This window comes from Leguminivora glycinivorella, chromosome 1 (genome assembly GCF_023078275.1).
Source record: "Leguminivora glycinivorella isolate SPB_JAAS2020 chromosome 1, LegGlyc_1.1, whole genome shotgun sequence".
Taxonomy (NCBI): domain Eukaryota; kingdom Metazoa; phylum Arthropoda; class Insecta; order Lepidoptera; family Tortricidae; genus Leguminivora; species Leguminivora glycinivorella.
Genome location: NC_062971.1, coordinates 37,830,546 through 38,118,903, shown reverse-complemented (window position 1 = coordinate 38,118,903; position 288,358 = coordinate 37,830,546). Strand labels below are relative to the sequence as shown.

The following is a 288,358-nucleotide window of genomic DNA, read 5'->3' as shown; positions in this document are numbered from 1 at the left end:
GTAATTGTCGGCCAAGGCGCAACCGAGGTCAACAAACATGACTGTGATCTGAGGTTTTCTTCTTTACTCTGGCCAAGGTGTGCATTAGGTATACTAATTTTACTGCAGCGGCCTGAAATTTGACGCTTTCCGGCCGGAGGGCAAAAAATGTTTTACTAAATATATGACACTGCAACAACCTCACCTGTGTCATCTAACTTATAGGTGAGCCTAACCTGCACCTTCGAGCTCCTACTACGAACACTGAAGTTTTCAAATTGCGGGCATCCTTCTTTACTCTAATTAAGGCATAATAAGAGTGACAGAGAAAGATGCCTTCAATTCCCGAAGTTCGATGTTGTTGGTAGGCGCGATACGGAGCTCCGATAGTTGCGAACAATCCGAAGATCCCGCTAAGTTTAATTAATAGCCGCGCCGCCGAACTTCGCCTGCAGTGTTTTTGTGCATCCTGGATATCATTAACTAGGCATTCACTAGGTTTTGTGGAGCAACGCATAATTGTTGATTTGTACTTTTTGAGTTAAATAAATGAATTTAAAATAGGTGGATATTCTGACGGCCTTTTCTGTGCAGTTTTCTTTTAACAAGGAAAAGTGGGACGACATGGAATATATTGGTTCGTAATTTATAGTTTGTCATTTAGTGTTATTTATTTTTAGATTTAACTTTAGTTTTAATGTTATGTTTAATCTTTTAATTCATTATTTTATTATTTTGTGTTAATTCCTAGTGTTAGTAAAAATGTTATTATTTATCCTTTTGCACCTAGCTGTAACTGTTCATAAAGTTCCAAAAAACTCATTGGTAATATAATGAAATCTCGACTAAATGTAATTAGTAATCCGGCTCAAAGACACATTAAGTCCAAGTTTACCATCTATGAATAAATTATCACACTGCCTTCTCTTTAAAAGCGGCTAAAAAACAAATAATGACCATTTTATTTAAACCTATTAATTTATGTAGTACCTACTGTATTAAAATACGCCTTATATAAAAATATATCAAAATACATATACTTACCTAATGACCCAAATTTCTAGTACTTAATCTAAATTTTATACCAATTCGGCATCTTCGCGTCAGCATCAGCGCCGGATAATTGAGGTTCTTTTTTTAGGGTTCCGTAGTCAACTAGGAACCCTTATAGTTTCGCCATGTCTGTCCGTCCGTCCGTCCGTCCGTCCGTCCGTCCGTCCGTCCGTCCGTCCGTCCGCGGATAATCTCAGTAACCGTAAGCACTAGAAAGCTGAAATTTGGTACCAATACGTATATCAATCACGCCAACAAAGTGCAAAAATAAAAAATGAAAAAAAATGTTTTATTAGGGTACCCCCCATACATGTAAAGTGGGGGCTGATATATTTTTTCATTCCTACCCCAACGTGTGATATATTATTAGATAGGTATTTAAAAATGAATAAGGGTTTACTAAGACCGTTTTTTGATAATATTAATATTTTCGGAAATAATCACTCCTAAATTTTTAACCTGAAAAAAAAGTGCGTCCCCCCCCCTCTAACTTTTGAACCATATGTTTAAAAAATATGAAAAAAATCACAAAAGTAGAACTTTATAAATACTTTCTAGGAAAATTGTTTTGAACTTGATAGGTTCAGTAGTTTTTGAGAAAAATACGAAAAACTACGGAACCCTACACTGAGCGTGGCCCGACACGCTCTTGGCCGGTTTTTTTTCACTTATTTGGCTCACAAAACAAGTTACAGACATTAACAATAGAAGAAATCAATGTTACCTACTTAAAGTACCGATCTGACCTATAACTCTATACACGTGTGCACAGAACGTATTTAATTTTATGTTCATAATAAGCGCTAAGGAGGTGAGATGTCTGATTTATTGAGATTAGACGTACACCAAGGTTTGAACCTACAACTGCTTTATCGGATTAGAGCTACCGGCAGATTGAGATTCACACGCTTTCACCATTTCTCGAGCTCATTATGTAAAGGTAGTGCGTCACGTTCACGTTTTAAACTGAAACCTTCCTCATAATTTTAGTCACACTAGAGCAGTAAGTAAATTAAGCGAAACTGTCTAAATGAGTGCCGGCGCGATAGTTCCAAATGAGCCGCCCACTCATTTGAGCTCAAATTAATTAGATTTGTAATCAGCTTACGTTAATTACTCTCGCGATGAGGTCGTTGACGTGCTTCGGCTTTTCATTTGAATGTATTTGGTACATATGCCAATATAGTGCCGCAAACAATACATGAAATTATCAGTGGCCGTATCATGGTCCGGTTTTTGTCACTTGTCATATTATGCGTCCTTTTCGCTTGTTAGAACGTGACAGACATGGTAACAAATAATAGACATCCGTCCATCTTAGCCCGTAACAAGTTGTGAGACACACCGTAAGTAAGAGACAGTATACAACATGATCAAATTTGTGATTTAGCTACTCTGCTCCTCTTTTGGTGAAGGAAAACATTTAAAGAAGACCGGACTAATCCTAATAAAGCTTGGCTTTCCCGGGTCGCAAGGTCAGGGGGCAGTTGTGTTCGTACCTCAACTAGTAGCTAGTGGCTACCGACGATTCCGGAAATACCGGGAATTAGTCCATACTGACCTTTCCTTTGTCCTATAATTGGGTGAAAGCTTGCATTACATCAGGCTAAATGTATCTACAGTTATATCAACGACATATGTAACTCCGTATATACTCGATCCTCTTTGCATTTGATGTATTTGTGGTACCTTTATCTATAATTTCTGTTTGCACGTTATTCGACACTATTGATATTAGGGTAAACCAGGGTGTGATTGCCCACTGACAGTGATTGCCCACTTTAAGAAAAACATCATTTAATGTTAGCTTTAGACCATTCTAGTCGGATTAGAATTCGCTAGTTGGCGCTGTAATTTGATGTTTAGTAGGTTTATAATTGACAACTGGAAACACTCTTTCAAAAAATAATAGTAATAGCGGTATTTGTTTAGATGGGTGAAAGTGTTACTCAAACAGGTAAACATTTTTAACAGTTTTCTTAAGAACTTAATTTTCTAAAAGGTTATTTTCGTCTGTTGATTATTTGATATTTAGCTGTTATTGCATGAATGTGATAAAATTAAAATAATTTACATCGTTTTTAATGTAAATCTGTCTTACATTGTGAATCCTAACGGTCATTTTAGCTGTGGGCAATGACTGAACCAAAATTTGAATATTTTTAGTTATTGCCCACCCTTTTTTTAGTTATTGCCATATGGTAATGTCTATAGTTATTGCCCGGGCAATAAGCTGTTATGGTAGATTATTGATCAGTGATGCCAAACTTGCCAACATCACCTATTATTGTGTTTAAAATGCTTAATGCAATTTATAATCTGTGCAGTTTCTGTTAGAAAACCCCTTGCCTTACTTAATTCACTTTTTAAATAATAGACCGTTAGACGTAATGAGTGGTGGAAGGCATTCTTGCAAAGACATTCGAGGTTCGAGATTCTGACTCATCATCATCATCAGTGAATGTATTATTTGATGCTGTTATGAAAGATAAACGCAACCCTTACTAATTTATTGAAAACTATCCTGTTAGGAACGAGGTTAATATTTTGTTTTTAATGTTTATTTATGTTTAAAGTCAATCAGACGCCTGGCGTCCGACAAAGAGTTTGATTTTATGATTTTAAGGTATTGGGCAATTACTGTGATTTGATGTTGGCAATTACTGTAGGCTATGGGCAATTACTGCACTTTTTAGATGATTTGACGAAATGTTGCATTATTTACTATGTTATGCAAGTTTTAATTAAAAGCTGTTGATAATATACAGGAGAGTTTATCATGTCAAAAGAAAATAGTAATACAAAGTTGGTACCTAACATATTTTATTTATTATCACATGTCAATGTGTTTGAAATCCCTAAGTGGGCAATAGCTATATGGTTTACCCTATATCAAAACTATTTCTTCATTCACAGTTACATCTGCACACTGAACACTCATTAATAACTAAGCACCACTCAATAAATCGGCAGCCTACAAATAAATCCAAGTCCGATCAGCGTCGCCTCTAATAAATGTTTCATGTGGCGAGTCCCGACGTCGCGCAAACTTGTGTTTTGCGGCCTTTTTTGTTGCGCCAAAGTTCTGGTGGCCGATGGCTAAATTTCATAATAGTTTTTGCTGGCGCGGACGCAATTTCAGAAGCGCTGCGAGTTGATGCCGGTATTCGGAGGACGATATAACCCTTGTGAAGTATATACATACTATCTATAGCAGCTTTAAGTATCTACAAGGATTCTAAAGTTTTTGGAATGATAGTTAATTGTAATGGATGAAAAAACTGTACACTAGTGGACGGACTGTTGTCCTTAGTTAGTAGCTTAGTAGAATCACAATATATTAAATTTGAACCTCTATGAACTGCAAGTGACTTATATAGAATAGAATAGAATAAACATTTATTCGTGAACACAGACAAGACAAAGAACACATAATAACAACAAGACAGAAAGTAATGAAGTGCCACGAAATGGCCTCATCTCAGCGTGTTGCTGGTGACTACTACTATAATACAGGTAGGAACAAACCACTTATTTGTAACTTCAAATCCTGCACATAACCTATAAGTACTATGAATAATTGAAGACCTACATACTTATAACGTACCTAACATATTATCAATTGTAAATTTGAAAAATGAAGGATAAATGAAAGAAAAAAACGGTTTCTTCCAGGCTGTTTTTGCAAAACCCACAAAAATATCTACATCGGCTATACAAAAATGTCTTAAGACCACAAACCTAGTGACGATACAGTAGCAACCTAATCTCGTTCCTCGCAACAGCGCGCCCTGGTCCAGGCCCCGGTTATTGGGGGCCCGGTGCCAAGAAATCGGCCTAAACGCTATCTCGGGGCCCCACTCGCTACATCACCTCCTCCGGAATTATTCAGCCCGGATTACATTCCGAACGGCCGCCATTTTATATTGGCTGCATTTTCAAATTTACTGCGCGCTGACTGCTCAGATATATTTGTAGTTAAGTGACTAAACTATTTATGTGTAAGTAAAAAATCGTTTAGAGTTTACTTATTTTTATTGTGGAATGAAAAATAGTTGTATTTAATTTTTTGTAAAAAAGTAGCATGTTAGCGGTTGATAGTTTCAGAATAAAGGTGATCTACTTACACGAGGCTGTTCCTTAGTTTGTTTACTTATTACAACAATTTCTTTAGAAAAATACCGAGACCAATCATAACCCCATGCGAAGTATATTCCATCGCTTTGATTGTCTAAGACTAGCTCAACTTTGAGCCTTCTCTGACTGTTAGCAATAATCCTTCCCATCAAGCCATTACCATAAGATCATCGAATGCAGCTCATTACCTTTCAGATTGCATCTAACAAAGCAATACCTCTCAACAATCGCGTCATTACTATAAAGTGCTTTCAAAAGCGTCCATTAAAGCCAGGATGAAGATATCCGGATCAAATGCTCGGTCCATTCGCAACCCTATTTGCTATTTGCCATCTTTATTTATCCTTACCAGTTGAAGAGGGAGGTTGCTGTTGTTCGGGAGACGATTTTCGAATGTTTACTTTTGAAAACTCATATTTCTGCTGATCTTAAGCTTGCAATAACAGCATTATACAGTTGAATTAAGATTGAGTTTTGATTGTGTTAGTTTGAAGGTAAAGGTGGGGTTGTTACAATTTGGTGCCGTGATCAGGATGAGGCGTCATGAATAATTCTAGGGAGATTACGAACGCAGCTATTCATTTGTTGCAAATGGTATTCAAGACGTTCAGTGCCCTAATGGCGGTTCGATTGCCTATCGACAGGTCTTGTTTGTAGTCTGGAGTAGGGCTTTGTTGGCTGAGGACAGGTACGAGTAACTAACGGAGAGCCTGAAGAGCTATTTCGGGGAATACGTTGGTTAATAATATTTGCTGTGTATTAATCTATCTTCTTGGTCCTACCAAATTTTCACCGAAGTCAAAACTGAAGGCTGTCATTATATTTTAAACATATTTTTTTTGTAGGTAGATATTTTTTACATTGATATTCCCATACTTTGTCTATGCTTGATTGTATATTAAGTAAAACAGGAATGAACTAATTACATCAAAGTTAAACGTTCTTAAAATATAAAATACAAATTGACTTAAAAGCTGTATAACATTTACTTTATCAGCATTGAATTCAAATCCTGAAATTGTCTTCAAAAAGTGTTTTACCTGTGTATTATTGTATAAAATGAATATATTTAAAAAAAGTCGTTACTCTTTTAACATTTAAAATACTTAATTACTGAATAAAAATAATGAACGCTACAATTAATTGTCTGCAATAATTTCGTAGCACCGTAGCCGTAGCACGTGCTACGCAGGCTCTACGCCGCTACGCAGCGGCTGGAAATAACGTTCCATTTTGCACCTTTATTTCTCTCTGTGAAATTAAATTAAAATAATATCACTATTAGTGGGAGTAATGTTCTTTAGTTTATGTCGGCTGTTACGTTGGTTCGCTTTTGCTGTGCAATTATAAATTGATATTAAAGTAAATTTAATTATGAAATGAAATGAAAATAATTAGGATTCTGGCAACATGTCCTTAACGATCATATGGATTTGAATGTCAATAGTGTTTGATTGTGTTTGATACATTATTGGCTCGGATTTAATTTATGTTATTAAAGTGATTAATTTGTGAGGCATCGTATTTATTTAGTTTTTGTATAAGTTATTCATAATACTAAGTTAGAAAATGGATTCGAGACGCATCTTTTATATATATAATAATATACTCGTAATAAATGACTTACTTAACAACTGAATCGGCAAAAACACAATTTATTCAGAAATCGTAGAGATATAAGAGAGTCTCACTGACTGATAGGTACAGTCACCGGCATAAATAAGTGATGATTTCTGTGCCTTGTCGTAATAAAGTCTTGTTTGAAATGTCATACGAAATTGTCAAACATTTAAAAGCGACAAGGTACAAATATTTCTGACAAAATGATTGTATTGTTTGAAGAATAAATAAATGAAATGAAATGAATGAAATATCATCACTTCTTCACGCCGCCGTTGACTGTACGAGTACGAGTAGTAAAATACTGCGTCCGTAGTTGAAAGTGTTAAGAATCCGTTTTCAAACTTAATTAAAATTATACATATAGAGGTATATTAAGTTGTCGCCACAGTGTCATGTTGTCCGAGATCGCACGTATCCGGTGGCGGCAGGTCTGCCAACAAGTTTCGTTATAAATCGCGGGTGGGACCGCACTGATAGCGGCCCGGACCTAATTCTGCTGTGTTCCACCTGACTCTCGGACGCTTGGACTTTTTGAAGTCGTTCGATATACTATATCATAATTATATAATTTCTAGAATTAATATAAATCAAAGATCTACCACTAAAAATAATTTTGTGTGTTACAAAACAAAACCTAAAGCATAAGCTAAAAAAGAGAAAGATAAATATTTAGCAGAAGTATAAAATCACTTCCGGATTCCTCAAAGGAACCAATAGTTTATGTTCCACATAGGTCATAGGCTGTTCCTATGTGGAACATAAACTATTACTTAGGTACTAAGTACTCAAAGAAACGTTTTTGACACACCCAATTCTTTTCTCAAGCAAATATAGCCGTTTTTAGGGTTCCGTACCTCAAAGAGGAGAAACGGAACCCTTATAGGATCACTCGTGTGTCTGTCTGTCCCTCTGTTACAGCCGATTTCTCCGAAACTACTGGACCGATTTACTTGAAATTTGGTACACATATGTAAACCTGTGGCCCAAAGACGGACATGTAATTTAATTAAATGAAATTTAATCATAGGGGTCACTTTTGGGGGGTAAACTTGAAAATTAAAAATCAAAGTTATTAAAACTATATTATGTTATATATCAAATGAAAGAGCATTTTATGAGCATTTGAAATATATTTTTTTTTAATTTTTAATTTTGGTACTTTAGAAGTAATTTAAGAAAATAGACAAAAAATGACCATTCCCCCCTTATCTCCGAAACTACTTAGCGTAAAATTTTCAAAAAAATACACGAGATAGCCCTCTACCTGTAGATTACAGGAAAACCTATTAGAAATCTACAGTCAAGCGTAAGTCGGACTTACGAGAAAAAAACTCAAATTAAGATTTTCACTCACTGACGCTGCAAGCAGTTACTAAACGTCTTAAAATTTTGTAAGCGTGATGGACAGGTAGAAAGAAATTCATTTCTGTCTTTTTCTTTTTAGAAATTGTTCAATTTTTTTTTCATTTGCCAAAATGACTTAAGTTCCTACTAAAAAGGAGGCGCTTAAGACCGTTTGTAAGTGGACTGAGCAAAATTTTGTTCAAATCGGTCCAAAAAAGGTCTCTGTTGACGAAAACATAGAATTTGTGGCAACGACAGCCCAAATCTGAAGTCCATTTTGCTCTATCTCTTATCGTTTCCGAGATATATACGTAAAGTCTTGAAAGTGCGAAAAGTTAACTTTGCCATCACAGTCGTTCAGGCGCTCATGAGTTCTTTGTATGGAAAAGTCGAAAACCGACTCGCACTTGACCAATGTTCATAGAACGTGTTGTGGTTTTTTACGCGGGTCCGCGACTGACGACGTTCGAATGTTTTGTTCGGAAATGTTTGAGGGTGGTTTCTTTGAAACGTCCCCGGTGGCGGGTGGTTCGACGGGCGAAGGTCACACGCCGCACGCGACGGTCTGTATTCGTTTTGTACAATAGCAACGGACGGCGGGTGGCGTCTTGATATGGAAAATGACTGACTTCACTAAAGATAATGATGAACTCATTGAGGTAATACTAGAGAGGACACTGCGAGCAAAACGTTTGCGCTACAAACATAAGTCCATTGGACTTATGTTTCTGCCTGCACACAAATAAAATGTAAAAATGCCTTCCTGCGCAACAAGATGCTGTTTAAGCCATACGAGAAAATCGAATAAAACTGACGTGTCACATTTCATCGGTTACTATACACGCTATGTTAATCGATCTTTATTTAAGTAATTATTTCAATGAAGGGACGCGCTCCTCAAACGCGAAGCTATCGCTGCCATTTTGTTGAACGAAATCATAGATCAATCGCATCATAATCGCACAGACTTGACATATAGGTAATGAAGTATAGTAATTGTGATTATATTCTGTTTGTAATATATAAAAGAGAAATGTTAAATTTATTTCACGTTATACTTATGAATACTACACAGTTCTAAGACGAGTTGTAATCGATATTTTCATACAATAATAACCTATGATTTTCTTCAAGGGCAATTAAAGTAGGTATATGAAAAAAATCAATAATGTATTTTTGTTTCACTTAGTAGAACTTAAACATAGCACAGTGTATGATAGTGCTAAAATTAAACTGCTTACCCCCTTATTCATAAACGTTCACTAAAGTTATCGAGCCGATAAAGTTCGTTTGTCCCTTTCTATCACACCAATGTTTTTTAGTGTGCGTTTATGACTAAGGGGGTTAGTATTTTACTAAAAGTATAAAAAAAGGTCTACACTAAGAGTGTCGCGTCTAGGTGGTCATTGGTCAAGTCTTAGGCCGTTTTCACATTATCCGATCCGATATCGGATGTCGGAAGGATTTCAATAGAAAAAATCCAAGATGGCGCCTGTAATGTATGGGATATCAGTCCGACATCCGATATCGGATCGGATAATGTGAAAACGCACTTACTCTATGACACGGTACCTCCCCACGCATGCGCCGCGCGCTGCCGGCCGGAGCACAGACTTTGTTTGGGGTGTAATTTCTAGTATGTTAGTAACTTAGTACATAGTAATTCAATGGATGAATTGTATAGTTCGTCCGGCGGTGTAAGAGCCAAAAGCCATAAAGATAAGCTAATTATTCATCTATTGTTAACCATTGTATGCCATTGTAACAAGTTTTATGGCTTTTAGCTCTTAAACCGTCGGACAGACTATACTTCTGTGAACTGTTTTCGATATACTTAATCGAATATATGATGTAAATTTTTATTTACTACAATGAAAGTGTTTGAGTACCAAGTTAAAAATTTCACTTTCTTTTTGCCGGTTTCATACAAAAATATCGTTTGACTGTCTCTTTTTTTGGGTAATATCAATATTTATATGGAAACGGATTAAGTCGCGTATAATCTTCTTCCTCTAAGAATTACAATGTAAGTATTTTTGCATTCATTTTGATCAGAGCACAACACAACAGTTCAAAAATCAGTCTACCAGAGCTTCTGAGTTCCGTCGCCGACGACGGGTGACCAAGGGTCAGAAAACCCACGCACCCGCGACCGACAGCGTGTGGCACAGCGGCACATGCGGCTCACATCCAAACATTCCAAACGCCGCCAGGCGCGTGTGACGGGCCAGAGAAACCAGGGCCTTAGGGCTAGGTGATTATCGCCGCGCCGCAGAGGACGCGCTGAGGGGGGGCGGTGCCTACAGCAGTTGTAGTTGTATGCATACCTAGCTCACGCACACAGACGCGCCCGCTGGCGCCGCCAGGGGCGGCTCACTCCGCTATCCTATCGCCGCGCTACAAGTATATCCTGGCGGCCGCGAGCTGTGGCCGCGAGTTCGCGGCCTACTCAGGGGTGGCGCACATTCTCACGGAATGCACGTTCGCACTTTCTATTGTTACTTTACGTCGCGAGGTTTTTTAAGCGATGTCCGCGGGTGGAATGGCTAATAATACTTAATTAAATAGACATATTGAATAAAATAAATACCAAAAGATATTCTTATACAGATCTACTACTGATTAAGTCCCACGGAAAAGTTCAATAAGGCTTGTGATGTTGGAACCTTGAACAAAAATATATAAATACAGCGTATATACCTAGAAAGTACTCAAGACTTGAATATAATAATGGGCATTTCTCAGAGCGTTTAAATTTTTTTGATTTCGGTGGCAACATTTTTACGTGAATCCTGTAAGAGTCACATGAAATTCGGTCAATTTAAATAGAAGTCGCGGATTTCTACCAGAAACAAAGAAAACTCATGCTACGCTTACGGGGTTCGGGTAATAATGCTGCCACCGAAATCAAAAAAGTTGAAACACTCTGAGAAATGCCCTAATATAACATTTAATGTGAGTATTAATTCGTTTGGATCCATTGGTAACCCTATCACCGGACGCCGCGCACGTGCGGCTCGTTTCTTTGTAAGAATGTTGTAGGTATTTAAAAAGGCGACATTTCGGAAACATCAAAGCAGTGGGCCTTCTTTACTTGTGCTATTATACATTCTGTGGCGCCGCGCCGGTGTCCGTCCACGTGCGCTCTCTGCAGTGTGCGCTGCCGCTGCCACGAAACGTTTACCTACTCCGTGTAATACTGATAAAAGAAAGTATTGACATGAATTCACACGTTTCGGAAATGACTGTAGGTATTTTAAATATTTTAGCACAATATGTTTTTTGCCTCTTATTGCCTATTATACAATATAGGTATACATACCTACTATGGCAACTCTATCACAGCGCAGAATATGCAGAAGCACATGGTGGTCTGCGACAGAAACTCAATAGACATTTTCAGAGTTTTTAAAATAAGTACCTAAGTAGGTACGTGAAGTAACATGGTAAATTAAAAAAATATCATTAGATACTTATTGCGAAGGTGTAAACAATTTCCTTCGTTTTGCCACATATCAATAATTACCTATCTATATTAAATTCATTAATCCGTATACAACTATATATTACATTTTTACAGTACGGTAATACTCACCCCGTTATTCATAAACGTACACTAAGTTATCAAGCCGATAAAGTTCGGTTGTCCCTTTCCGACGTATTGGTGTGATAGAAAGGGATAAACGAACTTTATCGGCTGGATAACTTTAGTCTACGTTTATGAATAAAGGTGTTAAAATTTATAGCTACGAAATTTTACATAAAACACCTACTTTAAAATAAAATAAAAAATGTTGAATTTGGTTAACATTATAAAAGACCTCACGCAAGCTGTGCTAATTAGTTCGCGATTTCGTCGAGAGATGGCGCTAAACACAATTATGCTCATTAGAGAACCTATACTTCTAGCCTAGCCCAGTCTTTAGACTTATGTGAGTAACGTAAAAGTACCTAATAGTTTTGTAGGTACGGAACCCTCGGTGGGCGAGTCCGACTCGCACTTGGCCGGTTTTTTAACCGTTAATATTTAATAAAACAAATGTGTCACATAAAAAGCGATACGTGTTATGGACTTTTATTGGTAAAAATACGGTGTTGAAAATAAGTCGGTTTTGCGAAAGTAAATGTATTTTTGGACGACGAACTCGAAATAACATACAAAATCGTATGTCATAATAAGACAAAAAAATATTCAGTAATTTTGAAATTTCTATTTGTAATGAAATCTTGAAAATGTTGCTAAAAACGATTCTTTTAAAACTTGCATTTACAAAAATATTATATTCTGGCCGAAGAGAAGCGAAAGTGGAAGACCGTGCATTTTGGCAACTCGCCCCAATAAGGCCCGCCACAGGCGCCTACGTGAAATCAAATAGCTTAAGCGCTTAAACAACTTAAAAATATAGCGAAATATTGGGTTGGTAAGAAAGTAATGAGCGAATCATAACCAATATTGTAATTTTTATTTAATTTATTATTTTAATCATTTATCAAAAATATAACGGCCTTCGTTATCTACTACTTGTCTCCATCGTTCTGGTAAAGAATGAATAGCATCGGCGAAGAGGTTCTTAGGTTTAGATTCAAAAAACTCAGCTATGTACTGTCGTAGATGGGCTTGATCATCGAACTTTTTTTCATTCAAGGCATTGCTTAGCGATCTGAACAATGCGTAATCCGTAGGTGCCAAGTCTGGAGAGTACGGTGGATGAGGTATCACTTTCCAACCTAGCTCCAATAGCTTTAGCCGAGTCACTTTTGCAATGTGTGGGCGAGCATTGTCGTGTAAGAAAAAAACTTTAGCATGCTGTGGACGATTCTGACAGATTTTTTGGTTTAAATTTTCAAGCTGATTACAGTAAACTGATGCGGTAACAGTCATTCCACTTGGTAGGAGTTCCCAGTGAATAATACCATGAATATCCCACCAAACGGACAGCATAACTTTTTTCGGGTGAGGCTCTGTTTTTGGTGCCTCTATTCCTTTTTCGTTTGGAGCTAGCCACTGACGTTTGCGTGTGTGATTTATATATAAGACCCATTTTTCATCTCCAGTGATAAGATGGTCCAACCAGTTGAATGTGCGGCGAAAAGACAGAAGTTGTATGCAGATATCGGCACGGCGGTTTAGTTGATGTCTATCAAGTTCGTGCGGTATCCAAACACTGTATTTGTAGTTTTTTCCCAACTCGTGTAAATGTGTTTCTATGGTGACATGAGAGCAGCCTAACTCGGTAGCAAGAGTACGACTCGTTAGCCTCGGATCTCCTTCAATTAAGGTTTTTAATTTGGCTACATCAATCTTCACCGGTCGACCAGACTTAGGTTGATCTGATAATGAAAAGTCGCCACTACGAAACCGCTGGAACCATCGTTTCGCCGTGGCATCAGACACAACTTCAGGAGCAACACGCTGACATATATTACGCACTGCTTCGGCGGCTGAATGGCCAGACTGAAATTCATATAGTAAGCAATGCCTTACATGCACTTTTAATTCGTTCATTTTCTTCCTTATATTAGCTCGGCGACAGCTAGTGAATGACTGACGAGAAACTGTGCGACTCGCCCTTTATATACTTTCGACCATAGAAGATTCTAGAACTCTCTCAAAAATTTTATGTGGAATTCAATCGATCGCTCATTACTTTCTTACCAACCCAATATATTATATTACATGAAAAATAATCTAATTCTTTTTTAGTTTTGAAATGACTTTGATACACAGTGTACCTTGGCGATCATATTGGTTGTTAGCATCAGATGCAAAATATTTACTTGATTTCACATATATCAATCAGCGGGATAGATTTACAAGGTTGTACTGAAAAGCAGTAGTTTACTGCAGCTCACGTAAATGGTCAATCAAGTTAGAGTAAGAGAACGTGCTGTTACAACTGTAGTGGCGCCGCTTGTAAACTGACGTGAGTTCCGAACTCGCGGTGCCACAAGGAAAAACAGTAACTCAACATACATCTTGTAATACTATTGAAGTTACTACAAGTGTAGAGTATATAATATAAGTGCTAGAATACATTCCTGAGATACTAGAAAAAACTAATGAGTAGATGCTAACTTTTGGACCCTGTTAAGATCTAAAGTGATTTCCGTAAAAAGTAGCCAACTTGATTGAAACTTCTTTGTCTCATCCGACTGTTGCAGGGCCAGTTAAGTTAAGCATTCATGCCTAGCTCGTATATCCATCGATAGGTAATTCGTTATGCCAATAAGGGTCACTTGCACCACCGAAAATGGAGGGTTAACCCGACGTTAACTCAACATTTTATATGGAATTTGACAGTTGACAGTCCACTAAACTTGAGTTAATCGGGTGGTGCAAGTAATCTAGGTCATTACATTAAAGTCTTTTTTGGGGGTACTTTATCTGTGTGCGTTCCATGACATGGGTAACAGCAGCTTCCGCCGCAGTTGTATCCTTCATATTTCACAAAAATGGCAAACGATCATCCATTTAAAGGCTTCGATTCAAAGACGCTTCCCAAAGGCCCGGAACACCGTTTGTTCTGCTATGGTTACTGTTTCAATGCAAGGCTCTGTGAAGATCAATCTAACTGTTGGAACGAAGCGGCGCGGGAAACTAGCGCCGAGTCCACGCACGTGTCCGCCCGTTCCCCCAACTTGCCCGAACTTGGCCTAACTTGCCCGAGCTTCTATTGAAATTTCTACTTTTATCAGTTTTATCTACTTCCACTGAGTTTTATAGTCAATGTGTCACGTTTTGCATGCGCTCGGTATTCGTTGAGATGTACATTTACGTGTTTAAAAGTACGTAAAAGTAAGTAAGACAGAATAGTCAATTTCATATACGTACTAATTGCTTATAATTTCAAGATGATTGTTAAAGTACAAAATAAAATTCGGGTGAAATAGTTATTTCTTATACAAGGGGGCAAAGTTGTATTTTAACGCCGAGTGTGTAATTGAAAAACGAGCAAGTGAAAGGTTTCTATAATTGAACCACGAGCGAAGCGAGTGGTTCGAGAATAGAATCCTGAACTTGCGAGTTTTTTAACACACGAGAAGTAAAATACATTTGCACCCGAGTGTAACACAAAACTTTTCCCATTACTATAGCGAGGAAACTACAACGCAAAAAATGTGTTTATCACTGCTTCCAGTAGTCCCACAGGTGGTAAATCATCTTTATTACCAGATTTACCTACTTTCCCCCGCTCCCGTATTGGCTTACATAGTCATGAAAAACGATGTCGCCCCTCTTGACACTGGTTCTATAGTCTGTTATAGACTTTGAGGCCGATGAATGACCTACTTTTATCAATTTTAAAGCAGTTTATTTGACTTTATTCAAGAACAAATTACTTTACCCACTAGTGGATAAAATGCGTTTTTACCCGCTGGTATTAAAGGATAAAACAAGTGTTTCCGAGCTAGTGAGGGGAAAAAGTATCTGTTTCAAACAACAACTATAGTTAGAGTATGTAGAATTTATAAATTGAAATAGATATCATACACGACAGAAAAAACGGCAAGGCCCACTCGTGGCCGAGCCGGGAATCGAACCCGGGTCTTCAGCTTACGCGGCTAACGTCTTTACCACTATACCACACGCCCGCCGGGCGGGCGATTCCCGGCTCGGCCACCAGTGGGCCTTGCCGTTTTTTCTGTTGTGTATGATATGATATCTATTTCAATTTATAATTTATATATAGTAGTGTGACTACTTGAAAAAAAGGACAAAAAAAATATATTCAACAAAATAATTTGATTTGTTCCCTAGTTGTATTTAGAATTTGTTTAAAAATAATAAAAAAATAGTAAAGAATAAAAATCGAATCATAATGCGTCGGTAACCATATACCTATTATAATTGATAATCGTACAGTGCGTACCTTAACACTTTCGCTACCAAGAACCCGACTGTCGGGCACACCGCTCGTAGAAGCGTAGCCGATTACATGGGTTTCCCCGTATGTAGCGAAAATGTCGTAGCGCCGCGTAGAGCCCGGTTTCGAAAGTGTTAATTTTGGCGGATATGTTTTGTCTTAAGATACACATTAATCTTACAAAATATTGAATGCTTCATGAAACTCAATGATGAGCCCCAATATTTCTTAATAACACTACGCAGAGCAAAAATAAATACGTTACAGAAATTACTTATTTACCGAAGGGTACGCAAGCAAGCAATATCTTGAATGTTTATTTATCTTATATTTAAATCTGATGGCCTCAGGCAAACTATACGTGTAAACAAATATAAGCGCCAAATGAGTCGGTGCAAACTGCCAAGGCGCCATGTTAAGTTTCTGGGAACCTATTAATCCAGCCCTGATTAACGATGTGTTCCGCGAATCCCCGGCAAATACAGAAAAATATTCTCATAAAAGTTCTCTATCCATATTATATAAATAAATGGATGCCAAAGGCTGTTTGTTATATCTTAATGCTATCCGCTGACCTTATTTAGATTCAATTTGGTACGGAGATAATTTTAGTTCCACGGAAGAACATTTTCTATTCCGGATGTCATCCCTTAAGAGGGTAAAGGTTATTTCATTTTCACCCCGAACGTAAGATATTTGAGACAGCGCCTGTTAATTGATGTGAACAATTTTCTCAAACTGAATTATTGTTGATATTATTTTTTTAACAGGCACTACCTAAATCACTCCCACTCAGTAGGCCTAGCACATGATTGTCGCGAGATGAGAGTATTTGTCGCCGCGAGAGAGATAGATGACACGTCTTCTTCTAACTGTATTAATGACATAAAGACGGGTAGTCTATCTCGCGGCGACATACTCTCGTGGAAATCATGTTTGTGCTAACCCTGCTGATGAATACCTATATAAAATAGAATAAGGTACAGTGGGGCAAATCTCGGCTGGAGGGTAAATGTAACTGGTCCATTTTTTCCAAGTTTTACAATGTTTGCATTATTATACTTATAAATAGTGTCCACCGGTTATATATGGTAGGCGTGTTCAGTGGATACATATAGAACTCAACATCATAGTGTAATAATGGAAAAAATGGATTAAAAGTCGAGATTTAGTTACCATAGATTATTTTTGATTACACAAAAAGAAACAGTAAGTGCGTTTTCACATTATCCGATCCGATATCGGATGTCGGACCGATATCCCATACATTACAGGCGCCATCTTGGATTTTTTCTATTGAAATCCTTCCGAGATCCGATATCGGATCGGATAAAGAAAACAGTAAGGTACAGCGGGACAAATCTCGACTGGGGGGTAAATGTAACTAATCCATTTTTTCCATGTTTTACAATATTTGCATCATTAAATAGAGTGTCCACCAGTTATATATGGTAGGCGTGTTCAGTGGATACATGTAGAACTCAACATCATAGTGTAATATTAGAAAAAATGGATTAGTTATAATTGCCCCTTAATCGAGATTTGCCCCGCTGTATCTTACTCTATTCAGTAGGCTTACCAAACATAAACCGAAACAGGCCAATCTGGGAAAATAATTAACAAATTACGGCATAGTTGTAGGTTGTTGTATTAGTAATAAGTAACTAATAAAAGGACTGATGGTTGGGTGAAAGATAAAGACAACATAAATCTTAGTTATCAAACTTTTTTTAAATATATCTCATTTTAATAGTTATTTGTTATACAAGGGAGCAAAGTTGTATTTTAACCGAGTGTGGAATTGCAACACGAACTAGCGAATGGATTCTAGGGTTGAACTACGAGCTAGCGAATGGATTCTATGGTTGAACCACGAGCGAAGCGAGTGGTTCGAAAATAGAATCCTGAGCGAAGCGAGTAGTTCAAAAATAGAATCCTGAGCGTAGAGAGTGTTGCAATACACACAAGGTAAAATAACTTTGCATCCCGTGTGTAACACATAACTTTTCACTTCACTAGAGCGAGGAAACACGCAATGAAAACAACTGGAACATAATTGCACAGAAATAAGTCAATTTGCGTTTATTACAATTTCCACGATGCACCGACCGACACCACAAAAGTTTCAAATTAAGAATCAAGAAGAAAAATCTATTTTCACTTTGGGGGTGCGTTCCGTTTCACGCGTTTTGAGATTGCAATGTTATTTAAGGTGCGTTCTGAATAAGTACAATGGAAGAGTCAAAAATACATTTTCTTGTACGATTTCAAGTGTCTTATGGTAAAATCATGTTATAAAATTGTTTGAATTTTATGTTTTTAGTCGGATACAATTCGATATGAAATTATTTTTACGTTCGCATCACATGATTTGTTAAGACAATTTAGGGCTAGTTCAGACACAGCGGATTCCGTGCGGTCCTAATCCGCGAGCGAACGAAAGTGTTCAGACACGCGCGGTTATCGTGCGGTGCGAGGTGACGTGACAGCCTCTTTGTTCAATGATACACAATTTTGTTAGAACAAGAGATGGTGTGCGGTATAAAGACACTTTATACTCTGCACCCATGAGAAATCTTAATAGATCGTACGCAGGAAGAAGTACACCGTCATCGTCATAGATATGCTGATTACTTTGTAAATGGGTCTAGAATGGCAAGATATAAAAATATAGAATTTACATGTAAACTACTGTAGAAGATTGCAAATAAAGTACCAACTAACCAAACATTTTTTTTTCGCCAACGAATCCTCTTTGTCACCAAAAATCTCTACCAGCTCCTGCCTACCTCTGTTTTTGACTATTTTACTGGAATAATCTGCACATTGGATGTCCCATAGTGCTGGTCTTTTTTCAATTTCGTCTTAAAAATAATTCTGCGTCAAAGCGCTCCATTGTCGTGTAACGTGCGGCACGCGCGGATTCCGCGAAGCAACTGAACACGCGTAGGCAACGTCATAGAATTTGGACCGCGCGGCGAACGCGCGTTTTCATTTTCTTGCGGTCGAGTTGCGGCTACTGCGCGGGTGCATAGTCCGCGCGGTGTAGTGTGAACGTTCTAGTACTATACTATTGAAATAAGATCCGCGCGGTTGATCCGCGCGGTTTGGATCCGCGCGGTTTCCGCCGTGTCTGAACTAGCCCTTAGCACAGGGAGAAAATTGTCCTGTCTGGGACATCAGGGACATGCCTTTACAAGAAATTATATTTAAAAAATAACTAATGACACGTTCGGATTTCAAATATTCTTTGCACTCTTGTGGATAAAATGCGATTTTGCTATCTGTTTTTAAAGAATAAAAAAGTCCTTTCCGAGCTAGTGAAGTGAAAAAGTGTTTATACCGTTGGCCAGATTAATAAGCCACCGCGGTTCATTTAACACTGGCCGCGTCGCATTTCCGTCTTACCTCAATGGCCCTCCACACAATGGCCCTCGAGCGAGAGAGAGCGATCGCCTGAACGAGATAGCGTGTCTTCTAGAGAATATACATAGGTAATGTATGTAAGAGTTTTTAATGATTCATGTTTGGTTTTAATAGACATAATTATGTATATTGACCGGGATATAGACCCTGATTATTTACCTTTTGTAGCCGTGATTACAAAAAGGTAATTATGTACATCCAATAATATAAGTTTGATATCCATACTAATATCCATACTAATATTATAAATGGGAAAGTGTGTGTCTCTGTTTGTTTGTCCGTCTCTCACGGCGAATTGGAGCGACGTATTGACGTGATTTTTTAGGCGGAGATAGTTGAAGGGATGGAGAGTGACATAGGCTAATTTTTGTCTCTTTCTAACGCGAGCGAAGCCGCAAGCAAAAACTAGTACTTACATATTTTTGGGAAGTATTTGTAAATACAGAAGGATATACATTTCGAGGTCAAAATGTATATCCTTCTGTATTTACAAATATTATAATTTTGCGCGTTTATTGGTGAGAGCAAGAGCTGCATTAGGTGTAAATGTGAATGTGAGATATCATTTTCACATCAAAAACGTTACTTTGAATTGGCTTCTAGACTCATTTTGTTATGTGTGACATCCCCAGGAGTGAAAATGTCGGCTAACTATACTATGATACACATTATATGTGAAGCTAAACTATACATATTTTTGAAAATCGAATCGGTCTATTGAAAACATTTACACAATTTTGTCAGAAATGTATAAAACATTGCATTTTTGGAGTTAACTCTGGATATTATTATGTTTGTGTTTTCTAAATGGAAGAGGACAACTAACCATGTCGACATCCGGGTCACCCCGAATCACTAGGTCGGTTTTTCAATCCGAACTAGACCCCAGGCAAATCTTGTCAATGGCTCGTTTGAAAAGCATGGCCGATATTTGTTAAGCGAATATATTACCCGGGTAACTTTTTGCAGTCTTGCCCCGATTCCTGGCTCGCTATTACAGTTTACAATCACGATGTCGGACAAGTTACAAGAGTTTGGTTTTCACAAGCAAGCCAGACTTAGACTGATACCCATTGTTTTTTCCCGACCTCGCGACATTTCAACGTCGCTCGGCTTATGTGCCCCAACTACCTCAAAACTTTTCAACCGCTTTCGCTTATGCATTGACCCATTTTGTTGCTTCTATCGTCGTTTTTGTTGTCCGAAAATAAGGTTATGATCTGTCTGATAAAACTAAAGACGAAGCTGCCAAGTGAATTAATTATATGGAGTTAAATTTACGATTTTTTTGTAGGTATTGTTACTATAAGATTAAATACATTACTTGACTGGAGCAAGTCTGATTTCTTCTTATATATCCTACCGACTGCGCCATGTGAGGAGATACAGAAACGACCATTACCGAGCACAGACTGCTTTATTAATTCGTAGCTTACATTACACACGTTGTTGTGATTATCATGATATTATTTACCTACATTTACGAATGTTAGTGTGGGATGCTACCTGCGTAGACACATTGGCACCGTCTCACCTCCAACGGACCAAGATAAAAGCGGGCGCAGCGGCAGAAAGTGCCGAAATTTTGAAACGTAATAAATACTGTCTTGGAGAAGAATACCTTTTGGCGTTTTGGTTTTTGGCGTAGAAACTATAGGTCCGTGGGGTCCCACCGAGTTTCTCACAGAAATCGCGAAGCGTCTGGTTGAGGTGACTGGTGACCGAAGAGCTGGCGACTTCCTCGAACAAGGTATCAGCATTGCGATACAGCGAGGAAATATTGCCAGTATCGTTGGTACAATACTTCAAGGGCCTATTTTAGACATTAGTTAGCTTTTAAGTTTAGTCTTAGTTTCTTATATAATTATTATTCTCTTATATGATTAATAAAGAGATCAGCTGAAATGTATTCAAGCGTGATCGCTTACAATTTGGCCCCCACTGGTGCATCTATCGCGGAGATTGGCCTGGGCCGTATTCAATTTTGCCCGTTCGCTATCTCCGGCTCTATTAGCCGACTTTGACGCCACGCCATACAACGAACGCTGAAGGCGTCATTTGAATTTCGAACCGTAATTACTGTTTTATCATTCAGGATTCCAAATTTGAATAGTTTTTCGTTCGACATTATCCCGTTGCATAGTGCTTAGCTCTGCTATGTTGCTATTGAATCAATTCAATTCATTTATTTCAAGGACCAACTGAGTATCATTGAGTCGAATTACATAATAATTGAACAATGAAGTTAATTCTGATTAAAACTTTTTCTATCAAGAACCGACTGTAGAATACACCGCTCGTAGAAGCGTAGCCGATTACATGGGTTTCCCCTATGTGAGTAAAATGATCGAATAATCGCCGCGTCAGAGCAAGGTTTCGAAAGTGTTAAAACAGGCTATCTTGGCGATCTACAATCTTTAAGAATGATCAAAGTATTAGAGGGAAACCGCCTCAATACTTTAGATGCTAAACGCCAACATCGCAAAGAAGACCGAAGCCCTCTTAGTTTTAATAGGCCAGTAGAACTTTATAAAGACTTTCTAGGAAAATTGTTTTGAACTTGATAAAGTTGTTCAGCGTGGCCCGACCCACTTTTTTTGTAAAGTTGTTTACCCCACTTTTTTTGTAACATGGGTATTTTTTACGCGATTCTTACTCAAAATCGAGAGCTCTTTCGATCCTGATAGGAGAAAAAAAATGTCCCAAGATTTCCATACATTTTTTCGAACCTTCCATTCCGTTACCGCCACACAAAATGTATGAAAAAATGGTAACGGAATGGGAAAAAAACCTTTGGACACTTTTTTCTCCTATTAGGATTGAAAGAGCTCGCGATTCTGAGTGGAAAACACATAAAAGTTTCCAAATCCAAAAAAAAAAAGTGGGGTGGACAACTTTGAAAAAAATGGCCCTAATGTCTCTGGCCAACTATATTACAATATTTGTCAAGGAGTCTTTAGATCTAGATCCAGGGTCAGGCGTATTAGAGCCCATCATTTTAAGCGTAATCCATAATTGCCTATCGAAATCAGTAAGGAGAACTACTTGGAGAGAAAAAAATAACATTTTTATTAAAAAAATTAAACACAGTGTGTAGTTGTATACAGATCTAAGTAGATACAGCAAAAGAAACTTCCCCGTTCCTCACTCATCTCTGATACATCGGAACTAAGTTGGCAACTCGATCGAACCATGCCTCATTTGGCTCTCGATGCCTGCTCCATTTGAATACTTCTGGGTGCATAGCCAAATACACAAACGCTTACGATGATATCGTTATCGTAGCTAGCTATCTCTACCGCTCTTCTGTATTGATGCGACAGAGACAGACTGGTTTTCGATCGGCGTGTAGCGTCAACGGTTGTCATTTCGGCTAAGCCTGCTGAGAATGTAGTTTTTTATGTGGCAACTTTGGAACGTCTTGGTTGGAAGTTTTTGTTTTATTGACGCACTTGTGTGGTTTTTGGCTAGGCGCAGTTTTATTGTGGGAAGTTTTTTGGAATACTTTTGTGTCTCAAATAGCGGCTATTTTTATGATCGTACACAAAAAAAAAATGTTTACTTATTTAGAGATTGGTAATTATACTGTCAGTTTTTTTTTCTAATTTAGAGAGATATACAAATGAAACCCTTATGCCAACTCTGTCCGTCCGTCTGTCAGATTGTTAAATATCTCTTTTTCCTAAGAGAATACTACCCAATGAATAATCCTTACCATATTTTTTTCTCCCCTGTTATGGTTTATGAATCACCGTATTTAAAAGTAACACTCTGACTATCGATGGACGTTAATGTTTTCGTAATGGTATTTGACTATCGATGGACGTTAATATTTTTAACATTGTAAAGTTCGTAAGAACCCACATTGACACATTCCCACACAGAGCTGGTAACTTGAGATGCTTAAGGAACAGAAACAGGGGTTTTTTCGTAATGTATTTTACAATAAATTAAAAAAAGGTCTACAGTCAAACAGTAAGGTCTACAGTCAAACAGTGGGGATGGTAAGGTGCATTAGGGTTATTTCAGATGTGAGATTAATTTGATTTAATTATCGTACGGTGTGTAATTAGAACCGTGAGGTGAGAAGTCAGTACGGTAATTTGATGATGGTAAATGTGTAATAAACCAAGAAAAAGTCTCAGTTTAATGTGATGTGTCACAGAGTGTACGCTACTAGACTCATATCTAATTTGGCACAATAAATGATTATCTTCAGTTATATTATTTGACATAAGAAACGAATATTTAATGATTTTGGCTATTAAATGTGTACGATGACTACGTATTTTTAATTCGAAAATGTGAGTTTTTTTGGCCACCGAAAACGCTGTCGGCCATATAGTGACGTCATAGAATTCATCTCAAATCAATCACTGACATAATGACCTTTATACCTCATACTTAAAGTGTCAGAAAGTGTTGTTTTTGCACTGAATGATTTCATTCACAGAAAATCTACAGATGACATGGCTGATGGTGAAAATATTTTTTGCGATTTATAAGTCATAATAAAATATAGTGATTTTTTTTTCGGTTAATTGGACAGTAATAAGTAATAATTTAAGACAAACTTTAAAAAGGGTCAAGTAGCCTATTATCAACTTCATTCAAAGCGGTAGTAGCAGCAGTAGGCAGCTGAGCAGTAGGCGAAATAAATACCCTACCAATAGCACGAAGCGATGAGAACAGCATATTTTAGGATGGGTATTGGGGACTTTCTATCGCTCTTGTTAGACAGGCGTCCTCACTCAAAATTGAGGTCTGAACTGAAGTATAAACTGCTTCATGCTTTTTGAATATATTTTCCATTTTAAAATTTACCTTGTTTCCGAAGTTACCCCACTGCACCTTACGTAGTTAACTGCAACATCTGCGCCCCGAGTGCTTCATATCTGCGCTACCTACTTAATGGGACTATTCTTACAGTTCACACCAAAAAGGCGTATTCTGCTCACACTTTCCTAGCCACTTACGTCCTTTTCAAAGTAAAAAAATTCACAAAGCGTTCGGAGAGTGCGATTTCATTTTATAAATCCATTTATCAAATCGGGTACTGTATAAATGTTTTAAAACGCAATGGAAATAATTATCTTAAGTCTGGTTGAATATAGATGTCAGTTTATTTTGCGCTGCTAAAGAAGGTTTTAGGTATTGCCTACTTACATCAGATTTTCCTGAGAACCGACCTTAAGATCTATCTACCTATTAGACATCTACTCCTGTAGATAGGTAAAATCGTCGGCCGTTGTGTTGTTTTTAATACAAATATCGCTTCGAACTCTTCGAAGTCACTTATGATTGGTTAAATTGAGTGAAATAGTTATTTGTTCAAGGGGGCAAAGTTGTATTTTAACGCCGAGTGTGGAATTGAAAAATGAGCAAGTGAAAGGATTCTATAGTTGAACCTAGAGCGAAGCGAGTGGTTCGAGAATATAATCCTGAACTTGCGAGTTTTTTAACACACGAGAAGTAAAATACATTTGTACCCGAGTGTAACACAAAACTTTTCCCCTCACTACAGCGAGGAAACCACAACGCAAAAAATGCGTTTATCACTGCTTCCAGTAGTTCCACAGGTGGTAAATCATCTTTATTACTAGATTCACTTACTTTTATCAATTTTAAAGCAGTTAATTTGACTTTATTCAAGGTCAAATTACTTTACCCGCTAGTGGATAAAATGCGTTTTTACCCGCTGGTATTAAAGGACAAAGGAAACATGTTTTTTTTGTTTAGTTACACCTACAGTCATATTTATTCAGAATTTTTTCCAGGTTTCACATTCAGGAGGTGTTCGACCAATAACTTGATTTGATATTTCGTTGAAAAATGTCACATTGGAATATCCAAAAATACTATGAACTACCATTAGAATATTGTAGGTATTTGTGCCATCTATGATATTACAAAACTATGTATATAGGACTAGCTTTTGCCCGCGGCTTCGCTCGCGATAAATTCGAAAATTGCGGAATGCTCATACAAACTTCCACCCCCCATTCTAGGGAAGTGGGGAGTTAGAAAGAGACAAAAAGTAGCCTATGTCACTTTCCATCCCTTTAACTATCTCCACATAAAAAATCACGTCAATACATCGCTCCGTTTTGCTGTGAAAGACGGACAAAGAAACAGACACACACACACACACTTTCCCATTACATATAATATTGGTATGGATACATAATATATGAGATGTGCAACGAAATGTAATGACCTCAAATACGGTTTCCCGGTTTGACATGCATCCTATGTAACGTATACGTACCTATATACTCGCTGCGTTCGATGTTGTGTGTAAATCCTCTCTGTGTCGGTTTCCCAGAATGTGCGGTTGCAGATTTTGGTAACGCGAGTCATTGAAGGCATGACAAATCGAACGTATGTGGCAGGTCAGTTTTGCTGTCCTGCGGTTGACAGGACCATAGATAGAATATAACAATGTTTCCTGAAATTTAACCTTGTACTTGTGTTACTTAAATGTTACAGTTTACAAGTTTGTATTTATTTATACCTAAACCACTTTTAAGTACTTGAGTAATTAAGTTCGCTGAACGTATTTTTATTCCACGATAAAACCAAGTTATTTCACCATTGAAAACTTCCCACCAAGATTTACTCCCAGAATCTCGAGACAACTTAAATATAATTATTTACATCAGCCGCTCAACTCGGGAAGTTTTTCCGCGATCTTAATTAAAACCGAGCATTTCGGCGAGTCCGTCCGTTCCGCAAAACAAACGATATTGTTGTTTGTTTTACCTGTATTAAAAGAGTTTCAATTTAGTGGAGTGCATCCAATTTGTGCACTCCGGCGGCGGCGGCGGCGGCGGCGGCGGTAACATTCCCTTATGGCGTGTAAAACAAGGTGTTGATGGCGCGCCGGTGACCAATACGATTATGTGTGCAGCCCCCTTCGGAAATCTGGACACGCAATTAAAGCCTTGACAATGGAAGCGTGTTCAGATATCTGGAAGTGCCTTGATCGGTGATAGTGACTGTACGAGAATCACGGTCACGACATATGATGGTGGTACTGAAAGTTTTAAAATCGATTTTAGTTTCAATAATCCTAGATTAAAACAAGGCGTGCATTTTTCGTTATAATGTACGAAATTGTGTATAGTACGTAATATATATATACAGTAGGAATTTTTTTAATCGCATTTTTGTACGTTTTTAATAAAATTGTTACCTACAATCTTTTTTCCTCCACCTCCACAAATAGATATCTTAACTAGTCTTACCCATTAAGTAGTTATTTATACACATATGTATGAAGGGATCACCCATTTCCAACGTTAAAATTACTAAAAGTTTTCATAAAATTTCACTTATTTTTATGGTTTACCTGTTTTTTGACTTGATTAAAACATTCATGCCAGGAGACATTGTATGGTGGTAAACTATGCGTTACTGGCAGTGAAGGTGTTAACAAAACAGAAAATTAAAAGATCATTAGTTACCACAACTCGGCATCTAAGCACAGCTCAATATCTTAATTTATTCGCTGTATCGCTAATACGTTGAATAATGGACGGATTCTGATTCGAAAATAATGTTCTGCGACTGCCCAATGAATTATTCAGGTGGCATTATAAGATAGAGAATTTGAGAGAAAGGGTGCGCGGTGTTTTATGATAATTAATACTTGGCGGCGCACTGTTGCCGAATTAATTCTTATTTGGGCTCCGATTTGGAAGGAAAGAAGGGCTTGCTTTGAGGAAATTGCGAAACATGGGTTTTGCATTTCTTGACGTCTTCTTTTCTTCATTATTTTGAGTAATGGGTTGGGTTTTTCGAGGTTATGTAAAACGAAACAAAATTAAATATACCACGAGTAGGTGTAGTATTATAACTATATGTAAACCCCTGAATTGCTTGCCTCTACTGACACACAATACTCACAAGTCACACAACATTTGACGACGAATATTTGATTACGCGTGACTAACCTCATTCCTAGTATTAATGTATGCAGACGATGTCGCCGGCATTGTAACCGCACCGAGTATCGACAGCCTGGAGATCAGTTTGAACAACGCAGCAAATCAGTTGTCGCAGTGGTTTCGCCGTAATGGTCTAGCACTAAATCTGACCAAAACACACTTCCTCCATTTCTACCTAGGAAGCCGCGAACCCAGACGCCTGACAGTTAAGGCCGGCGGAGTGAGCCTGGACCAAATGGAAGCCACCACCTTTCTGGGTTTTAAGATAGACAGGAAACTGACTTGGGAGCCCCATATTGACCAGCTGTCCGGTAGGCTGGGCGCCGCCTGCTTCGCGCTTAGCCGCCTGGCTCGAGTCGTGCCGCAGCACACCGTGCGGACAAGCTATTTCGCGACCGTTCATTCCCTGCTGCAGTACGGTGCTGAAATCTGGGGACGCGCCGCAGAATGGCAGCGCGCGTTCCGATTACAAAAAAGAGCCATACGGTCTGTGGTCCGAGTAACACAAGAAACCTCCTATGAATATACTGTGCTGAAGCTACATGGATTAAATGTTTCACTGATGATGTTTCCTCATCCTATCTGTTGTTATGTTAAATAGAATAAAAATCCACCAATTAATATTGAAATATCGGGTGCCAATAAATTTAATATTTTTGGTCAAAAATAGGTACTTACTTTCACTTAAAATGTCAAATATGTCAAAACAACACTTTTGACGTTATATATAATATTTTTTGACGATATCATAATCATATCATTGTAGGGTCCCTCCGGCCGTTTTATATAATAACATTCTTGTTTCAACTAGTTTTGTTCCCACAATCATTTTTACTGGATTTGTCATTTGTTTACAATCACTTAAATCATTGTGCCCGCAGCTTCGGTCAAATTACGTAAATGCCCATACAAAAGAGAATGGGCATTTTGTCTCGTTACTTTGGCCTTAGAGTAGGTAGGTGGATTACATATTTTATTTAAATATAAAGACATACAAAATGACATGCTGAAGTCAGCTAATCTAATTTGGTATCACAGTCTCCACCACTCGATTCTCTCCGTTGTAATTGATTTAAAAAGGACACGCTTATAATTTCACAAACGGATTCTCAAATGTTGGCCAAATTACTTTGTGTTATGTTCATTAAACATGCCTTTATGTCAATGACCTGGGACGCGTTTTTAAAATAATTTATATTTGATTTGAAGTTAAAAATGGGGAAGATTTTTGAATCTCGCATGCGGGATTTTGTCACTAAAATACCGGTTGAAAACGGTGACTTGCTTATTATTTTCAGTGACAATTTTCTGAATTCGAACGCGTGAGACTCAAACATTACACAAACATTACTAACATAATGTCACACAAACATTACTAACATAATGTCACACAAACATTACTAACATAATGTCGTATTAGTAAAATAGATTTACTACATATTTTCAAATGTAGCTTATCATGTAACAATTTTCATGTAATCTTGATTTCATAACTGAAAGGTTTTAACTGAAATCCAAGTAACAAAATGATACGTTACAGTATCGTAATAAAATCCAAAATCAAACAATTTGGGCGATTTGCCAAAATTTTATCTGAAATTTCTAACATCCATTTGATTGTACACGCATTAGCGTTGCATTTAAATACAAAACTACATATACACGTTGGAAACCAAAAGCACATACGTCATTTTCAATCTAGTGGCTAAGTCGCACAGCCGACCACTAGTCCTGGTGATCCAATCGCGTTGTTTGATCACATCTGTCCGCGGCGGATTGACGCGCGGCGGCACACGGCCAGCGACTGACATTACCGCGGATTACGCCAATTTAGATACATCGTAATTCCTAAGCTTTGCTGAAAACTGCTGTAAAATATAAATCTAAATTTAGATAAATGTTATAGTCATTCATAAAGCTTGTATCTTTGGACACAATAACCAGATTGTATGTATATGCGACTCGCAATGAAGCCTTCTACGAGTCTACATATCTATGTAAATTACTCATAGCCTTACCTGAAGATAAAAAGCTCATCCATGGAAATTACAGTATATTAAAAGCTCACGAAAGTCATATTGAACCCTCCTATTGCGGCTGAGTTTGAAAAGGTTGAGTCGCTCCATTTCCTTCAAAATCCTAAAACTGAGGTCAGCCCTGACAGTATTTATATTGCAATATTACTCAGGTCTCAACCTACCTATATTTAGGTCACAATTGAATCGCGTCGCGTCACATTTGGCTCGTGACGAGGGTCGTGACATAATGGAAACAAAAGAAGATGGCGCCCATTATTCGGGCCCAATAATAATGCACAGTGATGTTAAAAACGTCCTTTTAGGATGTCGGGGCTCTGAGGTCGAGGAAATGTATGCTGACGTTCGTTCCAAAATATCGATTTGGACCATCGTTTTTAGGGTTCCGTAGTCAACTAGGAACCCTTATAGTTTCGCCATGTCTGTCTGTCCGTCCGTCCATCCGTCCGTCCGTACGCGGATAATCTCAGTAACCGTTAGCACTAGAAAGCTGAAATTTTGTACCAATATGTACATCAATCACGCCGACAAAGTGGTAAAATAAAAAATGGAAAAAAATGTTTAGTTAGGGTACCCCCCCCCTACATGTAAAGTGGGGACTGTTTTTTTTTTCATTCCATCCCCAACGTGTGATATACTGTTGGATAGGTATTTAAAAATGAAGAGGGGTTTACTAAGATCGTTTTTTGATAATATTAATATTTTTGGAAATAATCGCTGCTAAAGGAAAAAAAAGTGTCCCCCCCCCCCCCTCTAACTTTTTTGTTTCAAAAATATGAAAAAAATCACAAAAGTAGAACTTTATAAAGACTTTCTAAGAAAATTGTTTTGAACTTGATAGGTTCAGTAGTTTTGAGAAAAATACGGAAAACTACGGAACCCTACACTGAGCGTGGCCCGACACGCTCTTGGCCGGTTTTGACTTAATTGGATTATAAATTTAAATATTCTTACGATTGATATTAACCATTTATGTGTAAAAAACCGTTAAAAATATTTTTGATGTACATAAATTATTTATAAATACTATATAATTAATAATTATGATTATGTATAACATGCATGGACTAAACTAATATAGAATAAGTAGGTATTATTGTGTGCCCTTACAGGGTGTCATGACTCACTGTCTTAATTAATGTAACACCTATTATGTACATGACAATGCAATACTGAATAAATGAAATGAAATGAAATGACTGTTTTCCTCCAAATCAAGTACCTATATATATTTAGGTAACTTTTAAAGACCAATTCAAACGTACACCGATATATATTATCAGAAAGATATCCGAGGGATATCATTCAGTTTTGCAAAAGCACAAGCGAAATAAATACACAATAAAATAATAATAGTGATTCACCATTCCCCATGATGAGAATCTCGTGAAAGCCAGTAAGTACCTAGACTTGGCTCAAGAGATAACCGCCATGTGGGATATCGATTCAATGATAATTGTCCCGATAGTTGTTTCCGCGAACGGTCTCATAGCGAAGAGTCTCGACCAACATCTTAAGAGACTCTCGCTAGGTGGCTGGAACAAGGGCCAGATGCAGAAGGTGGTGATCTTGAACACGGCGCGGATAGTCCGACGGTTCCTCTCTCTGCAGCCCTAACCACCGGCAGCTTGGGCCCTGCCCCGCTGCTGGCGGCACCCTAGGTTAGGTTTTTTTTATAATATGTATGTTTTTTTATTGTTTTGTAAGTGGTTTTGTATTGTACTTTTATATTCGTATTATAAATAGCCTAGCCTAAGACTTCAAATAAATAAAGAGAATACATATTGGGCGTTTGGGCGACACCATACACAGATCAACCTAGCCCCAAACTAAGCATAACTTGTACTACGGGTGCTAGGCGACGATACATTTATACATACTTATATTATTTACAAAGAAATCAACCATGGCTCAGTTACAAATGTCTGTGTCACTACCGACTAGGCCAGACCGGTCGTCAAAACAATCATCTTAAGATGTCCTAATAATAATCATGTAAGTTTAGAATTGCCTATTATTTAACTAGTAATGGTTGAGGAGAATGATCACGTTTAACGTTACGCTTAGAAATTTTATGATCAGGTTAATTGAACTGCTATTGTGCTGGCCTAAGTATCCCTCTAGAATACCTCGACGTGTCTTGCTAGGTGCAGTTGCGTAATACGCATACTATGCTAAAAGGCCTGTGCCTGTGATGTTGTATGGTACATACTAGTAGTAATGTACATCATAGGATATTTTTCAATGTATATGTATAGCCTCGTTCGTTTCACGTAACAGCCGTAACTGTAACTATCACGTTTCTTTTCGCTCAAGTGACTTTTCATAACTGGGACCGGCTTAAAAAAACAAGTCCCGGCTCAAAGCGGGTAAAAATACAAGTTTCCAGCCTGATACGGGCGGGGCTGTTGTTCCTACTGCTTCGTTAGGTGTCGCCTCTGCCTGTCAGATCGCATATTTTTATAGGAATGTATTTTTTTTATTATATTTAGTAGTAGTAGTAATCACTTTATTCTGTACAACAGTTTATATAAAATTTGTAGGAATAGAGCTACAAAGGAGAGCTTATCCTATTCTATTCTATTCTTACCTTGGAATAGATCATAGATGAGAGGATCGTTCTAGTGGGTAAGATATACAAACTTACAGAAGTACAATAAAGGTCAAAAATAACCAAAAATGTTGCCCACAATTAAAAATAAACTAGATAAATACAAAATTACATTATACAAGTACATAAATAAATATATCCGTATAGGTATCTATATCAAACACAACACTTTCATTTGTTTTCCAGGACATACTCGTATTTCCTCTATCGGACGCAAGCAGCTTTTGAACTATTTTTTAAGTTGCCAAGGAAATGATTTAAACATTTTATTTTAGATGTTGATTTTACACGCACCTACGTCACGAAGTCGTGATTTTACAACCTGTTAGGTTGTAAATCTTGACTTCATTACCTAATACACTATATCCTAACTATGCTTAGGTACAAATGTGAAAATAATATCCCAAATTGACTATGCACTGATATAACAAAATTATAATAATCCTTTCCGCCATCATCGGAACCATGTGCGGGCAACCGGGTGCGAGGGAAGAATTTTCCTCCTTTGTTTGCAACTAGTTGCGGTAGATGAATGTTTTGTCGTGATAGGCAACCAGTTATCAACGCGTAAACTATTTTACGCATTGGCAACTAAGTTTCGCAACCCGTATCATTCTGAAGTCTGTGATCATTTGGATTGGCCGATAGTTCTGGTCGCGATGACAACAGCAGTTCTGGAATAATTTTCCGGCCGAGACAAAGGGCGGGTCAATTTACACCCTAACCAAAGTCAGCTTAGTATTTTGTTTTAATCATTGTGGGAGCGGGGACTTTTGGAATGCTTTGAGACTACTTGGTGCTTCTTTAAAAGTACTTTGAGATTATTAGAATTATTTCTTCTAAAATACATTTATTTTCTCTTGACTGAATTTTTTTAAGGAATTATTGCCTAGCTTGGGTTTTTATGTTCAAGTAGCGTGTTGCCAGTTCAGATAATACACGATAGTGTAGATGATCGACGTGCCAAAAAAAATTGGCACTCTGCAGAACTTTCCCAAAAGATAACTACATTGTGCCAGTTTGCCTTCTAAAGTACCTGGCAATTACTTTCACTAAAAAGCTGTTGATCGAAACATTTTACCCGTTAATTTTGATGTTGAAGGTCGAAATTTATGATTTAGGTACAGTCACCGGTATGAATATGGTTTTTATGGTTTTTATACCTTGTCACATTAACGTCTTGTTTGAAATGTCATACGAAATTGTCAAACGATTACAAGCGACAAGGTACATAAATCATCACTTATTTATGCCGGTGACTGTACTTATTTGGTAAATATCTTCAATCTGATTAAATATTTACTTTGAAGTAGGTATTTACCGTCGCAAGATACTCTTAACACTTCTCATTCAGAATACAAAGAGGATTTCTTCACTTCAAGTCCTGTAGCCAAGTAGCTGTTTTCTCTCTATCGCTTTTCCTTATTGGTATGCTGTTTTGTATTGTTCGCCACAGAACTGCGACTGTGCTATTGGCTAGAGGCCCAAGGGTATTAAAGCCTGACCATAAATATATGACTATTGTCCAGAGGGCGCTGTTATTCTGATGTATGCGGTGACAGTATGGCATAGTATGAAAAAATAAAATTTTGAAAAACCCCCGACCGCGACAGTGGTCCGATTTTCATGAAACGTGGCCAAAAACACTCCCGACTAACTCAGCTTTCAAACAAAAAAAACTAAATCTAAATCGATTCATCCGATCGGAAACTACGATGCCACAGAAAGACAGACAGACAGGCAGACAGACAGACAGAAAGACAGACACACACAGACAGACACGTCAAACTTATAACACCCCGTCGTTTTTGCGTCGGGGGTTAAAAATAGTTGTTATGAAATTCCGCAAGATGGCGCGTAGTCATATATTTATTTCTGGTCAGGCTTTAGCTTGCAGAAATTGCAGACATGTTCTAATTTTATAACGAATTTTAACTAATAAAGTTCCGATTCAAACGACCATAATCAGAATATGTCGGAACAACAGTCGAGGTAAGTCGAAATACAGTTCGATTACCTCTCTATATTAATCAAAGATAAACTGTAAAGAATAAATCGTTTGTAACCATGAAATAAAACTATGGAAACGGATTAAATCGCGTATAATGAATTTAAAATACATCCCGACGTTTCGAACTCTTTACAGCGTTCGTGGTCAACGGGTGACTGAGGAAAAATTAAAATGTGCAAAAGCTACCCACTTACAAGAAATATTAACGAACCATGACCACAAATAATATAGATTTCTAAGGCAGGTTCACACACTATTAATAAAGCTAGTTATACAATATTCAAAAAATTTACCATTATTATGTTAAAAAAACAATTACCAATTAATCTACACAAAATTGACAAAGAACAAACTGCAAATGTCCAACACCATACAATACAAATGCCTCACAGCCTTCGTCGTGCTTGTTCCATTATCAGATGTACTACTGGATCCCAAGCCGGTGGTAAAGTAAAGCCATCCTCTCTATTAAAGTTTGGATATTTTTTGATCTCAATGGCCTCTCGCAACATTCTGGGTATATATCGCTTCTCCTTAGCAAGAACCAGAGGCTTGTCAAACTTTATAGCATGATTGACTTTATCCATGACATGTTCAGAGACTGCAGACCTTTGCCGACGGTGCTTGACATCCGCTATGTGTTCCTTCACCCGTGTGGAAATGCTTCGCTTCGTCTGTCCCACATATGGCAGGCAGGCATTTTTTTAACATAATAATGGTAAATTTTTTGAATATTGTATAACTAGCTTTATTAATAGTGTGTGAACCTGCCTTAGAAATCTCTATTATTTGTGGTCATGGTTCGTTAATATTTCTTGTATGTGGGTAGCTTTTGCACATTTTAATTTTTCCTCAGTCACCCGTTGACCACGAACGCTGTAAAGAGTTCGAAACGTCGGGATGTATTTTAAATTCATTATAAGTACGCGATTTAATCCGTTTCCATAGTTTTATTTCATGAGTAACTATCGTTTGTAACCATTAATTAATCACCAAACACCTATAAAATACTAATTTATCACAGTAAACTAAAGCGCTGAAACTGAAAACTGTAACCTACCCGCTGAAACAACTATCCAACAATGCATTTAAATCACCAAAGTATTCATTATGCGTACAACATTCGACGATCGGAATCATGTATCGAATGGAGCCAAGCACGTTATGCTGCTCCCACACTGGCTATTATAAATTATACAGTGTGTTACCACCACCTGGGCATTTATTAAAACCAATAATAATACAGTCAATTAGCTATCTTTTGACCATATCAGCAAATCATAGTTATTTAAATTAACTGAAAAAATAATTTTCCGAGACACCAACATTTAATGTAACGCGTGCACTTCTTATTTTGTCATTACTCATATATATCGCTCGTACTTATGATCTGTCATTGCCCTCACTTAACAAGTGTGTGTGTGCTGTACATTTCTGGCAATAAAATTTATGTTAGAAAGTTTATTTAAAGTCAACATTTTTAATTATTAATTAAATTAAGGGCATGGTTCAGTTAAATAACTATGTAAGATTACGTTCCTTTAAGAAAGTTCACTTGTTGGTAACACACTGTATATAACAGCCCAGTGTGGGAGCACCATTAGCGTTGGTATAACATTCGGCTGCGATCGGAATCATGTATCGCGTCGAACGGAGCGAGCACGTTAGCAGGAATAAATACATTTAAACAAAGGCCGGTATTATTTCAGCGAGCCGCTTTTACAACTGCATTCAATCATTTCAAAGTCCAATTTGGCGGTGGTGCAAGGTATGGGAGACGGCGGGTTTTATCCACGTCAGTTGTGAATAAGCATTATTTGATTGATTGTGAGCTACAAGCATTCGCAACTGGATGTCACGGAAACATTTAAAAGAGTGCGCCGTATTATTTTTATATTACCAGGATTTTTTAAAGTAGTAATTATCACTAAACACAAATACGCTAATTCTTAGACACAACGTTCACAAACTCATATGTAATGATTGATACAAAATTAAACTTGACCCTTGGGTGATGCTAAAAGTGCAGCAACCTGGCAACTGTAAGTAATGTAGGTTGAACTCGCGGTTCTAATTACACTATAATTATGTGATAAATAAAATGATAGACAACTTCAAAAATCACGTCAATTCGTCGCTCCGTTTTGCCTTGAAAGACGGACAAACAAACAGACACACACACTTTCCTATTTACTCGTATAATATTAGTATGGATTTTGTCTTGAAATAATGTCACGCGTACATCCTTTCTCTTCAGGCACACCACTCTCCCAGGGTCTCCTAGTCCCAGCTTAATCTAACGATTGCTAACGCAAATGGATTCGATTCCCGTAAACTGAGAGCTTTGTCGTGAAGTTCTGTCCGATTAAGCATATTTTCATAGACTTCTGTGTGTCCTTTAAAAGAGACATACTTATTCTAAAGTTAAACATTTTGTCTAAAAATAATTTCACCCGTACATCTTGTCTGTTCGGTCACCGGTCCCCCGGGCCCAGCGCGTCCCAGCTTCATCAAACGATTGCTAACACAACTTAGGGTAAACTCGCCTCATTCGGTGACACGTCTAATTCGGTGAAACAATCGTCTTTCGGAATAGTGCTTCAAAGATTGTTTCACCGAATTAGGCGTGTCACCGAATGAGGCGAGTTTACCCTACCTACTGCAAATGGATTCGATTCCAGTGAACTGAGAGCTTTATCATAAAGGCCTGTACGATTAAATGTATTTTAATAAATGCAGTTTCATGATTAAAAAGATTGTGTATTAAAATAATTTCATCCGTACATCCTGTCTCTTCGGACACCGCTCCCCCGGGCCCAGCGCGTCCCAGCTTAATCTAACGATGGCTAACACAACTTACTGCAAATGGATTCGATTCCCGTAAACTGAGAGCTTTGTCGCAAAGGTTTGTCCATTTAAAGATCTCTTGGCGCTGCATGGGTGGCTGTGTACTGTAGTATATTATATATTATACCTTTAAACGAGCAATTCTTGTATATTTATTTATTTTTTAATATCTATATACCTTCGATCTCGGAAACCGCTCTCACAATTTCGCTGAAATTTGTTACCTATGTGGGGGGTTTTCGGTGGTAAAAAATCGATCTATCTTAGCCTTAGGTCCCTGACAACGCGAGTTTTCATGCGTTTTTCTTCGCGTTAGTAAATGCAATATATGGCCCCTAATGTCGTCGTCCGCGCATCGGAGGCGCGTAGCTCCGTCGTGAGAGGGTCGGTCTAATAATCTCAGGCACACCGCAGGTGTCAGGGTTCCGAATCCCGGCCAGAAATAACGTTTTTATTTTCGCCCAGGCACTAAGTGTTTAGATAATTAACTTATTGGTTTATATTCTGAGGTGTTTCCCTTGCGCTATGACATGGGGTTTGACAAAAAGCAGGTAGGTATTTGGGATTCTCAAAGGTCGCTGGCGGCTCATCTGCTCATTTGCTGCCTATATCATTTAAAAAATATCTATTATTTAGGTACATCTCAAACTGAAAGCTGCTAGTTTCATTACACTTATATTGACCGGGATATAGACTTTGCCTTTGGCTAGTCTATGGCCAAGAGTAAGCTCGTTTATATTTTTTTTAAACCGTGATTATCGTTGTTTAGACTGTACTAGCAGTTTAGTGATTATGGCAGAAAAGCATGTCAAACAAGTCAATAGGCACAGATATTGAAAAGTTTATGTTCTCTAAAGAACATAATAACTCAAGAACTTACTAAATTATTTTTCATTTTGCAGGTATCATTTTGAGGTGACTTGCATCTCGCGGTATCATTTGGTAAGTTCCAGTAGGCTTCACTATAAAATAGTCCAGATTACTTATTTGCGTTAAGTAGGTACAATCATGTACATGCAAATAAAGTTAAGTTGAAAACAAAATTGTGATCATTTGAGGAAAGTATAGTCCTCATTCTTAATTTAACACTGTTTAATGTATATACATCTGCTAAGCTCGTTTGATATTTCTGTGCAAAAAAGACAAAAAGAGAGACTACCTAAGGTTGGTATGGAACAAGTGCTTGTCAGTGGATCATCTTAAATTGTTACCTAGTATTCTTTGACTTTCTTAAACAGAAAGTATAATGTTCAGTCTGTGCCGTGTGACCCAGATATTCGGCCACTAAATATAAAACGACAGGAGACTATGTTCCTATCATAAAGAGCTGAATGTGTCAACTATCGTGGCTAGTGATGTGCCGGTAGATTGTTCCAATACTGGGGAACAGTCGAGAAGGTCCAAATGTATGGCTATTGAGTAACTGTTAATGAAAACATTCTTAACAATGGACTAAAAATGGTTTTACTCATATTCGATCTTTAAAACCTGGCTTCATTTCAGTAAGTAGGCACTAGAAGCATATCACGATGCATAAGTTATTTTTATTTTGTAATTTTCAATTTAGTGAATTTTCGATTTTTAGTGCACGAAAACTATGTTTTATGTACGAAAACGACAAATGTGTTGCCGAGGACAAGCGTACTGTAGAATTAGATCAACCCCATTTTTTTATTGTTATGATAAAAAGTCATTCAACCTGTGATGGGAACGTTCAGCTAGGGTAATATTCCCATAAAAAAACCATCACTATTCGCGATCGTAGACTTATTATTTATTAGGTCTAGTTTTTTCGTGTCATCATACTAATTATGAGTCTACAGTTTTCGTGGGAATATTCCTGTAGCTAATCCATCACTAGTCGTGACCGTAGACTCATGCCAAGCCCAATAAAAGTTTTATTGTTATGACGCCACAAACGTGTCGAGTGTCGATAAGACCGTGCGCTAACGTGCTTGTGTGTGACATTACCACACACTGTCATGTCTTAAGAACAGCTCATCGAATCGGTCAATAATACCTATATCATTTTGTAACCCTTAATTTGTCACAGACCACTAATTTTCGTCCATTCAAGTCAAGCCCCCTCTTTATTAAATTGTAATTACTAAAATTTTTGATACAAGAAAAAGATGAAAGGGGTGGTACACTGCCAAATTAAGGGAGTTTTGTGTGAGTATTCCGATAAAAGTTTCAATCATGCAGTAATTTATTCTATATCGACAGTGAAATCTACTTTATTTTTTGATGTGATGTTATCAAAAATAATATACTTATTCTTTTGGGTTTGCCAAAAGCTTCACAGTTTTCAACAGGTTTCTCCGCCCAAACTGAGAAAGGCTTATAAGATGTCACAGAACAAAATTTTTAATGTGAAAAGTGAGGTTTTTGGTTGAAGAAATGTCATGTCGGATGCACATTAAATGTCTGATAAAAACTTATTAGCATTGTACGACTCGAGCAGTAAGTATATTAAGGATGTGATTAAAAACTGCAAGATGATTAAATTGACACTATGATTTCATTTTGACCCTAGCAAATATCATCCATATTATACATTAAATATACCTCTCAACATACCTTAGAACACTTAACCTACAAAACTATTATCAAAGCATAATCAAACTATCCATCCTAACGCTCACCCAATTCGGATATCCAGTAATTTTCATACTAAATACGTCATTTACATTCCGCGAGTCGGAGGCGAGGCGTGAGGCGTGAGGCGTGAGGCGCGAGGCGCGAGGCGCGAGGCGTGAGGCGCAAGGCGTCAACCTCCATACCTCCAATTTGGAGCTCTTCTAAATTACAAAGGTCTTCACATAAATTGTTCCAATATTCGGAGACGCTGGCGGCATGCTAAGCTTAAGTAGACCGCGCGTTACACCGTTGTGTAAGGCACCCTTATTGTTTTTCGACGTGACAAATTAACGTTCATTATGTGAGTGTATGTCATTAATTGTTGGTTTAAAATCAGTGTTCAAATCTCTTCTATTTCCATACTTAATGTAAAGAAGAAAACCCGTTCTCGAAAAAAATAGCCGATTTAATAAAAACTCGGCCAGTCTTCGGCGGTCTTACACAGACAGGGATTTAAAGCATTTTTTTCTAGACAAATACAAAAAAAAAACGAGTACTGTAGAATGTCAAACAAACACTCGTAGGTAGGTTTGTATAGCCAACGTTACGCTACGGTGTGACCCAGGATACTAAGAATAACGAAATCTTGTCTTACGATACCTAGGTAAGTATTAGTCTAAAATATGTCAACATTATCAACACAAGAATCCGACCTAGGATATAATAAGTCCTTGATTTTAACAGGAATCGAAACGCTTTTGATTGAAGCATGAGGAGATTTATACCGTATTGAGTTTATTAACATTTTATTAATGTAATTTTTCTTGACGGTTTCAAAGACAAACACACAACAGAGGCTATTATAATAGTCAGCGTTACGCCTCAATGGAAGTTAGCGGACTTCCTCATTTACGGTGCCATTACGGAGTCCACTTGGAAGATTACCGTGCCTGATAGTTGATAGTGTTACAGCACGGTGTGAGGCAGTGGCCGTCAGTCACGTAACGCCGAAGATGCGTCAGCACGGATCGATGCGAGATGCCGACGCGTGCGTATTTTTCATTAGCGGCCTACCTCCGTAAATGATTCCGTCAATTGGATGGTTTCATGATTGAGGCCTATTGGGCGTTTTGTATTTTTCTAAATCTTTTTACTACGTAGTGCAATTTATCTGAATGGGAGTTCATGTCGGCAGCAAATGAGTTTAAAATCGGATTTGTTTACGTAGCTTAAAGTTGTGGTAAAACTGATATAATAGTGACGTCTATGTTCCTGTTTAAAAAAACATTCAGTCGAATTGAGAACCTCATTTTTTGACGTCGGTTAAAAATAACCCAGTCCCTTAAAAAAACGAAATACTTATTTCACACATTTGAATAGTCTAGCATTTACTTGATCTTGTGATTTGTTCAAAACATTGTAAATTGTCCTCACTATTCAAGTGAAGTTGCCAAATAATGTCCCGTTTTAGTACAGAAATATCGGTGCATTGCATTTTTATCCAGAAAGAATGACTCGATTTACCTATGACTTACGAAAACAATAGCAACAAAATATTCTCATTGCCTTCAAAACGTTCAACGCAACTCAGCACGAAATAAAACTTTACTACAACAGAGAAAGGTTGAAAACTAAATGTCTCTGACGTGACTATACTTGTATTGGAATAATTCATCGGTTCTCACGAGTATCGGCACGTGAGAGAAATAAATGTATCATCCGGATTCGAATTTTAAAATTTGAAAACAAGAGAATCTCGGCCGATCGTGTTTTGTTCGTGACTGTCTGGGAACTGAAACATGCCCATAAGAACTAATACAAAAGACCTGCAACCAACCTGCAACATGAGGAGTGTCTTCTCAAAAGGGCTGAATCCTCTTTGAAAATACACTCCTTACTTGAATAAAGTACAAAAAATAAAGCATATTGGTCCCGGCTAGGTACTGTAGTCTCGAAACAGGGTTTTCAATAAGTTGGGATCATTCACGATCATTATTTTTACGTGTGTAACAATTACTATCTCTTGTTAACAAAGTTAACTGCGACATAATGTGATAACACTAAACACTCTAGTTGCGAACAATTGTGCAATTAGCATCAGCTTAGACTTGGCAGCCTGACGCGTCTTGCGAGTCGGAGTTTGGCACTTCGGCCGCCCACTCGCGGCCATGGCTTGGCTTGCTTGGCTATGAGAACTCATGCGGGTCGCTAATGCTGTTTACCTATAGGCACTTCTGTAATTTATGTGTGTTACTCTTATTAACAAGTTCAAAGTCATTTGTAAAATAGAAAAAGAGAATTTGAAAGTTTGTATAATTAGGAATTTTTTTTTCATGTAAATGGTTTTTTCTTTCTTGTAAAGTTCTTGAACTTCTAAGCCGGTTACAATATTTAGTTTTACTTAAAATAAAATAATCTTTATTTCTACATCTATTATACATATTACTATATCCTAACAACTATAAATATGGTTAACTTATAATATGTATACGGTGAGGCAAAGGGTCCCAGTCTCAGCGTGAGCAGCGCCAAACGACTCAGGGTACGTAGCCAAATGACACAAACGCTCACGAAACGAAACGCTCGTAAATATCTATCTCTATCGGTCTTGCGTATTGGCGCGACAGAGCCAGACTACCTTTCGCGGCATTTCGTTTTCTATTTGCGTCGCAGAAATGCCATTTGGCTACGGCACCTGAGCTAGTTTTGCACTTGCACATTCAGATGGAGGAACGCTGCAAGTACTGTTGATATTAATGGACTGATTTTTGATATCAGCTTCTGTTCACAGTAACATACAGCTTATAGATCCTTTACCTCGCGGAGACGCAATAATTGGTAATTTGCGCATCAAATGACGAGTTATACGAGCTACTGACAAAAACATTCAAGCATTTGTGTTATACTGCCGCGTGGAGGCCAATAATGTATGATTTTATCCAAAATAAAGACAGCTCATTTGTCCACTTCCAATATTCAGTAATGACTTGTTTAATTAGCGTGACCAATTAATACTGGATCGGAACGCTCTCAGGAGTCGTCATTAAACATGATTGGTGTGTACTCGGAGGATTTAAAATGCAACGCGTTTATAATGACGTCGCTAAGTGATCAATTTCGTGGTGGCGGCGCAGCGGATTGTAAAAGTTAACTAGGTATTATTTGTAGAACACAATTATATTAATACCGTGGCAGCTTCGGAATCCGTGACGTAGCGGATAAGGTGCAGGAAAATCGCCTTCGATGACATGGCCACATACGCTGCTGACCGGCAGACCGGACCCGACTGGTTCCGATGGGAAACAGATGCCTCAACCTTACTGTCCAAGGCCGCGGTAGGCCTAAGAAGCGCTAGCTGGACGTCGTGACAGCAGACATGCAAGAGAACAATCTCACACCTCAGGATGCTGAAGATCGGGCAAAGTGGAGAAGACTGAACAGGAAGGCGAACCCTGGCGCTAGGCCTTGAAAACGCTAGGTTAAAGAAGAAGAAGAAGATATTTATGCTAAACTGGGAACAAAATGTCATTTACGGATATTTCGGACTAATACGACCTCCTGGAGGCTTTTAAGAAAAGATATATATGTGGAAAAGAGCGTAGTGTTCTTAGTAGCCGGGGACGCATTAGAACCCCTCTGGTGTCTATTGGCAGAAAGTACTCGCTTACTAACCGGTTTGCTGGTTTGCGTCTTACATCATTCGTCAAGATATAAGCAAAACGGTAAGATGCAACATTTTTGATCGTAGAACATGTAAACAAGCAATGTGATAAGATAAGATAAGATAAGATAATCATTTATTTGTTTGCTACAATACACACCAAAATTAAACAATTAAAACAAAAATAAACAATAAAAAGTACTAACACTACAGAAAAAACAACAATAGCATACATTAAAATATGGGTGGGTTTGCTGTGTGCGTTGCAGCAAAAACAAAAGGGTCCTGGCTCAGTTATATGCTCCACTCTTTCGGGTGAAGCAACTGGTAATTCTGCTAGAACCCAGGTCACTAACAGATCGTTGTACAAGAAAAAATGTAAAAAAAAGTAATAATAATAGTAATAGTTTGCCTATGTCTAAACGATTGCATTATAGTAACATGACATAAACATAAATTGCAAAAAATAAAATTACAAGGAGTGTGCGTGTGTGTGTGACTGTGTGTGTGTCTGTGTGTGTGTGTGTGTGTGTGTGTGTGTGTGTGTGTGTGTGTGTGTGTGTGTGTGTGTGTGTGTGTGTGTGTGTGTGTGTGTGTGTGTGTGTGTATGTACACTAAAAACAGACCAGACTAGATTAGATCCGGTAATCTGCAACCAAGTACCCGTATGGGATTCCTAAATTTTGCTTGTCCAGTAGGTATTTTTTGAAATGAAATTTGAATGAATTCTTAGTCTTAAGGCATCTTAATGGTGGAGGGATATTATTCCAGCATTTGGTTGCGAGATACCGGAAGCACCCAGTAAAGGCTACAGTTTTGTGTGGATGTGTTTCCAAAAGGCAGCGCCTAGTTGCTCTAGTACCGTGTCGTGTATGAAATGAGGAAACGCGTATTTGTGTGATTGTTATGTAGTGATTTAGGAGACCAATAAGCACATGAACCTCATTAGTTTCACATTATCCGATCCGATATCGGATGTAGGACCGATATCCCATACATTACAGGAGCCAACTTGGATTTTTTCTATTGAAGACCGTCCGACATCCGATATCGGATCGGATTATGTGAAAACGGCCTAATGGTCAGTATTTACCGTGGGCTATAGACTACTACAACACCAGTAGGTTAGTAAAATTGTAATAAGTACCGGCTAAACTAACTCTCTTTCCTTAAAGGTTTGAAGGTCGTTTGTTATTCGTCCTTGTGACACTTAAGGCTCGGAGCATCAGACACAATAGAAATACGAGTACATCTGCAGACGTCTTGCGAGGCCGCACGTGCTAATATTATATTATTTTATCAATAAGTCGGGTCCACCCTCGACCGCCGCAGTGTCAATATGATTTGCCACAACACATATCCCATTTCACGAAATGTTTCGTAACTTCTTGCTTGGGGCCGGAGCGGTGCGGTTAGGCGAGTACGGACCGGGTATTAAATTATTTTCGACAGCACTAACCAGCAGTAACTTCCTCCGTGTACAAGCTTTAGTTATATTAGATGCTATGTGGGCTAAGTTACATTGACTTGACTAAAAAAGGCAAAGCTAATGATTACCAGTATTATATATTATCTGTCTTTTCCAATGGTGTTCCATATACCGTATTTTGACGTGTTATCTATTTGTCTGTTTGTCTGTCTGTCTGTCTGTCTGTCTGTCTGTCTATCTGTGTGTGTGTCTGTCTGTGGCATTTTTTTTTGTTTGAAAGGTGAGTTAGTCGGGAGTGTTCTTAGACATGTTTTAAGAAAATCGTCCACTAAGTCTAGGGTTTTTTCAAAATTTTATTTTTTGGTAACTAACACATACCTGTATTGCTGCGATACGTACACCCTTTTGACTCTTTATAGAAATCTAAGTGCGTTTTCACATTATCCGATCCGATATCGTATGTACGAAAGATTTCAAAGGAAAAAATCAAAGATGGCGGCGTAAATATATGGGATATCGGTCCGACATCCGATATCGGGTGGGATAATGTGAAAACGCACTTACGGCTCCGGTAAAGGCGAAGTTCGGAGGTTCGAGTCCTGCCGGAGTTGTGAATTTTTCCTTTAATTTAAAAATATGTATTAAAACGTATTCTTCAAATGTGTTACCTGAAAAAGTGGCCCAGTCAAATCTCCAAGCAAGCTGTACCTCACGCGGGCATTACGAATTCACGACGCGGCCGCCGTCGCGCGACAAATAACTCCTGCATATTCATAATGGCCATGTTTACTAGTTTTTCGGGTACAAAAAGGTTTCACTTTGATTGGACTTCGAGAGAGATTCATTAGTTTACGTAACTGAGACTGCCATGGATTTATGATGTTTTGTGGCTCTGTTAAGCCAAGTAAGATCGTGTTCATTTCTCACTCAAACGATAGGTTTCATAATGTCTTGTTATTCAATATCCTCTTGTTATGTTTAATTGCCCTATAACTCATTTCCCCACTTCATAAATAAATACATACGAAGTGCGTGTCATATAACACGAACACGAGCAAAGAATATAAACGTGGAGTGTACTCCAAGCTTTTCAAATTTATTAAGCTTAAGAGTGTACCTGTACCTACTCTTTCAATGTACAGTCGACTACAAAGATATAAATATTACAGGACATTCTTACACAGATTGACTGAGTCCCACGGTAAGCTCAAGAAGACTTGTGTTGTGGGTACTCAGACAACGATAAATATAATATAGAAATACTTATATACATAGAAAACATCTATGACTCAGGAACAAATATCTGTGCTCATCACACAAATAAATGCCCTTACTAGGATTCGAACCCGGGACCGCGGCTTAGCAGTCAGGGTCACTACCCGCTAGGGCAGACCGGTCGTCAAGATATGAGAATAATAAAATAGGTAAATAAATAATTATGTATCCACTTTTCACCTTATTGCATTGCAACATCTCTTTGTAGTCGACTGTACCCGTAGCTGAGAAGAGGTTTCAGAACTAATCCCATTATAATATAAAATACATAACTCTTAACTAGACAGAAAATGTATGGTATGGAGAAAGTGAACAGCCAGCGCCTTCAAACGGTTACTCACTAGAACCAACATTTATACATTTCCCATGAAGTTCTCGCCATCGACTTATGCGTTCTGGCCCCATGGTAGCACCACAGAAGCAGTAGGCATTTTTCCCCTCGGCGGCGCCGATCGTAAAGTGCACGCAAAGCGTTTAATTACGCGCGGCGTCAGCCAGCCGCCGTAACTTGTACGTGTACATACGCTTGTCTAGCTATACGGGGGAGATTACTCTTGTCATTTATTGTCATGTTAGATTTAATCAACCAATCATGATATTTATATTGTATTTTTTTGGACATTGGATTTTTCCTAGAAATATTCTAGACATGTATTTTTATATATACATATACCTAATTATATATTTTTTGTTTAACGATTATTTTTATATGAAATTGTATATTATAGACTCAATATTATTATCAACAATAATTTTACAACAATAAATTGCTCTGATAATTAGGTTAGATTAAGATCATAATATATATGTAATGAATTATTCATAAGAGCTTGTAACTAGGCCTACATGAATAAAGATATTTTGAATTGAATTGAATTGAATTGAATTTATATCTTCAAACTAAAATATACAATATACAAAATTACCTACTTACTACGCTGGCTCAGCGACCCGAAGCGAAGTGGATCTTGGCCTCCGACACTAAACTCTGCCATTCGTTCCTATCCTGTGCGATCTGATGCCACTCGGTCACACACAGGTCTTTCCTCAGGACCTCATCGATTCATCGTTACCTGGGCCTTCAGGCCGGCCGTTTCTAAGTAGACACCTACATTAAAATTTTGAAAAAACCCCCGACCGCGACAAAGTGGACCGATTTTCATGAAAAATGGCTAAGAACACTCCCGACTAACTCAGCTTTCAGACAAAACAAACTAAATCAAAATCGGTTCATCCGTTCGCGAGCTACAATGCCACAAACAGACACACACACAGACAGACAGACAGACAAACAGACAGACAGACAGACAGACAGACAGACATACACACAGACAGACACGTCAAACTTAAAACACCCCGTCGTTTTTGCGCCGGGGGTAAAAACTAAGACTACAATTTTATTGTACATATGTAGAAACGGTGAGTTTATCACAAAATGGTACCGTCTCAGCATGATGCTAACCCAAGTGCTAACCGAAGTCAGCTGATCTTCTGACGACTATTTGTTGCATTAGAGACACACCTCGGACACTGGCGATCAAATATATTGAAAGAGGCGCATTCCTAGCACACAGTCTTAGCTCGTGTAGGTGAACGCGTACTATGCTTGTATGAGTGAAATATGACAGGTCGACTGTTCGCGTTTTTGACAGGCGGTAACTGTGAGGGAACCCAACCGAGAGTGGGTGGGCCCCACTTTCAGCGGGGAGCGGGAGTGGCCCTACTGTACGATAGTACTCTTTATTATACTGTGCCAGAGACGTAGCCGTACGGCTTAACCCTATTGTAAGCTGTATGCATCCTTAGACCGTTTTCACATTATCCGATCCGATATCGGATGTCCGAAGGAATTCAATAGAAAAAAATCAAGATGGCGCCTGTAATGTATGGGATATCAGTCCGACATCCGATATCGGATCGGATAATGTGAAAACGCACTTAGCGGTGGCATTCAGATTAATCTTCTTCCAGCGCCTTTTCTTACTGGAGATTGGTTATCATGAGGACTACCAGCCGGCGTATCATGCTGCCAATTTTATCACTTATCCACGTGGATAAAGCATCCGTCACGCTTTAGCAAATATGTTAGTGTGAGAGTGACAGATGTCTTATCCACGTGGATAAGTGATAAAATTGGCAGCATGATACGCCGGCTGGACTTTAAAGATGTCGTCATGATAAAATATCATCTGTCCCTCAGATTTTTCGCTTAATGTTGTAAGTCGAAGGAGTTTATAATTCTCGTTTTGCATGATATGACTATGATCTTGCAAGGCTAAGATCTCGAATCAAAAATATCGACCACTGTATTTACTAACTGCGACATTGTACGGTAGATGTTTATAAAAAATATTATTATTATTATTCGTAATTGGCGATGAAAGTACTTTTCTCACAAGTAAATCTGTGGGCTACAGAAATCGCGAGAAACCTAATAAAAAATTACATCTGCTCAGTCATTGTGAAAGATGTCATAAACCTACTAAATCGACAAAAAATCTATTCAACCTGCTGATAATATTTCACGAAAATCATATTAAGTACTATTTTCTTTTGAGCAGTCCTAATCAATCGTCGATTAACACTTAAAACTTCAAATGAAGTAGCTATCCAGTTTAATTTCTCATATCAGCCTGACGGATTTTTCGCATCCCAAAGGGAATGAGCTCAGCGCCGCCATACAAAATCCTCTTAAACGCGATAACTTTGCACTCAGGAACAGAAAGCCCTGGAGGACGGCCGACGACTAGTGCTGGCCGGGGCATGGAATGGCCGGATTACATCTTAGTTCTATTATCTTACTTGTAAGTGTGAGATTTACAAGCTTAGACTAAGCTCGTACACTGAAACGAGATTGAAATCAGTATATGAAAAATAAATAATGCATTGGGCCAATAAAAAATCGTGTTCTTATTATAGTGTTCGATCTTATTTCGCCTTCGCAAGTCAGATAAAATCTAACATGCTCTAATAGACACTTCAAAATTACGAAGTCGGTATGGACTATGGACTAACGGATCTGTCAGCGTCAACCAGTAACAATGTGCTAACCCATACTAAATTTGTTTTTTATCATGCAATCAATTTGTTTTTTTGTTACTGGCGAATTCTCAATGTAAATTGAGACTCCAGTGCCTGTTAAGATCTATTCTTACGGGTAGATGTTGGCTATAACGCCACCCTAAGGCGGATGAGAATTGAGGGAAGGCATGGATAAATTCGCACACATCCAGCAGGCCTCCGTGGCGCAGTTGGTAAGCGCGATGGCCCCGGCAAGGCCAAAGGTCGCAGGTTCGAGTCCTGCCGGAGGTGTGAATTTTGCCAGTATTCCTTTAATTTAAAAATATGTAATCTACACAAAATTGATAAAACCAAACTGCGAATGTTCAACACCCTACGACACAAATGCCTCATAGTCTTCGTCGTGCTTGTACCGTTAGCAGATAAATAAATTCATTACACGCGATCTAATCCGTGTCCATAGTTTTATTTCAGGAATAACTCGGTGACCCCGCCTCCGCCGCATCCCTACTCGCCGAGAGTTAACACGACTTGCATTTTCGGACGTAATTAATATTTCCTCTTCGGGGCTTCAGTTGTGCAACTTGCTATCAAAATTTCTCTCAAGTAATTTCGTAATGCGGCTTTCGAGGTACAGATTTACATGGGTTAGGTTGTTAGAAGTCTGTGGAAATGTTAATTTCATGTTATTTAAACATTTACAAATACTTCCTCACTTTTTGTTCCCAAGCAATGACATAATTTTGGTAAAAAAATATAATTATGTTTAATTTTTAGTAGTCTGTACTATACTATAATATCATAAATGGGAAAGTGTGTGTGTGTCTGTTTGTTTGTCCGTCTTTCACGGCAAAACGGAGCGACGAATTGACGTGATTTTTTAAGTGGAAATAGTTGAAGGGACGGAGAGTGACACAGGCTACTTTTTGTCTCTTTATTAGCGAAGCCGCGGGAAAAAGCTAGTATTTAAAAAACTGTAGATTTCAAGAGATACCTACCTCTTAGGTTTCATATTGAAGAGCCATTAAAAGCGTGTATTGTCAAAGTAGACAATTTAAAGTGTAAAAAAATCGATCTGTCTGACTCTTTCTAACACTCTTTATATTTTTTCACACAGATGAAATTCTTGTCCTAAAAAACCAAGCGAGTCAATTATATTACACAACAAAGAAAATTTGCTGTAAAAAATTACTCTTTTTGTTGATACTAAATAAAAATAACAAAAAAAAAACTAAATGATACCCAGAGAGACTGCAACTCAACTGCAACAATCGGAATTTACACAGGTTATAAAACAATATCACAACAGAAAACCCTTTCCATTCGGATAGCCCTTAAAAATCAACAACCGACTAAAGCAGCCAGGCACGGTCACTTCAAAAACAACAATATCAAACAAACAAAGAAAAGTAGGAACGTACTCTCGAACGAGTTTCGCGAACCAATCACCCGAGAGCACTCGAGCCCGTTTCGCATCTTACAACTTGGAACCGGTTTGAACTGGATTTGATGAAACGACTTAGCATTAGAATATCTTATCTTATCTTAAATCTGCGGGGGCCCTTACGGATACACTAAACTTAATCGACCCATCGGGATCTTTTATGCAATTACCCCCACGATCCTAAGATCCTTCAGCTATTCAGGAGCTTCTCGACCATCTCCACGTATCGGATGATTAGGCTTGAAGTCCTTTGGTACCAAGTAGCCTGCTCCATAGTTCTTCATTCTTTTTCTGGCGAGGGCGTGACATTCGCACATTAGATGACGGTCTCTTCCTCTTCACCACACATACGACAATCAGTGTTGTCAGAGTGTCCCATCTTGAGACCCCGTAATGGCATTAACATTAGCATATAGCATTAGCATAAAGTTACTACATACTACTTTCACTTGTTATAGGCGACGCTTTGTCAAGACTCATCCAAAACTCTTCAAAACTTTTAAAGACATAAGTAACTTTCCTACAAGGTACCCAAATCGGCTTGCCGGTCCTGGGCGGATGACACAATTGTACAGCAATAATGCATATTGTAAATCCATTGACATTTTTAATCGCCTTCATGATGACATTAAAAATTTACCTATTAGTTTATTTAAGCGCAAACTAAAGAACTGGCTTATTCAACAATGTTTTTACTCGGTGGAAGAATATTTTGATTATTATAGACATCAAACTTGACATTCTATGAAATATTTATTAATTAGCTGAATGTGTAATTGTAGTTGTGTTATTTTAGTAGCAATATAATTGTAATTTGGACATTTTTAGTAAATACGTTAAATATGACTGACCTTATTTTAGATTTAAGTACTTAGAGTACCATTGCATGCTTTTTCTTATTTAGGTTGTATAATAATTTTGCATGCCAGTTTCTGGTGGAATGTGTGTGACTACAATATATTATGTGAACATCTCCTGTACCACATTTTAAAGCGAAATAAATATTTGATATTTGATTTGATTTGATATTTGGAACTGGGATTTTAAACTACATTCAAAAGACATATACAGTGACTAGTTAACCTTCACTGTGAATAGTTAACACGTGGCTTGGTATGGTAGTGGAATCGGTTACATCGGTTTGCTTTCTTACCTTGGCCATGCTATGCGTAGAGGTGACGGGAGTTTGGATAAAGTGACCGTGCTCGGAAAAGTGGAAGGCAAGATGACATTTAAAACGGAGCTCCAGTTAACATCTCCAAACTTCGCGTTTTATTATCTTATGGTATAGTACAAAATAAGCACATGGTCTTCATGATGGTAAAAAGCCACACTAGCATATGAACGCCTGTAAATCCAGAGATGGTGGTGCCATTTTGCGAGTACCAATCATGAGAACTTCAAAGTGTAAAAGTTATATCAAAACCCTTATCAGTTATGGAACTCGAATTGGCCTCCGCCAGGCCCTCGGCTCTAACTAATTATTGAAACTCCTCAACGAGTTGATTCTGCATTTGAAAGTGCATACAGGGTGAATGGGAGCGGAGGCAGCATTCATGTGAGCTCGCGGCTGGCAAATTAGTGGCGTTCTGCGTATCTACAGGCGGGTCGATGAGGATGAGAAATTTTGTTGTATCGATTGAAGTGTACAATAGAGATACGCTGTTACAAGTGCAGATTCAGGGAGTTTATTTTGTTACTTATCTTATTATATTGACCTGATCCAATCCGCATTGGGTTAGCGTGGGAACTATAGCCCGAGCCATCTCATGCGTGCACGGAGGCCTGTGCCCAGCAGTGAGACGTATATCTATATAGGCTAGGGTGTTGCATATTTTATCAAAGTTAAAAAGTGCTATGTCTCATCCCCTCAAATTGTTCTCTGGTACTAAAAAGTTATTGTAATTTTTTTTTAGAATTTTTCGATAAATTTTAGAGGTCGCTACTACACAATGAAAATTTTTATTTTTCATACCAAAATGATTTTTTTAATATATTTTTTTTTCGTTTTTTCTGTCTAAAACAATGTTTTAAGGTATTTATTTATTTTATTTTTAAGGATATTTGATATTAAGAATAATTTCGTTTGATTTTTAATAATTTTTATTCCTGTACTGTTGGTACAAGTCAATAAAATCCACTAAAATCAGTGTTTAATACACCTAAAACACGAATTTTATGCGTAAAAAAAAATTAAGCTGTAATGTTATATCAAATTTTAGGTACATGAATACAATGATTCGTCATAAGTATCATAAAAAAAAGAAAAAAAGTAATAAAAAAATCATTTTGTATGAAGAATCAAAATTTTCAACGTGTGGTAGCGACCCCTAAAATGTAACGAAAAATTCTGAAAAAAAATTACAATTATTTTTTAGTACCAGAGAACAATCTGAGGGGGTGAGACATAGAACATTTTAACATTGATAAAATAAGAATCACCCTAATATAGGCTCAATTATTTATCTATTATTATTCATTTGGAAGAATAAAACTTACACACATCAGGGTAGTCCCAAACTAAGCGGAGCAATTAGTATGAGCATACAAGGATGGGTACGAGACTACGATAAACATTGTTTAATTAGTATAAATAATGATCTAGACATATACATGCATAAATAGAACAACACAGAAAAACAATAATTATATCCTTTAAGGGTCTGATGGGCCTTCTGGCTGGCTCACCTCGATATTCAGCCTGTGCCGCTATGACCCTGGTGGACGAGCGGTTTTAACAGGTATCTGCAGCGATTACCAAAAACGAATACAATACAATACAATACAATACTCTTTATTTCACATCTCACATAGTTTACAAGTAATGCACAAGTAACAACAGGCGGTCTTATCGCTTAAGAGCGATCTCTTTAAGACAATCTTTGGGTACAGGAGTTAATAAAACAAACATATTCAATTTATCTTTTCTTATAAAGTCTTTAGTTAAAAATGTGTAACAGTCTAAGATTTCACCCTGTACCACTTTAAACGTGGTAAAAGTAGGCTCGCCTAATGTGATTTTGGAGAATTCAGTTACCAGCAAGTGTGGGAGGAGCACTATGTAGTTAAGTGGTCGCACTTTGATACGGGGTCAGCACGGGAGTATATAGGTACAAGCACGTTGGCTATAAAACGTTATTTAAAATAGGAGGCTACTCGTTAAATTGTTTCATGTAAGAACTGTTTTCTACAAAGGTAAGATTATAAAATATACTTAAATCAATGTAACAAAATGTTTAGTGATAAAGATTTTTTTTTTGTGTGTGCTTGAATTTTGACGATGCGTGTTGCGGATAGCGTATGTTATGGAAATGTTTTATTTTGACGAAACCTTAGGGGGATGAACACTCTGTTTATATGACGAAGCCTGCGCTGTGGATCTGAACGTACGTATTTTTTAATTATTTCTTTTGATGAATAAATTATTAGTGAAAAGAGAAGTAAATCTCAGGTCGAATGTAGATAGGTATACCTGCCTGTTTTACTCTGCTATAGCAATCTTGTGTGTATTGTTGAAATATAATAGGCGCACAAATATGAATTTGCATTTTTTGACTTTTAATATAAGAATTAAACCACTGCGCCTCTTCTAGTGACAAGTTGGGTGTGTTACAGAATACGATTAGGTAATAACTATTTGCCTATTGTTTTTGTGAAGCTTTTTTAGGGTTCCGTAGTCAACTAGGAACCCTTATAGTTTCGCCATGTCTGTCTGTCCGTCCGTCCGTCCGCGGATAATCTCAGTAACCGTAAGCACTAGAAAGCTGAAATTTGGTACCAATATGTATATCAATCACGCCAACAAAGTGCAAAAATAAAAAAATTAAAAAATATTTTATTAGGGTAAAAATATTTTATGTAAAGTGGGGACTGATATTTTTTTTCATTCCAACCCCAACGTGTGATATATTTTTGGATAGGTATTTAAAAATGAATAAGAATCGTTTTTTGATAATATTAATATTTTCGGAAATAATTGCTCCTAAAGGAAAAAAAAGTGCGCCCCCCCCCTCTAACTTTTGAACCATATCGATACCTTTGGGTTCAATTGGCGTAAAGGACAAAATGCAGGTTTTCAGGGGAAGCAAAAAACAACTTTTTTTTTAGAAAAATGTTTATATCTTTTTTGTTTTTTGACCTATATTTGTGACGTATATAGAAAAATATGTAGGTTTTTAGTATCCTTCACCTAGTGTAGCAACCGTAGTGATAAACTAAACGGTTTAGAAGTTAGATGGTTGTAAAGGACACGTCAAAATGCTATGGACGTCCTTTACACCCACGATTTTTTTGAACAATTAGAGTTGATAGGGTCGTAAATGACGGTCTTAGATGATTTTTATACAAATTCGGGGCGTAAATGTAACCGGAATGGTACAAATGGCAACTGTTTTTAGCTTAGTTTACAATTGAGAAACTTGAAAAATGTATCAAAACGTAGTTAATATGGCATAGAATAGCCACATTAGTGTTACAGTGTATATTTATCTAAATATTTAGCAGAGACAAAGAACAAGACTATTTTATATCCAGTTTTGCAATAAAGAAACAACATTTGCTTAAAAACTATCTAATATTTTGGAAAGTTATTATTTTAGTACTCGCCGCTCGGCTGTCTCAATAAGTTACGCATTCAGTATTTAATTCTAGCAAGGAAACGCTTTCGTAGTTTAAGTAAAACACTAATTGTAATCACGTAAACTTTAATCAGCAACTGTGAATAGTAGACTATATTAATACGACAGTAATTTTAAGTCTAAAGTAGAAAGAAGTTTTAAGAATAACTAAGAATTAAGTACTTATTTATAAACGCAAGTTAGGACGTGTATACAAACTGTAGTCAAGACTACCTACTATGTTGATTCATATTTTTGATAATTTTAAAACAGAAAATTGTTATTTAGTCTTAAACCTGTTAAATAAGAATAATCTTAATTATGAGTTCAATCCTAGAAATATTATAGTCAATGCTTTAAGTACCTGGGCACATAGCCAAGTCACCAAACGCTAACGCTCATTCGCTAGCGAAACGCACCTGGGTGCGTAGCCGAATGGCACAAACGCTCACGAAACGAAACGCTAGTAGATATCTATCTCTATCGCTCTTGCGTGTTGGCGCGACAGAGCCAGACTACATTTCGTTTTCGTTTCGCGTCGGAGAAATGCCATTCGGCTACGGGGCCTGTTATTGTCGCACTAAATGTTAGTATAGTCTACTGTTAAAGTTTACTGCCGGCGTAGCTGAATGGCAATCGTCGACGACAGACGCCGACAAAAATGCAGTCTGGTGCAATACGCAAGAGCGATAAAGATATATAGCTACGAAATAGATATTATCGTGAGCGTTTGTGCATTTGGGTACGTACCCTGATTAACATAATGTTTTTTTTTTATTACCTACATTTCGCCGCAGTATAATAATACTACGAAAGCGTTTCCCTGCTAGAATTAAAGACTGAATGCGTAACCTACTGACTATTCAGACAGCGGCGAATACTAAAAAAATAACTTTGAATTTGTTGCCAAAGTATTATAAGTAGATAGTTTTTAAGCAAATATTGTTTCTTTATTACAAAACTGGATATAAAATATTAGTCTTGTTCTTTTTTGTTGCTAAGATAGCTTAGATAAATAATACACTGCATTAAACTGATGTAGAGCTATTCTATGCCATATTAAGTACGTTTTGATACATTTTTCCAGTTTTTAATTGTAAACTTAGAACAACATTTGTACCATTTCGGTTACAATTACGCCCCGACTTTGTATAAAAATCATCTAAGACCGTCATTTACGACCCTATCAAATCATGGGTGTAAAGGACGTTGTAACATTTTGTCGTGTCCGTTACAACCACCTATCTTCTAAATCGTTTAGTTTATCACTACGGTTGCTACACTAGGTTAAAGATACTCGTAATCTGCATATTTTTCTTATACACGTCACAAATATAGGTCAAAAAAACAAAAAAGTGGGTTTATCTTTCTCTTGGAAACCTGCATTACATGTCCTTTACGACAATTGAACCCAAAGATATCGATTACAGTTGCGGATAAAATATTTTTAGTGCTGGTCGTAAAGGACGAAGAACAAAAAACTTGTCCTTTACGCCCAACTTTATCACACTACTATAAAAAGTGATCCTTAGAAAGCAAGGGCTTAAAGGGCAATAATATATAACAAGGTGACTTACGACTATATTTTTATTTGTAGATTTCCTTTACGACACAAATAATAATTTATGATTAATGACTTGATATTTACGCCCCTTCAGAAAAGCTATTTTTGCAAGTCCATAGTAGAAAATCTTGGTCGTAAAGGCAACTTTTTAAGAGATATCGAAATTTTAACTACACAGATCGATAGCGCTTGAAATTCTGAACAAAACTGTATATATAACTCATTTTCGCCAAAATGTCCTTTACGCCAATTGAACCCAGAGGTATCGAATTATGTTTAAAAAATATGAAAAAAATCACAAAAGTAGAACTTTATAAAGACTTTCTAGAAAAAATATTTTGAACTTGATAGGTTCAGTAGTTTTTGAGAAAAATACGGAAAAGTACGGAACCCTACACTGAGCGTGGCCCGACACGCTCTTGGCCGGTTTTTTTTATAATTCCTTTCAGAAAGCCGTGAGAATATGTTTTACTTTCACTGCAATCTGTTAAATTATTTAACTACGATACGATGTATATATTATCATCATCATCATTTCAGCTGTTAATCGCCCACTGTTGAGCATAGGCCTCCCTTCGTGTACGCCACTTATCCCGGTCCTGGACTAGTCTCATCCAGAGATGCCCCGCAGTTTTTCAAATGCTGTCCACCCAACGAGCCATCGGATGCCCGGCGCACCTGCTATCACTCTGCCTGGCAACATGTCCATTAATATGTGTGAACCATCAACACTTAATCAGCTTTAGTAGCACTTTCGGCAGCCATCTTTAAAGGTAATAAAGCGGCTTAATAAACGAGAACACGAGTAAAGCATTCCGCAACGGACCTGATCGGAGTCGATGAGTAATAGCGCTCAGATTACCGTCTATAAATTATTATGGAGCAATCACTGTATAGCTAAACTTCTGGGGCGTTTAGAGGCTACGATGGCGAGACGACACGATACAATGCTGATGGAAACTGCTTAGTTTTAGATAAGCCAAAAGTTTATTTGTCTGACGACTAGATGCTAGTCTACTAGGAAACTTGTACTGGTAATGCCACCAATATAGAAGTCAGCAGCCCAATCTTCAAGTGTGATTTTCAAAAGTTCTATACACTTAATATTAAATAGTAGCGGAGATATAACACATCCTGACCAACTGACCAGCGTCTGAGTGCAGTGGCGGTTGCCTGAGAGGATGTCATATGTCCAAAATGGGACGTGTCACCCTCATACAATCTGTGAATAAGGTGAAATAAGTATTTCAGGGCTCCCATTGCTGTCAAATTATTGTAAAGTCTAGTCGTTTGACTGATTAGAATGCTTCAGAAAAATCCACAAATTTTATATTTTGATAATCTTGGAACGCAAAACTTTTGCATGTTAGTCTCATGCATTTTAGTCAAACAGTTTATTCTTACAAGGTTTTGGTTTTCTTTTACAACAATTTTGAAGTTACATATATCATGAGTTGTCAGCAAAGAATATCGATAAAGTGGAAGACCTAGGCGAACTTTTCTTGACCAAATCAGGGTAATATTGTATGCATGAGGAACGTTATGAAAGTGGTTTGTCAGGATAGAATTGAAATCAGTGTTCTCTGCCTACCCCTCTGGAAAACAGGCGTGATTGTATGTATGCATCAATATTGGTAATATTTTGCGTGTCCAAATACATCCTCGATCACCCCGTGAGCAGTAAACGCGTCGCTTCCGTGGATTTATGGCTAATATAATTTTGATTGATCGAGCGGCTCGCGAACGCCCCGCCGAGCGCTAAGCGTGCGCTCCTTATCTGCCGATATCGATACGCAAGGATTATATCATAATGATGTAGATATGTCGTTTGTCATCATCCGCCGAAATGTTTTGATAAGCACGAAACTGTTCTGCTGAGCTTTGGAGGTAAAGCAATTTCCCCATACTAGCTAAATGTAAAATTTGCATGTACATTTTCAAATACTTGCAGAATACCATTCTTATTACCATATTTAGTTTGTAGTTGTCGGAATATATTGTATTATATTGTATTATTAGTCTTATTTAGACTTACGATGCTATATTTAATATGTTTATTATATTTACATAAGTGTATGTATTTTATGACAACATTTGATTTTTTTGGTGTACATTCGAACTTCGAATCGATTGTAATCTTCCTACTACGATCTACTTATGTTCTACTTGATATTTGTATTAATGTACACGTGAGTGACATCAAACTGTCGGAAGCTTGTCTGGCAGTGTGGCACGGCCTTAAATACCAGTTTTAAAACCATTTTACCCCATCGCGGCGATGACACTCCGCGCCATACAAAAGTGGCTAGAGAAGCTGAAGCACTTAACAAGGGAATTAGAATTCACATTGTAACTTTACCTGAAAAAAAGGGGAAACCGGGAGAAAGCGCACACTTGACGGCTTTCTACTAATTATACACCGTGCGCCGCGCCGAGCACTAATTATTATGACGGGGGAATTATGGCTGAAAAACGCTGATTTTTTGTACGTTTTATCGGATTGTTGGTTTGTTTACTGGGAGCCGGATGGAGTGGCGTTGAGTTGAAATGTTTAAAGCCATTTTGATTAAGTGAAGTTTATACATTTCACTTGGATTTTCCGTTATTATGCTTAGCTCGGAGTTTGTTCCATAAAAGTCGTGGTAAATGTACTTAATCTATTGAAAATCTCCGTGGAGAAAGTCAACAGAATTTGAATTAAATCTATCGCCGTCACCGGTTTAATAAATCAATAGTCATTGTAAAGTGTATTCCTTTCTTTTGTACATGTACATGTCAATCATATTTATTATTTAAAATTGGAAAAAAATACGCACTTACTTCATGGTAACTTTGACTGCCCCAATCGAAATTATTGTTTTCCTGTTAGTTGGAACAGAAAAGTCTTTTTCAAAATTACGGCAGAGGAGAAGCTGAGACATATTACTTACTTTAAAGTATGTATGTACCTCTAATACAGGTATTACTTTACATCGTAAATCTCTCAAGTACGGCACTAACTCTTTTACATAAATAAGTAAAAACAATATTAAACGATATTATCATTAGCTGTGGTTCAACCATCCGCATTTGTACCCAGCCCCAATCCAACCGTCATATGTCCCACGAACGTGCATGCTACATTAGACTTTTTTATAACTGGTTTGGTAGAACAAGTGTATTAGATTGAAAGGTTGTAAGTGCCGAGGGTGTGTATGGTGTTTACGTCGTTTTGTGTTGGGTAGAAAGAGCTGTAGTATTGTTATTTCGATGTACGGTCGGTGTCTCGCGTCCCCGTCACTCGTGTTAATTAAACGTTCGTCCATGGGCATATGCGGCTGGATATGGCCAAAGTAATATGCTAAATTATTATATTTTTAAATTCATGATCCTTAAACGAAAAATTTTGATGGCTGCATTGTTGCTGAATTTATGTTAAGATGACAGACTTGATGGCAAAACCACTGTCTATAATTATTATTGCTGGCTATTTACACTAAACAACCTTGTTGACTTCTAAAAAGTGCCCTAAAACTGTGCGGTTTACAACTAAGGCTTTCCTTTTTGACCAATATTTACACAAACATCCCGGTTCGATGAATATTATGATTGGCTAAATCAAACATAATTACTTATATGTAAGTACTAGTATGGCATTAAAATATTTGACGTCAATAGGTAACAGGACCGAATTGTCAAGTACAGGCGAGTTGGTCGAACCACGATTCCCCTGCGGACAGTTTCAAGCTCTAGTCTGACTTTTATAGTTGCCCATGTTCGTGCAATCCAATGTCACTTGGCAAGGGACCCTCCACGTGACATTCAATAAAAACCTCTAGGTAGCTTCAATATAAAATTCCAAAAATATATGGTAGAATACCTACATCATCATCCTCCTTGCGTTATCCCGGCAATTGCCACGGCTCATGGGAGCCTGGGGTCCGCTTTGACAACGAATCCCAAGATTTGGCGTCGGCACTAGTTTTTACGAAAGCGACTGCCATCTGACCTTCCAACCCGAAGGGTAACTAAGAACTTATTGGAATTAGTCCGGTTTCCTCACGATGTTTTCCTTCACCGAAAAGCGACTGGCAAATATCAAATGACATTTCGTACATAAATTCAGAAAAACTCATTGGTACGAACCGGGTTCGAACCCGCGACCTCCGGATCGAAAGTCGCACGCTCTTACCGCTAGGCCACCAGCTCTTAGAATATATATGGTAGAATACATTAAGTTAAATATAATATATAAGTTAATAATTACTGAGAAATGCGTCCAGCTCGCTGAATTCTTAAACAACAAATGATTAGCCTAGCTACATGGTGTCCCACTGCTGGGCAAAGGCCTCCTGCGCTGATCTCCACCCGTCTCGGTCTTCAGCATTCTCTGAATAGCCGGTAAGAAATACGCCGAACGTCACCCGTCTTGCGGCACTCATATCGTAGTGATGTTTTTTGCCCACCAGGGTTAGCACATGACATGATTGACGCGAGAGTATATCACCGCGAGATAGACTACCTGTTCTTTATCAATAATACAATTAGAAAAAGACGTGTGATCTATTTCGTGGCGACATACTCTCGCACCAATCATGTACTACACCTGCTGTGGGTGTATGTGACATACATGACCTGCCCAGTCCCATTTCAGCTTGTTTCGACTCCAAACCAGTAATGCGAGTTTTTGAGCGCAGCGTACAGTTACGGACTCAGTCAAACCAATTCAACTAAACACACATTGAAATATTTTTATATTAAATTCAAACGGAATGTAGGCGGAGCCACATCCAGCAGCGGACCAGGAAATGCAGCCGCCACATACCTGGCTATACTGAGCGCAGTTATGCGTGTGTCGACTTTTTCCGTAATTGGTTTTCGATTTAAAGCCGAGATTCAATGGGTAAACGCAGTATTCTTGCGCCGTGGGTTCGTTGCCAATATTATAATGTTGCTACTTCACTCGCTAATTTAACGGCAATGTATTGCTTTGTCTTTTGTGGGTCTTGTGTTTGACATGGTAATAAGTTTTGTGAGCGATATTTACTTCGTGATCCTGTCATAAATTAACTTGACATCGACAATATTAAAATTTGTTTACCTGTTGATTTCTTTACCTTTTTGTGGCACTGAAACTTAGTAGTTCATGCCTACCCCTTTATGGGACACAGGCGTGATTATATGTATGTATGTATGTATGTTTACACTTTACTGCCTTTAGAGAAATGAAATACCATTTAAAGTCGTATATAATGTGTTTATAATTTTGGATAATTAATTTCAGTTACTTTTGAATTACTAGTTATACAAGTTCGGCTTTTTAAGTGCGGTAAATTTTGCACTAATAATATAATTAGCCTTTAGATTTCACTTCATATTAACAGTTATAACAAAAAGCAAAAAAAGTTAATCATAAACATAAAATCGTTGCAGAAAACTTATCCCACCGAGACGGGAGACGTTAATGAATGGCTTGTTTTCAAATTCATCCAGCCTGTCCGCAGATACATAATTACTAAGAAAGCTTACCGCCGCCATTTTTACCGGAAGCAGTAAACAAAGGCCACTTCCGGTCCAATCTGTCGCGCTTCCTTTGTAAGGCGGCTATTATTGTTGCAACTCTAAGATGCACTAATTATAGTCGGACTTAACGAATGTATAATTAACAGCTATATTTTGCAAAAAAGACACTAACTTTACTATCATATAGATAACACTTTTATTTTTATACTACTTATTATCGAATAGTAAAGCCGAGGAGAAATTCATGAAATATTTAGGAGGCAAAAGAGCAGACGTATCATTTGAAGCTAAGTGTTTTCAGTACCCCATGGACACCTATTACAAGAAAAGTCTTGATAAAAGCGTTGACGGCCTTTTTTAACATTAGACATATTGACCGGGGTATAGACCGTGATTACCTTTTTGATTTTTGTCAAGCTTTCGGTATTTCGACGCAGTTGCATGCATCACGATCACGGAAAACTGACGAAGGCGGGTGGACGTCGTGTGTTTGGTCAGACCATCGAGTGTGAATGCGACCAGTGGTAACGCTGAAAGTGAACGCAGCCGACGCGCGCGAAGGAGGGTAGATCGCGCGCTGTCTACGCAACTTTGACATTCACCCGCCTTCTTCAGTTTTCCGTGCTGCATCGAAATATCGGAGTTCGACAAAAATTAAAAAGATAATCACGGTCTATATCCCGGTCAATATAATTCTAATGAAAATAACCGTGAATCATTCAAAACAATTTTTAACATTATTCTCCGTCTGAAAGTCGTTTACGGAATTCCAGTTAGTGGTTGATCATTGAAATATTCTCCAATGTCTCCTTTTTTTTAGCATTCCTTATTTGCTTTTTCAATGTTCATCTTCAAAAGGGCCTTCTGAGTGTGGACGTTGTCTTATAACGTGTGTTCTACAACTATAGTATATATTTATCGTGTGGCAAAGTTTAGTTTGAACCGTTAGATCTCCTGAAAAACATAAACGTTTTTCTATTTGTAAATAAAACGCTGACGCTTCTGTCACCGCTTCCTCCCCTGCTTACCAGTGCTATAACCAGCCTGGATAGGCGGCCTACCACAAACACCAAAGTCAGCACGTTCCGGGCATGTTTTTCGGCCACTATAATAACTTATTACTTGAACATATAACCTAACCACAAAATTAAAATTTTGAAAAAAAGTGACCGATTTTGTGCGGCGACATAGTGGACCGATTTTCACGAAACATGGCTAAAGAACACTAACAGACTAACTAACTCAGTTTTCAAACAAAAAAAAACTAAATCTAAATCGGTTAATCCGTTCGGGAACTACGATGCCACAGACAGACACACACACAGACAGACAGACAGACAGACTGACAAACATACAGATAGACACGTCAAACTTATAACACGCCGTCGTTTTTGCGTCGGGGGTTAAAAAGAGGAAGACGCAATTCGCAAACGTCTGCTCTCACGGTAGACCCCCCACTCCCCCAGGATAGCCAAACCCAATTAACCGGCACGTCCCACTTTTTATGGCTCTTAACTGCTGAGACGTACTTATTATTCTGCCCCAGCACCAGCAGTGTGTCGACGTAGAAATAATCTGCGCGGTTATAAAGGGGTCCGAGTGTGCGTTGCGCTTCTTTTGTGGGTGTTTTCAGCAGTTCTCAAAAAGTTTGTACAAAAATTAAGGAAAAAGTTTAATTTGTTGTAATATTGTATTCGGTTACCGCGATAGTTACTCATGAAACAAAACTATGGAAACGGATTAAATCGCGTACCTATAATGAATTTACAATTCATCCCGACGTTTCGAACACTTTACAGCGTTCGTGGTCAACGGGTGACTGAGGAAAAATTACAATGTGCAAAAGTTACCCACGTACAAGAAATATTAATAAATAATTATAGTGTGTGAACCTGCCTTAGAAATCTATATTATTTATGGTCATGGTTCGTTAATATTTCTTGTATGTGGGTAGCTTTTGCACATTGTAATTTTTTCTCAGTCACCCGTTGACCACGAACGCTGTAAAGAGTTCGAAACGTCGGGGTGAATTGTAAATTCATTATACGCGATTTAATCCGTTTCCATATTATTATTTTTTTTAATTCCTATTTTGTTACCAATATTTTTTTGATGAATTGAGATTTTAGTAGGTTTTATTTTATCATTAAGGTTCTCTAGTATCTATATTTTCTTAATTATAACAATAATCCTGAATATATCTTACGAAAGTCGACTTATATTATATTACTAAATGTTGGTAACAAAATAGGATCAATTAAAATTTGCTAACGTGGCTATGTACAAACTTTTTGAGAACTGCTGTTTTACGCATTTTTTTGTCTTTTATGTCGCATTATGTTGCTTTTTGTCCATGGGAATGTAACGTTCTATAAAACTTTATCTATACATACATACATATAATCACGCCTTTATCCCATAAAGGGGTAGGCAGAGCACTTGAAACTAGTCAAGCTTCAGTGCCACTCTTGGCAATTAAGAAATTTAAAGAGAACAAATTGTGGTGACGGGTTAAGAATTTCACCACCCCTTTCTTCCCGTGGGTGTCGTAGAAGTCCTGTTGGATGTGGGTACTTTATCCATATATATTTTTTATTTGTCAATAGGGATACCTCTACATACGAGTTTTTAAGTTTAGCTATGTATTAATTACTTATAAGTTTTTAAATTATTTTTTTTTGAATTCTTTCATGTCGTAGTTTAGCCTCAAAACGTCAACAAATGAATACCTATCGATAGAGACCAAAAAAAACTTGCAAAAAGTGGTTTGGGGTGGCTAGCGTGTAGACAGCCATTTCGAAAAAAATTGATGTTAAATAGGATCGGGTCCTAACGATTTTACCTACTGAACAAACGTGAACTAACGATTCTGATATGCCATTTGCGGGCAAAAAAAATGGGGTGGTCGACTTCACAAGCATTATTTGGGAAACATTAAATTTATTTAAGTATGTAGACTAATTTTATGCTGAAATTTCAAGAATTATTCTGAAGAAAAGAACGTAGGTAAGTACCTATTTAAGTAGCAGGTGGTAAAATGTTGTGTTTTTTTGTTATTATAGCTGCATTGTACAAAAGCAAACTCTTAAAACGTACACCTGTAAATAACAAAGCTGAAGCACTGCAAATAAGTAAATAAATATCACAAAACGACTCGGGACAACAGTTTATTTAGCGCGAGTAAAAATCATATCGAAACTCGAAACTAGACGCTTGGCGCAACACTGCTGTTGTCTTTTCTTAGCGAGAAACTCTCTCGCCTCATGTCATAATGCCACCTATAATAGACTTGTCGCCCCATTTTAACTACAAACAAAAACGTCACTTCGACATTGACATAGCCAAAACATGCCGCAACAAGAACTAAACTTTGACGTGGTCTAAAATTTAATTGAAATCGGGCTTTCAACACTTTCACTGCAGAAATGTGTGTAACCCGTAACTCTGTATCTGAACGTGTTAACAGCTTCACTGACAACGTTTTCGTAGCGACAGCGCCCGTCTACGCTCGTAGCCGATCTACCAAAGGCATCTACGAACAGCGACTGCTGAGCTCATTGAGTCATTGCATTCACAAAAAACAAATTGAATATCGGTTTAAGCAAATGCAACTGGCGGACTAATTTGTAAGTCTAACTTAAAATAATGGCATAAACATGTTAGAAGGATATCATTAGAAAAGCGTGGATTTCACTTGGCGCGGCCCAGATGCACGATGACAGAGTAACAGTTTTCGACTATCGTTCTGTGGGATTTTATTTATTTTCACAGTTACCTTTAATTTTGACACTGACAATTCTATTTCTGGGTTAATATTTAAGTAACATTGAACGGTGAAATGACAATTGTCGCTGTTCACAAATAGGTCACTGATGGTCGGTGTATGTTAAAAATCGACTTGTTGGTATTCGCTCTTCGGGTTCCGCCGAAGCCAATGCTCTTGCCCAGTAGGTGCGCGATCGCAACAGCATAAGACAAACACCGCGCGACAATATGCCATCAATTCTGCTCACAATATTTTCCTTGCCCGCTCCGTGTAAAAAGTTTAGTAAAAGACCGCCGTGCTGTAGCCGCTGCTTTGATTAACTTACATCGATTTGTATAGTTCTTAATTTGGTAGTATTTTTATTTAACTATATACCCATGAGTGTGTCCTTAATATACGAGTAAATAACAATATTCCCGTTGGTGTCGTAGAAGTCGACTGTAAGATTTGGGTTTAATTGTGGTGTGGGTAGGATAAGAGTGGCATGGTAATTTCAGCAGTTTAATGTGCTCTTTTGTGAATGCAGGCGTGTATTTTTGTTCACTTTTTCTTTTGCCGCATCACTTTATAAAAGTAAATTATGTCACCTGTGATATTCAATAAAATTTAATGTCTTATGCTCAAAATTTCTCATGGATCACAATTTCTAATTTTATACATATTACTGTGTAGATCGTACAAATATTCAATATTGATTAGATTTAGAGTCAAAACAAATAAATACGTTAAACTTACAATTAAAAACAAATAATACCTACATTAAACTCTTTCTAAACTCCAGTAAGTAGTCGTCGGTAAAATAAACACCATTTTTATTTTACTGCAAATATTTATAAAAAGCATCAAAAAGGTCAAGCCGTGCACAATTAAAACTATAATATAAATGATAGCGTCCATGTTTTGCTCTATTTAACAAAAAGTTAGACTTTGATAAATCCGCCGAGACCGAGCTATTTGTTCCCGTCCTTTTTAACTATGAGCCACATTAATTAAACTAGAAGTGTAGCAGGTTCGTGTACCGGGGAATAAGAAATATTCTACACTAGATCCATTTTATGGTATTACACTGAAATTATAACAATAGTTTATAGCCCTACAATACAATACAATGTAATTTGGCTTCTGAAAATACCGTGGGTTTTCTAACCAACATTAGGATTCTTCTAAAACTAACATGATTTTCACTCATATTATTAAATTAAAACTAGATTTAATCGCGTAAGACTAACGTTTATATTTGGCCCGACGTTTCGGACGAGACGTTTAAGTATATTCTGCCAGTCACCACGGACATAATGTCATGTCCGAAACGTCGGGCTAAATAAGTATAAGGCTAAAGAGGACGATAAGTATCTACGATTATAGTTGTCATGACTTTTCTGGACTAGCAGCAAGAGTGTGTGATTGTCAACCCGGAGGACACGAGTTCCAACCCCGCTAGTGTTCGTACTAATAAGGTTCTAGGAACTTATCTACGAAATGTTTGATATTTGCCGGTAGCTTTCCAGTAAAAGAAAACATCGAGAGAAGGCGACAGGTATGTGACAGCAGCATATTTTTATTCGAAACAATCATTTCTTACAGGCTGCCATCAAGCGGTTCATAATATTTCCCACCCACCAATAAAAAACTTTTGATTCCCGACATTCCTCGCGGAGCCGCTGACAACGCGAACTTATTACTCGACGCTAAACCAACTGCAAGGCACCCATATGCAAAGAGAGTGGATATAGAGGATTTTTGCCCACTAACATTTAATTTTGTAGTCATGTTGCACTGACTGCCATCTCTGGACACATGGTTAATACATTTAAAGTGTGGTGACGTGTCGCGTATGCCGGAGAGAGTGGCGAGGGCAAGCGAAAGCATGGCGGACAACTCCTTCGGTTCAAGGATGTCCAAAAGCGTCACTTAAAGAGTTGTGGCATAGAGCCCTCTCAATGGGAGCAATTGGCAGCACAACGACCAGAATGGCGCAGGTTAGTATTTAATAAAGTGCGGGATTTCGAGGATCAACGTAAAGTTGACCTCGATACTAGACGCGACCAGCTCAAGGCCCGCCCACCCGCTGCCATATCCTACAATTACACTCACGGCGTACTTACGTGTCCTCAATGTGCACGGAGTTTCGCTGCAAAGATAGGCTAAATTAGCCATCTTCGGGCGCATGAGCGTCGGAACATTATTTAGGGGTCGAAGTGGCCGCCGTGGCCGAAATCGGTCGGACTCCATCAATCATCAATACATTTAAAAACTTTAGTTTTGACAATTACACACATAACAGATTTTTGTCAAAATCGTCACCTAACCAAGCATTAACCAAAAGTGAAGGCGCCATATACAAACGAGTATAATTCTTTTTCTTAGGCGGTCCCAAGGTACGTATTTTCTTAGATTCGTTCATCTTCTACGTAGTTATATTGTCCTTGGCATATGTCAGCGATGCCAGCTGCTCGAGCCTGATCCGTCTCTTTTTAATTAATACCACTTCGAACGAAGAATGCTCCAAGTCATTAAAACTTTTAATAGCATTTGACTTCGCTTTTCTCTACTAGAAACAAATTTTAGACGCTCACAGAGTTCTAGTTTATGAGCTACTATAGTTTCGGCCAGTTCGGAAAGGGATTTGGAGGTTGAAATTGAATTTCAGTTTCTTTGCGTCTGTCTGGACTTAAGTTTCGGGTAGTTGGAGTTCGACTCGGGGGTTTAGAAAAGTTGTTGTTGAAGGAAGAAGTTATTTTAACGTGTTTTAATTTCGCTCACAATTGAAATAATAAAGGTGGCATTTTTGTTTACGTCAACATAGTTAAACTGTTTACACCTTGTGAAATTCATAATTATAATTTTCTTTATAAATGCTTGACATATTGAATGTCCTTATAGCTGAAGTAGGCAGTAAAGTCGCAAACTCGCAACAACGATGTGGCCGAAGTTGACCTCCTGTAGTCTATTTTACCTGAGTGACATTGACACTGATGATAATTGTGTGCCTATTTCTGGTTTAATAAGAATGGTAAGTAACATTGTTACTCAGCGTCAATATTTCCTGGTTGAACAGGCAAAGAACAGTGAAGTATCACTGTTGTGAAATAGGCCACTGATTTCCCATTTATTTTTGCACCGTGATAATTAGTCATCAACAGTTAGGTACCTAGTTTATAGCCGTGTCCATTCGCAAGCTAAACACCTCGCCGTAAACGAATGTTAATTGTTTGAAATTAGTTTCCAGTTAGTAAACTGAGCTGTTGATGGTTTCGTTTTGTTTCTAGCAATCTATTTAATAGGATTGTTTTATGCTAGAACAATCTAAAGAGAATAGATCTATTCTTCGTAGAAAGGATTTGGAAAATTACGGGTCACTTTTGGATGAGATTATCTTAAGACTGAGACAAGAGGCGAACTCGAAGAAAGATCTACTTATCTCATTCATTCAAGTGTTCGGTAAAGTACTTAATGATACTTAGGTATTTGTTACAGGAGGAGAAAGTTGCTCAATTTGGTTGAAGACGCATATCTGGGTCGTAGCCGAATGGCACAAACGCTCACGAAACGAAACGCTAGTTGATATCTATCTCTATCGCTCTTGCGTATTGGCGCGACAGAGCCCGACTACCTTTCGCGGCGTTTCGTTTTCGTTTCGCGTCAGAGAAATGCCATCCGGCTACGGGGCCTGAACAGTTATCAAAATAGTCGCGAGGTAGATTGTTTCACTCTTTTCTGAAACTCATATTTAGGTACCATTATTTGACTATGTTTTGAAGATACTTGTTATAAAACAAATCGAACTGAGTTATTGTTATTCTTGAGCACGATTTCTAAACCACCAGCTTTCAAAATACAATTCACTTCTGTCCTCGCTCAAACACTTGACAGAGATAGCCACATACATACGTGATACAAATAAGCGAGACGGCTACATGTATAGTATACGTAATACAAATGCGATGTCTTGTGAAGACATAAGCAGGATTACGACCGGCGTCCACGTTATTAAAGGAGGCCCGAATGGCGCGCCCCGGGCGGGGATGTCCGGGACACATGACCGCAGGAACGATACAACCAAACCGAGCTATTGTGAAACATTCATGGGCCATTTTTTTTCAAAGTTGTCCCAAGGTTTTTCTCATTCCGTTAACATTTTTTTCATACATTTTGTATGGTGGTAACGAAATAGAAATTTCAAAATGTATGGAAGTCTTGGGACATTTTTTTTGTCCTAAGGATCGAAAGACCTCGCGATGTTGGGTGGACAACTTTGGAAAAAAAAACGGCCCTTATAACGTGATGGGCTCAGAATGGGCACCACCCCCTTTAATCCCTTGTGTGTTGTCTGAGTAGACTGTGTGATCTGTGTTCAATGATTGTATGGGCATGGGCAATGGGCTATCAACCTGCCATTGCAATACCCCTTAATCGCTACGCCTGGCGCTGAAGCTTGAGCAGTTACATGTGTTCAGCCTATCCATTTTGCAAATACAGGTATGCGTTTTATGGACGTATGTAATAATCATAGACGTTGGAGGTCCTGCGTATTTCTTAGCGGGGGCAGGTCATTATTGAGGATCGGATTTACTACATAATTTGTTTACTTACGTAAGTTTGAAGTTTTGTAACTTGTTTCCATAGGTCTCGTCTCGGTTTTACTACATAATTTGTTTACTTACTTACGTAAGTTTGAAGTTTTGTAACTTGTTTCCATAGGTCTCGTCTCGATCGCCTGGTACCTACGTGTAGCATGCTCGTAAACCGTGGCGTAGGAAGTAAATTCTTGAGATATCCTAGGTTCTCTCACATCGTGGAATTGTAAATTATATCTACCATCTATCGGTCATGTTATTTGTAAATCACTTACCGCACTGTCAAATGCTGCCGGACCAAGATTAATGAAGGTTTTTGTAGCTGATCTTATCAAGTTGTCCGTCTGTCTGTCCGTCCGTGTGTCTCGCTGGGTCATACTGGTGCATGCGCCTTTGTGCAGCACACACTGGAACACTCTATTACACTTCACTTCAGCAAGACGGATCTTTTTGTACGAACGAAACAATTTAAACGGATGCTGTATTTATTTATCTCAAATATTGCGAAGCACGAACACTTGAGAAGCAAACTTGACGAATTGTTTTGTTATTTTTCTAAAAGACACATGAATTGGAAAATTAATAGTGTCACAGAACAACACAACACTCGTAATGATTAACTAGGAGAGATCGCTTAAAGACCGCCTATTGACCTTTATTTTTACTGTAAATATGTTAAAAAGGTATCATATTTATTATAAAAATAAAGGTAAATAATGACTAAATTCGTGTTCTTCACGGTGTATTAAAGAATATTAACTTACGTATTTATACTATCACGTATTCATAAAAAATGTCTGTCCCAAAAATCGTCATACTATGAAGTTTTGTTAGTTATTAAGTGAATAGAAATGCGTTCTTCTACCGCCAAAATCTTCCCTCTTATAAATTTACTGTTATCAAATATAACATACATATAATCATAATCAAACGAATGGCAACAAGTCAACATAACGTAGGTCCATGTCAGCGATTAGCACCTATTCGTGAAAACATTCCTATATTTTCTATTCTCAGTGTAAAAGGAGTTACATTCACTGTTTCACGCATGGCCCGCCGTGATTTGTATGAGTGGCGCCAGAGAATCAGCGGTGCAGCGGGAATGAATTATTCACGAGGTAGGCCGCGGACGGGAGACTTTCACACGTCCCCTCTACTGCGTGACTTCTTAATTTAGATATTTTGCCTAAAAAATTTGTCAAGCTTAAAAATATAAATCGCTATTATTAAATAGCCTACAATACATGGTGTGCCACTGTTGGGCAACGCTTGTCCCATGGATCTCAATGTGTCACGGTCTACGGTAAATCACTATGCGTTTTAAAAATAGTACTGTGATAGATACATAAGATACTAAGTTTTGGCTTCGTGAATTGATAAAACTTACATTTGAATCGTAATTTATTACTAATTGATGTCAAGCGGCTTAGACATGAAGACGTATAAATGACAGAGGTAGACAAACTGGCATATTCTAACTAAATATTTAAGATGTCACAGTTGCTATGGAACTGTCATTCAATTGTCCAAAGTCAGGCCAAATGACTGACAGATCAGTATACTATCGGTGTGATATCTTATAAGCATGTTTCGAATACGGACAAGTAATTGTGAGCACAGTAGGAGCGGCTTTGGTCTTATACTCGTAATGTATGCTTCGCTTGTTAGGTAAGTATATTAATTTTTTCTTCATAGTAAGAAGAAGTTTTACCTACCGTACCAATTTGTTTGTGACACTTAGTGCCTGCCTTACAAACATGTGTTTGTCTCTCACTAAGACCAATATCAAGTTGATTGACAAACGTTTATTAAATGAATGCCATTCATTCCCAGAAAATCCCACACTTTCCGTTAGTAAGGGTAACACCGAACCGGGCCGAGTTACGAAAAACGGTAACGTCGGTTCATTCGCCTAATGAGTTGGTCGATTTTTTCCGGCTTTGAGGGAATTGAGGCTCGCACCCGCGCCCGCGCCGCTCGGAACTAGAGCCGGCCTACTTGCATCAGGTTGGTGTAAATTTGGATATGCCGAAATACTTTTGAATGGTCTTAAATGATTATACTTTGGCCCATGGACTAGTCATCAAAATACTTTAAACTGGAATTTACTTGCCTTTGTATACGAGTATACATAGGTACCTATCAGGCTATCATGAATACGTTTTGAGACTCCTGAGCTATGGATATTTCCAATGTTCGTGAAATTGCATGATAAATTCGCCATGCACTTTTGGATGAAGATTGCTAATATCTCTTATATTTATGTACTTACTTACGTATTGGTGTGATAGAAAGGGACCGACGAACTTTATCGGCTTGATAGCTTTAGTGAACGTTTATGAATGGGGTTAAGCGATAAACCAGCAACCTTTTACTTGAAAACGAAACATATAAAGTACTTAATAAATTTCTCTATGTCGTTGTCTATACGTACATTATCGACTAGTGCCGAAATAATGATATGCTAATTTTGGCGATGTTTTTCTCCCACATTCATTCTACTACTGTAATACGACAACTTGCCTTGTCGCGTCCAGTCCATACTTGAAGTCGCGCTTGGCGTATGAACTCGCGCGCGACAAAACAAGTGGTGCTAAAGGGTCGGGTTTTTTAATACGACAAAAAATAAGCAGGTGAAAGTGCCTGTTTAAACACCAACGGACTTAAAAACTTTTTAAACCGGAGAATATTAGCAAAGTATTTTGGGAAGTCACGAGACAAAGGTGAGTGTAGACTTCCAAGGTGGTTTTTAGTGTTGGTTAACCATTTAAATTGAAGTTTAAGGTAAGTTTTTTCAGTACCTAGTTCTTATATTGTAAGATTCTTTTCTACAAAACGCGAAATTACGCGAATTGAGTCGCATAATTGTCACTTGCCATGTTATTTTTGCACTTGACATTTTAGGTAAGAATAATTTAAATGAAAATATAGCATTTTCTAATTAACGATTCTGGCATCCGACGCCAAACGAAAGCGATAGTAATCCGCAAGCGCGATAGAGATAGATATCTACTAGCGCTTCGTTTCGTGAGCGTTTCGTGAGCGATTGTGCCATTCGGCTAGCCACCCTGATAATAGTAATGCAATGTCAGCTACCAGCTTATATGCTTCCAATTTTATCACTTATCCACGTGGATAAGACATATGTCGCATGACACTTGACAAAGCTTGACAAAGCGTAACGGATACTTTATCCACATATATAAGTGATAAAATTGGGACTATACCTCTAATATGCCGGCAGCTTGTAAGTAACTGCTTATAATTTCGATGTTAATTAAGGAATGACGATGTTTGATAAAAGCTATCCCACCCGGTTGATAGTTCCGATAAATCAACCAACTTTTACTCAAACAACTCGTATACCCAATTTAAAACAATCAGTTATATTATTAAAATAAAACGGTACTTAATCGCGTAAAACTTACGTTTATATTTAACCCGTCGTTTTGGACCTGACATTACGTCCGTGATCACGGGAAGACTGGCTGGGAGTTGTATCAACATCTTCTAGCTGTAGCTTCTAGTTGTAGCTTAAATAATATGAGTAAAGATCGTGTTAGTTTAAATATAAATCAGTTATATGTACAAAGTAAGTATTAGTACGTGTAGAAAGCCCACACGACGGCTACAGTTGAAATAACAGAGAATTAACATGAATACGGTGAAATTGAGTATAATATCAATACCGGTGGGATCAAGTTCGGCGCACCGCATATTCACGGCGGTGCACAAACACTGTTGCAATAAAAAGTAATTAAAGTCGGCCCGGCCCGGAGATCGTCGCCCGACAGCCACTCATAGAAAATAGGGGAGATGACATGTGATATACTAATAAAAATTAAAAATGACACCCTCATGCTTATAATGAAACAATCAGATATTCAAGTAATATTGTCTTCGGTCACCGCGATAGTTGTATGGAAACGGATTATATCGCGTATAATGAATTTTCAATTCATCCCGACGTTTCGAACACTTTACAGCGTTAGTGGTCAACGGGTGACACCACCACCCACCACCTCCGTTCGTGTCCGAAACGTCGGGATGAATTGTGAATTCATTATACGTAATATTATCGGTTTCCATAGTTTTATTTCAGATATTCAAGTTTCAAGAGGACGTTGATAAACAAATAGTTAAGTTGGTACGGGCAGACCTCTGGATGAGTTAACTTTTCGTAGTCTTATAAATCTAAAAACATGCTGTCGCCTCAGTAGGTTCGGAGTTTTGTCTGTAGGTACATTGCCTTTAAGTCTATTGCAGACGATTTACGCGTTGCTGTTTAGACAACAGGTTTGGTTACCGTGGAGACCGGTTCATGAACGGCACGATCTGCCACATATTTGGCAGAAAATATTCATGCTACTGAGGTTTCAGTCCTCGTTTGCTTTCGTAATACATTTCTTATTCAAATTTGATATGTTTGCATTTACGAGGAGTTATACTTTTTTTAACGCTTGCTTCTCCAACATGACTTACCTTTTCTCGCGGTTATTTTTCTTACACTTTCATGCATCATACTGTTTCTAACATTTATCATCTCTATCTACTTACTTTACATGTTCCCAACTTAAATTCGTCAATCTGGGCGACCGAGCTTCGCTCGGTTCTATTTTAATATATCACGTCTTTAGAAAAAAAAACTGTTATAAATACGCCTAAAAAAAAGACAAAAAACAAAAACTTAATTTCTGGCCGGGATTCGAAACCCTGACACCTACGATCTATCTGCGTACATTAGACCGACCTCGTACGACTGAGCTAAGCGGTTCGTAATGTCGCGCGGGCAAAATTAACGACCATATTTTACGTTTACTAACGCGAAAAAAAAACGTCATGAAAACTCGAAAATTCGCGTTTTCCGGGATCTAAGGCTACGCAAGATCGATTTTCACCCCGAAAAACATAACAAATTTAGCGAATCGTTAGAGCGGTTTCCGAGATCGTCTTATATATAAATAAATAAATAAATAAATAAATAAATAAATATACAAGAATTGCTCGTTTAAAAGTATAAGATATCTACGAATACCGCTGCATCCAGATAAACACTAAACGCCTATATTTAGGCGTAATCCAATTGTTCTTTCTATAGTGTCTGGAGTAATGTCCAGCAAGGTGTTAAGCCGGTCTCAAGCTCCACTAACTAGGAGCCGGCACCTCCGCGCGCCGGTAGCCCGTGCGGCTTAGCCTCCGTCGCAAAGTTAGTCAAATCTGCCAATGCCTCCGGAACCATTATTGAGGAACGGATTGAGCTCAAATATCTATACCTAATGGACTATTCGAACGAGTATTTTGATGTCAAACTGATATCAAATAGTTGTTATCATGTATCTTGTATCCACTAAAGACATGTGATGGATAATTACTCTGTAGAGGTATCTATTTTTCTCGTACTTATTAGAATGTCTTTGGAAATATGTCATAGAATAATCATGAAATGCGTTGAAATCACGATACATTCCATGACAGAAATCATTCTTTTTGCAGACTAATGTTTACAGACTTACAGGCATGAGAAAGACATATGGCCAAAATGATAACAAAATGACTCATTTAGGTATGGAAATGTAGGTTCGATTGATCTTCTAACCGGGGTAACTTTGTTACTCTTTTTGCGGCTTTGGGAGCTTTGACGAATCCGTTAGTTATTTGCGATCGGTTTTTTGACGTAAAAATAATTCGGATTTTGGATTTACAAATGGTTTGCTGAGCTAGAAAAGCTTACATGTGTAACAGGATACGCAAAACTGCTGGAGTGTATTAAATTTATTTCTTCGCAAAAAAAATTAAAGCCCGAAAATTTATTCGCGGCCGAGAATCTCGGTCGGACCTTAAAAAATATGTTAGAACCATCAGGGTAATGAAGTAGTGACGGCTGAATAGTTGTTTAAAAACATCGAATGTACTAGTAATTAGTTTTTTTAAACAATATTATCAAATGAAGCTATGGAAATAGATTATATCGCGTTTAGTAAATTTACAATACTCATCCCGACGTTTGTAACCCAAAAGGGCGAATGAGGAAAAATTACTACGTGCTACGTGCAAGAACTACCTATCTACAATACATAGTTCCTATGTTTTATTTCATAAGTACCTACCTGAAGTTTAATTTCAAGAGTGACAGACCTACTAGACGGGACTTTCAAGCTAACTCAAAGTCACCACAACACATATTATGATTTCCCGTAGTAATTTAGTGGTGCGTTCCCACACTACATGATCGCTTGATCCAGAAGATACATCAGTTGCTTCCACGTTCACGTCAAGCACTTGTTTACCTAATTTAGGAATATTTGTATCTGGGTTGTTATAATAATTATGTAATGGTAACTTTTGCTGCTGAAATCGTGGTATTTACCAGTAAAATTTATCATAATATATGTCTGGTGACCGCGCGCTCTTTGTAAACGCGTCATAGTGCGATGTCTAGGTCGTCTGTGGTTGTAGGTACTATCAGCTGCAAAAGTGGATGGCGAACTTATCAATGAATTCATTTATAATTTCTCCATGCACTTTTGCAGCTGATAGTACTTAAGCAGTACACGCATAAATTTGAGCATCCGCATTATAAAACACACTGATACGTGCGTCTTAAGCGCGGAGCGGTGTAACGTCAATCAAGTGTCGCGTTGCGGCTGCGATCGCATTTATAAATTAATGAAATGCGTCGAATCGTGTGCGAAGAGCTTTATAGATTGCGTGTGGGCTACCATAGAAGTAGGTAGGTAAGGTAATTGTCTAGATTTAATTAAAATGTAAAATTGTCACACTATTCAAGATCTTTGCTTACTCTTATTATTGCTTAGTCTATGGGTGCTTTTCTGAGAGTTGATTTATATGAAAGCTAAAAACTTAAAAAATCTTGTTGGCTTAATAATTATCAGAGAATGTCATTCACGAACTATTTTTTTTTTATTTATTTAAAGAAAAAAACACAGTTACATAGTACCTTAAATTAAATTTTCGCCAAACTGTGAGACAGTTTGTTGGCGTAGCGCTCAATTAAACTTTAAACTACATTAGATTAGGTACTTTACACTAAGATTAAGATAACAACATTGAAATAGGTATATAACAATTGTCAGTCTACGATAACAAAAACTTTTTTATGAAGGTAGATAAATTATTAAGTGTACAACATGGGGCATTATTAATAGTACAGTTGTAATTTTAAATACTAATCGATAGACTCCATTCCTGTCCACAATTAAAGCTTGCTACAGTTGCTACGGACCAACCTGATTGCCGCGGGAGTATATCGCCGCGAGATAGATGACACGTCTTCTTCTAACTGTATTGATGACATAAGGACAAGGTAGTCATCCGAATAATTAGCTTTCAAACAAAAAAACTAAATCTAAATCGGTTCATTCGTTCGGGAGCTACGATGCCACAGACAGACACACACACAAACAGACAGACAGACAGACACGTCAAACTTATAAAACCCCGTCGTTTTTGCGTCGAGGGTTAAAAATGCATTACAATGTGTAAAAATATTTTCTTTGTCCTCAATATCTAAGAAAACGACGACTATGTTTGTGCGAAGAGTGGTTTTTTGCCAAGAGTGGCACTGAAACTTGGTAGTTCGTGTGCTCTGCCTGCCCCTTTGTGGGATACAGGCGTGATTATATGTATGTATGTATGTGTATGTATGTTTGTGCGACGGTTTGATCATTCCCTTTCCATTTAACTGGCGCAGTCACATAACACCCTTCATTACGCACTAGAGTTTCACCACTTCCACTCATACCCATCCATCATCCAGCGATCATCGCGGAGGCCCCGCACTTAACCAACGAGACCAGAGGGGCTACCATGAAGAACTAAAGCCGATGTGAGAGAAAGGGACGCAGCTATACCAATTATATAGCTCCGTCCCTCTCTCTGAACCTAAACTGAACGTCTTTACAAATCCATGATAAACCCCAGTTTACCAAACCGTCGGGTTTACGAGAGGCGTAAAAACTGCACTTTTACGTCCCGCCGTGGCTTTTTTATTTCTACTTGGCGGCCGTCAAAGTTCTTTTTTCTAGTGTCATGCGATAGTGAGATTTTACGAGAGAAATGTCCGCTACTTTTTGCTCGTTTCGGTCTTGGGGATTGGGTGGTTGAGGAAATCCGTTTATACATTTTATTTGAACTCTTTATTATTATTGTTTTTAATCATTTGTAATTGTGAAAGCAAATTCGTTGTTTTAAGTTTGTTTTTCACATATTTTTTTAAATCTTACATGCATACTTAGGTATGATACGGTAAAAGTTCTTATAACGTATATATGTACATACGAGTATACATAATAAGTACATGCATTCATAGGGTTCCCTCTATGTGGCATAACTTTATTTGTCCGAAACGCTTTTGTCATAACAGATTTGGCATAATCGATTTTTGCCGAATGTTAATGTAGCATAAACATTGTTTGGAATAATTCATGATATTTCGAATATTCTTTTGTCCGAAAATATATTGGCCTACTATTATTGAGGCCGAGTGTCATTAGGAAGAAATTGGATGAGCATAAATATTTTTGGCATACATCCCATTATCCGAAACTTATTTCGCATACATTTTTCGTTAAGAAAAAATGCGCTTTTAGGGAAAAATGGTTACACTAGGTTAGAATTGCGAACTCTACAGATACTCACTGCTCCAGAAAAGTGGGTTAGGTTAGGTTAGAGCTGCGACTATTACAGAAAAGCACCGCTAGGGAAAAGTGGGTTAGATTAGGTTAGAACTGCGACCACAACAAACACGCACCGCTAGGGAAAAATGGGTTAGGTTAGGTTAGAACTGCGACCTCAACAGAAAAGCACCCCTAGGCAAAAATGGGTTAGGTTAGGTTAGAACTGCGACCACAACAGAAAAGCACCACTAGGGAAAAGTGGGTTAGGTTAGGTTAGAACTGCGACCACAACAGATAATTACCGCTAGGAAAAAGTGGGTTAGGTTAGGTTACAACTGCGACCACAACAAAAACGCACTGCTAGGTAAAAATGAAACAAAAATAAAACAATAACGTTTATAATTTTTACCTGGTTTTATTTTTGCATTCAGTATATGAAACGTGTATACACATGCAATCTAACTAATGTTGTAATACTGGTAGTAGGTAACCATTTTTTTAATTATATACAAAAGAATGTATAATGGTAAGATTCGACCTATACTGATGTTATGCCAAAATAAATTCGGCAAAACATTAAATCGGAACACTAAGTTTATGCACATAAAATTTATGCGTAAAAATGATTCGGAGCACCAAATTAATGTACAAAGAATATTCGGACAAATCACAATCTGCCTAAACAGATTATGCTAAACTTGACTATGCCATAGCAGTTTATGCACAAAGCCAATTATGACTAAATCGATTATGCACAATAGAATTATTCATAAAAAAATTATGCCACAACAGGGTGAACCGCATTCATATCATGGAAACACAAATATTATTTTCAAGTCTCATTTCAACACTTTGGTTAGTGGACTTTTGCAGTGGATTGCGTTTTGGATACCTATGCCACTTTGGGTCGAGTCACTTAAATCACACAACGCACCAAAAAATTAAAAAGAAAAGTCCGACATAGTGGACCGATTTCCATCAAACATGCTAAGAACACTCGCTAGTATTCCAGCTTTCAAAAAATAAAAACTAAATCTTAATTGGTTCATTTCTTCGGGAGCTATGACAGACACACACACAACAGACAGACAGACACGTCAAACTTATAACAACCCGTCGTTTTTGCGTCGGGGGTTACAAAATGTCCATAGTAGTTTCCTTCACCTTTCTTTTCTTGAATACATGGGGTCTGTACGAGGTCTAGTTGTCCCTAAACTCTGTGACAACTGGGAAACAAGAGTAGGGGAGCAGGTTTACGATGCAGCCAGTGATAAGAATTGTTAATTTTATGAGGGCCGAGGACCGCTCGTGAAATTCAATGTCCGCGGTGCTTTGAGCCAACTACTTCGGGACATGTTATACCCTGTTTTTTTTTTGGCTATAAAACGCTGCGCATACATTTTCGGCGCAAGAAATTAAAGAGTATTTCGTACTAATTCAGATAATTTTAAAGTTAGAAATAACGATTTGGTTTTTTAAAGTGAGTGACCTGTTCATACTTCAAAAAAAGTGTATTAGAATTCTCGCAAATATAAACACCTTAGATAGTTGCGGACCGTTCTTCAAAAAATTACGTATACTAACTCTACCATCTTTGTATATACTAGAAGCCTGTAAATTTGTGCGAAAGCACCCATCCCTGTATTCTAAAGTCAAAGATCATTGCAACTATCACATGAATCTGCGGCATAAAGACAGACTAGCTATTCCGAGTAGCAACTTGCAAATGAGTAGTAACAGCCCGCATATGACAACTATACGTATTTACAATAACTTGCCTAAAGAGATAACAAAGAGACTAAATATAATAAGTTTGTTATAAAATTGAAAAATTACTTAATTGACAATTTTTTTTATTCCTTACAAGATTATTTTAATTTATATAAATTCCAAAAGTAACTCAATAAGCTATTCAATAATGTATTCAATAATGTATTTTATTAATTTATTCTTTGTGTATATTTTAGTTATAGTTTTTATTTATATTTTTTGCAATACCCTAACAGGGTCTCATGTTGTGTTGTGCCTTACCTTTTATATCTGCCACCTGTAATAATTATGTACCAACATGGAAGCAATAAAGAATTGAATTGAATTGAATTGAAAAAGGAGCATTCCATGTTAGTCTAACGTTATCCCGCACAAACGCAAATTTGCTCAAAATTGGCTAGTGTAAGAGAATCTTTATCTAAGGCATTGTGCAAAGTGTACAGAAAAAGATCGCCTGCTTTAAACGCCGTTCATGCGTGTGCACTGGACAACCCATGGAATGCTCCAAAATGTGGCGCAAATTTGAAACCCAACATTTCACGGTAATGTTTTATAAAATGTGCATTTTACGAAATAAGTAATTAAGCAGCATACACTTATAATTACTCAGAACGAAATAAAAGCTTTTCAATTTCTCCCGGACTAAAAGAGCTCTTACATATTCGTTATAAATACCTACTCGTTGAAACTTATCTCGCCGATACTTGTACCAACAATACCGCACAAACTTTCATTAAATCCTAATAAACACACCTCACCAGATATCCGGCACAAAGAACAAAACGCGGCCACCGGAACCCCTGCATCGGAAAACTACTAACTAATAAAACTTCCTCGAAATATGAGGTGCACAAAAGGTACTCCACACCCACAATGGCTAGAAAAACCTAAAGTTCTTCCCCTTTCATAAGCACTTAGTACTTTTTCGCTCTGAGAGGTTTCGTAGGCAAACTTCGAGCAATAATCGCGAGGCAAAAACAGAACAAAACAATTGACAATAGCTACAAACTATTTCTCGCACTATTGCCGGGCAAAAATTTATGACTTTTGTTTCGGAGATAGTTTCTGCGTTACTTATCGGCAGGGTAGCGTTAGCAGGGTCGGGTAATGCTACAGAAAATATAACTATTATAGCCACTATAGGGCTATTTGTTTTTTGTTTTTATACCACCTATGGCGGTTGTGGCACGGTAGCTATTTTCGTTGCATTTGTTGAAATCCTGTCTCGTACCAATGAGTTTAGAACACATGACAAATTTTGTTGATATTTATCACCGTACACAAAAAACGTAGTTAATATTACGTAAATAAGCAATGCCATTATTCTGTTAAATACCGTAAGTACTTCATTTTAAGTAAAATCATTATATTTACGTACCGTACCCAAATATAACTTTTCTTAGATATTCTTCCCTCACTCTTCGCGGTTTTTCCACTTGAGCTGCCGACCCTGCAGAAAGTTTCGCTGAAGTTAAATCGATATTAAAGAGAGAAGCCGAGCAAAAACAGGAGATTTATTGGAGTTTTGGTTCTGACGTAATTTTGTATCCTCCTTGAATAAACATCATATTTTACCATAAGTATCCATTTGCTGAAAAAAGCGGATGTATTTTTTTGGAAACATTGAGAAGTAAAATCTTTTATCTCCTACTTTGGCCAATATACATAATAAAATTTATATCCCTATGCCAAATAAAAATGTTTTTAAAATTTACCTGTTGTGCCTTATAGCAAAACTCGTGTAAAAATAAAATATTATGCAGTTAGTAACAATAGCAATATCATTCATAAATTGTCATGAAATGTAAATGACTGATATGAGAAATAACAGTAAACACATTTTTAACTAATTAAATGGTCGTTTCGCGAACCACGTTCACAATTGATATAGCTTTAGATGATGACTATCATTTAGACTATGTAGGTACCTCGGTGCTTATACAGGGTTAAACTGTATTGTTACTTCGAGTTAGTTGGTCACCCTTAAACACACTACCTAGACTTACTCGCTAAAAATACAAAACAAAACGAAAATTATGTAAAAAATACGATATATCTATTATATTAACTTTATATTAGTACATGACTACTTAATATACTTATATGAATACCAATACAATTTTCAATTTTCATTTGTTTCATTCAATTGGCACTGACAGATTAACCTTACGTTCTAATTGGAATTGTATTACTTTAGTGTCCAACATGCATTACCTAATGACTTTTAAGTAGTTACAAATCATACAACAATAATTAATTAACAATGTCAAACTTAAATACATTTAAAATACACCAATATAATAATATTTTCTTTTCGTTTTTATCACGATTTACGATTGTCCAAGTTTTTTCCTGTATCTAAACCTAAAAGTTATTGAATCCAATAGTTATAAACAGTTTAGCACCGGCAATAAATGTCTAAAACTGCCGACATCCGTTCAGAATGCAATCCAGCCAAATCCCACGAATCGCACCGAGGAATGATTTGGAAAAAACCGCGGTGTGCAGAGATGTGTACGGACCCGTCGCAGACCACTTATTATACCTACCGTGTGTTTCAATCTTATGAGAATCCTCATAAGGTTGAAACACACGGTATAATAAGTGGTTAGTACTTATTTTGGGAAATTAAACGGTTTAGATTTAAACATAAACTTAAGTAGCTTCCTTGTTTATTTAGGTATTTAATTCAGTTTCAAATGACATAAATTAAGACTAGGTACATCGACAGTTTTAATCTTATACTCATCAATGCGTACGTCTACACCAAATCTCGCGATTAATTGTCAAAGCGGACCCCAGGCTCCCAACAGCCGTGTCAAATGCCGGGATAACGTGAGGAGGAGGAATACTCCTTCTTTAAGTCTTATCATAATTGTATAACGACGACTTTATTTTATGAATGCAAACGAGCCATGGAAGTCATCGTAGTTTATAGACGGATGTATGTAACTCGAGAAGTGTTGGGGCCCTACGTTTTCATTCGTAAATCAAAATTTGCGGAGTCCAGTGTTGGTTGTCAACAGAACCGCCGCTGCGCTGATTAAATTTGCAGCCGAATACAAGGTGCGGACGGTACCTTTAATTTAGCCGGAACCCTTTTTTCAGGAAACGATTCGAAAGTTTGATGGCACTCGAGGTTCGTTCTGATCGATTGATGAGTGAGTTTCCTGTGACAGTGTTATATTTCAATCATAGGTACAGGTTTTGCTTTCGTAAGATACCATTCAGATTCAGGTTCTAACAGTGGTCTATTTCACAACAGTGACAATTGTCACTTGACAGTGACACTTCGCCGTTCATTGCCTGTTTAACAAGGAAATATTGACGCTGAGTAACAATGTTACTTATCAACCCAGAAATAGGCACAGAATTGTCAGTGTTAAGCAGGTGTTAAGTGTCAATGAGATTGTGTTGAAACCCACAGCACTACTGTAGCAGTAACTATTACAGTGCGACGTTACTGTCCGTTACTGTCGATAGCATTGTTGCCGCAAATGTTAACAAACACTTTTTTAATAAATTGAAATATCTTTTAATAAAAATACCCTTTTGGGCTACTTCTTGCAGCTATGCAGTTGGCTACATTACGGAAAGATTAGTGGATATTAAATTACATAATTACAAAAAAAATATTCTGAAAATGAAACAGTTGATGTTAACTAACACTTTCCGCCAAACTGTAGAACAGTATGTTGACAGGAGCAGGAATACACGCGTATTTGAATCATAATATCACAGTGGAGTCTCATCAGCTAAACCGATCTATCAGTGTCAAAAGGAATATTATGATGATTGGTATCGTATCATTTTGAAATCGCATTATTCGAATACGATCCATAATTTCAAAAAGAAAAATATGCAACACAAGTTTATCATATTCTTCATTACGCCCACTATATCGATTGATTAATGAACGGCCGCCAGTGCCATCTGTTATAAAATGGAATACATTGTGCGCTCCCAAAGGGCGTGTGCCATCAAAAGGGGAATCTGTTTTTCAAATTTTTGCGCATAAAAGGCCGAACACGCATTCAGCGAACTTTGTTATACCGCTGGAGAGGCATTCAGGCGTTGACTCGATATTTGGCTATTTCGCTCACGTTATTAAAATATCGCAAAGTAATGAACGCTGAAAGTTACAACAACTGATTATGAAAATTTTTGATAATTGCTAACAGCTTGAGCAGTATAGTGAACTTTGAAATATGTTTTTGGGAGTAATCTTTTGCTTGTTGTGTTAGAATTTGAAATTTTACTTCAGTTAAATAACGTTGAAATAAAATAGGAGGATGCACACTTAAAAAATCTTAAAAAGACAATCTGCTTAGCTTGTTAAACTGTTCCGTCAGATATAATAATCATATGGATCCTTTTTTCATGCATAGCCATACATTTTTGACACTTTTCATGGTGCAATCGTTTGCTTCACCATATACCCTGCACGCAGCCAATCTAAAGCCATAACTTAAAACCACCAAAAGCTACAACCATCCGGTGATCCTGCGCTCTTACAATTTACATGACAAGAACTATCTGCTCAGAATGCATATCTATAATTATCTATCTCTCTATAATATTACCAGCCATCGACGCTTTATTGTATATTTTGACTGAAAAGCTCGTAATAAAATATCTTTGGCTATCCGCAAATTCTGAATTGTTGCATCGATGCTCAAAGGGAAACGGCAATTGCATTGAAATTTTGTGCTTAATTTTAATGCGAAAAAGTGCCTTTGCCCGCCAATTTACCCGTTGTAATGGAACAATACAAGCGTTATACGAGTACGGCGCAATATGAAGTTAAATGCTTCGGTTATTGTCCCGGGTGTATCTGATGGATGATGGAAATTTTACTGAAATATGGTCCATTCAAAATATAACTGTTTCAGTTCATGGATATGCAGAATATAACTGAGGTGAGTACTGCTGATAATAATATAAATTTTATAATCAATTGAGTTGAAGAAGCGTAGCAGAATTTTTTTAGGTGATTATAGTACGGAAGACTGAGGAGCATGTCTTAATAATCCGGACCTCTAGACTTGTAAAGAGTGCGATATTATAATATAAATACAAGTAGGTAAGTATCAAAAAAAGTTCTCATTTAAAAGTGTAAAGAGATTTAAACCACCAAATCCCGAATCATAACGCATTCGACTCGTAAATCCTTTAAACAGACCAATTAAACCATCCGCCATTTTCTCGCAAAAAAGCAAATCCTCGCTCGCTCCCGCCGTGTTCTGCGGCCGCTGGGCGATAAACAGAAACGTCCTAGACCGCGTGTTTGTACGTTGCTTTAAAAACAAACCGTGGCGAGCGTCTGAAAAAATATTATCCATTTTAATTTCTCCCAGGCCAAACGTATAGTTTCATACCCCAAACTAACACGGCATTTTCAATCTTAAACACACGCTTGTAAAGAATATATCAAGCGCACGGTTACAACTCTATTATGAAACGAAATACGGGACGTGCAACAATTTTTACGCGTTGCTTTTAATGCATCGCTCGTTCAATATGCATAGCGTCAATATTGTTGTAGTAAAACAAGCAATGCACGGAGCTGTTCTGTCTGCATCAGTGCATTGATAGATGCATAGTTTGGTGGTGAAGGGGAGGCAATTCCTTTCGAGATTGTTGCTTTATTACTGAAACTTTGAGGGTTTATGGAGATATTATCACATTATAATGCTACATTTTGATATTTAAAAAGTCTAATGCATCTTAAAGTAATGGTCTGATGGCACCTTTTTATGCGGGCTGTAAAATAGTTTCTTTAACAACACCAGTGTATTACAATGAAGATAGGATAACTATGTATTTGCAATAAGTTCGCGTTTATATAAATACCTACTTATACTTAGTACAATCTACATTTTGTTGTTGCCGTTTTAGTAACGACACCCTAAAACTTTCAAGACGCGAGTCCATCAAAAATGTCTCAACCCAACCCCAATAACTTTAAACCCTACAAGCTTAAACTTGTAACATAATCTTTGGGCGCTTAAAAACAAAACCCATTAGCAGGCACATAAACTGTGGGCAGTTCGCAACGTCTTAATAGTTAGTTGGCAAGCGTTGTTATTCTCTGGCGAATCTGCGGTCGCGGTCGTAAGCTGCAACATACTGTCCTCTAATTGCGGCCCTAATTGTCCCCCCTCTCCCTTCTTTATTCTCTGCTTCTTGTTGTGGTATACGACCGATGGGGCTGGTCAACATGTGTCAAGAAAATGGGCATGTATCATCACGGTGGTATTTGTCACCAAGCCTATTTCATCGCTTAACTATTTACCTACTATTTGTAGCGCGACTACTTGTAGATATTGGCATGTGAAAGAGCACCATGTTTTTCTGTCCAAAGTAGGTGTCTGTCCTGTTGGCGGCGTTGATTTCACTGAGGCTTTTTAGCATGGTTCAGCCGTGGTATTTGGGACGTCCAGATGGCGTTCTGAGAAATACTACAGTATACACGCTATGCTGACTACACGCTTTTTCACCCATCATTGCAAAATGTGCCCAAGCCATAAGTGTCTTCATCCTCGGTACCTGTTTATGTTAGTAACCATTCCCTCACCTAAGCAACGTGTCCTGGAATCTATGGATCCCGTAAAACAAGAAATACGTTGTCGTTAAAAGCAATCATGTTAGATTTCAAATGAACCCGAGTTGAAAGCAATTGAATTATGTCTTGAGTTGAAACAAGGAAATTTTCCTCACAGAAGTTGGTCGTTGCCAGTAGCAGTATGTCGCCATCGGCCGTTCTGGCCAACACATACCATCTGTTGGCTCAAGAGAGGCCTAGGCGAGCCAAGCACGATACATTCCCCTAATGGCCAGATTTACAAATCGTTGCGCTTATTCAGCCCGTTGGCTCCGCTTTTGATTTAATGCGATGTTAGCTGCCTTTTGAATTTAAATTAAAACCAAGCTTTGAGATTTATCGGTAGTTTAAATAAGTTGCAGTTACAAAAGTTTGGGGTTTGGGTTGGATTATGGAGATTGTGCAATGTTATGCATTGGTGGGGGTTATGAATGTTTAAGATAGTAACTAGGGATTTTCAAAGTTGCGAGATACGCAGGAGAGGCAGGGTAAGTTGTTGCACTAACGTTTGACTCACACAAAGGTTATCAGGGTCCGGGCATCCGATACTACGTTTTCTTATGAGAACCATCACGTGGTCACCAATCAACTGGCATAGAAAATATTTCGATCGCCTGGCCGATCGATTTGTCATGGGTCATGTTGTTCACTATACCATGGTCAGAATAGAATGCTGAAACAATCAAAGAACAGGGGACATCTAATTACTCGTACAGTTCATGATGTTCTTACAAATTGGATTGGGCTATATGTGTTGCCAATACGCTAACCGATATTTCTGCCGAAGAAGTCGGCAATAATATCCGACACAATCTTATTTCTTTTCCATGAGAGCATGTGAGATATTTATGCAGCCTTTTTTGTACGATATTATTGCCGGTGACTGTAGCTTAAGTGACATACATTTAAATGGGGTCTTATTACAACCATTCGAATTAAATTTCCAGGCATATTTAACCATTTATTTAATCGTTCGGTGTTCGCGGCTCCTCTAATTGAACACGAAAGCGTATTCAGATTTTAAAATATAATACACGTTTGGTTTGTATAACTCAATTGATTGGTGTATGAGTTGGCTATTTGACTAATGCAAATTGAACTCTGCTCTGAAAGTGAATTGAATACTGACAAAATACTATAATATTGTTTTTGCAGGCTTATTTAGGCGTATTTTTTTATGTGCGTTGTGCGCGTTTACTAATTCAATACAAGAGATTTCATTTTAAAATATTATTGCTTGCATTAATTTTCCAGTAATTACGTTTTACATTTTGTATAACTAAGCAATATAAAAAGCAATATTATATAATGTTTGTACAACTAGAAAGAGCCTTCTGCAATCTGGAGTAATAAGAGAATATTACTTTTACTACAGTCGGGCTAATGTTATCGATAAGTCATTTATATATCAGTAAGCAATTAGGTATGTAAAAATAAAATCAGGAGGCACACTACCGTATGAAATTCTTTATCTGTGAAGTGGACTACTGGCGCCATCTGTCATTGACCTTTGAGTGTGCCTCCTCATTACTATAATATTTGAAGGGCTTGAAACAGCTTCCTGCAATCAGTAGTAATTAGGGCGTTGTAAGGCAGACGTTGTAAATGGCGGGATAACGGCGATGGTTATGATTATAATTGCTGCATTTACTTCCTCTGGCGGGTGGCGATGATGCTTTGAGAGGCTGCTATTGTGGATACATTAGTGTATTTTTTTAACAATAAATAACTAAACAGTAAGTACGAATAGGTACTACAAACACTTTAGACAATACTACAAACATCTATTCTGTTGTTATCGTGTAGTTCCGCTTGGGAACGAATCCCAGTCAGTACAGGTGCTAGTTTTAACGAAAACTACTTTCATCCTGACCTAATCCAAAGGAAAACAAAAACAAAGAAAAAGAAAAGAAAGGGAGTGTACAAGTTTCTAATGGGTTGGCAACGCGCATGTGACACTCCTTGAGTTGCAGGCGTCCATAGGTTACGGTGACCGCTTTCCATCAGGCGAACCGTATGCTTGTTTGCCACCGACGTAGTATTTAAAAAAAAAATAAGGTGGATTCGTTTATGTAGAATTGTGTCGAGTTATCACAAAAAGTTTACATTTTCTACTACTATTATAAAAAAAATTAAATATTAATAAAGAAACATGCAAAAGGATACTAGAAATTGAATCACATGTAGCTGTAAGTATTATTTGAAGCTGGCACCTGCTGCGCTGCGCCATTGCAAACAACACAGCAATTCACGAGTATTTCCGCACGCTCTCAAGAAACAGCTGGTAACCGATCCGCCATTTTCCCTCGCTACCAACTTAACGGAATGGCGGCAAAGATGCCATAGATAATAAATAAGATCAGTCAGACTATGTGCACGGTCTACACTTATGTTGGTAGTAATGCTGAGTGCTTATGGTTAAATTTGCGTTAAGACAATTCATTTTGCAAAACAGATGTTGCTGCCATGCAAATTAAACGTTCATGTATGTTAGATGAATAATTTTAATTTAGCCTTTTCTGAATGCGTGATGAGAATACATATTGGTGGATTAATATTAATACATACATACATACATACATACATACATACAATCACGCCTGTATCCCATGAAGGGGTAGGCAGAGCACATGAAACTACTCAAGTTTCAGTGCCACTCTTGGCAAATAAGGGGTTGACAGAAAACGAAATTGTGACATTGTGACATTAATATTAATATAAGTTTATTATATGCAATTAACTTTCGCTCAAGTAGGTAAATGTTAATGAATTTGGCAGGTTCAGAAACATACGAAATTGACCCAAAACAATAACCGTATCTAAACATCGAATATATCATTATTTTAAAATCTGAAGCTCGATTTGCTGACATTTTTGCGTCAAAGTGCAATTCTATGTTGCTGGAATTGACAGATTTTAAATTGGTTCAAAAATAATTCTTAGTTTAGTGAAGTCTAATTCAGCAATCCTATACAACCTTTGAATTCAGATTTCTTATCGGATTGCAATAATCTAAACATCCAAATTATAAACAAATCAATTATTTTTGGAGTCGGTGCCAGCCTGCGTATGGTTGGGTGGGGCAAACAGAAAATAGCAAGGCGACGAACAGGTCTGGTACCGACTACAAAAATAATTGGTTTGTTTATAATTTGGATGTTTATAGATTATTGCAATCCGATAAGAAATCTGAATTCAAAGGTTTATTATTTTTTGCTTTTTAGTTTCTCCGTGTTTTGTAACGCGCTTATTTTTGAAGGCGGTTTTATACTGACTATAATTGAAAATACGTACAGAATTACTAGCTTAGGACGACTCCTAAGTTCTAACCTACCAGCCACGTATTGGTGTAGCGCCTTGAAGTGCACAGAACATCTATGACGCAATATATGTCTTGTAAAATAATTTACAAGTTTCTCACATTATTCTAAACAAAGCAATTTAATCCCACAAAAACTATTATGAAAATCCCGCAATATCCTGTTTAAATTATATAGCTTATGTTTTATTCATGGAAGGTGAAGTTGGGCAATAGTGGGACTAGCTAAGAACTTGCCGCGATAGGTTCAATTTGCATTTTAATTGGGCCGTCGAAGCTCGCGGACGCCATTAAAACACTTTTAATTATCGGGTTAGCGGGCGCGCGTCACACCGCGGTGTCTGGGGGATGAGTCAAGGATAAAAGGAATAGATAAAAGCTATGGACTTGAAAACACATTGAATTTTCAATATGGGGCAATTCTTCTTCAACTTCAAGCGATAGCGTTTTCCGGCCTAGCGCCAGGGTCCGCTTTTCTGCTCAGTCTTCTCCACTTTGCCCGATCTTCGACATCCTAAGGTGTGAGATTGTTCTCTTGCATGTACGCTGTCATGACGGCCCACTGTCACAACGGCTTCTTAGGCCTACCGCGTCCGCGTGACCTAGGGCCTTGGACAGCGAGGTTGAGGCATCTGTTTTTCGGTGATTCTTCTTCTTCAACCTAGCGTTTTTCCGGCCTAGCGCGAGGGTCCGCTTTCCTGCTCAGTCTTCTCCACTTTGCCCGGTCTTCGGCATCCTGAAGTGTAAGATTGTTCTCTTCCATTTGGCAATTGTGATGAAAAATTTACTTCAAATACTACACCATGCAGACTCAAAAACTAAAACTTTAAACGATTTTCAATTGACTATCTGCACCGGTACATACGTCGACGAAAAAAGAAGAGTCGTAGAATGTATATTGGATCCCATACAACGTAACTCCATTATTTTGAACTGTCTCTATTAAATAAAATAGAGTCTGACTGTAATCTAAAATTGCTAGTAATTAATCTACATCAATTAAGTACCTTTGGACCTACATATATACATATTTTCACTCATGCCATAATTAAATAATTTATCTCAATTACGTTGTGACAGTGACCATGACGACTGTCACGGTGTGACAGTGGCCATGTTCGCTTTAACTTAGCAATTGTGCTCGTTACGCTCGTGTCAGATGTGAGCGTGATTATCGTGAGCGACGCTCATCCCGAGTATCATTTGTGTTGTTTACAAAATGCAGCTCGCCAATACAACACTCTTCAGTAGGAGTAAGCAAGTATTTTTCAAATTAGATGGGTAGGATGACAGGATCTCTCATCGAGTAAACAAATACTACTTATTCCAATATTTAGATATTTTATTTAAAAGCAGTTTCATTTGGTAAAGCGTCCGGTTCTAGTTCAATATTATAAAAAAATATACTCATCTTAAACTACACAAGCTATTTTAGCGTAGTTTGGATAGCTTAAGGTAGTTAGCTATGTAAGCTTAAGACGTTTGTTCCAATGTGACATCCACCTCTGGAAGGCTTGGTCATTTCTTTAGTGGCTCTTTGTTATTTTTTCAGTTATATTTCTTTGAAGTGGCCAATTTTAAGAATATTAAATAACACTATAGAATACGAAAAACCATCAAGACACAACACAACCAAACACGACAAAATTTCTTGAACTTTAAGTCACACATCGACTTAAAACGAAATTAGTCTAACTGAATTAGGTCCAAAAAGCGAATGTAACTGCTCAGGTACCTACTAGAGATTCAGACCTTGTTCGCAGCGTGAAGTAATCGCGTTTCCACTTGAAATTGAGTCTGCAAGTTTGGGCGACGCGTTATCGGATTTGTTCTGGTACGCGCCCGGAATCCTGCAAGCTCGGGCTATAAAATTGCAGGCCCGTATGTGCTTCTTTGGAGGCTAGATTGGTAGGTATTATAATACTTGTTCTGATTCTTGGCGGTCGCATGTGTTTATGCGAGCATGAGCGGTAGTTGAGTGCCAAACTTGATATGTGGGGAGTTTTGGATACCATGTCACATAAAGTTGAATGCTACATTTTTTTTGTTGGTCCTATGTATATGTTTTTAAAATCTTATTTAACCATGTGTATTTTCTATGATTCATTAATTTAAACATATTAAAACTAACATTTTAGGTGATATGTTAGATAGTGCCTTATCCCTAAATATCTGGCTTTCACAGCCTTTGTCAAAAGAGGCTAAGAAATTATTAAAAAATATCTCGCACTAAGATCTGAGTGTTAGGTACAAATGTGAAATCTCCTATGAGGCTGGCATCGTCACCACGAGTGTACGGAAGCCTTTATAAAAAATAAATAAATAAATATATATATTAAATCTAACTACTGCCCGTCACCACACAGGCTAGTAAGCCTGTGTGGTGACGGGTTAAGAATTTCACCACCCCCTTTCTTCCCGTGGGTGTCGTAGAAGGCGACTGTGGGATATGGGTTAAATTGTGGCGTAGGCGAAAGGCTGGCAACCTGTCACTGCAATGTCACACTTTCAACACCTTATTTGCCAAGAGTGGCACTGAAGCTTTGACGCGCCCCTTGATTTCCATGACGCGCCCCTTGATTTCCATCCCTCTCGATTCGACATTGAAATTAGTATTATCCTCGGTATTTGTGTCAAATTCCTGCATGGCAGTACTTCACATTAAGTATGTTAACACTGTCCGACACGTATATCTAATATTATCACGTTCACTGTTCCCTATTTTTCCTTACAATATTTTTTGTTACAGATGAGGAAAAATGGACGCGCTGACTTCTTACGGAGTCGGGCCAGCGCTTCTAATGTTGGGGGAAGGCTACTCACGTGAGTACTTAACCCTTACAATACTACATTCTGCACCGAGAAGTAAACTTGATATTCGCAAAAAAACTGTATGAGAATATAAATCTTCTGGCAGTTACCTGTAACATGAGATGAGAAGTGACTTTATAAGACAACCTTGGACACAATGATGAAGATTTATACTAGTTTTTATATGCGATAGAAAGACAAAACAACCTTGGGCACAATGAAAATGTGTACTATTTTTTATATACGATAGGAGGCAAACGGGCAGGCAGGCCGCGCGCCTAATGGTAAGCGATCACTGCCGTCTTCTAAAACACTAGAAGGGTTGGAGATTACTTGCCGGCTTTCAAGATGGGTGTACGCCTTTGATCGTATCGGTCCGGAATTGAAGCAGGTGTATTTGGTTGTGATTAAACTTAAACTGATATTGGGGTTACTTTGATACCCTATGTTTTTAATGGTACACGAATTTAATCCCTTACAGAAATATTTTATCTCAAGGAAACATAAAAATCGGTGCGCAGGTTCAAAAATTACAACTTTTTAATGTTATTCTGGGGTTACTTTGATCAACATTAAAAATTAATCTATCAATATTTAGCACAAAAAGAGATCAAATTATCAGCCTCAATAAGTATCTTGACAAAAACACACAATAATCAACTATATGTAAGTAAGGTCGGTGTTATCCCATGCAGGTGATCAAAGACACCCCACAATGTAAATAATTAGTAATAAGATACCTAGGTTGAATTTATGACACAAAACTCAATACAATGGTATGGCCTGTGAACCTTTTACTTTAATACCCACTGCGTCAGTTTAGAAGTTATTGTGAACATGAGAAACAGCAAAAAATATACTTATATTTTGACACGTGATTCGCAATACCCACGTCCATACTTGTTCACTGCGTCCGAGCAACTAATGGCAGTAACTATCAATATTGCCGACTGTAGAGAAAAAAATGGACGGATGCTTTCGGAAACGTGGATTTTTGCGTTTAAAAATAAAACGAAGTTTTTATCAAGAATCAAAGTAACCCCAGTTTACGGTACTGGCATGTCGTCTCTCATACCACGCAAACCAAAACTTTTCTAAATTTTCTTGACGACAACTACTTAACTGGTGATTCAAAGCACCACATAATAGTTGTAAAGCAGGCATTACCTACTTGTGCATGTCCATTGCCCATGCAAAGCCTTGCAGGTTGGCCAACAAATCTAGTTTTCAAACAACTAGCTAAATGTATTCCCTATGTGCAATGCAAACGTACTATATTAACACGAAATCAGGCAAATTAGCTCGTTTGATAGGAAGTAGGTAACTAGTCAAACAAAGTACAGTCGAGTTTGTTTCCATCTGCATGATAAATGCATTTCTACCTACATTTTTACCTACCCTCTGAGATAAGTCTTATACTATTAGTGTTACGAATGGTGACAAACATTCTTTTTTTGTATTTGTGTTTGTGTAGATATTTTTAACCTCCGACACAAAAAACGACGGGGTGTTATAAGTTTGACGTGTCTGTCTGTTTGTGTGTGTGTCAACTATGTCGGGGTTCTTTTTTTCCAAAATATACATTTTGTATTCTGGTTATTGTATGCTGAAACAGAATTATTTGTGTATGTAGCACATTCGCTATAAAAACTCGGTAACAACTTATTCCTTTAATCATTTCCATAAATTCACTACCTAAGAGTGACTTTGAAGAACTATCATCATCAGAAAAGGTCATCACTTAGTCAACAATTTATCTTATATCTATCCAAATATCGTGTGACCTATAATATAGCATTAAGAAGCCATCGTCCAGCATCCCGGAATCCAAACCGCCGCATTAGTGGCATAGCCCGCGGAGCGTTCCGTGCGCCGCTAGGCACGCTTCACACTGCCTGCTGAATGTTCACGCCGACATCGCATAGTTACGGTCAATATTCGCAGGCGGCCGCGTGGAATAGCTGGAGATCGGTTCTAAGATTCGGGTTCACATGTTCATGTGGTATCAACCAGAATTAAAGAATTTCATTTAGGTAGTTACTGAATGAATTTATCATAACACGAATTGACATTGAATAAAATAAATGGTTTATTTCCAAATTAACCCGTGGAGCATCCTATAGACACGTGAGGCTTAGTTATATGAGAGCATGTCTCCGCCAACAAACTGTTTTTACAGTTTGGCGGGCACGTTAATAAATGTAGCCAGGTTATTTTTTCTGAATAAATGTTTTTTTTTTTTTTTTTATGGTGTTTATAACTAATATGTTATTTAGGAGAGAGGGCGCTCCACGGGTTAAAAGTGCACAAAGTTACATTTTATACTGACCCCCACACTGGACTAGGCCTGTTCCGTGAGGGAAATCATACGATCAGGGGGCCGATTTTTGAATCTCACTTTCACTAAAATACCGGTTGAAAACGGTGAATTGCCTATTATTTTCAGTGACAATTTTCTGAATTCGAACGCCGTGAGACTCCAAAATCGGCCCCCAGATACCGTTCAGAACACAGTTTTCGTATACAGCGTTCATCCACCTAAGTTTTCGTCACCAAAGGTTAAAAACCGGCCAGGAGCGTGTCGGGCCACGCTCAGTGTAGGGTTCCGTAGTTTTCTGTATTTTTCTCAAAAACTATTGAACCTATCAAGTTCAAAACAATTTTCCTAGAAAGTCTTTAAAAAGTTCTACCTTTGTGATTTTTTTCATATTTTTTAAAAATATGGTTCAAAAGTTAGAGGGGGGGGGGCACACTTTTTTTCCTTTAGGAGCGATTATTTCCGAAACTATGAATATTATCAAAAAACGATCTTAGTAAACCCTTATTCATTTTTCAATACCTATCCAACAATATATCACACGTTGGGGTTGGAATAAAAAAAAATATCAGTCCCCACTTTACACGTAGGGGGGGGGGGGGGGGGTACCCTAATAAAACATTTTTTTTCATTTTTTATTTTTGCACTTTGTCGGCGTGATTGATATACATATTTGTACCAAATTTCAGCTTTCTAGTGCTAACGGTTACTGAGATTATCCGCAGACGGACGGACGGACAGACAGACATGGCGAAACTATAAGGGTTCCTAGTTGACTACGGAACCCTAAAAATGGCTAACATGAGAACATGACATAACATTCCTGTCCAAATACCAGATTGAATTGTTACTTTTATAGTTAGAATATACCTCTCGATGACAAGCTGGTAATTACGTGTAAATCCCGCTTTACTGCTTTATATGCCGGCTTTATGGATTTGCAGTTCATTATTAGGAGGTAGGGCATAGCGAATGATATTCCGCTTTGTGTGGTAGGGCACAGCACAGCGGATATCGTCTCGCTCGAATCTAGAGCAGAGCCCAACTGGGGAAGTACCTCCGCCTTACAGAAGACCGCAGCCAAATAGCACTAGACCCTACTCATAGTGTTGTGTTCCTGCCAGTGAGTAAGGCTGCCAGAGCTCAACGAGGGTGCGGTGTGCTGATGACGGGAGGACTTACGGAACTAACTTGTTCCGTCTATTGTCCTTTGAGTCGTCGGCAACCCGAACCCTCCTTGGAACTTGTACACTCCTTTTTGCTGTGTACTTAACACAGCAAAAGGGAGTGTACAAGTTTCTAATGGGGTGGCAACGCGCATGTGACACTGTTTGAGTTGCAGGCGTCCATAGGTTACGGTGACCGCTTTACATCAGGCGGACCGTATACTTGTTAGCCACCGACGTAGTATAAAAAAAATTATTTCATAACTTCCGGTATCAATGAGCTGTCGATTTAATTTTAAATCCACATAATAATACACAGATGGAGAGACAAGGTGCAAATTACAGTTTCTCGGCACAAACTCAAAAGCGACCCTTCATCCAAACAAGCGTTTCCTGAAGTTAACTCGTTCGCGAACTTAAGCAGCTACGACTAGACACTCGGCTCTCATACAAACTCCATATAACAATGTTACATTTTAGCCAGAGTACTGATGCCTTACAGCTAGATCGAGCACCCAGTCGTGGGCAAACTTTTTTTCATTGGGTGCCAAAATATGAAGGAATTTTAGAGGCGGGCCAGATTTACACCAAATGCATTTTTAGAACAGTGCTGGCCATGTCACACACTATTTTGAAGGACCGGTGGTGGTGGTAATAATAAGACATACCTTATGTACCAAATACACAAAATAATAATAGAATCATGCTGTTTGAGCAAACATAAATTAATGAGAGTAACAATGTAATAAAAATAGTTGATCTTTTAATGAGCATACCTACGTCGATTTTCTTCTGATCTGGTGCCGTAGCCGAATGGCATTTCTGCGACGCGAAACAAAAACGAAACGCCGCAAAATGTAGTCTGGCTCTGCGCGCCAATACGCAAGAGCGACAGAGATAGATATCTACGAGCGTTTCGTTTCGTAAGCGCTTCGTGAGCGTTTGTGCCATTCCGCTACGTACCCTGATATAAGTACTTAGGAAAAAAAGGTTATACCGAGAAACATTTGTATTATGTATGAGTTTCAGCCATATTGATGAGCTACACCTACATTTCAAAAATAAAAAAAGAATGTCAATGAAAAGGCATCCCCTTTTTTGGCATTCTGTATACTACTACGAAATTTATCTAATGGGAGGAGATCTGTGGCGAGCTCTTAGACACGCAGCTGTTCAGGCTAAGATGTCGTTTTCTCTTTCCAAGGCGCTAAAAAGCGCATAAACTGGTATAAACCGGTATGGCTGGGCGTTTTGGAAGGATAGCGGACATTCAGAGGTCTAGGTGCAAGGAAAACGGAAATTTTGAGTTATAGGGGCAATAATATTATATAGTATTGGTAGGATAATCTATACCTACCTATCTCGGTCCCATTCTAAATACTCTGACGTTTACGGGTGGAAATTCCTGTTAAAACGCTCAGTACACGACCATTTAGGATCAAGGTATTCTAAATTTAGAATTAAAGAATAAAATTGCAGTTTTCACTCTATAAAATAATGCTTGCCTATTTTTTAAGTAACTCTAATCGATTGACGTTTTTATGAGACACACTGCGGATGTTAAATTAAACACTTCCTATGCCGGTGTCAACAATGTCGGAAGTCTATTGAAGAAATCTAGTATTAATCTAAAGATTCCTCTTAATCGTGAATAGTCCGCAACCATTTAGGTTCCTATGTTTCAGAATTTTGTGTCAAAAATGTTCTTATATTTATTTTACTAGCGTCTCTTGGTTCTCATAACATTTCTCAGAAAAGCGTATCTTTTTAGGATTGCCATAAAACAAGCCAAATCTAAACTATCTACAGGTTACCTTAATGAAAACCCTGAAAAGTTCACCGTTTCATAATAATGACTATTGATAATTTGCTAATCATTATACATTATGACTATCGATCATTATACCAAACAAAGGGATCCGATGGGACAGAATGTGTCCATGTCATGCCACGACACATTCCATCAGACCACTACTAGTATTCGCCTACCTCTCCTGATTTGGAGCGGCACTAAGTGGTCGTCCAGTGTATAGGATAGTTGAGATTTACGAGCCGCCCGGGCCCTCTCGGCCTTCGCGATACGTGGGACACTTGGAACGGATTGGGGCGAGATTAAACCGGCCAGATTGAATGACGTATACGATGTGCCATCAAGCTTAGCTTGAGAAAAGAAAATATATTGTTTAAATAGGATTTAGTGTCAGGATTTTATTTAGCATTGACACCTAAAACAGACTAGAAAAAAAAATGTTTTAATATCATAATTTTCTTGATTATGTACCTAATACGATCCAAAAAGGTCTAGAGTTGCTTGGATTGGATCATCCTCATCCTCCTTGCGTTATCCCGGCATTTGTCACGGCTCATGGGAGCCTGGGGTCCGCTTTGACAACTAATCCCAAGATTTGGCGTAGGCACTAGTTTTTACGAAGCGACTGCCATCTGACTAAATTAGACCTTATTGGAATAAGTCCGGTTTCCTCACGATATTTTCCTTCACCGAAAAGCGACTGGCAAATATCAAATAACGTTTCGCACATAAATTCCGAAAAACTCATTGGTGCGAGCCGGGAGCCGGGGTTCGAACCCGCGACCTCCGGAACGAAAGTCGCACGTATTTAGGTACCGCTGGGCCACCTAGCTAGCACCGCTTTCCAGAGTTTCTTGGATATGAGTAAATATGACATTATAACAATTTCACTGTAAGATTTTTGCATCGTTTAGTTAGGTTAAGTACAGTATATTTTATCCCTGCATACCTGTTGTTAATTTATCTTATCATTCGGTAATTATTATATCATCTCTCACACAATCTTTATCCTTTACTTTATCCTTCTTCTTTAATCTAATCATTTCCATCTTTTCATATACCTAAGGGAAACGTCTTATTTTTACATAAATAGGCAGAGTTGTTTCTCGTTATCTTTATTTTCAATTTATTTTTCCGTGTTCGTATCGTAGATAACTATTTTAGAATGAAACCCATACCTTGGTTTAAAAGTTTATGAATGCAGTGGTTATGATCCTTCAAAGTTTACTGCTGCCGGGTTTAAACTTTCCTTTTCCATTACAAAGTCTGTGGTTATTCTAATTTCGCAAAATTTGTTAATTAGAACTATTCTCTCATAATATTGCTGTGTTTACGGTAATATTCGTTTTTAATCACGCATCGCTCGAACTATTAAATAGTAAAGAGTAGAATAAAACGTTGTGAACGCTTGTTTAGTGAAGTTATAAAAATGGCAATTGTTTTTAATGAACGTTAGTTTTATTTATAGTTAACAGTAATAAGTATAGACTTAATAAAATTCTATACTTTTTTATTTTTTGTGTAGATTATATAGTTCTGAAACAGATATAGTTGAGGTAATTTGATATTACCTTACAAAGGTTTAGTTACGTAATACCTACGTCTCTTAACCTACTTAAAAATCAATGCAATTGGCATTTATTTCCGGCTTCATTACTACGGCAGCAAATGCTGTCACTGTCATAGTGCATACAATTTCAAATAGGTTTATCATTTTCACTTTTATCATTTTCTGCAGAAGCACAGTGCTGGTGTAAACTGAATACCGTTACGCACACCAAAACGCTTTAGGTTTGCAGCTTAAACGCTTAAATTTTCGATTTAAACCGCACAAACAGAATAGCGTAAAAATCCAAAAATTACTGTCTGTAAATAAAAAACAAAAAACAATTGAAACGGCGAAACATTTAAATTAACGTGTCCCCCGAAATGGAAGGGAATAGCGGAAAAAGCCAGCGCGGGCGACCGAGCGGAATTCTTTATTCCCGCGTTATAGGCTTCCGCGCTAATCTCTTCACTCTTGCGCTGCAAAAAACGAGTAGCGGTTGCAGTGGTAAATAATGGGGATATTTGTGAGGGGGAAGTATGTTGTGTTGGTAACATTACGCAGTTTTAGTAACGATGGACCTAATGGGGATTACAAATATATAAATATTGGGGGACACCTTGTTAGATCAACCTAGACCCAAACTAAGCCGTTTGTAATATGGGTGACGAATGTAGTATACTTCGGTATGAAATTTAAGAATGGTGTCTTTTTATCACCGAAAAAACCCAAAGGTATACCTTATAGGCCGTTTCAATATTCGCCACCTCGGTCTAATTTGGTATTAATTATAATTGGTAATGTAATAATCATCGGAAGGTCAGTAGCAATCTGGACCAGATTACGGATTTTTTAAATATCAGATCAGAAATTTCTATTTACTATTAGAGCTATACAGCGATTCAGCAAAATCGTTATTTGTTTTTAGCTCTTTTGGGCTTGCGCGCTTGGAATGAAACAATAAAGTATTACCAAAGTATTACATAATTATCTCCTGGTTTAAAGAAAAATCGTTTGTATTGTTGAAAATATAAAAAGTTTTCATTGGAGATGCAAAGCTCGTCGAAAATGAAACTAGCTCAAAGAACCAACACAACAATATTCCAGCTCGGAAGTAAGCCGTGAATCATGAGTGGTAGCAATCATTCGCGCGGATCGAGCGCTCGATCTGAGATAGTTCGCCACAGAGTGTGCACGGTGGAACACACGGGGCGAACTTGCAAGCTCAATGTATTTTTTACTTAGCGTATTTGAGTCCCACTGCTGGGCCTGCTTCTCCATGACCCGATTCTCCTTTTCCTCCGGCCAGTTATTCAGGAAGGCGTCAAGGTCGTCCCGCCATCTTTGCCTCTCTATTATTATACTTTACTAGACGGTAAAGTAATAGGTGTGATTAGCTTATTTACCTAAATCAAATATCGCGATATCCTTTGATAGTCGTGTAGTCTAATAGTACCTAGCTATATTGCATTATATCACAATTTTTATGACATTAATGTAATCCAATATACTAGACCATGCGGTCAGTAACTATTGTTATACTCGCACGAAAGTGTCAATATGCATTATTTCGAAATGAAATGAAATATTTATTTGTCAATAAAAATGGGTGTACATAAAAGATCTTATTCTATGAAAAGTATCTCCACTTTCAGCCTATTATCTATCTATCTATCTATTAAGCCCCTTTTTTCTGAATTAGAGAATGTCTCTTAGTTCAGTGTGCCGCTTGGCAAAGGCCTCCTCTAGCTCTTTCCATTGACGTCTATCCTGGGCCACTCTTCTCCACTTCGAGCCCAATGTAAGCTTCAGTTCGTCCTCCCATCTCATTCGGGGTTTTTTCTGGCCCCTAGTACAACCTCTAGGGTACCAATTTGTTATGATTTGGCTCCATTTCTCCTGCTTGTCACGGAGCATATGGCCGGTCCATCTCCACTTCTGCTGGTCAATTTTCAATAGTATGTCGGTTACTTTTGTTTTTTCCTTAAGGTCTTCGATTCGAACTTTGTCCAATCTGCATATCCCCATCATACTTCGTTCCATAGACCTCTGGCAGAACATAAGCCTGTCCCGGTGCTCCTTGGTGAGTGCCCATGTCTCGCATCCATATGTAATGCAGGGTAAGATGCATGTGTTAAATACTTTTCTTTTAACTGTCATACTCAGGTTTTTAGACTTCATGACTTCCTTCATAGACCAGTATTTTTTCCATCCATTTGTTACTCTTGTACTTATTTCTTTGCTTGTGAGGTTTTCCGGAGATATTATTTGGCTCAGGTATGTATACTCTTCTACATAATCTAAGGAGGTCATATCTACATTATCTACAATTATTTTAATTTTAGATGAATTGGTCATTACTTTCGTTTTTGTGGTATTCATCGTCAGGCCTACTTTTCTGCTTTCATTGCATAGGATCTGGATCATAGCTTGCAGTTTTTGTGGATCTTCTTCAAATAAAACAATATCGTCCGCAAATCTAAGGTGGTTTAGTTTCTTGCCGTCTATGTTGAGGCCCATATGTTCCCAGTCTAGTTTGCGGAAAGTGTGTTCGAGGACGGCAGAGAATAGCTTGGGGGACATTGAGTCTCCTTGTCTCACACCTCTTCTGACTCTGAATTCTGGACCAGTTTTTTCTAGTTGTACTCTTGCTTTGCTGTTTGTGTATATTGTTTTAACAATATTAATGTAGATCCCTGGAATACCCTGACTTGACAGACTCTCCCACATGGCCTCATGACTTATACTGTCGAACGCCTTGTTGTAGTCAATGAATGCCAAATATAGTTTTTTCTTGTACTCATTATATTTCTCCACCACCTGTTTTACTGTATGGATGTGGTCTAGTGTTGAAAATTGTTTCCTGAAACCAGCTTGTTCGATTGGTTGGTTTTCGTCCAGTTTTTTACTTATTCGACCTAATATGACTTTCGAGAAAATTTTATATAGGTTGGACATCAAGCTTATCGGCCTGTAGTTGCCTATGTCTTCCTTTGAGCCTTTCTTATGAAGTAGAATGATGTGCGATGTTTCCCACTGTGTGGGTATCCACTGGTTGGTCAATATTCTATTGAATAATTTTGTGAGTATAGGAGCTAGTTCTGTAGCCATCCCTTTTAGAAGCTCGTTGTAGATGTTATCGGGTCCTGCTGCCTTTTCTAACTTTTGAGTCTGGATAGCCTTGACTACTTCGCATTGTAAAATTTCTGGTTCCAATTCAATTTTAGTATCTTGAGGTTGTATAGAACCGCCTTGGTTTTCTGTTTGGCATGTAGGGAAGTCCTTGTAAAGTTGTTCATAGAATTGCGTCGCTGCTTGGACTATATCCTCCCTTTTAGTGACAGTATCTTTTCCTCGTTTCACTTTCGGGATCCATTCTTTGTTTATATCTCTTAGCTCTTTCCAGGCTTTGCGCACTCCCCCTGTTCTGATTATGTGTTTCTCTAGAGTCTGTAGTCTTCTAATTTTACGGTCCCTCCTTATGTTTTCTTTTATTTTTTTGCTAGTTTCGGCTATTTGCTTGAGGTTGTTTTTCTTAAGGGGTCCGTCTATTAGATTTTTCCTTTCTTCTATAAGGTGGAGAGTTTTCTCGCTGAGTTGATGTTTTTGTTTGTTAGGGTTGATGGTTTTGGGAATTGTTAGATGTTCTTCCAGTTTCTGGTAACTTTCTTTGATGCTAGTGTTTTCATTAGTAAGTTTGTGGAGGTTTTCCAACAATGATTGTTTTAAGTCGTTGCAGTTAGGGTCAATAGTACCTTGAGATTTGATTTTGTACTTTCTGGGTGCTTTTGGTGGGTTCAATCTGAGTTTACATCTAACTAGTCGATGGTCTGTGTTGAAATTAAGATTTTGTATTACCGAGGTGTCCGTAAATTATAGACTATGCTATTATAGACTATGCTATTTCAGCTATGAGGCTGACTACTGAACTATGAAACACGATACAATATTGATGTTTGCACTTTCTTGTTACGGGAACAGAATATGAGCTTGTAACCCATCAGTATCTACCTCCTATTTGCTCTAATTGTAGCCATTGCCTCAGTGATAAACTGATTATAATACGAGTAAGTATATACCTTTTGTTAAGACTAATCTTTGTTGGACCGAATAAACTCCCGTATGTATGAGCCGTACACGCCAATGATGAGGCTTCCTGCCACCGACTCAATCGACTTATAATCAACCGCCGATAACATCTATTACCCCACGTTGTTGTACCGAGAACCTGGCGTTTCTAGCTATTCAGTCACACGCTAGGGTTTAGCTAGGGCTCCTAGTCTATTCACCGTTAAGAATAAATGGAAGAGTAAAATCGTACTATGCGAATAGTTCAAATGCCACACTCGGTTCTACATGAGTAGGTTCCCTAGCTTTCCGTATGTGATTGTGAATATGTGTACAAGCAAACAAACCAAACAAATTGTGTTGTTATTGTACTACCTATATGGGGATGTACCTACAAGTAAATAAACCGGACAAATTGGGTTGTTATTGTGCCTACTTATACATACGCGTAAAGTCTTGCCGTTTCTTATAATACTCTAGATAATTATAGCTTAAATCTGCTCTTAGTATTTTGTTAGTACAGTTTATATAACTAAATACACTAATTCTAATTTTTTCATTTTTATTATAGGATCAATTATTGTATAATTATATTAATAATTCGTAATAAATAACCATTGAATATCACAATTTAAGGTCATTATGTTATATGTAAAAAAAAAACATAACAGTTGAGTAAATATTGCGGCATTACCGCCTAATGTCAATGTCTTGTCTCAAAACTTTGCTCAGCATTACACTTTTCTATCACTTGAATATGAAAAAAAAAATTGAAATGTAGACCCTTTTTAATATCACAGATTACAAAAAGATATGTTGCACACTAAAACCTGTCAACGGGTACCTCATCCACGAATGAGAATTGGCAATACAGCTCTGAATACAAGCGTGGCGTCGGTCGATGCAATAAAATGCACCCGTCGCGCCGCACTGTTTCAACTTACTGTAATTATGCCTACTTGTACCTACTACAGCTCACTATTACTAGATTGATAGACTTTCTGTCTTTGCAGCACTTATGTTGAATTATCATGTATTACTTGTAGTATAAATAAATAAATAAATATTGGGGGACACCTTGTATATTATAGTAATTTTTCTACTCCCGAGCTGTTATACGTCATTTACACGGTCGTGCATAGATCTTTAAAACCCTACATAAAGGTCTATTCCCCAAAGCCAGTGTCCGCCGGCTTTCCGCGCATGCGCGCAGTATCGAAAAAACTGAAAACGCATTGTTTGGCTTTGTAACCATGGCAACGCCTTATAACGCACTGCGCGAGTGCGCGGAAAGGCTTTGGGCAGCTGAGCTGACAGTGCAAACCTTTGCGTCAAAATACAGGAAGCAGTGTGAATTTCACGAAAGTTATTCAAGAAAACTATTAAAAACTAAGTGCATGGTCGTAGAAAAAGTATTGTATGCAACGGTGTTTAACTGGGTCAAAAAATACTCGTGTCGTCTCAATAACAATTTTCGGCTTCGCCTCAAATTGTTACCCATGCCACTCGTCTTTTTTGACCTCCTTTAAACGCCTGTTGCATAAAATAACTTATTGTAATTGTATGTACCTGTAGCACTCGTATTATAAGCTGGAGTTGCCGATCAAGAATTGCCATGTTTTCATATCAGCGAAAACTAGTTTGATATAAACTGGGATTCAGAGTGAAATGTAGCATTTGATATTACTATTGCCATAGTTTCAAAGCAATTGGTGCCGTGACCAGGACTTAAAAGTAATAAAGTTAGCTATCTAATAACATCGCGCATAGTCTACCTGATACAAATGTAACAACAATAATTATGTGACGCGTATGGAATTTATATAACAGAAATGAAAAGACATATATAACTCCGTATAGACAGATAAAGTCTAAGAAAAAAACGTACCTCAGTACCATACAGAAAAAAGTACTGTGACCTAGATGGCATTACACCTTTGGGGTACGCTCAGCTAGATGGCGCTAATATTAATATTTGATATTTTAAAACATATCAAGCTAAGAATATGGGCCAAATTGTCAAAACTAAGGTTCAAAAGTTTCAAGTCTGTGTCAAGAGATGGCAGTCTATGCACTATGATTACACATTTTACATCGACAGTAACTCTCTATAATACTCGATCCTCTTTGCAGAAAAGCCAAATAATAGGTACACAAAAGAAACGCAAGTAATATTTATTTCCTTACGCAAAAGTTTTTAAGTCATTTTGGTATGTTATAGTTATGAGAGGAATAGTTTGGTAACATTTTATGAATTTAAACAGTTTTCCTAAGACCCCACATAGTTTCTATATATTAGAACTTAATTATAGTAACTTGCTTAAGTTGCTTATTAAAGTTAGTAAACAGTAAGTTAAGCTTCGTGTAGTTGTAATGGACAGAGCCAGTGCTATAAAACGCAGCCGGCCGAACTGTTTGTAACTTCCTCCCTACTATTAACACTAGATGAGATTAGCCCAGGACCGGGACAAGTGGCGTACTGGAAGAGAGGCCTATGCTCAGCAGTGGGCGATAAAAGGCTGATATGATGATGATTAACACTAATAGTTTGAGTTCGTTTTGATAGCGTTGGTTTAGTGATAAGCCGACAGACCTTATTACGAAGATTACAGGTTCTAAATCGACCTGGAACTTTATGTTGATTATTTATCTTATAAAGCTCTGCTAAGATTTCTTGTGTTTTAGGCTGGATCATTTTTTTTTAATAGATAAGGAAACAAACGAGCAATCATGTCGACCTACTGAGCTTAAAGGCATAAGGATTATTAAGTATTTACTGCAAGAAAGACGACCACTAAATTTGACCAAAAATCGAGTTAAGTACCTCTTTTGATAAGCTTTTGAAAAGCTATTGTCTTTGCCAGTTAATTTAACTATCAACGATTTGTTATACTTCGCAGACCTTTATGATTCATCTTTTATTAATATTGTCTTCGGTTACCGCGATAGGGTTTAGGCCCAGTTCTACAGATTTGTATTACAGATTTCTATCTCTACAGACTCCCAATTCTACATAATTTAAATTTTACAGAATCTTGATTGTACATATTCACAATTCTACAGATTCCCAATTTTACATAATTTAAATTTTACAGAATCTCGATTCTATACATTCACAATTGTACATAATTGGTATTCTACAAAATTTCAATTCAACATATTCGTGATTATACAGACTCCCATTTCCACAAACTCCCAATTCTACAGATTCCCAGTCCAACAGATTTCCAGTCCTACAGATTCCCAATTCTACAGATTATAACTAATTAGTACGGCCATATTTGAAAATATGTATACTATTTTCAATTTTACTCTAATACATATATTTATACAATATTATTAAATATTATAATAGCACCATAAAAATATGATATGTTATTTGAATATGTTGTATCAAATTAGATAAAAACTATTTCTTTAGATAAATATAATTACTGGCTGTCATTTTGAAGGATGCTAATCTGTAGAGTTTAAAAATTTAACCAAAGTTTTTCATCTGACTACAAAGAAAGCGGCTCTGTTTTATAAATAAACAAAAAAATCTGTGCATTTAGGAATTTGTATAATTGGGAAACTGTAGAGATAAGAAACTGTGGAATAAAGAATTTGTAGAATTGGGAACCTGTGTAATTGGTTATCTGTTAAATTGGGAATCCGTATTATAGAGAATCTGTGGAATTGGGAATCTGTATAATTGGTTGTCTCTTAAATTGGGAACCTGTGTAATTTGTTATCTGTTGAATTGGGAATCTGTATAATTGGTTATCTGTTAAATTGGGACTCTGTAGATTAGAGAATCTGTAGGATTGGGAATATGTAGTCATGGGCCTAAACCCGCGATAGTTACTCATCAAATAAAACTATGGAAACGGATTAAATCGCGTATAATGAATTTAAAATTCATCCCGACGTTTCGAACTCTTTACAGCGTTCGTGGTCAACGGGTGACTGAGGAAAAAAAAATTACATTCATTATACGCGATTTAATCCGTTTCAATAGTTTTATTTCATAATTTTTATTATTTTATTTCTTACAACTGTAAATTGTTTAAAGCATATAAACACTATTTATTACGAATTACAGTAGATTTATAACATCAGTAAAGAGCATTAAAATTTTAATAAAAAAGTAATGAAGGCAGTAAGTTTCTTGCGTGTCCAATCATACGTTATCAGTTATTAGCAATGCAGCACCAAGTATAACGAACGGTCATAAAACGCGTAGTGCAAGGCGTGTGGTATGTAGCGCAGTCGTTTTGTAAGAACAGTTGGTCAAAACTGGGTTATTAATAAATTGTGTTTGAAAATATCGGCTGGGATATGATAATGTTTGCACAAATGATTAATGCACATATAACTATTTTTCACGAATAATGTGAATCCGTTGTAAGCTTCCCTTGTCAGCTATGTGAATAAATATGTCGATCTGCATAGGTCTGTTTAGCCACCAAAGCGATGTTTCTCGGACATTGCACCATTGAATCGTCTGAAATAGACGCCAAGGCTTTGCTATAAATATGAACCCAGAGACTGATTTAAAATGCTCACGTTGATGTTATAGTACTTACAGGGGAAGAAGCAATACACTATCATTTAGTTAATGAAGCTAAAGTTATAACAAACAGAAATCATTCTTCGTTGGAGTGCCTTGGAACTTTTGTTTTTGATATGGAGTAAAATACAAAATGTATCCGTATTTATTTATTCTACATTGTTGCACAAAGATATACAAATATGTATCTATTATTTGTGCTTAGTTCATGCCAAAAAACATTATGTACTTATTGATCAAAGTTTTAAACAGAAAAACTATATATAAGATGTTACATCTTTCTGATCCAAGTCCTGCTCCCTAATCTACGTCCCACTGCCATCTTCTGGGTGTTGCAGCAGGTATGCGTGGTTCTTCAGTTTATTACCATACTAATTGTGGTGCTGCGTCCGAGGCCTCCGTAATGTAGCCCAGAATCCAGATCATTCCAGAAATAATGATGTGGTTTTTGTGGTCACTTTGATTATGTGCCGTCTTCATGCCAAAAGGCATTTATCACGATTCCACCATTTATGTCAAACTCAAACAAAAGTTGTTCATCTATCTGATCAAAATCCCGCTCCTTTACCTACGTCTTACTGTCATTTTCTGTGCGCTGCGGCAGGTATGCGTGGTCCCTCAGTTTATTACCATACTAATTGTGGTGCTGCGTCCGAGGCCTCCGCAATGCAGCCCAGATCACAGGCCAGTCGGCGGCGTTTAGCATGTTTAGTTCCAAGTGCTTTCCAAATGAATCATCGTAGAAATTGTAGCTGCGTGTAATGAGTATTAGGGTCAAACTCATTTCAGAAATATATGTAGTTTTTATATGAGAATGAAGACAAAAAAACAGATGGATTGCTTGACGGCAAGCGATTTCCACTGTCCGTGTCCACTGACACCCGAAACATCTAAAGGGTTTTAGGTGGGTAGCATTTATATTCATCATACTATAGTTTTAGTTTCATCTGTGTACACTGTACATACACAGAAAAAAATGGTTTTTTGAAACAAGAACCAGATGTGTTTCACCTAATATTTCTTGATCTCAAATATATATATCTTGAAATAAGATAATCTCACTAACGTTTCAAAAATTTAAAATTCTTCATATTCAAGACCGAAAATCTTGGATGAAAGCAAATATTATTTGAGTCAAAATTTATATCTCAAATCAAAACTAATTTATTTCTCACCTGAAGAATGATTAAGCAGATTTGATTTAAGAATTCATTCTTGTGCCAATATAGAGTCAAACTTAGCTCAAGATTACATTTAAATCTCAAATGAACAACTGAAAAGTATTCAAGCAAGTAATATATTACTTGATAGGAGATATTATTTAGTTCACCCAAGAATTATTGAAATATTCAGCCAAGTATGTAGACATTCTAAAATCAAGTAATATATTTCTTGGTAAAAGATTTTACTAGTTTCATTCAAGATCTAGTTATATTTACAATCAAGAATTTACAAAATCTTAAAGCAAGTAATATATTTCTTGGTAAAAGATATTACTAGTTTCATTCAAGATCTAGTTAAATTTACAATCAAGAATTTAAAAAATCTTAAAGCAAGTAATATATTTCTCGGTAAAAGATATTACTAGTTTCATTCAAGATTCTGTTAAATTAACAATCAAGAATTAAAACAATCTTAAAGAAAGTAATATATTTCTTGGTAAAAGATATTACTAGTTTCATTCAAGATCCAGTTAAATTTACAATCAAGAATTTAAAAAATCTTAAAGCAAGTAATATATTTCTCGGTAAAAGATATTACTAGTTTCATTCAAGATTCGGTTAAATTAACAGTCAAGAATTAAGACAATCTAAAAGCAAGTAATATATTTCTCGGTAGAAGATATTACTAGTTTCATTCAAGATTCAGTTAAATTAATAACCAAGAATTAAGACAATCTAAAAGAAAGTAATATATTTCTCGGTATTAAAAGATATTACTAATTTCATTCAAGATTCAATTAAATTAACAAACAAGAATTTAGACATTCTAAAAGCAAGTAATATATTTCTCGGTAGAAGATATTACTAGTTTTATTCAAGATTCACTTAAATTAACAATCAAGAATTAAGATTATCTCAAAACAAATAATATACTTCTCGGTAAAAGATATTACTAGTTTTATTCAAGATTCAGTTAAATTAACAATCAAGAATTTAGACATTTTAAAAGGAAATAAAAAATTTCTCGGTTGAAGATATTACTAGTTCAATCAAGATTCGGCTAAATTAACAATCAAGAATCAGAAATCCTAAAAGCAAGTACCTAATATATTTCTCGGTAGAAGATATTACTAGTTTCACTCAAGATTCAGTTAAATTAACAATGAAGAATGTAATAATATATAATATGACTAAGGACTACAAATACTACTATAGACAACAACACCCACACTCAGTATTACTATAGACTATAAATTTGTATGATAAGAAGCAAGCAAAGCATTTGTCACGGGTTTTAGTAATGTTTGCTGGAAAAACAATTAGTAGGTACTGAAAAGTATCGAAGTAGCGGGAATTCCCGGTACGACGCAGGTACCGGACATTTTAGTCTGGTACTGAAGATTGTACCGGCACCGCAATCTATATACCTAAATATTGGCTTATATGCGTTGTACAAACCATAGCGAGGATTAAATACTTCGTCTGTTTGCATGTAATTGTATTGTATACCTATATATACTTACCTATGTTACGGAAAAAATCGTTTTTGTCTCAAGACAGTCGAAATATTTGAATCTTAAATCAAGACCTTCGAAAGCAAAAGCATTATTGCTCCAAGATATTATTTCTTGCTAGTTCTTGCAACAAAATTTACAAATCTTGTCTCAAGAAGTTGCATTTTTTGCTATGAGCAGTGTTGCTGTATTCATTTTTTACCCGATAATCTTGGAGAATGGTTTAGCGAACAATCTTCACACAATCTACCACGCTTTTGATATGTTTTTGAAATAATTGTAAAAGGCATAAAATAATAAACCGTTTCATAAAACAACAAAGGCATAGAGCTACTTAGCGTGTTGCTACTTAGTTTTGCATAGGTACTTATACATTTCGAAAATTCCTTTCTAGTGTTTATCAAAATAATGAAATACGCATTATTTTTAAGTTTGATTAAAATCATGCACCAGTTACTTTTATAAGTTTTTTTATTATTGTTTAATAGGAGGCAAACGAGATGTAAATAAAAAAAATGTTTATTTCTTAGTATAGACAGTCAAGCAAAAAGTGAGAATAAAAAATGGCGGCAAACTGCAAGGGCGCGGGTTTTACGTCCCATGGAAAATTTTAATTTCGCTTGTTTTTTTACTCTCACGATTTGCTTGATCGTCTATAATTTATTGTATTTTTCGCATAATTTAAAACATACAGTTTTAAAAATAACCATACAACGAACAATTGACATTTAGATATAAAAAAGTTAAGCCTTAACGCGTGGCATTTTCAAGTGTAGGTATGTACCTACCAAAAAAGACACGTTACAAACCATACAAGTGCAATCACATAGATTACATACTGATTATCTATCATGAAGTTACGTATGTTTACTCATAAAACGTACTATTTCTAAATTAAACGTTTTTGGAATTTGCTTACAGGTTAAAAATGTCGTTTTTTTATAGAAATGTCGATCATTTGTCGTACCTGCACTTTATTACTTAAGAAAAATATTTTTTTCAATGATCTTTGCCTTCCTTAAAAATAGGCCCCCTCCAGAAGTAACTGGTGCATGATTTTATACTTTTGACAAGTAGGAAAATAAAGCCCAATAGGTTAGAAGGCGGGATCGCCCAAGATTTTCTTGAAATAAGGTACCTATTTTATGGTTGCATATAAAACAAAAACAGATTTTATTAAATTTTGCCTCAAATACGCATTATTTTGAAAAATACTACATGACAACTTTTATTTCTTACATAATTTGCCGTCGGGTAGCATTTTTAAAAATAGTTTATCCAAAAAACACCGAATGTGTGACCGTGCAATAGCATTAAGACGGAAAGAGACTAAACTTCGGGCCTCTTTCCCATGTGACAGCTTGGCAAAAAAGAGTAGAAATTGAACTATTTTTTTTATCATGGCTACACTTACTGTTTTCATACAAAAGAGACGTCAAAGTGATTCAATAGTTGCCATATGCAAGACGTTTTACATAGACAGTGGTGCCCCTATTATTTTCTACTCTTTTTTGCCAGACTGTATATAGACGGTCAAGCAAATCGTGAGAACAAAATTAAAATTTTCTATGGGACGACAATGTATGAGCACATTATTCAAATTTGCCGCCATTTTTTACTCTCATGCTTTGCTTAACCATCTATAGTTACATTATCTAGGTTGGACTTGTGATTACTGATGTATTTATTGGGTAAAAAAAAACTGATACTGGCAACATTCTCAAGTTGTCATCCAACAAACCAAGCTAACGGCCGAATGTGATCTGCTCGTGTACTGTTCTGTGCTCTTTTCGCTCGTTTTTTTGCGTCGTTGTCATTGCTGTGAAAGTGTTATGGTGGTAAAATTAACTTGGTGATTGCAATCGCAAGTATACCTACTAAAATAATGGAAGAAGACACAGAAAACAAATTGGTATCCTGGGATTTGCCGTCAGTAGTCGTCGAGAACTTTAAAAGTAAGTTGTGTATTTTCTAGAATATCGCTGGCAGATCAAAAGGTATGGCAGATAAAATAGTTTCTCTTTAAAGCGTAAAGTAAGCATTTTTGTTTTACCAAGATACATATTAAATGTTAGGTTAAACAAAATTACCTAAGTACATCATTTACATTTTTACTCATTTGCTAGATATATTTGTATGTTACTAAACTATTAAGAACTAAAGTATTATCTTATCAAAACGAGACAATGGGCATTTTGACACGTGGATGTAAATAAAACAAGTTATATTAATACTCGAAGTCCCATTTTGTTCAAATAATGTGTGAAAATCGTGAAATTTTAAATCAAAATAACGAAAGCTTCTTAATCGTTTATTTTGCAACTGCCATACATCTCCGGGGTCGATCAAGATGTTCATTTGTCTTCTGAAGTTTTTAAATTTCAAATATATTTTGTCACCATGTCGCAGTGGAAGACTTTGATTCAGCCTGTCTCCAACCGCAAGACTTAATGATATTGTGGTTTTGTGCTATTTTTAGTTATTACAGATATTTATTCGTTTTTGATCCACATATTTCGTTCATTTCCCATTTCAATATACATAGGAGAGTTCCGCGATAGCTATCAAATATGCTTCAATAAGTATAAGATCATTGATATCCAATTATTTAAGTTATTTTTTTTTACAGAAAATGATATAAGCAAGGAACAGTTCAAATATTTGGTTTTAAATGATACTTGAAAGAGCTTTGCAAACACATTGTGCACCGAATTAAACTAAAAAGTAAACTACAAGATTACTTAGACTCAGTTACTGATACTGAAACTGCATACTTCTTCAATGAAGATTTAATGGTTATTAAAGCGAAAACAAACTGTATAGAAGTGATGCAAGTTGATCAAGATCAGTCAGTTATTCTGACAGACATTACTTTGGATTTGGATTCCTACTTAAGTGTACCAAGTAGGCTTTCACTGCCATAATTTGAATTGAAGAGTATCCGCCAATGTACTCCACAAGTAAATAGTGTTCTAAATTATTATCAAAAATACAAACAATTGAACTCGCAAAAAAGCATCATTGTTGATGTTTTGGTGAAATATCACTACACATTTATTGTTAACAAGTAAGTACTTAGCTAATGGATTATAGGAGACCAGACAGCAGTAGTTTCAGGCTTGGTACAGTCACCTGCAATAATGTCTTACACAACGAAGGCCTCAAAAATATCTTACACACTCTTACAATGTCTCGTAAGGTATTAGTGGCAGATATTTTTGCAGCCTTTATTGCGTAAGATATTATTACAGGTTACAGGTGACTGTACTTGCATGTCAATCCAGATGGATTGACGACTAGTGCGAGTTAGATATTCTTTCACAAGGGAGCAAAATTATGCATTTACGTCAAGGGTAGTTGTGATGGTTTTCTGTCTGGTTTCTATAATAAAATTAGTATTAATACTTAAATATGAATGAAGATTATTCAAAATATTTTTTCCTCAGCAACATCAAACCAGAAGAATTCAATTTGCTAGCTGCAAAAATAGTTTCACTTTTCCCAACTGAAAGTATATATACCTACTATATGAAAGCTGTGCCAACATGCAAATCTGCTTCAAGAAAATATGTGCCCGCTAAAGGCACATTAGTGGACAAGGTTCGAAATCTCCTGTACATATCAGGAGAAAAGTGCAGGGGCTTAAACCCACTTGCTCTAATAGGGATTCGGATACAGATGTAGAGTCTGTGGAAAATAATCAAGGTAAAATCCATACTTATATTCGTACCTACTAATAATATAAATGCAATAGTAACTCTATCTGTCTGTTGTCTTTTTTCCTTTTGATTTCACAAAGTATAGCGAAGTTTCGATAATTTTTTTTTTGTTTTATTTCAGGGACTGCTTCAAATGACGACGCTATTTGGCTGAAATATAATGAGCTATGGGACCAAGTTTGTGAAAGGTGGAATAACACCTTTGAATTAAGACACAAACAATTGAAACTGTACATGATTTTCTTGAAACCTGGGCCATTTGAAAAGACAGCAAAGTAGATACTCTGGTAAGACATTCCTCAAAATAACTAGCCACCTCAATTCTATTTATATATGTATACAATTTATATTAATGCTTTTTATGACATCTCAGAATATTATAATAATAATGCAATTTAATGTTCAATACGATCACATAATATTATTATTATTTTTTGTAATTATTGTTCAACATCTATTTCTTTTTTAAATTAATTATTGAATTTATTTGAGAGTATTTTCTATTTTTAAAATGTAATATTGTATTGTACTCTAATTATGATAATTTAACTTTAACTTTGACATGTAAAATTGTTAATTTTATGAATAAATGAATATGAATATATGAATATGAATATTACAGATAAATTCCATACATATATAAATATAATTGATTTTAGCATAAGATTTTTATTACTGGCCATGTTATACTAAAATGAATTCTGTGACCTATGAACAAAGCTTATTTCATAGGTCACAGAATTCATTACACCAAAAATGATTTTGGTGTAAGGTGGCCACTGTGGCCAGTTACTACACTAAATACATTAAAAATAAACGCCGTATTTCCTTTAGAACACTTCTCTTAATCAAAGCGTCTTATATTTATTTTAGTAGGTATACTTGCCATCGCAATCACCAATTTATTTTTCACAGCAATGACAACGACGCAAAAAAACGAACGAAAAGAAAAAGAGCACACAAGCAGATCACATTCAGCCATTAGCATTCAGTTTGTTGGATGACAACTTGAAAATGTTCAAATTCAAATGGGATTCAAGTTCAACCCAGGACCTTGTACTTCATAGGCAGAGTCACTACCCACGAAGAAAGATACAGAGGCCGTTAAAACGTAATTAATTACAATGCATTCATAATTGATCATTTTATGAAAATATGTGTGAGTCTAATGTCTCATATAATTTTTTTTTAATTTCAGACAAAATAATTCCGGTGCAGATTTACCTGCTATATTTTTTAATACCACCCAAAGGCCGGAAATCTAGGAAAGTCAAATTCTCAACCACTGAATCAATCCAGGGCTTATTAGTTCAGATAGATGTAAGTATTAGATGCATCCAATCCAAATTTAAGGGTTTTATTCTATTTATTTTAATATTAATATACATTTATATTATTAACTATAAAAGTTGTGTAACTGTTCAGTTAATGTTTTACTATTTTACTCTTCGAGTCAAGCGAGTTCAATATATTTCATTTTGGTAAATATGTTCCCAGAACATAATAAAGTAGTATTCCATTTAATATTTCCCACTCATTTTATATGAAAATCATTACTAGTGAGTGTGCATGGGACAACGTCCCACTTTGTCGATTGCTATAAAGCCGCTTTGTCAGTTTATTCATATAAAGATACAAGTAAATCTTGCCTTAATGGTAACCGACAAAGTGGGACGTTTTACTAAACACACTCTACGTGTGTAAACTGTGAGGCATGCAAAGTTGCCATAGAGCCACCATAATGAAGTCATATTTTACTTACCATGTTTTGGTATTTGTTACTTCTTTATTTAATTACAATAATTAAGGGAAAAATTAAAAACTTTTCACCACACCAACTGGTAAAGGCTTACTTTGCTATTCAAAAACAGATAGCAAAATTGCATTTTATCCACTAGAGTGCCAAATAATTTCAAACAAAATTTCACTTGATATCTTTAATTTTAGCTTCCTGGTGGAAATTACCGAAATATATATGACTATTTTGAATCATAATTATTGAATAAATTGATAGTTTTGATTTAGTTTGATGTTTTATAGTCAGTGTTTTCTTCGTGTTGGTGTGGTGAACATTTTTGTGTTTCACTCGGCGGCAAAGTTTGTTTAACCTTCGTCCCTTGAAACCCTCGCAACGCACAAGATTCCACTTTTCGAACCACTCGCTACGCTCGCGAGTGGTTCAATATTGGAATCTTTCGGTTGCTCAGGTTTCAATATTGGCACGTGCGGTTAAACAACAACTTTTCCCCTTGTAAAACAACTAACTATTGTGTACCTTAAAATTCCATTTTCTATATGACTAAGTCTCTGCTGTACATATTTTAATGAAGAAAAAAGAACTTATATTTTTGTAGTGGAGCCTCTGCTGAGCAGTGGGATATTCCTGGGAACTATGGCATTACTTTTAAATTATGTTTTTAATGCAGGACGCCGGAGATATCGACAGCGTAATCGCAGCCCAGAAAGCTAAGGCTGCAGCCCGGAAGGATACCGTGCAACCCTCCGTGCTCATACAACGACCGCTACAAAACTTCGCCCAGATATACATCGTTATTCATGATATCAAATACCACGTGCATTCAGCTGCAAAGACGTTCGACTTGTTGTTTAAGATTTACCACGTTTTTCACGCCAAGTATCCCCAAGTGTGTGAGCACCTCCACGTAATTATTCAAAAAAAGTGTATCAAATCCATACGGCGTATGATACAGTAGGTACCACCGTATATAGTTGACGTTTTAAACTTAGACGTTTTAATTTTATTATAGTATAGGATCCGTACTAAGCTCGATCTTCACCAACGTGTTAACCAGATGAAAATAAGTTTCTGAACATGTCTCCTCAATAAAAATGAATGGTCAAGATTATTTTTTAAAAATCTTTGAATTTTTTTTTATATAATCTTGACCATTTTTATTGAGGTTACCATAGTAAGACATGTTCAGAAACTTATTTTACTTAATAAAATATTATTTTCACCTGGTTAACACGTCGGTGAAGATCGAGCTTAGTACGGATCTTAGACTATAAAGTTCTTGAAATGTAAAAATATACTAAGCTACAGAAATTGTATCTATGACATTTGGTCTTATGTACCTACTTAAGTATTTGCACCATCTATTTACAATTGACGTGATTTATTCTAAGTTTGACTTGTAGAGAATCTTGGTACTTTGTAGCTCTAATCAATCTTGGTAGCTCATACATTTATGTACCTATATGCTTATAAGTCAAAATGTTTTCCGTTCTAAATTCAGTTTTAATACTGTATAGTGATACTGATAGGTTCTGAATTTGTAATTACTTTCTTTAACTGGTGCATAAAATAAATGAGAAACTTACATTTCACTTTCATTCCATTATTTCCGAATAGGTATAAATGTGTTTCAAAACTAATTTGGCTTGTATAAATTAGACTGGAATACTATCAAAACTCATTCATACTTAAAACGGCACAAGTCTTTTTGTAAAAAGTTAAATCTTGAGTTGATTAGCACTTCTGTGGGTTAAGATAATTCTTCTTGTAACATGTTCGTTCTAGTTGTAAAATAGAACGTATTCTAATTACATACTTACATTAAGCTTTTCTTTTAAGTTTGTATTTCTGGTTCTTGTTGTAAAGGGACACGCACTCCATCAAAATTTAAACCTCTTCTTTAAAAGTGGAAATTTGTGTATTTATCCTAGTTACAAAATATACCATTTTATTATTGTTTTATTAAGGTAGGTAATTTAATCAAGTCATAATTGTCGCAAAGTCTATAGTGATGAAATGACCATAATTATTATAAAGGTAGGCAAACAAAACTAAAGATGTTAAATAGATAAAAAAATACATCATAAGTATTTCATTTGAGACATAAAAATGATAAGAATAAAACAAAAATAAAATGGTAAATTTTGTAAACGCGCCAAATACACAAACGTCCGTATGAAAAGTGTTGTAGCTCATGTTGTGCCGTTCTCGAGAATGTTCTCCATTTTGTATAGGAAACGTTCTCGCTCAAAGCCCATAGTAAACGGAGAACATTCTCGAGAACGGCACACCTTATAGTCGTGATTAAGAAGAGATTTACCTAATTTGAATGGAATACGTTCCATTTTACGACAAGAATGACACTTTTTATAAAAATAATAAAACACTCTTAAAAGAAGAGCTTTACTTCATTTGATTGGAATACGTTCCATTTTACGACAAGAATGACACTTTTTATAAGAAGAATTAAACACTCTTAAAAGAAGAGCTTTACTTCATTTGATTGGAATACGTTCCATTTTACGACAAGAATGACACTTTTTATAAGAAGAATTAAACACTCTTAAAAGAAGAGCTTTACTTCATTTGATTGGAATACGTTCCATTTTACGACAAGAATGACACTTTTTATAAGAAGAATTAAACACTCTTAAAAGAAGAGCTTTACTTCATTTGATTCGAATAAGTTCCATTTTACAACAAGAAAGGAACTATTTTGCAAGAACAATTAATGCTTTTGAGTAAATTATCTCGGTCACTTAGAACAAGATATTTTCGTTCTTGGGTCAAACAATTTAGCTTTTAAAAAAAGAGCTTTACATCATTTGACCGGAATATGGGCCATTTGACAATAAGAACAAAACGCTCTTGAGTAAATTAATCAGCTATTTAGATCAAGATATTTTCGTTCTTGGGTCAAACAATTTAGCATTTAAAAAAAGAACCTTACATCATTTGAAGAGAATGATGTACGGATCTTTTTTTAAAAGCTAAATTGTTTGACCCAAGAACGAAAATATCTTGTTTTAAATATTTTCGTTCTTGGGTTAAACAATTTAGCTTTTGAAAAAAGAGCCTTACATCATTTGAAGAGAATATGTGCTATTTTACAATAAGAACTAACGCTTTTGAGCCAATTTTTAATACTATTATAAACAAAATACATTCAATCTTCGTTAAAGAGCCTTTCAATGTTAAATTAAGAAAAGGAATAATTATGTCAAAATGCTTTCTCTCTTGAAACAACAGTTATTAGCTTTTAGTGGAAGAGATATTTAAAATGTTGATACAAAAAAGTAGTTCTTGATCTAAGAACTATAATGCGAAACATTTTATATCTCAATCTAAGTAATTCTCCATTTTCCTTATATCGAAATCCCAAAAGATCTTGACTCAAATAATATTACTTGCTTCAAGTAATTTTTTTTTTCTGTGTACATGAATAGAAATATCTGAACACGAATTGATGCTCATAGTATTAGGAGTCGTTTTCAGATATGTTTGTTCACTTAGGTGTGTAGATGTAATTGAACGCGGCGGTACATGTTACTTACATTGTGAACCCAAAAAAAAATATGAGGACTCAAAAAATCTCTCAATATTCTTGCTGTTAATATCCAATAAACTTTTCTAATCTCTCAATTTTCTTGATACTACACGTCGAAACTCAACATATGAATCAATCAATCTTGATCGTAATCAGCGCAAGTTGCGATTACCGCCAGTCATCGCTGGTGCCGTAGCCGAATGCCATTTCACGCGGAACGAAAACGAAACACCGAGAAAGGTAGTCTGGCTTTGTCGCGCCCATACGTAAGAGCGATAGAGAGATATCTACGAGCGTTTCGTTTCGTGAGCGTTTGTGCCATTCGGCTACGTACCCAGAAGTTGCGGCCGGCAATCAAACGGGTAATAAAGATTAATGTACCCATGAGGGCATGTAACTAGTGTGGTTGGCAGAAATGCTTGGAGAAATGACAATACTCTATTGCTAAATTAAAGTTCAATAGTTCTTTTTTTTGCATACCATATAAATTTTACAATACATATATGGACCCTGAAAAGGCAAGAATTGACCAAAACGGATGTGTTCACTTCATTATTATCACCATTGACATATAAGTCCATTACAGACTATTAAAACAGCGGCAGCGTTTTTAACCGACTACAAAAATAATTGATTTGTTTATAATTTGGATGTTTAGATTATTGCAATCCGATAAGAAATCTGAATTCAAAGGTTTATTATTTTTTGGTTTTTAGTTTCTCCGTGTTTTGTGCGCCTATTTTTGAAGGCGTTTTTTTTTATGGCTGTGTACGTGCTCTGTACTGCTGTGTCTGTGCTGTGTACTCGAGCAGCAAACAGCATGTTTATATCCGTACCAAATCTACAATCCTCTTACTAAGTGCAAAAAAGAGAGTAGTTACTGTCATTTGATTAAGTGCGAATGGCAATGAAGATCCAATCAGTTCATCTGCATTTCTTTTCATTCCATTCATTAATTATTCACCAGCTTGTACAGTAAAAAGTATCGTAAGTATTTCCTTTATTTATATTTTGTCTTTAATATTTTATGAAGACATTTATTTCATATAACATTAAAACTAACACGATTTGCACTCATAGTTTTAAGAACTAAATGGGACTTAATCGCGTAAAACTTACGTTTATATTTGGCCGTTAATGAGACGTTCGAAACGTCGGGCAGACCGGTCTGGCGCAGTTGGTAGTGACCCTGCCTGCTACGCCGCGGTCCCGTGTTTGAATCCCGGTAAGGGCATTTATTTGTGTGATGAGCACAGATATTTGTTCCTGAGTCATGGATGTTTTCTATGTATTTAAGTATTTGTATATTATATGTATCGTTGTCTGAGTACCCACAACACAAGCTTTCTTGAGCTTACCGTGGGCCTCAGTCAATCTGTGTAAGAATGTCCCATAATATTTATTTATTATAAAAAACTTTGAACTTAATTGCATTTGATGTGACAACTTCTGACATATTTATATTAATCCCAAGGTTCCTTACTTCATTTCCGCTCGCAGTCTCGTAATAAAAACAAGGTAATATATTACTCGACCCCTTTTTCTGCTGCTCCTACAATTTCCCGTCCGATGTAATCTGTAGGAGGACTCCTGATTTATTCTGCTCAAGCTTAGAGTATACTCAAAGGTTGACAGCTTAAGATGTATGACTCCATTTTTTTTCAGGTAGGAGTTTGTGTTCTTATCGTCAGCCATCTTGGAGGTCGTATGCAATGAAGTAGGTTTGTAAGGTTGGTTTACATTTATTGTTGGTTTAATGAGTATCGAGTGAAGCAGACTGTTTGAAAAAAAAAAATGCGATGTTTTTTTTGTTATCATTATGGTTTGTTAGCCTTTGCTCTTGCGAATCAAGCCAATACTTAGGTAAATAACGGGGGATACATTATATATTAAAAATACCTAAGGTACAGCGGGGCAAATCTCGACCGGGGGGTAGATGCAACTGGTCCATTTCTTCCATGCTTTAAAATGTTTGCATTATTAAATAGTGTCCACCGGTTATATAATGGTAGGCGTGTTCAGTGGATACATGTAGAACTCAAGCTTGATTAATAATAACTAGGTATATATTTGCAAACCGTTTCAACATTCAAAACATTCTTATCTAAAAGTAACTAATAGGGAAAGGACTGTATTATCTACATCATTGTGCCTCTTGTTTTTTTTCTATTCTCATAACATGTTTAGTTTTGAAAATTTGTCCAAATGTTCAAGTCTCACACTAGGTACAACCCTGCAGGTGGGCATCCAAATTCTCGCAATAACAAATATGTGCGAGCCGACAAAAGGAGGGTAGTAAATAATTTGTCGCGCCGACATCTGGGCGCTTCCCTTTCCCTGTAAAACGAATGCGGATCGGAGGAAACGCCGAGCGAAATGGTCACACCAAGGACGCCTCGACGCTGGATGTCCCTTCGACACTTTCTAGAGGTTTCTTAGGCGCAACTTTTTTTAAAATGCAAACGGATTGTCTTTTCCTGAAATATATTACTCTTACAATTAGATATAGCTAGAACATAGCATTTTTGAGACTAGTTTTTGAGTTACATCCAGCAAAACTAAAGAAACAAAATGGAAAATTAAATGAGCATCCAAAATTTCCACTTTAACAGAAATCTTTAAAGTTGTGTACCGGACCGCTAGCCTTGGTCCGGTTCGAAGTGTGTTCGATTGTATTCAAATTGGTCCGTCTACGTTTTCCGTTACATAAGTAAGAAGTAGGCCCGAAAAAACTCCAAGGTCGCAGTCCTATAGATATGTCCGTCTGTTACAGCTTTTAGACTAGACATCTAGCTCAAATTGTAGGTCCTTGGGTCACACCCTCTACGCTATCGAGTTTTATGTGGGACACACGAGTGGGCTCTTTTGTGAGCAACTGGGCAGCGAGCCGGTAAATAATGACAGTAATTTTGCTCTCATATTTCAGAGTCTATTCTCCGTCTGCTTTATATTAGTACGTCTGTGGAAATGTTTAGTTGCTGTCTTATTTGTTGGTTGGTGGATAGAGCTGTTGGTAGCATTGAGTTTGTGAGTTTTCTTTGGTTTAACACATTAGTATAGTTGCTTGAAAGAAATAAAAAAAAACCGGCCAAGAGCGTGTCGGGCCACGCTCAGTGTAGGGTTCCGTAGTTTTTCGTATTTTTTCAAAAACTACTTCTAGAAAGTCTTTATAAAGTTGGTTTTAACTTTAGGACATTAGAAAATATAAGTTCAAAAAACGATCTTAAAAAGAAACCTATCCAACAATATATCAATGGTTAAAAAAATATGCCCCCACTTTACAGGGGGGACAAGCGTGATTATGAAAACCATTTATATTACGGTTATGTCTACTAAGGGGTCTACGGAACCCTAAAAATGGTGGTGCACCAGGACAAGCTAGAAAACCAGATACAGTGGGCCTCATATACATTCTGTTCGTGAGAAACAGAGGTTCTTAAGATTTTGCTTATCATTTTAAGTAAGGTAAGGCTATGGAATGAGCTCCCTGCAGAGGTATTCCCGATGAACTACAGTATGAGGTTCTTCAAAAAAGGAGTGTACAAGTTTCTAATGGGTCGGCAACGCGCATGTGACACCCCTTGAGTTGCAGGTGTCCATAGGTTACGGTGACCGCTTTCCATCAGGCGGGCCGTACGCTTGTTTGCCACCGACGCGGTATTAAATAAAACCTACTTCGAAAATTCTATGACAGTTTTCAATGAACGAAATGTCTTTAGTTAATATCATTTTATTGTTATCCAGATAATCTGTAAAAGAACTTTCAGATTTTAACTACAGCTAGTGCTGCTACATTACTTTGACACTACCGCCGCCATGTCAATTATGCGATGCGCTACTGTTGCAGTATTAACAGATACATACATGCGCTCGTGTCAAAATAGCAGCAACAGTTTCTTAACAGTGACCTATATAAATAGTTAGTGTCATAAAGCAGAGGGTGCTTCATATCCCATCGGCCCAGTGTGTCCCCGCCGTAGGCTCCATCCTAAGACGGTGAATATGTATATAAAAAATCGCCCGAGGCGCTCCCGGATAACTCGGAAATGGATTTTTAAAGCTATCCTCCTTTTGACGGCACCAAACAAAGGTATAATTTGAATTCCTCCTTTAAGACGAAACACGGATTCTGGTCGTTAAAACTGTAATAATTTATCGGTAAAGGTATATTTTTTTGAGCGGATTCCCCGTATAATTATGCTCCTTTGGCAGAATTTCTTTTTGAAATTATTAACATAGAAATGTGTATTTTAAAAGCGGCATTATTTTATGTCTGGAGGATAATTATGCCATTTGTATCTATTATGAGTAGGTAAAACGTTTCTGTACCTATTAAATTTAATGAATCCAATATTTTTTTCTTTCTGTTTGTACTTTTAGAAACATTATACGTTCCTAAGTTATTATTAATTTGGTGACTTATTTATTTTGAGAATTTTTGCCAGAGTTGTGGTCGTGTTTGCAGCTTCCGTATTGGCTTACACCGCACCGCGAAATACGTTGTCGCACCACCGGACACTGCTTTAATAATCTGTTAGAGACTTGAAGGCCGATGATGATGATTTTTCTATTCCGTTGAGACCTATATGTATTACTAAAATCTGAAAATGATATAAGCACCTAAATTCTTGAACCTAATTAATGTTAATGTTGGCAGACATATATCACATTATACACAGAATCGCCTAAACCTGGCCTTGCATGTGTATTGCTGATCTTTAAGATGAGAAATTACTCTTTTCTCTTTGAATAGTTTTATTGTGAATCTAATTCTGGCGTAGTCGGTATTGACCCTGCTTGCTAAGCCGTGGTCCTGGGTTCGAATCCCCGTAAGAGGATTTATTTGTGTGATGAACATAAATATTAGTTGTTCCTGAGTATAAGTATGTATTTATAATAAGTAAGTATATCGTCGCCTAGCACTCATAGTATAAGCTTTGCTTAGTTTGGGGCTAGGTTGATCTGTGTAAGGTATTCCCGAATATTTATTTATTTATCTTGTACTTCAGCGGTAAATACCTCTAGTCTGCATAGACTTGTAATCATGTCAAGAATTTGTAACGCTGTAGCTGTAGTGATTAGTGAGGGGTCGCGTCGTGTCATGACCAAGATTTATGACGAGTCAAGGCCGGCAGATGTATGTGGCTGTCGCTAATGTTGCTACGATGGAATAATTGCAGTTTGATGTTTTGTTGCAGCATGTTTCATCCCAATGTAGGTTAACTGTAACTGTTAACTGGGACGAATGTTAGTGTGGGATGCTACCTGCGTAGACACATTGGCACCGTCTCACCTCCAACGGACCAAGATAAAAGCGGGCGCAGCGGCAGAAAGTGCCGAAATTTTGAAACGTAATAAATACAAAAGTCTTGGCAAAGAATACCTTTTTGTACCCTTTGGTGTAGAAACTCTAGGTCCATGGGGCCCCAGCGCGAACAAATTGTTCACAGAAATCGCGAAGCGTCTGGTTGAGGTAACTGGTGACCGAAGAGCTGGCGACTTCCTCGCACAACGTATCAGCATTGCGATACAGCGAGGCAATGTCGGCAGTATCCTTGGTACAATGCCTCAAGGGCCTATTTTAGATATTAGCTAGCTTTTAAGTTTAGTCTTAGTTTCTTATATAATTATGTAAATATGTTCATGTAAGTAAAGAGGTTAACTGGGACCTGATCTAAGACCTTACACACTGTATACTATTCTTTTCAACATTGCGTTAGATTAGATTAGATTAGATTAGATTAGATTTCTTTATTTCATGATAAAAATTACACTATAAATTTGTTTGCCAAAGTTATGTTTATCTTCTCATCATGATCGTCAAAAATTACATTATGAATTGAAAATAATAAAATGAATAGTTTCTCCCAATAAGGATCGTCATTTACAACGTTATACTGGCATTTTGACACGGCGCATGGGAGCCTGGGTTCCGTAGTTCCGTATTAGCAAATAATCAAAGAATTAGGCGTAGGTCTAGTTTTACGAAAGTGACTGACATCTGCCCTCTGACCGTCCGACCCTGAGGAAAATTAGTCCGGTTTCTCACGATGTTTTCCTACGCCGAAAAGCGGCTGACAAAATGTCAAATAATATTTCATTTAGGTTCCTTCACGTTCATTCACGTAGGTTCTTAAATACTCATTCGAGCCAGGTTTGAACCCGAGACCACCGGATTGAAAGCGCTTTTACTGTTAGGCCGCCAGCGTTACATCGATAGATAACCACTAAGATAACGAAAGAAGTTATTTATTTGATAGCTGCAAAACACACAAAAAACATACAACACTAAAACAGGCGAGGTATTATGCTTCCGATTTTATTACTTATCTGCCTACTTGGACAAAGCATCCGTCACGTGCATACTTTTCATATTTTTCCTTCATATTTTTTATTATATTTATTCATTTTAATTCTTAATATTTTTTATTATTATTATCAACGTGAATAAGTGATAAAATTAGATGCATAATACGCCGTGTCTTGCGTGGGCGACGGTCGCGCGACCGTCGCCGTCGCGTCTCATACTTCCATATCGATAAGGTTTGATTTCGTATGCGTCGCATCGCCGTCGCGACCATCGCGCGACCGTCGCCCACACAAGACACGGCGTTAGCCTGGCAGAAAGACAAAATTACATAGATTATCTATTACGATGATCTCTATGATGGCAATATGAGGTAATATGTAGCACAGTTTAAACACATGTGCATAATGTGGCGGCGTGTAGCCCTCATATTTGTTTTCCATCATCCGCCGACTAGAGCAGTACAAACACGAGCTTAAAAGCGGCATTCGAATATCCTATGTACGTATTATATTTAGAGAGCGGATTTCATGTAGCGATTTAAATATTAATATGGATACGACTCGCATAATTTATAATTTTTTCTACACGCAAAAAAAAAAATGCATCGGGACATAAAAGTAAAACCCTTTTTGGATGCTTTTGTGAATATCGGGCAAAAATTATGATGGTAATAAATAAAAACGTGTTTATTTTTTTTTAATATTTTACTTATTTAAGTTGCGCATAGCACAGTAAAAACTTCTGTTACGGCTCAAAGAATAGAAAAATTAAAATAATTCGCTTCCTGTACACAAACTCGTTTATTTAGAATAAAATAATTTTCTTTCAAAGTAGTTTGTTGCAAAAATAACATTAATTTAATTTGATTATTCAGCGAATTTTGCGGTGTGCGATGCACTAATAATAGATTGTAAGACCTTATTATAAACCATATGACATGTATTTAGAAAAATACACTAGCCATATCCATATTAATATTTAAATCGCTACATGAAATCCGCTCTCTAATTATATTGATTTGATGATTTCCTGCAACTCTACTATATCACTATATTTGCTAGTATATAGGTAATACAAAGATCTATTAGATGTGACTGGCAGATATGTCCAAGATTCAAGATTCAATATAATCTAAGCAACAATGTACAATCACCGGCATAAATAAGTGATGATTTCTGTACCTTGTCGCTTTTAATCGTTTGACAGTTTCGTATGACATTTCAAACACGACGTTAATGTGACAAGGTACAGATATCACCACATATTTATGCCGGTGACTGTACGTCAGAGCACAGAATGCACACAGAAAGAGTTACTGACAACTGTTAATTTTATCAGGTTTCGGAATTGGCCATTGGGAAAACATATTTTATCATTAATATCATCAATATTTACTGTAAGTACCTACCCATAAGTAGGTTGTAGGTAGAACTACTAGTATCACTTTGTAAATCGTCAGACATCTAATCTGTGAATGTCACGTCCTCGCCAAACAGAAAATGAAGAACTTTGGAGCAGGTTACATGGAACTAAAGGACTTCAGGGAGCTATTCATGAGCCTCATCATCAGACACATGGAGATCGTCTGGGTGAGAAGTACTCATGGTAATGAATACAGCATAAGTATATTGAAAGATCTTAGGATCCTAGGGGGTAATTGCACAAAAGTTTCCAATGGGTTGAAGTGTATTCGTAAGGGCCCCCGCAGAATTAAGATAAGATCACTTTGTAAATGGCGCATGGGCGAGTGATGTCAAAATGGAGTGATCTTTACGTAGGTATGCATGATAGTGCGAATCGTCCTCCTAAACATTATTACCGGCACAATGCCGTCGGATCGATGGGTAATGCGTGAAAGCGTTTGTTTTGGCGATCACACACAGAGAATTAATGAGAGGCTACATTTGAGAGTGAAACACAATAGTCTGGAAATTTTAGTATATGTCGGGAAGGGTTGTAAAATTTGGCAGTCCAATTTTTGAGATCAAGTATTCCATACATTATAGAAAGAAAGAAAGAAAGAAAAAGCATTTATTAGCACAAAATACATATCAATAACTATCTAAAACTAAAACCAAACAAACCAAAAAATTATAAGTTGCGCTAAATGGTCCTTACTCAGCTAGGTGTCACGGTATGCGCCACATGGTACACTCCGCAACGCTGGTTTTCTGTAAGGCCTAGAAGATGGACTAGGTGGCACTAAGTAAATGGACTATGTACAATTTAGACGACACTAAGAAACTAAATGAAGTTCTTGAATTTAAAATAAAACAGATACAGATACAGATACAGAACTTTATTAATAACGGCAAAGTTACAGGTCATTTAAATGCATTACAATAATCATAAGCCGGTACAATAGTAACCTTACAAAAATAAATAGGTAATAACTTATTGTCTCATTATTTATATAAATTTATGTATAGGGTAGGTTACAGGTAGGTTACAAGGACAAGGTCACAAAACTCAACACAACAACAAGGAAAACTCTCATATTTACAAGCTACTCCAAGTTAATGCATGTAAAAATATCTTATTACATAATGTAAGTCCTTCTGAGGTGTTCCACTGGCGCTAAGACATGGGGTTTTTTCGATTTTTGAGTCTCACGGCGTTCGAATTCAGAAAATTGTCACTGAAAGTAATAGGCATTTCACCGTTTTCAACCGGTATTTTAGTGACAGTGAGACAAAAATCGGCCCCCAGGTATTGTATTGTATTGTATTGTATTTATTGTCTACATGTACTGTACAGTGATGCATCAAGATACATGGTGTTGGGTAAAATATCTAGAGGTATTTAAGGGTTCTCAATTAAAAGTCGGCAACGCATAAGTGGCTCCCCTGATGTTGCTTATGTCCATAGGCGGCGATGACTGCTTCCTATCAGGCGGCTCGTCTGCTTGTTTGCTGCCTATACCATAAAAAAAGTTAACATAAATCCAGTACTCAAAATGCTATACGATAAAACAATAACTCTGTAACTCTTTATTTACAAAAACACAAAAAAAAGTTTACAAAGGCGAACTTATCCCTTTGAGGGATCTCTTCCAGTTAACCTTTGAGTAAATGAGAGAGAAAACAGGGTAACAAAAATTTGTACAACATGGTACCATAAAGACAATGGGCAAATAATATATAAATAATTAATAAATAAATAAATAAATCCAGTAATAGTACTATATCAAAAAATGAAAGATACACTGACAAGGAACTGAAGGAACACAAAATATATACGATAAAACAAAGACTTGTGGTATCCACGAGATTTGTGAGGGGGAATGGCAAGAGATAAATTCGCGCTAGATTGGTAGTATATGTATCGCTTACTCTCTCATAATGCACGTTTATAATGATAAGATTTAAGCGATAAGAAAAATGAGGAAAAGTACCACAATTAAAGCAAAAACCTTAAAACGTAAAGCTAGTACAACATGTAAATAACACGTAGCTTAGAGCCGACAGTGCACAGTGGCGCCACACAACAAAAACAGACACAAAGTAATTGAATGCGTAAGCTTTACGACACTCGTTCGGGCTAGTGACGGGGCAGCGGAGTTATCGATGAAATGTATTATTGTCGTTGAAAATATCAATGTTTGATAGTTTTAGTTTAAGACAAGGGGTATAATATAACATAATGTGGCTATTGCAAAACGATTAGGTATTAATGTGGAACATGTCAAAACAGACGATATTTTGTTGCGTAAATATATTAAAAAAAATAGATGTCGCAAGCATATATCAGAAATGTATTTTATGATATTAAAAGAAAGGATCGAGATAATGTCAGGATCGTAACAAATAAAATCCGTGAAACAGACGTTAATGTATGTACCTATACGTATATGTGAAATACAGAACTATTTGTAAAACAAAATATAAAATCCTCAAATGCTTTTGCAAATAACAAAATAGTACATTACGATACAAGTGCGTAAAAAAGTAAGTTCGAAATGAGTGGCGATAAATTGGGCGACCGAAGGGAGTGTTTTAAATCGACACGTTACGAATTTCCTTTTCGCACGTGTATCGTACGACGTTTTTCAATACAGATGAGCCTCTGAAGTTTCGACCTGGCATATAATGAACCACTTCTCGAACTAGTGCGAAAAATAACGACCATCTGTACTGAAAAGAACTTTTAATCCAGTTAAATTTCTCAATAAATACAAAAAAGTATTTTTGAACTCCAATATCGAAATCGGTGGCTTAGTATTATTTTGACCGCACTAGCGGGCAGCGGCCACCATTTATCGCGGCGTGTAAAAATCTGAAGCGGTCCAGTGACGTTCGCAAATTACGAGTACAGCCCGCGGGCATCGGCGTAAGCTGTGATCAATGTAATGTTAAGGTTTAATTCGCTGGGTATTTTATGAGGTGTGTTTACATGTAGTAACGAGCATGTTTAATTTATGCTGCCAAAAAAGGGTACTAACGTTATTTATAATAACAGTTGTGTGTCAATTTTTAAAGGCCCCACTGATGTTTAGGCCACCGGTCGGTACCGGCCTGTCAGTTAAGCTCTGTTTTCCAGGATAGCAGCACGGTTCGTTCTAGTACGAAATATGAAGACGGCCGCTATATGACGGCATCACTTTCCTAGAAACCCAAGCTTTATAAGTAAAAAGCGACTGCGCCGAAGAACTGACAGGTCACTACCGGTAGGCAGACTTACCGTCTGTGAGCACCTTAAACATGCTGACGATAGTCTGCCCCTTCTTGTTAATCTCACAGTTCAAGTTTCAAAAATATATGGCACACGACAGAGGTTTCAAGATGTTGCTGTCTTAGAAGTAAGAGATTTAATCAGCTGCGTTTGCGTATCACCATAGTTATAGTTACTAAGACGATTTTGATGAATTTGACACTTCATTTAGTCTTACTAGCAAGTGCGCTTAAAATACGTTCTCTTGTCTAAAATATAAAAAGAACAAAGTTTTTAAGCCGAAAACCGCAATTGTTCAAAACGCTCAGCTCAGCTGAACTTATGCATTTTTTATAATTTTTCATCAGCCTGCAACTTTGCAACTTTTCAAATAATACGAGTACCTCTAATCCTGGAGGGATAGTAGATCTGCATCCAATGAATATTTGTTGAAAACATTTTAGGCTAAACCCGTTGCGGAGACCGGACGAAAACGCTGTCAGTCTTTACCCAACTTAATCTTCCACTAGCACAAACAACTCTCAACTCTATGTTTACAATCTTAAGAGTTTCATGGCGAACCTTTGTTATCGTTGTTTTTGTTTGTAGGTAGAAATATTTAGTTTTGTTGTTAGAGAGCATTTCAGTTTGCATGTTACGCTTTTCAATACCATATCTGGCGGTAAACATTTGGGAAATGTACAGTTTGTATTGATGCTATCTGTTACTGAAATGGGGGATTTTTGAGGGATGAAATGCATGGGACTTTCGGGATGCTTTGCAATTTTATCTGAGGATACACTATTTCTAACCCAAAAGATAAAATTAGACCTATAGATAAATAAATAAATAAATATTATAGGACATTCTTACACAGATTGACTGAGGCCCACGGTAAGCTCAAGAAGGCTTGTGTTGTGGGTACTCAGACAACGATATATATAATAGATATATAATATATAGATGCGCTACCATAGCCAACAAGCTACCTCAACAGTTATTGCAGGAAAAAAACATCAAAGTATTTAAAAGTAATTTAAAGAAACTTCTCCAAGACAAATGTTACTATACAATCGAAGAATATTTAAATGACGACACTTTGCCAAATTGATTTTGAAGGACATAACGATTATTTAATTTTAATTTCAATTATTTATTATTTACTATTATACCTACTTTGTACTAAATTATTGACTACCTATTAATTATTTAAAATTTTATGATCACAAATTATACTTATATTTTGTCAGTAACTGTCAATTATAAAAATTATTATTCAATTTATATTATTTTATTGTACAGATATTGGTGACTGCGAATTGAACCATTTGAAAGAATATGATAGTTCATCAGTATCACTCGGAAAAAAATCAAGCATGACATCTTGAGCTATAAAATATGAATGATAAAAGAGTCTTCTGAAGCAAGAAATATGACTTCAATAAAGTTGATGCATTATTTACCTACTCTTGCAACAAAATTACTGCGGAACTCTGGAACTGCATCTAATAATTTGATTATAAAATCGGAGCTTGAGACCAAAATTCAGCCCCCAATTACAACTTTCATTATGACGTTTGATCGGCACAAAAGTATGCACAGAGTAAACCTTGATGTCTTCCAAATTGCTTTTTATTCTCATATTCATTAAATAAAAAAGGATTAAAAACTTTTTAGTAGTTGTAGCTGTACAGCTAAGTACAGTAACACAGGACACGTGAACACTTAGCCACATAATGAAGGCTAGATGGGGGCCATCTAGTTAGCCATTAGCGACCTTTTAGCCCTAACACCTGCAGCCGGAGTGCCCGGGGTCTACCTGTCGGCTCACACTTGATTTTCAAAGGCCAATTTTGCTAAATACATGTTTGAAACACTATTATTGTAAATAGTTTTTGATTTTGTAAAAGAGTGAATATGTTAACTCAGAACATGCGAACACTTAGCCACTTAATGAAGGCTAGAGATGGGATGGGGGCCACCTAGTTCGCCATTAGCGCCCTTTAGCCCTAACACCTGCAGCCGGAGTGGCCGGGTATTCGTGATTTTAAAAGGGAAGTTTTGTTAAGTACGAACTTGAAACCTGTTAACTATTCATATGCTATTACATACATCCAATAATAAGTTTAATACTTCTTCCTGAATATTATTTTTTATCAAAATTAGTGGCATTGCCAAGTATATTTTGATCTTAATTTCAAAGAATTTATTTCTTAGAAAAAAAGTTGTGCAGAAAAGGACTAATTATGATAAACCTTACTTAGCTCCTTAGTAGAAATATTCAGTTTTACAACAATCCTTCAAACTTTTGAGACAAAATGCATTACGAGGTTAAGGCTGCTTTCAAAAAAAACGTCAAAAGAATGTAAAATTGATAGTTTTAGTCGGTGAAATACTACACTTTCCGTTATCCAATAGATTTATTTAATTCAAGTTCCAGTTAGAGCATCTTATTATCTTGATTTTTATAAGACTGGATTTTTGAAAACTAACTCATTAAATTAATTATGAATTTTTCTCTAATGCACGTTTAGAAAAACGCACCCTATAGAGCTGAATCAGTCGATCTTATTTGTAAAATTTGGACAATTTTGAATATTAAAACGGGTAAATTTATAATTCGTATATTCTGTACCACAATCATTTCAGACTAGATTTTTATTTTAAGTTTTTGAAAAAGAGTAAACTAGCCTAAGGCGAATTCAATTTTTTTCAGAAATCACCTAAAATTAAGTGACAATTTCTTTGAAAATCTACATCACATCGAAGTAAATTTTGTACTAAATTAATCTGCAACGTTTACTTAAATTGCTGTTATGCCTTAGTGATTATAAATTGCTATTATTGATTTTTGACAATTTTTTGAAAACGAGCCTTCACCGGTACAATTATTACCACTTTTGGACATTTTCTCATATTTTGTTAGACTAAGTAGAAAAAGCCCTATAATGTGATATATATTTAGTACGGGCACCTGCCAAGGAAAATACTTCCCGCACCAATGTGGATGAAGAGGGGTTCACATTGGTGGAAAAGAAGAGCAAGGCGCGCAGAGCGGCTCGCAAGACTATGTGTGGCTCTGCGGAACCGGTGAATTCTGGTCTACGGATTGCCACACCGAGTAGGGCGCTCTACGTGTCTCGCCTGCATTACTCCGCCATGGCTGACGAGGTGGTGGACTACGTTCGCCGGAAGACTGGCTACACGCTGAGGGTGCAACAGCTGCAGTCGCGTCACTACGTGCACTTCAGCTCGTTCGTTGTGCGCGTGCCGCGGCCGCTGCAGGACACCATCGCGAGCGCAGACTTCTGGCCGAAAGGTGTGGTTTTTCGGCGGTTCCAGGGCAACCTGCCAAATCCCACACCGGGGCAAACGACGCAACGGAGCCACGCTGTGACGTCATCGCCCAAATCAATTGTTTAATTTTATTTTTAATTTTGTTCTATTTATTTTCTCTCTTTTTTGTTAAAATCTAAGTTTCGTGACGCATTGGTTTTACTGTAATGTCATGTAAACATGTTTTTACTAATAAATAAATAAATAAATAAATAAATATTTATAAACTACTCGCAAAGCCCTTTAATTTGATACCACACACGGTATGATCGAGCGTTCGGTTGCGATTTCACTATTTTTAACACGAAAGCCCTCTTAAGAGAAAGTTTTGACGAGAGAGAGATACATTTGATTAAAATAGATTCTAACATAGGTTCTAACGTAAGTAGGTTAAATAAATAACTAGAATAACTTTTCATTAACGGTAGTACCAAAATATCAAATTTTATCAGCTTACTACATACATATAATTATAAACGGTCACGAAAATCTAGTCAATAAACAAGGCGACAAATGAAATAAAAAATGTATGGGAAAGTTTATCGTCCCATAGAAAATTTGAATTTCGCGTTTTTAGTGACTTGCTTGATCATCTATAGTATTTATAATCCATACTTCCATACTAATATTAAAAATGGGAAAGTGTGTGTGTCTGTTTGTTTGTCCTTCTTTAACCGCAAAACGGAGTGATGTATTGACGTGATTTTTGTGGAGATAGTTGAAGGGATGGAGAGTGACATAGGTTAACTTTTGTCTCTCTCTGACCCCCTACTTCCCCAAAATGGGGGGTGGAAGTTTGTATGGAGCATTCCGCATTTTCGAATTTAAACGCGAGCGAAGCCGCGGAAAAAAGCTAGTTGTTAATAAAAATATAAATCTCAGGGTCACGTTACTTCCTTTTGTGGTTACTTTACATGTTTTAGAGGAGAAACTTGATTGAAACATAGTAGGTTTTTAACATTTGAATTACATACTAATACCATTGTGGATCACTTTAAAACAGCATAATCATACCCATTGGTAATCATTTAACTTGTAAAATAGTGAATTTTAAAGGCTATTCAATGATTTTCTTATATAATAAATAAAACCTGCAAATACTATAGTTTATTTCTTTTTAGTCACCATATTTTGTTAGAAGCATTACATATTATTACATTTCTTTGTTCATATATCTCACATATAAATATGCTTCCAGCAACAACCACTAAAATGACAACACGCAGGGACGTCCTACTAGCCAAAATGCAACAACTACAGAGAGAGCTCAAAACGGCCAATGAGTTGAACACAAAACTTCTTCAAGAACAGGAAGAATGTGAGCAGGAAATTGAGTCTGTTGTTCGAACAAATACAAGTCTCAAAGCCCAGCTTGCAACTCAAGATGTCGAATTCGAAGATATGCAGGGGCAGCGAGATGAATTACAGGCCATCGTTGACAGATTCAAGCAATGTCAGGAGATACACGAGCAGGCACTGCAACGCATCCAGGACCTGGAACAGCAGCTGGAGGAGTCAGAAGCAAAAATGACTTGCAAGTATTGCTCGGGCCAGGCCAGACCGACGGATAACAATTTAAGTATTTTTGCAGAACTTAATAGTTTTGAGTTAGATTTTGTTCATAATGAAACAGTGTGTTCCCCAATAGTAGAAAGTTTAACAAGTCCTGTAAAATGTCCCGCCAATGAGGTTAATAAAATTAGTATGAAGGGATCCAACAAAATCAAAAAATATCTAAAATTAAGTAGATTCATAAGGAAATCAAAACTTTTACTGAAACGCCATAATTTAGTATTCAAGAAATTTCACTCCAAGTTAAGTAATTTGGCCTTAAGTGATGAACTTTTAATTTGTCAGCATCAATTGGATGGACCAGACAGTCGAAGAGTTGAATCATCGCTCTAATGAAATAAGAAAATTAGAACTAAAGTTAAAAGACCTCAATAATAAAGAGGAACTCTCAAGTAAAGCATTGCAGGAATACATAGCTTTTATGAATGATGTTCTAGTGCCGGGCAGCGGGTACCCGCTGCGCATGGAGTCACCGCGGCCTACGACGCGCCCCGTCGAGCCGGAGTCGCCCGCGCTGCGTGCCGCGTTGGCCGCGCCGGGGACACCCTCCCTGCGCGCCCTGTTCGCCGAGCGCCTCTCCTCGCGTCCGAGCCGCGCCGCGACCGCGAGCCCGCCGTCCGCACCGCGGCCTCGCCGCCGTCACGGTCGCGCCTCGCGGAGCCGGCCCCGCCGCCGCCGCCGCGCGCCGTCGAGTCGGCTCCCTCGCCGCCGAGCCTCGCCAAGCTGGCTCTGGCGCTGCTGACCTACGTCGAGCCCTCTCCGTCGCCGCCCGCCACTGCGCCGCCGCCGCCGCCGGGCGCCGCACCCTGCCGTGCGCCCGCCACTGCCCCGGCACCGCCGCCGCGCCCGCGCCCGCGCGCCGCCCGCACCGTGCTGTACAGTGACGAGGCGGGCGTCGGCCTGGGCGCGCTGCTGGCGGAGCGCCTCCACCACCGAGTCATCAACGACTGTCACCCGGGGGCCACCGTCGATCGACTGATCGAATGTATCTCTGCAGGCGAGTTTGACTGCGACTCCACGCTCGTAGTTTTCATAGGGAACAGTGTCGACTGTACTAAGCGAGATATTTTAAAACTATCCGCTACTCTGTCGAAGGTCGACCGAGAAGAGGTTGCGAAGATCATTATTTGTGCGCTCCCGTACAGAATGTCTAGCAAAGTCAACAAGAGGGTGTTTCACTACAACTCTTTATTATATAATTTGGCGTTGTACAGTAGTACGATTTCGTATTTTGATACGAATAAATTTATAGATGAGTTTGTTATGCCTTATAAGAAAACCTACCTACCGAGGAGATGTTTAGTAGAATGTGCTGACCTGTTAGCGTATAACATTAAAGGCCCCGACGTGGCTAGCACGGCGTTTAATAATAATATGAAACGGTTTAATTTTTCATGCCCCGGTAGCGAGGGTTTCGAGATGAAGCCGTCTGGTGATTTGAATTTAAACTAACAGCTCCGACAACGAGTGCACCAGCCGGCTCCATTTTTATTGATCACTGCGATGCTAGTATGATAGGTAAAACCAATTTATTGAACCTGGTTCACCAAAATATCCAAGGATTCACTTGTAAGGAACTTGAAATTGATTTGTATTTGCAGTCGTCGAATATTGACATACTCTGTATTACTGAGCACTGGCTTAAAGAACATGAATTTATGTTTAATTTTAAGAATCATAGTATAATTAGTTCTTTTTTAGGAAATCTAGTAACCGTGGCGGGTCATTAATAATGGTTAAGCATAACTTAAAAAGTAAAGAGCGCAGAGACATTGTTGACATGTCTGTAGAACGCCATATTGAACTTTCTTGTGTTGAGATGGACCAATTTATCATTATATGCGTGTACAGGCCCCCTTCGGCGGACTATAATGTATTTGAATCAGTAATAGATGACGTACTTAGTAGTGTTTTTAGAACCCAAAAAAGTATAATTGTGTGTGGCGATTTTAATGTCAACATACTTGAACATTCGCCATTATGTGGAAGGTTATTAAACACCTTCAAATCCTTTAACTTGGTTAACTTATTCTGCGAACCCACTCGAATCACAGCAACCAGTGCTACATGTATAGATAACATTTTTAGTAACAAGGATGCGATTAGTAAATCTGTTATTAACAACCTAAGTTCTGATCACTGTGGTCTAAAAGCTTCTTTCAATGAGAAAACAGAAGAAATTCCGCAAGATACTTTATGTAGGCCAATCTCTCAAAGGCTCCTAGATTTATTTAATCGTAATGTTACCAAACGATTATGTTGTCTTTCATGTACGCAAGAAAACCCCAATTGTTTGAGTTCTGATTTATTTAACTGCATTAAAAATGAATTTGATGTCTGTTTCACTAAAAAGAAAGTAAAAAGCAGGACCAAGACTAAATTTAGCGACTGGGCTACGCCGGATATTCATAAGACAAGACGCCAACTCTACGACTTATACGATTTAAAAGCCACTGATAAAAGGTCGGAATTTCTGGAGCATGTTCGGAATTTTTCAAAATCTTTTAAGATGATGTGTGTCGCCGCGAAAGCTAATCACTTGTCTAAAAAGATCCTAAATTCTAGTGATAAGGTTAAAACTGCCTGGCAGGTGATCGGCAATGAAACTGGGAAACGTAAAATGAAGGATCCGCACTACAAGCTACGAATTGGTGACGCTTTAGTAAGTTCCGACCGTGAAGTGGCAGATCATTTTGAGCAGTTTTTCTCGAATATACCGGTAGAAACAACAAAGTCTCTTAATTCGTCGCCAGATGTCGCTGAAGAAATTTTGAAGAGAAATGTAGCGGAATGTACAGAATTCTTCAAATTTTCGTATATCACTCCGAACATAGTTCTTAAGACTTTTAGATCACTGAATTTAAAGAAAACTGAAGATCTATGGGGCCTGTCAGTCAAAGTTTTGCATTCCATTATTGAATCTATTGCACCATATTTAGCTGAGATTTTCAACAGATGCATTGATGTTGGCACTTTTCCAGATATTATGAAACATAGCAAAATTATCCCGTTGTTTAAATCAGGAACGAAGACAGATCCTACGAACTTTAGGCCGATTTCAATACTACCTGCATTAAGCAAAGTGTTTGAGAAACTTATTTTAAATCAACTGCTGTCGCATTTCAACAGAAATAAACTGCTTGATAGCAATCAATTTGGTTTTACCAAAGGTCGATCAACCACTGACGCTGGTGCGGTACTCCTAAAGCACATCTTTGACGCTTGGGAAAAAGCTCAAGATGCTGTTGGAATTTTCTGTGATCTGTCCAAGGCATTTGATTGCGTAGATCACGAAAATTTAAAACGAAAATTAAGCCACTACGGGATAAAAGCCGGTGCCCTCGACTTAGTCTCATCATATCTGTCGGATAGGACTCAGAGAGTAGTTATTAATGGAACTCATTCGGCGGGGTCCCCGGTAGCCCTCGGAGTGCCTCAAGGTTCAATTCTTGGTCCCTTCCTCTTTTTAGTATATATTAATGACCTACCCACTCTTGTTAAAGGCAGACATGATATAGTGTTATTTGCGGATGACACTTCTCTTATATTCAAAGTGGACAGGAAGGAAAATAGCTTCGACAGTATTAATGATGCCCTATCAACTATAGTTAACTGGTTTACGGCAAACAATCTACTTTTGAACGCCAAGAAAACCAAATGCATCAAGTTTGCGTTACCTAACGTCAAGCAGATAAATAACAGCAAAATCCAAATAAAAGGTGATACGCTGGAGTTTGAAGACCAAACTGTTTTCCTGGGAGTCACTTTAGACTCAAAACTGCAATGGCACGCACATATTGCTACTTTAGCTAACAAACTTAGTTCAGCTGCCTACGCAGTAAGGAGAATCAGACAGCTAACAAACGTAGAGATGGCCAGGCTGGTATACTTTGGTTACTTCCATAGTGTTATGTCGTATGGAATTCTGTTATGGGGTAAAGCCGCAGATATTCAGACGATATTTGTGCTGCAAAAGCGAGCTGTACGTTCCATATATGGACTGGGCGCTCGAGCTTCCCTAAGAGAGAAATTCAAAGAGGTGAACATTCTTACCGTTGCCTCTCAGTACATACTTGAGAATATTATGTATGCTAGGAAAAACATCCATGAATACAAGCTTAACAGTGATATCCATAACTATAACACTAGAAACAAACATAAACTTGCCGTGCCCTTCCACCGTCTCCGTAAGGTTAGTACGTCTTTCGTTGGGAACTGTACACGTTTTTATAACAAAATCCCCATTGATGTAGTGAACTTGCCACTCGGCAAATCTAAGTCACATGTTAAGCGCTGTTTGCTAGGTAAAGCTTACTATACGGTAAATGATTTTATAAATGATAAAAATGCCTTTAAGCCAGTAGCTTGATTATGGTAGCAGAAGTTTGTAATACAACCGTACTAGTATCCAGTAAAAATGACACAGCGTAATTTTTCTCATGTGATTGTATTGTATCATTAGTTATGTTAGTAGGACGCTTAGAGACCTTATACACCTCTAAGATTTTTGTTTTCATTATATAGCGTAGTTATATAAAATTTATTTAAAGTATGATAGTACACTGACCCTTAGAGACCTTTACATCTCTAAGTCACGTTGAGCATGTAATTAGTTATGTATAGCTATACTAGGCATTGTTGCCCTCTTTAATGTCACCTACAAGCTTAATGTCGTGTTTCACTGTGTCGATTTTTCTTTTGTCAATTTGCTGTTAGCTTGAACATGTCATGCTCGCTTAAAAGTCTTTGCTTACGGTGGCGTGTTGATCGGGTCGCCACCTTCCCGAATGGAGGTTGAGGGAGGCGATGGCTGAGATACGCGTCATACTCGTGAACGGGTGCTGTTTGTGGAGACTGGTCTGTTCAAGCTTACCTGGGCCACATGTTTTGTTAGATTATTTAACTTTACTTTTGAGCGGATTGCGAGACACTACATTCGGTTCTTGTAAGAATTAAACTTAAGTAAGTAATGTCTTAAGGATGACACTAGAGACCATCACGTTGTCGTTTAATTTAGTTAATTTTAGCTTTTGGACACTTAGAGACTTTATACATCTCTGAGATTTTGATTATATTTTATTTTAAAATAGACTCCTTACTTTAATGACCTTGTTGTCGTTTGATTAAGTTAATGTTAGTTTTTTGGACACTTAGAGACCTTATACATCTCTGAGATTTTGATTATATTTTTAAACTTAATTTGTAACCTTGATTGGCCCTTATTTGTAAACTTGATTTGTTCTTTAATGATTGACAACTAGAGACTTGTACATCTCTTGAAATGTGTAATTTAGCTGTTCATTTTCTGTATTTTTTATTTTTTTTTGTATTATTTGACAAAGGTTTTTACTTTTAAATATTTTAATTTTATAACATTTGACTCTTGGAGACGCTATACATCTCCATGGATTATTTGATTAAGTATAATATTTTTACTTGTAATATTCAGTCTTTTACAACTATTGAAGTATTATAGATTTCTTTTATCTTTGTATCTGTTTGCACTTTCTTTATGTATTGATTATAGTTAGTAATAATATGACATTTAGAGACTTTATACATCTCTAATTCTATATCAGTGTATAGCTACTATGCTTATGATTAATATTTTTAGTTAATATTTCTATTAATTTCATTTGTTTAACTTTAATGAATACTCTGTAATGTTGACATGTAAAAGTGCCCCCGTGGCCTATTTGCTGAATAAATGATTTTGTATTTTTGTATTTTGTAACCTAACCTACTGTCTGATAGTATTTTCATTTTCCGGGGGTCACAGTTCTAACCTAACCTAACCTACTTTTCAAGCAGTTTCCTTTTCTCACGTTACCACATCGATATAAGTAACAATAAAAAGAACAAATCTGTTAAACAACCTCAGTGGACGTAAAAATGTCCCAATCGCAAGTAGTCCTCGGCTTAGTTTTAACGCGGAGGGTCACGGGATCGATCCCGGACGAGCCCCGGCCGGCCGAGCCCTCGCGATCAACTTCTTACTTACCGGCTGGCTATCACACCGACGTGTAATTGTGTCGCTTAACTTCAAAAGTGGTTAAATCCATTCTGCTATAAGGTTGATTATATAATAACAAATACAATATGATTTGAAAGATAATCAACCTTATAGCAGAATGGATTTACCCACTTTTGAAGTTAAGCGACACAATTTAGCTTCTAAAAAATAGTGAAAACCTAATTCTTACAGAACATCGTGTTTTGGGGTACTTTTTACTCGGAATCACTAACGTAAGTCATAGTATATTGTATGGATTCTAATGTGCCATGTCACGGACATACTAGTAGATACGAAATGCTGCCTGGCATTCCGCGAGCGTTGATTTAAAATTCACAAATTTGGTTCAGAGTTCGTAAAATTATTTTGAGCGTGCTAGCTAGAGCGTGCTAGAGCTCGCTGTATCCGAGTCTGAATCGGGCCAATGGCAGCATTTGTTCAATCATTGGCTCTGGACAGTGGTTTCCTCTGCGATGCGTATCTGCAGTGTGCATTATCGTATGCGGAAGCATGCATAGACACTCTGGTGGGCTCGGCTAGAATAGTGCCCAAACAATAAAGTGCTGAAATAAGTCTTTTTTATAGCACAATTATGAGCTTGCGGTGCAAGTAATAAAGCCCAAAGGTATCGGAACGTCTTTTAGGTACGTTTAATGGGGGATCACAGAGCGGGTTCCTTCTTTGCTTAGAGGTTGAGTCTTGCGTTGAGACATTCAGTTAGTACTGTGGCCTGATTTGATGAGCGCTGACACTTATATTACACGATACCTGAACCCTTCCTCTGTTAATGTTTTAGTTGTTACCCTCGGAGAGAAACATATACCTATTGTTTGATTGTAATCCCTCGTCACCGCTCGAATATTTGTCTACTTAGTATGGTGTAAGAGACGACGATAAGGCTTTGTTTTGATTTTCGCTTATCTCGCATGACAACCAAGCTTTCACTGATTTCATGGTTCTAGTATAACTTTGTTCGGGTTTGTTCGGTCTCGGTGTAATAGCCGGCCAGTATCGCGCCTGTTCTGACGAGCGCCGATATCACACGATAGAACCCTTGCCCCGTTAATGCTTTAGTTATTGCCCTCCGAGGGAAACGTGTTTGTTTTGATGCTGTTATCTGCGTATTTGCCGGTGAATTTGGGATGTTTTGATAGTAAATAGGATTACTTAAAGTTATATCTGTATTCGAGTTTAAAGGGGCCCAATGAAGCCATTTGCCTTAAGGCTCGTCACAGGTACTTTTTACTTTTAAATTAACTGTTCAGATACACTTGTGTTAGATGTTTATATGTAAAATTGTGAGGTGGATTGTTTACTTAAAGAAAAAGTCCCATGTGATACTAAATCATTATCCTCCTCGCGTTAACTCGGCATTCGCCACCGCCTGGGGTCCGCTTTGATATCCCAAGATTTGGCGTAGGCAGTAGTTTTACGAAATATATGTGATACTAAATAATAAAAAAATCGGTTGCGTTTGATATTATACTGAATCTAAGTTCAGTTTCTTCACCTTAAAACGCCATTAACAAATAGTTACACGAGGATCGGTCTTATGATAAGGAATAAAGTGGAATTAGATATCTAGGTCCTAAATTTCCTCGTTTTGGTTTACTCATAAGATTTGAGCGAAATAATATTTCGCTGCCCGAAACTGAGCCTCAAGCCAAGCCAAGCCAACGCAAAGTACTTTTCTAAATGCGCTATTGAATTACCTTGAATTTAATTCGAAAAGCCTTTAAATGCATTCGCTGAAAGAAATTTTATTGGTTCCATAGAATTCAGTGAAAAGAAATAAAATCGAAATAGCGGTTGAAAATGAATTCATTCCCAAGATTCCATTCATTTTGTTGATAATATCAGCGGCTGCGGATTCATTTGCGATATTTTTGCGACCTTTTACCGAAACTTATTTAATTTTAAATTGCTTTGGCAGTTGTGAGGACATTATTTTTATATCGCGATGATGATAACTGGCGGTTTTTATTCGTTTTGTTTAAAGGACTTATGCTGGTAATCTGTGGAAATTAATAAATAATTATCTTACTATGATAGCTTTTTCATCATAATATACTTAACACCACATCAGGGATATATTTTTAAATATTTAAACGTTGTGCGCTACATTATAAAATTAGGTCACAATAGACCGCGGCATGTTGCCCTTTTTTTAGCACGCACAAGAATTTTAAAATTCTAATACGTTTATTCCAAATAAATATGCATCATATATTTGATCAAGTTTGGCTCAATATGTTTCTGAAATCACATTTATTTAATTATTATTTAATAAGTAATTAAATAAATTAAATAATATTACTTTTAACTATAAAACTCCCGTGAGACTCATACATATTTAAAAATATTTTAAGCGGGTTACTCACGTATTAAGTCGATATAGCGTTCGACATGTTATTTTTAAATAAATAATATTATGATTTACTATTTATTATTTAAGGATAAAGATGAAATGGCGGAAATGTGTGAAAAAACGGGATGATGGCGATTTTTAGGGTTCCGTAGCCAAAATGGCAAAAACGGAACCCTTATAGTTTCGTCATGTCCGTCTGTCCGTCTGTCCGTCTGTCCGTCTGTCCGTCTGTCACAGCCGATTTACTCGGAAACTATAAGTACTACAGTGATGAAATTTGATGGGAATATGTGTTGTATGAACCGCTACAAAATTATGACACTAAATAGTAAAAAAAAGAATTGGGGGTGGGGCCCCCATACATGTAACTGAGGGATGAAAATTTTTTTTCGATGTACATACCCGTGTGGGGTATCAATGGAAAGGTCTTTTAAAATGATATAAAGTTTTCTAAAAAACATTTTTCTTAAAGTGAACGGTTTTTGAGATATCAGCTCTCAAAGTCGTAAAAAGTATGTCCCCCCCCTCTATTTTTATAACTACGGGGTATAAAATTCTAAAAAAAATAGAGGTGATGCATGCTAATTAACTCTTTCAACGATTTTTGGTTTGATCAAAGTATCTCTTATAGTTTTTGAGATAGGTTGATTTAACTGTAATTTTGGTTAAGTTATTGTGCTTACACTGAAAACGATGGCTGAACCTTATAAGATAGATCAAAAAATATACTACAGTATTGTACACCTTAAAAATCCTAAGCTCCATTCCACCAGGTGTATAAATTGACATAATAAGTTTATTATATTTGCTGCTACGGAACCCTTTGTGAGCGAGCCCGACTCGCACTTGGCCGGTTTTTTAGTATGTGATTTAGGCATATTTTTTCGGATTTAGTTATTAGTTTATGTTTAAACATTTTATCATGGGGGTTTCACAAATAGTGTACATTTCTAATAGTAGTCAAACTTTACAAATAAAACTTACCAATAATTATATATTTTTATATAAATAAGTTTTGGCCTATTTAACTTCTAACACTGATTTAGTATTAAAATCGGTATTAAATATTTTTTTTATTATTTTTCCCAGAGTCAGAATACCATTATCTATCACATATATTAATGTCTCGTTAAAAGAAAAAATCATGCATTTAAGGGTTACAATTTTAATACATTTATTTTATCCCAAATAAATAATGGATTATTTTTATGTCAAGTCATATTTTTTGAACTGCAGGTTATTTTGAACCTTAGGAAAGTTAAAGTTTAAATTATATTATTACTATTATAACTAATTATACAATTTTATTATATGTGGTCTATAAATCGTGCTAATAATAATCTTCTCTGCTTTGCCTTAAGGTTGACTGGTAGAGAATGCCTCATGGCATTAAGTTCGCCTTTTGTACATTAAGTTTGTCTTTTGTGCAATTGACTTGACTCTTGTTATGGTTCTACTAATAAGAAATATTTACGATCTTTCTTGTGTACCATTATAATTTAAATATTTTTATTCTTGTTGTCTCTATCGATTCATTAGCGCGCTCCAAGCCCAGAACTCATTATATGTAAGCATCCGATAGCGAGTGATGGAATCAATAGCGCGTCTCGTGGGCCCGTGACGGTTCTGCCGCGGTGTTTTGGGTCAGAACACACAAATACGTAGAGAAGAGATATTTTTATTTATGAAATTTATCTTCGTTTTGCCTATGAAGCCATAATCGATGTCACTTCAACATATTTTTGAGGTCGTATTTTTAACGTTCCAGTTTAACTTGATTTAATAGATCAAGCGGTCGCACTAGGCACTTGCGCTCTCGCCCGTGAGTCCATACTTGAGGAGTGTCTTTTCAAAAGGACTTATTTCTATAAGTCAACAAGGTTTATTTCTCTAGGAAGACATAGATAAAAATAACTTCAGTTGACTTATAGAAATAAGTCCTTTTGAAAAGACACTCCTCACTTGAAGTCGCGTCTGATGTATGGACTCGCGCGTGAGAACGCAAATTGAGCTAAGCCGCCAGGACCCTATGGATTGTTTGTTTGACGTATAATATAGTACTTTATAATAGTTTTAATAACATTGGGTATAAACTGAAAAAAATATGTCGAATTGGGAACCTCCTCCTTTTTTTGAAGTCGGTTAAAAAACCGTCCGATCTTTTAAAAATACTTTATATTTATAAAGTGAACTCAAGCGTCAAGAGCCTTTGATAGACTTATTAAAAGAAGACTATTATTGAGTAAGAGAATTGACAGGAATTAATTATAATTGTTGTTACAGACATTTTTTGAGCAGACAACTAGAATTGAGATTGTGCATTTTGAGATAGAACTAAAGATAAACCGATTTAACCACTGAAAAACAGTTTCTATGTTTTTCTTCGAAGGAAAAAAAATGTAAAGTTAAACGCCGACTTCAAGCTTTCCTTGTTCCCACCGCACATATCCGTCTCTTCTTTACTTTTAAATACACTGTGCCCGTAACTTTATTCATCGGAGGCTGAATACGATTTGCGAATCTACACGAGGGGTTTATGCTTTTACGACAGGGTTATGGTGGGGTGTTAAATATTGTGTGCATTATACAGGTATATTAAAGGGTTTTTGCTTTGGTGTTTGTTTTCCAGAATTAGGACAAAACTTTAATTTATGACGTCAATATAATCGAATCGAATGATATTATTTAAATTTTATTAAATGTTATAGAGAATCTTAGTTTTTTCGTTCTGTCTGTCATTCCTTTTAAGTTGATTTACGGAACTCCATACATATAACGCTGATTCTGAATGTGAAAGTAAATATAGACTTCACAATATTGATAAAATATGTTCATCGGTTTTAGTTCTTGTTTTTAATATGGAATCTATACGAAGTAGGTAGAAAATAATATTTTAAACGATAAACGTCACGGATATTAAACGATTAAAAAATCTAAGCACCTTCACACAATTGAAAAAGTAAGTGTATCTACACTAATTCAGACATTGAATGACATTTGTTACCTTTATCACGACACAGATCAAAAAAATGATAAACACAATACATTTAACGTCACCCCTCTGACGTACCCAGTGCAATGACCCCAATCTTTAACAAAGGGTGTCCACGCGCTATATTCTATCCCAAATTTGAAATCACGATCTTTTGTCGCTCTCGTTTGAGTATATTTCTACTGGGGTGTGAGCGAGAGGGGATGACTGTGAGGTGAAATCCTTTGGCACGAGCTAGAAACCAGTTTGTGGATTAGGGGCCGGTTTATTAAATTTGGCGATATTTGTATTGGAAAAATGACGTTTTATTTTGGGGATCCTAAAAAAGAGAAATGGAACCGTTAAAAAGTTCCTGATACTTACCTGACCATTATTTCCATAATATCAAGATCCCCCTTCCGAAATTACTCGAGCATTTTCTATGATTCGAAATCATCAGTCTAAGTTAAATAAAATAAAAAACCCGAATAAATGTTCTGGCGGAACCTTCGTTCTTCAACGCGTATTAAATTGGTTTTACTTCTCGATTTGTTATTGAAATTTTGTTTTGATGGGTTAGGGTGGATTTTTATTTTTAAATAACCAAGTTTTTTGGTCACACTGTCTAAATAAAATAACAAATATATTGGAAAATTACGAGAAATTTCAATATGGGAGTACGACATTAATACCATTTTTTACATTATTTTTTAAATATATTTGGTAATAATAAGATATTATAAAAAATAATGTTTTAGCACAAGGTACCTTTATTTCATTGCTTAACTTTTAAACATTGATTTACATCAGTAGGCCTAGCACATGATGGCCGCGGAAGTATGTCGCCGCGAGATAGACTACCCGTCCTTATGTCATTAATACAGTTAGAAGAAGACGTGGCATCTATCTCGCGGCGACATACTCCCGCGGCCATCATGTGCTAGGCCTACAGTAAGTAAGTAAACACTTTATTGTACAAAAATATAATACAGCACATAATATTTAAATAAAAAGTTTCAGTACAAAGGCGTCAGTTTTAGTTGATAATGTATAAAACACAGTTATCGCTTTTACCTGCACCCTAAGACCAGCCCGCACCCCATGGGATAAAATATTTAGCAAAAATCTTGAAGCATATTCTTTCAAGTTCCTCTTTGTTAGCGGAACCATTAATCTTGCATGGTAATGGCTGCATACTTAACACCCCAAGATAGAGGATAACCAGAAATATAACACCTTCAAGAAAGCAGCGTACTCCTACATAACTCCGGTAACGTATTTGCAAACCTTCTGGTACTGCAGGTAGATATAATTGTATGATTGATTACTGACTACCAAACGATTCGTTTAGGTGCTCATTTATCTCCTAAATTAAAATACCTAACGATATCACTAATCAATCCTATTTTTAATGATAGCTATGAAAAGTATAACTTATTCCATTTTTCAAGGTGAACAGTCAGAGTCAAAAGTTGCGAATTAAATAATAATTCAGAAGTTTTTACCATTCAATAACTGCTAGACAAAAGGAGATATACATATATCTCTATTCTTTCTTTTTTTTACATTTCTGACCTCGAGCTGTACACATTTATTATGTATATTATTAAGTTATGCAGGATGTCATGCAGACACTATTAGTGCGTAAGTTTTAGTGTATTGATGTTTAATGTACATTTCGGGGAGAAGCATAATGGAAGTACCAACACCGCCGTGAGTAAGACTAATCATTATGTTGTCTCATGATAATAATTTCAACACTCACACATATTTTTGATCACCTTCAATCGAAAGCAACATCTCCTGTCCCTCTCTCTCAAACAATAGTTAAAATACATTATAGTGCAGTTCTACATGGTGTTCAGCTGTTGGGCGCCAACGCAACAATTATCGAAAGTACCTTTTTTATTGTCCCGCGACACGAACCTGGGACAGGGAGCACGCTCGTAAAAATACCGCAATTATTTACGAATTTCGAGGCGATTTTTGTTTATGTTATGATAATTGTTTGGTAAAAATGTTGTTGGTATTTGGTTAGTAATTTGTTGGCGCCTGAGGAACGTTTTTATGGCTTCATATTAGTTTATTGGAGGCTTGCATTTGTTATGCAGTTTGTTCTGTCGAAGTGTTATTAAATAAATAGTGAAATGTAGCTTACTAGTTAAAGAATATTGATACCATACAGAAGTATTTACCTACTTTTTATCTGCGTACTCTTCTATAGTCAATTTGTGATATGTATTTATGTAATTCGCTATCCTTCAGTTCGTTTCTTAATACTATTTTAAACGGCGCAATAACTTGCGTACGAGTATATAGGTACCTAGGTATACACGATTGTTGAGCTACTTACACACAATTCAGTCGAGTTACCTACAATCTAGCTCACCAAATAAACACTGCATTGTATGCCTGCGTGTTTTATTATATAATAACTAGCTTTTGCCCGTGTCTTCGCTCGCATTAAATCCAAATATTCGGCATGCTCCATACAAAATTCCACCCCCCATTTTAGGGAAGTGGGGTGTTAGAAAGAGACAAAAAGTAGCCTATGTCGCTCTCCATCCCTTAAACTATCTCCACTTATAAAATCACGTCAAGTCGTCGCTCCGTTTTGTCGTGAAAGACGGACAAACAAATAGACACACACTTTCCCATTTATAATATATTATTAGTATGGTTTATAGAATATATTGTGTCACTATAGTGTCCTCTGAGCTGTAATTTTATGAAATTGTATAACTACCAATGCCACATATAAAATACAATATATATATGACTAGATAATAATATAGTGAACCTGGTCCGTAGATAATATAGGTAAGGTGACGTCAGACGTGGCCCGAAGTTTGCAAATGGAGATATCGGCCCACCTGTCGCAGGACAGTATAAAACAGAAGCTAATCTAACCGTTAAAAAATTTGTTCGTCCATGTGACGCAAGTTGATATCAGCAGCTTTCTTTCTCATGATGGGTATGATAATATTTTGTATACGATAGTATTTTGTACACGATAGTATTTTGTATACGATAGTATTTTATATACGATAGTATTTTGACATAGACATAGACATTTTATTAATAATATTATAAATATTACACGTTCATCAATAACATTATTTAACAGCAATTAAATTAAGATTAATACAATTTCAGTCTAATTATAATTTCGAATATTTTAATTGAAAGATGCATTCATTGATTATATATTACATATGATATGTCATTAAGATTTGCTCGAAAGACCTCTTTCTGTTGTAACATGAGTGTGAATGGTCAATGGTAAACATTTCTTGTGGTTTCCACTCATCTTCTTCTTCAACCTAGCGTTTTCCCGGCCGCCTAGCGCCAGGGTTCGCTTTCCTGGTTTCTACTCATAATGTCACACACTGAGAGAAAATACAACCAGTTTTCATGTTCGTTCAACAAGTTTTTTGGTTAAAATAGCGCCTACGTGCTCTTTGGTTCAAACAACAAGCTACTTGTCATTTGAATCGGCAATATATTTGAATCAACAAGTCGATTTTATAAAACAATCTGACACATATTGTTTTAAACATACGTTTGGCTGATTTAAACGGATAAACCGCAACAAGTCGAACTTGTTAAATTCACAATGCAAATTTCTCTCAGTGCATAAATATATATCCCTTACTGTTCTCTCTTAGTATTATGCACAAACTGTCCAAATTGTAAACCTTTGCATGCTCGCTGTCTCGGAACAGAGGGCGCCCGTGGGACGCCCCTAAACTCGGACAACTTCGCCGCCGAACATACAAATGGACGCATTATGTCTTAAACTAGTTAGTGCTGGAACTTGCCAGTGTGAATGGACAATAGTTGATGTTTCTTGTGGACAGAACGGCTTGAATGTTAAATGTTAGGATGATTTGTTCGGTTTTTGGTTAACAGAGCGTGTTTTATGCGTCAGCAAAGCATTAACAGGCCCTTTAGTGTTGTTGGCGTCTATGGATGGTTACATAATACCCAATAATATTTTTTTTGGTGGTCTTGGTGGCTCAATTCACAAGTGCGGTAATATAGCGCCATATGTACCTACTGTAAAAAAAGTAAGAATATCGGTTTCTTCTTTTATCCATCATCATCATCATTTCAGTCATTAATCGCCACTGCTTAGCATAGGTCTCCCTTCGTGTACGCCACTTATCCCGCTAATCTCATCCATCCATCTTCTTATATTATCCTTCGATTATGTATGGACTTGGTAGGTACAGAACATTATGTACTGATATTTGGATCATATTTATACAAGTAATATCAGTCAGGTCTCATTCGTATGTTGATTTTGCTTGCGAAACGCTTGCTCGAATGGCATCAGAGCTACCAGCTGACTGATATCATTTCAATATTATTCTATCACGGGTTTCATGTCAGAGGCTCGTTTGAATTTGACTGTGTGTAAATAGTGAAATAGCAGTATTAGAAATAACCAATTAATTCCATTTTAACACAATGTATACTATTATTCCTGTTGATAAATATGGTACCTAGCTAAATACTCTTAAGTAATTATATACTACGAGACGCGATACCAAAATAAGCTCAACTCACGATCAATTTGTAACGCTCATAACTCCAATTTCCCACGACCCAGTTGGAACCTTTTTATGGCGCAAAGTGTAACTGACATTCCGTGGAAATGTGCTTTAAAAACTTTCGCGAGATACGTTCTGTGGAGTCGCGGTATTATGTCAGATTAAGAATCCTGCATGTCTCGGGGACTGGAGGAATTCTTGTGACAAGTTTTTTGAAGTCGTTTTTTCTTGGTTTGCATGTGGACTAGCTTCTAGACTTAATAAGTTCGAATAGAAAGAGAATTTAATAAGTGCAGATATTTTAACTAAAAGAGAAAATCGTTAACTGGTTTAGAGACATGCTCTCGGTAGTTGCTATAGTCAAGTGTACTATTTACCAAGGTACCATTTTTGACTTTATTGCAATGTATGAGAGTGTAAAAACGAAATGTAAGTACCTATTCAAATATCATCCTAAATGTATCAGCCATTGTCGATTGCCTTAAGTATTTATGCTTTGACAAACTATTTGTACAAAAACACAATCAAATCTCTTCATTATGTACATTTTAACTGGATTTGGATATAATCTGGAAATTTCTCTATAAGTATACTACCTATGAGTAGTATGTGTATCAAAAAGAGCTTTGGCATTTGTGTGTAAAAATCTGCTAAGGTACAGCGGGGCAAATCTCGACTGGGGGACAAGTGTAACTAATCCATTGTTTCCATTATTACACTATAATGTTAAGTTCTACATGTATCCACTGAACACGCCTACCATATATAACCGGTGGACACTGTATTTAATAACGCAAACATTGTAAAACATGGAAAAAATGGAACAGTTACATTTGCCCCCCAGTCAGGATTTGCCCCGCTGTACCTTAGGCGAAAGTGTAGGTATAACCCACAAGGAAGAAATCTAAGCTGAAGTACAAAATCCCGTCGTAGACATAATTTATGTGTCTATTCCATATCAGCAACTATGACGTCATATACGACAATAACTCCACACTACATCCCAAAATTCAGCCTATAACAATGTTAAAACTGTATATTCTATTTTCAACTCTTAGTACTAAAGTTAAGGTTGAGATTCATAGTCGAGAAGTGTCACCGAAGTATTGAATACACAAAATTTGGTAAGTAGGTCGTCACACCCTATTGTTTGACTCAAACTTCGGGGACCGCGGTGTGGGCACGAGGACTGGGGATAGCAGATCTGTTGGCGCATTCGAGTATGTTATATCGATGTGTGAATGTTGCTTTGGCACTATATCCATACTATATATTACCCACTAATTATCATAGTAATATATGCATATTTTAAAAAGTAAGACTTGTTTGTGTTGGTCCCCTCTTTTTGATACCCCGATATGAAACAAAGTTGAATTTTACCTTCATTTGATTAATTCACGTCCTTCTTCTTCTTCTTCTTCCTTGCTCTTTCCCACTTTAAGTGGGGTCGGCTCTCCTAATTACTGTGCGCCACGACATTCTGTCGAGGGTTGTCGGGTCAGGTAAATTATTGGTTTTAAGGAGCTTGGCCATGCTGGTCCACCATGTTGACGGAGGGCGTCCTCTGCCTCTCTTTTTCTCCGGCAGGTCGAGAGCTCTTTTGACGACATACTCATCATCCCTACGCATCACGTGCCCAAACCACCTTAGACGGTTTTCTGTAAGCTTTTCGGGTATTGGAGCCACCTTAAAGCTGCCACGAACGTACTCGTTTCGGACTCTGTTTAGCCGCGTGACTCCTCCCGACCATCTAAGTATCTTCATCTCCGTCGTGCGAAGTTTCTGCACGTTATCTACGTTGACAGGCCAACATTCCGATCCGTAGAGTAGCGCTGGTCTTACCGCCATCCTGTAGACTTTTCCTTTGGTACGAACCGGCATGTGAGCGTCGCATAGGACTCCGGTCAACGATTGCCACTTTTGCCAACCCACATTTACTCTATGTATTGTGCTACATCCTTTTCTATATTCCCATCCTCAGAGATAAGTGATCCCAGATATTTAAACTGCGTCACCTTTGGTACTGGTTTCAAGTCAGAGTAGCAAATAGTGGATGGCTGGCTGTTCTTGCTGAATCTACAATGCAGGTATTCCGTTTTGGATCGACTGACTTTGAGGCCCGATTCTTCCAAAGCAGTGACCCAGCGATGTAAGGAGCCTTGCAGTTCACTTGCTGTCCTTATATAAACATATATGTGAACATAGCTTTGGCACTATTTGTACGTACCTCATACATCCATACTAATATTATAAATAGGAAAGTGTGTGTGTCTGTTTGTTTTTCCGTCTTTCACGGCAAAACGGAGCGACGAATTAACATGATTTTTTTAATTGGAGATAGTTGAAGGAATTTAGAATGATGTAGGCTACTTTTTGTCTCTTTCTAACGCGAGCGAAGCCGCGGGCAAAAGCTAGTCCATGCTAATATTGTAAATGGGAGACTGTGTGTGTCTGTTTGTTTGTCCGTCTATCACGGCAAAACGAAGCGACGAATTGACGTGATTTTTAAGTTGAGATAGTTGAAAGGATGGAGAGTGACATAGGCTACTTTTTCTCTCTTTCTATCGCGAGCGAAGCCGCGGACAAAAGCTAGTACACGCATAAACTCACGCCTGTGTTTCCAGGAGGGACTAACAGAGCTCATGAAACTGATGATAGGGGTAAAAAAAACAAAATTGTGATATTGAAGTGACAAGTTGCTTGAGCATCGCTCACATGCGCCACTGTCGAACCCATTCGACTTTCGCGAGAACCACGTAAAAAACGGGATGTCAAATATAACACACATTTTAAGACACAATCGTTCTAAATAACCATATAAAGTATCTTCACAGTTATAATAAAGAGTAACTATCGTATAGCATAAATTATTATGATCCACAGGATTTGCATTTCAAAATTTGTAGATAATTCTTTGAGCAACTTGTGTCAAACCTATTATACTTAAGACCTAGATCTCATTTCAAAATCACATAAAATCAACCTTTTTTTTAATAACCAATAAAGTTTTACTACCTGGGCCTAATATATCAAGAGATTTATCGTCAAAGTTTTTATGTAAGGAAACCCTGAAGTTGCTTTACAGCCCTTGTTTATAGTCATATGGAATCGGGAAGCGACCACAGAGTGAAATCACTGTGAAACGTGTGTGGTGTGGTGGCATCAAAGTGTAATGAGAGAAAAGTGCTTACTGTAACACTAAGAGTTGTAGGGGTATTTTGATTTTTACATTGGAACTGATAAAATAAACATTTTTGTTTTTACAAGAAAGTATGTGCCATTGAATAAATAAACTGAAATAAAAAAAACTTTACAATTATTATTAATCTAAAGTATAATAACCACAAAATATTTTTTTTGAAAAAAACCCCGATCGCAATATAGTGGACCTATTTTCATGAAACATAGCTAAAAACACTCCCGAATAATTCAGCTTTCAAACAAAAAAAACTAAATCTAAATCGATTCATCTGTTCGGGAGCTACGATGCCACAGAAAGACACACACACAAACAGACCGACAAACAGACAGACATACACGTCGAACTTATAACACCCTGTCGTTTTTGCGTCGGGGGTTAAAAATGTAAAACTATTTAAAAAGAGTCTCATTAATACATCTCTGGCATAAATGTTCATTTTGTACTCGACTAGCATCGGTCGAGTGTAAACGAAATACAATCGAATAAAAACGAGGAAATTATGCTATTGCTTATAATTAACCATCTCAATCATGCACAAACCCTTTTTTTATTGCCAATTAAAGTTTGAATATCAGTCGCGGGTTCTGCGAGCACTGCTCAGTCGCTAGCTAGAGCACTCAATGATTTTACAAGACAAGTTTAGTGCTATGAAGACGCGCTACGCTCGTAGCAAGGAAGGTGCGCATGCGATGAACAAGACGCGCGTTTGCTACGAAATCGTAGCCGCCGTAGCATTACTACTACAAAAATGATCAAAAATGGTGACTAGCATAGTGTTATTTTAATAGATTTATTTCAGTTTAATGCAGATTAATTTACGCGAATGTTATTTTAAGATACTTTCAATACTTAATAAGCTATAGATACGATAAGGACTGCATATGCGAGTGTCAAAAATGGCGTTTCTTCAAATAATACTGTCTCTTTTAACACTGACATATCGCTTCTACCAAATTTGGAAGGTATTTTTAGGGTTCCGTAGTCAACTAGGAACCCTTATAGTTTCGCCATGTCTGTCTGTCCGTCCGTCCGTCCGTCCGCGGATAATCTCAGTAATCGTTAGCACTAGAAAGTTTAAATTTGGCACCAATATGTATATCAATCACGCCAACAAAGTGCAAAAATAAAAAATGGAAAAAAATGTTTTATTAGGGTACCCCCCCTACATGTAAAGTGGGGGCTGATATTTTTTTTCATTCCAACCCCAACGTGTGATATATTGTTGGATAGGTATTTAAAAATGAATAAGGGTTTACTAAGATCGTGTTTTGATAATATTGATATTTTCGGAAATAATCGCTTATAAAGGAAAAAAAAGTGCGTCCCCCCCCTCTAACTTTTGAACCATATGGTTAAAAAATATGAAAAAAATCACAAAAGTAGAACTTTATAAAGACTTTCTAGGAAAATTATTTTGAACTTGATAGGTTCAGTAGTTTTTGAGAAAAATACGGAAAACTACGGAACCCTACACTGAGCGTGGCCCGACACGCTCTTGGCCGGTTTTTTTTCACTTATGATAGGTAAATATTTCAATAAAAAGTTTAAATAAATATTTTGTGATATTATTCACAGTCCATGTAGTAATGTCAGCGACCTACAGTGTGTAATATAAGTAATATAAGTATCATCTGCAAAGTTTCCAAGTTAATGTTAGCTATTAATTATTAGCCTTTACGAGGCCCGCTAATTGTCACCGGCTTGAGTGAAACTTAAGAACCGTTCCGCACAACGCGCTTTAATAACTTAAGGTCGTCCCACTGCTGGGGAAACATTTGAATGTTGTTAGTTATGTTATATTTTCAGTTACCTATTTACCAATATGACACCTGACTGGTTGATTGTGTAACCTTGATGTTGACTTATAATATTACCTGCTTTTGCCCGCGGCTTCGCTCGCGTTAAATTCGAAAATTGCGGAATGCTCCATACAAACTTCCACCCCCCATTTTAGGGAAGTGGGGGGTTACAAAGTGACAAAAAGTAGCCTATGTAACTCTCCATCTCTTCAACTATCTCCACTTAAAAAATCACGTCAATTCCTCGCTCCGTTTTGCCGTGAAAGACGGATAAAAAAACAGACACACACTTTCCCATTTATAATAGTAAGTATTGTGTGCGTTCAGCGTACCCATAAATATTATTAACTCTTTAACTGGCAAGATTCAAAATAATCAATACATGGGACTTGAATCAGATATAGCCTACATACAATACGTGATAGATACCTCGTGTCAGTGACATCGCAGTGATCTCTAATAAACCTTGTTCGAAAACGGTCGTATCTAGTACGATATAACAGGTACGGTTTATATCCCGGCCAATGTAAACCCAAAATATATAATGATTCACAAAAAGAGCAGCATTCCGTTACGAAATAAAATATAGAACGTGAGTCAGCTCAAGTGTTAAATAACAGATTCTTTTGAAAAAAGCTAACCACTCAGGAGCTTAATAAATATTGCATCGGCCGCGACCCCCAGCCCGCACTCCATGAAGCAAGAAAGCTCTTAATGCGAAAGTTTAAAAGGCAAGAATCCGAAACAGAAGTGGCAAGAAAAATATTTTTTTAAGGCGAAGTCATAAATTTTCAAATTTAGAATTGCTGTCGGCTCGGAGGCTTCGAGGAAAGTATTTTCTTGTGTTTGGGGTTCCTTCTTGGGGTAGTCGTAAAGATTTGCACAAATAAAGTAATTTGCTGTAAAAGTTAAATAGAAATGCAAATGAGAATGCTGATTCTGAAATCAGAGACAAAGAAAAACGAGTTAAATATCCGTTCGAAATATTACGTATAATGTACATATGTCCGACACGACAGAAAATGTCGTTGTCGTACGTACATAATGTATGTAGGTACGACATTTTCTTCATACTAGCAAATAAAAATACCTAGGTACGCAAAATAGAAAGTTTATAATTTCTTATGATTGCTTTAGTCGTACTAATATAAAAATTAATACAACGTGTCACAAATATGACTTAATTTGTTCGATGCTATGCAAAAGAGCCCCCAAATCTAACCCCTAATTCCACTTTACAAACAACACGAAACTTAACTGCTCCAAACAACCCGGCATCCTCAAAAAATACTTCCAAAAATTCTGATCCTAACTAACTCACTCTCGCAGATTTTTCTAAACTGCCATTAGGAGTGCGTGCGACAGGGGGGTGGGGAGGAGTGCGCGGCGCGGGAGGAGGGAAAAGGGCTCCCTCGCTATTTTCGGCGCCAAATTATACCGACCAGCGTTGAAGACCTTTTACGATACATCCCAAATTATTTAACATTTTTTTTTGTATATTAATGCTGGCCGGCAAATTGTTTTTTTATGGTTCCGCCATCAAGAGTTTATGGCGGAATAAAGTTTAGTGTTATGGAAAATTACGTATGTCCTTTTTTTATTATGCACGTGGACAGATAAGTTGAATTTATGGCGTGATATTTGGGGCACATTCTCATATTATATGAGTATGCAAAAACTTTCGAAGCAGGTATACGAAGTCGTTTAGACATGTTTTTCTTCCTAAAATTATAAGTGACGTTACTGCTGTTGTGTCCATTTGTAATGCGAATATTCTAATATTCAAAACTTAAAATTGCCTGATATAACTTCATTATAAAAGAAGGTATTCATACAATATGAGTATTTTACTAAAGCTGAACACTTACCTACGTCTAAAAGAACTTGGTAAAGGTGATTCACAGCCCAATAATATTTACATCACAATTTTCTCAACAAAATATCAAATACCGGAACAATATTTAGTAAACATCAACAATTCCAGTGAGGGCGCGTACCCTTGGCGCGGGGCCCGCGATCGCGCAGCTCATCTCCCGCGCGCGGGAGGCCCAGAAGCTCTGGGCTTGGTCCCGGCCCCACGCGGCCGTCAGTGGACATGTAGACATATACAAGGCAACACGGCAAATTTGTTGCCACATCATTTTCGTGTCGTCTCGTCCTTTTCGTTTGTGCGTCAAGTCATAGTTCGGTGTGTGTGAATTAGGAATTAGTGTAAATTAGAATTTTATTTAAGCTTTGGACTTTAAGTGTACATATTGTGTGTTTGTAAACAGTGCGGCGTGCTCGCGCCGGTGTAAACAAACGTGATTAGTGTTGCTAGCTGAACGCCGCTTTTTAGTGTTACGGAAAATTCGCGCTCTAAACCTAGTACCTAACTTTGTGCCAATATTGATCTCAACTTATTTACTAATACGTAATTCCCTAAGCTAACTTTAACGCTTTTAAATTAAATTCTTATTCTTATATATAAGTATTAAAGTGAGAATTAGTAAAGTTAAGACTTGTGTTTCTTATGAATTAAGTATATACGGAGTCAGTGCGTTAACACAGTGCGTGCGAAAGAAATAAAAGTGTGCGAAAACATCATAAAAAGTGGTAAAAACAAAAGGATATTTTTGTGATATAATAACATCAGCACGTGGAAGTAAGATTGAGTGAGCGTCGGCTGAGACACGAGGCGAACTGCCTACAACTCGTAGTATAGCGATCGATAGCATTACGCATTACGAGAGCAAGGGACGCACACCGCCGCACGCACGCACACACCCGCCCCCATCCCTCCGCGAGTAAACATGCTTTAAACAAACCGAATTTATAGTGTAAACTAAAGTACAAAGAGACTGTGATTAACGTGTTCATAAGTTAAGTAAGATGCTCGTTGGGGCTAATTTCAACATGCACCCGTTGATAGCGAACTACATGCAGAATCAGCTGGCGATGGGCCGGCAGCCGAGCTCGAGTAATGCTAGCGTGGCGACGACGGCGCCGGCGACGCCTGTACACAGCGGGCACAGCTTTGACGCTAAGGACTTGACTCCTTCGGAGCGCACAGGGGCGCCCCCTGGCGCCGGTAAGGACGCCGTGAAGCTGTTCGTGGGGCAGATCCCTCGGCACCTGGAGGAGGAGGACCTGCGGCCGATGTTCGAGGAGTTCGGCAAAATTTACGAGCTCACCGTGCTCAAGGACAAGCACACCGGCATGCACAAAGGTCAGTCGGTTGATTTATCGAGACGGCTCGGGGATTTGTAGCCTGCTTTATGCGTGGGATTATTTTGGGGTGAATTTATTATCTTCATTTGTGTTGGTCGGTTATATACCTAAGTAAAGGTGAATCGTAAACTTTATATAAGATTGTTTTATGTGTAATGTGGCAATAAAGCTCTTTTGTTCGATATTTTTCTGTAAATATCGAACAAAAGAGCTATCGGAAATATGAATACCACACAAATAATAAGGAATAATGATAATTCTTACTAAATTATCGCATAACGAAATATCTAACCATTAAAAAGGACTATAAAAATAATACGTGGGTAAACGGCCTTTAGATATAAAATATCTTCTATAATCTCATGCACTTAAGAATATAAAATAAATTAAACTGCTTAAATTCGTGATCAGATCAATACTCTTACGATAGTTGAGCAGATTAAATAATAATAAATATTGTGTTAAGTAATCCTGGATTCAAAGCAAAGAGTTAAATCTTACATCTTAAAAGTTTACAAACAACAATTCGTCCATACAAGATTTCACACTCACTTGCCCCGAAAACTAGCACCCGCGTGTATGGGTGTCATCCTCGTGCGTACACGCTCCGCATGTGTGCGTGCACCCTTCGAGGGGGCGACCCTCCGAGATGCGACGGGATGAAAATGGATGAAAATAAGCTATAATGGGGGTGGTTGCTGGGTTTCGGGACGTGGTTCGAATCGAATGGTATTGCAATGGTTTTGGTAAAAGGTGTATTGGGACCTTGGGGGTCTTTGTGTTACTTGGGGTTCACGAAATTGAAATTTTATATGGCTTTATTAATTAGTCACTGATGTTATTTGGCTTGGTGATTACAATTTTAGTATTTGAAATAAAATATAAGATATTCGGGTCGTACCTAAATAATCCCTATATAAATAATCAATAATAATAATAATCCCTAATGTACACCTCTCGACACCCTTGAGTTCTCACACCGGTGTTGCCCTTGAGCCATCTTGGATGTCGCTTTTTGTGGGGGCCCATCTTGTGGGGACGAGTCACCGTCTGCCGGAAATAAAATTGGATACCGTTTTATTAGGCAGGCGTCCGGTTTTTTATCCATAGCCCAATATTTAGTCCATCACTTTCATCAAAATAGACCAGTTCATTTTAGATTCCATTAACTCTCAAATAGTCCTTACACCCTGGCGGGTGTTGCCTCTGCGTGTGTCCCATGATATGGGCAAGGGCAACATCCGCTCGGTGTACCCCTTACATTTCATTAAAGTGTCGAAAGGGCCTCTACGCGTTGGCTTCGGCCCCGCGCACGCCTCCCAAAGGTCCGGAATACCATTGTTCCGTGATGGGAAAGACATACAAATTATAATCCCTAATAGCCTTAAATTGATATAGCAGTAGAATTATAGGAAAACAGACAATGAGGTCTTTGAGGTAATGAAATCAACTCTATAACTGGGATTATTTATACATGTAGTGTATATTGAACATTTACTTGTGAAACTATTTATGTATACTTATGTATTCCTACTGAATTAAACATACATTTAATTATATCATGATATTCTGTAGTTAAATATCAACTGCACAGTCACTTGTTTTTACGTACGGTCAGCAAAGAAAGTGGTTTACCACTTTTCGACTCTATTTTAAACATAAGGTCGAAAAGTGGTAAACCATCACTTTATGCTATTTTAATTTGCTATTTAAAATTACTATGTTCTTATTGTAGGACAACATAAGAAACACAATGCAATTTCTAATAAATCATTACTCGTAAGTTCACCAGCGTAACAACACGAAAACGCGAACAAAGAAACATGGCATGCATGCCCGTAGGTCATGTATGGCATGGTGCAAAAATATCTCACCAATTTCATACTTTACTCCTTCGTGATAAGACGAAGGGTGTGTAGTTGTTTCTGACGTGGGTTCGTCATTGTGTCGTCACTTGTGAGTTAGGTAAACTGGATTCCGTGACGATCTTAGAGCTTATACAGTAAAGAATTTGCATTTAATTTATGTTAGTGTACTTAATAGCATGGATCAGCTGATTTATCGAATTAGTTATGATTTAGCAATTGTTACAATTTGACTCTTTCGTATACCTTCATATTTTTGGATAATCTATATAGTATGTATTTCAAAATTTAAAACAAAAAGTAATGTTGATCCCCACAACACATTTTTGTTATATATTTAACACGATATATTTAGTTTGCGAAAACAATTGAAAAAGTTTTTTAAAGTTACGTTTAGTACATTTCCGGTTTTGGATCACAGACTTAAATATTTGTAATAAACTCTGCAATCGGTTCAGTAGCTTCCACAACACAGTGTCCGTAGCACATTTGAACAGATGCAAGACAGGAATGCACTTATTCAATGCACTTATTTACTTAATAGCTGTTAAAATATTGAACTTTTGTAGTCTGACTAGTCGACAAGTTGAAAGTAATGATTACTGTTCTTATAAACAATAGCCACTGAGCGACAGGGGGGTCAAAAGTGGGTCGAAACGGTTCGTGTAAATAGTGCACGGCGTGCGCGCGGCCTGTTGCTGGAACTTGTCCTGCGCACTGCCATGCGCTTAGATTACGTTTGACACCTACTTCATTACGTTACTGAGTTAATATTAATTTTTGGAGCAATTTTTGCATTTGAAACAATTTCGAACACACTGGCTAGAATATTTTTGCTTTTTCAAAAGTTACTTTAAACTTGTCAACATGCTTGCATGGAAAAACCCAAAAAGTAATAAGAGCAATACTCTTTGCTGGTCATTATTATACCTTATTTATTTACAATAAACTTCAAGATTAATTAAACAATGGTGTAGGCTCGGTAAACGGTGTGCGTGATGCCGCTCCTGTAATGGGAATAGCTACATGCACCGGGCACGTTTCACCAGAAAACCCGGGTTTGCTCGTAATTTCTGGCATTTCACAATTTGTAGGCATGTTTGACGATAAGCGGTACGATGACAGCGCTTTTTAGACCTAGTTTAATTTTCTGGAATGTTTTGCTTTTAATACCAAAAGTAAGGATTTATACCCGACTTGGCGGACGTCCAAAGGCAAGGATTGTCATATTGCCTATAAAAAGTATGTAACGAATGAATATGTTTTTGTTTTTTATGTTCTAACATGTTTTTTTTATCATATCATCAAAACTGTTTTTGTGATATTCATAAATCACTCAACAATAATTATTAAGTCCAACTTATCATATCTATACTTTCATTTGACATTAAAGCACTTACAACCCCGCTAGTGTAGAAGGTGTCCAATTGTCCACGGGCAACGGTAACTTTACTAATAAAAGTTTTTTTTTTGCAAAAATGTCATTTTTGGCACAAGCTTTTATCGCCGACTGTACCTTTCTTTCAACAGTCATCTACTGCTCTCCGAGACGTTTTTAAAAACCCCTTACTCGATGGGGATACGACGTTTCATAACAGAGTGCCTATGACCACCTTTCTGCTCCATCATCAGATCAGCTCCATGATACCATAATATTGCATTGTCACGTGATTTATATTTTTTTATAGCCTGCGTTAGTGTCCCACTGCTGGGCAAAGGCCTCCCCTCTCTTCCTCCATTCATTTACATTATGTGTGCAAAATTTCAGCTCAATCGGAAACCGGGAAGTGGGTCAAATTTAGCTTCTACGTTTTGAACCAAACTAACATACTAACAAGGCAAGTTAAATAAAACCTTGTAAAAAATAATACTAATCTTTCATCTGCTACTTTGCTTAGTATATCATAAAAAGATTTTATTTAAGCTTGGAAGAAAATAATGTTATAGTTTTGGTTAACTTTTTAGTAACCTGAACGAAATATGACGCTGAGAAATAAATAATAACTTTTGCAAATGCGTTGATATTTTAGCTACTCCTCCTTAATTTACTCCATTACTAATTGTACTTTTTCATGTGCAATAAAGTTTGAAAATAAATAAATTATTATACTGATCACTATTGCTGTTCATAACTTTCACCCAATAACCTATTCCATTATATATTCTATCAACTCTCAATAGTCCATAGGTACTCCGTGACGGGCCTCAACCGTACGTCCCATGACCCGGGCAAGGGCAACATTCGATCGGCGTACCCCTTATATCTCATTACAGATTCGAAAGCCCATCTACGATAAGCACATGCTTCCAAAATGTCCGGAAGATCATTGCTCCGCGATGGGTAATACACGACAAAAGTAATCAGTAAAATAGTGGATAGGTTGACACATTTAGCTATTTATACCTTCTGTGGGCTATTGACACTTGACATTGACAATTACGTGCCTATTAGTGGGTTGACAAGTAAAATTGTGACTCAGCGTCAATATTTTATTGTTGAACAGGCAATACGCGGCGAAGTGTCACTGTCAGGCGACAATTGTCACAATTGTAAAATAGGCCAGCATTGACGTTATTATCCATAAAAGTTTCACATTTACCAAAATAATTGTGGCAAAAATAAAAACAGAGCAACAAATGGCGTGCCAGCCAATATTTCAAACCATTAGCCAAGTTCTTATTCGCCAGTTTCACACTCATTCTGCTATTGCACTAGTTTTATTCTAACAGCACTTTTAACTAACCATACATTGACTTTATTCCCTTGACTTAAAGTTCACGAGTAGTCAGTAAAGTAAGGGTGTATAGCGTGCAGCTTTGATAGTAAGTGAAAAATTTGTCGCCGCTGTTGTGGCTCAAGTTTTTTGCCTTTTTTGAGATCTGGGAATTGTTTGTGGGGTCGATGAACTCGTGTTAGACATGGTTGTTGCAGAAAGGATTTTCGTGGAAAAGTAACGCTTAAATTAGAATAAAATGGGAGTTGCACTAGCGGAATGCTTAGAATAGATAGTGAGGTCTTTCTTGTTTCTTTAATTGTTTTAAGATTTGTTTTTGAGTTCGTAGATTTTGCAGAGAATAAGAAAAAAAGCGTGTCTTTGTATGTGAATTATCCAAAGTGATTGTTTAAATCTGTCTAAATTTGATATATTACGATTTAAACAGGTATTTTAAATATGAAAATTTGAAAATTATTTTGACAAGCGAGTTCGTTTATAGTTTATAATCCCTGTAAAAAGAAGGTTCGGACAAGTATTATAAATATATCTATTTTTGAATGTGATGTTATCATACATTTTCAATTTAACCTAAATCATAATAAATAAAGTAAGTAGAACGGAAATAATTTACTGCAACTTTTTAAACTCGATTACACTTTATGAAAAACACTCGAGTTAAACAGTATAGACGTATAATCAAAGTAATCAATAGACATATAAAATAATATAGACCGATGATATACTAAGCAGAAACTTAAAAACCGTATGTTAAACTATACAGTCAGGATCAAAAGTAGCTTTAACTATTATTATGTATATTTTTTTTAATAATGCTCCAGAAGTAACTAATATTTTGTAACCGTTAAACAAAAAGAGATGTGTGTCTCTGAATAGAGAATATAATGAAACTTAGATACCTTTTACCACAAACTGCACAGATTTATCTAAATTTAGAAAAGTTTTTCAGGATATCAGATTCTTTTGGTGCGCAGTTTCTAAACCTACTATTTATTTTAACTGTAAATTCTCATGAAGCATACCATAATCTGCTTATATTCAGCTTATATTCTCATGAAGCATACCATAATCTGCTATATTAACTAATATAGCTAGTAGCTACTCTGATCGATCTTCAATCAGTGTCGTGGTACTTTTTCCTTCCTTTATGAAAATAATATGATTTTTTGTTGAGCAACTGGCTATCAGCCATATGCTGACATTGTCGTAATGGAAATGTGGTGCCATAACGTCACGTACCCGTCATCTAAAGGTTTCTCCAATCTATGTAGTAATCTATGCGCTCTTGACGTGACAGTGAGTAGTTAATGTCAGGTCGGAGGTACAATGTCGGTCAGTTGAGAAATAATTGATAATCATTCACGTTTACGTTCGGGAATCACGGCAACCCCGTGTTCTGTAAAACGGTTTTAAAATTGCTGACGTGCTCCAAGTTTATTTATTTTTTAGTGGGTTAATTATAAATTGTATGACTGTACTCAAATATCTGCGAGTTTGTTTATTCTATGATATTGAGACTTATTAAATCAGATAAAATTAAATATTGCACAAATAAAAAGGTAGTCACAAAAATATGTGAGTTGTATTAATATTAATGTTAAATTCACGTGTTTTCAGTCACTTTTGCGCATGTAACATTAAAAAAATCTAACTAATCTAAACTTATTCATGACTATATCGAAAAATCATGTATTTGCCAATTTTTATATGCTGTTAGAGTTTTTATATGCGTTTAGATCGAGTAACAAAGAACCTTTCGTAACTGTAACTACGTTAATACTATTACGCCCTTCTAAACTTACATGTCTCTTGAGAAAATAATTTCCACACAAACCTACAAACGAAGGATGAAACTCTACTTCCCCCCATACATCAGTAGTTAGGCGTTAATATTACTTTAAAATGCACATGTGCGGTAAGAGCATAATTACCCTCATGCCCGAAAGGGTCGGAGGGACGAAAGGGTTGCCCTGAATTTTCGCACGCAACGAAAGTAACGCACTTCGGAGGTGTGGTGAGTATACGGGGTATACATATTTCGGTTCGAACGGATTTTTTCTGGATTCTTTACACGTGTATCTTTGGGATGAATATTCAGATAGATGTATTAGGAATTTCAGTTTTAAAAACGACATAGTATGAGTTGACGACTTCCTTGTGGACTTTAATAACTTTTTCTATTAAATTACTAATTTTAATGATCAAAGATGGAAATATTAAACATTAAATAAATGTCATATACAAAAAAAAAGTGACCAAGGCCTCCAAGTGTTCCGAGCTGGAATCAAACCAGCGTACTCCGTTAACCGGACGGATGCCTGTAAAACCAATCGGCCATCGCATCACGAAAGCAAGGGTCGAAATTTTTAAATATATTTATTTATTAGTAAAACCATGTTTACATGACATTACAGTAAAACCAATGCGTCACGAAACTTAGGTAACAAAAAGGAAAAAAATAAAGAGAACAATAATAATATAGATAGAACAATAAAAATTAAATTAAACAATTGATTTGGGCGATGACGGCTCAAATATTGTATGCAGTTGTGGTGAGAACGTTTCCTTCACTTCTTCGTCGTCACGAAATTTTTTTCCTCGCAGCTCTTTTTTTAAACTTGGGGACAAATAATAATCGCTGGGGGCCAGATCCGGGCTGTAGGGTGGGTGGACCAGCGATTCGAAGCCACACCTGTTGAGAGCAGCAGTTGCAACATGCCTCACAACTCGTTGTTGCATCTGCTGCGGTTTGAGCATTCTTGGTAGGTACCTAGCACTCATTTTTGTCATGCCAAGATGGTCATGCAGGATCCTCAAAATTGTTGTATCTGATACACCAACTAATGCAGCTAATTGTTTCTTTTTGAGTCGAGCGTCTTCTAGTACGAGTTTTTCAACTTTTTGAATGATTTCCGACGATGTGGCTTTAATTGGCCGTCCTGGGCGAGGGTCGTCTTCAATTGACTCTCGGCCATGTTTGAAGAGGCCATGCCATTTGTAAATCATGGTTTTAGCAGGGCACTGATCCCCGTAGACGTCTTTCATTTCAACCATTATAAGTTGCGGATGTTTTCCTTGCTTCGTTAGAAATTTTATCAAGGCACGATATTCAATTTGCTCCATAGTCACAAGTTTATTCCGAAATAATTTGTTTGAAAGGCGAAATCTTTAAAACAAATGACAGTTTGGAATTGACATTTATATATTTTTTTTTAAAGAGTTCCCATACCAAACGAGCAAAGAGGTTTTGTATTTTTTTACCTCCTTGTACTTCATTCCGCGAATATATGTACCTCCCCAAATACAGACTACAAGTATAAGGAATGCTTTACATAACTTGATAACAGATGCAAGTCTTAATGAACTCACACCAAACTACCATTTCCAGCGCATTCAGCACAAAGACGATGAAACACGGCGCGTGTCCATTTCCGAAAACTTATTAACGACGGTCCTTTTTTGGCAACAACAAAAGAGTTATAATTTATTAGGCAATTCTTGAGGCGACCCCGCTTCCCGCCGGGGGTTGATGCCTTTATTAAATTTAATTGTGTTCGCGCCCTCACGTATTATGGCATGGTATTTTATTAATTCTTTGTTTCCTGGAAACTGAAGGGAATAGCGTACGCTTTAGCAGGGAGTGGATAAATGTGAGCGCGATCGCGATTCTGCAGAGCCACGGAGTTAGCTGAACATATATGGTGCTAACAATATCAAAAGTAGCGGATCACACTATGCGTCACAAATTCTTATCATTCTCGATAGTAAACATACCTACTATAAGTTACAGCGGGACTAATCTCGACTGGGGGCAAATAGAACTAATCCATTTTTCTATGTTTTGCAATGTTTGAATTATTAAATAGTGTCCACCGGTTATATATGGTAGGCGTGTTCAGTGGATACATGTAGAACTCAACATCACAGTTCCCCTATAATTTTAGAACAAAACGGGACTTAATCGCGTAAACACTTACATTTATATTAGGCCCGACGTTTCGAACATCACATAATGTTCGTGGTAACTTAGGTCAGCAAAGGATGTTATCCCGTATCAGACACCAGGTGTGTACAAGATAGATTGCAGCTGTGGTAGTTCCTATATTGGAGAAACCAAACGCACAATAGCGGTAAGGGTCAAGGAGCATATCGCGGCTGTCAAAAACCGCCAAATTAATAAGTCTGCGGTAGCTGAACATCTGCTACAGTCGGGACCAAACCACTGGATCGAGCTCCATAGTCCCAAAATTCTATCAACGGAACGTCTGTTCTACAGCAGAAAAGTACGTGAAGCGATTGAAATTAGGAAGCATCGAAATTTCAACCAAAATGAGGGACAGGGAATTTCTTCTTCGTGGAATCCAGTGATTAGCAAATGTAAGCGTGAAAAAACACCGAGGGACACACCGGCTGATGTCGTGAGTGTTGTGTGTAGGCAAAGTGACAACCCTAGCGCAAAAGTGAATAATCAAGAACAAGTGCGGGTAGTTCGAGAAACTCGCGCGGCTAGAAGATGTTGATGCAATTCCTCGCCAGTCTACCCGTGACCACGAACATTATGTGATGTTCGAAACGTCGGGCCTAATATAAATGTAAGTGTTTACGCGATTAAGTCCCGTTTTGTTCTAAAATTATGAGTGCAAATCATGTTAGTCTAAATCAATATATCACAGTTCCCCAATTACAATTGTTCCCCAGTCAAGATTTGCCCCGCTGCACCTTACATTAATCAGATTAATGTGAACTGTAAAGTTTAACTTTTCTTAAGAGAAATTAAACATAACATATCACTATTTGGAAAACTTTTCCATCCATTACTATTGATGGCTGTAGATGTAATAGAATTTGCAAATGTATATCTGTTACGAGTTTAGTGTAGGTATATATGTTACCTACTTGACATAGATACTATATTTGATGAAGCCTGTGCTCGAGATTTATTTTGTACTTATTTTTTATTTCATTTGCTTATTTATTGAATAAAAATATTTAACTTGAATTTGCAAAATTAATGAATAACTTGAATGTGTCACTTTAAACACGAGATATAATTTTGTGTTATTAATCTAAATTTACATACCTACTTATAAGATAAACAGTGTATACCGTGGAAGAGCGGTGCTCTCTTAGCACAAGTGTTTCCTCACTTAAAAAGAGGCACCAGCGCAGATACTTTGTAAAACATTTGTTGATACAGAATAAAACATTTTTATTTATTTATTATTTTATTATTTATCTATTGTTTTGACCTAAATCTTCGAATTTTTCATAATTGAATACACGCACTTATGCAACTTAAGTTATTATTTTTTCAAACATATATGCATTTCATATCCAAATGGTATACAAACCAGAGTAAATTACGGTTCTCCCACTAGTGCTGTAATCTTCCGTCTAAATAACAGTATCAATCTAAAACTACTTACTCGCGGACACTAGCCCTGATTGCATACAAATTGGTCCAGTAATTTTCCGCGCCATTTTGTTATTAAGGTCGTGAATGTCATGTAAATGAGCATGCATGTTTGTAGCTGGTTGATATAGAAATATCCAACTATATATTTTGATGTTTGTCCTCTCACTTTTTAACAATGTTGACTTTGAGAAATTTGTTTTGAAGCGTATCAGTAAATACAACTTCTTAAATAATTGTGCACTTGAATTTGTAATTAATTTAAAAGCATTACGTATCGATATTATAATAATACTCCTGAACTTTTTACCCGAAACATAAGTTAAAAGAGCGATTCTAATATATACTGATACTAAATATTATATTATAAATGGGAAATACAAGTGTCAATCCGCAAAAAGAAAGTCGTTGTCAATGGTGAATAAAAATATCCGCAACGAATTAAGTTATTAATTAATTATATTATAATAGAACGATTCGCGAGTGTGCAGTGCAAGGAAAGAGAGAACCAAGCTTTGCAAGGGTGGCCACCCGATAAACTCTCGAGACGACAACATCGGTGAGTTTGGCTCCCCATCAATCTCCATAATTTTATTTTCCGTTTTGTTTTATTTTATTACAATAGTTCGTTAGGAACTTCGTATCCGCAGGTCCTTCAACATTTCTGGTCCTTCGAACCGGATTCTCTTCCCTGTTCCCCTATTTTCTCCTCATACATTCATTGCGAATCGTTCTCCTCCCGCACCGCCCGTATAAATATTACCTAAATTATTCTTAATTACTCGCTCCCGCAGTTTAGGTATTTGTTTATACGTGTATTACTTTATTCGTCGCTCCGCCCTTATAAATTATTTACCTAAATATATATTCTTAACCGCACCCGCAATTTAGGTATACGTTTATAAGAGTTTATCCTTTCATAGGAACATAAATTGATTTACCGCATATTTAACCCGTCTCCTGCAAAATGGCAAAAGAAACAAAAGCCGAAAGCGTTGACAGCTGGTGTTATGAAGACGAGTTGTCAATGCTTGAAGCAAAACGCAACGTCTTCTTTGAACTCGTCCAGGGTATTTATAAAAAGTCGCTAGTTGCCGATACAGATGCAGTGAGTCGCGAAAGTTTTCTTGACGCTGCTGACACTATTGACGAACTTCGGACGGAGTTCAAAGAAGTGGTAAATGAGTACAACCGCACGCTACTGAGGACTAAGACGGCTGCTGTCCCTAACTATCAGCCGCTCATAGCCTTTGAAGATTTGTACTGCCGCATCAGGAGAGTGGTCAAGCGACTGCAACCAGCCGCACCGCCGGCCTCTTCGCCGCCTTTATCGGTGGAGAGAGCTAGACCTTCTTTGCCAACGATGGAACTGGTAGCGTTTGATGGAGACATACGTAACTGGCCGCTGTTCTACGCTAGTTTTAAATCGAGAGTGCACGACAATCTGTCACTTACCGACGAGGAGAAGCTGTTTTATTTAATTGGGAAATTGTCACCAAAAGCTCAAGCCGTCTTTGCAGGCATAACTCCGAGCGCTGACAATTATCAGCTTATTCTAGATAGTCTACTTGACAGATTTCAAGATAAGCGCACTCTTGCCTCGACTTACATGGATCAAATGCTCAATTTGAAGATTAATGGTCCCGCTTCCTCGTCTAACTTCCAGATATTCATTGATAAGTTTGTGACAGCTGCGAATGCGCTTAAATCGCTTAAGCTGGATGATTTAAGCGATTTTATGCTTATGCATATAGCTTTAAAGAAGTTAGACCAGGAAACTCTTCGAGCATTTGAGATGCTGCATCGAAATACGAAGTTGCCTACATTTCGCGATCTGTCAGATTTCATGAAAAGTCAGTTTAGGATTTATCAAAACTCGCAACCATGTACTGCCGTCTCCGCCGCCGTAAATCCATCGCGCGAAAAAGGTGTTAAGTCGATTCAACCGCGTAGTGCCGCACCTAAACTACAAAGCTACGTTGCTTGCGCGAGCACTACTAAATGTATTTGTGACAATATTGTCCATGAACATTTATTCAAATGTCCTCCTTTCAACGACTTAACGTCTTCTGATCGCTTCAAACGCGCTAAAGAGCTTAAAGCATGTATTAACTGCTTAAGCATTAAACACCGCACCCGCGAGTGCAATTCCGAGGTGAAGTGTCGAGTTTGTCATCAAAAGCATCATACTCTGTTGCATTTTGACAAGAACAAGGATGAAAAAGCTACGACCTCTGATGAGTCAAATGCATCTACGAGCAACGCAGCTATTAAAACATCCTCGCCGCCGGAAGGCACGTCCTGTAACACGTCTATCGTGACGCAAGCACTTGCTGCCTCTAACAATAAAATGTCAAATCAAGACTCAGCATCTTCGTGTGACACGGTTTTGCTGTCCACCGCAAAGGTCATCGTTCGCGACAGTAAGGGTGAAACGCAGGTTGTCAAATGTCTGCTTGACACCGCGTCACAAAGTAACTTCATTACTGAAGAATGTTGTAGGCGCTTAGGTTTAACTTTTGATAGGAAACCAAGCTCTGTATTTGGCATTGGAAAAACCAAGAAAATTGTTAAGGGGAACGCAAACGTAAAAGTATTTTCGCGATTCGACGATAATATCAACTTCGACGTTTCGAGTTTGGTGGTCGATCGCATCACCGACGACCTGCCGTCAGTGCCCGTGGACATGTCAGCACTGACACATGTTCATGGTCTCCTCTAGCTGACGACACGTTGGATACGCCCGTCGCCATTGATGTACTGGTCGGTGCAACTATATTTCCACATTTGCTGCTGCCGCACATCGTCAAAAGCGAAGTGGACTATATGCCACCAGCTATACAGACGGTACTGGGGTATATTTTAATGGGTTCGGTGCCTGCTTTACAGCCACCGCGTAAATATACTTCAGCTTGTTGTACTTCCGTGGATTCCATGGACCACCTCCTCAAAAAGTTCTGGGAACTTGAGGAAATATCCGCTCCGCCCGCTCAAAGCCAGGATGACTTTGAATGCGAGGAATATTTCCGCGCCACCACTACGCGCGACGCTAGTGGTAGATATACTGTGGCATTGCCTTTCCGAGATGACGTGTTCAAGCTCGGAGAGTCGCATTCGGCTGCTAAGAGGCGCTTTCTTTGTCTTGAAAGAAAGCTAGAGTCATCGAGTGTGTTACGTGCCGCCTATGATGATATAATTCGTGAATACGTCAGTAAGGGTTATATATCGGACGTGACTAACTCTCTCAACGCGAACACCTCTTCAGCCCTCGCATACATAATTCCTCATCATGCTGTCGTGCGTGAGGATAAGACCACTACCAAAGTTCGTATGGTCCTGGACTCGAGTAGCAAGACAACTACAGGCCTGTCGCTGAATGATGTCTTGCACTCAGGGCCCAATCTTCAAGGGGATTTATTTTCAATCCTCTTGAACTTTCGCTTATTCAAAATAGCGCTTTCAGCCGATTGTCGCCAAATGTTTTTACAGATTGGTGTTCGCGAATCGGACCGCCAGTTTCAACGAATCTTATATAGATTCCGCCCGGCAGATCCCATTTCGACATACGAATTTAACCGTGTGTGTTTTGGTATGAAGTCGAGCCCATATCACGCGCTCCGCGTCGTTCGCCAGCTGATTGCAGACGACGGACATAAGTTTCCAATGGCAGCAGCGATCGCATCGTCCTGCACATACATGGATGACGTATGCTTCAGCATTATGTCAGATGATTCGCAACAGCAGGATGAATCTGTTGCTATCGCTGCGGCTAAGGAGCTTATTGACCTATTCAAATGCGGTCAATTTGATCTTGTCAAATGGACCTGCAACTCAGAGACCGTGCTACGTGAGATACCTGCTTCTCATAGGGCTTCCGTAGACTTGGAAATAGACCCAGGAGTCTCGCAAAAGGTCCTTGGCTTGTGTTGGAATAAATCTGGCGATTATTTCCATTTCAAGGTGACAGAGCCAGACCCAACGTGCACTAAAAGGACAATCTTGTCTGCAGTGGCTCGCCTATGGGATAACGTCGGCTTAGTAGCTCCAGTTGTCCTTTACGCAAAACTCCTCATACAGGAGCTTTGGTTGATCAAATGCGACTGGGATGAGACTCCCCGACCCATATTGTAAATTTATGGGAACGATTTTGTTCTGAGTTGCCAAAATTGAATGAAATTCATATACCGCGTCATCTCGGGGTAGTACAAGGTTGTACTATAAACCTCTTAGGCTTCGGTGATGCTTCCGAGCGGGCATATGGAGGTGTAGTTTATCTTCAGGTCATAAACGGGAATGAAGTGACAGTTCGATTGGTGTGTTCCAAGTCGAAGGTCTCTCCCTTGAAGACAGTCTCTGTAGCGAGATTAGAGCTGTGTGCTGCTGTCCTCCTGGCAAAGCTCATGCGGAAGGTGCAAGATAATTTCGAGCCCCGTTACAACATTAACGAGATCTACGCCTTTACTGACTCGAAAGTTGCGCTCTGCTGGATTCAGTCATCACCACACCGCTGGCAAACATTCGTTGCCAATCGCGTTGTTAAGATAATTGAAGCTGTACCGGCCAGCTGCTTCCATCATGTGGCGGGCTTAGAAAATCCCGCGGATTGCTTGTCGCGTGGCCTGACGCCTGCTAAGCTTGTGGATCATCCTTTGTGGTTTACAGGACCGGCTTGGGCATCCAAGCATCCATCAGAATGGCCTTTAAGGGAGCTCGATCGAGAGTCCATCGGAGAAGTGCCGGAGTTTAAGCCTCTTGCACACGCTACTACTACGGATGTGTCAGAGTCACCACTTTATTCCCTCGCGCAGCGGATATCGTCGTGGTCTCGATTACTGCGCATCGTCGTATACGTGTACCGCATCCTTAATCCGAAACCGCTCCCCACGGCCCTTACCCGATCCGACTTAGAGTTTGCTGAAGGCAAAATTCTCTCATCGTTGCAAAACGAACATTTTTGTGACGATATTGAGAAAATTAAGAGCAAGAAATATTGCTCACCTGCTTTACAAAAGCTCAAACCGTTCTTAGACAAAGACGGTCTAATTCGTGTTGGAGGCAGGTTGACAAATACAGACTTGCAGTATTCTCAGAAGCACCCAATTGTGCTCCCGCGACGTGATCATGTAGTTAATATGATCGTTGACTACGTTCACAGAAAGCATTTGCATGCTGGTCCCGAGTCAATGATGACTATACTTAGGCTTCAGTATTGGATTCTGTCGGCTCGTCGTGTCATTCGCGACCGCATTGCCAAATGCAACACTTGTTTCAGAGCGAATCCACAATCGTCTTTTCCGCTCATGGCAGACTTACCGGGCTGTCGCGTGAATCAAGTGGATAAACCATTTACGCATACAGGGTGTGATTATGCAGGCCCTCTGCAATATACGCCTACTCGTGGCAGAGGAGTGAAGAGTCGCAAGGCTTGGTTATGTATTTTCACTTGCCTCACTACGCGCTGTCTTCACATTGAGATAGCGACGGAATTGAGTACCGCCAACTTCATGGCTGCATTAAAGCGCTTTTTGGCACGCCGTGGTCCCGTCCAATGCATGTATTCGGACAATGGAACCAATTTCGTTGGCGCCAATTCTTATATGCGTGACCTCTACAAGTTCTTGGATGCTCATCGTCCACTTATAGAGATGGAACTAGCGGAGAACCGCATTGATTGGAAGTTCATCCCTCCTGCTTCTGCTCATTTTGGAGGCGCATGGGAGTCTATGGTGAAAATAGTAAAAAATCACCTTTTCAAGGTGATCGGTACGCAAATACTGACGTACGAAGAACTTCTAACGACGCTTGCTCAGATAGAAGCGCTCGTTAATTCCCGGCCTCTAACAGCCTTGAGCAGTGACCCCGCTGAGCCATCAGCTCTTACTCCTGCTCATTTTCTCCATACTGCTCCACTGTTGTCGTTACCTACTCCATTGGTCGAGTCAGGTAACTTACGTGAACGACATGCCCTCCTAGATAGGATAGTGCAGTCTTTCTGGCAACGATGGCGAGCAGAGTATCTGCATCAGTTGCAATCTCGAGCTAAATGGACAACGCCATCAGTTCCCATCGCAATTGGCACAGTAGTCGTCATTAAAGTAGATAATGCGCCGCCATTCTCATGGCCATTGGGTGTTGTAGACGCAGTGCATCCTTCAAAGGACGGCTCAACCCGCGTTGTTACTGTCAGGACAAGTAAAGGAAGTTTCGTCCGTCCTGTCGTGCGGTTGTGTCCTTTGCCTAACCAGTAATGGAATGGGTATTATGTTAGAATAATATTATTTTTTTCGCTATTATTTTACTCGAAGAAAAGGGTCATTATTTATTTATTTTATTTAGTACTTCTTTCCTTTAAAGGAACCCTTTAAAGCCGGGGAGAAATGTTCGCGCCCTTTTCATTCATTATCATTCATATCGTCCATCCCGCTCGCTCTTCCTTATGATAGGTTCAACCTCATTTTTAATTGTCATGTCACCCGCCTCTTTGCCAAACTTCTTAAAAAATATAAAATACGTCAAGTGTCAATCCGCAAAAAGAAAGTCGTTGTCAATGGTGAATAAAAATATCCGCAACGAATTAAGTTATTAATTAATTATATTATAATAGAACGATTCGCGAGTGTGCAGTGCAAGGAAAGAGAGAACCAAGCTTTGCAAGGGTGGCCACCCGATAAACTCTCGAGACGACAACATCGGTGAGTTTGGCTCCCCATCAATCTCCATAATTTTATTTTCCGTTTTGTTTTATTTTATTACAATAGTTCGTTAGGAACTTCGTATCCGCAGGTCCTTCAACACTAACCGTCATTTTACCTATTTTCAAATGGCCAACGGTTACTTGGCATAACGCTCGTATGACCTATTTGTGGTTGCCCTATTATTGAATGGCCGATTTTTATTTGGTCGAAATAGATCTTTCCCTAATGGCAATTGCCATATTGATCGTATGTCCTAATGTTAGTTGGCATAATTGTTATTTAGCCTATTTTTGTTTAAGCCTAAAACTCATATATCCTAACCATCTCTTTACCTATTTTTAAATGGCCAATGGCTACTTGGCATAACGCTCGTATAACCCATTTTGTGGTAGGCAGGGTCAGGTAAATGTGCTTCACTTTCAGAGAACGGTGGGAACGCGAGCAGTCAGGCTCTAGTGAGGAGTCGGACTCCGCGTCTGCTCCGGCGCTGCGGGTAAAGCAGCCCCTTCGCCCTTGCGTATCAAAGCGCAGGCACTAATGGGAGCCTTCGCAGCTTCGGCTTGTAGGCTTTTAAAGATTATTTGGCCCATATATTACTTTCGTCAAAAATATTTTTAGAAAGCAAACGTGTAGTTGTTAAAATCTGTTTGGGGAATGAAATTCGGCAAACAATATCTTCGGTAAATTAAAAGGCTCCCAACCTAACCCACTTTTGTGGCAGCAGTTCGTTTTTCGAAGGTGGCAGTTCTAACCTAACCTAACCCACTTTTGTGGCAGAAGTTCGTTTTTCGAAGGTCGTAGTTCTAACCTAACCTAACCCACTTTTGTCGCAGCTGTTCGTTTTTAAATGGTCGCAGTTCTAACCTAACCTAACCCACTTTTGTGGCAGCAGTTCGTTTTTCGAAGGTCGCAGTTCTAACCTAACCTAACCCACTTTTGTCGCAGCTGTTCGTTTTTAGATGGTCGCAGTTCTAACCTAACCTAACCCACTTTTGTGGCAGCAGTTCGTTTTTCGAAGGTCGCAGTTCTAACCTAACCTAACCCACTTTTGTGGCAGAAGTTCGTTTTTCGAAGGATGCAGTTCTAACCTAACCTAACCCAATTTTGTGGCAGCAGTTCGTTTTTTGAAGGTCGCAGTTCTAACCTAACCTAACCCACTTTTGTCGCAGCAGTTCGTTTTTCGAAGGTCGCAGTTCTAACCTAACCTAACCCACTTTTGTCGCAGCAGTTCGTTTTTCTAAGGTCGCAGTTCTAACCTAACCTAACTCACTTTTGTGGCAGCAGTTCGTATTTCGAAGGTCGCAGTTCTAACCTAACCTAACCCACTTTTGTGGCAGTTTGTTATTAGGTATTATTTTAGGCTAAATATTGTTAGGCGTTTTGTAGATTATGCTATTTAGCCGTAGTGCTTAGGAATATTTACATTTATGTTAAAAATACTTGGGACTTATTAAATTCAGGCTAATCAGTAAATTATGCCGAATAAATGTTATAACAATTGATCATTAGGGAAAATAATCGATAGGACAAATGATCACTAGGACAGTATCCATTAGGTCAAAAAAGTTAGGGCATGTTATTTTATGCGAAATATTGTTAGGAAATTTGAAGATTATGCCATGAAAAAATAGGGAAATTGATTGTTATGGTAATAATATTTAGGACAAATGAGTTTTAGGCTAAACATTACATTATGGGAAATAATCGTTATAAGAAGTGATTGATAGGGCAACTGACCATTAGGTCAAAGCTGTTAGGGCAAGTGAGTTTAGGAAAAACGTTATTAGGGATTCCGAGGGAGACCCAATGGGAAAGTGTGTGTGTCTGTTTGTTTGTCCGTCTTTTGCGGCAAAACGGAGACGTATTATATTGACTAGATTTTTTAAGTGGAAATAGTTGAAGGACGAAAAGTGCTATTAACTACTTTTTGTTTTTTTATACCCCCAAATTCCCTAGAATGGGGGTGGAAGTTGTATGGAGCATTCCGCAATTTTTGAATTTAACTTGTACTATTATATATTCTGTGATTTAACGCGATCGAAGCCGCGGGCAAAAGCTAGTAGTTACCTAGTTAATACTTTCCAATTTGATTTGACAACTTTATTAAAAAATAAATATTGTGTTCAACGAAAAAGCTTCATCATTCTGAAATTTAGTATGTTCTTGCCTAGAGCGAACATTAAATGAACGAAGTCTTCCAATCGCCAACGAAGACAATTCAATTAAAACAAAAAGGTTACTTATTAAGAAACCGGCCCATTAAAAATATCTACAGATACCAACCAATCTACGCCTCAATGCCGTTCCTAAACCGCTTAAGTTTCCAAAATGTGCTTTAATCCATGTGTTTAAAGGCTCCAGGTTTTGGGGACGGGTATTTCAGATGCCAAGGTAAAGTTTGTAGAGCGAGTAGCACGTTAACGATCGGATAGGCTGGTTCAAAGAATGTATTTGCCTCAGTCGCAAAACATCGGAAAAAAATCGCTCGTGTTTCTGCTCGGCGAGATGAAAGGGATTGCTCATGTCGCCTTGTAGCCGTGTATATACCCATATTATATAGATTAGAGCTTGTACTTGAGTACTTTGTGTCTAGTGACATCATCCGTTCATTTTGATTTAGTTAAATAAATAAAAATTGTTTCGCGAGATTTGTAACTGTTGAAATAGTCTAATTATAATCCGCATAACACAACAGTGACTTCTGTTAACAAGAATCGTGATTTACAGTTAAATATTGGTTGCCTGTGAGTTTAAAAACACTTTCACTTTCTTTCAATTTTACACTCTTTTTCTTTCAACACTTTCACTTTCAATCATTTCATATTAAGGCATTCTATAAGTATGTATGTATAAGTAAGGCTAGGCATTTATAAGGCTTATTTATTTAATATGAAAACTCTAATTCCATTTTCAGTTCTCCATATATAATATTAATTTTCCTAAAAGTAAGCGTCAGCCCGTTGTGAAATATTCTCACTGCGGCGTCGAATATTCTGATATCTTAATAAAATATAAACAGAATATCACGTGAGGCGTTGACCTCGTGACCTTATTCGTTCGCTGACTATACTCTTACTTTCAAAAAGTCGTATCATCCCGGGAAAATTGAAGTAAGTACTGCCTTTTGAAGGAGAAGGTTTGGATACACGTTTGCTTTTGAAAAGTCTTATCAGCAAAGGAAAATTTTAATAACGTAATACCTTTTTTAGAATAGGGTTGGGAAGTACTTCAGAAGTGTCCAAAGCGTGCACAATGAAGGTCGACGCGTGACAATATCACCATTCTTTGCGTAATTTGGGTTGCTTCAAGATGGAGGTCATAATTTGGGAGTCTGTTTTTTTTTTCAGTGAAATGTGTGTTTTTTTTTTAGTCTGAGCACTGGAAAATGACACCAATTCTTCTAAACAGATATACTAAAGAACTGTGAGCGGTCATAAAATCAAGGTCAAAAATTATTCAGTTGTAGATCATATTGCTTTCTGTAAATTTTACGTATACTAATTGTATTTTCACTTTGTACGGGACACTAAATAAAACGGTTTTAACGATGCTTCATTTTACAAAAGTAAACATTAGCTTTTTACGCTAAGTAAAAAGGCTTAGATAAAATCTATTGAAGCCTTAATAGACATGCAAATAAACGACAAAAACTGAAAAAGAGCCATACTATTTAAGAGTACAAATAAAGTACACGGACCAAGTATAATGCAATCTTTTTTAACCTTTTTCGAAAATACTTTGATGTCAAAAACAACCTGTTTGAAAATAACTTTCCTTTTATCCCAGAAAAAGGTTCCCCGGGGATAATGGAAGGGAGAAGCCTGGAGCAAGACTGCATAGTTGTAATAAAAAAGTTGGGCTTGAAGCTAATCTCCTCGTAAGCAGAAACAACTGGGCGAGAAAATCGATAGAGTTTATACCCATTTGTCCTACATTTTTTTAGAAAGTTCCAGCTAAAAGTCCTTGGAAGGAGTGGATTGATTAATTTTAAATTATTATAAATTTAGCCTTATTTTGATAGTAAAATGATATGGTATTCATATTTTCCAAGTTTGAAATTAAGGCGACTCGAGTATATCTAATTGTTTTTTATTTCTTTATATTTTTTTTGATCGAACGGGTATAACCCCGAGATGGTCCCATTGGCACCAAGTCAGGGTCTGATGATGGGATCTTGGAGAAATCGAGGGAACTCTTCAAATGTTATAGGCACATGTAATGTTTTTAGTGTATTTTCAAAGGTACACCAGTATTTACGCCTGACGGTAGTAATTTTATGTGGCTGAGCTGATGATGGAAGGTCAACTCCTCAATGGTTAGGAGTTAAAGGATAATTCTTTCACTACTGTACATATATTCGGACTGATACATATAATATCACTAGGAACCACTAAAAATCAACAAATAAATTAACTTTTTAACAAAAAATAAAACCGCCTTCAAAAATAAGCGCGTTACAAAACACGGAGAAACTAAAAAGCAAAAAATAATAAACCTTTGAATTCAGATTTCTTATCGTATTGCAATAATCTAAACATCCAAATTATAAACAAATCAATTATTTTTGGAGTCGGTACCAGCCTGTGTATGGTTGGGTGGGGCAAAACGAACAGGTCTGGTACCGACTACAAAAATAATTGATTTGTTTATAATTTGGATGTTTAGATTATTGCAATACGATAAGAAATCTGAATTCAAAGGTTTATTATTTTTTGCTTTTTAGTTTCTCCGTGTTTTGTAACGCGCTTATTTTTGAAGGCGGTTTTATTTTTTGTTAAAAAGTTAATGTTTCATGAATTATTAGTATTTCAATGACAGTCTGTGGTTTGCTTAAAATAAGAAATGCACCTAATGTCTGATGCGGTGTATCGTATTTTATTGAAAGCGATTGAAGTCCTGACATGGTTTTCGGTACGATACGCCAACAATTCCCAACATGGTTTATGATCATTTTTAAATAGAATAGAAATGATAATTTTTAAGCAGACTTTCTTGTTGAAAATAATCAATTCGGCATGATTCTAATTTTGACAATAGTCAAAACATAAATCTGATTCAAATGTAATAATTCGAAATTCTGAAATTATGTTCGTGTCAATAGTGCTTATTTTTAAACATGTAAACCGGGTGACTCACGTGCAAATAGTGGAAAAAGGCTGACATGTTTCGCTCCGTAACGAGGAGCATTTTCATTGAGCTCGCTTCTCTCTCGCTTCCGATGGTATCCCGAGGCAGGCTGCGGGCCGCAGTTCGCGCGTGCTTATTTTTCTTTAAATTGACAGGTCCGATAAGTTATAAAATACACAGTGTAAGAAACAACTTTTCAGTATGTATAGCGTTCAATCAATGATTGCCTTCCTCTATTTCTAGGCATTGATTTAGCTCATAAAGTGTTAACGTGCAACCTTACCCAAAAACGACGTAACTCGGAATTATCTACCAAACACACATTTATATACCCTGTTACACCCTAACCCATCCAAAGTCTACCCTATTTCTTACTTACTTATATTCAAAATCGCTTCACCACTACAGCATTGACACTAAAATTCTGCCGTTCAAAATTAAATTGTATAATTCATGTTTTAAGGTTGGTAGTTGTGTGGAGGGTGTTTTAAGTAAAGGCGGCTCCACATGCGAGGGTTGGTAATTAAGTAAGGCGACTCGTTGATTGACGGCCGCTTGATTGCGCCCAATGGGATCCGCCGATGATCTTTACCCGAGCCTAGCGCCTGTTCCGAAGCTGAAATCTCAACCTGATCTGTAATTCACTTTGTAGCTAGGAACAGGAACAGGAATGTTGCTGATAAAATTTTAAGATTTGTATTATTTTTTTTCGATTTGGTATTAAATTTAGATTTGCGCACAGGATTTTCTCTGCGCACTTATTGGCCTAATAATAATAACAATTCACATTTCGCTCATTGCAGCTGATGTTGTTGGTATCATAAAATATGTTAGGTATTAAAAAGGTAGGTATATTTTAACGTCACTGTAAGTAAATTAAATTCATAACCTTTTTATACTACAATACACCAATACTTCAAAGGAGAATCACCAATTACCTAATCCGTTTTCCGTGATCATGACGCATGTATCTGCGTCGAAATATCGGGAGCTCAATAAAAATGTAATCACCGCCTATATCCCGCGGTCAAAATGAGTACATATAATAAGTCTTATGAAACTAACCATGAATCACTTAAAACTCTCACTAATAACTGAATGAAACAACAACTAACATTTTTTTCATCATATCCCAATGAAAACTACAAAAATAAAAAAAAACAGAATACCGTTCTTGTTATGCGTGCAGTGCATGTCATATCAAATCAATAACAAAAGGAATTGTGATGTAAATTTCGAATAGGCTGTTTTACGTCATACGTGTATACTAACGTGGATACGTAACGTACGTACGTGCAGCAACGTGAGGGAATTGAAAGGGTTTTGATTAGTCGCGCTTTGAAAGTTAAGATACTGTGTCAATGTAACTTGCTAATTGTATCATCCATGTAGTACCACTCTGGTAACTTCGGAACGGATACACTTGTGGAATCCAAGTAGATGTATAATTAATTCTAAAGCTATGCTATTCAAAGGAAACCGTACTGCAAGTACTGATATCCATATTGGACTGCAAGTGCAGACTAAAATAAGTTTTACGAATAAATAATTTAATACATTCACAACTTGGTCACCTAAAACTTGATGATTTTTATATCCATCCGTTTTCATAGATTTTTTTAACTTTTAAAACATTTCAGATTTCAGATCATTAAAATGTTGTACCACACTCATTGCATCTGATAGTAGAAAATCGTTTTATGTTTTAAGAACTATTGTGTTAAAAATTATGTTGACTAGTCATTCGTTGACTGCCTGTAAAAAAGGGAATGTACAAGTTTCTAATGGGGTGGGCGCATGTGACACTGTTTGAGTTGCATGCGTTCATAGGTTACGGTGACCGCTTTCCATCATCATTTGGGGTCGGCGGACCAGGACCGTCTGTGCTTGTTTGCCACCGACGTAGTATAAAAAGACCATACCACCGCAGCCTCTGTTCGGTGAGTTTCTCCGTGATGGGCGCTATCTTGAAACTTCCTCTGATGTGTTCATTCCGCACTTTATCAAGTCTAGTTACACCCGCAGCCCATCTCAGCATCCTCATTTCGTTGGTATGGCATTTCTGTGCATGCTCCTTTTTCAGGGCCCAGCACTCGGCACCATATGTCAGGGCAGGTCTGATTGCCGTTTTATACACTTTGCCCTTGGTCTTGATCGGCATTCTTCTATCACAGAGAACCCCCGTGAGATCCCGCCATCTCTGCCACGCAACGTTAACTCGGTGTGTGACGTCAGCCTCAATGGAAGCATCTGCAGAAAGCATTGATCCAAGGTATTTAAACTGGGGCACTTTTGGCAAAGGAAATCCTTGGAGGTGAACGGTGCGTGGGTGCGAGGTGCCACTACCGAATAGACATTCCATGTGTTCAGTTTTGCTTCTACTGATACGTAGACCATTGCTTTCCAGTGCGTGTCTCCATGTTTCCAGGGTTTCTTGTAAATGGTGTGAACACTTGTCTACCAGCACCACATCATCGGCATACAGTAAGCACCATGGTAAGGGTGATTGGATATTCTTGGTGAGAAAGTCCATCACCAGGTTGAAAAGTAATGGGCTTAGTGCAGATCCCTGATGGACTCCTACGTTTACCTCAAACGGTTTACTGATTCCCGCTGGACTTCTGACCTTCGTGCTTATATCGTCGTACATATCTTGCACTAAGCTGATGAGAGACTCTGGTACTCCTTGAGCTCTCAGAGCTTGCCATACGAGCTTTCTAGGCACGCGATCAAATGCCTTCTCTAGGTCAATAAAGGCAAGGTGTAGGTCTTCTTTGTTGAGACGGTGCTTCTCCAAAATAATTCTGACTGCCTGAATTGCATCTGTTGTTGACCTGTTCGCAGTGAAGCCAAACTGGTTTACTGATACATCCACCAGAGTTATGAGGCGATTGTTTAGGAGCGATTATTTCCGAAAATATTAATATTATCAAAAAACGATCTTAGTAAACCCTAATTCATTTTTTAATACCTATCCGACAATATATCACACGTTGGGGTTAGAATGAAAAAAAATATCAGCCCCCACTTTACATGTAGGGGGGGTACCCTAATAAAACATTTTTTTCCATTTTTTATTTTTGCAATTTGTTGGCGTGATTGATATACATATTGGTACCAAATTTCAGCTTTCTAGTGCTTATGGTTACTGAGATTATCCGCGGACGGACGGACGGACGGACGGACGGACGGACGGACGGACGGACGGACGGACGGACAGACAGACATGGCGAAACTATAAGGGTTCCTAGTTGACTACGGAACCCTAAAAAAAGTGCTACTTTATGATCTAGGCCAAGTTTAATTCAGATTAAGAAACAAATAACTAAGAAAACATCTTGCAAATGAGCATGTTTATAATGCAATAGTAAATAAACCCCTCCCTTATGCCCTGTGTGTACAGTGAGCTGCAAAATTGCATGGAGAAATTATGAATAAAGAAAAAAATATTAGGGGGACACCTTACACAGATCAACCCAGCCCCAAAATGAGTAAAGCTTGTGATAGTACAAGCTTTACTTACTTTGGGGCTAGTGCTTGCCGACTATATACTTCCTTATATATAAATACATACTAATATACATAAAAAACGTTCATGACTCAAGAATAAATATCTGTGCTCATCACACAAATAAATGCCCTTACCGGGATTCGAACCCGGGACCGCGGCTTAACAGGCGCTAGGCCAGACCGGTCATCAATAAATTCATCCCGTAGTGAATGAATGCATTGATAAATGTGATGCTTAATATCAAACTTGGGTAAATACATTCTGCTATAAGGTTGATTAAGATTAGCTTTCAGATCATAATATATTTTTTATAATCAACCTTAAAGCAGAATGGATTTACCCAAGTTTGAAGTGAAGCTACAAAAATTCCCCATGAATTTTTGCAGTTCATTGTACAGTCAACCAATCGGAACCCTAGGCCATTCTACAACCATGTCAAAATGACAAGCAGCAAGAGATTTCTTACAATCTGATTTATAACGTCACTGTGACATAGTTTTACCACAGTATAATAAACAGTACTATCGTACAGTATGGCCACTCCCGCTCCCCGCTGAAAGTGCCGCCCACCCCCTCTCGGTTACCTCACAGTTACCGCCTGTCAAAAACACAAACAGTCGACCTGTCATATTTCACTCATACAAGCATAGTATGCGTTCACCTACACGAGCTAAGACTGTGACTTTCAATATATTTGATCGCCAGTGTCCGAGGTGTGGTTTTACAGTGGCCTAGGGTTTCAATTGAGCCTAGGGTTGACTGTACGTGTACATCCCTAGTTGTAAAGCCTACAAACATGCAACATAGTCCGTCGCGACAACATCGTGCTTAATTAATGCAAGTCTTATTTCTGAACTTAAATTACCTCGCAACGTATCTCGGGACGGAATTAAAGTAATCGTATTAGTTTGAAGACGGCGAGTTGTACGTTGTGCGCTGGAAATTCTGTTTTCAAAAGGTTCTTTGGATGTTTTATTAGCTGGGAACATTGAGTGAATCAAGTGTACGAGAAATACACACAATTATAGATCAAACGTGTGATTTAAATGTAGGTACTTGTATCAATTAGTAATGAAGACTTAGTGCGTTTCCACATTATCTGATCCGATATCGGATGTCGGACCGATATCCCATACATTTAAACCTCCATATTGGATTTTTGCCTTTAAAAGCCTTCCAACATTTTGAATATTTGCATATGAGGTCACTGTTTATAGTAGGTAAATATTTTTTTATTTTTCCTTTAACTTCAAAATATGTACTATCGCTTGCAGACGTTTATGCATGATACATAACAAAACATGATAATTATTATTTTAGTTTGAAATGTGTTTTTAGGGTTCCGTACCTAATAGGTACAGAAGGAACTTACTCGTACTTATGCTTGGCAAAACTTTATATTGCGCAATATTACTTGGTAAATAACGTTTGGCAGAAATTCTTTTTGGCATATTACTTCTCGCATAATTATTAGATATTATGTTATTGTTTTAATGTAAAAGAATAGGTCCGTCATTGCCCAGCTGTTGGAAACAGTAGACTCTGAATAATAATAAATAAAAATTGTTATGTTATAAATTGAACTAATTGACGAAAATACCGTAAAAGTTGATAGATAGATATCTTTATTTCTTGAAGAAAAAGACACAGTATTTAACACATAACAAAGAATACAAATAAGATCAATCAACTTAAAACTTGAGTAATTTTAGCAAACCATAAGCAGAAGTAATGCAGTAATTTATTAAGAGTGTCATAAATGCAATGTAATTATACATACACTCCTGCAATAAAGTCCCTGGAACGTGCGTCCGGCCTGACGTGCCAAACACCGCCTCGCTGCGTGACATATGTCGTGTGCGACTCATTTGCATATTTCCTCTGTTTCAACAACCTGACTATTATCATTATGGATATAAATTTACAAGAATCGCTCATTTCATGGAAGCTAGCAAACTGATACAGCAATTATCTCCAAGTGCAATACACACCGTAGAGGGATAAGAGTTGTAACTCCATACAGCAGTAAATGCAAGTTATTTGTAGTAACATCTAGCATTAATCACGCGTCAAGCACGCGTGAAATAGCTTAAATTATCAGTACCACTACTCGACACTAGGTGTCAACAGTGTCGCGTCTGCCAAAAATGTAATAATGTAGTTTACAACTAATATTACAAGCAGAAGGCATTGAAAACAGAATACTGGTTAAGACTGTTAATATTAGCTAAAAATGGTTGAGCATTAGACTTTTTCTTCGTCGCGTCGCTGAGAGATAACCAGTTTTCTGAGAGAAAATACAACAAGTTTTTTGGTTAAAATAGCGCCTACGTGCTCTTTGGAACAACAAGCTACTTGTCATTTGAAGTAGAATCAACAAGTCGTACTGATATTGTTTTACGCTGATTCAAAGCTGACGAACTTGCGTGATTGACGCGTAAGTGACACTAGATGTCACTACAAATAACTTCCATTTACTGATGTATGGAATTACAACTCTTCGTCCTTACTAATCCTTTCCTTACTTATTTAAAAAAAAATGTGAGTAACCCGCTTAAAATATTTTTAATTATGTATGAGTCTCACGGGAGTTTTATAGTTAAAATCTTTCCTAACTTATTCCTGTATGATACACACAAACAATAAAGTCCTTGGAACGTGTAATCGGACGTGCTAAACATTGCGTCGCTGCCTGACATATATATTGCATGCGACTCATTTGCTTATTTTCTCTATTTCAACAATTGACAAATACCATTCTGCGACACTATCATCAGTTTTAACGTTTTAGTATACGATACTCGAAGCGTTACGAATTCAAATTCATCAACGTAACGGATTTATGATATTAATTTTATCAAGAAACTTACGAAGAAAAGATACTTTCTAGAACCGAAAATTACATCTAGTTTTCACACAGGAAGGTAAATGATATATTATAAACATTACAATTTACAATTTACAATTTATATAATGTTTTTTTTTATTTTGCTATATATTTATATTTACGGAGGTTTTGGGCTCTGACGTTTGACTAATTAGTTTCTAGTTATCAAGCATTGAACTTATTGATACATATATACATACAATCAGCCTGTATCCCATAAAAGAGTAGGCAGAGCACATCATGAACCACTAAAATTTCAGTGCCACTCTTGGCAAAAAGGGGTTGAAAGAAAACGAAATTGTGACATTGCAGTGAAAGGTTGCCAGCCTCTCGCCTACGCCATAATTTAACCCACAGCCGACTTCTACGACACCCACGGGAAGAGAGGGGGTGGTCGAATTCTTAACCCATCATCGTCACCAAACGGGACTTTATTGATACATACATACATACATAAAATCACGCCTGTATTCCATATAGGGGTAGGCAGAACACATGAAACTACTAAAGTTTCAGTGCCACTCTTGGCAAATAAGGGGTTGAAAAAAAACGAAACTGTGACATTGCAGTGACAGGCAAAGCAGCTGACATACAGACTATCTTTGTATTACAAAAGAGAGCCATTCGTTCTATTTACAACTAAGGAACACGTGAATCAGTAAGAGAACTCTTCAAAGAAATTAATATCTTAACTGTAGCTTCCCAATACATTTATGATAGTATAATTTATGTTGTTAAGAATTTAGACTGTTTCACTAAGAATTCTGATATCCATAATTATAACACTAGAAACAAAAATAAGCTTGCCATAAAGAAGTTTCGTGTCCGTAAAGTACAGAAGTCATTTGTTGGGCAATGCATTCATTTTTATAATAAGTTACCTGACACTGCTTTGAGATTACCCCTCCCAGCTCTTAAGAACTACTTAAAAAAAACATTGATGTTAAAGGCTTATTACAGAGTCGAGGACTATTTGACAGACAAACATGCATGGCCCGAACCAGAAACTACAAAAAACGAATAGCAATAATTGTATTATGTATAGAGGACACAGTTCAGATAAGAAAGCACATCAAATATTTTATATTTTATGTTGTGTAGGTAAATTACATATTTAATGATATTGAGATTCATATTATCTTTTTCTTCTGTGACAATTTGATATGTTTTCTCTGAAGAAGAACGACGTATTATTAAGCAATAATATAATTTATTGAAATTAATTTCCATAGAGTACCTAGTCTGTTCATATTCTTTGATGAATACTTTTGCATGTTAAATTGTATCTTGTTATTTAATGCATGTTAATTATAAGATGTAATGTTTTGAAAAGAAGTTGCCCGCCGAGTTTCTTGCCGGTCCCATAGTGGATACCCCCCACCCAACTGAGGGGGGACTGAAATCTTCTCGAGGCTGAGGCGTAGGGTTAGAGCCGGCGTAGCTTTATTTGACGTTCATATGCGCATTGTAATATGCCTACTTGAAAAATAAATATTTCATTTTCATTTCATTTTCATTTTCATTTTCATTTTCAGGTTGCCAGCCTCTCGCCTACGCCACAATTTAACCCATATCCCATAGTCGCCTTCTACGACACCCACGGGAAGAAAGGGGGTGGTGAAATTCTTAACCCGTCACTACACAGGCAACAACTTTATTGATATTAAAGTTTATCTCCTTCATGGAGAGTCTAGTGTACGTGTAATAATGTATTCATTGTTAAAGGAGAAACAAAGGTGCCTCTATACTATAGAAGCACGTAAACATACCTACTAGCCTTATATTTTCTTGGCACCGCAACCAATCTGCCAGCCTTGACATAATGTAATAAACTGTGAGACCTTACTTTACCCTCGCACAACAACTCCGTGCGCCTAGAGCTCAAAAGTTACCTTCGCATATTATATAACTTATTACGCAACAACGGGCTAAGTGTGAGTCGGACTCGCACACTGAGAGTTCCGTAGACCATATGACTTTGACAATGTTTGATTGTCTTAAGTTTGACTCACGTGACTATAATTTTCTTATAAGTTTTCCTACAGCACAGGTATTTCCTATGAAATATTAAATAATATTCTCTGACAGATAAACAGACAGCCGCACGAGTACTCCTACGAATAGGCGTTCACATGTCCGAATCGTATGCATCGGACGCATCGCATCGAATTTCGTCGACTGAGATTGCGTTGTGTACGGCGCGGATCGGTGGACGCACTTGTGTGACTTTCTAAACGACCAACTAATGAACGCTTACTTTAAGAGTTCCATTTTAACGTACGGAATCTTAAAAACTTGCGAACAGTGTCAGACAAAAGCGCGCATTAATGCTGTAACTTTTCTGTCGGCTTTTTCACCCATTAGGGATTTCAAGTCAGTTACTTCTTAGTGAGTGCTTACGAGACCCTTCCGAATTTTAATTAGATGCGGTTCTCGTTTCAGGAAAAATGGCGGGCGAAGGTCCTGGGGGAAGTAGGTCAAGTGGAAAATCGCAAATTGTAAAAAAAGAAGGGGGATACCTAAAAGAAAATGTTATCAGGATCTTCTAATACTAAGTACTTATAGTAAAATAGTTGCTTCCGAAAAAGGATTTTCAATACCAAAAAATTTTTTTGCTGAATGAATATACCCATATATCCAGTTTACTTATCGTAGAAAGAATAGTGGCCAAAATTATTTTTCATGTGTTTTAAAAATTTATCGATTGCCTAAAAATTTAATATTCTAAGGAGATAGTTAAATGGTGACAGGTAAGTGTTTTTTTGAAGATACTGTGTATTTTGGTAAGTTAATCCAAGTTGTATCAACCTTTTATAAGCAAATAAGTTTGGTATTTAGTTTTTAATAAGTAAGGAGTAAAGAAATTATGTAACTAACTATTTTGGCTCAGTGATCCAAAGTGAATCTTGGCCTCCGAAACTAGAGATCGCCACCTGTCCCAATCCTGCGCAACCTCTTGCCAGTCACTGACTTGAAGCCGACGCAGAATCCGCCACCACACTGTCCTCCGATACCTGGGTCGACCCGCCGGACGGCCACCAGCCGGTCGATTCAAGAACGCTCTCTTGACAGCCCGATCGTTTCCCATTCTAAATAAGTGACCGAACCAGCGAATTCTGTGGGCTTTAGTTTCGCGGATGATATTGGGTTCGGCCATTAACTCCTCGATCTCGACATTTTTCCGTATCCTCCAGGTGCCATCCTCTCTGTGAATAGGTCCCAGGATCTTGCAAAAAATCTTTTTCTTCGCTACCAGGAACATGAAAGGAACCATAAAGAATGTGTAAATTATAGAGCATAAATTTAGCACAGGATGTAAAAAAAACTGAACGCTGGTAAATTAGTTAGCAAGCAAAAAGAAGGCTGATTAAGAATGTCTGGCTCGCCTGCGCTAGTAAAAGATGGCCGGGATGCCTAGACTAACATTAGGATGAAAACAGTATAAACTTGTAAACACTTAAAAAAAAAACTTTATGTAGGTAACTAATAAATAGTTTCCTACTAGTCAAAATCAGCTTCTTTTTAAGAACTGTCAAAACGATTTGCTAACCTGGAGTTACTATGAAATACTGAGGAGTGACGTCAGGGTTAATTCATTTACTTTATATTTTTCTATTTGACTTATTAAATAGAAATTATGTTTAAACATCATTATTTTTGCTTTATTTCGTGCACTGCATAAAATATAAATAATATTAAGATAATACAAAAAGTACGATTGACAATGTGACTAGACCTCTAAAGCCAAATAAGTCACTAAAACGGTAGTGTATGAGTGTTTGGTGTGTAGGATCTTTCGAGCGTCTACGTCTAGTCATCTCTATCCGTGGCTGCTGATCGATGCAACTTTGGCGTAACTAGGCGTCTAGCCAAGAGTACAATTGTTGACGTACCGTGGCGTATCTCTACCTATCGTTCGTCCATATTACTGCGACTGAGAAAAGTGCGTAACGTTCTCCACGGAGCGTCGATGACAATACACGTCTTGACCAAAGGTCTTGTGTAGCGACACCATTTCCCATAGCACTGCACAGAGAGAAAAAAACAACCAGTTTTCATGTTCATTCAACAAGTTTTTTTGTTAAAATATCGCCTACGTGCTCTTTGGTTCAAATAACAAGATTTTGTTAAGTGTAACTAATACATTCTACAAGTTACTCGTTATTTTAATCAACAATATATTTGAATCAAAAAGTCGATTTTATAGAAGCAACATGACTGTTGTTTTAAATATATGTTTGGCTGATTCAATCAAATATCTTTTAACAAGTTTGACCTTGTTGTTCGAACAAATTCGACTCGTATCGTCAATATTGTCATTTATTCCGTTTACTAAAATACTTTTGTCTCAAACGGATAAACCCGCAACAAGTCGAACTTGTTAAATTCACAATGCAAACTCTCAGTGTGACTACTAGTAGATCTCAACGTTCAAAAGACGCTAGTGTGGTGTAACCCTAACATGCTCCACGCATCTCAAGAGCGTGTGAGAGTGTCATTTTTGTGCGAAGATTCACCTTTACAGCCGCCGTGGGACGAAACGTAAAAGGGATGATTTACGTTACGACGTGCCGGGCCCGTGACGGGCTCGTGCCGTTAAACATGATGTGTCTTAAGTGTTACCCACATACTCGTACATAGGAGTGGAAACACTTCACAGCAAAAAAAAAATGATTAAAACCTACCTTATGAAAAATATCTAAAAATAAAACTCAAAAGTCGCTAGAAATATTTTTAAACCATATTATTATAACCCCAGCCCAATGAATAGTACATTAAAGATATTTTACAGCGATACAATATCTTTGTTAGGGTCATCTCATGGGTCGAACAATTTATTCAGTACAGATTTTTACGCACTAGTGCGAGAAGTAGTTCATCGTAACTCGTGTTGATTTAAAACACTCGTTTCGAACTTCCTCTTTTCCGCACTTGTATCGTATTTAGGTACCTTTTTTCTGTTTTTTTTTTTAAGTAAAATAATGTTATTCTATTATATCTTTGAGAAATATATATATTTTTAATCTTTACATTATTTTTACAGACAGATCGGTATCACAGTATTATCTTAAGCATAGTATGAATAAACGGCCCATCAAATAATAGTAGACAAAAAGTCGTAGTATTTCATGCTACGACTACGAATACAAGTATGGGCTACGACTTCGTAGCGCTACGACCCTAATCGTAGCGCAAGATGCGAGTCTCTCGTCATGTAGCAAAAAATCTTTATTATATCGGTTAAACATACATACATACAATCACGCCTGAAAGGTAGGCAGAACACATGAAACTACTAAAGCTTCAGTGCCACTCTTGGCAAATAAGGGGTTGAAAGAAAACGAAACTGTGACATTGCAGTGACAGGTTGCCAGCCTCTCGCCTACGCCACAATTTAACCCATATCCCATAGTCGCCTTCTACAACACCCACGGGAAGAAAAGGGGCGGTGAAATTCTTAACCCGTCACCACACAGGCTGTCGGTTAAAGGTGTTTTAAAATAATCACTTGTCTTTTTATTGACCGTTGTTATGTTAAAATAGGTTGCACTAAATTATTTATTTATTTATTTATTTATTTATTTATTTATTAAGGAGATAACACAGAAGACATACATGGCATGAACATAAAAAGTCTTAAAATAACAAAAATCCTTATAGACACAGATGCTTCCATATACGTATATGCCTTAATAAGCAGTTATATTACTTACATCTGTGCTGGAGTATATCATTTAATTTTCAGTTTGTTTGACATTTCCCGCGACTCGTTTAATTTGCATCCGAAGCTACAATCTCCGCCGGGATCGTTTCTCAATTACAGCTTTATCGCTGCGATACCGCTCACAAAACACGAGTGTTATGTATCTATACTAATATTATAAATGGGAAAGTTTAGTTTGTGTGTCTGTTTGTTTGTCCATCTTTCACGGCAAAACGGGGCGACGAATTGACGTGATTTTATAAGAGGAGATAGTTGAAGGGATGGAGAGTGACATAGGCTACTTTTTGTCTCTTTCTAACCCCTAGATCCCCTAAAATGGGGTTCTGTTTGTATGGAACATTCCGCAAGTTTCGAATTTAACGCGAGCAAACCGCGGGCAAAAGCTGGTATATGTATATTTGTATTACAACGTTTTGTGCTACAGACTGAAACACACTTGTCATTGCATCATATTATATTCTGAAATAAATGTCATATACAAAGAAAAAATGACCAAGGCCTCCAAGTGTCCAAAGCTGGATTCGAACCAGCGTCCTCCGTTATCGCGACGGATGCCTCAAACCACTCGGCCATTCGGTCACGGCGGCAAGGGTCGAAATTTTCAAGTATATGACACAATTACCGAAGGCTAAGGCGCCCCCAGCCATCTCTGAGATAGAACCGAAACTAGTTCGATCTCCTAACTGAACTGATATTATATTATATCATTATTCATTACTATTATCATTGGCTGCTGCTCGTGACGTGTTCTGTGTAGAACTATGATGATTGATAACTACCCATTATTATTTCTTAAAGCCCATATTATCTTCATACCAAATCGGTTCAACGCTTCAAACATGAAAAAGTAATAAAAATAATCTGCATTCATAATATAAGTCTGAATGTAGGTATCATGTCACTCTTTCGATCAAGCAGATAGTCACCATACAAGCTATCATTCTGCCTAGCTAAACATTTTTTTGTAATTTTATACTAAATGTTTTTACAACACCTCATTTAGTTTAATTTGCATGCAAAACGTATCCCAGTTAAGATTATTCCTCAATTAAAGCCGTGTGACAACATAAAAAGTGTGCGTTTGTACTATGTCAGTGTTTTCCGTCGCAGATTCGAACTGCGTTGTTGCGTCGTCGTAATTACGTCACTCCGTCATTCGAGCCGTCAACACGCAACCCGCCTGCAAATATCCTGCAGCTTTTGTCCGAGGATTCGGTTTCTACAATCTACATTATATACTTTTTTGAAGGCATCCAGCAAACTTTTTTGGTCCAAGTCGGTTCAACAGTTCAATTTTTATTGATTAAGCAGCTAAACACTATGCTGTCTAATAATATTTGACGATCGGTCTGGCATAGCGCGTAGTGACCCTGCCTGCTAAGCCGCGGTCCCGGGTTCGAATCCCGGTAAGGGCATTCATTTGTGTGATGAGTACAGATATTTGTTCCTGAGTCTAGATGTTTTCTATGTATTTATCTATATAAGTAAGTATATCGTCGCCTAGCACCCATAGTACAAGCTTTGCTTAGTTTGGGATTAGGTTGATCTGTGTAAGGTGTCCCCCAAGTTCTATCCCTGTCCAGTTTATTTCTTACTAGCTTTTGCCTACAGCTTTGCTCGCGTCAGAAAGAGACATAAAGTGGCCAATGTCACCCTCCATCCCTTCAACTATCTCCATTTAAAAAATCACGTCAATTCGTAGCTCCGTGAAAGACGAACAAACAAACAGACACACACACTTTTTCATTTATAATATTAGTATTGGAACACAAGCCTTCTTGAGCTTACCGTGGGACTCAGTCAATCTGTGTAAGAATGTCCTATAATATTTATTTATTTATTTATTTATTTAATTAAAGCCGTGTGACAAACATGAATGCTACGTATAAATAATGTATAATAAACTATCTTTAGCCCGCGGCTTCGTTCTCGTTAAATTTGAAAATTGCGGAATGTTCCATACAAACTTCCACCCTCCATTTTAGGAAAGTGGGGGGTTAGAAAGAGATAAAAAGTAGCCTATGTCACTCTCCAATCTCTCCATCCCTTCAACTATATCTACTTAAACAATCACGTCAATTCTTTTGCCGTGTAACATGGGACAAACAAACGGACACATACACTTTTCCATTTATTATATTAGTATGGATGGATACTACAATGTTTGCCTCGCAGATTCGAGCTGCGTTGTTGCGTCATTGTAATTACGTCACTCCGTCATTCGAGCCATCAACACGCAAGCCGCCTGAAAATATCCTGCAGCTTTTGTCCGACCAAGGATTCGGTTTCGGTTTAACAATGTGTCGGTGAAGGTTCGTTATCGGCCGAAATACTGCAGAATTATCTGCGCTAAATATAATTTGTCGTTGTATCTGACCAAGATATAGAATCGGCAAGTTTCAGCATAAAAAAAACACACTTTCGATTTTTAAACACACCTTTTTAACATCCTATAAGAAAGATGTTGTTTTTTTATTATTGACTATTAAATTAAATTAAAACTTAACTGATACCAATATGATATCTTTTAGACCGACTCATTGTGCAGGTAAAAGAATGCAAGCTCGGGCGGAGAAATACAGGCACCGGCATGACGCAAAAGAATTAACAGATTATTTTATTTAGCGAGTAGATTGTTATGTATGGTGTACGTTGAGGCTATACGATACGCCGGTTATGTTGTCACGTCTCCACGTGCCGCTGGCGCGCGCACCGCGCAGGCGCGGCCGAGGCTGTGTTGTCACGGCCTCAGTCCTCTGCAGCCGGTCATCAGGCGCGCGCGTCGCCCCGCGACCCAAGTAAACAACATAACGACTATGACATACACTTTATGACGAAAATAACATAATCGGTGTGTTTTGTTCCCATTTTGATGTCTATAATTTGAAGTGAACATTTAAAAGTGTCTTTTTAGTGCCATAAAGTGATAGCGCTTGCAGTACAAAGTTTTTCTTATCGCCTTCTCGCCTGTAATTAGTGATATATAGTTAATTATTGCGAAATTCTAAATACAGCTTAATGTGTATAGTTGCGCTAGTATAACTAGTTGTAAGTGAAACGCGTATCCAGTATTTAAGGGCGAGTGAGAGTGTCTAAATGTCGCTCATTTGTAGAGGTGAGGACGAGAATACTTTCGCTAGCACGGTGGAGGTGCTCGTGTTGAAAACTGGACAAAAAGACCATTTTTTTTCTAAAAATAAAAAAATATAAAACGTAAAAAATACACAAGACCGCTACACTAATTGCGTAAATAATACCTAAATATAAATAATTTTACGTTATCATAATTCATAAAACGTTATATGAGTTATATCGAACAAAAATACACGAAGAAATGTTAAGCGATCAAATTGTCTACGCAGTATTCGAACTCAGGGCCCCCAGGCTTATAGTCAAGGTCACTAGGTTAGAACTGTCAGAAAACTAAGCTTTCATTTTATTTTTCTCATTCAGTGTTTAAGTGACGTAAAATAGAAATAATAGAGGAACATGATTTCAAAATGATAAAAAGTGAAACATACCTACGACCTACGACTTTAATTATAAAGCTATCAAACCCAATTCTTGCGTGATGAAAACAATCGTAAAGTAAATAATTATCGTCTGAACTCTGTTGAAAGAACATTTAGGTGGTATTTCAGTACTAATTTCTTTTTTACATCTACATATAATCCAAAGGTGTAACTTCAAAATAATACTAATACTTGTAGTTATTAGAAAAATCTAGTCCAGTCCGTAAAATGTCACTATAGCGCTAAATATTCTAAAGAATTTTTTAATAAGACAGGAAGCAACCATCTGAATTATTCGAGAAACACAAGGTACCAAGTAAAAAGCTATTTCAATTGAAAAATACCTTGGAATTGTTTCTGTCGGCCACTGACTGGGGCGCTGACTGGCGGAGATTCCTTTAGGCGTTTATCTTGCCGTTTGTGTTGTATGTTACTAAAACTGGAAAAATATGCTAATTTAATTTACATGTCTGTTTATTTAAACACTGCCATTATTGTATGTAACATGGAAAATAGAAATAAATGTAAGATATTAATGTGTTATGAAAATAAAAATCGGACACTGATATAAAGAAAAAATTTAGCTTTGCCACGTGATTTAGTTAAGAAACTGGAGCAAATAAATGCATAATATATTGTTAAGACTTAAAATAACAAACAGAAATGTTGAATACTGGCAATTTGAATAAGTTGTTTTAAGTTGACACTTTTGGACTTAGGTTCCGTTGCATCAAACCGTCTGTCACCGTTAAAGCGTTCGTTAAATTGTATTTTATGGGAAGTTCCATAGAAGTCTGCTGCGTAACGATGATGTATCTGTCAAATGTGGTTGATGCAACTGGCCCTTAGTGTACATCTGTCCGATCATACTAATAGATTTCAGTTCAAAACAAAAACGGTCACAAAATATAAATAACATTGTACAAAATTGGATGCGATTCAAGTGAGAAACTCCCGGTTATTAACCAGTAAATAGTTCGCGAAGCACTTAATCTTCCCCAGAGTTTGAGTGTATATAAAATTCTCCCTAGTGCAGTAATAACAAATCTCGGAGCAGGCGCAATGCCAATACAAAAATGTACGGCGATATTTCGGCAACTCCTTACGCGATTATTTCTCGCAAGTGACTCCGCTAATAGTTGTTGAGTACGTCTGCCGGGGCTGCCAACAAACTTGGGAATTATTTCGTTTTGATCGCATTTTGCTATTTATGACACAGTGTGCGTTTATAATAAGAGTAAGTGTTAAACAAATAGCATGAAACTGTAGGTATTAGAAGGATTCAAATTTGCAATAGGTACTGAAACAGAAATATAAATTCAATGGTTTATAGTAATATAATAGGTAAGTATACTAAAAATATGACTGTGGACTTAACAATTAAAACTATAACATTAAAACTAAAAATAAAAATGGTTTATTGTCATACTTTGATAATAATGTAACACAGTATAAGAATTATTTAGTATCAAAAATATGTTATTCCATTTGGTTTTATAAATCTATAATAATAGAACTTATTTATTTAGCTACTAAAACATAGGTATAACATCGTTTGCTACATTAAGGTAAAGTTAATTCTCAAAAATAGTTCTAAAACAGATGGTAGGCATGAATTTGCTGAATACGTTTCTCAGAATATTAATATATTTTTTTAAATACAAATATTTAACGTCATTTTGTCTAAAATTAATAATAATTTAATATACATTGACCTAAACAGCTTTTTGCTATCGACGTTACGAATATAGGTTACTATATTTAAGTGAAATATTGTCATCCCATTTTAACTTTAATCATTAATACCTAACGAACTGCCATCTTCTAGCAGGTATGTTTTGCAACATGTATTATAAGTGAATGCTACGAGACCTGATTAGTGTAATGACCTTTAGGAAGCGTAAGCCGTTAATTGATGATGTTAATTAATCAAGTTAGTTAACACAAGTGTCCGCGTATTGATAGATTATTGGGCGAGTAATTACACTCGCGTACTCAACAAGCATATAACTAGGTTCGGACTTAGGTTTAGATAGTTTCTACTTGTCAGTGTACTAAATTATGTAGAAGATGCATTACAGTTTGAACACCTTAAGTAACCACCAACTATTTCTTTAACAGTTTCAAATAAATAACATACTTACCCCCTTATTCATAAACGTACTCTAAAGTTATCAAGCTGATAAAATTCGTTTGTCTTTTTCTATCGCACCAATACGTCGGAAAGGGACAAGCGAATTTTATTGGCTTGACAACTTGAGAGTACGTTTATGAATAAGGGGGTTATTCTGTACTTAATAGTGGTAAAACGGTGGGCTCAGCTACGAACGTAGCGCTACGAAAACGCTGGCAGTGTTGAATCTGTTTTACGTATTTTTGACGTCCCTATTTGATATAAATATATATTAAATACTAACACTAGCTAAAAATGGATAAGATATTTTAATAATTATCGATTTTCCTAAATACGAACATAACACTAACAATAAAGCTGAAACTTTATAAAAAGAACATCGCAACCATGTTTTATAAAAATAAAATCTGTATAACAAAAATCAGCACATGATGTTAAGAAAATTTAAAATCACCAAATTTTTATTAAAAACAAAGTGACACAAAATTCCTTGCATCATATTATATTTCCGTTTTATTAAAACAAACAAAAAAATATCCAAAACAAAAATAAAAATCACCTTTCCACCGGCACCTCCATCGGAAAATCGGCTTATTTGAATACACTTAATTCGCGAATAAGGGTGATGTTTCTCCGCAGAGCTCAGCGGCCCCCTGATGTCGGAGCCACTCGTCAGCCTATACAAATCCCCTGTATCAGGTACGTTATCTCACTGTGCGAGGAGTATACGCGTACGTAGTATATGAACATTGTAGATACGATCTCTTGTGATATAGATAGAGCAGTATACAACATATAATAATGTTTGGAACGATTCAAACCTTACGAGTATAACGTACAAGAATATGTATAACGTTAACATTTAGTTTTGTAAGTTTTCATTTTATAGTTTAAGTACTCAAATACATTAGCAAATAATATGTGCAATTGTGCACTCTACTGGTGATTTGTAACTTAATGTTTAGATACGTCAAATATTAGCCCCAGTTTCGGATTAGAATGAATCGAATGTGTTTTTTTTAAACAAATAGCCCTTGGTGCTCGATTGGTACCGTAGGTATCTAGGTGTAATATTTTAGGTAGGTTGCCACACGAGTGACACATCTATTTGCTAACGTTTGTGTTACTTTCTATATATTATATTATGGGCTTCAGTTTATACATATCTAGAAAGTTTGATAATTAGTGTATGATAATTAGTGTAGTGTAAGATTATAGTGTTTCATAATTTTTTGTAATGCAAGCTCCTCCCGACCGCTCTCGGTGTCCCCATTGTCCTAACTCCCCACGCACCTTTTGCGCCCATGGGCTGAAAGTGCATATTGGGAAGATACACAAAGATGTTGCTCAAGCGACGCTGTCCCCCTCACCCTCAGCTGCTCCTCCGTCTCAGCAGCGGAATCATGTTCTTTCTAACGGCGCTAGTAGCACTACCCCAAGTTTGGAGGACTTGGGTTTATTTAGAAAGTCGGTGCGGGTTTTGCGTCATATCCCCAGAGGCGCGCGGAATCTTGCGGCGGGTAGATTGTGTGATGTGATCGACAAATGCATCGATGCCAATGGCGTAGGGGAGTGGCACGCGCTGCTTTCCTTCGCTTATTCCGCACTGAAAGCGCCCGATGCCGCTGGTCCTGGTAATCTGACTACAAAGGTAAAGCGTAACATCGAATCGGCGGGTTTCACTGATGCTTTATTTCTGGAATCTGAGTCGATATCTTCTGGACAGTATTCGGTGCTTCGAACGATCGAATCGAAAGTTTTCGAAGGCGATCTAAGGGGGGCAGTCAGGGTGTTAATGTCGGAGGATGCAGTGGCGCCGTCGGGCCCCGAAACTTTGGATAACTTGCTGTCGAAGCACCCTGCTCCATCCCGGCCTTTGTTGTTTCCACCTGAGCCAGATAGATCATGCTCGGCGCTCACCGTCACGCCAGAGGAGGTTGCACAAGCTCTTAGCTCCTTTAATAGTGTATCGGCGGCAGGCTTGGATGGCATTCGTCCATCACACCTGAAAGAGCTGATTTCAGGTTCCTCTGGTGAAAACGGCCGTCGTTTGCTGGAGTGTTTGACCAGACTATGTAACTTCCTCCTTAGTGGTCAGTTGAATTCGTCGGTCTATCCGTACATATACGGTGCGTCCTTGTGTGCACTGTCGAAAAAAGATGGCGGTTTAAGGCCTATCGCAGTCGGTAGTGTGTTCCGCCGTTTGACTGCCAAGCTGGGTTGCTATGCCGTGCGAGACGAGATGGCTACATATTTGCAACCTTATCAGCTGGGTTTTGGCACCAGGCTCGGTTGCGAGGCTGCCATCCATGCCGTTCGAGCCTTCGCTCTCGATCCAAATAACGCGGACTCCGTCATAATTAAGTTGGACATTAAAAACGCTTTTAACTCTTTAGAACGCGACACCCTTTTAACGGAAGTTCGGGAGAAGGTTCCAACTCTTTACCCCTTCTTGCATCAAGTTTATTCGTCCCCTTCCAAGCTTTTTTATAACGGTTCGCCCATTCCTTCCCAGGTAGGGGCTCAACAGGGTGACCCGCTTGGTCCCCTGATCTTTAGTCTGGCTATTCAAAAGGCAGTCTCTGGTTCTCGATCTCCTTTGAATGTCTGGTACCTCGACGACGGCACACTGGGAGGTAGCCCAGAGGAGGTTGAGAGGGATCTGCTTGTGCTCCTTCCACTTTTTAGGGAGTTAGGGCTGGAGGTTAACTCGAATAAATGTGAGTTTTTTCCGTGTGGCACTAACTCACAGCTTTCCTTCGCCAAGTTTGAAACCTTGCTTCCTGGGCTCACAGAGTTAACCTCGGAAAACTTTTATCTTTTGGGCTCTCCGATGTTTCCCGCAGCCATACCTGAAGCCTTCGAAGAGAGAGAGCAGCTTCTGAGGTCTGCTGGTGAGAGATTAAAAAAGCTCTCGGGTCACGTCGCGCTTACTTTGCTGAAATCCTGTTTTGCCGTGCCGAAGGTGACGTACTTTTTGCGCACTTCCCCAGTCTGGATGCACCCCGGCCACATGGATTCTTTTGACCTTGTCGTGAAAGAGTTAACGGAGGGTATTTTGAATGTGTGCTTGGGTCCAGAACAGTGGGATTTGGCTTCGTTACCCGTACGTAGCGGTGGAATTGGTATACGGCGCGTACGTGATGTGTGTCTTCCGGCCTTCCTGGCGTCGGCGGCGGGAGTGGTGGACCTTGTCACTAGGATTTTATCCTTGGATCGTGACCAGGTCATAATACCTTTTGCTTCCGATACCTTGTCGGTCTGGGAGGCTCTCAACCCGGGTGCGCTGGTGCCTGAAAAGCCGTTTTTGCAGCGCTTGTGGGACGAGGTGGGCACTAAGCGTCTTTTTGCCAGTCTCCTGGACAACGCTTCTGGTGCAGATAGGGCTAGATTGGTGGCGACGTCGGCACCGGAATCTGGGGCCTGGTTGCACGCCCTTCCCTCCCCGAACTTTGGCACCCTCCTCGACAATGACTCGTTGCGGGTGGCCGTTGCTCTTCGTCTCGGCTGCGATGTTTGTCAACCACATCTATGCATTTGCGGCTCGATGGTGGAGAGCAACGGGCACCATGCTTTAAGTTGTCGCAGGTGCGCTGGGAGGTTCCCACGGCATCACGCGTTGAACGACATAATTCGTAGAGCACTAGTGTCGGCCAACGTTCCGTGTATGCTGGAGCCACCTGGACTTAGCCGGTCGGACGGTAAGAGGCCGGATGGGTTGACTCTGGTGCCATGGGAGAGGGGTAAGTGCCTTGTATGGGATGCCACGTGCGTTAGTACGTTTGCCGCCTCGCACCTCGCGCGCACCGTGCAGATGGCAGGAGGAGCTGCGGAGCAGGCGGCGGATCAAAAAAGGGCCAAGTACTCTGCCTTATCAAATTATGTATTTGTTCCGGTAGCCGTGGAGACTAGTGGGTGTTGGTGTGCGGAGGCAAAAACCTTCCTCTGGGAGCTGGGGCGTCGTCTGCAGGAGAGGGGTCTCAACCCCCGCTCCGGGTCGTTCTTGGCGCAGAGGTTGTCCATCGCGGTTCAGCGTGGAAACGCGGCTAGTGTGATGGGCACTTTTGCGTCGGGAACGATGCGGGGTGGGTTATTTGACTAATTTAGGTAGTTTGCTAGGTGTGTTTTCTTTTTTTTTTATGTGTTAAATAGTTAAGTTTTATGTTAAGGGCTGTGTAGATGTAAGTTTATAGTAAGTTTAAAGTATTGTATTGGTATTTCATTGTGTACAATTTAAAATATATAATATGTTTGGATTAAAATAATATTATACATCTATAAAGTTATCGGGAATATACACATTACATTTACTATTATAGTTGGAGAACTTTGGTTAGATAGAGAAGGTTATTATTTTACCTAAAAACCTGTACATGATTTTCGTGGTAAGGTGTATTAGGGTAATTCCTATTGCACCTTACCAATTAATAAATAGATACCGGTATGATGGACAAGAAACGTCAAGTAACTCTTTGTAAACCTACGTTATTAACGTTTATAATTTTCTGTACTATAAAGAGTAATAATAAAAAGTTTCACTACCTTTTTGTACTTAATCGAACTATACGCTGGTAATTATTATAATGTTTACAACTTTAAATAAAAACACGTCGAGGCTTTCTATAATTACTGCAACGCTAATCCACTATAAAAAGAATTTCATGTTACATTAGCATCAAGAAAAAATATAAATATTTATGGCGTGAGAGCTTTGCTGCGCTTTCTATATTCGAGTTTTTATTTCAAGTGATGATTTATTGCCACGCGAGAAAGTGCTGTGACGTTGTTTATGTTGCTATAACGCTATATCACAATAACTTATGTTATATTTTTTGCTATAACTTAATATGTATTAAGTATGGCTAACGGCCCGCTTGAAACTTAACACTTTCGAAACCGGGCTCTACGCGGCGCTACGACATTTTCGCTACATACGGGTTTCCCCATGTAATCGGCTACGCTTCTACGAGCGGTGTGCCCGACAGTCGGGTTCTTGGTAGCGAAAGTGTTAACTAACCATAACCATACATTTTCCGTGAAGTATTATAAAACATCGAAACTGCTGCGTTGGGTTAATTTTACACAAAAAAATATTTCTTTTCATTATTTTTTGTTACAAATCATGATAAGTACTTAACTTACAAATTATAAAATTAAAGGTGCAGCATAGTATTATTTTTGTCATTAAATAATAATGCTACAAAGTTTAGTGATGGTGATGTGAAACAGTTTCATACGAGTAAAACAAGAATTCGAACGGCAAAGACGGCGAAATACAACGGAACAACTCTATATCGAGCCAGTCTGTTATTATGAATTTAATTTTAGGCACTATTGTATTAGGATTAGCCTCTAAGAATAGTTGCTATATTTAATAAATAAACAAATAAAAAATTAACAAAATTATCGTACTATTAACCGCGTATGACATGAAATATTAGTGGCCTTTAGCGTATGGCCCTTATCTACCTAGTTGTTTTGTATTTAACTTAAATTAACCAAAACCCTTCAAAACCAAAGCAGCTTTTTTTTAAATTAGGTATCCATATTTATTAATATTATAAATGGGAAAGTGTGTGTCTGTTACTCCGCCTTTCACGGCAAAACGGAGCGACGAATTGACGTGATTTATTAAGTGGAGTTAGTTGAAGGGATGGAGAGTGACAAAGTACTCTTGGTCTCTTTCTAACCCCCAATTCCCTAAAATGGAGGGGGGAGGGGTTGGAAGTTTGTATGGAGCATTGCTTTATTTTCGAATTTAACGCGAGCGAAGCCGCGGGCAAAAATTAGCTAATTATAAAAGGCACAGACGTGGCCTACGATGGAGTGCGCTCGCCTAGAAGATGCCTGTTCACTTTTATTTTGAAGGTTGCCAGGTTGCGGGGTTGTTGTTCTTAGCTCTAAACTACATAGCGACAGCAGTATCCGATAATTTCCAAAGCTACAGGATTCTTGCTGCGTGTGCTGATGACGCTAGTTTCAATATGGAGTCTGTCACTGCAGTGCCCAGTCACATTATAATATAGTCTAATGCAGTCAACATATAAATATATAAACTTACTAGATTTCAACCCAAGATTTCATTTTCTTGCTGCGTACCTATGCTGATTTGCTGATGACGCTGGTTCGAAATTTCGAATATGGCATCTGTCATTGCTTCGTTTTTCTGTACAGGGTACGTAGCCGAATGGCACAAACGCTCACGAAACGCTCGCGAAACGAAACGCTCGTAGATATCTATCTCTATCGCTCTTGTATATTGGCGCGACAGAGCCAGACTACCTTTCGCGGCGTTTCGTTATCGTTTTGCGTTGCAGAAATGCCATTCGGCTACGGCACCAGGCCCTCTGAGGTTCCGACCTGAAAAAAATTAACCATTTTGCGCACTAATGCGAGCAAAAAGCATCATCTACGACCGGTCTGGCGCAGTTGGTAGTATCCCTGCCTGCAACGCCGCGGTCCCGGGTTCGAATCCCGGTAAGGGCATTTATTTGTGTGATGAGCACAGATATTTGTTCCTGGGTCATGGATGTTTTCTATGTATATAAGTATTTGTATATTATATATATCGTTGTCTGAGTACCCACTACACAAGCCTTCTTGAGCTTACCGTGGGGCTCAGTCAATCTGTGTAAGAATGTCCTACTCGTATAATATTTATATTTTATATTTATTTATTATATTTATATTATCTGAAGAAATTATATTACCTAACTCGGCTTGAACCCAAGATAGGTTTCATAGACATGCCTGCATGTCTGTCTAGACAGGTCGTCAATCAAGTAGATTTTAAAGCTCGAACTGCCCCAGGTGTATCGCACTGTAAATACAGTATGAGCCGTCATTACGGGCCGCGGCTAAAAATAACTTCGACATACGAGGAGGTTTTATAAATAAATAAATTGGACTAGAGTGACATTATACTCTGGTAGGGTATAACCTTAGTATTAGGTAGGTAGGGTATAACCAAATCATAATCTAGAAATCAATAACCTAAAAACAAAAATTATACAATTTCATCCGTACCAGAAAGAACCCCTAGACTTATCTACAGTAACTAATACATTAAGTGTAGAGGAAGTAACGAATTTCAACCTTTTGGGTATCACTATCGATACTTCGTTTAGTTGGCAGGAGCATATTTCAATAATAAAGTCAAAACTATCTCAATTCATATTTGCCCTGAATCTGCTGAAATCGAACACACACTCTGATTGCGCCAAGTCTGCATATTACGCGTATGCGTACTCATGGCTAAAGTATGGAATTGTTCTATGGGGACACAGCTCAAAAGCGCAAAGTCTATTCGTAAGCCAAAAGAAATGTCTCCGAATAATTGTAAACGCTCGCGGCCGAGCTGAATGTAAAGAACATTTTATTAAGGAAAACATGCTCACCCTTCCCTGTCTCTACATTCTGGAAACTGCCGTTTTTGTTAGGAAACATATTACTTTGTACGACCATGTTAAAAGTGCCCGAAGACAAGACAAACTATTGTTACCAGCAAAACCAAACTTAGAAATGTTTCGAGATAGCCCCACTATAGATCTGTGATAATTTACAATCAATTACCAAAAACCATAACAAGTGAACAAAAAATACAACCATTTATAAACAAACTTAGATCATTGTTAATACGAAAGGCATATTATACAATCGAGGAATTTTTATCAGATAGAACACTAGAATAAATAAATAAATAATCAATGTAATTTAACTCTTTTTATTTTTTATAAATATCTTTTTTTTTTTTTTTTATCATATTTAATTTAACTTAATTTAATTATTTAATAGTTGAGCTTTTATGATGACGAAGATAATTATTGACTGACATGTTCTTATTTTTACCACATTATTATTATCACATATTTTGCTTCTTTTATTGTGTAATGATTAATGTAGTTCTGTTTATAACTTGTAAATAGCTACAATTAGTTTTTAAGGTAATTGCAACGCCCTAACAGGGTATCATGTACCGACTTATTGTATCTTTACCACCTGTATATGTAATGAACATGAATGCAATAAATTATATGAATTATGAATTATGAATTATTATGTGTGTCGTAGACTAAATAAATGCCGTGCGTCCAATAATATAATGAACACTAATAAATTCGGACTAGATTACCAACAGTAGTAGGTCAAATCAATAATGACTGCCAGCATAAAATTATATAAGATTTGTAAAGTCTTTACTTAAGAATAGAATCTAATAATATCGACCCGATTCTTCATAGTAACACAACTTCCAAATCCATACTATATATATATATATATTAATATTATAAATGGGAAAGTGTGTGTGTCTGTTTGTTTGTCCATCTTTCACGGACGAAGCGACGGATTGACGTGATTTTTTAAGTGGAGATAGTCAATGTTCGAATTTAACGCGAGCGAAGCCGCGGGCAAAAGCTAGTATTCAAACACGCTGATTCGGTATCAATCGAGATAACGTTATTTCAACTACAGCCATGGCGGTAACATATTACTCATTATAGACAGTATATAAGGTCCTAATTTATTAGTTGCAGATATTTTAACACATGATACTTTACATTAAAATAATTAACTTTAAATATAAATTAAGAAATCTTTTCATGTAACTTTTTTGATTTCATTTTCCTAACAAAAAATTAATTATAATTTCGTCTAAAAAAAAATCATCATGTGCATTATCACATGTCACAATAACACTGTCTGTCATGTCAAAAATTGTTTGTTGTAAATGTCGTAAAGGTTCGGCGGGAAAACTGCACATGTCATTGAAGTGGCCAGTTACAGTTAAGTGATACGTAAAAGAGGTACTAAATATAATCTGTTCAATGAGTTTTCATTTAATAATCACATAAACAGGGTGTTTTTACGTAGCAAATTTGTTTTTCCGTTTTCTCCAAAAAAACATTGTAAAAGCTATAATGTTTCACGGTTTAATATACTCCAGAGACCGAGTATTATCAGCTGTAAAAATATCTGCATCTAATAAATTAGGACCTTATATAATACCTATATGTGTAGAAGTTACTGAAACGTCCCACTTTGTCGGTTACCATAAGGGCGAGATATGATTATCTATAGACGAGTAACCAGTCAAAACGTCCTTAAGGCAAGCGACAAAGTGGGACGTTTTGCTGGAAAGTGACAACAAGTGAGTGAAAACATATTTTGTGCTTATAAACCCACACTCGTGTTTTAATGTCTATCATTGTAATTATACATACATACATACATACAATCACGCCTGTATCCCATAAAGGGGTAGGCAGAGCACATGAAACTACTAAAGCTTCAGGGCCACTCTTGGCAAATAAGGGGTTAAAAGAAAACGAAACTGTGGCATTGCAGTGACAGGTTGCCAGCCTCTCGCCCACACCACAATTTAACCCATATCCCATAGCAGTTTATAATTATAGCAGTTTATAAAACTTATAATGACCAAAAAAATAAAGGTGCCCTTATTTAAAAGTACGAGTATCTACATTAAAATAAATGAATCATCTTTCCAACATCGCCCCACGTATGGCTAACACACGTAAACTGTAACTAAATACATTTAACATCCCTTCATTATCCCATTCAAGATAAAATTTTAATGAGCGTCTAAAAAAACTCTTTAAAAAAGCATCTTTTGAAAAACACGGCGCGGAATTGCAGAACCGCAACATAAAATCTCTTATTACGGGGATGTCGCCTCGTGTCGTTAAGGAAATGAGTTACACACACATACACACGTGTTATACAGGGTGATTCAGAAGACGTGAGCGGAATACATTGGGCACAATCTTCTTCAACCTAGCGTTTTCCCGGCCTAGCGCCAGGGTCCGCTTTCCTGCTCAGCCTTCTCCACTTTGCCCGGTCTTCGGTATCCTGAGGTGAAAGATTGTTCTCTTCCATGTCCGCTGGGCACAATACATTGGGCACAATATAGTAAATAAAATTAAAATCTGTTTCTGATTCTGAATCATAGTGAATTATAAGCAACTGTTTCGTAATCAGTGAGATAATATTAACTTCTTTGACGTGTTGGACAAAACATTTTAGTTTAATAAATACATGGTCATCCTGCAGTTAAAATAAATCCAAATCCAATCATTTATTCGTGATAAACAACATACACATATAAAACAATTATACAAGGACATTCAAAAGTTAAAAGAAAAAATAATAATTAAAAAACAAATAAAAAGAAAACACATTGATAGAAATGGTCAGGGTCAGCGCTGATCTTCCGGCGAGACCATTTGTGTGCCACGGACGCATAAACGTGCAACACGGCCTTAACAACACAGCCTGAACGCGTCCATTTTTCTTGGTGACAATCGGCGCCATCTTGCGCCTGCTAATACTTATGTACTTATGTCAAATATTATACTCTATGACATATGTCTATCGGTCTAGTTACTTTTAAAAGACGCATTTCACTCTCTGTTCACTGGTTCTACTCAAGCAGTTTGGCAATTTTGTTGTAGGGATGCTGACAACAGTGGCTACATATTTAGAGCTAAGATTGGTTATATCAGCTATTTGGGATATCATCAACATCACTTTTTAATCATTGACGCTAAAACGACGGGGTATTATGTTTGACGTGTCTGTGGCATGGGGCAAACGGATGAATCGATTTAGATTTAGTATTTTTTTTTCGTTTGACGAAAATCGGTCTACTATGTCGGGGTATTTTTAAAAATTCAAATTTTGTATCGTAGTTACTTCAGTGCTAAACTGTCGCCCTGGTCGAATCTAGCCTGGACATTACGACAAGTATAAATCTTGCTCCCGTCTCACAGACCACCTTGTATACTCGTGCATGTGCGCGCATCGTATTCAATTCCATGCTTTTTTAATTATATGGGTAAATCCGAGCTCGTTCTTTAAAACGTTTTTTAAAGTTCTCTCTTTTGTGCAGACATCTTTGTCTTGTTTATATGTATTTTAATGGAATTCTGCTGCAAATCTAGAAGAAACTGGCCGTGGCTAGGAAGAATTGTTGATTGCAATTTTAGATATTCAAAACAGGCGGGTGAAAAGAAATACACCTATAGCAGCCCAGGGAGATTTTTTGTGTAGAAAAGTGTTGAAATGAAAACCAATTGAGTTCTCCAAATGAGAAAGAGACTCGCTAGTTAAATGATATATTTTATAAATAATATCACCAAAAATATCTTATTTTGTTACAATCTAAATTATGTAAACCTACACTAAATAAACTTAGTATTTTTATATTATTTCTATTTTTTTAATCCATAAGAACTTTACTCCCTTTTTGAGGTTTTTCTGAGAAGCTACCAATATGGGGCTTTCTCAGAGTTTAGCAATGCGCATAATAATATCACAAAAGTTGCAGGTATTGACTGGTGGTTACAGCTTACAATCAGAAGTGGTATAAAAACTTATTAAATTTGAAATCTCTAATTAGATATATGTTTCGATACGCACAAACAACCTTGGTTTACGTATACGTAGGTAACGTAAAAGAAAAACGGCAAAAATGTGCATCGAGTGAAAAAGTTAACGAGCAAGTAGCACAGCAGCTCGTTAGCGAGTAGTTTAGTTACCTGGCTACTCGCTGGTGCGGGGTATGCCAGTTTTCATCATTAACTTCATAAAATCTATTTATTCTTTAATAACAAAGACATAAATATGATTTTACAAAAAAATGCTATTTTTATAAGTTTAATTATTATATAAAATCTGTTTTACAATCTAATTAATGAATTAGGTCATAATTATCCATAACTAATCCAGATTTAAAAACCTGTACAGGTCAATTCAAACCTATTCTAATATAAATATCATTATAACATATCGTCACTACTTTAAAAAAAACTTGTATCTTCGTCTGTCAATGAAAAGAAAATTGAAGTAAGTATGTATGGAATGCATATAGACTTACTGCGTTTTAACTTTGAGGAGCAGCGTGAGATACGAGATATTTTAAAAGTAGTGACGATATGAGTCTGTGTTTCCACATGAGTACAATGCAGGTCTCTTTAAAGCAAGAGTAAATAGGTATCTCATAGGTAAGCGTGCTCCACCGTGGACCGCATCATCACTTACCATCAAGTGTGATCGTGGTCAAACGTCTACCTATTCAAACCAAAAAATATATATAAAAATATCGTACATTTATTTATTTATTTATTTAAACTTTATTGCACAAATAAAACAAAAATGTACAAATAGCGGACTTAATGTCTAATGGCATAATTTCGCTCGTTCTTAAAACCGTAGCTGTTCAGTGCGAGCGAGACGCACGGTAAATGACATAATTTAAATAGTTATTTAATGTCCGTATATATTGGAATTGGCCTGAACAACATTCAAAACCCTAAGAATGTTCTACTAGAATGTGAGTTTTGCTACGGGCTACAGCGTAGCACACTGAAATTGTTCGTAGCTCGTTACGCCAACATGATGCTTAAATAATATAACTATTGAGGCCACATTGAACTGCTGTATAAAGTATCAGAATGTATTCTGTATCATCTTATCTACATATAAAGTTATCGTGTATTGCAATAAGGGCCACTTGCACCAACGAAAATGGAGGGCTAACCTACCATTTTATATGGAATTTGACAGATGACAGCCCACTAACCCTGAGTTAAGTGGTTGGTGCAAGGGAGCCTAAGGGCTTTAATATACGTCAAATAGTTTATACATAAGTCAATGTCAAAAATTCTGTTTTTCTTTGAAGATACGTCAATTTTGACCCATAAAGGTCTGTATTATACCGCAGTGGCATTTCACTTATATCTTATCTTAGAAGTATTGTTCGAATATAAAATGACGGAGAAAAATTAACGATAACCATATAATTTGATTCATACATAATTCTGAAATCAGTCTACCCTTAATTCAATGACCCTTTTAATCTATTTTAGAGTTAAAAGATCATTAATACTAATAACTCAAAATATATACAACATTTTCCATAAAATTTCCATCGTGAAATCCTTACACATCAATAAAAGCTCGCAACAGCTGGCAAGAACGCGAGCATTATAAAATAAACACGGGAAAGCTTCAACACGCTCGTATAGAGCTGCATCCCGACTGCGTTTCCTAGACTCTACACCCAAACACTGGTAATGCCTTTTATTAGGTACTACACGATTTTATTAACAATATACTATACATACATATTCAAGGTGAAATGAAAAGGACCGTTAAAACTTTGCACAGTGACTTATGAGGTCATAATGAAATTTTAGGAGCAATGCTGAAATCTCCAAAAAAAAAATGGCTGTTCCATAGAAATGAGCGGCGTCATGACAGTCGAAATGTATGAGCCAAATTTTTTTGTGATTTCAGCATTGGTCCCATAATAAAAGTTGTTCATTATGACCTCAAAAGTCACTATGTAAAGTTTGAACGGTCCTTTTTATTTCACCGCGTATGTACTGTATGTATGTATGTAAATATGTAGCTGTGTTTGTGCGGGTTAAATTATGGCAATAAAACAAATTACACAACAATATAAAATAATTATTATAACATGAAGCATGAAATTGTCTTCGGTTACCGCGATAGTTACTCATGAAATAAAACTATGGAAACGGATTAAATCGCGTATAATGAATACATATGTGTCATATGTGGGACAGACGAAGCGAAGCATTTCCACACGGGTGAAGGAACACATAGCGGATGTCAAGCACCGTCGGCAAAGGTCTGCAGTCTCTGAACATGTCATGGATAAAGTCAATCATGCTATAAAGTTTGACAAGCCTCTGGTTCTCGCTAAGGAGAAGCGATATATACCCAGAATGTTGCGAGAGGCCATTGAGATCAAGAAATATCCAAACTTTAATAGAGAGGATGGCTTTACTTTACCACCGGCTTGGGATCCAGTAGTACATGTATCTGATAATGGAACAAGCACGACGAAGGCTGTGAGGCATTTGTGTTGTATGGTGTTGGACATTTGCAGTTTGTTTCTTTGTCAATTTTGTGTAGATTAATTGGTTAATTATTTTTTAACATAATAATGGTAAATTTTTTGAATATTGTATAACTAGCTTTATTAATAGTGTGTGAACCTGCCTTAGAAATCTATATTATTTGTGGTCATGGTTCGTTAATATTTCTTGTATGTGGGTAGCTTTTGCACATTTTAATTTTTCCTCAGTCACCCGTTGACCACGAACGCTGTAAAGAGTTCGAAACGTCGGGATGTATTTTAAATTCATTATACGCGATTTAATCCGTTTCCATAGTTTTATTTCATGAAGCATGAATTTTCGTTGAAGTTTTTTGAATAATTTATTGTATACGGGAGTAATTCGCGTATAACTATGGTTTTGAGTTTTTTTTAGTTCATACACAAATGCAAAAGAATAATAAATACATGTCAATCTATCCAAGTATTCAGGATGCACTAACGTGTAAGTACATTAAACAGGTACTTAATGAATATAACTTATTTTATATGATATTCACATTTGATAATTTTAAAGCGAAAATATCCTGAATGTTCCGTGGAGCAAGTGATCTGTGTCTGCATCTCATTTGATGGTCCGCGCTGCTCATCAATCACATGCCTTCAATTTATTACAAAATGCCTAAACTAGCTCGCAAAATGGCGACTTTTTAAATATAACTTGAAAAGCTTTGGATGGAGGTGACAGTAGTGTTTTGTAAAATGACAGTATAAAGAAAATATACTTTAAAAATCATTATTTTGATGCCTACAGGAGCAATAACTGTTGAAACGATACTCGATTTCTGCCGTTTATTTTAGCCATCAATCTTGTCGACAACATTTGCACTTTACCACTTAAGTAACTAAATATATTGTTGATGTCTACAATCCATTTAAGAGATTATACTCTACGGCCAGTTTTTTTTTAATTTTATTCTTTTTTTAATCGTGTGTTTCTCCAGACAGGCAGATCTTTCAGTCTTTCTGTCAGTGCCTTTGACGCTGCAACCCCTTTAGCACAACTTGTCGCGCGCGAGTCCATACTTGAAATCGCGCTTCATGTATGGACTCGCGCGCGACAAAGCGAGTTGTGCTATAGGGGCTGGTGATCATTGACGACATTAAATTCTCATTAAACATGTTTATCTGTCCTTTTGCTTGTCACGGTAATATTCGCACCTCAATTTTATAATAATCATTGCATATAAAATTATCATCGCATATCAAAGTGAATTCGAAACGCAAATAATTACTGAAATTAATAACCCATCGAATAAAACATTAAATAAATTAGTTTCCATTTTATTTGTTGTTTACTCTCTTGTTTCATGATTTTTGGCGGTAAGCATACAAATTATTTGTGTTTGTAATAAGCTATGTTTGTATCAAAAAATATTGAATATTTTATACGTAGCTGCTACTGCATGGATTACCGTTGCAAGAAATGTGTTATTGTTGCCGCTGTATCTGTCAATTTCCTTAATTAATTGTCATTTTTTAATCCACTTTTTGACACCAACATAACATCGGGTTGACATCTTCCAAGTATGTTTCGTAACAGCAAAGACATATGTAACTCCGTATAGGCGGATAAAATCTAAGAAAAAAACGTACCTCGAAGCCATAGAGAAAAAGGTACGGTGGCCTAGATGGCATTACACCTTTGAGGAACGCTCGGCTAGATGGCGCTAATATTAATATTTGACATTTTAACACGTATCATGCTAACAATATGGCCCAAATTGTCAAAACTGAGGTTCAAAAGTTTTAAGCTTGTGCCGAGAGAGGGCAGTCTATGCACTGTGATTACACATTTTACTTTGACAGTAACTCTCTATAATTACTCGATCCTCTTTGGTAACAGTCGTGACAATTAGGGTCACTTCCCCGTCCCGAGGTTAACCTACCATTTTATATGGAATTGACAGTTGATAGTCCACTTTACTTGAGTTAAGCGGGTTGTGCAAGCAAGTGGGCCTAATAGAGGCGGACTTCACTTTTATCAACAACATGTTGCTTTTTAAATTATATTGTATATTATGAAAATTAAACTTTAATTGAGAAATTACAGGAGCTTGTGACTACACTAAAATAATATTAACTTTTTAAAGGGTTTTAGTTATGTACACATACTCCCAGTAAAATATTCAGCAAACATGCGCCACCAGCGGCCGCTAGAAATATTCATCAATATTAAATATACATCAGCTGAAATGCGACTAATAGTTTCGGTTGAACGATGACCGCAACAATTTGACTGGATTCGGTACGAGCACTTTTGAACTCCGTTTAATGATGCATTACCTTCACCTACATTGTTGCCGAACATGTACAACATCTTTAATATACATATACTTACTTGTTATTTACTACATGTCCATACTAATATTATAAATGGGAAAGTGTGTGTGTCTGTTTGTCCGTCTTTCACGGCAAAACGGAGCGACGAATTGACGTGAGTTTTTAAGTGGAGATACTTGAAGGGATGGAGAGTGACATAGGCTACTTTTTGTCTCTTTCTAACGCGAGCGAAGCCGCGGACAAAAGCTAGTACATAAAACTTAATAACTGCGCTGGCCCAGCGACCCTTATTGGATCTTGACCTCCAGCACTAAACTTCGCCGTTTGCAAGTCCACAGTGCGATTTGATGCCATTCAGCCACTTTAAGGAGGCAAGGTCTTTCTGGATCTCATTGACCTATCGGTACGTCGGTACTTCTGACCGGTTGCCAGTTGATAAGCTTTTTGGCCGCATGATCTAGAAGTCCTATCCTCTCCACATAGCTGAGCCAGCAAAGACGAGCAACTTTACTATCATCGATGATGTTCGGCTCGCTTGCTTGTTCTTACATTTGAAATAAACACTATTTCAGCGTGTCTTCGTTAAAACATTTGTGGTTGACTGCTAGAGAAATTGTACTTATTTTTTATGTGCAATAAAGTATAACTAAATAAATAAACAAATAAATTTAGAGACCTAACCAACGTGCAAATCGTTCATTCCTCGTAGCGTACTGTAATCTCTTTCTATTAGTTTCACAGAATCCATTATGTTTCGTTCACTACATCGTCAACAATAGGCTAGTTACCTGTACTTAAAATTAAATATTTTATGCAGTGCACGAAATAAAGCACGACATAATTAGAAGAAAAATATGGACAGTAGTTATTTTTAGACATAATTTATATTTAATGAGTCAAAGAGAAAGATATAAAGTAAATGAATTTACCTTGACGTCACTCCTCAGTATTTCATAGTAATTCCATATTAGCAAATCGTTTTGACAGTTCATAAAAAGAAGCTGATTTGACTAGTAGAAAACTAGCCTATTGTCACGTCTACGACACCCGATTCTTGTGTCAGTTTGCTTCAATCTGTTGAAACTGATTTTTAGAGCCAGTTTCTTATTTCATTTAATGCTTCTGCCTTAGATTAATCGATATGTACTTTTTTGGCAATTGTATTGTAAAGTTGAACTTCATTTTAGTGTATGGAAAGGTAATACTCATAAATTCACATTGAACATTAAACTAAGTTTTTAATTCGCATAAAGTGTTATCAATCGGCGCGATGATGAATGCGCGAACTCGCGCCGTTTGTCAAATCGGCGGCACCGCGCTGCCACTGCACTGCACTCGGAGTTGGGTAATTCTTGTCGAGTATTCATGCTCAAATTATCGATTTATTATGTGAGGAATCGAGGGTGTATAATGATTGGTTAAGTGATTTACGGTCTGTTTCACAATCTCCAGTTAAAACTATCTGTCAGATAAAAAACAACACGCTCTATTCCTACAGGCTCTTTCTTGCAGGTGAAAAAAAGAGAAACTGGAGATTGTGAAACAGGGCCTTAGATAAGAAAGAGTATTTTAACATTCGGATCAAAAATTAAAAATTGAAATGACAAATCGCGCTAAAGTTAGAATTTAATGTCTTTAAACTATACCTAAATGTTGGAATTTGCTGAAATATTGTGGTTAATCTGGAAGACAGTAAAGGTAGCCTTAAGTAAATCGGCACAGGTCTAGCAGAAAGAAGAAAAATAAAAAGTTTGTATCTAAGCCTTTTAAATTGTATTTACTATATTTTTAAATTTACACAGAATAAATAAACACACAAATATGAAAGCGCTATTTTATCCAACGACAATATTTTATCCGTTAAAAGTTTCACATTGTTCAAATAGTGCAAACCCCTGTCATACGCGACACATCGAATTTCTTTCTCATTTATTTAGCCCACGTATTTTTACACGATTCATCAGTTTCCACACTTGCGTCCGCAGTCCCCGGCGACTCATTTAATGGACCAAGTTTCGATTCGCTGTTCAAATTTGCTGATTTTTCATCGGGTAACCTCTATCATTTGTCGGCTTGTGTTGATTTTTCTCGCTTCTGTTTGGCCATATAACATTTACTTTTGAGTTTTTTATAGGTTCTTTTTTATCGTCAGAAAATTTAGATAAAAATTTATGTTGATCCTACTACATAATATCACGCATAATACTGTATTTTCTGTTCTAAACATCTTTTTACATGTAAATAAATTAAATGAACTACAGTCAGCACACAATAATAAAGCACATATGAGCCAAATACGCAAAATATATCGTGAAACATCCTTATGTCTATTTGGCTGGCTGTTCTGCCCGGATAATAAAAACAAACACCAAAAATATCCAACTTACTTTCACATTTTCGCACAATAAGGTCAAGAAGGGACAATACACATATCAAGCCATCATAACAACGCATCTCGCCAAAAGGGTTACAAAAGGGTTAAAAATAAAGGGTCTATTCAAAGGACTGAGATAAAATTGCGCCCCGAGTGACGCAACGTGAATGGGACCTTTACAAACCGGCCGCTATCTCTCGGACCTTCGATAAAAATGTCCTCTTTCGGTTTACTGGTTTTATAATGCATTTTTATTTTAACTCGGAGTTTTTATAACTTTTTTTAACGCGCAAAGTTAAATATGATTACTCACTCTAGACTGTGAAGAACTGAGGCCTCCAAAACGGACTATATATCTAATGTATGTCTCCCAAAGAAAATGAAACGACAAAGCTCCGACCCGATCAAGCAAGAGCCATTCTTAATGGCTAATAACCAGTTTCTAAAGTAGAAAAAGCCTTTTTCTACTTGTTGACTGTAATCTGTCAATTAGGGCACCACAGACTAAACTATAAGTGCTAACTTTTCAGTGTTGGATACTCTATGGCAGTTCCGACTCAATTATAATAAGCTCATTATAGTTGACTTTAGTTAACTGTAATAATTTCAAAAATAGAACTTCATACAATTTCTATACTAATTTGCGATACCTGGCAAATTTTCCTGCATCTGAAACACATTTTTTTTTATCTGTCGCGTTATCGGCCAATCAGAGACGGTTATTACAAACAATTGGTTGCTAGGTAATTCGATGTTGATACGACGGTGAACGACTCTATTAACATTAATTTTAACTTGCATGAATGATGATATTTCCGTCGACTGATGATGAAGATGATGACTCGTAGAAAAAGTATTGTATGCAATAGTGATATAATTAAGCTTTTCACTCTCGTACCGTACTATTAGGCCACTCAGCAAGCTTCGTGGCCTAAACATGGTACTCGACTGAAAAGCTTTGTATTATATCACGATTGTATAAAATACTATTTCAGGCTTATTCCGATCCAAAGTACATTTCAGTCATTTCTTTACTCTGTTTTTTTAGGTATTGAAATAAACAAACAATTTGTAGATTTTAGGGTAGTTATACAGGGTGGGGCCTGTAACAAAAGCAAAAAATTAAACTGTAGGCTGTACTCCTTAAACTGACCAACATTTGTTTAGCGACTTTACAAAATCATGAAGTCTCTAATTTTCTAACTTTTCATACAAAATAAATATTAGCTTCAATGGAAGCCATTATTGTTGTCATTGACGTTGTCAGTCACACTGTACACTTAACAGAATTCGCAATACATTACCTCTTAGAAAAAACTTTCAAGGGTGATAAAAATCAAAATACAAGTTATTTTTAAAAGTCGCTGAACAAATGTTGATCAGTATAAGGAGAATAGCCTACAATTTAATTTTTTGCTTTTGTTACAGGCCCCACTCTGTATGATTTGCATGTTAATCAAAAAAACTGTCACTGGGCGACCTGTCTTTAACCTTCTTATTTGGTCGTATAACGCTTTTCATGTACGTACCTTCCAACTGGCATTATAAGAAATAAATGTAATATAACAATAAATAAAAATTTGTGATGATAAAGTGTGTCTGTGCAATATGGAATTAATTTTAAATACCTAGGTATTTTATTGTTATAATTAATGTCCAATAGTTTGGGACGCACACGCGCGATGTGTCGTGCTTGGAGGCAGATCGCAATCTGCCGAGCCTTCCCGAATGATGGCCGTGAGTTATGATTTCAGAACGGGGTGGGTAGTTGGAAGTTGCACATTGTCATATCCCTCCCCCTACTTAATCTTGAAACAGTATAGCTATTGTGTGAAATGTTGAATCTAATTTAATGGTTTACATACAATTATTAACTATGGTCTACACAATATATACCTATTATAAGATGTTGACATGTAAGACTGGTGTTATGAATACATTATTGTATTATATAAGGAGTGGAGCCTTTTGAAGGTAGATATTGTTTACATTTATTCGAATACCTAAAGATAGATACTATAGTTTATAGTCGTCAGACACTCGATGATACCACACTATAAGTCAGCAGTGGTCAGAGCCGGCACTGACCGTCTTATTTATTTTACAATAGAGACCCATTCGCTGTATTTATGGGTCTGTCGGCGCGCGTTTGCGGGAAATATATTGAAACCAATCTGATAGTAAGATTGACGCGTTGGACAGTACGGTTTTTAGAGATTTGTGTTTGGTTTGTTTACATGATACAAATGGGTTTTGAATGATTCACGATCTTTCTAAAGTTCATTTACGGGAAATCTGCGTTACGATATGGGGTTTTTTAAGTACCTGCAGTAGGCCTAGCACATGATGCCGCGGGAGTATGTCGCCGCGAGATAGACTACCTGTCCTTATGTCATTAATACAATTAGACAAAGACGTGTCATCTATCTCGCGGCGACATACTCCCGCGGCCATCATGTGCTACCTACAGGGAAAGATCATCATCAAGACTGTTTATCATTTGTCACCATGTCTGTCACGTTCTAATAAGTAGGTATCTATGTAAGTGTGAAAGTGATGCATGATAATGACAAGTGACAAATACGTACACGACTATGATACGGCCACTGGTAGGTTCTTAATCGTCGACTACGTTTAACCAGGTCTTTCAATTCTGATTTCTATGGGCGACGACGATGACGGTTTTACAGCTCGAATGATTGTTTTCTGATTGTCGCTTAGAAAAAAAAAAACTAGATAGTATCTCTTTTCAAATTTTATTTTTGTTTAGATAACAATCTGTAATTAATACTTAATTTATTAATCAGTAATCGGATGGCGAGGTGATTATTATAGGCACTTTGAACTAAAAATAGAAAATGCAACAGACATAAAACGGAAGACACATTAAAATAAAATAAAACTGTTACATTTAAAATACCAATTTCCTAAGCTACTATGCAAAGTTTTTATCCCTCAGTCCTTTCCATTTTCCATCGGAATTATAAAATGAATTCCCATTCCGAGTGATTCAGGCGCGGCGCTGACGTCCTGCCTCGCGAGGCGACCAATAATTGAAATTTGCCTTTATCCCTTCAGAGCCATTTTGTAAGTCAAAGCACTTAGGAATTGGAAGTTCTGATACCTATATTTGCGAAAACTGTTAGACTATTTCATTTTATTTCATTTCATTTATTTAATTGCTTGTGTGTGCAGTAGGTGTTATTACTAAATAATGTTTCAACACAACCCTGTAAAGGGCACTGCAATTTACTTACAATTATACCTCTATATACCATTTATCATGCATTTACAAATATATAATAATATGTCACTTGATAATATGTCAATAATATTGAAAATTGAATGTTTAATGAAAAAGTAATACCTTAAGAAATTACATAGTAGATATATAGGCAGTAAGATTGTTCGACTTTCAATCCGGAGGTTGCGAGGTCGGACCTGGACTTGTACCGGTGAGTTTTTCGAAAGTTACGTGCGAAATGGCATTTGGTATTCCAGCTTCTTTTCGGTGAAGAAAAACATCGTGAGGGTTGGAAGGTCAGGGGCAGTGTGATAAAACTAGTGCCAACGCCAAATTCTGTGATTAGTTGTAAAAGCTTTCATGATCATCACCCGTGGCGTTTACGTTGCACTGAACGAATAAAACCACCTCGCACTTGAATGTTATTCAGCTAGTTGGATTGCAATTTATATTATCAGAATTCTGTGGAATTAAATGTATACAATATACTACTTGACTGTGGAATGAAATTAGATATGTGTCTGTTTGCCTAAGATCTTTGCGATTCGAAAAAAAATGTCGATTGTAAAAGACCCCATACATTCTACGACTTTTTCCGGACAGGCTTTATACTATTGAAAATAAAAACATTTCATGATACAAAACACAATAGCGCTTAAAACTACACCTACATACATTATAAGGTTCATCACTTTTTAGGGTTCCGTAGTCAACTAGGAACCCTTATAGTTTCGCCATGTCTGTCTGTCCGTCCGTCCGTCCGTCCGTCCGCGCATAATCTCAGTAACCGTTAGCACTAGAAAGCTGAAATTTGGTACCAATATGTATATCAATCACGCCAACAAAGTGCAAAAATAAAAAATGAAAAAAAATGTTTTATTAGGGTACCCCCCCTACATGTAAAGTGGGGGCTGATATTTTTTTTCATTTCAACCTCAACGTGTGATATATTGTTGCATAGGTATTTAAAAATTAATAAGGGTTTACTAAGATCGTTTTTTGATAATATTTATATTTTCGGAAATAATCGCTCCTAAAGGAAAAAAAAGTGCGTCCCCCCCCTCTAACTTTTGAACCACATGTTTAAAAAATATGAAAAAAATCACAAAAGTAGAACTTTATAAAGACTTTCTAGGAAAATTGTTTTGAAATTGGTAGGTTCAGTAGTTTTTGAGAAAAATATGGAAAACTACGGAACCCTACACTGAGCGTGGCCCGACACGTTCTTGGCCGGTTTTAATCTTAACCATCACAACGAAGTTTTCAAGTACCTCACCCTAACATTTTATCGTCGTCTGTCATCAACCACACCTCATCCCGAAACTACCGCGGAAGCTACAACCGCCACAAATTACAAGTCCCGCGTGGACAAAAACTTGCATTCGCACGAAAAACCCGTGATCAAGTCGGTTTTATTCCCTATTGTTAGGAACGGCACTTTAATTATCGAGTTCGTGAAGTCAGCTACAAGTGTAGTTTTATACTGGGAATAATGGTGCAACCAATGAACTGAAATAACTATTAGATGTTTGATTTTTCTCTCAAGTAGAAAGTAGACGGTAAGCATGGATAAATTTGCGCCCAACGGGTAGGTCTCTGTGGCTCAGTTGATCAGAGCGATGAAATTGGTGTTCCTCGTAGTAACTTATTAGTATTAGTTAAATAAAGCGTGGGTATTTGTCGTTTTGCTGACAAGTGAAGGATCTGTACGTTAGTAACTTATTAATAGTCTGTGCCAGAACTTTAATTAGAATTACCTCTCTTTTGTCTTATGCCGCGAAAATCTCAACTGTGGTGGTTTGTCATTCGTCGAAGTATTTTCCGCCGAACCAACCTTCCCACATTATTTAAGTATTTTTTAATCAATGTTTGACAAAAGTTTTCATTATAACAACGTTTTGCCTGGTAGAATTCTGTCAACTTTTGGTATTACCTTTTATCTAGGTAATCATCAACACTTTGCTAAATATTTTTTCGATCTTGATTAACTTAACATCCTTGATTAATAAAATAGTATGTTTATTTTTCATTAGCCACATAAATTTCTAGCATTCCATTCCCCGCGGAGAAGTCGCGCGTGTATGCAAGCCCTAAAGCCGAACAGTAAATTACCTATGGGAGTTTTCAACGAATTAAAAAAGTATTTTGACGAATTAAAAACTCGCGGTGACGGGTTATGGGAGCGCTGAGTGCGAACCAAATGCTTGTTTTGTAATTACTTAACCCGTGGTAGCGTTCAGTTTTATATTAGTTTCTTTAATTTTGTGAATGCATTATGTATGTACATGCGTTAGTATTGTAGCCCTGAAGGTAAAAAACATGTTGAGTTTAATATCGAGTATTGCTTTTGTATTTTTTAGGAAGTGAGAAACGACGTATTGTTTTATATTAGTGTTTTTTTTTGAGAATCAGCACACATAAGCCCGTTTTCACATTATCCGATCCGATATCAGATGTCGGAAGGATTTCAATGGAAAAAATCCAAGATGGTACCTGTAATATATTGAATATCGGTCCTAAATCCGATATCGGATCGAATAATGTGAAAGCGCACTAAGACACAGCAATGACATCCGAATTTCTTAGAAAGGAATCAGTCAGCGCCTATACTATTCATCAAAAATGGGTAAAACGTATTATACATAAAACACGACACACATCATTTTTTAAGTACTTAAATTAAAATGAAGCCTACGATTTTCATCGCCGTTATAACTCAAACATTTACTTTTTGTGATGTAGCCGAATTGCACAATTTCTCGACTAATTTATAAATTGCGATAGTCTGCTAAATGGTGGTAATTTCGTTGATTAATTTATGAGCATATCCATGAAACCAAACGTCATGCTCCACGGCAGCGCCACCTTAGCTTTGATGAACATAAACATATGGGAAAATATCTATATAAAGTCTATAAAATTCTAGACTAGTCAAAAAAATATCTATGTTTCTAGTTTCGGCGTGAGCTCTTATACATTGTGACGCTGCTGTAGAGCATACTCAAGGCCACAGCAGCGCCACCATAAAATATCAATTACTGCATATGGTATTTAGGCGGCACCAGTATATGGCTTCAAATAATTCTATAACAATTCTATATTGGCCTAGCTTACAAAATCCCTACTTTTATTTTGCTTGTAGGAAAATACGATGCCACACATCTTTTATAACAAATAATTATCGCAGCGCCTTAATAAAAAATCAAGGCAAACACACTAACAATTTGCCGAGATTTTCAATAAGGCGCTGCGATAATTATTTCTTACAAAAGGTTTGTGGCATCGTATTTTCCTAAATGCAAAATAAAAGTAGGGATTTCGTAAGCAAGGTCAATATAGAATTGTTATAGAATTATTTGAAGCCATATACGTGCCTGTACCATATGCAGTAATTGATATTTTATGGTGGCGCTGCTGTGGAGTATGCTCTACAGCAGCGCCACAATGTATAAGAACTCACGACGAAACTAGAAACATAGATATCCCTGTGGTAGTTTTTTAACTAGTCTAGAATTTTATAGAATTTATATAGATATTTTCCCATATGTTTATGTTCATCAAAGCTAAGGTGGCGCTGCCGTGGAGCATGACATGAAACCAAAACTCGCCACTGACGCCATTGGTTTGACTACCGAATTTGTAATAATACTTTAACATAAAGTATTACATTAGATAATCTGATGTCAGCACAATTTTACCAAAATTAAGTTTCTGTCAAGCAAATGAGTGCAAACGATGCTGTTAAGCTGAGCATCCTCTACCGAAATAATTGCGTGTCTATCCGTTTAAAAAGAAAGTGTTTATGAGTATTTAGTAAACAATAAAGTCATGTGTTTCATATGACTTTTCATTCAGGACGTTTCAGTTAATTCTGTGACGAAAACCCGTTTATTTATCACACAATGTTTTAGTCACAGAATGAATATACATGCATATAACTAATCTATTCTAAATCCTTGAAAAGGGTCTTTATGCTCCATGTCTATAAACCTTTGTTTGATAGAAAACCCCTAGCCAAATATATTGATTAAAACTTTAAAAACGTACAAGAAACAAAAGTAATATACCATTGCCAAAGGTTTTCAACTAGCCTGATTGCGATCGGCTGATAGAAGTAAGTCAATGCACTCGGTCACCTTCGGGCGCGCAATGTCAGGCGCTGGTCACCTCTCAACTCGAAACATGGAGGGCTTTGCTTGAAAGGTTTAGTACCTATGACATAATTATTTCTTGAGAGGTTAGATACGAGTAGGACCAGAGAAACACTGGGGCAAGACTAATAAATAGTTGTAGGAGGTAGTTGCTGTCCTAAGGAAATAAAAGCTCACAAGACCTTAAAACGTATTTTTCACAATGTTATCGATCGCAATACGAAATTCACTGAGGCTGTCTGAAGTAGATAATGAGCATAATAAGTAGTTACAAAGATACAAATTGAGATATATGATGAAAATCGTTAGGGCCCTCCCACATCTCGCGAGCGTAGCGTCGGGCCAACTATATGGCAAAGCCTGACGCGGCGCGACGTCGACGCGGCGTCCTTTTCCATACAGTTGGCCCGACGCTACGCTCGCGAGACGCTAGATGTGGGGGGACCCTTATGCTCAATCATCTCCTAAATGTATTAAATAACTATGTTTAAGGTGCATTGGGGTAATTTTGAAGCACAGAAATGCTCGGGTAATTTCGAAAGGGGAATCTTGATATGATGGAAATAATGGTGATTTTTATGTGACTCGAAATTAGACGACTTTCGAAATTACCCCAAAGCACCCTACTATTAAAGTTAGATATTATTTATTACGTCTTGCAATTGTGGGCTGGCTAATTATTCATTTTCAATAAGCACTAATGAAACATTCCCTTAGAGAACAGTTAAAATGGTTTTCTGTTAATGGTTGAATCCACAATTAACTACTAAAATACTAAATCATGGCAGTTGAATAATAAATACATGGTACATATTTTTAGCAACTTTTGTACGTAGGTACACACATATTTTTACATTTCTACTACATTTTTAATAATATATTGCATATATGCATCGCAATTCACTAACAATTCACGCAACTACCGGTAAGAGCATGCGACTTTCAATCCGGAGGTCGCGGGTTCGAACCCCGGCTCGCACCAATGAGTTTTTCGTTAACTTATGTGCGAAATGTCATTTGATATTTGCCAGTCGCTTTTTGGTGAAGGAAAACATCGTGAAGAAACCGGACTAATTCCAATAAGGCCTAGTTACTCTTCGGGTTGAAAGGTCAGATGGCAGTCGCTTGCGTAAAAGTAGTGCCTACGCCAAATCTTGGGATTAGTTGTCAAAGTAATAAAAATATATTTAAAAAAAAGCGGACCCCAGGCTCTCCATGAGCCGTGGCAAATGCCGGGATAACGCAAGGAGGATGATGATGCAGATGACATTAAGTGTCACTTTTGACATAGTTTTATGGCTCGAAAGTGACACTTAACGCCAATCTACAAATAATCGATGGCAACAAGGCATTTTTTTGTGGCGCCATCTATGTGTGGTGTAGTGTATGTGCGTTCTTAGGCGGTCGCATTTTAATGTATTATGGTATGATCTTCTTATATTTAATCTATGCTATTAATAAACCTCACGCATTCACCAAAACGATTAAAACGAAAACCTCACCAATAACTTAGTACCAAAACTAACTATTTCTGAACAAAATCAACGCACATACAAAAAGTCCGTTCTTGTCCCGCATCCTCTAAGCATCGAGGGTCCTTGGGCGAGTAATTGCGGGCACTCCGGGAGGGCTCTTGACCCCTTTAGTTCGCTCGCAGTAATTAATAGCGAGTATCCAGTGTCAATTTGATTTGACGGATACGTGGGATAATCATTAATCGGGGGTAATAAGAACGCAAATGATTTATGCGATAATTGAGAATTATACTACGTGTAAAGATATAGGGGTCACCCGTTGACCACAAACGCTGTAAAGAGTTCGAAACGTTTTCGTTTTCATCAACCAAAGCTTTTATTTTCATCTTTTTAAAGACCGTGAAAGTTCATGTTGTTTTCATAAAAACGTGATAAAATGACGTGTTCAAGCTTTTTCGGCGGTAGTTCTTGAGTATTTGCTGTCAATGAGTTGAAATTGAAAACAATTAGCAATTTTATTTTTTGCTTCGGAAGACTATAAAAATGTGATAATAATAAAATTGTGATATATAGTAAGTATTTAAAAAAAATCTTTTAAATCAAATATTGGTACAACGCATTCAACATTTCACTGTAACTATATGCAAATATAGCAAATATCTACCGGTTAAAAATAACCCGGCGGGTGTTTGACGCAGTGTGCGGATAAGGCTCTATTTGTTAATGGTCGGAAGCAAACATTTCTTGTTATTTGTTGGGAAATATTTACGCTATAAATACCACTCCGATTTTGAAACCCACTGCGGTTAGGTAAGTAAGGTAAATATTTTTTTAATTCGTTGTGTAACTAGTTGATGAATGAAAGAGAAAGAAATATTTTACTAGTGTTTGTTTTCTGAGTATGGTGTTTTTTATTAGGTAATAACTTTAAAGTGACGGCCTCGGACGCCTCCTGGACAACACAGCTAGGCAGGCGGGGATTTTACGATAGCCTTTTTATTCAATGCCCACTAGTAGTATTTCAGTGTAAAATTGGAGATTTTAAAAAGGACTTTTGAAAGACATTTCTTTATGCTTCCTTCAGATAACTACACCATGTTAAAATTTGCAATAGTTTTGCGTTAGAATACATACATACAACATACAATTACGCCTGTAACCCATAAAGGGGTAGGCAGAGCACATGAAACTACTAAAGCTTCAGGGCCCCTCTTGGCAAATAAGGGGTTAAAAGAAAACGAAACTGTGGCATTGCAGTGACAGGTTGCCAGCCTCTCGCCCACACCACAATTTAACCCATATCCATAGTCGCCTTCTACGACACCCACGGGAAGAAAGGGGGTGGTGAAATTCTTGACCCGTCACCACACAGGCACTGCGTTAGAATGTTTTAAAAATACTGTGTTTTTATACTAAAATTCTTTTGAACGATTTTGCAAAGGTACAAATTTCATAATGACAAGAGAAACAATTTATTTCTCTAATACAGACAGTTTCCGGACAAAATAATGAAATACACCATGTAATTATGGAACACAATTGAATAGAAATGAGTCATTTGTGATTGTAGTGTGGCTGTAGACGATTGGTGTCGCGATAAGTGGCCATTGCACGGCGGTTGGAGTGCATACCTACCCGTAATGCATGGCACGGTTCATACGGAGCTACTTAATTAATAGCACTTTTTCTGGCACTGTTATAAATATACACACACGCTATATCGTGTTTAGTTTTGTTCAACTAAACCTTTGACTGAATAGGGATGTCGTCTACATAATAAAATGGCATTCTGTTTAGTCCGTCAGGTAGATCGTCCAAAAATACTGAACACATATTTTTCGCTTTATCTAATTAATGAAAAAAATACAAAGATACAGATCATCAAAGTTCCGAAGTGCGGGCTTGTAACATCACTTTTACGTATAAAAATACCTATTAGTCGTGACGTCACGCGAATTTTCAACGCACTATACCGTGGTCATTTTTCGTTTACGAGAAAAAATAAAAAATATGTGTCCAAATTTTGTAATCTAACTGACGGACTACATAGTTTTTTTAGTGGAGATTCTCTCACAATGTACTTCGTTATCTGTTTGAAGTGGTTTTTGCACTGCACTTCACTATTTTTGTAGTGCGCGTGTTGCGACCGCTGGTACTGACCAATTGACCATCGTTTATGCCGAGTAGTTTCAGAAGAATCGAAAGTTATTAGGATTATTATGGTTTTCTAACGATGATTTTATTCACATTAACATATATTATAATAATACAAGGACTTACTTTTACCATTATTAACCACTGTGCATTGCCTTCCAATAAATGTATTATATTTATAACAATATGGTATGTAAGTACCTACCAAATCAGAAAAAGATCAGAATGAATTGTCTTATAAAACATAATCCAAACTTGCGTAATGCAGACTGTCACGCCTACGTAATTGTACACACAATTTGCCACGGGTAAACTGACAAGCTAACCAACTACCCTCACGCCGGGTAAGAGCAGGAGAATAAATACCCGGGATGGTAAAAGTCAAACATTACGCGAACTTGTCACTCCTGGAGGCGAGGCGCGAGTCACAGTCTGAAGCGATTACAGTCAAATCCACAACAACTATATATACGTAGAACACAGTCATTCCCAAGCTGTCTCCATAATTCTGTTTAATATTTGAAACAAAATAATGTAGGCAGCTTGAAAATTCGATGATAACCTAAAAAGTAATACTTAGTCTAAAATGTACGGTAAAAACATATTTAATCCAACTGCCTAAATACTCAAAAGGTCCGACCACATCGCCGCTTACAAAACGGTGATGATGTTAAGTACCGTGTTTAGCGCACTGCTCAGAAAAAGTGACATTCCACACATATTACTACAAGGATGTTCGTAAAATCTCTGTGCATCATAAACTAATTTGTAATCATTGAATCTCATTTATAAATCCAAAAACGTCTGAATTTACCTACTTCAAATTTCCATAAAAGCCCATTTAGACGGTACGAGAACTCGCTTGCGAGTTTTATTACATTGCGGTATTTGATGGCCGACCTGAATTGTGTTACCTCAACAGCCCGCTATGTAACTAAAATGGCATGCGAGTTCGCGCGCCGTCTAAATCAGGCCTAACTCGTGACTTGCGCCGGCCGTCAGGTAATTAGCCCGGCGAGGGTGATTACCCCTTTACTCTACCCTCCCCTAAGGGAGGACGCACGACACTATTGCTGGCTCTAAACTAATGCGAAAATGTCTTCTAATTAAATTATTGTTTTTGGGAGGTGCGGCAACGTACTAAGCTTACAATGGAGAGGGTCACAGGCCGAGGCAATGCAAGGCAGGCTCGGTTCCTGCCGGAAGTGTGAAATTTTTAATATTTTTCTTTAATACAAGTTTTTTACTATGACCACCTTTCTGCTCCATCATCAGATCAGCTCCATGATAGGTACGATAATATTGCATTGTCACGTGATTTACATTATGTGTGCAAAATTTCAGCTCAATCGGCATCCGGGAAGTGGGTCAAATTTAACTTGCAAGATTTGATAACAGACAACGGGACAGAGTGAAATTAAATAAAAGCTTGTAAATAGTTCTGCATGGTAAAAATAAGCTTAAACAATGGGTTTTTGTGTTATTAGAATACGTTACTACTACTTACTAGAAAAATTACATTGATTGTATGGAGAAAAAGAACACCGCCTACTAACGGTTATGTACAAGAACCAAAACTTTATTTTTTTTCCTGACGTAAAAAATTTCGAAAACTCATGGTATAGTATAGGATGAGTAGACAAGTAGCCAAAAGTGCACGATCCTAGTGTGCCGTCAAATAGAGGAACATGAGACATTTCGGGTAACTTAAGACACACGGTTTGGAGAATGTCCTCATTTAGAAGACAAATCGTCGCTATGACTGGTATCCATGATAATTATGTTAATACAAAAGAACAGTAGAGAGAGAACAAAAGTACTATAGATGCTATATATACTACTAACTACAACTACTACATATACTATATATACTATAGATACTATATGAACTATATATACTATAGATGCCAGTTGAGGGTAAATTAAAACATTACACGACTAAATAAGAAAATTAATGACAGGTCGCTCAGTGACAGATCCACTTGGTTTTTGTATTTTGTTGGTTAACCGACGAAATATTTTCTAACTACGCGAAAATGTACAAATTATAGCCTGACCAGAAATATGTGACTAGGTACGCGACTACGCGCCATCTTGCGGAATTTCATTAGAACTATTTTCTTCATATTACTGAATAACAGCGCCCTCTTGACAGTCATCTGGTCAGGCTTTACTTGTTCACGTTCTTTTAAATACGTAAAAGTACAGAGTATAACCACGTTACACTGAATGAATGGATCTTGCCTACGCGCCGTGGGGTGAAGAGGGCTATTTGGACGCGTTGCGCTTGCTTGCTCTTTCATTGTTGTAATTGCTTTGTTAACGTGAAAGGTTTTTTAATCACGCATGATGACGCATTGTATAAGCAGAAACGTGAGCCGCTTATTTTTAAAGTCATATAAATTCTCATACTCTCAGTAGTTTTAGTACTTAACTTTATTTACCAAAATATTTAAATATGATAGATGGATAATCAGTTTGAAGCAAAACGGGCCTAGCGGGAAGGGTATGCGATTTTTAGTTTAGAAGTCGTGGATTTAAACTCCGGTTCGTACTTATGTTTATTCGGAAGTTTTTTTTTTTTTTTTTTTTCGGAACACCAACAGCTATAAATAACATTATGCTAATTTAAATAATAACACAAAGCCAATTACAGGTATTCACAGATAGAATTTGAATGGACAATATATAAAATGTACGCGCAAATTCGCACATAGCTATTGTGAAGTATGACATTAAGGAAATATGTATGAAATATCAGTTAATTTTAATCTACTCGTATCTTCCTACTAAATATAGGTAACTAACTAAATTTAAATCGATAAATGAATCGACCTCCATAAAAAAATTGGCCCAGATAATTGTCATCTAGCTAAACAGCTACTTTTATTGTTAAATAATTCCACGTGTATGCAACCAGATGCACTTTGTACTAGTAATATAAAATTATAGCTAGTTAATTTTACCTATAGTCGTTGTTAAAACTTTCAACACCGATTTACATTGTTAAAACTAAAACCAATTGAGAAACATATTCATCTGCTAGGCCATGGAACTGGTCAATTTCAATTAATAAATACTAGCTTTTGCCCGCGGCTTCGCTCGCGTTAAATTCGAAATTTGCAGAATGCTCCATACAATCTTCCACCCCCCCCCCCAAATTTTACGGAAGTGGAGGTTAGAAAGTGGCAAATAGTATCCTATGTCACTTTTCGTCCATTCAATTATCTCCACGTTACATTTTGCCGTGAAAAACGGACAAACAAACAGACACACACACTTTCCCATTTATAATATACAAGTATGGATTTAACCCGTGGAGCCTATAGACACACGGTGTCCATAACTAATATATAAATTTAGGCGGGAGGGCGCTCCACGGGTTAATTCTAAATCCTAACCCAAGCTTATTAACTGCCTGTTATTGGTTGTAATGGCTGTTAAAACTTACTGTGATCAAACAATTGAGAAACAAAGTTGCCACTGTCACAACCCCGAGCAACTGAGCAATGCACTCATCCGCTGAGTGCAGGTGATATACTCCAATGGAAGTGAGTTCAAGTGCCCATCAGAATTTAAGGCATCTCGGAATTTCAAGGGTACACGGACAGTATACACTGGATGAGTTCTGTAGATTTAGATTCGGAAACAAACTCGTTAGGGCTTAGATCCTGTTATGATACGACATTTCGCTTACGCTTAACTATACGTAAACGTAATTAGGTATGTGAAAGTCAGACGGTTACAGTTAGGTGTACGACAAACACAAAGATGATCGTTAATTGTAATATCAAAAGCTATTCGTAAAAGTGGTATCCAATACATCAACCTATTAATTTGTGTATTTCTCTGTGTAAAATGTATTCTCTTCTTTATCATCTTCAAAAGTATTTAGAGAAGCTCTTTAGTTTTTAAAATCCTAATGATGTTTTATAAGAAGCAAAATTAATATATTTCTTTTATTTCATCAAAGTTTTGTGCTGAATAATATTTTGCAGTTAAGGTTATTAGATAATGTGTTTAGACCATTATAAAGAGTTTCTTTGTTTGGTGTTCTCTCTCGTTAGAACATGCACAAATGTATCACCTTAAGTAGTAAATGGTACAGTTTAGCAAAGCTCCTTATGGTAATATTTGCTTAAATCTTTAAAAATATTTGCTTAAATCTTTGCGAAACCGACGAGCGTGTATGAGAAATGTTATGAAAGTGTGTGAAGCGAAAGTGGTTTGTCAGGATCGTAGTAAATGGAAATCCGTGATCTCTGCCTACCCCTCTGGGAAACAGGCGTGATTGTATGTATGTATGTATGTATGTAAATCTTTGCTTGTTGAACTCTGACACATCTAGCATTCGCCATCTTTGCTCCAGCCAGTGCCAGAGCAAATACTATCACAGATGATAAGTGGATTGAACCGCGCTCATATTGCCCTGTTTCGAACACTGCCTTCGATTCCGAGCACATTCCAGAATGTACTGTTTCTTTGATACTTTCAAAGGTTTTATTTGCGGATTCAATTTTGTGATTAGTTTCAATTGCGGTAGTTATTTTTGAGAGGTTCTTGTTCTTCGTTCTTGTGTTTTTGTGAGTTGTTCTTTATACCATGTTATTTGTTATATGACATATGCCATATATGTCATATATGTTGCCATATATGTTGTTTAGTATTCATTTAGCCTGTTTAAATGATAGATGTATTTGGTACTTATAATAAATGTATTTGCAAGAAACAACAAAATTAAGCAAAGGAAGAAATACAGTTGAATGTTTTTTGTAACATTTTATTTCTTTAAACCAAACAAAAATCTGTGATAATCTTTCTGATTGAGTACTCTCTTTAAACTAAAATTCATTTTGAATATTTTCGCCATATTTCCCCTGTCATTCGTACTACTGAGGTTCTACTGCACTAGGCTAGGTATAATTTCCATCTAAATACCCTGTCATGATGCCTAGCCATATGCCCAACTTTAAATAGACTGTCAAAGTTATGCAATAACGTTAACAGAATGCATTGCGAATGCAGCTCAAGGCGACATTAGAAGTTCACATACTCGTATTGAACTTATTTAGATATGACTTCCTGTGTGTCACGATTGAACAATTTAGAGGTCGGAATAAAATGCAGTCCGAGAAACAACCGTCTTTATTCGCCGCTTGCAGTCAGTGAAGTCAACAAAAACATAAAAAAATGCCTCGTTACGTGATATTTAGTGCAACAACACAAAAATTATGAACATACGGGCCTGAGACATTTAAAACCACAAGCAAGAAACAACTTTGGTACAAAATCTGATACGCTCGGCCCTTATACAAATAAATGAACTTGACATTTTTATATTAAAGGAAAAAATGGAAAAATTTACGCTTCCGGCGGGACTTGAACCCGCACCATTTTTGCAATCCGTGCAATGCTCTTACCAATTGAGCTACGGAAGCCACGCCGGACTTCGCAAATCTTTCCATGCCTTTCCTTTTTGTACACACGTCTTGGGGTGACGTCTAGCGCCATCTACCGACAGACTATTACATCTTGTAACGGCACTGGAGTCTCAAGTTATATTGAGAATTCACCAGTAACAATGTGCTAACCCATACTAAATGAACTTGTTTCTTCTATCTAAATGACTTCTCTGTGGGCTTGAGAATAATGACCGATGGTTGTAAGAATACATATTGATTGGAGGTTTTGTTAATAGTTTCTTCTTATGGAACACTCGGTATAGAATTATAATCTCATTGAAGCACTATCAATGCATGTTTAATGTGAAAATAGATTCACACACAGGTTCAAAGCGATTCTTTAACATTATTTCACCTTTTTTCCAACGTTCCGGTGACACTTTGCTGCGACGTCGTACGTCAGTCTTCCGCGACCACGAAGCGTTGGAAAAAAGGTTGAAATAATGTTAATTAATAGCATTCGACCTGTGTGTGACTTTAAATATGATGTTGTTTTTAACTTTTGCTAAAAGTAAATATTGTGTAAGTTTAAAAAAAAATGTGTACAAAGCGCGAGAACTTAAAGTGTTATATAAACGGATTCTCTTATTTATCGCCGAAAATTTGATGGCCAAATATAACGTTACATCGGCACGCGTGGAACCAACTTTCACTAAACCTAAGCAAAACCCATACACATAAATTATTTTCATTTGATTGACTTGAATAGTCGAGTTAATATTGCAACGAGTGAAGGTGAAGAAATATACACATATTTATGAACTCGACTGTACAATACTTACAATTTTTCTGAGTAAACACTAGCGAATACTTGTACTCGCATGTGCGATGGATATGTGGAGTAAACAGCCGTCACAATGGCGGGACATGTGAAATGAGATGTCTCATAACAGCGGCCCACACGCGGTGCGGACCCGGTATTGGCTACGTGTATACTGAACAATATTTGTTTAGTGCAGCAAGACACAAGTGAATAAAAGTATGATTTTATTAAACATTTAATTACGAACAAATCGCCATGTCAGCCTTCTTCCCACAAGTAATCCTGAAAATCTTTAGTTGGGATCGGCTTTCTTTTCCTTGTTGTGTTGTGTATAACGTAAAACTTGTAAGTAACAATTTTGCCAGAAGTTGCTGGATTCCGTGGTAAAAAGTAGGTACTAAGTAAGTAAACTGACCGCATTGCTTTTTGATCCATTGAGTGAAGTATTGCTGGATATCTTCCAAAACCTGGTAAGAGCCCAGAAAGCTACTCAGATTTCTTCTCTGGATAACAATAGTGATCCCCTTAGTGAAGTACCTATTGCCACTGCTAGCCAATGATTTCAGGAAATTTCAAGTTGTGGAATGAGCTACGTTCTGAGGTGTTCCCCGTGCGATACGACATGGGATTCTTCAAGAAGCAGGTTCTAAAGGTCAGCAGCGCATAAGTGGATTCCCTGGTGTTGCTTATGTCCATGGGCGGACGCCTTCCCATCTGGCGGGTCGTCTGCTCGTTTGCTGCCTATATCATGCTGTATGCAACATCTGTCCCACTCACATATCATAAGTACACATGATTGTCAAACGGGGTCAAAGCTCTCGACAGCACCGCGCGTGCAGCTGTCCGTGACAGATATTAAATTCGCCGGCGATGGCCACAATATATTACAGCTGCGTATTGCGAATGCATTAAGAGCCATGATTAACTGTTTGCTGGTGGAATTGACTCGCTCATTTACTTAGTATACTTGTTTGGGTTTTATTTATGTAGCGATTGTCTGGTGCCAAGCATGTCGATGAAGTACGTAGTACTTAAGGAGGGATATAGCGAGCGTGAACAGTTTTTCACAGTTGGAACACAATGGAGAAGAATCACATGGATGAATTCTGGAGAAATTTAAGATTTAAATCAAATCAAATCAACTCGGTCAAGTGCATGCTTCTTGCAATCTTTATAACTTAAGTGAGTGTCAAATCTTGCGAACTACACCTACATCCACGTTAATTTTCAATTTTTGAAGCATAAGTTGGGTGACAATTTACTACTACTGTGATGATGATGAGCACATGGGCAATCGAAAAGAACTTCGTGGTATTAAAACATTGTGTTTGGGTTATTGTTAAAACTGTCCTGATGAATAATATGAAGGGATTAAACTAGTGATGTTACGGAGTTGGTCTTGAACTTATCCAATCAGTAAAGTTCGGAAATTATGTACAATCAACCAATTGGAACCCTAGGCACTCTACAACCATGTCAAAATGACAAGCAGTAAGAGATTTCTTACAATCTGATTTATAACGTCACTGAGACATAGTTCTACAGTGGCCTAGGGTTCCAATTGGTTGACTGTACCTACGAGTACATAAACGCGATAAGTCACCGTCTAAATAGCGATATTCTCGTTCTCATTCATGACTGACTGTTTTGATCGAGAAGGAAATATCTTTTTGCTGATCACAATTTATTCGTGTGCTGCAGCGGTAGACAATGATTGTTAGCTTTAACTGTTGTTTTAAACCAAACGCATTTCGATTATGTACCCGCAATATTATCCAGCACGCGTTCTCTCTTCCGTCAACATTCGATTTGCATCGGACAACATTACCACGTCACGTGCGACGACACGCCGGTTAACTAATGCACAATGTTCACGTCATTACACGTCATTATGAATTTGGTTTTAGTTCAGTTTGTTACTTGTTTAGCACGTCATGTCCTGATGACAGGCGTTTGCTTGATTGTAATGTTAAAATTAAATCGGAATTCAAATAGTATAATGCAAATCAGTCTAAAACTTCACATACGTCAGTGAAGTTTTGGACTGTTTTGCATTATTTCGAAACGCTTCATTAGAAAATATTACTGTACTCGTAGTTTAAGTGGCTTTGTAAATGTATTTGTAAACCACTTTGATAAAATTGTGGAATTATAATTTTCATGGTAGTTTCTGAATTTTAATATATTGTATATTTGTTACACAAAAATAAAGCATAGTACTCATATTATAAAAACTAGTGCCTACGCCAAATATTGGGATCAGTTGTCAAAGCGGACCCCAGGCTCCCATGAGCCGTGGCAAATGACGGGATAACGCAAGGAGGATGAGACACTCATTTCATGTATGCACTACTTTAGGTATTACCACAGAGGTATTACCTACCCTGTATATTTAGCTACACTACAAGAATACATTTTGGCCCTAATAATTTAAATTTTTAGTCAATAACATGAAAGCTGTGATGGTAATTTACTTATTATAAAGTTAATTATCAGTCTCCTTAACCTCCTCCTCCTCCTTTCAAATCAAAAGTCAACAGGCATCTTCTGGGCGAGCTCACTCCATCATAGGCCACGTCTTTGCGTCGGCTAGTCTGTGGCCAAGAGTAAGCCTATTTATAATATTAAAAAAAAAACACTTTGTTTTATTATTTTTTGTAGTTCAGCAATCCAACATTGCGCTTAAACATTTACGTTTGACCGATTCCTGTGTACGCAGCAACATTTAAACGTGCACTTTAACCGTACACACTGAAATTTTAAACGCAGCAGAATATGTAATACGGCCCAGGATTCGATTATCCGTGAAATGGATCCGACGCTTTGTTACCGAAAGGAATTCGCAGTTTCATTGGAAACGAACTGTTTTATTTAAATTTTTTCGACCGCGGCTTTGTATGAAACGAAACGGGTGATAGGTTTGCAGCATTTGATTAAGTTTCTGACTGACGCCCGCATTTGGTCTTTGTGTTTTTATATGGGATTTTTTACAAGGGTAGCCTTCCTATGAGTTGCATGCAGACTGCCAAGGTTATCATCATCCTCCTCGTGTTATCCCGGCTTTCGCCACGGCTGCAGGGAGCCTAGGGTCCCTTTTGACACTAGAAATAATCCCAAGATTTCCTAGATTTACGGAGACATTAATTTTACGAAAGCGACTGCGGGACATCTCACCTTCCGACCTTCGGATATAGTCGTTATTGGAATTAGCACGGTTTTCTCCCGATGTTTTCTATCATCGAAACTTGATTAGCAAATATTAACTATAAGTTTCCGAAAAACTCATTTGTACAAGCCGGGGTTCGAACATCTAACCTTGATAAAAACCTACAGAATTCTCTCAAAGTATAAGCCAAAAACTCGTCGGCGCTTCCACAAAAGAAAAGTCAATACAATTACAGTATCCACAAAGTTAAACCGATTCCAAACAGTGCAACTATTTACAATTTACCAATCCCCGTCTATTTATCAATGCTTTATCAAACATTTAGGCGATTGTTTCGGAGTGCTTCGACTGAAAGAATCCGCAATGACGGGGTGTTCGTGTATGGACACCGGGCTTAGTTAGTTCGTCGGCTTTTGGGGTTTGTATTAACTGTTAACAGCAGTCTTGGCGGCAACCCACACTCAGGCGATCACATACAAAATGTACTGAAGAGACGTTTTTTAATTACACTTGGCGCAACGGCGCTGGCGTCCGTTCTGCGTCTTACGACGTGCGTCGCCTGTGTGTTGATAGTTCCTTGGGGTTGGATTCTTTTGTATTAATGTTCTTTGAAAGATGAGTGTAAAGATTTTGAAAGGATCGACCTGCATGTAAAATGTAGGTGTGTAATTATTTGTTTTAAAAACTGTTTGGGGACGCATATTCACTTGATCCATAAAATATAACTTTCCATGACGTCTATCGATACCGTGTAGCGTATTCTACTAAAAATTCCTTGTAGGAATTATTGGATAGGTATGTACGCCCGGATTTTTTTAAAATTATTTCATCTACATAGGCTACAGCATATGTTTACCATCGTAACGTATAAAATGTACATCTGGAGTCCCTAGATGTATATTTTGCGAGCAAAGTCAAAAGCAGCTAAAATCCCCTATTTATTCTTTCAACAAAAATGTTAATCTAATTTAATAACGCGGTGTAATGAAATCGCCGTCATTCTTCATAACAGAGATTTAAATCTTAAAATGAAAATGTCTTCCTTACAAAAGGATATTAATACAGATACAAGATCCGGCAGAGTTAATCATGGACTCGTATTTACATAATTTTATCCGACTTTCCCCTAAAGAGTGTAATAGAAGCGCAACTGTAGCATATGTTAATGTGACTTAAGCCGTTTTAAGAATTGTTCGGGTTTCTCGAACTTTCCGCGTCCCGATTCATATGAAAATCACGGTACAAGTTTTAAGCGTTGTTGTTTTTTTTTTAATTTTACTGAATATGCCATGCAAAGTTTGGGAAGTTGGTGTTCTGAGAGTAAGTAACATTAGAACTCAATGAGTGGTTAATTAACACTCATTTTTTACCTAGTTGACTATTCTGATTTCAGTAACGGGTTACAGTGTTATGTAACTCTTTACTGACGTTTGAATTCTCTGAAAGTACTGAACACTATCAAAATTTATAAAGTTCTGCAACCAAAAAAAGTAATTTTGGAACAGATCGCCCACAAAAAAGTAAGCAAGCAAGCAACAAACAAAAAACACTCCTTCTTAACAATATTCTTACGCAAACATATCTCGCTGTCACATTTAAATGCCTCAACACAAACACTTAACGCCAGAAGCTTGAACTAAGCCGCAAAATATGTTTTACTTCCAAATCGAATTCGAAGGAAAATATGTTCTCTCTCTCTTCTCCTACGTAAAAGAGAGGGACGGACAGAGCACTTATGTCAGGCCGTTAGTTATGTCCGCGTCGGCCTCGGTTCCGAAGATTAATGGTGTTGGGAATATTTTAAATTTCTATACGAAATTGTCGGTGTATTTTGTTTTTGACCTAATATATTATGATGCGCTGACGCGCTGTTAAAAAGATGTATTGGAAAGATTAAGTGAAGTTTGGGAGAATTTTGGAGAATAATGTCGCTTGCACGCATGTGATGCATGGTGTGAGTGCACCTTTAGAACAAATTTATGATGCATTTAAACGATGGCGGTCCAGTTTAAATTTGTCGCAGAATGAGCTGTGTAACCATATTTTTATACGTAAGTAAAATAGTTATCTTTAAATGTCAGAAATGTTCGATGATGACATTCAAGAGAACTTGAACTGATTATTTAAATAATCATGTTTCTTAACCTAGTTATTTTGTTAAGCTCAGCATGATTGTACTCAATATTTTCAAGTATATGTCCAAACAAAATTCTAAGACCTCTACCATAAAAGAAACATCAAATAAACGTCACTTGGCCGCTGGGCCGGAAAATGGCAACACATAAAAAGGACTCGCAAAAAACCAGACCTTCGACCAAAAGAAACTAATAAAAAAATACGCTCCTATCAAAACAAACTCATTTTCGTAAAAAAACATCAACGTTCGAATTCCTTTCAATAAAACGGCTGTTATTAAACAAACGACTACAATTACTGGACGGGCCAGGAAAGTATCCATTCCCGGCCTTTATAGGGCCGGTCCGTTTATGGGTATCGTTGCTGACCTTACCTTGACGAGCGAAGGGAAGAAATTAACTTTACGACCCATGAGTTTCGTAGAAACGTTACGAATACGAGTTGAAGCAGGTACCTGTACTTTTAGATACCTGTACTTTTGCTGAGGTGTGCCAATAAAGAGTATCAAATAAGACTATCTATCTATCTAACTATCTGGAAGAGGTAATGGCGATGTCAATTATAATTGGCGAGGTTAGTCTCGCGGCTCCGCTGGCTCGTGGTGTGAAAAGAGCATATGTGGAACAACTGGGTGGAAAACGTCCGCGGGGGCGTCCCAGATATCGCTGGTGCGAAGAAGCCTTAAGACCTGTCCGCTCTCGGTGTGCGCAACTGGCGTGAAGTGGCTCAGTAGGGTTAGCACATGATTGCCGCGAGAGTATGTCGCCGCGAGATAGACTACCCGTCCTTATGTCATTAATACAGTTAGAAGAAGACGTGTCATCTATCTCGCGGCGACATACTCTCGCGGCCATCATGTGCGAGGCCTACAGGATAGGGCAGAGTGGCGATCTTTTGTGTCGGAGGCAGAGATCCTTTTTGAGTCACTGAGCCAGTGAAGCAAGCATCTGTTGACCTATCTACAAAACCAAGCGGATGTGTCACTGTGCAATTTTTATTTTTTACATCCTTATTTGGACGTGTAATTTTTCAATTTACCCTGCCTTTTAAACAAAATTTACCCTTTTTGTTTACAATTATTTAAATAGGTCCCTAAATATACATCATAGAGGAATAACAAAGGGAAGACTTGTAATAAATACACACAAGCCATCATGAGCTTACCGTGGGACTCAGTCAATCTGTGTAAGAATGTCCTATAATATTTATTTATTTAAATATGTATGGAGATACTCGTACAACTCTGTACTTACTTATTTCTCTATGATAACCATACAATACATTGAATTATGTTTTGCAAAGTTGCCTTAATACCACTTTCACTAAACTTTAACACTAAATTCTCTCTAGTAAAAGAAATTCCTCGGGCACGTTTGATGTTTACCTTCGGAACCAATCCAATTTGTTCGGCCAAAAGAAACGATCGCTTATATAGATAATGTCGTGGCGATTTTTTGTGATATTCAATTGTTTAAACTATCCGTTTATCGTCAATTTGTATGTTTGTCGTCATTTAACACGTTTTGTACTAAGTAAAATGTAACAGAGAGTTGTTTGATATCGATAATGTTTTTCTTGATTTGCTCGAACTAACATTTGTTAACAATAATCACCTGACACTGTGACATTATTGGTATTGGACTAAGACCTTGGCTATAAAATAAAACTTTACGTTTTTATTTTACAGTGCAAGATTGTAATTATTATTTTGGCCATGAAAAAAAGGTATTACCCAAAGCGCTAAGAGCGTATGTTACGAATCATTAAAAATATGGAGTTAGCAGTACCATCAGTATCTACGACAATCCACGTCTATGTGCGTTAAATCGTTTAAAAATATAGAAATCGAATAGAAATCGATTTCTATATTTTAAAAATAAGAAAGTAAATTCAAGTGCGATTTGGACAGGCCCGCGATAATTCGGACTTAATCTCAAAAAACGGAAAAAATGTTCCAAAGTAACTTCTTAAGTGTTCATCACAGTGGCAGTGGATTTATGAAACTCAGCTGAGCTCCGAAGTGGTCGCGCTAGCATGACGCACTGGGTACTGTTGCCAAAATTACGAAATCATAAACTGACTATATTTTTTTAATAATGAACTAAGGGCAGTTATACTTTGGATTTTAAAGCAAGAAAAACTGGACTTGTTCATTCTTATGATTCCCAAGCCCACTAAAACCTTGTAAGTTCATATTTTTTTTTTTCAAACAACTATTGGGACAGATACATTGATTTTTCATTTGTGGCAGAAAAGCTTGCATACGTTTTTAAGTAAAATATACTTACGCGCTTTACTATCCAATTATGTTTACATTGATGTCATGCTTTGTTGCCGACTGCATTGCGACTGATAAATTCAAATTGAATTTCAATTCTTCGACAAGATGACATTCCGTACACCAAACGATTATTGTGGAAAAATCACTGCCTAAATAATTTTTAAGAAAAAAAAACCGTCTTCCTTTGGGCTTCTGGTGATAAATACTTTCAAATGTTGGATTATGTTATCAATTCGTCTGTATATTTTTTAATGTTTGTTATTCGATATCTCCGTCATTTCTGAACCAATTTTGAAATTTGGATGATTCTGAAGTATAAGTACTTACAGATATGAGAATGATTATCAGAACGGAACTCTAACCAGGGGCGGCTCACTCTCCATCAGCAGATCCACTGCATCAAATGTCACTGTTCTGGACGTAAGTGCATGCTGTTCTTATAAAAATACCAAAGTCACTATAAGTGTGCCGTTCAGATTTGAGGAGTTCCGTTCTAACCATCATCAGCAGTTCCACTGCACCAAATGTCACTGTTCTGGACGTCAGTGCATGCTGTTCTTATAAAAATACCAAAGTCACTATAAGTGTGCCGTTCAGATTTGAGAAGTTTCATTCTGACCATCATCAGGAGTTCCACTGCACCAAATGTCACTTTTCCGTACGTTAATGCAAGCTGTTCCTTTAAAAACACAAAAATCACCATATGTATGCCTTTCAGATTTGAGGAGTTCCCTCGATTTCTCCAGGATCCCATCATCAGAACTGGGTTCTGAGAAAAATGGGACCAATCTGTATGCATATACATTCAATCAAAAAAAAAATTTTTCAAAATCGGTCTCGTAACGACGGAGATATCAAGGAACAAACATTAAAAAAAAATAGAGACGAATTGAGAACCCCTTCCCTTGAGATTTGGAAGGCGGTTAAAAAACTACTTACTGTATTGTTGCCTTTACATAGTCGTTCTGTCAGATGTAGTGTAGGGACGCCTGGCCGGATACAGACGGGCTGTCGATCACTGATGCGTTCATTCACCCCAATTCCCTGGAGTTGGAGCTGCAGGTTACTGTCCCGGCTGCCCTCCCCCACTTCTCTCCTCAAATCTTCTTGTTTTCCTGCATTAACAGAAGGACATCTTTAAGTTCGACATCCTTGAGTTCATCTTCTCCCAAACTGTCGTTCTGTCACTCTGTCAGCAATAATTTACACTGCATTACAGCATCAGCAGCACTGTCAAAGTGTAGAATATAGAATAAGTGTAACATAAAAGTTAAAAAACATGGCGTCATGCTAGGCCACGTGTCGCTCGGAAATAAATCAAGAGTTATCAGCGTCCCTGCTTATAAACTGCGAGGGACACTGATACTGGCACTTTGTGGAAATTTACATCCGGGATCACTGTGCTCAACATGTTAATTATATTATATTTTTAAGTTGGTTTTAGTTTAGTGTGAAAATAAAATAAAATAAAACAAACCATAGGTAAAAATGAACTACTCGATATGCTGATGATAGGTCCTTAGCCATGGCGCTGGTATCCTAAATATGTAGCATCTAAGTTTTTAAACTGTCGAAACGATTAGTCTTCTATAGATAATATTATACGTAATGTAATGACAATGGTCAAGGTTTCATCTCTTTGAATCTTCCTTTAATGTGAATCTAGTCTATTCTATCCTATATCCTAATTTACGCCCATGAATCATGATATTCATGATCTAAAACTAACTTTCATTTATTTTTGTTGCAGGTACGTACAGTGCGATGTATAATGCTTATAAGCGAAAGGTGACGTGGGTAAGAAGGACATAATGCATAAAAATATAGTTTTAGTAAATATACATTAAATTATTATATTTTGACATTTATGAATAGTACTGCTTGGCAATGACGTAACATTGACATATTTATTGACGTCTGCGCAACTTATTTTCTATAAACGTTATTTAACATTGCAGTGTAAAGGTAAGTATTTAAAAAATATTGTCAAAAAACCATCACTGAAGGCTGTGATGATTTTGCCACTTACCTTGGCGTGTTTTACTTATGTACAATCACGCTAGTTTTCTGTGATATCATTTTGAACACACACTATTTAAATTCCAAAATTACTATTAAATCTATACATACGACTAATTTTTCCTTTGAAAGCGATTTGGTTCACCCATTTCTATTCTCTACGGTTTGCGTAAAAAATATCTAATTGACACAGAAAAAAAAACCATCAGGATATTCCAGCTTCGTTAGTTCATTTTAGTTTCAAACACGGGATTTTATTCACAAGAGAAAAAAGTTCGTGAATATCGTTATGGTCTGCATAATTCTTCGGTGGAATTCTGAATTATAATAATTTGTAAGAAGTTCTGTTTCATAAATGAACTTGCCGTGAGCTCGTGGGGTTTTATGAGTTCGGGATGATGAACTTTTGTACCTTTCTCTATTTAGTTTCGTTAAGAGATTTTCTTGAACGATTTTACTTGGTAATTTGTAAAAGCTTTTACAATGTTTGATGTCTTAGCTCAACTGGGATACATGCGTCTAAAGAGAAAACGTAAATAACCTAAATTTAGGCAAAATAGAGTTAAATTCATCTCAAGATAATCTTCCATCGGCGTATATCTTTAAAATATTTATTTGACGATCGCTCTGGCCTAATGGGAATTGACCCGGTCTGCTAATCCGATGATCTTGGGTTCGTATTCTGACAAGGGCGTTTATTTGTCGTATAGATGTTTGTTCCTAAGTCATGGGTGTTTTTTATTTGTATTTATTTAAGTTTTTATTGTTCTTATTGACGCATACGAAATTGTCAAATGCCAAGTTTCACATTGTACCTACTTTGAAAATTAAACGAATAGACATAACAGTAGGCCTAGCACATGATGATTGCCGCGAGAGTATGTCGCCGCGAGATAGAGTACTTCGTTATGTCAAAAAGTGTCGAGAAGTTAATACAGTTAGAAGAAGACGTGTGGTCTAGCTCGCGGCGACATACTCTAGGGACAATCATGTGCTAGGCCTACAGATAATATAATTAGCCACCTTGAAGCTCCTATCTGTACTGTAACACCTAAAAACTTCAAACATATAAGAAAGAACATAGTAAAAAAAACCGGCCAAGAGCGTGTCGGGCCACGCTCAGTGTAGGGTTCCGTAGTTTTCCGTATTTTTCTCAAAAACTACTAAACCTATGAAGTTCAAAATAATTTTCCTAGAAAGTCTTTATAAAGTTCTACTTTTGTGATTTTTTCATATTTTTTAAACATATTGTTCAAAAGTTAGAGGGGGGGGACGCACTTTTTTTTCCTTTAGGAGCGATTATTTCCGAAAATATTAATATTATCAAAAAACGATCTTAGTAAACCCTTATTTATTTTTAAATACCTATCCAACGATATATCACACGTTGGGATTGGAATGAAAAAAAAAACAGCCCCCACTTTACATGTAGGGGGGATACACTAATAAAACATTTTTTTCCATTTTTTATTTTTGCACTTTGTTGGCGTGATTGATATACATATTGGTACCAAATTTCAGCTTTCTAGTGCTAACGGTTACTGAGATTATCCGCGGACGGACGGACGGACGGACGGACGGACGGACGGACGGACGGACGGACGGACGGACGGACGGACAGACAGACATGGCGAAACTATAAGGGTTCCTAGTTGACTACGGAACCCTAAAAACGAATACACAAAATGAAAAACAATTCTAGAAAGATATCGTACTTATTCATACAATAACAAACGCTCTCCCACGCCCTGATTACGACACACATCCCCCTTTAGAAAACTATTACGTTTCATATACACCGGTTTGGCGAGCGCTCGCATTGTTCTCAAATACCCCACGTTTGACCCGGATAGGTAGCCATACATCGCTGATTTTGCATAATTAAAACCGTCTACAGCTCTTTTAGAAGCGGCCGTGGACGCGGCGATTAACGCTTTGTTCGGCCTGTGAGAAATCCCCGCTCCGGCCCGCTTTGTTGCGAATGATGATAAGTCAGCTTGGATTATTTTTGTAATGGCGTAAAAAGGTTTTTCGTTAAATATTAAATGCATTTTTGGGTCATGCAAAAAAGACCTTCGTGAGTTATTCCGCTTCTATATTTTAAGATCATATTCAATAGCGAAATGAAATAACATTTTTACATTAAGTTTTGAATACTACACGCGAAAAAATATTTTAGTAATACCTAATAGTTTAGTTTATTGATGTCCCAATACAATTTTCATATTTAAATTAAAGTAAAAGAGTACAATAGCAATTACTTATTGTATAGCGATCATCGTAATGAACATAATGTAAACAATTCAATTCATAAAAACATTTTAAGAACCATTGGTTATGTTGTAAATTATTAGTATTGTCTTATTGAAATTAAAGTTGTTTATTGATGATGATAAATGTTTTATGGTAGGTTCGTAGCTGATCCAGTTATTATTTCAGACGAACAAAGACCCCGTCAAACATGATACTGTGTAAATATTGAATCGATTTTGTTTTATACATTCAAATATCTGCCATAAGATAATTAAGGTTTATATTTATTGTCTTTATATAAGTATACCAAACCTTCGTTTTGCCGACGACATTGTTCTTTTTGCTTCCTCCGCCACAGAACTTCAGGAAATGCTCCAAGACCTGAGCGACGCGAGCCTTCAAGTTGGACTTCAAATGAATCGCGCAAAGACCCAGGTGATGACTAATAGCACGAAACTTGGGGTAAAGGTAGACGGGCAGACTATACAATACGTCAACGAGTATATCTACTTGGGCCAGTTAGTCTCTTTCAACGATCGGCAAGACAAGGAAGTTGAGCGCCGAGTTCAAAATGCATGGAAGAGCTACTGGTCCATGAAAGAGCTAATGAAGGGCGACCTTCCAATGTCACTGAAGCGCAAACTCGTTGACATGTGTATTCTGCCTGTCCTCACCTACGGTGCCCAAACGTGGTCATTCACCGAGGGTCAGAAGTCCAAATTGAAGGTTTGCCAACGAGCAATGGAGCGCAGTATTTTAGGTGTTACTAGGATGGATCGCATCCGAAACACTACACTGCGCTCCAAAACACGAATAGCTGATGTGGGGAGAAGACCGCCAGACTAAAGTGGGACTGGGCAGGCCACGTTTGTCGCATGCACCCGGATAGGTGGGCCAGCATAGCCACCAAGTGGATGCCTCAAATTAAGCGCGGACGTGGAAGGCCCAGACGGAGATGGCGGGACGACTTTGACACCTTCATGACTAATTGGCCAGAAATAGCACACCAACGGGAGCTGTGGAAATCACGGGGAGAGGCCTTTTCCCAGCAGTGGGACACATAAACGGGCTATCTAAAAAAAAAATGTCTTAGTACTAACTTTAGATAAATATATAATTATGAGACTATTTCTACGGATCCCTAGCAAAATTACAAAAATATAATATCCAAAGTACGAAATTCCGAAAAACATGACAACGAAAAAAATTACATTGTTAATGTACGAAATTCGCAAAAAGAAGCGCTGGCTGGACGTCGTGACAGCGGACATGGAAGAGAACAATCTTTCACCTCAGGATGCCGAAGACCGGGCAAAGTGGAAAAGGCTGAGCAGGAAAGCGGACCCTGGCGTTAGGCCGGGAAAACGCTAGGTTGAAGAAGAAGAATGTACGAAATTCCTATTTAATGATGAATATTATATTAGATTTTCGAAATTGTTCCACGCACCCATTTCAACGGTTCTCCAACCGTTTCACCACGGAACCCCAACACAAACAGAGCAGTGATACGCGTGCAAGTAATACAGAATGCCAGCAAATCGTTCGCCTATTTGTCTCGGAATAGGCGTCATTACGGGCTGTTAGCCGCCAGGTGCACCGCCTTAACAGATTGCTGTTTAACATTTAACCGGGGCTGTAAAGGGCTCGGTTAGGTCAATAGATAATGTAGTTTTGCGGCATTTGTACAAGCAGTAGCGGTCTTTGTGGGTGAGTCATTGTATATTTAAATATATTATAACCTAATTAATTTTTTTTTTAAATCCACGACCGCGACATAGTAGACCGATTTTCATGAAACAAGGCTAAGAACACTCCCGACTAGCTCAGATTTCAGACAAAAAAACTAAATCTAAATCGGTTCATCCGTTCGGGAGCTACGATGCCACAGACATACACACACACACACACAGACAGACAGACAAACAGACAGACAGACAGACAGATAGACAGACAAACAAACAAACAGACAGACGGACACGTTAAACTTATAACACCTCGTCGTTTTTGCGTCGGGGGTTGAAAATACAATAGATAAGTAGGATAAATTGAAAAGTCAATCAATATCATTTTAATTAAGCATTACTTTGCGGAACTCCATAATAATCAAAATATAGAAGATTACTTTGATAATCTGCGAAGAGATAACGTGCTAGGTGGTCAGTGCTAACGCTAACCCGTTATACTTACTTGCGTATTTTATTTATCTATCTATCTATAGCAGCCTTTACATAAAGCGCCCGTCTTCGGACATAGGCCTTCTCTCCATTATTCCTCCACGCCCGTCGGACCATTTCCATCTGCATCCAGTTTTTTCCAGCTTGTTACGAATATGCAAATAAATAACAACCCACCACAAAAATACAAAAGTCGACATGTATTTCGCCTCTCTACGATTCATCCTTAAGATATATTGACGGTGTAAGAACCGGCAACTGACATTGAGTTGCCGGATCTTGCAACGCCGCTTATTACTAACTTCCACGATACCACGGGGATAACGTTATCCTTAAAACATGGGAGGGTATTTTCAAAACGTAATTATACCCGCCCGTGCCCGCGCCCGTATACCCGTGAGGTGACGGGTTAAGAATTTCATCACCCCCTTTCTTCTCATGGGTGTCGTCGAAGTCGATTGTGGAATATGGGTTAAATTGTAGCGTATTAGGCGAGAAGCTGGCAATCTGTCACTACAATGTCACAATTTCGTATTCTTTCAACCCCTTTTTGCCAAGGGTGCATGGCACTGAAACTTGAGTAGTTCATGTGCTCTGCCTACACCTTTATGGGATACAGGCATGATTGTATGTATGTATGTAATTATACGCGATTAAGTCCCGTTTCCTCAATAATAACTGAGTGTTAAGGTGCCAACTTGTTGTTGCTGGCTACAGTCACCACTATGCCGTTATATTTGTTTGCCATCTTACATAATATTAAAAAAAAACCTCTTCTTGCGGGACATTTGTGCCAGAGCTCACAGTAACCTGTTAGAGACAGCGTGAATTATTCAAGTCCGGTGCGCGGCCATTGTTCGTTCTTTCTTTGTTTTCAAACATGTAATAACGCACGTGGGGGTTTTAATTAACCTCTTTTTTAAGTGGGGTTGGGGTTTGTCTGAAATGACATCCTGTTGCCATAAAAAACAGGTACTGTATATAATAACATAACCACAAAATTGAAATTTTGAAATTTTCATGAAACATGACTAGTTAGTCAGTTTTCAAACAAAAAACTATATCTAAATCGGTTCATCCGCTCGGGAGCTACGATGCCACCGACAGACACACACACACAGACAAACAGACACGTCAAACTTATAACCTTAAAAAACGGGGGTTTAAATGGTGGAAGAAAATAATTGTGAGCTATCGATGCCATAATTATGATTCACATGTTTGATCTATATGTCAGTGATCTATTCGCACGTGTATTGTGCAATGTATTAGTACTTATCGGTCTTAACGGTATTCTAGTAGTACATACAGTTCAACACACTTTATACGCGCCTAAGAAAAAATGGTATCCGTTTACGAGTAATGTAGTTTCATCTATCATGAGAACTAAAATCTAATCATTATGGTATCTGAGATATTTCACTAGTGACATTGATACGTGACACTGACAATGTGATAAGTAACTCTATCAACATCGGCCTCCAAATAAAAATCAGCCTCCTGCACTAAAATAGTATTTTATAGAATCGTGATACAGAACTTTTCAGTCGATGCCATGTTTAGGCCACGAAGTTTGCTAGAGTCTGTCAAGGCCTAATAATAATAAAAAATCGTGACATAATACAGAGCTTTTCAGTGATAAAGCTTGATTGTATCACTATTGTATACAATACTTTTTCTATGAGTCATCGTCTTCATGATCCACGGACGAAAAATATCATCATTCAAGTTAATGTAAATGTAGTAATGTTAATGTAGTTATGAATAATGTACCTAATTAATTAACAATGATCTGCATGTATACTATGTATTATAACTGACGTATAAATATTTGACTTTTATGAATAAATGATCTGAATCTGAATCTAAATCTGAAATAGCGTCGTTTACCGTTGTATCAATATCGAACTTCCTGGCAACCAAGTGTTTGTAATAATTGTCTGATAACGCGACAGATAAAAAAATCTGTTTCAGATGCAGAAACATTTGCCAGGTATCGCAAAATAGTATAGAACTCGTATGAAGTTCTATTTTTGAAATTATTAGAGTTGTCTACAAAGAATTATAACGAAACTAGCTTTTGCCCGCGGCTTTGCTCGCGTTAGAAAGAGACGAAAAGTAGCCTATGTCACTCTCCATCCCTTTAACTATCTCCACCTAAAAAATCACATCAATTTGTCGCTTCGTTTTGCCGTGAAAGGTGGACAAACAAACAGACACACACACTTTCCCATTTATACTCGTAATATTAGTATGAATATAACAATTCTCAAGTGTCAAAGACTATCTGAAACACTGAAAAGTTAGCACATAAGGTTTAGTCTGTGGTGTCCTAATTGACAGATTGAAGTCGACGCGTAGAAAAATAATTTAAATAAGACCCATCTTAAATAACGCTCCTAATTTTGTTTTACTTTGTTAATTAAACAGAGCGAATACTGTTCCATTGTGATCCGTCTTGCCTCCATCACAGATGCCTCAGTGCGTGAGCCGTGAACGCAGCCTCTTCGTAGCCCGTAGCGCACGCTACGAGGCGTAGCGTCACGGCACGTAGCGCCGGCAGATGCTACGCACGTGGCGTACAATTCGAACAGCTATATAAGAGGTCGATACAGTGGCCTGTTTCACAATGGTGACACTTCGCTGTCGCATTGCCCGTTCGACGAGGAAATATTGATGCTGAGTTACTTATCAACACAGAAAAATGGCACAAAATTTATTTATTTAATCTTTATTGCACAACAAAATAAGATACAAATGCCTCAAGGCATTCTCTACTACTTAGTCAACCAATTGGCTGAACCAGAATGGTATCTTCGCTCCTCAAATGTCTGCCTTCGTGAAACATCTGGGTGAAGCAATCGCCGAACGATGGAACAAATCCCTCAGCGTGGTTATGGGTTGGCTAAGATCAAACTTTACAATTTCCATAATCCGTGCTACAAGCATGTGTATTCGGTTTACGCGATACAAATTTAACACGTTCAAAAACTTCTTTGGCTTAAATGATGGCGCAGCCCTACCAATCCTTCCTCCACTTCATACATTTCCCTGTTTTGTTGATGCTTTGATACGTATTTGTAATATTTGTAACTATCTTTTTGTAAATAAATATTATCTACTATTTCACTGCGGTTATGCCCACCAACCGGTCTACAGCCAACTAACAATTTGTAGTGTGTTGGTCGTATAGCTCCTTGATTATACAACTAAATAGTTGGACAGCGTAAAGCCTGACCAGATATATATGGCTACGCGCCATCTTGCGGAATTTCATTAGAACTATTTTCTTCATACTATACTCAACTGTCACCCATACATCAGAATAACAGCGCCCTCTGACAATAGTCAAATATTTCAAGTCAGGCTTTAAACTATGGAAACGGATTAAATCTCGTATAATGAATTTAAAATTCATCCCGACGTTTCGAACTCTTTACAGCGTTCGTGGTCAACGGGTGACTGAGGAAAAATTAAAATGTGCAAAAGCTACCCACATACAAGAAATATTAACGAACCATGACCACAAATAATATAGATTTCTAAGGCAGGTTCACACACTATTAATAAAGCTAGTTATACAATATTCAAAGAATTTACCATTACTATGTTAAAAAATAATTAACCAATTAATCTACACAAAATTGACAAAGAACAAACTGCAAATGTCCAACACCATACAACTCAAATGCCTCACAGCCTTCGTCGTGCTTGTTCCATTATCAGATACTACTACTGGATCCCAAGCCTGCCTTACTGTCTTAGAAATCTATATTATTTTGTGGTCATGGTTCGTTAATATTTCTTGTATGTAGGTAGCTTTTGCACATTGTAGTTTTTCCTCAGTCACCCGTTGACCACGAACGCTGTAAAGAGTTCGAAACGTCGGGATGAATTTTAAATTCATTATACGCGATTTAATCCGTTTCCATAGTTTTATTTCATATTGCCTAATATTTTTTAACGTTTGTTAAAGTTCGGATCGCGCTAACATTCCACGCGCAACACAAAATCCATACATTTATATCCTCCGATAAAACAGCTATCGTATCAACCGGACAACTGCCATTTCCTTTTATTTTCACTGTTATACTAAAAACGGCCACTGTTTTCCTTCGTCGCTTTGACACTTTTATTACTATAATATAGATTAAAAGGCTTGTACCCCCACTGGAATATAAACCATATAGTTTGCTCCTAGCGTTTAGTTTGCTGTGGTAGGTATTGATTGGATGTAGGCCTTGTAATGAGACGGTCAGTTATTGATTCCTTCACATGTGCGGGAATGTGGAGGAGGGTTTAGTAGGCCGGATCGGAAACATGGATGAGGGTTAAAGTTAACTTTTGTGCTGAATTGGCGAATTGACCTTCTCAGAGCCTTTGATGTGTTTTACTAAAGATACTTATAGCTACGGGTGTGTAATGTTTTATATACATAATTATGAATCATTTAATATAATATTAGTTATATTATAATATTACATGATGTTATCAATTTAATATACTTTTTGTATCTCTTGAAATTTCGTGACCATCCATATACCTATACTAATATAATAAATGGGAAAGTGTGTGTGTCTGTTTGTTTGTCCGTCTTTCACGGCAAAACAGAGCGACGAATTCACGTGATTTTTTTAAGAGGAGATAGTTGAAGGGATGGAGAGTGACATAGGCTACTTTTGTCTCTTTCTAAGGCGAGCGAAGCCGCGGGCAAAAGCTAGTATTCTATATAAGAAAAAATATTTTTTGTCGATTCAGTTTTTCGAAATAGTGTAAAATGTTGATATTGTTATAAAGGAATTCAACTTGAATTGCGTGTATAGCGCTTGAAATCATTTTGACTTGTTTATATTTGTGCATAGATATATTTATTTATTTATTTATTTAAACTTTAATGCACAAATTTACAAAAAAAAGAGTACAAATGGCGGACTTAAAGCCTTGAGGCATTCTCTACCAGTCAACCATTGGGCATATAATAAGTATTTAATGTCATGGTATTCAATTGTACGATAGATTAATAATACACACGATGCTCGCAGTCCTATTTTATTTGCTCGTCACATTTTTCCATTCGCTAATCCGTCACGCGCGTTCTTTTAATCAAATCTCTCCGTTTAATTATTTATTCTGTAATGGAGCAATCGCGCCGGGAAGCCTTAAATCCCTGGCCCGGTATATTTATCCTCCAATTACGGTCCTGGACAACAATTATACCGGGATTACGCGAGGGTCATAACTGTCCTATAACGTTGAGGGTATGGAGGTCGCCGCGATTTTATATGAGCTCAAGAATCAAGGAGAATGGGGGGGGGGGGGAAGTTACGAGGTACCTGTTAGATAGTCACGTACACCATTTAAAGGATCGTCTCTCAAGTACATTAGCCGAGTTTTTTTGGACTCTGGTACAGCGGGACAGTTACGAGTGAGGGCAATTTTCAACTGATCGAATGTTTTCCATGTTTTACACTATTAACTTGGGCTACATATTTATTCACTGGTGAATACGTGACATGTATGACCAGACACTCTATTTAATAATGCAAAATTAGTAATAAATAAAATCGAGTAAGGTACAGCGGAGCAAATCTCGACTGGGGGCAATTATAACTGATCCATTTTTTCCGTTATTACACTATGATGTTGAGTTCTACATGTATCCAATGAACACGCCTACCATATACAATAGGTGAACACTCTATTAATTAATGCAAACATTGTAAAACATGGAAAAAATGGACCATGATACATTTGCTCCCCAGTCGGGATTGACCCCGATGTACCTTAGTTGAAAATTGACCCTCATTAGTAATTACCCAGCTGTACTACCTTATATCTAAAGAGCATAGTAAAATAAAATATTGACTTGATAAAATCGAAATAAAACTATTTCTGTTTTGCCCAATGGTTGACTGGTAGAGAATGCCTTAAGGCATTAAGTCCGCCATTTGTACTTTTTATTGATAATTTGTGCAATAAAGTTTAAAAAAAAAAATGATTAGAAATACGTGACGTTTTCCACTAAAAGGTACCAGATTTTTTCTTACCGTAAGATATTTGCTCGAATCCCTATAGGAATAAGTGCGTCTTCACATTATCCGATCCGATGTCGGATGTAGGAAGGATGTCAGACAAAAATCAGATAATAAGTAATATGGCGTCCTTAATAAAGAGTTATATATCCGATAACGGATCGGATAATGAAAAAACGCTCTTACTTTTTAGCTTAAGCGACAATGAAGTGAATTTTACTTAAGCATGAGTAGCATGACACGTATTGTCATTGCTAAGTATGGCTTCAATATACAAACTTTCACATTATATAGAAAAACTAGAGTCAATACAAACCCGTTTCCTCAAACTACTTGTTAGCAAAAAAGTCAGAAACAATTGCAAAAAAGATTACAGACAATTATTCAAAACATGCAAAATTTTACCTGTGTCATTAAAGCTTAAATATATGTTAGCTTTGAGGAATCATGGCAATCAAGACCTTATTGAACAAGTTAACCATAGCCATAACACCAGAGCCGTATCAGCAGGCAAATATGTAGTTCCTAGAGTGTCGAATTACTACGGTGATAGGACACTTAAAAAACGCATACCCTACTTACTGAACTCATTGCCAAGTGACATAACACAGGAACAAAACAAAAATACCTTCAAAAGACGGCTAAAAAAGTATCTCTTAGAAACTCTATAAGGGATCGTCTTCCTGCATTTATGTTTATGTTATTTTAATGTTTCTCAAATGTGAATTTTGATGATATCTGATTGTTAACCTTAGAATTATTTGATTTCTTGACTCCACAGTCAAACTTATAACTTAGTTTTGTGGAGCACTGTATATTTTATACCATTGTTACCTTTTATTATAATAATTAAATAAATAAATAAATAAATAATTTCTAATAAGTAAAATATAAAAGGTGGTCTCCAAAACGAGTCCCCGGATTAAAAGCGGGCATTTCATATTTAGCATAAGCCTTATTGCGCCGTACATTTTATTACTCTGATTATAAGGGGTTTCATTTGCATTTGCCTCCAACATCTTAACAAGGACATTAAAAAGGTTAAGCACTTAGGAAATTAAGTAATAATTGGGGAATAACTTCATTATGTGCATTTGGTATGCGTATCGCTTTTTAATGTATTAATCAGTAGGTTAGAAAGGCTTACCTATTGTAAGGACATCACTAACCAACGTTCCCATCCCTTCGCATCGTTTCTAAAATGGCGGCAGAAGGAATAGTAGCGTCGCTTTGGATCGATTTTCGTTGATCTTGTGATTTACTCCTGTATTTTAGGATTCCGTTCAATAAACTGTCTGATTAAGTGGTGACCTGGTGTTTTTACTCTATCACTATCTTAAGCCGAATTTGATATACTGGCGATATGAAGTGTTAAATTCGTGATAAAGGTAGGTACCTACCTAAGTAGACTAAGTATACGTAGGCCTCAACGTTGTAACAATTTCTAACCGCGAGCTATTGTCAACAATAACCTGTCTTTGTGAATGAAATCCAAATTATCATGTTTTGAAGCTACATAATGTATTTGTGTAGTTGCCTAACTAAACGTTTTACTTGTGAAATCAAATAAAATTGGACTTATATTCACCGTGATTACCTTTTTGATTTTTATCGAGCTCCCGATATTAACCCGTGATCATGATCACGATGCATGTTTCCGTGATCATGATGCATGCAACTGCGTCGAAATATCGGAAGCTCGACAAAAATCAAAAAGGTAATCACGGTCTATATCCTGGTCAATATAAGTCTAATGAAAATAACCGTGAATCATTCAAAACTCTTAAATAAAATTGTTTTACTTTCATAAGCAAAAAAATAAAATTATACGCTAAAAATATGTATTCAATGTTTCTCATATACCTACTCTCTTCGTTCATAATCTAGCTGCAAAACATTTTGCGTTTCTTGTTCAACTGTTAAAATTTTACTAGCTTTCGTGCACAAATTAAATTGCTACATTGCACAAAATTTGTTGAAATAATACCACCGTCAATTGCTCTCTCCTCCTACAAACTCTAACCAAACTTATATTAAAACAACAGATTTAATAAAAATAAAGCTATCCGACCAACCGGCCTTCAGCGGATCGGATTATTTTTTGGCAGATTCTCAAAATCCGAGCAACAAAGAACCTCTCAGCAATAGAAAGTATAATAACTGTTTCACCTGTTTTACTTTATGTCCAGACGTAAATATGTTGTCTGTTCTTGGCAGAGGCTGGGACGCTGTTCAAAGTTTGGGAATCTCAACTTACTATACCATAAACCATAAGTCGTATAAAATAGCGAGAATATGAATACCTATCGCTAGATATATTGTATTATTAACATTTACTACATTTTGTTCATTTTGAAACGACTTCTGCCTAACCACTCAATTACTTTATTCAAGTAAAATAAAAGTGACAGCTGGTAACTAGAGCTACCAAAAGCAACTGAGTGGCTAAACTGTAGTAGGTACTTTTATAGAACAAAATAGTTCTATAATTTTTTTTGATTTTTTCTTTTTTTCAAGTAGTCACACTACTATATATAAATTATAAATTGACGCACGCGCTCGCGGGCGGGCGTGTGGTCTAGTGGTAAAGACGTTAGCCGCGTAAGCTGAAGACCCGGGTTCGATTCCCAGCTCGGCCACCAGTGGGCCTTGCCATTTTTTCTTTCCTGTATGATATCTATTTCAATTTAAAATAGTTCTAGTTACAAGTCAAACAGGAACAAGAAACGTTTTGACGCAATAATGCATTTACTGCTGCTATAGTTTACATAAATCTAAACGCCACTAATGAAAGTCTTTGAAGTGAAAACAAATCAATAATAATCATCCTTGCGTTATCCCGTAATTCGTCACGGCTCATGGGAGCCTGGGGGCTGCTTTGACAACTAATCCCAAGATTAGGTGTAAGCACTAGGTTTAAGCAAGTGACTGCCATCTCACCTTCTAACCCGAAGGGTAACTAGGCCTCATTTGGATTAGTCCGGTTTCTTTATGATGCCGATGTTTTCCTTCACCGAAAAGCGTCAGGCAATCGTCAAATTACATTTTGCACATAACTTCCAAAAAAATCATTGGTACGAGCCCGGGTTCAAACTTCGAACCCGCGACCTCCGGATTTAAAGTCTCAAACTCTCACCGCTAGCTTCAAGGGAAAGCAAATCAATATAATTTTTTTTTATACCACGTCGGTGGCAAACACTTATACGGTCCGCCTGATGGAATGCGGTCACCGTAACCTATGGACGGCTGCAACTCAAGGGGTGTCACATGCGCGTTGCCGACCCATTAGAAACTTGTACACTCCTTTTTTGAAGAGCTGTAGGTATTTCATCGGGAATACCTCGAATCATATTTCTAAAATTCGAATACGGTCCCACGATTGTCCGATGAAATAAATGTTACAGAGCGCTTTATGAAAATTAAATTTGTAGATTGTTATGCACTGATCTTTGCTATCCTTCTCATTTACTTGACCTTCTAAGTTGGCACAGAACGGCCATTTGATTTTAACTGCTGGATCTTATGATTGTTATGAATCTTTAACGTTTGTTTGTGTATTTTTCGTTTGCGTTATAGCGGTCCAAGGAATATTATGGTTTTAGGCAGCGTTCCCACTTAAGCGTCGCGTGTCTCGGGGCGCGCAACGGACGTCCGCGCCACGCCGCCTGAATGTAATTCAAAAAACGTCTCCTCAGTACATTTTGTATAGGAAGGACGTAAGACGCGCACCCGCCGCTTGGCGGCGCGCCTTACGTCCTTCCTATACAAAATGTACTGAGGAGACGCTTTTTGAATTACACTCAGCGACTAAAACGGGCAGGTATTCTCATGTTACTTTATGGTCCTTGTCATGTTACTTCAGTCAACGTCAGTACTTCTGATAGGTACTGCGACTGAAATACCATGACACGTTCCTGCGTTTCCGTGAAATATGCCGAAATCGGTACAAAATGTACAAATATGAGTGGGCACGTGCAGAAGCACTCGTCATGACGTGTCAACAAGAAAGCTTGTAAACAAACAAGTCTGTTTAATTATGATGGCGTGACCGCCGGCCTATTATCAGCGGGGCTTGGCGTGTGATGAAAGAGGGAGCGGATTTGTATGACGTTGTTCAAAAATCTTAACTTTACTCAAAGCTTTTAAACACCTGTCTTTAAGAGAATAGTTATTTGTTATACAAGGGGGCAAAGTTGTATTTTAACGCCGAGTATGGAATTGAAAAACGAGCAAGGGAAAGGATTCTATAGTTGAACCACGAGCGAAGCGAGTGGTTCGAGAATAGAATCCTGAACTTGCGAGTTTTTTAACACACGAGAAGTAAAATACATTTGCACCCGAGTGTAACACAAAACTTTTCCCATCACTACTTATAGCGAGGAAACTACAACGCAAAAAATGCGTTTATCACTGCTTCCAGTAGTTCCACAGGTGGTAAATCATCATTATTACTAGATTCACCTACTTTTATCAATTTTAAAGCAGTTAATTTGACTTTATTCAAGGTCAAATTACTTTACCCACTAGTGGATAAAATGCGTTTTTACCCGCTGGTATTAAAGGACAAAACACGTGTTTCCGAGCTAGTGAGGGGAAAAAATATTTGTCTTAGGCCTAAGTGGACGCTCAGTGCGGAGCGGTCGGCTTAGTTTTTCCATTTGAGTCTTTTCATTCCATATTGTAGTCATTTTTAACCCCCGACGCAAAAACGACGGGGTGTTATAAGTTTGACGTGTCTGTCTGTCTGTCTGTGTGTGTGTCTGTGTGTGACATCTTAGCTCCCGAACGGATGAACCGATTCAGATTTAGTTTTTTTTGTCTGAAAGCTGAGTTAGTAGTCGGGAGTGTTCTTAGCCATGTTTCATGAAAATCGGTCTACTATGTCGCGGTCGGGGTTTTTTTTATTTTAATTTTGTGGTTATGTTATCACGATTACATACCTATGTGACTAGGTACTGAAAATTGAAAAATCAAGATCTTTATATTTTTAGAAAATGAAACTTTTCAAAATATAACTTGTTACCGTCTAACTAGTGCCCCATACCCATGTTTACCAATTTATTAATCTTGATTTGGCCTGGTTGGGCTGATTTTTATTTTCCAGCGATGCAGTAAGTAAAACCCATTTTAAACATAAAACTATAAACGATCACATCAATATACTATAGCATAATACTTATAGTAAAATATAATAGATACATGTACAAGAGCGCACCGCCAACAAACTGTTATACAGTTTGGCGATAATTTGTAACTTTAGACTTTAAGGTTTTTCTTTTTTCAATAAATTAAAAAAAAAAATACCATACCGATATTTTAGCGTCAAAATTAACTTTTTTCAAACATGAACATTCTAAAGAAATGCATACCCACGCAACTACCCATATCGTCTCGTCACGGTCGCGGGATAAAGCCTATCACGCCTGCAGGCCTTCACTGAGAGAATTTTGTATTGTGAATTTAACAAGTTCGACTTGCTGCGGGTTTATCCGTTTGAAACAAAAGTATTTTAGTAAATGGAATAAATCACAATATTGATGACACAAGTAAGTAAGTAAGTAAATATTCTTTATTGCACCATTTTACATGTTATAAGTATACAGAATGTTTAGTGAGAGTATAACTAGGTAACAACAGGCGGTAACAAGTCGAATTTGTTCGAACAACAAGGTCAAAGTTGTTAAATGATATTTGATTGCATCAGCCAAACATATTATGTTTAAAACAATATGTGTCATGTTGCTTTTATAAAATCGACTTGTTGATTCAAATATATTTTTGATTCAAATGACGAGTAACTTGTAAAATGTACTAGTTACACTTAACAAAATCTAACTTGTTGTTTGAGCCAAAGAGCATGTAGGCGCTATTTTAACAAAAAAACTTGTTGAACGAACATGAAAACTGGATGTTTTTTCTCTCAGTGTTGATGCTTGCAATTTTATCACTGGTCTATATGAATAAAGTATCCGTCACGTTTTGCCAAGTATGTCAGTGTGAGAGTGACAGATGTCTTATCCATGTTGATAAGTGATAAAATTCCAAGCATGGTAGGCGCAGGCCGTCCTTTTCGCTCTATTTGTAAGTAGGATAGGGACGCACTGACGCGATAAGGTTTATCACACTAGTGTGTTCCGCCCACAGAATTTTTATAACCGTTTATTTAAATAAGAATAAGTTTGCGACTGTCTGTAACACGGCCCCAAACACCAAGGTTCACCAGTACTGTAATTAATCTTGATATTATATTCTATAGCCTTTCCTGGCAGCTCTTTTGTCTCTCCCCGCCCGATTGGTTCCTTTGAGCGGCGTGTACTCGGATTCTAAATCTTGATACTTGCAAGTTAGGACTTAGTTCCGCAAGTTGCTTGTTAAATTCAATTTGGTACTTAGATCTTGTCGCTGAATGTTATGTAATGGAAATTAGGTTATGATGAAAGGAACGCTTTGACATAGTTTGTGTTTTAGGCTGAACATAATGATAGTTATTTAGTGCTAGACTTTAAGACCCTGTTTTATCTACATTATACTTTACTATTAACAATACAAAAATATTCAATCCTCCTTTCTGCACACCTCAATACAAAAAAACAATACGTACTTACCATACCTACCTAATTCATTATTTTCTCTTTTTTGACTTCGATACATCTATATCTGGGTAAGCAGCCGAATGGCACAAACGCACACGAAACGCTCGTAAAACGAAACGCTCGTAGATATCTACCTCTTTCGCTCTTGCGTAATGGAGCGACAGAGCCAGACTACCTTTCGCGGCGTTTCGTTTTCGTTTCGCGTCGCAGAAGTGCCATTCGGCTACGGCACCTGTTATAATAATAATAAAGCCGAGGGGTATGAATTGGCTTGTAATACTTTATAACAAATATTTATGTGGCAAAAAAACAAAACTAACGCTTGTTGAAATGTGATATTTCTGAAAAATTGTGCCTTGACTAGCTAGGGCGTCCGCTATAAGGTGCGGGTTCACGAAGCGGGTGTCCGCACCCGGGTGCCATAATACTTACAGGGGGTCCCAAGATTATGAGACACGAAGGGAAATCCTAAGACATTGTAGGTAGGATTTATTATAATAAACACCTACATACTGGATTCGGATTCGACACACTATATTCGTTTCGATAAAGTAACCGTACTTGCAAAAGAAACTCGTGGTTCAGCGAGAAGTACGGGAGGCTATTGAAATTAGTCGTTATCCGAATTTTAATCGTGATTGTGGTTAGTCAGTGCCCCTAACTGGAAGACGGTATTACGTACTACGCAGGTAGTCCGTGTGGATGAGCCCTTAGCGAATGACGTAGTGAGTGTAGTGTGCAACCCAACAAATGACAATTATGCCGAAAGTGAGGGTAGTTTCGCACCGCCCCTGCCGCCGCCGACCCCCACGCAGAATCAACGGCCGCAGCTCGCTGCGGCCCGCAGTCTGCGTCGGGATACCATCGGCATCGTGCGTGTTCAATAAAAATGCTCCTCGTTACGGAGCGAAACATGTCGAACGATCTTCGACAATTTTACGTGAGTTGATTTTATATGTTTAATATTTATCCATACTAATATTATTAATGGGAAAGTGTGTGTGTCTGTTTGTTTGTCCATCTTTCACGGCAAAACGAAGCGACGAATTGATGTGATTTTTTTAAACGCAGATAGTTGAAGGGATGGAGAGTAACAGGCTATATTTTGTCTCTTTCTAACGCGAGCGAAGCTGCAGGAAAAAGCTAGTAATAAATAATTCAAACATGTTCTTGAGACAACCTGTGTACTTAGTGAAATCCGCCGCTCGAGTCCACACTATAATGTACAGTTTTTCTTCAACCGCTCACCCGCGCCGTGCTCCCGCGCCAGCCAGCGGCCGCTCCAACGATAACATTTCCCACAGATATTCATTGCCAAATGAATTTCCCTAACGCTAACTAGTAAACTATCGCAGTCTAACTATCTCAGAACAACACGCAGCTACAAAACACCCTATTTCACTAACAAATAAACGGCGCATACGCTCTTTTGGAACTTGTGAACTAACAACTATGAAATAAATGTAAATTGCCCAACTCGAAACTTGCAAACTGCGAGTCATAAACTTGGTATTTCCAGTTTATTAAATAATAAGCTATTCCCCGAGCCTATACGATAGCTTGTTGCCTCTGATTTTAGAGCTCAAACTTTGTGTGCAGGCTTAGGTTTAAACCTGATTTGTGGAATGTTTTGAACTATTTCTATAATATATTTTGATAAAATAACTCCGCCACAAATTACCCGAGGCCGAGGTAGACCAAAACTGAAGTGGCGGAAAGACCTGGGTACGTAGCAGAATGGCACATACGCTCTCGAACGCTCACGGAACGAAACGCTAGTTGATATCTATCTCTATCGCTCTTGCGCATTGGCGCGACAGAGCCAGACTACCTTTCGCGGCGTTTTCGTTTCGCGTCGCAGAAATGCCATTTGGCTACGGCACCAGACCTCCTGGACTCATTTTGTGGCGGCTGCTGGGAGCATGCAGAGTCGTGACGAGTAGGGCATTTGCTGATCAGTGGGACACATGGATATAGAAAAAAAAATCAGTTTTGTTTATGTTGGATTTATCATTTTAGCAAATTAGGATTTAAATCACTTTTCTAGCGCTTATTTTTTCCTCGGTTTTGATGAGTCGAGAGTACTAATTCAACTTATTTAGATAGCACATTGAACGTTCACGTTGATTGGTGTATGCAAAATAAAGAGATGTAAACCATGAAGTGAATCCAAAGCAGTTACAATTTTTAAAACCAACATTTCTCACATATGAATATGACTCGACCTAATCTTTATTACTTATGTATTGATGTTTACCAAAATACTGGTGTTTACGAAATCAACTATAGGAAAATTATTTATAATAGATACTATTTCGGTACTGACCTTTACTTAATACCCTATGCCCTTAGATGGACAGAGGGCGTCAACGGCGCGTCGGTGAAAAACAAACATGGACAAAAACAAACAAAAATACCATTTAAAAAAAAAAAAACAAATATCAACCTCTCGAGTAAACCTTGGAACATTCCACAACCAGAGCGTTTGAGGAGATTGAAATAATTCCGTAAAAAAAAAAAACAAAAAAAAATGTAAATTAGTACCAAATAAGCGAGGTGAATTTTCCAACTAGTTACCGAAGCTTATCAAATATTTTTTAACCTAGCCAGTTAAGATCGATTACTTTATTACCTTTGCATGGTGTTTTAAAAGCGAAAAACGAAAGGTATGTAGCCATGCCTTATATTCTTACAGTAACGGATGGCTTCGCATGAGGGAATGAGAAATACGGCCTGAATAATGCGCTTTATTATTACACAATTAAAGCTGCGATGGCAGTGGGCAGTTAGAAAGATATTCACAGGTTATTTTATGACAATTCAAAACATTTTAAAGGCCATGCCAGGATAAGCTAAGTGAATCTGCCCCCAGCGAGTTTTGGCTTGTATTTTTTTTATTGATTTGTCTTTGTATTAGTATCGAGTATGCCAAATTTCAGCTCCCAAAACTTTATAGTTTAGTAATAAAAAAAAATTGAACTTTCTTCGATATTTTTTTTCTGGGCAGCCGATTTTGACGTACGTCACGTATATTGTGCTTGTAGTAAGGACAATTATATGATATTATTTTTTTGTTATACTGCCACACAAAAACTTAAAAAAAAATATTTTTTTAAGTATTATCACGCAAGCGACACCTGCAGATTTTTCACCAAAGTAAGCCTCTTTAATAAGCTACCAAATGAATATAAATACTTAATTTTATCTGTGGTAGAATAAGGTGTTTTTTTTAATTGAATACACCACAATACATATACTCCCATACACGCTCGTTAAAACGAATCGCTGACAAACTCTAGAGAAACGTGCACGTTCGTCATAAACACTGGCCACTAATAAAAATTAAAAAAAAAAGTGCAAAAAAGAAAAATCTTTATCAGAAATTTATGAGTACGTCTGTCGTAAAAAATAATAAGTGCAAAAAAGCATTAATATACATAGGTAGGTAGATTTTCCATACATCTACCTAAAACGGTAGCAAAAGAAAACCGCCAGGAAAAAAGTGGCAGAAAAAGGGTTGCAAATCTGCCTGAAACCGGAAACTTAAACTAACCGCCCCGCGGCAAAACCTGCAAACGGCTACTGTTCTTAATTTAAGGATAATAGTGGCCGCTATTTTACTATAAAGGCGGGGTTCGGGCCTTTTTTTGATGTTGGCTGGTTAAACAGAGCGGCACAAAGCAGGTAAGGGACATGTTGTGATGTTAAGATAATTGCCATAAATTACCAATTTTTTTAATTATGTATCTGTGGTAACATTATGAAGTACAAGTGAATATTTGACATAGTGGACACTTAATTTAAGATTTCTGTATTTACTCGTATTTTCTTTATATATTCTTATATTTTGGGTTATAGCGCCAACCAAGAAAGTAAGTTTTTATATCTCTGCCTGAGATCGAAACGATTAATTATTACGTACTTAAATCCATGTTTTAAGATTATTGTAATATTTATGACCCGTCAAAATAATGAAAACCTGAAACCAAGCTTCAAGCAAATACAAAACTTTTGACTGCTAAAGCTAATATTCTGGCAAAAGTTTTACGCAGGTAGGTACCATATACCGTTTGAGTTAATACGCAATATCATATAAATATTTTAGCGCGTCATTCCTGCCACAAATTGTATAAAACCTGGCAGCAGGCAAGTATGGTCGCGCGATAAATGATAAAACATCTGGCCGTCCCTTTCGCATTTACAAATAGAGCGCCTGAGAGGGAGGGACGGCCTGGTGTTTTATAATTTATCGCTCAACCATGATTGTCTGCCTGAACATCAAATATGTGAGCTTCTGTAAAAATTTAGCGTGAACACTCGACTAAAACTTCTTCGGTGCCAAAATACCGTATGTAATTTAAGTAATTCTGTAGAACGCTGTAAGTTTCCTTACATGCTCCGGTTCATTTGGTGTGGAGTGTTTAGAGCTCGTTGGCAACGTGTGTCCGCTTCCGAAGAATGCTGAAAAACTCTGTTAGCTCACCGTTGCCAAGCGCAGTGGAGCGTTTACTAACAGTAGGCCAACCGAATATTTAATAACAATTGTAAGTTAAACGTTATAGATTACATATGACAAAATAATGCACATTCCGAATAAGTTGGCATACCTAATTAAGTATTTTTGGACTAGCATCATATATTCATTATTTGTTGTGATAAAAGATGATTTCCAATTTTTCTTGAGTATCTTATAGATATAGATTAGTGTTAACGTTAGTAATCTATTTGGGTAGACTCTGAGAGCCTGGCCAAAGGATGTTTTATTTCATTATAGGTGCAAGTGCAGATGCAATTTGGGCCCAAATAAGTTCTTAATTTTGCAAAACTGCGTTCTATCTAATTTCCTGAAGTACGAAATAAAGTTGTAATTATTTTAAGGATGATTATCCTTATTATACTAGGACAAGTTATAAATATAATGACCCGTGTGGTGACGGGTTAAGAATTTCATCACCCCCTGGCCTTTCTTCCCGTGGGTGTCGTAGAAGGCGACTGTGGGATATGGGTTAAATTGTGGCGTAGGCGAGAGGCTGGCAACCTGTCACTGCAATGTCACAGTTTCGTTTTCTTTCAACCTTATTTGCCAAGAGTGGCACTGTAACATTAGCAGTTTCATGTGCTCTGCCTACCCCTTTAGGGGAAACAGGCGTGATTGTATGTATGTATGTATGTATGTAAGTTATATAATGATTTCCATAGAAAACAAAGCGCTGGACGCTCCAGCCCAGTCTAATACAAGTCATCCTGTATTTTGCAAATTGTAATTCACCAGTTTCACCACGTTACCATACTAGGCAAACACGTACCATGCTTGTTTGAGTGAGATATGATAAGTCGATTGGTCGTGGTTCCTGACAGGCGGTAACTGAGAGCGAGAGCGGGTGGGCAGCACTTTCAGCGGGAAGCAGGGAGTGGCCATCTCTTAACGATGGTACTCTTTATTATACTGTATCTTAACTACTGCTTTTTCCTGACCCACTGTGCTACCAACCGGCTAAGTTGCAGTATAATAAACATTTAAAAATACGGTCGTACCCGATCGGCCACAGATTGTGGATTATATTTCACTGACCAGCGCCAAACAAAGCCGGCACGTGATCGCGGTGCGAGAAACGAGATTGCCTTTGTTGACTGCGAGGTGTTTCCTAAATTGTTTAGGAAGTAAGTGAATTTGGGACTGGGTTTGGAAGACTGGAATGGTTAAAAAAATATTGTACTTAGTCAAGAATGTCAAGATGTGTCAAATCTGAAATTATCGTGCATATTTTTATTTCAGATAAACAGTATTTAATTTACCTACAGGCAGGTAAAGTCTTCGCTGACTTATTACAACGGGTCAAAAATGTAATTCATTAATACCGAATCGAAAAAATATGTACTTATGTAGAATAATTAGATTGTACCAGATAAATCTTATCTCGAACTGTTAGTTCAGATTTATCTGAATTTCGAAAAGTAATTCTAGGTGCTCAAATGCTAAATAATTTTCGACGGTTTATGAATGAAATCTCAAACGCGATAAACTTTTTAGTTTCGTGTTCGCAATGTATAAAATAAAATATACACTGGTTAATTAAGTCATACTATTTGCATACAAATGTGTGATTAAAGAAATATGTCTATAAAACACAGAAATAGAAACATTATTAAAAGACCAAAGAGCATGCAAACACCCTAAAAACGTATAAAATCTGAAATTTCAAAACAATTCAATGTGGCATTTGAACTCAACGCAGTACGGTTATGAGGTTATTTTAAAGAGCATAATGTTTATGTTCAGCCATATTTAAAAGTCACGTAATACAGCCACTTAGAGTGTAAGTTAACGCTTCTCCGGCACGATAAAACTTTGCCGTTAAAAATTCACTTTATTTGGTTTAAAAGCATTTTACGGTTGTTTCCAACTTCTATTGACCATAATTAGACGCTAACGCGACGCGATACAATGTATTTGCTACCTTAATGGCGGCTGAGTGTGAAAACGGCTATGAAATAGTAAACTTGTTATTACAATAATTATACGCTGCATTGCACTTCTAGGGAAAAATATCTGAATCAACGCCGCCTGGGGCGATTTTCCGTACTAGCTTATTGTAAAAAAATAAAAGAACAAGCAAAAGAAACCCTGATGGCAATCAATAAAAGCCTATAGACAATTAGACACCTGCAATAGTATTATCAGATTATCAGAAGTACATATGTTCTTTTCTTGATGGTTCAAAAGCGGTGCTTTACATTACATGTTTTTTTCGTAGAGTAGAAAATTTGAGGACTGCCAACAATATAAGTGCTGATATTAGATACAAAAAGAAATGCCGCGTAGAGAGATTGTGAATAAAACAACGCCTATAGAAAAGGGTCTTTCGGAAAGTACACGAATTATTTTGCTTTCACATCCCATCAATGCCATACGGGCCATTACATGTCAGGAGTGTCTTTTTAAAAGGACTTATTTTTATAAGTCAACAAGATTTATTTCTCTAGGAAAACATAGATAAAAATAACCTCTGTTGACTTATAGAAATAAACCCTTTGGAAAACACACTCCTTATGTAACATGTAGGTACTATTTAAATGTTAGTAAACATTAAACTATGTATAAAAATATACGTGTAAATCCACTACTATAACTAAATAAGACTACGTTACACGTCTAATAGGACCAAAAAAAATATCTGGCAACCCCATAATAAAAAATATCTGGCAACCCCATAATAAATTTTAACTACCAACTACCAATTGCTAAAAGTTGAATTCAAAACAAAACCGTTTAAAATATCTAGAATCATTAATGAGAAAAAATCGCTAAGTCGGCTCTTCACTGGAAGAAAGTTTCCTTCCTGCCACCGTTGAAAAGATGCAGCCTTGCGTCCCACCCGCTCAGAATAACGTAAATTCGCTGACTCGTTCAATTGAAAACTTACCTTAACACAGTTTGGATTGAGTTTTTATTTGGTTTTACAATGATTCAGTTAAGCCGTTTTAATGTGGATGAGAAAATTCCCTTTCAGGTTTACTCCCGTGCGCGAAATTAGTTCCAAGTGAATGTCAGGAGATATAATAGTTGGTTCAATCCGTCTGTCGGCTCCGTCATAAAACTTGGTTCAACTTTAGTTCCAGCTCGTTTTTAGGAGTATTATCGTTAAGTTGGAATGAGTTGAAAGTCTGTAACCTTATCAAATCTGAAGCGATGGGGCTTTTGGAGTTTCAGTGCTGTTATTTGATTTATGGTATTTTGAGAGGGAGCTGCCAAGTGTCTGTACTTACATGACTATTATTAGGAAGTTCAGCTGATTGTATTTGGCTATGTTGAGCGTCTGAGTTATGGGTTTGATTTTATTTTGATACTACGCGAATTGGGGTGTGTCTGTTCTCTGTTCTCTGCTTCTTGCAAACTGCTCGTTTGATGACATCATAAAAAATACACTTATTCACGCATGTTGTATTGTGTAGTATAAAAATACTACTAATTCCATAACTTATACGATATACAGTCACCGACATATTAAATAAGTGACAATTTCTGTACCTTGTCGCTTTTAATCGTTTGACAATAACGTATGACATTTCAAACAAGACGTTAATGTGACAAGGTATAGTAATCATCACATATTTATGCCGGTGACTGTACTATCAGCTGCAAAACTGCATGAAGTAATTATGAATGAATTCATTGACAAATTCGCCATGCACTTTTGCACCTGATAGTACACATTAGTTATATGTAAGTGGTAGATACCCTTACAGTCAACAAGGCGATTGTCAAGGTGGTAAAAAATTAGTTCATAGATGATAATGGACATAGTTATTGCATACCTCTCCATCAGTACCTGCTTATATTAAATTAGACGTACATTGTATTAAAAGCTCTTATTGCATCCCTGTTTTAGCGAGCTAACTAATATTATCTCAGAAATGACGTTGAAATCGCATTCAGTAGATTTTATCCAGCTGTCTCGGCGGCGGGCGAATTGCATTATCACCGTTTTAATTAGGCTGACAAAGAACTGCTTTCAGAGAGGTATGAGCTGATTCAAACTTCAATATACCATTAAAATACGACTAAATAAGTATAGGATAATGAATAGAAGCGTTAAGACACACACACACACACACACACACACACACACAAGCACGCACGCACGCACGCACGCACGCACGCATGCACGCATGCACGCACGCACGCTCGCACGCATGTACGCACGCACGCACGCATGCACGCACGCACGCACGCACGCACGCACACACACGAACTCACGCACGCACGCACGCACGCACAAACACACACACACACACACACACACACACACACACACACACACACACACACACACACACACACACACACACACACACACACACACACACACACAAAATAAACATGTTACAAATAAGAAGACATTAAACAAGATGGAGGTGCTACGAAAAGGTCTAATCTCAGCATATTGCTGGCGACTTCCACCGCTGATCTTCCGATCAGACCATCCGGTGAAACAATCTCAACAGGCAACAAAAATTATAGAAAACATACATTATAAAAAATTACAGAAGCATATAAAAGCAAGTTACATTATATACAAAAACACAAATTATACAACAGACTTTTAAAACTAACTATGGTATTAGTGGCATAAATAATGTTTTGTTCCGAGGGGTCCTAGCGGATCTGAGTCTCTTCAAAGACATATCGAAGTGACTCAGAGATGCCACAGAAAACTGAAGAGCTGGCAACTTTCTTGCTCAGCGTATTAGTTTAATAATGCTGGGAAGAAAAGTTGCCAGCGTTTTCGCTGTTATGACGCAGGAACCGTTTTTGAATTTATTATAGTTTTATGTTATACTCGATTTTAAGTTTATAAATTACTAGCGTTTTTCCGCGGCTTTCCTCGCGTTGGAAAGACACAGAAAGTGGTCTATATCACTCTCCATCCCTTCAACTATCTCCACTTAAAAAATCACGCTAATTCGTTGCTCCGTTTTGCCGTGAAAGACGGACAAACAAACAGACACACACACTTTCCCATTTATAATATTAGTATGGATTAGTTGGATTATTGTATCTATGTAAGTGTATTTAATTTTATGTTAAAAAAAACAGTTTTGATTCTGAAATATCGATCAATGTCGTAAATCTAAAACGAATATTTGACGTAGGTACCTATCTTATACATTGAATCGCGCCCGTCAGCGAGCTAGGGTTGATGGCCGGATGTTGTGATTCAGTATTTACCTATTGATTGCCGTGTCGGGCTGTTTTGAACCATGATAATAACGTAGGTGACTCATGTCTTACATAGTAAGTATCTGAGGTGACTCATACTCCGAGAAAGTAAAGTAGGTTAGCAGTTACCGAATTTTGTATTTACATACGTATTTAACAATATATGTTAAGTTGTGTCTATGAAAAGCAGATGAGAGTGCGAGACAACGTGCATATCAAAATCGTCTCAGAATAACATTTATATTTTTTTATGAAATAGGAGGCAAACGAGAAGACACGTCGCCTGATGGTAATCGATCATTGCCGCCCATGGACACCCGAAACATCAGAGATGTTGGAGGCGCGTTGCTTGCCTTTAAGATGGGTGTAGTGTACGCTCTTTTCTTGAATGTTTGAAGGTCGTATCGGTCGGATAAATAGTGAAAACCTAATTTAATTTTACGTAACGAGTATAAACGGCAGATTTACATTTCGTATCCGAATTTATTCTGCTAATTTATTACACCAGTATGACAGTAACCAATTAAAGGGGTTACAGCACACCACAACTTTAAAAAACAGTTTTAATTGTACATTGTTTGAGGCTGACCACTGTTTAAAAGAACTTTAAATTTTGTTTAACTTCAACGCAACATTGCAGTATCTGTGCCCACTATTTCAAAACGCTCTAAGTCCCTCCAGCTTTATCTAAACTTTGGTCATTTTTAGACCACTAGCTGCAAAATTTTCCTCACTTTCAAAACGACGTAACTTTTGTAAAATTCTAGTTGAGATGTGTCGTTTTAGAGGTGAGAGCTGTATAGGCGTGGCAGTGGCCGATTACAGGGGCTTAGATAACGGTCGGTCGGAAATAAAAGCCGGGTAACTGCTAATTAGGAGGCTACTCGATGCAAATCGTTAGGTCACTGTCGCAACCTCCTATCTCACTATACACGCCACAGAAAACCAGCCTAAAAGGGCGAGGGATGAAACGTACAGTCAAACGGCATGGATGGTAGATAAGCGGGTGGGGAAGCGATGGAAATTCGACCACCGCGTAAATTAGAGGCGGTGGAACTAATTTTGAGCTATGCTACTTATTTGCGCGCTCTGGATCTCTTTGTGCGAGTTGGTAGCTGAATTGCGTAGGAGTAATGACTACGTGTTACGCCTACCTGAGTCGGTTTGTTTTAATTAATTCTTAGTTAAATATGCTACAGGATGTAAGTTTTGAATATGAAGGTGGAATATATTCGCTTCATGTATTCATTTCAGTATATATTTATACTGAAAAGTCATAAAATTGGAAAAAAAAAAACTCTTAACAGAACCCTGTAGGATATAGGTACCTGCAAAAACATATGTAACTCCGTATAGACAGCTACAGTCTAAGAAAAAACGTACCTCAGAACCATATAGGAAAAGGTACGGTGGCCAAGATGGCGTTACATCTTTGGATACGTTCGGCTAGATGGCGCTAATATTAATATTTGTCATTTTAACACATATCAAGCTAAGAATATGGCCAAATTGTCAAAACTGAGGTTTAAAAGTTTTAAGCTTGTGTCGAGAGATGGCAGTCTATGCACTGTGATTACATATTTTACTTTGACAGTAACTCTCTATAATACTTGATCCTCTTTGATACCCGTCATAATCATGCGGCAACAAAACGAAATGCGTCTGACACAATTTAAAGGTAAGATATCAATATCTGCAGTTGCTGCGAGTGATGTGTGAACTGTCTTAGTCAATTTCCGAGATAAAAAATACGCACATACTTAAGTTAAGCATGGGCTGTATTCAAATCTATGTCACTGCGTCATAAAATCCATTTTTAACCGACTTCAAAAAAAGAAGGAGGTTCTCAATACGACTGAATTTTTTTTTGTATGTATGTTACTCGATATCTCCGAGAATCGTGGACCGATTTTCAAATTTTTTTTTTTGATCGAACGGGTATAACCTCGAGATGGTCCCATTGGCACCAAGTCGGGGTCTGATGATGGGATCTTGGAGAAATCGAGGGAACTCTTCAAATGTTATAGGCACATGTAATGTTTTTAGTGTATTTTTCAAAGGTACACCAGTATTTACGCCTGATGGTAATAATTTTATGTGGCTGAGCTGATGATGGTAGGTCAACTCCTCAATAGTTGGGAGTTAAAGGATAATTCTTTCACTACTGTACATATATTTGGACTGATACATATAATAAAAATTATAAACAAATCAATTATTTTTGGAGTCGGGGCCAGCCTGCGTAAAGTTGGGTGGGGCAAACAGGAAATAGCAAGGCGACGAACAGGTCTGGTACCGACTACAAAAATAATTGATTTGTTTATAATTTGGATGTTTAGATTATTGCAATCCGATAAGAAATCTGAATTCAAAGGTTTATTATTTTTGGCTTTTTAGTTTCTCCGTGTTTTGTAACACGCTAATTTTGAAGGCGGTTTTAAATTAAACTAAATACCTTATTGATGCATCAAGACTCAACACAATATTTTACATCAAACATCAATTATAGCTACCTATAATCGAATAAAAAGTGTCCTGAAAAAAAAAACACAATCAGAATAAAAGCAAATAAAATACCCCCAGTATCCTAAAGTTGTGTACAAAAGAAGCATATCCATTACCTTTGTAACCGGACTGCAACAGGAATAAATCGCCCGCAGCTTCCGGCGGCCATCTTGGATCTCTAACGGGTTCATTTCCTGCGCCTATACGTTTCCGGTCCGGTCGATGCCAAGTCATATTTTTTAAACACTGCCAGTTAGTTATTTGTATTAAATAGAAACCTCTGTTACGAATAAGCAACAATGAAATTGATTAATTTGTTCATAAGGCAACCTATTTTTTATAATGGATATATAGTAGTGTAATCCATACTAATATTAAAAATGGGAAAGTGTGTGTGTCTGTTTGTTTGTCCGTCTTTCACGGCAAAACGGAGAGTCAAATTGACGTGATCTTTTAAGTGGAGATCATTGAAGCTACTTTTTGTCTCATTCCAACGCGAGCGAAACTGCGGGAAAAAGCTAGTTTATATATATAGTAGATAGTAGTGTTACTACTTGAAAAACAAACAAATAAAAAAATATTTTATAAAATAATTTGATTTGTTCCCTACATCCTTTTTTTTATGTTATATTAGGTATAAAATAACAAGAGATAAAAGTACTCTCCTTGGGCATTTGATCTAGAAATCCATTTTGTAATGTGTCATTGTGATTGTTTGGTTAGTTTGTTTTGGTGTCCCACTGCTGAGCAAAGGTCTCCCCTCGCTTCACAACTCAACCCTGTTAGGTATGTCAATATTATCTATCACAAATAAATTACAGACGTAGATAAATATTTATTTGGATACACATCAGAGACCAATTAGTATAATTAAACGTCACCCTAACACTATAGTTATTAAGGAGCAGAGTACAAGGTAATAGATGCATTCATAAGTAAATAAGAACGGCAGAGAAGGTACAATAAAACACAACTGACAGTAGTCTCACATGCCCACTTTAATAATGTTACAGTTGCTATTAAATTTCTTCTTTATACATGTACCTATTTTTTAACCGCTTTCAATTACTAAGCCGGTTGGCTACGTAAAAACCATTGAACAATCCGTTGAAACCGTGATTGAATAGAAACACATTTGGAAATATTTGAAAACCAACACATGCGGCCACGATTGTTATTCCGAAAGCCGATTGACCCAAAGAGATTTGAATATTCAATAAAATAGGCAATAAAATAGATTGAATACCCCGATAAAACCTCGACCAGTAAAGTTTACCGTTTACCGAATGACGGGTATCTAACGTTAGAGATACACTTAGTAACGTCCCACGATACGTCGGGTGAGGTAGTATGACATTGCTGGACTTTGCTGTGACATAATTATGTCTGGCAATATCGGCCGTCTTAGGGTGAAGTCACATCTATTAAGCATCAAATCGAATTTTGTGTATGAGAAATCGCTCGGTAGTATGAACGTGCGCACGCATAGGTACTCTTTTCCGATGAGTAAGCGTTAAATATGCTATGACACACATTGGCGATACTTGTCACGTGAACCAATTGTTTTAATTAACTCATCTGGGTAAAATTACTCATAGTAAAATTTTGGGCAGCGGAGATGTCTCAGCACGTAAATACAATAGGGCGTTACAGACAATTTTTAAACTAATATGAGGTCTAACAATGTACGTGGACTATAGTACTTTTATAAAAGTTTCAAGTGTGATTCAAATAGTAATATAAATAGTGAGGTAAATTAAATTATATTTATTTCTGACAATCACAAAACATGCACATACATTATAGACATGTTTATAAAAGAAATAATAAAGCTACCAATATCATAACATTCACAATCATAACCAATAAACATCTGTAAAATCTGAACGTTTCGTAATCCTCCGGGGACCATTCCACGATCAATTAATATACACTTTTTGTATTGTCATTTAAATCGGACGGTAAGGTCGGATGATATATTATTATCTGCTTTTACACTTTTATTTCAGGATTGCAGTGGGTTTACGTTCATTATAATAAACGGAAAGATAAATTCAATTTCGATTCGTGCGCCAGCCGTAGGTAATGTTTAAAATTGTATTCGTCTTTTATTTTCATGTGAAAATTATGGATGTGTATTGATACTATCAATTATCATATTCCTGTTATATTTTCCGAGGCTCATAAGCGCTGGTAGCTTAGCGGTAAGTACGTGCCACTTTTGTTCCGGAGGTCGCGGGTTCGACCCCCGGCTCGCACCAATGAGTTTTTCGGAATTTATGTGTGAAATGTCATTTGATATTTGCCAGTCGCTTTTCGGTGAAGGAAAATATCGTGCGGAAACCGGACTAATTCCAATAAGTTCTAGTTTACCCTTAGGGTTGGAAGGTCAGATGGCAGTCGCTTTCGTAAAAACTAGTGCCTACGCCAAGTCTTGGGATTAGTTGTCAAAGCGAACCCCAGGCTCCCATGAGCCGTGGCAAATGCCGGGATAACGCAAGGAGGATGATGATGATTTTCCGAGGCTCATATTATGTGACCGTGGTCCGCTCGGTAACGAATCCCAACAATTACAGTTTTTATTATGAATGCGATTCTTATCGTAACTTCTAATGTATCACAAGAGAACCGCCTTATTTCGGTGATATCAGTTTACTCACGTTATTTTCCTTCACTGAAAAGCAATTGATAAAAATGCTACTTTAGTCTTTTATGAAGCATTTATGAAAGATGCGTATTATACAATAAAATTGTATAGAAGTTTTTGGTAACAGTTTTGAATGATTCACAGTTATTTTCATTAGACTTATGTTGACTGGGATAGAGACCGTGCTTACTTTTTTTATTTTTTTCGAGCTCCCGATATTTCGACGCTGTTATGCATCATGGGCACGGAAAAAGTTGTCCGTAATCACGGTTTATATCGCGGTCAATATTATATATTATGTTTAACGAAGTTTTTGATGTCATTTTTTTTTTTTTATACCACGTCGGTGGCAAACAGGTATACGGCCCGCCTGATGGAAAGCGGTCACCGTAACCTATGGACGCCCGCAACTCAAGGGGTGTCACGTGCGCGTTGCCGACCCATTAGAAACTTGTACACTCCTTTTTTGAAGAACCCCATACTGTAGTTCATCGGGAATACCTCGACAGGGAGCTCATTCCACAGCCGGAGCGTTCGTGGGAGGAAATTCCTCTGAAACCGCACGGTGCGCGACCATTTAGGTTGCAAGGTGTGTGGATGAGCGCCCTGTCGATGGCGAGCGGTGCGATGATGAAAAGTGGCCGTTGGCATCATGTCAAACAGTTCTTCAGAACACAACCCATTGTACAGGCGATAGAACACACATAAGGAGGCAAAGTCCCTCCTTAGACTTAAGGGTTCAATACCGCCTGTGAGTTTGGGATCGTCGACAATTCGTACAGCGCGTCTCTGGATCGAGTCAAAGGGTCCAAGCTGGTATTCAGGTGCTCCTGCCCAAAGGTGACAGCAGTACTCCATGTGGGGTCTAACTTGCGACTTGTACAAGAGCAGTCTTTGCCCCGGAGTAAAGTATCCCCTCGCTCTGTTGAGCACACCGAGCTTTTTGGATGCCAACGCAGCTTTCCCTTCCAAGTGACAACGGAATTGGACGCTACTCGAAATGTCGACTCCTTTACTTCCGATTTCATTACTGTCATTAGTTTGAATATAGTATTAAATCGTGGTTTTTGCTTCCAGGGTGCGCCTTCCTGACTTACTTCAACCCGGAGAGCGCGTCGAGCGCGCAGTCCGCGCTTCATGAAAAACGGACACTACCAGGGGTGAGTGTTATATCGCTTTATTTATTTATTTATTGAGCATAATTCAAATATCTCTTCTTCTTATTTAAGAGCTATGTAGCTCTTGTCGGTGGGTATGCGCCATATTTCCCTATTCTCCGCTTTCCTCTTTAGTTCTTGATACGACATGACACCGGCCTTCTCCTTGAGCTGGTCAACAAAACTCCTCCTGGATCTTCCTCGCCCTCTTCTTCCTTTCACCTTTCCTTCTAGGATATTTTTAAAGAAGGTATCATGTCGTATCAAGTGACCAATCATTTTGCCTCTTCTGTTTTCTATGTCTCCTGTTTTTTTTTCTGTTTTTTTTTTCTTCTGTTTTCAATTCAAAGATATTTAATGAAAAATATTCGTTTACCAGATAGTCACGGATATCTTGTACTATCCGTGCAGGCAGTAATACTCACCGCTATATTACTCTTAAAAAAGCGATAGGCGATTCAGTTATCCTTAACAGTATAACTGACTCATTCCACAAATATATTTGCAATTAAATCTGGGCAAACTAGGTACTTATGCAAGAAATAGGTTCTTATCTAGAGCATGTAAGATTTATAATGAAAAATTTGGCGATATTGATATAATATTTCATTTAACCTTAAATCAATATGATTCCGCAATAAAAAATAAAATTAGAAATAGCCATTAAATTATCAAGTGTACCTTAGTACTAAACAATCTTTCCATGTAACTTAAAACTGATAGATTTAAAATTTACTTTAAGTATGTATATGTACCTACTTAGTAATAATTCTGAGCCACAGATACATGTATTCATTCAGTAGTGGAAACTGTGTGGCTTGTATATGTATTGTGATTTTTACCCGACTACGGCAACGCAAAAGGAGGGTTATGATTTTTACTATATGTGTTGTGTTTGCCTGTTTATTTCCCAAAGGTTTAAATAAATAAATAACACAAAGTGTCTTATCTTGTAACCGCCATCGGAAGTAAAGCAAAACGATGAAAAAAAATAGTACTCGGAATAGGCGCGTCACTGTACACGAGTTCTCATGCTTAGCCTCTTCGTTTTACATAATACTAGCTTTTGCCCGCGGCTTCGCTCGCGTTAGAAAGAGACAAAAAGTAGCCTATGTCACTCTCAATCCCTTCAATTATCTCCACTTAAAATATCACGTCAATTCGTCGCTCCGTTTTGCCGTGAAAGTTGGACAAACAAACAGACACACACACTTTCCCATTTATAATAGGTATTAGTATGGATAAGTAGTTAACAGAAAAAAAAACTTTGGATTTATGACATCAAAATCATTTTTCTAGTAACATTCTGAAGCACAACAACATCTACAATTCCATATTTGTTTACTTGCGAAAGCGATAGATATTGAACCTTAATGTAGAAGCAATACATCACATTTATTGTTCTAGACTTACCATATGCTCAAGATGAAAAGTAAACAGTGTGGCAGCATTGCACTGCCGTTATAGACTCAACATTGACTCTCTCTTACAGACTACGCATGAAACAAAAATAAACTTTTTAACAAAAAATAAAACCGCCTTCAAAAATAACCGTGTTACAAAACACGGAGAAAACTAAAAAGCAAAAAATAATAAACCTTTGAATTCAGATTTCTTATCGGATTGCAATAATCTAAACATCCAAATTATAAACAAATCAATTATTTTTGTAGTCGGTACCAGACCTGTTCGTCGCCTTGTTATTTTCTGTTTGCCCCACCCAACCATACGCAGGCTGGCTGACTCAGATTTCAAACACAAAAAAAAAACTAAATCTAAATCGGTTTATCCGTTCAGGAGCTACGATGCTACAGACAGACACACACACACACAGACAGACAGACATACAGACAGGACAGACAGACGGACAGACGGATAGACGGACAGACGGACAGACGGACAGACGGACAGACGGACAGACGGACAGACGGACAGACGGACAGACGGACAGACGGACAGACGGACAGACGGACAGACGGACAGACGGACAGACGGACAGACGGACAGACGGACAGACGGACAGACGGACAGACGGACAGACGGACAGACGGACAGACGGACAGACGGACAGACGGACAGACGGACAGACGGACAGACGGACAGACGGACAGACGGACAGACGGACAGACGGACAGACGGACAGACGGACAGACGGACAGACGGACAGACGGACAGACGGACAGACGGACAGACGGACAGACGGACAGACGGACAGACGGACAGACGGACAGACGGACAGACGGACAGACGGACAGACGGACAGACGGACAGACGGACAGACGGACAGACGGACAGACGGACAGACGGACAGACGGACAGACGGACAGACGGACAGACGGACAGACGGACAGACGGACAGACGGACAGACGGACAGACGGACAGACAAACAGACAAACAGACAGACAGACAGACACGTCAAACTTATAACACCCCGTCGTTTTTGCGTCGAGGGTTAAAAAGGGGTTAAGTTAGAAAACGCGCCTTATGTTCTAAGTGGATAAGAGATCTGTGAGAACCCTTATACGACCACTTGCACTATATGGCTATGTGATTCTTGCACTGTTGTCGCAAAGACTATCCGTGGTCGCTTTGTGCTCTGAATAGTGCGAGAGCAGGATAATTAAACGGTGAATTAACTGTCTGTCTGTGTGCTTCTACGCTGCACTGAGACGGTGCGGGTGTGAAGTGTGTAATTTGACGTTTATGCTGTCACTGCCACACTCAGTTGCTTGCTTAGTTTGCGGAGCTGACTTGACAAGTGGAATTTTCAGTTGTAACAATTTAACTTTAATTAAATAAATAAATATTGGGGACACCTTACACAGATCAACTTAGCCCCAAACTAAGCAAAGCTTGTACTATGGGTGCTAAGCGACGATATGCATACTTAAATAGATAAATACATACTTATATACAAGAAAACATCCATGACTCAGGACCAAATATCTGTGCTCATCACACAAATAAATGCCCTTACCGGGATTCGAACCCACGGCTTAGAATTAATTAAAGGCATATAATTAACCGGGCAACTAAAATATTAAACGGGAAGTTAAGTCTTGCATACAATAATATAATTTGGCTGTGTTTTAATATTGTGGCGACAAAAAAAATATATGAGCCTCAAATATTAAGCATCATTATTATTGAAAAAACGGCAGCAAATTTCAAGCGACAAAAATATTGCCGAGGAACATTAAACAATACATTGGCGACTCAAATAATAATTGGCACCTAGTATTGTAAAGCGTAACATTTTTAATATTTGTAGTCATATAGATGTTAGCACCTAAATAATTATACTTAGCTCATCGTTTCAAGTAGTATTTAAATTGCGGAGGCAACTAAAAAAATTACTGGGAAGTAGGTTTTTTTAAAAAAACATAAAATCGTTTCTTTATGGAAAAGATGGTCCCATCGGAAAATCAGCGCTGGAAGTCACCAGCAACACGCTGAGATGAGGCCATTTCGTGGCACTTCATTCCTTTCCGTCTTGTTGTTATTATGTGTATTTTGTCTTGCCTGTGTTCACGAATAAATGTTTATTCTATTCTATTCTACTTATTCTATTCAAACATCGTATTTCCGACCCGTAAACCACGAGTAGTATTTAAATATCTCTATAAGGGAACGCGTACCAAATCATTTTATAATAAATACACAGCAAAAAGGAGTGTATAAGCTTCTAATGGGTCGGTAACGCGTATATGATACCCCTTGAGTAGCAGGCGTCCATAGGTTACGGTGACCACTTTCCATCAGGCCGATCGTATGCTTGTTTACCACCGACATGGCATTTAAAAAAAAGTACCGTATTAATCGTACAGTATAATATTAGAGGTATAGGAGCAGAATTATTTTCTGCTAGCAGAAAAGTGGGTTAGTGTTAGGTTATTTTTTTAGGGCACGTATTTAACCGGGCGACTAAATAACCATAGAAATGGGTATCAAAAATAATAGTTTGGCGACTAAAATTTGGCCTCAAATTATTTAAATATGAGGTATCATTTTAATGTCATTACGGCTACGGTTTATTCAGACGCGAGTACCAACTATTTATTTGGCAACTGAATTATTATATTGGAAACAATTTAAGAGATACAGTTTAATAGGAAAACGGCTGTCTATTAATATAAAATATACAGTTCTTTTAAAATATTTATATAGCAAATTAACATAAAAAGTACATTTAAAATTTATACATCGGCACTCTTCACCTGAGCTTTCATTTTAATAAAAAAAAAGGATTCTTATAAAATATAATGGTCGACAAAATATTACACTTATGGGTAAGAAATTAGGTGTTTGGGAGTGCTGACAACTTTGTCTCTATACAATGAATTTAACTTTTCATGACGTTTACTCTATCGAATCTAAGGCCGGCCTTACGCAGTCTTTTAACATCACTCTGAAAGATTCATTTTTTTGGCAGGATAACCTCTCAGAATATGCTTTGGCATAAATCGTTCCGCAGATTTTAAAATATCGAATCTTATGCTGGCATGATGTTCATGATCAAAATAATCTTCTAAATTAAGAGTACTTCCGTAGATTTTTGTTTGCATAATATTTAGGCGGTAAAAAGTTGTCCATCTTTTTCCTATTTCTGTTTTGATAGCGAGTCATGTGTGTTGGGGATGCAAGATACCTAACACTCCTCCTCGCTTCGCTCGTCGTCGTACCTCGTACGGTGCCTCTGGGACTGTATTTCATTTCCTTTTTGCTATCGTTGTTTTGTTTATACAAATTATCTAAGAATCATGCCATAGAAAAATTTGGTAGGACTTATTATATTCTATTAAAAAAATAACCTAACCCTAACCCACTTTTCTGCTAGCAGTAAATAATTCTGCTCTTGTAATATTATACTATACGATTATCATGGTAATGTTTTTAAATACCAAACTGGCAAACAAGCATACGATCGGCCTGATGGAAAGCGGTCACCGTAATCTATGGACGCCTGCAATTCAAGGGGTATCATATGCGCGTTACCGACCCATTATTAGAAGCTTATATACTCCTTTTTGCTGTGTACTTATTATAAAATTATTTGGTACGCGTTCCCTTAAAGAGATATTTAAATACTACTCGTGGTTTACGGGTCGCAAATACGATGTTTGAATAGAATAGAATAAACATTTATCACGAATAAATACAGGCAAGACAAAATACACATAATAACAACAAGACAGAAAGGAATGAAGTGCCACGAAATGGCCTCACCTCAGCGTGTTGCTGGTGACTTCCAGCGCTAATCTTCCGATGAGACCATCAGTACGTAGCTACCTTTCAATCCGTTTTCATAAAGAAACGATTTTTTATGTGTTTTAAAAAACCTACTTCCCAATAATTTTTTTTAGTTGCCTCCGCAATTTAAATACTACTTTAAACGATGAGCTAAGTATAATTATTTAGGTGCTAACATCTATATGACTACAAATATTAAAAATCTTACGCTTTACAATACTAGGTGCCAATTATTATTTTAGTCGCCTAAGTATTGTTTAATGTTCCTCGGAAATATTTTTGTCGCTTGAAATTTGCTGCCGTTTTTTCAATAATAATGATGCTTAATATTTGAGGCTCATATATTTTTTTTGTCGCCACAATATTAAAACACAGCTAAATTATATTATTGTATGCCCGACTTAACTTCCCGTTTAATATTTTAGTTGCCCGGTTAATTATATGCCTTTTTTTAGTAGAATATAAGTCCTACCAAATTTGCTATGGCATAATTCTTAGGTACTTTGTATGAACAAAACAACGATAGCAAAAAGGAAATGAAATACAGTCCCAGAGGCACCGTTAGGTACGACGACGAGCGAAGCGAGGAGGAGTGTTAGGTATCTTGCATCCCAAACACACAAGACTCGCTATCAAAACAGAAATAGGAAGAAGATGGACAACTTTTTACTGCCTAAATATTATGCAAACAAAAATATACGGAAGTACTCTTAATTTAGAAGATTATTTTTCTCATTAACATTATGCCAGCATAAGATTGGATATTATAAAATCTGCGGAACGATTTATGCCAAGGCATATTCTGGGTAAGGTTTTCCTGCCAAAAAAATGAATCTTTCAGAGTGACGTTAAGACTACGTAAGACCGGCCTTAGATTCGATAGAGTAAACGTCATGAAAAGTTAAATTCATTGTATAGAGACGAAGTTGCCAGCACTCCCAAACACCTAATTTCATACCCATAAGTACAATATTTTTTCGACCATTATATTTTATAAGAATCCTTTTTTTTATTAAAATGATAGCTCAGGTGATGAGTGCCGATGTATAAATTTTAAATGTACTTTTTATGTTAATTTGCTATATAAATATTTTAAAAGAACTGTATATTTTATATTAATAAATAGCCGTTTTCCTATTAAACTGTCTTTCTTAAATTGTTTCCAATATAATAATTCAGTTGCCAAATAAATAGTTGGTACTCGCGTCTAAATAAACCGTAGCCGTAATGACATTAAAATGCTACCTCATATTGAAATAATTTGAGGCCCCATTTTAGTCGCCAAACTATTATATTTGATATCCATTTCTATGGTTATTTAGTCGCCCGGTTAAATACGTGCCTTAATTAAATAGTTTAAAATACAAATGAAACTCGTTAACCCATATTGTGATATGGATCTCATACATACACACAGACACGTTATGTAAAGGATCTACAAGTATACGTTTTAGCACTAATGAAAATATATCAAATTCATTAATCATTGCAATTATTTTACAATAATAAACATTCGAAGTTTGTCTGTAAGAGACCGCTGGTTTAGCGATAAGACCGCCTGTTGTTACCTATCACTTTGTATCTGTTCTCATTTATGTATTTTATTTTAGTAGTGTGCAGTTAAAAAGCATTTTATTATCATTATTTGTTTTCTTTTCCATATCTCGGGACTATGGGGCATTTGGGTGGCATGCGTGAGGCCGAAGCCAACGTTTAAACATACATAAGGGCGCATAAAATAAAAGTACCTACCAATAATAAAAATAATGTCATTTCAATATGTTCCACACTTTAACTTTGGCTATTACCCGTAATACTAAAGAATAGTGTCCCAAGTTTCTCTATGAGCATGCAGCGTTATGACCGCACAGACCGTTTAAAATATTAAACTATATCGACTCCTCGCACAGGTGGGCCCAATTTAGGAGAAAGCTTTCCGCAGCTCGAAATAAAGTAATTGTTCTGAAATTTTAAGTGGACGTAAAAACCCGACTGGGGATCCTGTCTGACGTTTAAAATGTTAAAAGGCTTTGACTCTTGTAGCAAGATTTTGTTGAAATTATGTCATTAAAATAAAATAGCATTAATATGTCACATTCTGTCATGGCAAAATAATATATGACTGCATTTGTATATTTTTAAAACATTTACAGAGGGTCATGGTACCTAAGCTCAAGAAGGCTTGTGTTGTGGGCACCCAAACAGGAATATGAAAACAGCCATGGCTTAGGATCAAATATATGTTCTTTGATTTGAGCCCAGTACCAATAACGGCCTAGCAGGCAGATCCAGACCAGTACATTGAAATTGCGAACATACATAAATAGGACCTCAGGCCATCATGAAAAAAATCCGTATTACAATTGTTATTATATGTTTCTCCGTTTTTAAACTCTCGGGTATTTCGAGCCCGGTCATTTATAAGGCGTGTAAGAGCCCATATTGTCCCACTGTTGGGCAAAAGCCTCCCTCAAATTTCTCCACGCATCCCTATCCCCTGAAGTCTCCCACCAGTCCTCGTCAAAGGCGCCAAGCTCGTCACGCCATTTCTGACGAGGTCTACCGCGACGCCTTACAATTTGTGGTACCCAACGTGTGGCTATCTTGGTCCATTAAAATTATAATTATAATTCATAGCAAAATCAGAACCGACTCGTAGTCTTCAAGACACAATGTAAGTATACTAGGTACACGCCACAAGGGTCTTACCGTCATAATAGCGAAAATGACCAGCGCCTCGCGACGAATTATACGGCCATGAATAATGTATGGAGGCCCGTACGAGGCCCGTTTTTTACCATTTGCCACTTAGACGTGACACTTACGGCTATTTATTTATATTAAAATAGAGATTTCTTCTTTGCTTACGGCTACGGAACGTAACAAAAAAGTTAGGTACATACAAAGCTGTTATGCGACGTAACTACAATTTTTTTATGGAAACTATGAAACTGAAATAAAAACAGGCTGGTTGCAGTCTACTTATCCTAAACGAATAACAGTTAAAAGACTAGTGAAATGGGTATTTTTTTAACCTTTTCACCATTAAAAGAAATGTTATACACTTACAGATAAATAGGTACGCAAAAGCCTATAAAGATAATCCTCAGTTAACGCAGGTCCTTAAAGCTTGGACTACACTATGGAATAAGTTTCCAGCAATATTTTACAACCACTTGATCGTGGCAACATTACATATTGTGTCACGCACTATTTAATTGCCAGACGGCGACATTTTACTTAGTACTTGTAACACATTGACGCTGAAAACATAGATCAAAATGATCAAATATTATTTCGCATACTGTTACAAGATCAATCAATCAATCAAAATATTCTTTATTAAAAATAGGCTTACAATAAGCACTTTTATATGGTCAACAATGTACAATTTTCATCTTATTCTGAATATCAATTTATTGGTGCAATAAACAATATTATTTTAAAACTACATTGAATTAATAAAATGATATGAATCTAAATTGTATAAAAAACACTAGTCTAAAAACTTCTAGAATAAATTCTAAATGTCAATAAAATCTGAAGAGATGTCGGGCGAAGTCTGGCGACATTGTGCCAACATCTTACGTCACCAGGAATTATGTTGCGAGAAATTGTTCGCCGAGTGTATCCCTGGCTTAGTAAAGTGCTCTATATTCGTTTTTGCGTGTATTTTTTTAAGCTCGTGCAATGGTTGAGAGTAATAAGTGTATCATCATAAAAACGCTTTCAACTGGGGCATATTAGGATATGTGGTTGTTTCGAATAAATTCTAGTCTAAATATTTCGAATTAATTCTAGGATTAAGATACCTATTTACTTTTTTAAACTGTTGGAATTAATGTTATGGATTAGGAATAAAGACAGACGTCGTAAATCATGATGTTTTTTTTTTTTTTACCTTGATACCATGATTTAGTGGTCATTCGATTTTTAGATAGGTAAGCTAAAGTGGGACTGGACTGGATACGTCTGCCGCATGGCGAGTGAGCTGTGGGCTAAGATTGATACAGAGTGGAAACCCGGCCTAACGCGAAGATCTGGCAGACCCCGCCGGCGATGGCGGGACGACTTGGATTGCTTCCTTAATAATTGGGCCGAAAAATAATACTTAAATCAAAAATAATACCTTATACAATAACCCGGAAACCTTCAAATCTTGGGCGACCTCATTCCATCGTAGGCCACGTCTTTGCCTTTGGCTAGTCTGTGGCCAAGAGTAAGCCGATTTATAATAATAAAAAAAAAACTTTTGGGTTAGGACTTCAGATAAGCTACTGATATAATTATGTGAGTGTGTTTAGTGAAACGTACCACTTTGTCGGTTACCACTAAGGCCCGATTTACTTGTATATATGAATAAACTGACA

General features: G+C 37.3%; 3 protein-coding genes across 4 annotated transcripts; 2 read left to right on the top strand and 1 right to left on the bottom strand.

Annotated features, from left to right (window-relative positions):
- Positions 1-113,166: 113,166 nt before the first annotated feature.
- LOC125231470 lies at positions 113,167-118,652 on the top strand. Of its 2 annotated transcripts, XR_007177632.1 has the most exons (7): positions 113,167-113,547; positions 114,222-114,659; positions 115,039-115,297; positions 115,433-115,598; positions 116,227-116,422; positions 116,510-116,631; positions 117,738-118,652. XR_007177632.1 is itself a non-coding variant. In XM_048136982.1 (5 exons), the coding sequence occupies exons 3-5, from the start codon at positions 116,326-116,328 to the stop codon at positions 118,023-118,025; spliced, it is 507 nt and encodes a 168-aa protein (XP_047992939.1). In that variant the 5' UTR covers positions 115,039-115,297; positions 115,433-115,598; positions 116,227-116,325; the 3' UTR covers positions 118,026-118,652. The 2 variants fall into 2 exon arrangements, 1 of the variants encoding a protein (XP_047992939.1); XM_048136982.1 differs by lacking the exons at positions 113,167-113,547; positions 114,222-114,659.
- A 35,175-nt stretch (positions 118,653-153,827) lies between these two features.
- On the bottom strand, positions 153,828-154,238 carry LOC125225410. Its single transcript, XM_048129118.1, has one exon. The coding sequence runs from the start codon at positions 154,236-154,238 to the stop codon at positions 153,828-153,830; it is 411 nt and encodes a 136-aa protein (XP_047985075.1).
- Positions 154,239-160,284: 6,046 nt separating this feature from the next.
- On the top strand, positions 160,285-288,096 carry LOC125225401 (CUGBP Elav-like family member 4). The gene is made up of 3 exons (XM_048129107.1): positions 160,285-160,599; positions 278,658-278,740; positions 287,926-288,096. Exons 1-3 carry the CDS (start codon positions 160,287-160,289, stop codon positions 288,094-288,096), a joined length of 567 nt encoding a protein of 188 aa, XP_047985064.1. The 5' UTR covers positions 160,285-160,286.
- Positions 288,097-288,358: the final 262 nt, after the last annotated feature.

What these genes read in the sequence shown, in the direction of transcription:
- LOC125231470 (XM_048136982.1), top strand. Translation starts at nt 116,326, where the DNA reads ATGTTCAAATTCAAATGGGATTCAAGTTCAACCCAGGACCTTGTACTT. An exon ending in GATACAGAGGCCGTTAAAAC is followed by an intron (nt 116,423 to 116,509) that starts GTAATTAATTAC and finishes TTTTAATTTCAG; the next exon opens with ACAAAATAATTCCGGTGCAG. An exon ending in GCTTATTAGTTCAGATAGAT is followed by an intron (nt 116,632 to 117,737) that starts GTAAGTATTAGA and finishes TTTTTAATGCAG; the next exon opens with GACGCCGGAGATATCGACAG.
- LOC125225410 (XM_048129118.1), bottom strand. Translation starts at nt 154,238, where the DNA reads ATGGCGGTAAGACCAGCGCTACTCTACGGATCGGAATGTTGGCCTGTC.
- LOC125225401 (XM_048129107.1), top strand. Translation starts at nt 160,287, where the DNA reads ATGCACCCGTTGATAGCGAACTACATGCAGAATCAGCTGGCGATGGGC. An exon ending in GCACACCGGCATGCACAAAG is followed by an intron (nt 160,600 to 278,657) that starts GTCAGTCGGTTG and finishes TTTTGCTTCCAG; the next exon opens with GGTGCGCCTTCCTGACTTAC. An exon ending in AAAAACGGACACTACCAGGG is followed by an intron (nt 278,741 to 287,925) that starts GTGAGTGTTATA and finishes TTCGATTTTTAG; the next exon opens with ATAGGTAAGCTAAAGTGGGA.